General features: G+C 39.7%; 2 protein-coding genes and 1 pseudogene across 6 annotated transcripts; all 3 read left to right on the plus strand.

The window, feature by feature from the left end:
• The first annotated feature begins 3,402 nt into the window (after positions 1-3,402).
• On the plus strand, positions 3,403-66,192 carry TBC1D15 (TBC1 domain family member 15). Of its 5 annotated transcripts, XR_009521229.1 has the most exons (19): positions 3,403-3,438; positions 21,434-21,532; positions 21,998-22,072; positions 26,338-26,476; positions 31,266-31,476; positions 38,675-38,777; positions 39,758-39,808; positions 40,116-40,313; positions 41,377-41,505; positions 42,484-42,587; positions 43,565-43,659; positions 48,400-48,516; positions 53,932-54,032; positions 57,838-57,937; positions 58,687-58,784; positions 60,807-60,923; positions 61,443-61,529; positions 62,820-63,101; positions 66,109-66,192. XR_009521229.1 is itself a non-coding variant. In XM_060025254.1 (18 exons), the coding sequence occupies exons 1-18, from the start codon at positions 3,409-3,411 to the stop codon at positions 63,039-63,041; spliced, it is 2,076 nt and encodes a 691-aa protein (XP_059881237.1). In that variant the 5' UTR covers positions 3,403-3,408; the 3' UTR covers positions 63,042-65,755. The 5 variants fall into 5 exon arrangements, 4 of the variants coding, with proteins under 4 accessions (XP_059881237.1, XP_059881239.1, XP_059881240.1 ...); XM_060025254.1 differs by lacking the exon at positions 66,109-66,192 and having other exon boundaries at positions 62,820-65,755; XM_060025256.1 differs by lacking the exon at positions 66,109-66,192 and having other exon boundaries at positions 53,995-54,032; positions 62,820-65,755.
• A 188-nt stretch (positions 66,193-66,380) lies between these two features.
• Positions 66,381-172,162, plus strand: TPH2 (tryptophan hydroxylase 2). The gene is made up of 12 exons (XM_060025258.1): positions 66,381-67,373; positions 81,456-81,688; positions 84,025-84,177; positions 86,738-86,921; positions 87,029-87,132; positions 91,917-91,984; positions 111,050-111,246; positions 116,907-117,042; positions 132,824-132,950; positions 161,052-161,147; positions 170,032-170,165; positions 170,280-172,162. The coding sequence occupies exons 2-12, from the start codon at positions 81,584-81,586 to the stop codon at positions 170,452-170,454; spliced, it is 1,479 nt and encodes a 492-aa protein (XP_059881241.1). The 5' UTR covers positions 66,381-67,373; positions 81,456-81,583; the 3' UTR covers positions 170,455-172,162.
• Positions 76,010-76,666, plus strand: LOC132434320 (E3 ubiquitin-protein ligase RNF114 pseudogene; annotated as a pseudogene).
• Positions 172,163-288,358: the final 116,196 nt, after the last annotated feature.

Consider the following 288,358-nt stretch of genomic DNA (forward strand, 5'->3'; position numbering starts at 1 on the left):
AACCATTAATCTCTGACAGCCTCAATTTCTTCAACTGAAAAACCTGGGAGACTATCTCTAAAGTCCCGCCCAGGTCCAGAGTTTCTTTAAGGTACTTCTTAAGATTCTTTTGCATCATATGACTTTTTGAGTGATGTTATAATTAGTGAATGGCCATATAGTTTATGGGAGTGAACTTAGAAACTATAAAATTACTCACTTCCATGAAAACAGTCATTATTTTAAGTTATAGGTAACTTGACTTTATTTATATTAAACTTATATGCATGTGGCTTTAAAAAAGCTGTCAACTTGTTATATGTAAGTGTACTATGATTTCTTTCCTTCTATTGTAGTAAAAACCTAAAACATGAAACAAATTACATTGAAATCCTGACCTTCTTTCTTCCCTTTGCCTATAGACAGAGGATATTATTGAAAAAGGAAAATGGTCTCTTTCCTCTTGAATGTAAAGTATAACTGTGCCATTTCTAAATGGGGAAGGGGAATTAGTTGACATTAATTTGTTAAACCAACACTTATTTAAGTCTGCTGTGGGTCAGGCATTTGTGCCAGGTGCGGTGGTTGCACATATAAAAAGCATAGTCCCTGCTTTCCAATAATTCATAGCCTAGTAGGGAAAGAAAGGAAGTTCAGTAAACCACTATTTTACAGTGTGACACCATGAAAGTGCAGAAATGGAACCTCTGTAATTGATGTCTGCTCGCTTGCTCAGCAGCCACTCCCCCTTTTTTCTGGAATGGTTCCTGGATTTTCCCCTGGGAATTATCCTTCTTCTCATTCTGTGTACTTTGACTGGAGCTGTGGGCATATAATTCAAATCTGGCCAATCAGAACATCATATACTTTGTGCCACTGTGATTGGCTCAAGGATGGTTCCATGATCCAAGCCAAGCCAATCTGCTACAGTGACAAGCAATCTTGGGACACAGTATGGAACAGTCAGGGTACAGCAGTTATTTGGTTATGGCTGGAGAACTGGGTCTGAGTTGGGAAGATAAAGCTAAAATGGTAGGCAGCAACAATTTATGAAGGACCTTCTATGCTACACTGGAGAATCTGTACTCTTTCCTGAAGAGATAGGGAACTATTAATGGATTTTAAGCAGGGAGTTCACATGATCATGTTTATGCTTTAGAAAGATTAATCTGGTAGGAATATAAATGATGGGGTAGGGGGAAGATGAAGCCAAAAGCAAGAGAATGAATTAAGATGCCACAGTAGTTGTCCGAACCAGAGGTAATGAGAGACCTGAACCATAGGAGTGGCAGTGGGGATAGGAAGGAGAGACATAATAGGGATGTTCCCCAGAAGACATCAAAAAGGGGTAACATGATAGCAACACTTTCCTGGAGAAATTGTGGTCTGACTGCATCTCTAGTTCAGTAAATGGTAGTAATTTTCAGAGAACAAAAGCAAAATTTAAGTTTCATTTAAGACCATGTTTCTCAAACCTTAATGTGTACACAAATCACCTGGGGGTTTTGTTAAAATGCAGATTTTGATGCAGTAGTTCTGGGGTGGAACCTGGGATTCTGCATTTCCAAGAAGCTCCCAGGTGATGATGTTGTTGCTGGTCTGCAGACTACACTTTGAGTAGTAAAGATTTAGGATTTTTTGAGGTGTGAGTGGGTCATTCAAGTAAAAAGGGGCAGTAGGTGTAGGCTCTAGATTTTAGGAAAGAAAGAGAGACTTGGGCTTGAGATATTTGGGAGCCATCAGCATTTAGGAGGTGGTGATATCAGAATATGAAGATAATAGCCCAGGAATAGCTTTTGGAAAAAAGTAAAGAAGTCTAAGGATAGCCCATGAGTAGCACCAGAATTTAAGGGGCAGCTGTAGGATGAGGCTTAAGAATATGAAGTAGCAGATGAACCTAGGGTGCCAAATTTTCAATGACAAATCTTTAATTCCCAAGCTTATTATATAAAATAATAGCTACCATTTATTGAGTATTTTATTCCTAGTACTCTACTAAGGGCTTCAACTTTTCTCCAAAACACAGGGCATAAGAAACGTCATTAAAACTTTTCTGTAACCACACCCTGTTACTCTGAGCTGGCGGAAAATTTATCCTGGGTCATTATCATGGCTCTACACATCACACCTAAGATTGCATGAAAGTTCTAGGGGGTCATACTTAGTCCAATACATTTGGGGAAGGTCCTCAAGTCTTCATTCAATGTTGGTTACTGCTAACATGCTCATTTCCCCAGCTGGTTTATCCTTTGCAGGTGAGCTGTTTTGCCAAGTGAATGCCAAGCTTGGGCATGGGGTCTTGGCTATGGTTGAAATCTCTGATGCAGCCTTCCTAGTAGTACTACACATCCATTCCCATCTAAGGTCTTGCCACCTCCTTCACCCATTAGGTCCCCAATATTCACAGAACCAGCAACTCTCCTCTTCTGTTATTCCCTTTGGTTGCCACTGACTCAACCAACCTCGAAAGCTTCTAACCTCTCTCCACTGTGTGAAGAGAGAAGTACCACAATGGGCACAGGTGTCTTGGTACAAAGGGGCCTTTTATTCCGCCCTAGGGCAAGGGAAGTCCCAAATCTTGTGCCAGAGCTATCAGGGGGTAGTATCCAGTCATTCTTTTACAGCACTAACAAAACAAATTATTATCTTAATATCTCAACAAATCATCTTACCACATATGCACTGTCCCATGAAATCTTTACAACCACCCCATGGGTAATTCTCATTTTCCATCCTGAAGCTTGGATAAATTTAGAAACCTGTTTCCAAAGAGCCATTAAGCAACTGTGTAGGAACTGTGAGCTACGTGCGATGGACTCTGGAGCAACGAGGGCGTGGTATCAAAACAGTTCCTATCAAAATACCTCGCTCTTGGTCATGTGTGAGTGGCAGTTACCAGACACAACTTCAGAAACTTCACATAGAGGCGAGAAGTCTCTGTGTGTGCGCCTCGGATAGAGGGCTGGGGCTCCTTTAATCTTCACCACAGCCCTATCTCAATTTCACAGATGAAACCCTGAGGCTGAAAGTGGAAGTGACTTGCCCACGGCCACAAAGCCAAGAGCAGGTTTGCTGGGTCCCAATATGCAGTCCTTTCCATCATACCAAGCTGAAGGGGCCTGCGAGCGGCTCGGAGTCTCGCCCCCAGCCAATCCCCAAAGCAAAAACACTTCAAATTGCTTACCCTCCAAGGAAAATAAACTGGCACATGCGCAGTATGCACCAGCGACTCCACCCGAGAGGCCTCCGAGGCCTACTCAGTGCACATGCGTCAGGCGGCTCCTCCCGTCCCCGCCCGTCACTCCTCGCCATTCCCGCCACTCCCCGCCCCTTTCCCGCCCGGATATCAGCCTACTTTTGCCGGATGTTGTTGTGAGTCTGAGAGACACGTGAGACGCTGCTACGTCATCAAAGGCACGCGCAGCAAACATGGCGGCGGCGGTGGTTGTGAGCGGGAAGGTAGGTAACGGCCGCGGGAAGCATTCCTGTTTTTCTTCGGGCTGGGGCTGTTTTTGCTGCTTGGAGCCTGGCCGGAGAGGGATGCGAGGGCCTTTCTGTGTCAGGAACAGCCTGTGGAGGATGCAGGAGAAGATGACTAGGTGGTGTCAGCTGTTCTCTCGAGAATGCCGGCTCAGTCCGGGAATTAAGAGACCCGGCTCCTGCTCCAAGGCCAGCTAGGCCTCGGCGCTGTTCTGGTCGGCTCTGTCCCAGGGCGAGGGGCTTTTATTTGTATTGCCTTCTTAAGAGGCAGGTGGTTGCCCCGTTGCTTTCTTTTTCTGGCTTGATTTTCTCTGACTGGAGCTCTTTATGTCTGCTCTTCGGACTCCAGGATTTTTTCTCTTCCTAATCTAACTCGCCTTTGCTTCACTCTGGTGAAGGCATCTTTGTCCTCTTCGGGAAGAGCTGAAAACAGGTGCTTTGCAGCTGTGCAAACCAAGCGTGTATTGGATCCATTTTACCAGGTTGCCGAGTTGGTTGGTGATGGTGAGCAGCAGGGCATGTTTCCCTTCAGGGAGCTGGAGATTTACAGCATCGCACGCTTGTCTGGGAAGGCGTTAGTTACGGTATTTATTTCCTAGACAAATCTGTGATGTTCCCGTTGGAGACTCCGTGGTACCGTCTTACGGAGGTGGTCATTGACCCCGTCGTGATAGTTCGTTAGGAATTCGGATTAGGTGCGGAGGATAGTTTATCGCATAGTGCCTGTTCATGTTCCGAGGACACATCTTAATGCCTGTTGGTTAGGACTATCGTGGCATGCTACTGGAAGCATTTCCCATTGCGCGAGTATTTCGAAAACAGTTGGGTCGGGTAGTGACTCATCTAGCACCAAGGACTACTTACTTCTCGCAGATAGCTTTCTCCGTTCCTTGAGTTTCACTCATTTTCTTTATGCTGCCCTCTCCATCCCATTTTGAATTATTTGACAGCGTTTGTGCTTTAGTGTATGGACCACTAGCCAGAATAACACAGTACTGTTACTCTGGAGGGTGACCTTGGGAAATTGAGCAAGCCTGAATTCTCCGTCCTTCATTTTCTTTATCCCCAGAATGGATGTGGTGCCAGGCATTATTTCTTGTATTGGAGTTGCTAAGATTACATGAAATAATAAAAACTTTATAAAAAATTACATACTTCTCCATACTGAGTATTTTAAATGATGGGTTGGTCATCGTTTTCAGATTTTCACGGTCTTTGGTTGTCTTGTCAGTTTTGTCTTCAGGGTGGATGCTGATCTTCTGCTTGGCTCACTACATATTTTAAGGTTATATTGTTTGATTTTTTTTTTATCTAGGACTTTCCAAGAAGGGATCCTTTCTGTTTGAACTACACTTTTTCAGGTGTGGATTGATTTTGATAGAACCCTTGAGATGAAGCAGAGTTGTAAAATATAAGACTTTTGCCACCCTTTCCTTCCAGTCATTGCCTTTCATAATGTGACTTATTAGTCTTTTATTTCTTAGCTCTGCTTCGTCACCTCATTTATTCTCACTCATTGCAAATTTATACCCATTCTCATCACTCCATCTAAATTATTTTTCCATGCCCAAAGCTGCCCTTCTCCCAAATAATTGTATGATGACCAGCAAAAGCCACTTACTCTTCCCTCAGCAAGTTCAGATCTAGTTTAATGGCATCATCATTCACCTGGTTGCATGTAAAACAAACTTGGAGATGTCCATTTCTATAACAACGTCTAAGCAATAACCAAGCCCTACCAGTTTTACCTTAAAGAGGTTTCTTAAATTTGCTGCATCCTCTTCATTCTCAGTGCTTAGTTCATTCAGGCATTTAGTCTTGAGCTCTTGGCTGATTTTTCTCCTTGTCTGCAGTCTCTTTGCCCACCGTCTCCTCTACACAACCACTGGAGTTATTTTCTAATGCACAAGTCTGATTGTCTCTTGCTTTAAAAAACAAACAAAAAATCTTAATTTTGTTATTGTCCCCATTGAAATAATACTCAAGGCTGGTTAACATGGCATAAAAAGCCATATTGTCTTTCTGGCTTTGTCTTATGCTTCCCTACTTCCCAGTCTTGTTTCTTTGGGACAGGGGAATGCAAAGAAGACACACACACACACATTTATGAAAGAGTGTGTATATGTGTGTCTCTCTGTATTTATTTATTCCTCACCCGCCACCCCAAAGGTTCAGCTAAGACCTGTCTAATTTAGAAACCTAGGGCAGTGAATGTTAACCAAGACTTGTAAGACTCACATGTGGTACTTTTAAAGAATATAGGTGCTGGGCCACAACCCAACTCTGTTGAATTAGAACCTCTTGGTGTTGAGATCTAGGATGTACAGTAACTTTTCTACTAAGACTACTTTGCTTGCTTTGAACTTTGAGTGTAGGAAGTGATGGGGGGAGGAAGTTAATCTCTGTCATATGGAGAAGCAGTGTAAGATAACAGTCAAGAGCTTGGACTCTGGAGCCAAACAAGTTTCAAAAACTAACTTCACACTTGCTAGTGACTTCAGTCAAATTATTTAACCTCTCTATGCTTCAGTGTCCTTATCTGTAATATGGGGATGATAATAGTACATACTTTATGGGATTTTTAAGGTTAATAAGTAAATGTGTTAGAACAAAGCCTGGCACGTAGTAGATACTGTGTAGGTGTTATTCATCATCTTAATTTCCCGGCAAGTCATTGGTTGGGTATGGCAGAATTTTAAAGGTTTAGAATATGGTTTTTGGTATGGGTGTGAACTTCGTTTTTGAAATTACTTCAGTTCTAACTCTCAGTGTTATTTTAGGATTTGAAAAATACCTTGTTTTAGAAGTCACATAGTTTTGATGAATGAAAAATCATCACAGTAGGGCAGTGGTTAAGGAGATGGGAATCTGATTGCTTGGGTTCAGAACCTAGCTCCACTGCTTTATAGCTGTGTTAATTTGGTCAAATTTCTTAACTTTCTGTGCACCAGTTTTCTTATTTGTAAAATGGGGGTAATAATTATTTTCCATCATGGAATTGTAGAGAGGATTAAATGAGTTAATATTTGCAAAGCATTTAGAATAGTACCTGGCATCAGGTAAGTGCTTAAATTTTAGCTGCTATTATTACTATTGTTAAGGAAGATCTTTCAGACGGTCTTAAAGTTGTAAGGTTATTATTGATTTGGAAGTAGTTGAATGTTTATTTTTGCTGCCACTTTCTACAGAGAGATTAAGGCCGCTTACAAATATTAAAGCACTATAGTTATTTAAAATAAATCAGAGGGAAAAAACACAAAAGGAAAGTGAATAAGGGTAAGAAAGGTAAATGGAACTGGAAGTACGATTATTAAATAAACTCTATGCTTTAGTGGGCTACAGTTTTGCCAAAGAGGGGAACTTGATCAATAATAAGAATTACAGGATCTACAATAAAATAAAACCAGGAGCAAAACCCAAAAAAACTAGTTTCTGAAGATTAGATCCAAGGATAAACTCTTCTGTAGTTTCTTTATACTATGTACTATAATGAATTTGATTATATAGCATATTGTATCCTTATGGTTAAAAAACCCCACAACCCTATAATGCCCATTAGTATGCTGATGGTTTTATACCAGTGGCTAGCTAAGTAGTTCAGTAAATACAGGGTACTGATTTGATGTATTTAGGTCTCTGATGATTTGACTGAATTCAGGGGTAGGTTGTTGTCAACATGAGTGGATGGATTCAGTGTTTCATCTATGTATATTTTTCTTAGCTGAGCCTGTGAAAGTGGGTTTGAGTTTGATTATAAACCCTGATTAGTTCTTGGAGTTCAGCTATTCTTTGTTGCTATGTATATATAGAACCATATGTTTTAACAATCAACCAAATAGGGGGGAAAGATTGACATTCTGTTGTGAATTTTTTTTTTCCTGGCTGTGATCTTTATTTCCCGCAGTTTTATTGAGAAATAATTGATGTACATCACTGTATAAGCTTAAGACATACAGCCTATTGGTTTGATTTATATATATTGTGAAATGATTATCGCAGTAGGTTCAGCTAACACTCATCTTCTCATATAGATCCTCCTGTGAATTTTTAGGGGAGAAATAGGGACACTGACTGCAAAGGCTATCCTGCTTTAGGATAATTAATGGAATGAGTTGAATTAATGGAATGAGTTGACTCATTGCAGAGAAGGCGGGAGAAAAGCGATAGTCTGAAATAGGTTTTGGCCTTATACCCAGTGCCTCTGATGGTTGCAGTTTACTTTTATTCATTTATTCAACAAATATTTATTAAGTATCTGCTTTCTTCCAGGCACTGTTTTAGGCACTGGGGATACATCAGATAGCCCCTTACCTTGGAGATTACAGACTTCAGTTCTTCAGAAGGAAAACATTCACTAAAAACCACTCGCTTGTTTAAATAAGAAAGTAAATATGAGTTTTAGGTCCTTGAAGTGGTGCTAATTTTAGTGAATGTTCGTTTTCTTGAGACTTGTAGACTGATCCTCATGAGGGCAGGGCCTGAAATGTTTTACCTGTGTCTGGCAGACATTCTGGCATATAGTAGGTATTCAGTGAAGAAGAAAGAGCAAGAAAGTAGAAAAAAATGAAGGGAGACTAGAGGAAGAGAGGTGTGTTCACTAATAGCACTCTTGTTTTGGAGTTAAAAAGTCCTGTTTTAGTATATTTGCATTTCACTCTAGGTCTGTGTTTTTACTGTGTTAGGCTGTGTTAGAATTTGGTTCTATTGAAAATAACTTGAAACAATTGGGAAATCACCTGTTATTTTTTCTTTGAGTTTTTTTTATGGCATTTTTAGTAAGAATTTATTTTGTAGCTTAAATTTGGTCCCTTCCAGTTCCTTTTAGATATGCTTGTAGTCCTGTGAAACCCCTTGCTTAAGAAAGATTAAGATTCTTAGTATCTAGCAGGTTTTCCTGGAGAATTTTCTTAGACTAGATCTTGTAACATGGTAGTAACTTTCCTTGTGTAGGATACAATATGAGTATGTCTTCTTTATTTTTCTAGCATTCTTTAACAAACATTTGAGTACCTTCTGTGTGCTGAGTCCTTTATTCTCGACACAGCACAGTAGTCTGCAACAAGTCATTTCAATTTGTGATTTAATAAAAACACGACTTTTGGGGGAAGAATTCAAAATGCTGCTGAGACTAAATGAAAAATTGTAACCCAGCCTTTTAATTTTCACTTTTTGGTGGAAGGAAATCCTTATGAAATCCATTCACTGTTTCTTGTGCAATCTATGGTGTGTCTGTAGTCGTTGGTATAAGAGAAGTCATTCGTTTAATCCTTGTTATACTATACCTTCCATACTGCCCTCCTGTCTGACATTGTTTGGCACACTGATACGCTTAAGATGCAGTAATAGTTCTGCTGCCTGCTCTTTATTGAGAATTGTACCATCCTCAATATCTCAATCTCTCTCTGTCTTCACTCTCAAAATTTGTGTGGTTTGTTACTCTTAAAACCACCTGTGTTCTGCATTTCTTTGAGTTACACAGTCATTACTGATTAACACACCCCAAATAAAACTCATTGTTTACTTTCTTCCTTCTGTATTCTCTCAGTGAATAACCGCATACACTCAGTTTTGTCCTTGACTCCTTTCCCTTCACCTCCCACATCTAATCAGTCACAAAGTCCTATCATTTTGACCTTCTAAATATCATTACAAGCCATCTGCCTTTCTTCATCCCTCTGCCACTGCCTTGGTTCAAGCAACCATGAATCGCTTCCTCCCTGGATTACTGCAGCTGTTCATTCTTGGCTCTGCAGCCGGTGTGTTGGCTTAGAAAAGGCAGGTCTGACATACCATTCCCTGCAAGAACTTTCTAATGACTTTCTAGTGGCAAATAATCATCTTCAGGGTGAATTCCAAACTCCCAAATTCCTGAGCATGGCTTAAAAAATCCGGTATGATCTGATCTGGTCTGTACTCTTGTCTCTAAACTCTTAGTACTGTCTGATCTGGGTTGCAGCCATGCACTGAACTACTGCTCTCTGTATAGAACATACAGCTTCTTCCAAGAACATATACCCTCTTCTAGTTAAAATTGCCATTCTTCAGGTCTCAGGCTATATGTCACTCTAGTTAAAGTCTTCCTGATTTCTCATCCTGCCTGAGCCCCTTACATCTAGGTTAGCTATAATTTATTAGGGTCTGCTGTGGCAGCCTATTCAACCTCCATCATATGTTGTAATTGTCTGTTTTCTTGTCCTAATCACCAATTAGATTGCTAGGAAGGCAGTGACTGAGTCTTATTTATTTATACCTAGAAGCTTACTCTGTGCCTGGCACATTGTTAGGCATTCACTGTACATCTGTTGAAGAAATAACTGAAATTGACATCTCATACAGGATCCTGTGCATACTTCTATCACACACTTCTGTGACCATTGATTTACATGACATTACTAGTTTAGTTAGACACTTTTTACGATGTATGTTTTTCCACCAGTACCTTTTACTCCCCACATCTAGTTGGTGCCTAATAAATGTGTATGAGTAAAGAAACTTCTAAATCAGATTAGGTGGAATGGGGGTGATTGGAAGTGTTGGACGGGCTATTGTGTTCTTTTGAAGGACTTCATAGAAGTTGTTTGCAGAGAGAAGGTATAAAAGGGTGTTCTAGGTAGAAGGAACAGAATGCACACACACAAAAAGGCACAAGGTTTTGAGGGAGCAGGTGAGTTCAGAGGGTCCCAAGGCAGGAAGTATTTGGGAGTGTCAGGTGTTGCATAGCTGTAGATGTAAAGTGTGTTGTCAGAAGGATTTTGAGCTTAGGTGTGGATTGGTCAGATGTACGTTTTATTAAGATCATTTTTGGCAGTGGTTATACATTATACAGTTTACACAGATTATTGGAAGGTGATTAGCTTGGGGAAGAGAGACCAGAATGTTATTTTAGTAAACCCAGGCTACATATGATGAGGGGTCAGTGTCAGAGAAGATTCGAGGGATTTAGGAGGTAGGATGAGTATGGTGAAAGAGGCATTTAAGATACTGCGTGGATGGAATGTCTTACACAGAGTTGGGAATATCAGAAGAGCAGATTTAGGATAAAACATACTGAGTATAAGATGCCTGTGGATTATTCAAGTGGAGATATCAAGTGGCTGCTTAGATATTTGGGTGTAGAACTCATTAGAGTTTCAGGGCTTACACTGGCATTTCCTGGTGATACTGTCTCTAATCCAAAATTTACATTATTTATATGCTGAATGATTTCAAAGAAACTGAATTTTTGTAACTTTCTTGTTGTTAAATTTAGCTTATAAAATTCACAGTTCCTAAAGTTCAAGAATGTATGTTGTGTATGGTAGATGTTGGGTTTCCAGGTTTGGACAGAGATTTAAGGCAAGAATTTTATCCCTAAGCCTAAGAGTAAATTTCAGATATTTGGGTTGAATGTTTTCATTTATCTTTAGTTTTTGAAAATATTATAATAATTGTAACACAAAAATCCAATCCCACTTAAGTGTAGGAGTAATATAAAAATTTATCTGCTACTATATTGTGCAACTTCATTCTAACTTTTGCTAAATTAGAGGTCAGTAAGTTTATTCTAAAACATTTGCTGTGGTCCCCAGAGCACTTTTAATGAGTTATGTCGGACATGGTTCCTTTGGAAGAAAAAAATCTGAATTTTCTATTGCCATCAGCAGGCTGTCATTGGAAGTTTTATAAATATAATTACCTGCTTATGCATCTTAGCAGATATTTAAGAATAAAGGAGAACTTGAAGGGCCTGAGACAATTTTATTCCAAATGGAGAACTTTTTTCCTTTCTTTAGTACCTTTACACATTGTTCTTTTTTTTCCTCCCAAGAGGGTGGGGAGCAGTTTAGAATATTCTAGCTTGTGTAAAGATTTTATCTTTTTTATAACATTGCCAGATACATACAGGCAAGGAACTTTATCTTGTTTATTTTTCTGTTCTCCATGGTGTCTGGCGCATAATAAGTGCCTAATAAAAGTTTGTCGACTCAAGTTTAGATAATTAGTTTAGCACCACCAAGTGGCAAGTGTTTGAATGTCCTTGATAGTTTTTGCTCCCTATGGACACTTAATCCACAATGAAAAACAGGTAGGGTGTGATTTTTTAATTTTTTTGAGGCAGGATCAACTTCTTTTTCTTTCTTTTCTGCTTTTTTTTAAAGTAAAATATCTTTACTTAACGTATTTACTTTTATACAGCGTTTTGAAGTTTAAAAAAATAGACTTTTCCTGTAAGTTATTTTTTATACAGCTTTATTGAGGTGCCACTTGACAAACAGTAAGTTGCATATAGCATGTATAATGTGCTAACTTTTGATGTATATATACACTATGGACCCATCAACAGAATCAAGAGAATGACATGTCTACCACTCAGAGTTTCCTCCTGACTTATTGTAATCTATCACTACCTTCATCCTGTCCACAGACAAACACTGAGCTGCTTTTTGTCACTATAGATTAGTTTGCATTTTCTACAACTTTATATAAATGAAATGATATGGTATGTACTCTGTTTGTGGTCTGACCTTCTTCATTCAGCATAATTATTTTGAGGTTCATTCATGTTGCTGTATGTATCATTAGTTAACTCCTTTTTATTGCCATGTAGTTTCCTGTCGTATGGGTATACCACAATTTGCTTATCCATTCACCCATTGATAGACATTTGGGTTTTTTCCACTTTTGGCTGTTACAAATACAGGTGTTGTGAACATTGATATGAGTATGTGTCATATGAGTATGTGCGTTCTCTTTTCTTGGGCAAATATCTAGGAGTAGAATAGCTGGATTGTAATGTTAGTTGCATGTTTAGCATTTTAAGAAACTGCCGAACTATTTTCCAAAGTAGGTGTACCATTTTACATTCCCACTGGTGGTGTATGAAAGTTCCAGTTGCTCCACATCTTTGTCAGCATTTGGCATGTTGGGGACTTCCCTGGCAGTCCAGTGGTTAAGACTTAATGCTTCCACTGCAGGGGGTGTGGGTTCGATCCCTGGTTGGGGAACTAAGATACTGTATGCCACATGGTGCCCCCCCCCCCAAAAAAAGAAACATTTGGCACGTTTGTTTTTAGAATTAATAGATGGCTTCAGTTTGCAGTTCCCTAATGACTTATGATGTTGAGCATCTTCTCATGGGATTTTATGTCATCCCTATACTTTCTTTGAAGTGTCTGTTCAAACCTTTTGCCCACTTTATTTTATTGAATAAATTGTTTTCTTCATTTTCTTGTCACTGAGTTTTGAGAGTTCTTTTTATCTTCTGGATACAAGTCCTTTATTACATATACAATATGATTTGCAAATATATTTTCTCTGCCGGAGCCTTAATTCACTTAGTTATAGTAGCTTTTTGGTAGATTCCAGTGGCTTTTCTACATAGACAGTCGTGTCATTTGTAAATAAGTTGTTTTACTTGTTCTTTTCTAATCTAGATGCCATTTATTTCTTCTTTTTTGTAGTGTCTGAAACCTCAAGTAAAGTGTTGAGTAGAAGTGGTAAGGGTGGACATACTTACTTTGTTCCTGATCTTAGGAGAAAGCATTCAGTCTTTTAAGTATATGATGTCAGCTGTACTGTTTCATAGTTGCCCTTTATTAGGCTGAAGAAGTTTCCCTTCTATGACTGATTTGCTGAGAGTGTTTGTCTGAAATAGATGTTGGATTTTGTTGAATCCTTTTTCTGCATCTTTTGAGATGATTTATATGGTTTTTCTTTTTAAAATTTTTCATTGTGATGAATTATAGTGATTGATTTTTTAATATTAAACCAACCGTAAGAGTAAACCCCACTTGGTCATGAAGTATTTTCCTTTTTACATATTGTTGGATTCAATTTTTATTTAAAATTTTTGTACCTAAGTTCATGTGAGATATTGGTCTATAGTTTTATTTTCTTGTTTTTGTCTGATTTTAGTGTCAGGGTAGTGCTGGGCTCCTAGAATGAGTTGGGAAGTATTCCTCCTCTTCATTTTCCTGAGTTTGTATAGGATTGGTATTACTTCTTTCTTAAATATTTGGCAGAGCTTACTAGTAAAACCATTTAGGCCTGGAATTTTCTTTGTGGGAAGGCTTTTAACTAAAAATTCAGGGAATTCCCTGGTGGTCCAGTGGTTAGGACTCCGTGCTCTCACAGCCAAGGGCTCAGGTTTGGTCCCTTATCGTGGAACTAAAATCCCACAAAACCTCGCGGTGTGGCCAAAAAAAAAAAGTACAGCAGAAACTAACACAACATTGTAAATCAACTATACTCCAATAAAAATTAATTAAAAAAAATTGAATTTCCTTAATTTATACTGGGCTACTCAGGTTATCTTTTTCATCTGTGAGTGTTGATAGCTGTGCCTCTTAAGGAATTTATTTGTTTTGTCTAAGTTGTCAATTTTTAAAAATAAACTTATGTATGTATGTATGTATGGCTGCGTTGGGTCTTTGTTGCTGCACGGGCTTTCTCTAGTTGCAGCAAGCAGCGGTTACTCTTGTTGCGGTGTGCGGGCTTCTCATTGCGGTGGCTTCTCTTGTGGAGCATGGGCTCTAGGCGTGCCGGCTTCAGAAGTTGTGGCTTTTGGGCTCAGTAGTTGTGGCTCACGGGCTGTAGAGCACAGGCTCAGTAGTTGCAGCACACGGGCTTAGTTGCTCCGTGGCATGTGGGATCTTCCTGGACCAGGGCCCAAACCCGTGTTCCCTGCATTGGCAGGCGGATTCTTAACCACTGCGCCACCAAGGAAGTCCGAAGTTGTCAGTTTTATTAGTCTAAATTGTTCATAAATTTTCTTAGTATCTCTTTTACTTGTATACATTTGTAGTGATGTTAAAGTTCTAATTCCTAATATTGTTAATTTGTGTCTCTTATTTTTTCCTCATCTGTTTGGCTAGAGTTTTACCAGTTTTATTCTCAAAGAACTAGCTTTCAGTTTCATTGATCTCTTCTCCCCTCCCCCATTTTTCTTTTTTCTATTTTATTAATTTCTACTCTGATTTTTCTTTCTGCTTACTTTGGGTTTAATTTGCATTTCTTTTTCTAGTTTCTTAAGGTAGATGTTCAGGTCATTAATTTGAGGCCTTTTTTCTTTTCTAATAAAGGCATGTAATGCTATGTTTCCCAGTAAGCACTGTTTTAGTGGCCCTACGCAGATTTTAATACGATGCGTTTGCATTTTCATTGAGTTCAAATACTTTCTAATTTTCCTTTGATTTCTTCTTGACCCTTGGGTTATTTATAAATATGTTATTAATTTCCAGATATGTGAGAATGTTCTGAAGATATTTCTATTACTGATTTATAACTTACTTCCACAGAATATACTTGAATTCTTTTAAGTTTATTGAGATTTGTTTTATGGCCCAAGTTTTGATATGTCTTGGCAAATGTTGTTGGGTGGAACGTTTTGAGTGTAAATTAGGTCCAGTTGGTTGATGGTGTTATCAAGTCTTCTGTGTTATTACTGATTTTCTGTCTATTGTTTAATCAGTTATTGAGAGAGGGGTTTGAAATCTCTGACTGTAATTGTGGACTTGTTTGTTTTTTCTTGCAATTCTATCACTCTATGCTTCATGTATTTTGAAGGTCTGGTATTAGGTGCATAAACACGTGGAATTGTTAGGTAATCTTGAGGCACTGACCATTTTATCACTATGAAAATATCTTTCTACCTGGTAATATTTCTTTGCTCTGAAATTTATTTTTGTCTGATATTAATATAGCCATTCTAGCTTCTGATTAGCGTTGGCATATCTTTTCATCTTTTAATTTTTAACCTATTTGTGTCTTTATATTTAAAATACTTTTCTTGTAGGTAGCATAGATTTTGGGCTTTTCTTTTCACTCTGATTCTCTCTTTTTAGTTGGAGTCTGTAGGTTAATAGACTCCTACAGTAGGTTAATAGGTTAATAGGTTGGAGTCTGTAGGTTAATAGGTTGTGCTTTTCCCTCAAATCTATTTGATCTATCCTTCTCCTTCTTCTCAAGACCTGTCCTTCCATTGTTGAATTCATGTCATGATTTGCATCTGACAGTATCCCTCTGTTATCCTTGAGATATGGTTTAAATTCTGTTTAAGACTTCACATTTTGTGGGGTTTTTTTTTTTTTTTTTTTTTTTTGGCGGTACGCGAGCCTCTCACTGTTGTGGCCTCTCCCGTTGCTGAGCACAGGCTCCGGACGCGCAGGCTCAGCGGCCATGGCTCACGGGCCCAGCCGCTCCGCGGCATGTGGGATCTTCCTGGAGCGGGAAACGAACCTGTGTTCCCTGCATAGGCAGGCAGACTCTCAACCACTGCGCCACCAGGGAAGCCCAACATTTTGTGTTTATCACCAGTAATTTTTAGCATTTTGGTTGTGAAACAAAATTTATATACAGAAAATCACACTTACATAACTTAATAACTCACAAGGCAAATGTCTTTGTAACCACCACGGTGGTCAAGAAATAGACCTTTGCAGGTACCCCTCTTCCCCTAAGTAACTACTATCCTAACTTTTATAGAACTTACTTTCTTTCATTTCTTTATTACTATTAGCATTTTTTTAAACACTGCTATCCTGTTTTTTTTTTTTTTTTGTCCTCCTTCTCTGTCCTCCACTTAGTATTACTAGGTACTTCCAGTTTTGTTTTTCTCAGTCAGTTGCACCTTTGTCTTTCATGGTATTTGATATCTTATTTTTCCTTGAATCACGTTTGAATTTAAATTTCTTGTATCAAACACAATACTTCTTGATTTCAAAAGATTGGATATACAGGAATCATCAAAAAACAAAACAAAACAAAAAACACACCAAACCACCCAAATCCTGATTTTTGACGACAACTGTATGTTCTGTTGTGTACAGTTTTCATACTGAGCTTTCTCTGCCATATGAACGGGAAGATAAAATGAAAGCACATTTTTGTTTCCATTAGAGATATACTCCAGATATGTTTTTGCCATGTAATTTGTTCCCTTGTAAAGTATCACAAATTAATAACTTGTTAGGGTTGGAGAATTTGACATAGACTTTTAGTAATATCTCGGGTATATATGCTAGAGAATTGTTTAGACTGTTTTATGTTTACATTTAGTGCCTTTGTATCCCTAAGGTAACAATCACGGGAAGTCTTCACTGACTATACATTGTCTTGCTATTCGGGATGTTTGGTGCTGATAACTCGCAGAGTCTGGATTGTTTGCAAAAGGAGTCTCAAACAAGTTGTACATCTCTAGTAGTATAGACTTTCATTTCAGTCTTTTTCTTCTCATAGCTTTCCATTTGCCAGCTTCCTGACATTAGTTTTCATTGCCCTTCACCTCCTTGGAATATAATTTTTTTCTTGTCTGTCTTTCTGACTTACATATTATTTTCCTGTTATGCCTATGAACTCTCCGTCTCCCCTCAAATCTTAGGTAGTGGAAAGAAAGAGGCATTACTGATGCCCTTTCTTTGCTTCCTGTAGCACAGAGGACCTACTCATGTAGCTAATTGGTGACTGCTTTAGATTGGAATATGAGCACATAGGATACTGGAACAATGTTGTCAGTTCCACATATGCTAAGCTTAAGTTGATGGCCTTTTACATTATGTACTGTTCGGGCAAATAAAACTTATCAGAGCAGACCTGAGTCTGAACCCCAAAGTAATGGGAGAACCTTGATCAAATCACTTAACTTCTTTGCATTTTTTCCCTCAATTACAAAGTGGGAGTGATATCACATATCTAATTGAGTTGTGAGGATCAAATGTGATAATGTAGAAATGCTTTGTAGAGTAATGCATTATAGAAATATTACACGGCCAGTAATAGCATTTGAACCTTTCTTTTTATTTTGCATTAGAGATTATGAACAAAACCAGAGTAAGGAAATTGGAAGCCTGTTTTACTGAAAGTATTATCTTAGATGAAATTCCTGATATCATAATTGTTCCCTGTAGCAAAATAATTTTTCATTTCAAACAAGCTTGGAGATAGCTTTTCAAGTATTAATCGTTACCATTGATAAATGTAAGAAGCAGAATGTCCTATGGAAGAATGGTACTCCTTAGAAATCAATTCACTGTAGAGTTTAATGAAGAAATATTATCTTCATGCTATTGTTATAAGATCGATTTTTTTTTTTTTTTTGGCCTGTGGGAATAGGGATCGAACCCAGGCCCTGGCGGTGAAAGTGTGGAGTCCTAACCACTGGACTGCCAAGGAATTCCCTGAGATCAAATTTTTAATTGGACTTCTGTTTCTATATTTTGAGCTGTTTCAAGTAGTTGATACAATTGTATTTTATTATATACATGTATCCACAGACTGTGGTGATGAACATATATATGCTATGAATAAAAAAATAAGTAAAATCATTCCCTATAATATTAAAATGAATTATTCAAACCAAGATGCTATAAAAGGGACTAAGCTTTTTCTGTGGAATGTTTAGGAGTTCAGATGGGGGAGAAATTAAGGATTTTTGTTGAAAGGCCAGATTGTTAAATAGTTAGCTGCTGTATTGATTTATAAATTAAAGGCATTTAAAAATTGTTTTTAGTCCAGTGGTTAGGACGTCTTGCTTTCACTGCTGAGAGCCTGGGTTCAGTCCCCGGTTGGGGAACCGAGATCCTGCAAGCTGCGTGGTGCAGCCTAAAAAAAAAAAAATTGTTTTTAGTCCTTTAAGCAGCATTATTTTGTACATGTAAGCAATTTCAGAAACCACTTTCCTCTAAGGAAGCCATGTAGAATTTTTCTGGTAGTTTCCTGAGACAGTTGAGATTTAATGGGTGAAGATGCCAGGAAATATGAAATCCACTCCTTCCTTTGATGTAAAGTCACTGAACAGGTCTGTGTCTCAGTTTATTTTTCTGTAAAATGGACATAGAGGTAATGAGATCTATTCTGACTCATTCAGTTTGGCTGTGAGGATTTAATGAAATCAGAGTGCTTTGAAAACAAAGTGCTATTCAGTTAAAACTTATTATCTTATATTTGAAATAAATTATGTACTAATACAGATAGTGTGTGTGTGTGTGTGTGTGTGTGTGTGTGTACGTACGTGTGTACGTACCTGTGCGCCTTTAAGTCTTATAAGACTTCATAAGGTTTAGTGGCACATGAAGGTAAATTTACAGATTTTATTCCTTCCGCAGAATTAATTTGTATTGAGCAGGTAATATCTCAAGGGTGTAATATTGTAAGAGCATGTAATATCACACTCTTCAAATCAAAAAGCTGAACATGACCGCTTTCGAAAGACAGTACAAGTCTGGGTTTGGGATTATGGAATTTTGGGCATGTAATTTGTCCCTCAAAAAGTGCTAAAAAGTTAAGAACACAGAACGTGAGATGAGTGCAGTTTTGACTTTTTGTGAGGTACCTGGTACTTTAATACTTTTCAAGATATTTTCCCACCTAAATTACTTCAGAAGCTCAACTTTTTCTTAAATGGAAAAGAGAATAAGGCAACACTTCACTAACATATGTATGGGGAAGGAAGAGCTGCTTAATGTGCTTCAGTTACCTGAAGTATTTCATTTTCTTTAGGGTTCATTTATTTCATAAAGGCTCTGGAATCTCTTTAGTATTAATAGTACCACAGAATCTTTGATTGTACTATTAATGGTACCAAGCTTTTCTTGGCAAATGAGGGTCCCTTTTTCAGCTATAGAGCTCTTGATTGTTCTGATAGCTGAGTATTAGGTGACAATATGCTAAAGTGAAGTTTCTGGATATCTTTTGTCAAAAAAGCTTGAGATTTTAAGGGATTTTATTTTTCCCATAGCCTTTTCATACTTCTGTTTTGTGGCCCCTGTTTTATACATTGATAAACGGAAGTCCAGAAAGGTTATAGTTTATACTTCTGGAATTCCCTCTTTTTACTTTACTCATTAAAATTAATTTTTAATTATTGAAGTAATATATAACTATATATTTATACTTTGAAATTTTCAAGTAAGTTCAGCATTAACATAGAAAGTTACAGTTCCTCTTTCAACCTTTCCCCATCCCATTATCTTTTTCAGAAGTAGCCTTTGTTAACATTAAAGTGTGTCCTTCCAGAGCTTATTCTCTGTATTTTACACAGATATAGAGAAACTTTTAAAAGTATAAGTGTCATCATATTATGTATAATTGGAAGGTTTTTCCATATATGTCTGTCTGTTTAATCTACCTCTTAACTTCTGAATAGTATTCTCCATAGAATGAATATCACAGAATATATTTTATAATTTTCCTCTCTGTGGTCATTTAGATTCATACCTTCCTTTTCCTCCTTTCCTACTCTACCACCCACCATGTTATAAATAATACTATTGTGAATATTCTTATGCATATCTTTGTGCACATGAGTGAATAAATCTGATTTTTCATTTCTATACAAACAGTATAGAATTGTTTCTCACCACTCCCCAACTCATGCTGTCCCCAGTCTTTGCCTTCTGCTTAATGCGAGTCTTGTGTTTAACAACTATTTCATTGAAGGCCATCTTGGGTTTTTGAGATCAAAACTTCTCTGGTGATCTTGATTACTGGAAGGACTCTTTCTTGACATGATGTAAGTCTATATCACAAGTGATTAACATAACAAGAGAGGCAGTAAAAGTAATGTGGGAGCTTTGTGGTGCAGTGGCTAAGAGAACAGTTCTCTGGTGTCAGACTGCCCAGGTTTCATACTCCACACCACCCCTTACCATTTGTATCGTTCTCTTTCAATTTTCTTGTTCACACAGATGGGCTCCTCATCCTAATGATGTAGTTATAATGATATAGTTATAGAACCTATGGTCTTGGGTTATTGTAAGGATTAAACTATAACGTGGAATTCTTAGTGCATAAGTGTTCCACAAATGTCAACTGGGGGGCGATAGTGATGGCCTGTGTTGCTTGTCCTGCGTTCTTGGTCCCCATGGTATTCTGAATAGAGATGTGATTGTATTAATAAAAGGTTTACATAAATAGAAAGTACACTATTCCAAACTTATGTCAAAATTACATAAGTTTGTAATGTCTGGAAGTGACTACTTTATTTCCCTTTTACTTATTTTCATAATGAAAAAAATTTTTTAATAGTTTGAAATTGGTCCCAGGAGTAGAATCTTTTTTTTTAAATGTTTATTGTATATGTTACAAATATTTCTTCCCCATTTGTTCCATATATATATATATATATATATATATTTGTTGTTGTTGTTGTTTTATCCTTTGACCGCGCCACATAGCATGTGGGATCCTAGTTCCCCAACCAGGGATTGAACCTGTGCCCCCTGTGTTGGCAGCGTGGAGTCTTAACCACTGGACCACCAGGGAAGCTCCCTAGAATCTTAATATGTAACATTATGCCTTTAGAACATAAGGCTTAACTTTATAAACGTTTCAGTTTACTCTGGAATTTACTTAAGTCTCCCCTGTATTCCCATAGGACACTGTTCAGGGGCCATGTCTTAGTCATTTTCTTATACCTACTGTCTTACATGCTTTTACATATAGAAGCACTCAGTGTTTGTGAGCTTGAACTAGTTTAAACTAGTTTTTCCAAGAAGTCCTCATCATTACTTTTTAATAGTCCCATCTTATTTTCTATGCCACTGTGCTACAAAAGCACACCAAAATAAACTTATGTGCTGTTATGAAATAGTTAGAAATCATTAATTTTTCATTATATTTCATCTGTTCTTATTTTTGGATATTTTCAGTTTGAACCCAATACTTTGCTTAATGTTTGTTAAAAATATATGTTAAGTGGAATTTGCATATAGGGTCACATAACAATTAGCCTGACATCTTTGTTTAAGGAGAAGATCAAGATCATGATTATCACTAAACCAAAAAACTTGCATGCATAACAAAGCAAATTTCCTTCTAGTTTATCTTTGTTTGAAGTGCTTTTAAGTCTGAGTAGTATTTTTAAGATAATACATTTTTATATGAAATAACCAGAAACTTGGTTCAGGCATTATAGGAAAACATCTCTTAAGTTTTTTTAAAACGTTGAAATAGTATTGAATAAAAATGGTGTGATTTAATCTTATTTTTGCCATTCCAGATTATATATGAACAGGAAGGGGTATATATTCATTCATCTTTTGGAAAGACCAGTGACCAAGACAGCTTGATTTCAGGAATATTACGTGTTTTAGAAAAGGTATGTTTCTAGTAAAAGACTTTATTTAATAATTGTTTATGTTTAAATAAAATATAATTTTAATTCAATTGTTTAAATAATTTAATAATTAATAATTGGGGCATTATCAGCAGGCTTGAATTTCACATGTAAGATAAAATTATGTAATTGAGCAATGGTTGTAAATTTAACATGGAAGTGATGTTAGAAATAAAATGCTTTAGATAAGCCAGTAAAATGGTATGGAATATTTTAAAACTTATGTAAAAGTTGCAGTAATATAATTTTTTTATAATGAAAGGCAGAGTTTAGAAATCTATATACATTGTTGTCAAATAGTGGTTTACATATGATATTCCATATTTAACGTGCTGATAAATTTAAGGGGTTAAAAATCTCATTTTCAGCTCAGGGAATTAAGTATAGGTGACTAAAAATATAGGATATTGCTGAATAGTAAATATGGTTAATAATTTCTTTCTCTAGGATGCTGAAGTAATAGTGGACTGGAGACCATTGGATGATGCATTAGATTCTTCTAGTATTCTGTATGCTGGAAAGGTATTTAAGAAAAAAATGCATGACTGAAGGAATGCCATTTTTTTTTAAATAAAAGCTTTATTGAGATATAATTCATATACCATAAAATTCACTCTTCTAAAGTATATAATTCAGTGTTTTTAGTATGTTTACAGAGTTGTGCAACCATCACCAATATCTAACTTTTGAACATTTCCATTACTTCCAGAAAAGAAACTGTACCTCTTAGCAGTCACCCCTCATTCCCACCTAACTCCAGTCCTCTGCACCCATTAATTTACTGTCTGTCTCTGAGGATTTGTCTGTTGTGGACATTGTATCTATGGAATCATATAATATGTAGTCTTTTGTGACTGGCTTCTTTCACTTAGCATAATGTTTTCAAGGTTCATCCATGTTGTAGCACCTGTCAGTAATTTGTTTCTTTCCTTTTTTTCTTTTTTTCTGAGTAATATTGCATTTATGGATATGTACCACATTTTGTTTATTCGTTCATCGGTTGATGGACATTTAGGTTGTTTTCATTTTTAGGCTTATGTAAATAATGCTGCTGTGAATGTTCATACTCAAGTTTCTGTGTGGATACATTTTTCCTTGAAAACCCAGGAATGGAATAGTTGGATTAACTTATGTTTAATGTTTGTTTCGTGTTGACATCTCACTATGGAAGGTAGAGATTTAGCTCTATCTTATCTCTAATTCACCCTGAAACTATGGCCCAGTTGTCCACATTTCTTCTCAAAATATTTAATCACATAGATGATCTTCCAATGTCATCTTCTTAGAAACTTTTCTTCCAGAGCCTTCTTACAAGTTCCTTCTGAACTGGTTGCTCTTTTGGCTTGCTGTGCAGCAATTATCCTGGGGATTCTTTTTGCCTCTTTCCCATATTTTAATCCCCATTTCCTGTATCCTCTGCTATCTTATATTTTGGTTTACTCCCTAGTTTTGGTGCACCTCCAGTGCTTCCTGAGAAAAAGGGTGTATGAGGGCAAAAACATTTCTGTTTTCAGACTTTTCTATCCTTATTCTGAATTGATAGCTGGCTGGCATAGAATTACAGTTTGAAAATAATTTTCCCCTCGTAGTTTTGAAAGTTATTGTCTCAGGTTTGACTAATTTCCTTTATTGATGTTAAGTCTGCTGCATTCTAATTCCTGATCCTTGCTATGTTTTTTTCCTCTTTAGAAGCTTTTAGAATTGCCTTTTTGTTTCTAGTGTTGTAGATGTTCTGGACATGTTGTGCCCTTGTGGTCTTTTTTATCCACTGTGTTGGGTGCTTGATAGGCTTTTTTTTTAACGTGAAAACTTGTATCCTTTAGTTTTTAGAAAATATTCTTGAATTATTTTAGTGATGATTTCTTCTTCATCTCCATTTTCTATTTTCTTTCTTTCTGGAACTCTACATGCTTTGGACTGGTCCTGTAATATTTTAATACTTTACTATTTTCTAACGCTTTGTGTATGTGTGTATTATTTTCTAGGAAATTTCTTCAGTTTTATCTTCCAGTTCTTCTATTGCCTTTTTCATTTTTGCTGTTTTTTAGATTTCTAATACATTTTGTTATGTGTCCCCTTTCCCCTCTTCTAAAAAATAGTATCCTGTTCTTCATGGATGTACTATTCTTCCTTATTTCTGAGGGATAGTATTTTAGATGTTTTCATCTCTGTATATAGTCCACCTCCTCTAATTGACTTTTTTTTTTTCGTATTTCATTTGGACTTTATCTTTTATGTAAACACTTGCCTTTGACATTTGGTGATCTTTGTATTGTGGTGCTCATATTTAACAGCAAACACAAAAAACTGATTATACTCTCTCTATGTATGGGTAGGTTTGTTAATAGTTGGGACTCAGGGTGACTTGGCTAGGCTGTTTTCCTTGGGGAATCCCCGATATTGAAACCTGGGTCTTCTTTTGTGGGCTAGTCATTTGTCAGAGAAGAATCTACAGATTCCTGCCGGGAGAGGGAAAGCTGGATTCCACTGTTGTGGGAACTGAGTGGAGGAAGAGAGCTGGGAGTCTTGCCAACTTATTATATAGATGAACTTTCAGTTAATTCTCCTGTTTTCAGTGTATTATCTCTTTGCTCAGTGTCCCTGGTTTCTCCTAATCCACAGATAATCTGTTTTACCTTTTACAATGAATAAACCTTCGGTCTTCTCAACTTTTGTTAGTAGTCCTGTTTTCAGCTTAACCTTTATTCTAGTTTCCAGAAGTACCTGATTTACTAGTTCCAAGCCTTTGTGTGGGGTGGGGTTCTGTAAATGCTGCTTCGCTTTCCCTACTATTGATGGGAAAGTTGGTAGTGATGGTGGTAAGGGTTGCATTTTTTTAAATTGGGCAAACGAGGAGGGCTCCCTGAAAAATGACATCAGAGGAAGGACTTGGAGGAAAAAACACTACACTTTATAACTTCATTCATTCAGCTTTTCCCTCTATTCTTCAGTCTGTTTCTATTTCTTATTAATTTCTTTTGTTTATAATATATTCCTGTTCCTATAAATCTTCTTTTTTCCTTTTTTTTTTTTTTTTTTTTTTGCGGTACGTGGACCTCTCACTGTTGTGGCCTCTCCCGTTGCGGAGCACAGGCTCCGGACGCGCAGGCTCAGTGGCCATGGCTCACGGGACCAGCCGCTCCATGGCATGTGGGATCTTCTTGGACCAGGGCACGAGCCCGCATCCCCTCATCGGCAGGCGGACTGTCAACCACTGTGCCACCAGGGAAGCCCCCTTTTTCCATTTTTAAAAAGAATTACACACTAGCAATACACGAATACATTCTTGTTATAAAAAATTCAAATAATACAAAGTTGAAGTCCTGCTTGACTAGAACCCTGTCCCTAATCTGTCCCTGTTTAATGTATATCTTTCCAGACTTTTATTGGTACACATTTCCTATCATATCTATCTATCCATCCATCCATCCATCCATCCATTCATTCATCCCTGGTTTTCTCTAGTGTGTTTCTAATTACATATGTTCCATGTAGTTGTTATACTGCATACATTGTTTCTTAACTTCATTTTATTTACTTCGTTTTATTTACATTATTGAACATATATACACATGAACAGATATCAGTCTTTAAACTTCTGCCTAGCATTTTATTGGCTACCCGCTAGTTTATTTACTTATTCCTTCATTGATGGATGATAAGATATATTCAGATTTTCACTTTTACAAACAACTCTGTGATGAAAATTCTTGTATCTGCCTCTTTGTATACATGTGTATTTCTCTAAAGTAGATGAGAAGAGAGTTATTGTGAAACATGCATATTTTGAATTTTAATAAATATGACTCAATTATACATTTGAGTCAGTACTAATTAGCACTGTCATCAACAGTGTGAGATACAGCATTTCCTCACACTGTCTTCCATATTTTTATTTTTTAATTGAATGGGCCAGAAAAATTTAAATTCATCTTTACTTGCTTTTCTTGGATTGTTTCTGAAGGTGGACATCTTCCTTTGTTTGTCACTTCATATTTCTTCTTTGATTTGCTTGTTCATATCATTTCCTTATTTTTCTCTTTTGATGTTTGTTGATTTCTCAGTACATAGGTAGGAGTTGTTTTTGTATTCTGGATGTTTTTCTGTCATCTTCCATATGTTTTGGAAACATTTTCACACAGTTTTGCTTATCTTTAACTTATGTGTGGTATCTTTTGTTGAATAGAAGTTAAACTTTTTGATTTAGTCAGATTATTAACATAGCATTTTAGACTTTTGGTTTTATTCTCTTTTAAAATAGAAAGTTCTTTAGAACTGAACATGTAGATATGGTATTTGTAGCTTTTAGCTGATTTTGATTAAGAGACATGTGCAACCAATGGTGGTTTAAATAAGTAACCACCATTGGGTATGTTCCTCAAATAACCAGAAGCCTGGAGGTTTGGAGCTATTTGCAGTGTTTGTCTTTATGATTATAAGGTGGCTATTATGTTTTTAGGCAGCATAGCTGCATCAAAAGCAGGAAATAGGGAAAAAGGGATGGAGCTTTTATTAGGAAAGCAAAAGCATTTCCAAGGCCCTACTGTTGACTTATGCTTATATTTCATTGGCAACCCTAACTGCAGGAGAATCTGGACAAGGTTTTCTTGTCTTTTTGGTCAGCTGAGCCAGGGAGAAAAGGGTAGGAAATAGTGTTTGGCTTTCCCACCAGAGGTATCTGCCACAACCTACAAACTTAATTTATACAGAAGCTGAGAAGACGTTATTGATTGAAATGAAATTCTAGTCTTAGTCCCTAAATATCTTATATGTTATAATTATTTTAGGACTCCAGTTCAGTCGTGGAATGGACCCAGGCCCCAAAAGAAAGAGCTCATCGAGGACTGGAACATCTGAACAGTTACGAAGCAGAGTGGGACATGGTTAATACAATTTCATTTAAAAAGAAACCACATACCAATGGAGGTATGAATTAAATCGTTTGAAATCTTAAACTGATTTGCTACTATATAATATAAACAAAAGTGCAAAGAAAATCCTTTAATGTTTCTTAGAAGAAGGATGAGTTGGTGCTTTGATTAATATGTATAATTCCCATTTATTTTATTTATATTCCTTTTTCATCTTTTTGTTGCTTTGTTGGTTGTGACCGCATAAAAAGGCTTTAAAAATATTTGTTCTGTTTTGTAGTTATTAATGGCAGAAAATAGAAACACTTAAAAAATTGCTTTGGCTATCTCTCATGCACATTTTTCTTAATCCAGTAGAATAAAAAAAAAAAAATCATGTTATTTCATCCTAAAGCACCAGGGGGAGATGAAGTATACCACTAAACCATGCCGTTCTAATTTCAGTGTTTACTGGTATCTTCACAGCTCATTGCAACTCCCCTTTGTATATGTTCCGCATCTGTTCTCCTTTATATATACATTAAATTTATGTTTGCTGTGTGGTGACTACCTACATGTAGATAACAGAAAAGAGCCAACCTAGCAATCTGATAGAACATGTATACTACCCCAGATATGATCTAGCTAGCCCACCTGTGATGTGGCCCGCCTATTTGTGATCTCTTTAAAAAATATTAAACACTGTATAGAGTTAAAATTTTTTTCTATTGATTTCTTTGTGTATTATAACTAATAGGATATTTTATCTTTCAGTGATTTTGATCTCAGTTTAGGATTTATCCGCATTTACCAGATTCAAAAAGTCTAGCCTAAATTGACTAGAATATGTATTGCTACGTTTATATAGCATTGTTACTAAGTAAAATTGATTTTCATGTATGGCCTGGGGAATCATTCTCATACAGTAGTTATACTTTGTACTGTATCATTTCTTGGGAACAGTGGCAATTAAGAAATAGTAAGTCACAGACTTTTCATAACAGCCAGCTCATGCATGTATGTCTTTTTTTTTTGTTGTTTTGCATTCCCATTCTAGGGAAGGTTCTTAACCAGAACAATGCAGAAATGTTAAGGAAGGATAAAACCACAGGATTTTAGTATATTTAACATGTGAGGGATTTTTAACTTCTCTAGACTGGATCTTCAGGATTGGTTTATGTGAATTGCTATTTTTTGTTTGCCTAATATTGTTAAATCCTTGAAAATGAAAAAGGTTACAGAAATGAGCAAAAGGAGTGAGTTTTCAAAATTTCATAAAAGAAGCATTACATGTTTGAGAAGAGCATAATCTGACAATAAAGGTCTTTTTAGATTAATGGTTTTTTAACTGGCTGCACATTGAAATCACATGGGGAAGTTAGGCTTTTGAAAAAAGTACCAGTGCCTGGGTTTCATCCAGCAAATTAAATCATACTCTGGAGATGGAGCCTGGGCATCCCTATTTTTCTGTATTTTTCAAAAGCCCTCCTGGTTATTTTAGTGTGCAGAGTTGAGAACCTCTGTGTAGCTGTGTAGCTTAGCAAAAAACCCACAGATCTAAATACTGCTTATGTATCTTGGCATTGCATTATGCCTTGTAAGGAGCCTTTATTTAGTAATTATTAAAAGTTAAGGACACATTTCTTTTTCTTTCTTTTCTCCACTGTTTAAAAAGTTTTATGATAGCAGAAAGAAACACATTGCACAGTATGGCCCAGTGTGCATACACATGCACATATTTAACAGAACAAGGAGTTAATGAAGTACATTTACTCTGTTTCATCTCATCCCATTCCATCCCATCTTATCCTAGACCGTCTACCTCATCCAATCATATTTCATCAAAACTCCTTCTTAAAGAAAACATTTTCTAATCTTGATGTTTCAGAATTTAAATTTCTGCCATAATTTTTTACACTTTTGAAAAGCATTTTTTCAAATAAAATTTTTATTATTATAAACTTCACACTTTTTACCTTTTTTGTGATTCACAGAGCAAAATGGGGACAAACCTTTAAAAAAAATTGACTATTGAAGACTTTTTAAACTTTATATTTCTTAAATATACTGCTAAGTCTTTGTTTTTATATATTAGATCAAATGTTTTGAAAATATATCTTCCCAGAACAGCAGACTGCTGTGATGTTCTGGAAACCCATTCAGATAAAATGTCACGTCCTTGCTGTTAATTCTGTTCAAGACATATGGATACTTACTGAATTGTTTTGTTTACTTTTTTGCTGTTATGGCCATTTTTCCCACGTCAGTGTGTTGGAGTTATTTTTTACATATATTGGGTAACACAGTAAGTTCATCAGAACTAATTAGCTTTATTTACCTTTGTTTAAGGAGAAAGAAGGAAATTTTGAGTTAACTGTTGGATTCTGTTAGTTTTCCTTTGTAACAACTTCTAATTCTGGTTAGCTATTATTGGTAGACCAAATAGCAGATTACTTTTCTGTTGACTTGGTTAGTAGATTATTCATTTATTTAACACATCTTTGACTACCTACTATCTGCTAGTCACTCTTCTAGGCACTGGGGATAAAGCTGTGAACAGAATTAAGTTCTTGTTCTCATGAAGCTTATACTCTAGAAAAGGGACTTCTGGGATTGACTTGTAATGTTTGTCTCATTGTTTATCAGAGCTTTAAGTGAGGAAGTGTGTGAGGAATTTTCTTTTGTATTTAATATGTAATGTGTGTCTCTTCCATTAACAAGGGAAAAATCTGTAAAATTTTTACATTTGAATATGCACAAACTTCTGATATGCCTGCATATATTATTTAATATTCTTCATATGATTTTCTTGCATGACTTTTATTAAATACTTTTTGTGGAATTTAAGATAAAAAATGGTATCTGGTTTTTCATTGCTGTTTTGCTGTGAAAATATTTTTGGTCTTTGCAGATAATCTAGTAGTATGTATCCTTTCTACGTCGACGTAGTCCAGGTGCATTCACACTTAAGTGATTCATAAAATGTTGGAATTCTAGAATTGTTCTCACTTTCATATTAGTTTGTGATGGTGTTATGAGCTCTATAATATAAATTGCAGTGAAACATGATGTGTCGTAAAGTGAGCACGTGGTACTTAATCTGGTATCAGCCTTAGATATGAGTTCACCATCTGAACTGGTGTGGAAGTAGGCAGGGCACTGCATAGATAAGTTACTTAGCCTTTCTGGACTTTGATTCAGATGATAACTTGCTAGTGTCCATGAAAGAGTAATGGTGTCTGCATTCCTTGCCAGGTAGAGGTTTCTGTAAGCTGTAGGTTTCTGTGTCAGTTTAGGAGATTTTGTTGGAGGTGATGGAGCTGTAGTGTTCTGACTATATAGGAAGGTGACATACATGCAGGTCAGTACTGACTGATCTACCCTTTGAGTAAGTTCTATAAGCAGATATAATCTATACAGTTTATCTTTGTGGAATTGATAGTGTTGGGATGGAATTAATAAAGATTTTCAATAACAGGATAGTATGACACTTCTTAGCAAATAACATAAGAGAAAAGGTCTTTTAAAATTTCAGAGACATGACATGCTTAAGTCTGTGTTAAAATGTTCAAGTAAAATAACATTTTTAGATTAGAAATTAAATATAAGTATTAGATAACTTTTTTCCCTTGTTCTTTAAATTTTTATTTAAATAGATAATCTTTACATTGCTTGTTATCAATTGCAATATTATTCACAAACCTAGGATTTTAAGCTTCTGTAAACAGCCCCCACACACTAGGAAATGCTTTATTTTACATAGCTATAGTTTGGTTTGAACTGAGGTCTTAATTTAGTAGAAGGTTGATTTAGCAGGAAGACTGAATGTATTTATTCTCTTTGAAGCATTCACAACTTAGTTACCTTTTCATCCTCAATTCCCCACTGTTCTTTGGGTTTTTGCAAATGTCTGTCTGTGTACTCACTCTAATGTTACTTTTTTTTAAAATTAATTTTTATTGGAGTATAGTTGCTTTACAGTGTTGTGTTAGTTTCTACTGTACAGCAAAGTGAATCGGCTATACATATACATTATGTCCTCTTGTTTTTTGGATTTCTTTTCCATTTAGTTCACCACAGAGCACTGAGTAGAGTTCCCTGAGCTATACAGTAGGTTCTCATTAGTTATCTATTTTATACATAGTATCAATAGTGCATATATGTCAATCCCAATCTCCCAGTTCATCCCACGCACCCCCACTTTCCCCCCTTACTTTTTATACTGGTATACTTTTACCTTCACTCAATGTAATCTAGTAAAAATAATTCCAAAAGGAAGTGAGGAATAAAGGTTGGTTTTGTTTTTGTTTTTTTTGTTTTGTTTTAAATGCCTCTCCAAATGCATCATGCCATTTGTATTTGAGGGAATTGGAAAAGGTGAATATTTATTGAATATTTACTATATACTTGGCACTGTACTCATTAGTTGACAAGTATTATCTCTTTTAATTCTTAGGATAACATTGGGAGGTAAGTATAATTATCTCCATTTTACAGATGAAGAAACTGAGGCTCAGAGAGATTCAATTATTTGCCCCAAATCATTCAGTTAGTAAGATGGTGGTGCTGCAGTTTGAGTCTGGCCTGCTTGCTTCCAAAGCCATGATCATTTTGGGGCAAAGCTGATATTTTAAATAAGGGTAGTATTTTTTTCAATTTGTATACAGTAAGATAATTATTTTAAAAACTATTCTTTTAAGAAAATGTATGTAGCCATTTCTAATACAGGTGGAAGCCATGGTAATATCAGTGCTGTAGTTGTTCCCTAGGTTCAACAAATATCTGTTAGGCAGTCATGAAGAGTGCTGTCAGTACCTTTTAAAAAGGTGAACAAAAATATTTTGCCCCACTTTCTTGTTTTTAAGATGCTCCAAGTCATAGAAATGGGAAAAGCAAATGGTCATTCCTGTTCAGTTTGACAGACCTGAAATCAATCAAGCAAAACAAAGAGGGTATGGGCTGGTCGTATTTGGTATTCTGTCTAAAGGATGACGTCGTTCTCCCTGCTCTGCACTTTCATCAAGGAGATAGCAAACTACTGATTGACTCTCTTGAAAAATATGTGGTATTGTGTGAGTAAGTATCAAATTATTTCCTACTTATCAAAACCGGATTGTTGTGATGGTCCCAAGGCGAACTGTTTTTACTTGTCATTGGGTATCAGTGACCTATGTGCATATTAGGGCTCAAGCAGGTTTGTTTTTTCTGGAATATTGACTACTTTGGATGAGTGACTGAATAAAATTTTGCCATTTTAGTAATTTGGAACTGCAACTTATCACCTTATTAGTGTTTTAAAGAAAAGAATGGTTCAGTATTTTAATACACATTCAAATGAATGATGATACATCAATAATTTATGGATTATATATTTACCAGTTTTATCTTTTATTATGTAGTTTCTGTTAAACATAGAGTTTCATTTGTAATGCTACAAATTTAAGTCAGACAAATCTAAATAAAATTATTGTAAGTGTGGAAGTTAGGGCTTTCTCACTTTCCAGAAATCTTGTGTCTTCCATTTATTTACCCATGTGCATTTGTACACACTCTTTCTCGCTTTCACTCTCAGCAAATACAATTGTGGTATCTATTTAGTTCTGAGCACTGTGCTGGTTGTTTGATACTTAGTAGTGAACAAAACAGGCATGTTCTCGGATATCTGAGAGTTTATGGTCTTGTGAAGGATGCTGACCAGTAAATAGCAATAAACTCAAGAAATAAGATGGAGGAAGTACAAGGAAGGGAGGAAGTATACTTCATTCAGACTGGGGGTTGGGTAGGGGTCAGGGAAGACTTTCTGGAGGAGGTAACATCTAGGTTGAGACTTGACAACTGTATGAACGTTAGCATGAAAGGGAAGGAGATATTTAGACGGAGAGATGTTTTAGATAGAGGGAGGTATGTAAAACACGACGTAATCACAGAACAGAGTAATTCAGTATTACAGGTCTGCATAGTGGGGGAAGGGAGGGTACAAGATTTAAAGATGAAGCCAAAGAGCTGAGTTAAGGCCAGAGCATGAAGGGTCTTGTAAATCATGTTAGGAGGTTGTTCCAGTCATCTAGTGAGCTTGTAGTAGCGTGAACTAGGGGAGTGACAAGAAAGAAGTGTTGGAGGAATATTTAGTGTTAGAGTTTGTGGTTGATTGGATATGTGGAGGAGAAAAGAAGGGAGAAGTTGAGATTTTTAGTTTGGGGAATCATAGGGATGATTGTTAACTTCATTAATAATGTCCTCACTTTAATAGAGTAATGTCATGCCTAAATGTAGATTATATAAAGCTAGGAATAATGCAAAAGTTGAAAGATATTGACTCTATGTTTTTCGGCATGAAATTCTCTTCCTTTACCATGTTGACCACCTCTGGCTGGCACTAGGCATGCTGATTAGTACCTGTAATCATAAAGTCAGATCTGGTTGGTAGTATGTGGGTCTTGGATCTTGAAGTGAGAAGCTGTGAATAGGCTACCACCTACGGGGTTAAGTAGTTTTCAGGAGGAGCATTTATCATGACTGGGGCATAAGGCTTGGCTGTTGAATAGCAGCTGTTAAAGACTTGGGGGTCTTAGCATCATAGCAAGCTCAGTATCAATCAGTGTTGTGATGTAACTGTTACAGAAGAGCTCATTCATTCTGAGACTGTTGATTAAAGCATAGTATCTAGAATGAAGTGGTAGTCCCTCTCTACTCTGTACTGATAAGATCATATTTTGGAGAACTCTTAGTTTTAAACACTTAGTTTTAAACATTTTAGCATTTTAGATTTTAGATGTGTTATACTAACTATACTACGTGGAAAAAGATGGCTAGTGTAATGAGAGGGATCAAAAGGTATCATGAAAAATGTGGGGATGTGGCGATTTAACTTGAAGGAGTTGTGGTGAACCATTAAATAAAACCCAAGCTGGACTTCCCTGGTGGCGCAGTGGTTGAGAGTCCGCCTGCCAATGCGGGGGACACGGGTTCGTGCCCCGGTCCGGGAGTATCCCACATGCCGCGGAGTGGCTGGGTCCGTGGGCCATGGCCGCTGAGCCTGCGCGTCCAGAGCCTGTGCTCCGTCCGTCCAGAGCCTGTGCTCCGTCTGCAACGGGAGAGGTCACAGCAGTGAGAGGCCCGCCTACCGCAAAAAAACAAAACAAAACAAAAAAAACACCCAAGCTTCTTACTATGGTCAGTGAGGGCCTGCCCTATCTTAGCTCTGTTTATTTCTTCAACCTCATCTCATGCCATTCTCTTCTATATTCTAGCCACATGGTTTTCTTTCAGTTCCTGAAATGCCCTAAACTCTTTCTTGTCTTAGGGTCCTATATGTATTTCTTTTGTCTAGAATATTCTTCTCCTTTTCTTATCCCTGAGGTCTCAGTTTAATGTCACTTCCTCAGAAGGGCTTTTCTGGATGCTTAGTCTCCCATTTAATGTAGGTTCCCACCCCATTCCTTTTTGCTTTCTCATTCTCTTGTTTGCTTCCTTCATGGCCCTTAACAGAATAAAATCATTGTCTGTTTATTTCTGTTACGTTTTCCTCTAGAATATAAGCCCATAAAGGCAGGGATTGCATCTATCTTGTTTACACTTTCTCCTGAATTCCTAGCCAGAGTGCCTGGCCCATTTGTTCAGTAAATCTTAGTTGAATGAATAAATGGCATGATACTTACCAGTTTTACAAATAATTTCAAAAGGATTGTTAAAAGAAATAGACTAGATTTGTTTTGTATGACTCCAGAGATAAACTAGAAGGAAATAGCTCGAGGGGTAGAAATTACAAGGAATTAGCTCATGAGGTAGAGAGTTTTCTGTCCTGGATGGGTTCAAGGATAGACTCAACAATTACTTAGGTGCTTATAAGAGAATATGTACCTTAAATATGTGTTGGTGATGTTTTAATGACGTTTGTAAGTGAAACTATGTTTCCTTTTCTGTATTGATTAGGCTTAGATATGTAGCATCATAATAATTCAGCCCAAATTAATGTTGCAGTCATCCAGTTATCATTTTTGGACAACCACAGGTCTCCCTAGTGAGGGCAGACCACTTATGACATGAATGAGAGCAGACTAGAAACCACCTTCTCTGTTGGCAGGCAGATCCAAGAGATAAAGAGAGCCTGGAAGGGGTTATGCCATGCATGCACCTTACTCTTTCCTGATCTCAGCAGTCAGATGTGTCCCTGTGAAGATTTTATTTAATAGGAGTGCATATTTCCACCTGGAAACAAGAAGCCATGGGAATGGTGTTCCCCTCTCTCTACTTTTTCATTCAACAAGTATTTTTTTTTTGAGGACCTACTATGTTCTAGACATCATACTAAGTGCTGGAAAGGAGCACTTAGTCAAAAAGATATGGTGTCTGTCTTCATGGAGTTTGTACTATTGCAGAAAAGAAAAAGATCGCTTATACAAATAATCATAAGTTTTCAGCTGTAATAAGTACTATGAATCAGGAATATAGCACGATGAGAGCATATAATAGGATAATATGTAGGTTTGTGTGTGTGTGTGTGTGTGTGTGTGTGTTAGTAGTAATTGAAGCTCTGAGAGAGAATGAGATTAAGAAGAGGATAAAGTGGGATAGAATGTAAGCATGTGATTAATTATAGCCTTTAATGACGTGGTCAAAGAGAAGAACCTAGCAGAGGAGTCTGACTTCCTACACTCTGTTTCCTGTCTTCCCACTAGGCTTAATCACATTTATGGTCAACCAAGGATGTGGCTGTTTCTGGGAGAGGAGATAGCTGTGTAAAGTGAGCTTTAAAAGCTTCATCCTTAGTACCAGCCACTTCTCCATTGTGTATTCTCCTGTGACACTGAGGGGCCAGTTTATTCTTTGCCCCCTGAATAGTCTGAAATGTGTAAGAATAGTACATCAAATATTTTATCCCCAATTGAAGGCCCCTTTGTACACTAGGCAGAAAATAAGCATCCCCCCCATTCTCTTTCCCATCATAAATTATGCCCAACTGCATTGTGTCATATATGCTGAGTCCAGGTGGTAGAATATAGATATTCCAGATAAACAGTCACCAGTATAAAAATAAATCCCATATTTGTATAAACCATCTTCCATTATCAGATTCTTAGGGAGATGTTAAAGGTTCTTGTTTTTTATGTTCATTACTTATGATCTAAATAAATGGAATTCACAATTAAGTCCAAAGAAATGAAAAGTCCCAAATATCCCCCATTTTTTACTTTATTAGGTATCATTTCCTGTCTCTGGAGCAGTTATCCTAAGCAAAATGGTACTTCCAGAGTTATGTTCCTATGGTCGCAGATTGTTGTGGAGACCGGAAGAAGAAGGGTAGACCAGGAAAACCTTGGTGTCAGCAGCTTCGCTGGGATCCCAGCCACTCTGTTCCTGGGTCATCCTTCCTGTGTTTTCTGAGTTCAAAACATCAATAGAGGGAGATTCAGACCACATTATCTTTTTTTCTCTGATTAACCTAAATTGAAGAATTTGGCTTGCACCTGTGGCCATGATGTCTTCCTAACACTCCCTGTAACGAATTAAGGGTCTTACCATACAGACAAACAGAAATTGCAGATTTGCTAGGGATGTGCAGCCTTGAAAGATCGAGGTAAAGGTTGGGTAACTATGCACAGTTCCTTCTTTCAGTCTCATTAACTGGATTAGTCAGTGCAAAATAGGCCAGCTTCTTGAGGCTTATTATTTCTCAAATGGTTTTCTTATCTACTGGGATAAACAAATTGTCCTATTCATTGATATTCTTTAGTGTTCTTTGACTTATCACCATTTAGAACATGGTATTCAGCTGGGTAAAAGAATGAGCCACAGATACATTTTTGTTACATTTCTGGAACCAAGTTGGTTGCTAGGATATGAATGAAAGTTATTGGTTGGTTCTGTTAAAATGATTTTATATATTGGGCCATTTTAAAACTAATACATAAATATCCAAGCAGTAAAATATTTCCTTAAAAAGCCAAGTTGGTTGTATCATCTTATAGCACCAGTCATTTATGAGATTAGGTCCTAGACCCTCATTTATTCCCTTTGTGAGATACATATATCCACACACACATACATATATACATACACATACACACACATATATATGTATAAATTATATGGATGAGAATAAACTATATAGTTTTGTTGTAAATATTCTGTACTTTTTTTTTTATTAACCTTTTTGGCTTTATATCTTTTGCAATGATATTTTTATTTATTTCTTTAGCTTTCCATATTGGTCTTCTCGGTGGCAATATAAAATAGTTACTATTACATCTCAGTGCACAAAAATTCTTCAACTGTTATAATTTCTGAATTCTGAAGCTTTTGGGAGAGGCTCACTCCAAAGTACTTCTGAAGTTTTAGTAGTAATGCGTCTGTAGTTGTGATATTAGACAATGGTTTTCTTTAAGCCCTTTAGTAGGATCTAATAGAATTGCTGATGTTAGCATCATTAAAAGTTCTATCTTACTGCTGCAATGAGTTTTTGAAAGCCTTGAATAATGTTGTCATGAGTGATCAACTTCCCAGAATCCATAATATCCCCAGAATATATAAATATAATATTTAATCTTCCCAGATTAAATCAGTGTGGTAACCTGGCAGGTGGAAATGTAACAATATTCTGGAATGCCAGCCCTCCTTTTGGTGAGCTCTGAAGTTCTTAGCAACATTATTACCTGTTCTCTTACTGATATACTTTAAAGAATGTTTTGTTGATTTCTTCAGTGTCAACCGAGTCTAATGTGACTTCCCCCAGCACCTCATCACAGAGCATTAGGTATAAAAAAAAGAAATCCTTCCTTTGTAAAAAAAGTGTCTGTGGTTCTTTGTTGGTTGAGCAGTCATTTCTTCTTCCCATCTCCAGCTTTGTGACCATAGTTTTAGATCTGAAGCCATAATAATTGGCTGGGCACAGATAACTGAAGGTTGCGTATGTGTCCCCCTTCAGCATGCATAGCCAGTGTTTTGACTTTTATGATCATTTTTTTATTTGTAGTTTAAAGAAAAAATTTGACTTAATCTATTTTTAGAAACAAAAAATAATAACCATAGTACCAGCAGCACTGTGTTAGGAAAAAAATATGTTTCTATACTAGTTACTTTTCTTTTTCTGGTGCTATGTTTACAAGTTGACCTATCATTAAAAAATGCCTTGTGAGAACCTATAGGTCTTCATGTTAATAAGCATGACCCCCAGAAGATGTTCAGAAAAATGGTGATTAATGAAAATTGAACGTTTAAAAAGTTATTTTCTTCCTACTTCAAATGACTCAACCTTAGCTCTTTTAAGAAGCTAAGGGGCTTATTCAGCTACTGTTGTCTTTGATGATCGAGTGCTGTTTCTAAGTAAGAATAAGATCCTGTTTTGGATTTCATATCCCCCCAGCATTGCTGTTGCATCCTGTTATGTTAGAATTGAGAAGAGATAACTGTTATTAAAGTTCTTATCTCAAACATTTATAATAAACTAGAAGTAGATAGCAGCAAAATAATGCATTTAATTTTTGTTTTTAAACACAAAAGTTGTGGATTTATTACAGCTGACTTACTAAATTATAAAACTTTTTGAACAGAAAAAAGACTGGATAATTCATTTGATTACTTCAAATTAGATGTCTATTTGGAAAGCATTTTGTTTATTCTGTAGTTATTAGGAAGTGTGGAGAAAAACATATCCGGAGCTCAATAAACAAGAACTAAAAATATACTGTACCTGAACTGTACATTACAACCATGTGTGTGTATAATAATGGTTGGCATAATTAATGATCTTTAACAAATAATTAAGACATTGTATCTTGTATTTTTAACATCTTATATTGCAGTACTACCAAGCTGTGGAGTGAAGTTGGAAACCATTTCAAAATAGGACATTTTCCTGTAGTGTACATATTATATATACTGATGAATCCTAAAGTGTGTTTCAACTTTCTTTATAAGAGAAGATATATTCTTATAATGGAAGATATATTTGTAAGAATTTTCTACTATAATTCTAAACAAAAGTTTGGGTTCATTATAATTTAGTCCTCTTGGCTTTACCTAGAATAAAAATATACTTTATCCCTTTTATATTTGTTAATTTAATATTTAATGTTTCATGGTAGTTTTGGAACTCACTTAAGATAGTTACTAAGTACTTGCTAATATTGAATTAATGGGAAACACTTTTAGAACTGGACATTTAAGGTTTTTTGTTGTTGTTGTTACGGAAAAATAACTGTGCATTAGTAATTATTTAGGTAGTCATTGATGCGGAGTGCTACTGTTTTCTACAAATCCCTTCTTTCTATCACAGATCTCCGCAAGACAAAAGAACACTTCTTGTGAATTGTCAGAATAAGAGTCTTTCACAGTCTTTTGAAAATCTTCTTGATGAACCAGCATATGGTATAATACAAGTATGTTTCCTTAGTCTATCTTGTATTAATCTGTTTGTCTGACCGCATTATTTTATATGCATCCTACCTCTCACTTTCTCAGAGATTATACAGAATGAGGCAAGTGTCTGCATGTGTAAACCTTATGGAACTATTCTCTGTAATTTTATAGAAAGAATAATATGTGTCATATTGTTTGTAAGACTCAGAAGCTTCCTTGGTTCTTAATTACTCTTACAGCAATTTTCCCCTTTATCATAATTGAAGTTGGACATCAGATTTTTATTATCATAGCTTGCACTGATTAGGTGAAAAGTCACTGGGTAAGACACTTCGAATTAATCAGTGATAAGCTTATGCAAAAATCTGGTTTGAATTTTTATTTGATGTTTAAGTTGGTTCATTTGGGGTCAGTTTAGTCTAATTCCTCTTAAAGTATTTGAGTATATTCTTGCATTTGGCTAAAAATGTGCCCTTAACACAGGCAGAAATAAAGATAATTTATTTTTCACTCAGGTTGCTATGTAAACTAATGACATTTTTGTTTACTCGTTAATTTATTCACTTATTCATTCAACAAATGTTTGAGTGCTTCTTTGTCCCACATGGTATCTCTTTTTGGTTCTGAAGATAAAGAGGGAACTTTTTAGGAGGGAGGACAAAAGAGCTAAATACTGATTAAAATAAAAAGTGAGGGAACTGTTTTTCTTATTGTGAAAATAATCATTTTAAAGATAGACCTTTAAGAAGTAACTATTTTTGCTAAATATGAATAAGCAGGCAGTTTGGGATTTAGAAGTAACTCTAGCAGTAGAAAAACTTTTCTAGGACAGCACTGTCCAGAACAAATTACTCTTGTTGGCATGATTCACCAGTTATATAATTAGATTAAAATGTCAGCTAATATTTAAATATTGTGAGCGTTTAAACTTAGCTATCAAATATTTTGTGTTAGACTAGTGTGGTACTACCCACTTCAAGAAATATTTTTTTCTGTGAAGGCAGGACTGTTAGAGAGAAGAAAGCTGTTGTGGGCCGTCCATCAGTGGAAAGTAAGCACTGCAGATATTTCTGGTGTGTGCAGATTGAATGAAGCCTGCAAATCATGTGTTTATCTGCAATTCAATCAGTAGCATTAGCTTGCTATTTAATGTACTATTTTAACCAAATGAAAAAATTGGCTTAGAAAATTTAAATTTTTCTTCCCAGAAAAAAATAAAATTTTAAAATAATCTTAGAATGCTCTGTTTTAGTTCTGATTTCCCCTCCTTTAAAAACCTTTGCCCTTTTGCCTGTCATGAGGTATTTTTATTCTTTATCTGAATTAATTTTGCCAATATTTTTCTTTCTACTGCATAGAAGATTAAAAAGGACCCTTATACAGCCACTATGGTAGGATTTTCCAAAGTCACAAACTACATTTTTGATAGTTTAAGAGGCAGCGATCCTTCTGCACATCAACGACCACCTTCAGAGATGGCAGATTTTCTTAGTGATGCTATTCCAGGTTTAAAGATAAATCAGCAAGAAGAACCAGGATTTGAAGTCATCACAAGAGTGAGTGGAGTTTATATTAATATAGCTCTTGTATTTTAGCAGGAGAAATGCTTTTTAAAGTGTACTGAATGTTATAGAAATAGAAACTCAATTTTGGTCATACCTGCCTCTTCTCACAATCCTTTATAACTTTTGCTCACTCATATATCTAACGACTAATGCTTGTCCTGCCACCAAATTCCTGGTTTCTTCTTCATCAACTACTACTTATACTTCTCTGTTCATCAGTGTTGGATCTCTTTCTTTGATTACCTTTTGATAATAATGAACAGGTGTTTGTTTCATTGAGTGTATAGCAGTGAGTAAATAGTAAGCCTTGCATGTTGCCCCTAGTTCTGTTCTTCGTAATTTTTGTTTGCTCAGACACTCTGCGCAGGCAGCTAGTCAGGACACTACTCGTGGGCTTTTATTCTTATGTGAATCTTTTCTTTTTTAAGTAAGATGGATTTTGGCCTTGAATTATGGTAAATCTTTATATATGCTCAACAAGACTTGAATTTGCTACAATTCTAGGCTGCACATAGTTAGAACATTATAAAATATCTCAATTGTAGTACTTAATTAAAGGGCTTATCTTGCAAATGGCATTTTAAAATTACCAACATCTGTTAATTGAATGAAAACCTGTAGAAAATGCCAAGTAGAGCTAATGGATCATGAATCAATTCTGAGAGCTACAAATTTTAGATTGGAAGAAAAGCTAATTTTAAATATGATTAATGGAATAATACTCTTTTTTAATAATATAGCATACCATTTAGTGTGAAGGGTCTATTTTAGAATTTACGTGTTGAATGTTCTGTACTTATGTAATTGAAACCCAAAACAACAAATGTTTTTTTGTTTCTGAATTTATAACCCAGTTATTTGTGTATTTAGTAGGAGGGTAAAATGTATGGAATGCTATTGCAGTTTATAAACTAAACATTGGAAACTAAGGGAAAATATTAGAAATGTTAGAACTTATGTCTGAGTAATAGTATTTTAGTTTTAGTTTCTATATACCTTGATTTCATTTCACTTGTTAAAGGTGTACTCTTTATTGCTTATCTTTTTGTTTTAGATTGATTTGGGCGAACGACCTGTTGTTCAAAGGAGAGAGCCAGTATCATTGGAAGAATGGACTAAGAATATTGATTCTGAAGGAAGAATTTTAAATGTAGATAATATGAAGCAGATGATATTTAGAGGGGTAATTACTTTAGTAGTTTAAACTGTTGGTGTTCAAGTTTTCATTTTCTTTTGGGAGGTGGGAGAGATGAACTCCTTTTTGATGAGTGTTGCCTTAAAATCCGTGTAGGACAGAGTGAGGTGTTTGTGATGTCCCTGAGGGTTGGGTTGGAGGGATATACCATTAAGCCTATGGAAAGGTATTCTTTCTTACTTGAAGTTCTGTGGGTTATGTGAAGGAGGCATTTGTGTTCCTCAGTGGTAGTTCCCTTATCTAGTAAGGATTGGGTTTAGAAAGACTAATCAGTTCCACTGTCTGCTATACAGTCTACTCTTCATTGTTTACGCTTTCTGGCAGCTGCTTACATCTTCAGAATCTGGAAGTCAAAAACAAGCTAGTTTTTACTGAATTGAGTTATTTTTATGTACAGGCATACCTCGGAGGTATTGTGGGTTCGGTTACAGACTACTGCAGTAAAGTGAATATTGCAAATAAGCGAGTCACTCACATTTTTTGATTTCCCAGTGCATATGAAAATTATGTTTGCACTATACTGTATTAAGTCGATTAAGTGTGCAATAGCGTCATGTCTAAGAAAACAGCATATGTATTTTAATTAAAACAAAACAAAACAAAAAAAATAATAACAGTAACATCAAAGATCACTGATCACAGATCACCATATCAAATACAATAGTAAAGAAAAAGTTTGAAATATTGCGAGAATTACCAAACTGTGACATGGAGACATGAAGTGAGCAAACGCTGTTATAAAAATGGCACTGGTAGACTTGTTTGGCACAGGGTTGTCACAAACCTTCAATTTAATAAAACATGCAATACCTGAGAAGTGTAGTAGAGCAAAGTGCAATAAAATGACGTATGCCTATATAAAACTATCTCTTAAATAGTAGTTTTTCTGTTTATGTGCAAGTTTTGTGAACTTAAAGTATTGCATTCATTTTTTACAAATGTGTTTAATATGCATGTTTTCTTCAGGGACTTAGTCATGTGTTGAGAAAACAAGCATGGAAATTTCTTCTGGGTTATTTTCCCTGGGACAGTACCAAAGAGGAAAGAACTCAATTACAAAAACAAAAAACGTAAGTAATGGTCTTTTGTGTGCTCATTAAAGAAATCCAAGTAACTCATCCATATAAAGTGGAATAGACTAGGGTAAGGGAACATATTTTTATTTTCATCTTTTTAATTTAAATATTGTGAGCACTATAGATAATTTCAAACCAGAAACACTTATTAAAGGGACTTCATTGCAGTTACATTAGTGAATATATAGAATGATGGTTAAAAAAAATTCTAGTCCCCTTGTATAAACATTTTAAGCATACTAAGATATAGATTTTAAAATATATCTCATTTATCTTGATTCATTTTTACAATTTATTATGAAATTATAAAAATGGCTCATAATTGTATTTGCTATTTAGGTTAATTACCTTTAAATTATTTTCCTGGTGCTCTTATAACATAAACTGGCCTTTTTTTTTTGGAATTGTGTTTCTATTTTTAAGTAATTATCAGACTTGAAAAGAAACACAGACCAACTTCCCAGGTATACTTATTCCCAGTTTGTCAGTCTAACCTTTTATTTAAAGCTCACTTTCAATCATTATGTGTATATTCAAATTCAGACAGTCCTTTCTCTTTTCAACATGTTTGCCAGTCCTTCTAAGACATTTTCACATCAACAAGTTTCTGTAGTAAACTGGTTGGAAAATGGTACTCTAATGTCACATTAAAAAAAAAAAAAATCTCATAGGTTTGTAATTATTTGGAAACTTTAGTGGCTAAAGTATTTAATGACTGGAATAATTTTAGTTCTGATATTACGGACTGAAGTAAATGTTTCCTTAAAATCATATCTAAATTATTCTAGTAGTTTAAATAAAGTTTATGACATGTATAAAGTTATTTTATTTTTCCTTTGATTGTAACTTTAAACATTTCACTATCATATTTATAAATTTACATCTCACTAGCACCATAAATGCTTTGACACATTAAATTTGTTTTTTAGGTGTTCAAATAACCTTTTTTGGTATAAAATTGTTTTCTATAGTGATGAATACTTCAGAATGAAACTACAGTGGAAATCTGTCAGCGAGGAACAAGAGAAGAGAAATTCGAGGTTAAGAGATTATAGAAGTCTTATTGGTAATTTTTTCTTAATTTTGAAAATGCATGAGAGGGTTGCATGGAAGTGTTGATAAGATTTAAGAAATGCACGTATATACTACAGAGTTAGGGCCCAAATGAAAAATCAGAGGCTTGTGGCAAAGATTCTTACCACAGAAATACCTAGAACCTCCTAGGGCAGCCTTCAGAATGTGATTTGGGCACTCTTTCTAGCTGCAAAGCCTCTATCTGGCTCTCTAGCCCTCCAAGAAAGCTGACATTGTTGTGAACTTGGGCCAGATAATAAAGGTTATAAAACTTTCTCTCAGAGAGGAGGAGATCAAGATGGTGGAGTAGAGGATGCAGAGCTCACCTTCCCCCGCAAACACATCAAAAATCATCTACATGTGGAACAGTTCTCACTGAAAACTAACTGGAGACTGGCAGAAAGACTCCTGTGCAGTAAGAAAGATAACACACGATATTGAGTGGGAAGGAAAGAGAAGTGATGAAGTTGGGACCTGTGTCCCTGGGAGGAGACTCAGAGGAAAAGGGAGATTACATGGATGGAGAGCCTCCTTGGGGAATGAGTGGTCTGAGCCACATATTGGACAGCCCAGTCCTGGGGTCCAGCGGAGGGAAGACAAGCCCTCTTGGCTGGTTGGAGGGCTGTGAGACTAACAGGAGGGCTGTGGGAAGCCTGGACTCTGCTCTTGAGGAATGTGCACATGCTTTCTTGCTCCTGAGGCAGGGTGGAGGGGGTGGATTGAAGACTGTACGAGTGACTGGTTGGTTTTCTGTGACCGCCCCAGTGCACACCCTGGCTTGAGCTAAGCAAACACCCCAGCCCCGCTTGGAAGATCGGCTGTGAGACACAGAAGCAGCTCAGACCTGAAGCAGCATATGAGCAGGGTGGGGGCAGCCATTACTGGCACTTACACAGGCAGAACATCAGAAGCAGTGTGAATGTCTGACCCTTGCTGGACCACCGTAGCCCATGCCCCTACACACTCGGAATGCCCACACCAGCCCTTCCTGTTCCAGCACTGTCCCCAGTGGAGGAGATACATGGGGGTGCACACGCCGAGGGGAGGAAGCGAGCTTGGACTTGGCCCTGGCCCTAAAAGGGAGGTGACAGCCACCAAGCAGAGGGGAAGTCCCAGGTCACACCTGGCTCTGGCCCTAGGCCCTTCATCTCCAACCACACCTCCTACCAAGGTGATAGCTACCAGCATGCTCTCAGGAAAGATGTGACCCGTGTTCAAGTCAAATCCAGCTCTCCCTCCAAAGCCACTGGGCACACGCTAACTGTATAGGGGTTCTCCCACATGATGACACCTTTAAACGATTTCTCTATGAAACTAGGTGAAAGTTAAGCAAAATGAGAAAACACAGGAATTTGTCTCAGTCGAAAGAGTAAGAGAAAACCCTTGAAAACAGTCATGAAATAGAAATAAGCAATTTACCAGATAAAGAATTCAAAGTATTAGTAATAAGAATGCTAGCTGAAGTAAGGAAAGTAATAGATGAACATAGTGAGAATTTTAACACAGAGCTAGAAAATATAAAAAAAGAATCAGAACTGAAGAATACAGTGACTGAAATGAAAAACACCCTAGAAGGAATTAATAGCAGACTGGCTGATATAGAAGAACACGTAAGTGGTCTGGAAGATAGGATAATGGAAATCATCCAATCAGAACAGCAAAAAGAAAAACAAATTTAAAAAATGAGAACAATTTAAGGGACCACTGGGACAACATGAAGTATACCAACATTTGCATTATGGCGGTCCCAGAAGGAGGAGAGAGCGAGAAGAGGTTGAAAATGTATGACATTTTCCCACAAAACTAGAACAGATAATCCTAAAATTAATGCAAAACTACAGAAGACCCCAAAATGCCAAAGCAATCTTGAGAAAAAAGAATAAAGCTGGAGGTATTATGCTCTCTGACTTCGGACTATACTACAAAGCTACAGTTATTGAAACAGCATGGTACTGGCACAGAAACAGACACATAGATCAGTGGAATAGTATAGAGAGCCCAGAAACAAACCCATGCACTTACCATCAGTTAATCTACAACAAAGGAGGCAAGAATATACAATGGAGAAAAGACAGTCTCTTCAGTAAATGGTGCTGGGAAAACTGGAGAGCTACGTATAAAACAATGAGATTAGAACATTTCCTCATAGCATATACAAAAATAAACTCAAAATGGATTAAATACCTAAATGTAAGGTGTGAAATCATAAAAATTCCTAGAAGAGAACATAAGCAGAGTACTCTTTGACATAAATTGTAGCAATATTTTTTTGAATCTGTCTCCTAAGGCAAAGGAAACTAAAGCAAAAATAAACAAGTGGGACCTAATTAAACTTGAAAGCTTTTGCACAACAAAGGAAACCATTGACAAAATGAAAAGACAACCTACTGAATGGGAGAAAATATTTTTAAATGATGGGATTGGTAATTGGTTAATATCCAAAATATATAAACAGCTCAAAAAAACCAGGCAACCAATTAAAAAATGGGCAGAAGACCTGAGTAGACATTTTTCCAAAGAAGACATACAGATGGGCAACAGGCACATGAAAAGATGCTCAGCATTGCTAACCATTAGAGAAATGCAAATCAAAGCCACAGTGTGATACTACCTCATACCTGACAGAAAGGCTATCATCAAAAAGACCACAACTAACAAATGTTGGTGAGGATGTGGAGAAAAGGGAACCCTTGTACACTGTTGGTGGGACTGTAAATTGGTGCAGCCACTATGGAAAAGAGTATGGAGGTCCCTGAAAAAACTGAAAATAGAACTACCGTATGGGCTCTAGGCGCACGGGCTTCAGTAGTTGTGGCTCCCTGGTTCTAGAGCGCAGGCTCAGTAGTTGTGGCGAATAGGCTTAGTTGCTCCATGGCATGTGGGATCTTCCTGGACCAGGGATCGAACCCATGTCCCCTGCATTGGCAGGCGGATTCTTAACCACTGCACCACCAGGGAAGTCCCTTGATATCATTGTTGATACCTTTTTGTTTTCTGCCTGGCATGTCAGTACTAAATAACTATACAAGAGGAAAGAGAGACAGATAGTTCATGAGGGCACAAATAACTTTTTACTGTGTTTAAAACACCTATTAAGGCAGATATTCTATATTGGCATTATGACTATGTAAATTGTGCTTGAGTTAATAAAAAATAACTTATCATGTACCTCTATCAACTATGATATGAGAATGAAACATTTTGGTGTTTTTAAATAAAATTTGACATTTGTAGCATGATTTTTTGGTATTGCTTTTCCTTGTTTGAAAAATGTATTCACAGTTCTATAGATATATGCTATATTTATATTTATTAAGCTATTTTAAGATAGCTCAGCAAAAAGCTAGAATATTGTTCTGCTGATTTTTAAAATGCCCTTATAGAATCTAAACTCATATCATGAGTTTAGATTGCTTTGTTGAAAAATACCTCCTCATCTCTTCACAACAATTATTGAGAATGTTTTCAGATTATTAAATTTAATGGGGGGAGAGGACAGTTATAACTTTTAAACAAAATTGATTATAGAGTAAATTAATCACTTTAAATTTCTTTAAATTATTTTTTCGTAATTTACTGAGGGATTGAAGTTTGGGGAATGCCTTTTTAGTTGTTTCACAAGATGCATCTAGCAGGTATCAGTGTTTATTAATTGAATTGTCAGTACAACTTGAGATACACTCCTGGTGATGTTTCTAAAACTGTTTTTAATGTCTTAAAATCATTTCCAGAAAAATGTGGATTTTCTTTTTTTTTCAAAATTAAAATAGATTGCTTATTTTATATGTAAACTATTTATTTATTTATTTTATATGTAAACTGAATAATGTATATATGAGAATGAAGAAGTAATTTGTCCTAAAGATGGTTATGGAACATGACAAAGAAGTTGACAGTACTTCTCATAATGAATGAAGCAATTATGAATGAAACAAATGTTTGATTACACTTGATTGCATAGTAACTTTTTTCATTACTGTTTTCAAGTAATACTGCCTATCACATGTATTCATGACTGGCATTTTTTATATATATAAATTTATTTTATTTATTTGTTTTTGGCTACTTTGGGTCTTCGTTGCTGTACGGGCTTTCTCTAGTTGCAGTGAGCGGGGGCTACTCTTTGTTGCAGTGAGCGGGGGCTACTCTTTGTTTCAGTGCACGGGCTTCTCATTGTGGTGACTTCTCTTGTTGCAGAGAGCACAGGCTCTAGGTGCTCAGGCTTCAGTAGTTGTGGCTCACGGGCTCTAGGGTGCAGGCTCAATAGTTGTGGCGCACGGGCTTAGTTGCTCCGTGGCATGTGGGATCTTCCTGGACCAGGGCTCAAACCCATGTCTCCTGCACTGGCAGGTAGATTCTTAACCACAGGGTCACCAGGGAAGCCCATGACTGGCATTTTTATTGCTAACTAATGTGAACTATTACTTGGTGTTGGTTTTAATTAATTGAATGTATTTCCTGCTATTCAATTAAAAGATTTCTATGTTTAGATAAGAATTGAAAAATATTTAAAAATATACCCAAGAGGAGGTTGACTGACTTCGGAAAAAAATTCCAAAATGTTACTTTATTGCATATCTGAAATGGAATTTGATGAATTTTTTCATTTTAAAAGCTTGGCAAGAGAATAAGATTAATAACAAGAAGAATAACTCTGTACTTGTAAGATGTGAGCTTTATAAAAATCTGTTATTCTAAAGGTTTTCAAATATGTGATGATTTTCTTCCTCAGAAAAAGATGTTAACAGAACAGATCGAACAAACAAGTTTTATGAAGGCCAAGATAATCCAGGGTTGATTTTGCTTCATGACATTTTGATGACCTACTGTATGTATGATTTTGATTTAGGTAAGTTCTCCTCTAACATCCTAATTTAAAGATATTATGTATGTTTATTTTAGAATTTAAATTTATTAACCTGTTAGGAACATGTAAATAGTTCTGTGGCCTAGTTTTTATAGGGGTGTTCCACAGGGGACTGGAAACTTAAAAGGCTTTGGTTCCCAAATTGTGCACCAAGGAGCACTGGGTTGCTCATGCAAACTCATGGGGACAATGTGGGATATTTTAAATATTTGAGGGAAATATAGTGACATCTGTAGGACACTGCTCTAACTACTAACTGGAGTAGTTCAGGGTTTCATCATTAGATCACCAGACTCCTTCTGATGAAGTTATATCTTTACAAAGCAGAGTTTTTGGCCTTGCCATGATAAGCAAGTACTGTGTGAAAATAGATGAGGATGGTGGCATCCAATTGGATTCCAAGGTTTTGAGTAGTGTAGTGCCCAACAGGTGCTAAGTTAAATAGGGTATAAATATTAATTAAGTTGTTTGGATCTGTTTAATAAATGGAAATTGTTAGTAATATTTTTGAGCCTAGGGGTGCCTTGGAAAACAATTCCTGAGGCACTAAGGGTACTGTGAATTGAGAAAGTTTGGGAACCTTTTTTTGATAGGCTTATCCCTTGTGAAGAAAAATGCTGATTTGATATTATAGACAAATGGTGCATATAATTATCTAGGGCATGTGGAGCTTTACTCTCTTTTCTTGGTTAGTCTGTTTTCTACCAAGAATGGGTTGGAAAGACTGGGGTTGGTGGTGGGAGTTGGGGGGATTGCATGGGGAAGCGATGCTAAGGGATGGAAAGCCTAAGGAACCAATATTTTAAGGGACAAGAGAACTTGATCCAAAAGAATTCCTTTTGGATTCTTACATGTAAGTTAGGGGAAGATGTAAACTCTGTTGTGGATCTTGAGGCATCAGCCTCTGGTGACAGTAGTTGAATATCACAGATTTCTCTTTAAAATGTGAAATGTAGCCAGTCCTGTCTGTCACACCTATAGTGAGCCTCAAATTGGATTGTTGAAAATATTAGTAGAGTGCTTCTCAGGTTACAGAGTGCTGTTATTACTTAATTTTGATTTCAATTTTGATTCTATTAGAAGCCTTTTGAAGAAGTGGGGAAATAATCTCCACTTTATAAGTAAAGTTATATTGATTTAGACTGTGACTCAGGGTTGTACAAGTAGTAAATATTGGACTGGGGGTAGAGACCCAGGTCTTTATTGCAGCCTGGCATTCTTACCTCTACACATTCAGCACCCTGACCCATTGCCATTTTAGTTTCTGTTAACCACTGTGGGGAATAGGGCTGTTGTCCTAGGGAACAAGAGGCATTGCCCTGTACTCTTAAGTTGGTAATTTTGAGATAGGAATTAATGCATATTCTCAGAAGGAGTTCCTGAATGCTCAGTTTTTTCAGGAACTGAGTCCCAGACCAGCTATTTGGATAAATTGCTGTTCCCGTTTGTCTATATTAACCCCACATTCTTTCCAGTCAAATACTTTAAGTTATTTGAAACATACCCAGGGATTTTATTAAGAACTCTGGCCTTGGGAGAAGCCAGGGTAGTTTTCATAAAGCACTGGACCAAATTTCTTGCTTTTTACTCATAGCAAAGTAATCCGGGCTGTAAATTTACTCTTATAGTTGATTCTTTCCTGTTGAGTTGTTTGGCTTCTTAGCCCATAGATGAGATGTAGGTGTATTTGTGTTGAATATAGTTTCATTAATAGTGAGGAAGAAGATAAAAATTAACAAAAGCAGACAGAAGAACTCAAGGAAGAGTAATTTTTAGTTAGTGCAGACACTATATCTAAGTTGTTTCTATGGGAGGTATCTTTTTTTTTTTTTACAGTGTATGTTCATAATTTGATCCTGAATAAGCAGTAAAAGGTTAAATTATACTCAAAATACTGTATGTAAGAAGGCAGGAGAGTGTCTAGTTAAAAAAAAAAATGATTTCCACCTTCTAAGATTTAAAGAAATAAAATTGATCCTCTAATAACCGAATAAGCTTCAGTTAATCTGGAATGTTCACCTGTATATAGATGAAATTTTTTTTTCTCTTTAAGAATGTGTACGCTAGGATGGTAAGGAGTTCATTTCTCACACCTCCACACTGAAACAACTTTGCTATGAAAATAATTTTGGGGAACTACTTCAGAAATTGTAGTAGTGCTGATTAAGATGTACATCAGTCAGCACTAGTGCAGAATTTGAGCATCACTGAATGCTAATTTAAACAGCTTTAATCTTTCTTTAATTAAAAGGAATTTGTACATTAATTCCACACCCACAACTCATGACATACCCCAAAGAACATCATGTATAAAATAAAATAGATTAAAAGCAACAAGAATATGAAGATTAATTTGACTGCTTGCTTTAACTAAAACTTTATGGTAGTGATCCCATATGAAAGCTGAAGACTTAAAGGATTAAATTAGCTTCTTAGAAATTTTTATTCATTATAACTTTATAATAAAGCACTTCCCCCCCCCACCCCAGGAAAGGTGCTTTGTAAACCTTTCGAACAGCATGCTTTGAAATATTTCTGTTACAGACTGTATGTGGTCAGACCCAGGAAAGTGGTACTCTTTTCCACTTTGTTGAATTCACATAAATTTCCTTCATGCTTTAATTGGTTTAGCTTTTATATTTGTCATTGCTTTCACTGTGTCATTGCCATGTAGGAAAGTTCTGATGATAACAGTCTAGTCTTCCTTCTAACCTACTTATTCTTTCTTAAAAGTGTTGTATTAGTCAGGGAAAGAATAAAGAAAAAAAAAGGTTTCTTATAAGATACTGGCTCATGTGATTATGGAGACTGAAAAGTCCCACAGTCTGCCATCTATAAGGTGGAGACTCAAGAAAGCTGGTGGTGTAGCTTAAAGACCTGAGAGCAGGAGAGCCAGTGGTGTAGATGCTAGTCCTGAGTCTGAAGGCATGAGATCCAGGAGCACTGAGGGCAAAGCGCTGTCTCAGCTCAACCAGCCAAGCAGAGAGCAAATTCAGTCTTCCTCCATCTTGTTATTCTATTCAGGTCCTCAGTGGATTGGGTGATGCCTCCTCACATTGCTGAGGGCCATCTGCTCTAATCAGTTCACCAATTCAAATGCTAATCTCTTCTAGAAACACAGTCACAGATACTCCCAGAAATAATGATTAACCAGACATCTGGGCATCCTGTGGCCCACTCAAGTTGACACACAGAATTAATCATGTCGTATGTATTATTTTAAAAAAAGCATCTGTAATAAATTTGTATAAATGCTTACATTTAGATATCATGTCGTATGCCATTTTTTCTAGCACTTTTCTCTAAATGTCTTGGTAACTCCATTGTTTGGTACTGTAATAATTGGATACCTGCCACGGGAACCTAAGTTTTTTTGTGTGTGTGCTAACGTGCGTAGAGACATACTTTTCCGCCGGGTGTAGTGTAGACATAGTGAGGTTGGGAGGGATTAGGCGTAGCAGTAGATGGTATTGTAACTGAAAGTGGGGTCCGGCTGCTTGTTGCTCAAAAGCCAATAAAGAGGCCAGGTTGGTGGAAAGGAAAGTTTGTTTTGTTTTGGATACTGTCAGTGTGGGGGTCGGGGGGTGGTAAGGGCAGACGTCTGTCCAGAGGCCGACTCCCACCACTGACAGTCAGTGGGCAAGAGCTGTTATAGACGGAGGGAGGGGGCTACGTGCAGAAACAGCACAGTCAGCTCTGACAGTCATCTTGAAATTGGTCATCAGTGGTCTGATCAGCATCATCTTGATTGTTTTAGGTACAGTTAATCTTCAGTTCTAGGGTCGGTTTGTTTCCATTTCTTTGAGGCCAGTTCTCAGAATTGTGGCAGCTCATGGCTGCAGCCTGGTCATCATGTAGTTAACTTCTTCCACCTGCTGGGGGTTTCAGTTTCTTTAAGACAGCTCACAGGATATGGCTCAGAATATTATCTACAGCCCTTAAGAAGGAACTAAAGATCCTTGACTGCTTAATGACTGAACTATTATTATTTGGTCTCCTTTGACTGTTTTCCTTTGTTTCAGCATTTTCTCACTTCTCTGATTAAACTTATTCTTTGGCTAAAGTTTTTCCACAGACAAAAGGCAGGTTGAGGATGTGGGGTGCAAGGACCGTAGGGTCCTGCTCCATTTCAACAGGGTAGAGGCTAAGAGCAGATAGAGCTAAACTTTTATGTGTAAGGAGATCCTGAAGTGAACTGTCTCTTTCCTGGGGTCATTTTTAAAGTTGTCTTCCAGAATAGGAAGAGTGATGTAAAATTATGTATAACTGCAAGCAGAAGTATCCCCTCCCTTTTAAAAATGTATACTGTTTTAAATGGCTTCATTGCACACAGATATTGGTGAACGACAAGAATGTAAGTGTTGGTCCTGCGAATGAAAGACTGTATGTTTTCCACAGACTTCCCAAGCTATCACTGGGGAAAAAAATCTCTATGTAACTTTAATGAATGTACAAAAGTTACCAAAGTTGAATGATATGTATGTGAAAAGGCTTAGTTAAGAGCTCTTGTCCCTTTGTGGATTCAAGAATCTGTATCTTAAGTCTGAAATCTAATTGTAAAACAATTAAGAAAATTGAGAATTTTATAAGATGGAACTAAAAAATAAGACATTTGACATGGTCAGGTGAAAAGCAAAACTAAGATTTTTTGTTTGTTTTTTAAGTGAGGGGCCTGATTCTTTAACTTTCCAATTTTTCTTTTAATCTAACGCTGCAAATTAGTGTCATGATGAGAAATTATAAGAGCACAAGAGAAAGGTGGTTAAGATGGTAGCTTTATGTACAAAATATTGATTGGATTAAATAAGCCCATTTGCTAGCATTGGTTGGGTCTAGAGTAACAGCAAAAGGAAAAAAAAAAAGAGAACATAAATACAACCACTTAAAAGAGGTAATTTTGTTGTGATTCCTTTTGGGTAGATTACCAGTGTCTGGTTGATAAAGCAGTTGGACCCTTTTTAGTTCTTATTTTACTGGGCTTATTCATCGTAGTTTGGTGGTGGTTGACTACTCTGGCCTTGCAGCTTTCTTCCCTTTGACTTTTTTTTTTTAATATTTATTAAATTTGATATTCCTCTGGGTTTCCCTTCAACCCTCTTCTTTATCATAATGCTTTTGCACATTATTTTTTAATAATATTACCCTCCCTTGATAATGATATCTACACTAAGACACATACTAGCAGTTATGTATCTGTTGACGTCTCAGTACAAAACAACTCACCTTTCTCACCTGATTGCTAGATTTCCTCCTCATTGTTTACAAACATCAGTATCGACCAGTTTCTGAAACCAAGAAAAACGATGCAGTTTTAAGTGAAATGGTGGTGGTATGCACAGATGGATACATAAAGCTTAGGTTTTTAGAGATATGATTAGTTTTTTCTGTTCTTCTTAGGATATGTGCAAGGAATGAGTGACTTACTTTCCCCTCTTTTATATGTGATGGAAAATGAAGTAGATGCCTTTTGGTGCTTTGCCTCCTACATGGACCAAATGGTAAGGTTCCATTCCAAACTAATTCTGAAAATTTTAGTTGCATAATAATCTTATAAGATTGATGTTTATATTTAGCCAATTATGGTAGAACTTAAAAAAACTGCTCAATGTTGTTTGTTTCTTTTTTAAATAGCCTTTTCAAGAGGCTTGGAAATGCTGCTATTGTTTTTAATACAAAAAGTAGATAGTAAGTGCCTATAGAACAGGAATAATCAGGATTTAATATTGGTAAATGCTTATGATCTGCAGAAGAACCATGAGTCATTATAGAATATTGATGAAATAGATGATTTCAGTTCTTGTGAAGTAGTTGAACTTTCATATCATCTGTTTCAGAGATAAAGCTTAGTCATGCCAAGTAATATCCTTACCTTTTGTGAACATTTTGTATTTTGTCATTATAGTGGCTGATTTTTCTCCAGATGTGTTTGAACTATTTGTAACGTTGACAGCTTCTTAGTTTTTTCTTAAGCATGCGATTATTAGAGTTGAACTGTGTCTATATATACATATTATTATAAGGAACATTTTATCTATTATCATTGGTACATCTTGAAGACAGAGTTCTAGGACAATAGTACAGTATTAACAGGAAAATAGAACAGTCTTCTCAAGTAATCTATTCGAAAGGGGGAAAAAAAAGCAAAGGGGCTAAGAGCATATAAAAGCATATGAAATCCAAAGACCTGACTACATAGGTCACTGTACTGTTTCAAAGTAAAATAAATATACTTGATGCTGGGCCTTGATGGTTGGATATTGAAATGGCTTGCTTGCAAGGGAATAAAGATTTGAATATGTAGTCATATAAAATGTTTCCCTGTAGTGGAGAGTCTGGGATACAGATGTGAAATTTTTTGATTAGTTCTATTTTTTGATTACTTCTATTCTTCCTCTCTTGCTTGCCTGTTTTTTGTTTCCCCTTCTAATTTGTCCCAATTTTATCTGTTTCCTCAAGTCTCTTATCCATGGTTCCAACTCATCCTCACTTCTCCTAGTTCTTTTCCATACTTGATAAGATACCATGAATTAATGTTTTTGGATTATTTGGAAAGATTATTAATTGCAGTAATATGGTAATATCATAGTTTGTATTCCTTACCTTTTTGATTGATTGATTTTACCTGCCTTCTTAGTTCCAATTACTCCCAGGTGCTCTAGAAACCTGAGGCATTTGTTATAAAGGTCTGTACAACTAATAACTAATTGTGTAGAAACTGTTGTCTGCTTTCCTTGTGTTTTTGTTGTTTATCCTCTTTTCACTAGAGCTAGTATGCACCTTGATAAAGGGGTCATGTCTTTGTTTAACTAGTTCTCTGATATGCTTCCAGAATTTTCCTAATGCCTGACATGAGGTTTTTGTTCAACAGATTTTTTTTGAATAAACACATGAATATTTCCCCAGTGCTTAGTTTAGACCTCTACTTACAGTAGGTATTCCAAGAATTAGCACAAACACACGTTATTTAGTGTTTTACAGTAATAGTTTTCATAAAACTGAGCTAATATTGGCATGTTCAAATATATTGGCTTGTGGTGCCAAATACATACATACATACATGCATATGTGTGCATGTATTTAGGTGTCAAATGTAAAGACTACTTTCTGAACATCTGCAGTGTACCACTTCACAGTCTATTTGTCATTTTTGTGTATGAAGGTTCAAGTTCTTTGTTCTGTCTCTTTCACAGTAAATGTTCTCTGTTTGCCTTTTCCATTGAGAATGGTCTGGGGATTTTTCTAGTCTTTATTCTAAAAAGATCTCTTAATATATTGTCTACTAACATCTTTTGCTTCATAATATTTGAATGAAAGGGCAATAAGTTACAATCAAAATAATCCGCACAATTATTTTTCACTGCATTGCTATTGTTTTGGTGTCCTTGAATCTGTGCTGCTGTTTGACTCCTTTTTGTTTTATGGATTTATTTAACATAAGTTTTAACTACTTTAGTGAGGCTGAATTCAGTGTCTGTAGATTTACTTTTGTTGATATTTACTCACATCTAATGTAGGTCTAGGCATAGACTTTGTTTTCGAAATATAGAAATATTTGCAGAACGATCTGACGAACTTTCTTATAGCCACCATTCATTTTGCCATATAGTTTTGTCCCACCCTTCCTTCTCACCCCCATCCATATATATACACACACACATACCTGTATACATGTACATATACATATATTTATACATGCATGCATATGTGCATTCCTATGTATACGTATGCACACACATATTTATTTACAGTTACACTTGATGCCCTGTGTATATCCACTGTTGACCTCATTGCCCTTTCTCCAGGAGTAGCTACTTTTCTGAAGTCGGCTTCTGTCATTCTGGGAGTGCTGCTTTTTATAGCAGAGTGGGTAGCAGTGGCTATGCCATGTTGGTACTTCCAAACCAATTTTAGCTTTTGGTCATGTCACAACAAAAATTATGCTGTTAATCAAAGAGTTAATTCTGCCTTTCCCTTATAGTTCCATGTGGGAAATGTGAAGAAACTATATCCCAAAGGCTTGCGTTAGTCTGTTAAACTATTTCGTTCACTAATTAAACTATTTAAATCACTGAAGAGAAGCCATTTTATTGAGAATCAGTAGCCCTTAATTTTCAAAATTCTTTTTTACCAGGAATGAATGGTTTCTAATCAGATGGATACTTCTAATAAAGCACTATTATTGTCTCAGGAACGAAAAAAGAAGTGTGAAGGAGGGGATGTTGTTCTTAGGCTTTCACAAAGGTTAGGGCAGTAGTTCACCATAAAGGGGTTAGAACACTAGGGTTAAAGGGATCAGAATCATCTAAGAAGCCTTTATTTTGGTGCACTCCCCATCCCCAAATCTTGACTGAAGTGTTGGTAGGGAATCTGTTAAACTTCAAAGATTATTTAAAACATGTGTAACCACAGTAGTTCTCAAACTTTATGATCTCAGGACCCCTTCACACTCTTAAATATTATTGAGGTTTCCAAGAGCTTTTGTTTATGTGGGTTATATCTATTGATGTTTGTCATATGAAAAATTAATGCTAGGAAATTTATAAATATTTATTTATTCATTCATCTAAAAATGCTACATCTTGGTATACATACATTTTTTTTTAATGAAAAATAACTTTTCCAAAACAGTTTACTGAGAAGAGGGATTATTTTTCATTTTCTTTAATGTTTAGTTTAGTAGTTTAGTTTAATAGAACACAGCTGACTTGCATATCCGCTCCTGTATGCAGTCTGTTGCAATATCACACATCATATAGCCTTTACACTTATGGGGGAATTTAAAGTGCAAAATGCATAGATTGTGTTAGTGTTGTTATGAAATGGTTTTGACTTCATAGATTCCCTAATGTCATCAAATCTAAGAAATAATTAGCTAATTCTTTAACATGATATGTTAAAGCTAAAATTAATTTTATTTCATATGTTAAATTGAAGAAATATTTAACAGTGAAGTGATTTGATAAAAGTCTATTTTCCAATGTGTGTTCCATTCACCAAGTCTCTTATTTGACGTAAGAAATAAGTATTGATATATCAGTCAGTCTACCCCTGCTGTCTCTGCATTATTCTTTATCTAAAAAAAAAATGAATAGAGGGAAAAAATAATTCTTAGTTTGAGACCAAGTTTCTCTTTCCTCCTTTTTGATGTTGCTTTAGCATTTTAATTAGTTGTGATTTAAAAATATAACCAGTGTGGTATAAATCCAGCATTTGTCATTATATTCATGGCATAGTTATCGGTGATTATGTACTGTAAAATATTTATTAAATATAACTTATGTGATAACATTTATTTTTTTAAAGCATCAAAATTTTGAAGAACAAATGCAAGGCATGAAGACCCAGCTAATTCAGCTAAGTACCTTACTTCGATTGTTGGACAGTGGATTTTGCAGTTACTTAGGTAAGTTTAATGAAACAAAACTATACCCAGCAAATTGTAAGGTAATACGAACAGAGAAAAAATGTAAAGAGCTCTTTTAAAGATGTATATACTCTACCAATGTTGCCTGGGTTCCTCTGAGGAATAAAAGTGTGGGACCAAACAGTCCTTGTATAATTTTGCCTTAAAACAGTTTATTTATAAAGTGAATTATAGTTGTCCCTCATTATTTGTGGGGGATTGGTTCCAGGACCCACCCTCCACCCCTATACCAAAACCTGAGGATACTCAAGTCCCTTACATAAAATGGTGCAGTATTTGCATATAACCTATGCACATCCTCCTGTAGACTTTAGATCATCTCTAGATTATTTATTGTACCTAACACAATATAACTGCTGTGTGAATAGTTGTAAATACAATGTAAAGACTATGTAAATAGTTGCTAGGCAAGGCAAATTCAAGTTTTGCTTTTTGGAACTTTCTGGAAATCTTTTTTTTCCAAAAATTTTCCATTCATGATTGGTTGAATCCACGGATGCAGAACCTGCAGATATGGAGGGTCAACTGTATTTGTTGTTATTTGGTGGTTTTCTTTTAAAGAAGTTAGCCTGCAAATTTAAATTGTTTCCTTGAATTAGTAGAAGGCAATTAAATTTATAGGACTTTTAATAGCCTAAGATGAATAGAAAAACTTGAGTTTGAAATAGGTCACTGTATTCTGAGATAATTAGCATGAGTAAGCCATATATATATTTTTTTCTGTGTAGAATCCCAGGACTCTGGATACCTTTATTTTTGCTTCAGATGGCTTTTAATCAGATTTAAAAGGGAATTTAGTTTTCTAGATATTCTTCGATTATGGGAGGTAAGTTCTTAAATTATTGTAAAAATTAATATTTTTTATGGAAACATTTTGTATCTGTAGAGTGTAAATGGATTATAATATCTTGACTGAAATTTCTAAAGCAGTTACGTTCTGAAAATTCTAATGGTTTGTGGTCTCTCCTTAAAAAAAAAAAAAAATTAACCATCTTGAAATGAATGTGTGGTCTTTGGAGCTTTTTTCTGTAAATCAAATCCTTGTGCGATTGGGTGCCAGTGAGTTTCCCAGAACCAGTTCTCTGGACCACTTGTGCCTGTGTTCTTTCCTTGGAAGGCTTGACTTTATGTGAGGCCCTGCCACATTTGGGTGTAGATTTGAATAGAGTTAAGGAAGTTTTGGCAGGCCAGTCAATTGAGATAGTACTTTATTTGTAGTCTGAAATATTGGGAGGGAACTGACTTGTGTTTTGCTTTTTTAAAGAACTTTAAGTTACAGCAGAATACTAAGAATAATATAACAAATATCCCACTATCCACATTTAACATATGTAAATATTTTGCCGTATTCACTTCTGGTTTTTTTCTCTTTCTTTCCAAGACAAAAAGTATTTAAAGATATAGCTCATATCTTTAATCACCACCCCAAGCCCCATTTCCCTCTTCCCCTCTCTAGAGGATATTCATGATCATGTTTTTGGTTTATATCCTTTTATTCCCTCTTGCACCCAGGGCAACTCTTGATGAAAAACAGAAAATTATTATTTTCTTCTTATACATCTATTAATTGTTAAGTTAACAGATGGATGTGCTTTTGAAATAGAATATTGGTATAATGACTGCTTGATGCCTTATCTTTATAAAAGTAAAGATGACAGAAATATTCCCAAGGAAAGAATGGGGGAAATAATCTGTTTGGATAATAAATAGACTTGTATACAGTGGGCACCCTGAGGCTTTTACACCTGGAAATTGATTCCTGTACTTCTGGTGACTGTGCTGCCATTAGAGAAGGTGATGCACTGATTGAAGGATCACCACTTTATGGAGGATCACTTTCTTTGTTTGAAATTAGAAGGAAAACGCACATGTTCTTGACCCAGAATCATATTTTAAAGTTAATCAATTTTATTAAATTGTTATCTCAACTTCTTTTTAAAAAATTATCAACATAGCTGTAATAACTCCTTAGTCTGTGTTTACCAAATAAATTGGAACTTTTAATGAAACTTTTGAGGTTAATTGCATTGTAATTAAACTTTTAAGAATTGGATTTAGTCTGAAAATTATTCTGCTTAATTTACTTCTGGTAAAAGAAGTAAAAACATTTCAGGTATGCTTTAATAATAGTGTTTACATGGCTCTTTTGATCTTTCTAAAAAAGATATTATTAGGTACATTAACCGGGGGAAATTAAGAACTTAAGTTTTAGGGCATTGGCTATACTTAGGAAGAAGTGCAGCTATTGATCAAATGTTTTATACATTTGGGTATAAATTTTGGGTGGTCAATTCAGTTTTTGTCAGAGATATTCTGAGTTATATAATATGATGTTTAGAATGTAGAGCTACCTCTGGGTGTTTTTAATTCCATGCAGTGTACAACTGAATCTTTATTCCCATGATTTAGCTCCCCTGTACCCCTCCCCCGCCCCCGCCCCACCGAGACTGAAGATGATTTAAAAGTGAAAAACTGAAGGTTCAGAAAAATACTGAAAATACCTCTGGCCCTTACACTTTAACCTCATGACTGTGGCTCCTTAGTTAATACCATTTATCATACTGGTTAGGTTCAGTGTTACTGTAGTTACCTAAAGAGCCACATTTGGAACTCATCATATTCATATAATAGTTAATATTATATTAACTATTAATATAATAGTTACTTTGTAGGTAAAAGTAAGACTTTCCTTCCCCACACCTCATTTCTTAACTAGAAAAAGAGTGGACTACCCCATCAAGGCAACTCGTGCTTTGCACAGAAGTCATTCAGAGTTCGGCATTGTATCTGTGAAGAAAATATTTTAGAATTGATAGAGTTTACTAAATAGGTGTTCTATTTTTTATAGGTAATGTGGACTGAACTACCATGTAAAAATTTCCATCTTCTTCTCTGTTGTGCTATTCTGGAATCAGAAAAGCAGCAAATAATGGAAAAGCATTATGGCTTTAATGAAATACTTAAGGTAGTTGTTACTTTAACTTAAATTTTAATATTTTGACTCTTTCCTCTTTTTGGTGGTATTGATATACATACATTTCCTTGGAACATTATTGAATCCCTCAAGTAATTTAAATTTTATCAATGACAGTCAGTACTAGGACTGACTCTCTGAGAATGACAGTTCAGCAAGTACGTATTGCCAGTTATTTTTCCTAGCTAATTAGGAGGAAAAGGAAATTCAGCAAGTGCTCTTTTATGTAGTTCAATTTTCTAAAAAAATAATTCTTTTGCTTATAACTTGAGATAGTAGACTTGGGACAACTGCTAGATTTAATGTTCCGTAAGCTTATTAGCTATTCTTTAGCTTTAAAACTTGAAATGATCTAATGAAAGATATATTAAATTTCCTGTTCACTTGTAGTATGAGGGTGTTTTTATTTTAAGGATTTCATCTACAGTGTAATATAACTGGTAATAAGTTGTATAGTAGAATATAATAGTGTTTCAGTTTCAGTTATTTTATTTTATTGATTTATTTTAGCATATCAATGAATTGTCCATGAAAATTGATGTGGAAGATGTACTATGCAAGGCAGAAGCAATTTCTCTACAGATGGTAAAATGCAAGGTATACAGTGTTTTAAGTAATTGTAAGATTTTTTTTGTTCATATGTTTTTGGTGGACTGAGGTCAAGAAAGAATTTTTCCTTTCAGAAGTAAAATTGGCAGCAAGTTGAAGGCAGACACAAAGCATTGGCTAGCATTTGTTTACCATTATAAATTTACAGCACTTAATTGAAAACAATTGGTTAATTATGCCAGATAGGAAACATATAATAATAAGGCAAAATGACAAAAGTAATGAAAACAATAAAGAGGCTGCAGAAACATTGATAAATTACCTAATCAAAGAACACAGAATAGGACCTCATATTAAATATGTAGTATCTTTAAGTAAAGACAGATGCTAATCAGAAATAATTAAATGAAGAGTATTTGGTCTATGTCATTACATTTGTATCAGTCAAACTCTTAATAATCTCTAAAAACAAGGCAAAGTTGATGTGTTATGTTCTGAATTTAAACCAAAGTATTAGACTTTTGATGTATTTTGCTTTTCATATTTTTTATGAGAATTCTTATTTGGTCTTCGTGTCATTTGATCATGGTTCCAAATATTTATTTTGGTTCAGTTTTACACACAGTTATTTGATAGCTGTTCTGTTCAAAACCTGCCAGTGAGCGCTTCCCTGGTGGCACAGTGGTTAAGAATCCGCCTGCCAATGCAGGGGACATGGGTTCGAGCCCTGGTCCCGGAAGATCCCACATGCCGTGGAGCAACTAAGCCCATGCGCCACAACTGTGAGCCTGTGCTCTAGAACCTGCAAGCCACAACTACTGAAGCCTGTGCACCTAGAGCCCGTGCTCCGCAACAAGAGAAGCCACCGCAATGAGAAACCCATGCACTGCAACGAAGAATAGCCCCTGCTCGACACAATTAGAGAAAGCCCGTGTGCGGCAATGAAGACCCAATGCAGCCAAAATAATTTTTTTAAAAAACCCAAAAAACCTGTCAGTGAGATACTTCTTATGTTTAAGGAACTTCTGTGTATTGAGGGAGAAAGATGGTGTCAATAAGGAGAATGAAATAAATGCAAAATATTAGAAAACAATATGCTTGTGGGAGTGGTGGGATGGGGTGGAGAGTGGCTAATTCAGAATAGAAGGTCAGAGAACCACTTATTAAAAAGAGTGGTTAAGGGTTTCATTTGGAGTGGAGAAGGATGGTTTGAGAGGGTGCATAACAATTACACTGTTAAAGCAAATGCTTAGATGTAGTATTAAATAGAAGTGTTAATTTGTGATTACTTTTCCTCTATGGTGAATGATGATTTTATATTTGATTTTTCTTATTCAGGAGTTGCCACAAGCAGTTTGTGAGATCCTGGGGCTGCAGGACAGTGAAGTTACAACACCAGATTCAGACAATGGTGAAGATGAAAATGTTGGCATGACTAGTTGTCCGACATCTGCATTTCAGAGTAACTCCTTGCCTGTACTTGCTGCCAGTGGAGCCAGAGATGACAACCCAGCAGAGATATCCATGTCCCCAAATGTCAGCAGAGTAACACCTGCATGATCATTCTTCTTGCTTTTTGAAGAGACACTTCATTGCAACTTCTTTTCAAGTACTGGAAAGGTGGAAATTTAAAATCTTGGTATTGATCATGCTTTAAGGTTTATGGAAAGAAAGTGTACTGATGTTCTTGCATTAAAGCTTTATGAAGATTTAAACTAATTATTTTTGTAGTTACTTCTACCAAATAGCCTTTCCTTTTCAATAACATTCCTTAGTATTTTTATAGCTAAGTACATTTTATTTTCTCGCTGATGAACTGGAATTGGATAAATATTACAAGTGGATGAGTTGGAAATTATGCACTTTGAAAACATTCACTTTGTTTACTCCAAGTTCAGTGGGTTTGGATTTGATTAAATGTTGAGCCTTTCTATAGCATTCTAAGTTGAGAAGTAGATTGTTACCCAGTGATGAAATAAAAGAATTTGTTTTTCTCTTTTGTTTACAACAATACAGCTTAAATATTTATGCTGGTTGAATGTGATATGAATTGGACATTTTCATCAATGCAGTTTAATGTGTAGATAAAGAGCTATTTCAACCATAAGAAGTGGATTGGCAGTATATTTTTACATTGAATTTTTCTTCACTTGTATATAAAGACTGTATAAGTGCTTATTTATGAGTATAAGAAAGGATAGGCATATTTTCTTTAACTGAATAAACTTGACTATTGATTTCTATAACCTGATTTCACAAAGTTAATACATAGCTTCAATATGAGATCTTTTTCAAAACTATTTTCTTAACCAAACATTTATTTCACGAGACTACATCCAACCCTGTATCTGGTATAATTTTCAAGTTAAATTGCTTGTAGTCTCACTTTACTAGTAATGTTTACTATCTTTCCTAATAATGTATTAACTGATTAATCAGGTCTTTAAATTTTTATGAAATACTCTTTACCAAAAGCTTATGTCAAAAATTTCAATATACTATCACAAGTCTCAAAATAATACTTTTTTGTATATGAATGAAGCTGTTGTTTTTACCATGCAGTGTTGCATGATATTAAGTTACGTGTAATTAACATAACTGATTCCATTTTAATTGTAATTTGTTAAATTCTGTACATATCATTAAAATCAATTTGAAGTTGAAGTAGTGTTTTCAGTTAAATTACACCTAGAAATAATCTGCTAGTTTTTCATCAGAAGAAAAAAATCCAAGATGGGCCCCAGTGCATCTTATATTTTTATGTGATAGAAACAATCATTTGAATGAGTTGTGGAAATAAGCAAGAAACATGACCGTTTATAGAACTAAAGAAACTTTTCATTAGCATGAAATTGGGCATAGTGTTGCCTTGGAGGATATAATTATCTGAATTAGTAAATCAGCTTCCTACAATTGATGTTAATAATGTAAAATAAAAGCTACACAGTTCTAAAATGGTCCAGTAGGTGGCTTTTTTTTTCCCCCAGAGAGCTAGGGAACCAAAAGAACTTTTTTCTTACTTGAGCATTAACTGACAGTCATGATAGTAGAACCATTAGATTTTTAGTTTTTAATATCATATGTGTGTTATCTTTCATCAGTTAATAATGAGTAAGCCTATTCAGAGAAAAAAAAAAGTAAACTGATCAAAGCCTTGGCATCTCCAGCCTTTCATTTCCTGCTGTTGAGGAAATTGCTGAGAACATCTTGATGTCCTTCTTGTTCTTCCTGGACAGGGGCTTTTGGGGAGTTTTTTTCTACTATGTAATATAATATCTACTTCAGAGTTTTAAAAAATCTTAATACATTTAGTAAGTTGAACTTTTGTCAAGTTCTATCATTTTAAAGCTACTTGTTAAAAACATTTTTACTAAACAGTCTGAATTTCTCTTTAGCCCATTTTTTATATGGAAATGATACTAATGTAGTGCTAAGTAACGTCTTACTTGATTAGAGTCCTCAAAATCCAGTTAGCAAATACCATGTGAACTTGAGCTGTTTGATATTGCTAAAATAGATAGTTCAGGTAAGTGTCTTAGTTTAACTTTTTAAAGATTTGTTTCAGTTTTCATAAGATGCTCTGTCCATGCTAATAACATGTAAAATATTGTGTGCTATATTATATGATATTTAAAGTTAAAATTCAAGTAATTTAGCTGTAAAACGTATTTACAGTTCTGATAGGAGTCTATGGGAAACCTTTTTGCATTGGAGATCATTCCAATTTTGATTGTTTCATGTGCCGAGGATTCTTCACCTCTTTATAATGCTAGAAACTTGGTGATGACTAAAGCTTTTTTGAGTAAGGAAAACAACTTTTTGAGAATGACAGTGATTCTTGCTGAACCTGACCTTTCCAGAGGTTTTTATGGATGCCAACTAATTCTTACGGGAAATTGATGTAATTATGCCCATTATCAAAGATACTTTGTATAAAGTAACCCAAAATGTTTACTGAAGAACCTAGAATTTCACTTGACTTTGTGTGTAACTATGTAATAGGTAACATCATTCCAGCTTGCATTTCTTTACTGGGCTTTCAGAAGATGCATGAACCTCTTATTGTATTTGAAATCTTGTGTGTATACATGCATATTTTGGTGGAAAGGTCATATAGTTTCTCAAAAGGTTCTCTGATTTTCCCCAAAAGTTGAAAACCATTGTTATAAATTGTATAATATGAGGATAATGACATAATTTGACCCACGCTAATGATTTTATATGCTGAACCTCCATTAATTAAAATATGTTTAGAGTGCTCATTTCCAAATTCTTGGTCTGTATTGTCAAAATACATGTCCAGGCTCTACTTCAGAGCTACAGAATCAGAATCTTTGGAAGTGAGGTTAAGGAATCTGCATTAAAATGCTTCACAGGCTTCCATGTGGTTCCTGAGCCTCCCTGAAGTTAGAGAACTGGAATTATGTAGTGTATTTTACAGTTTAACATTTTGACTTATGGTCAGGTAGGCAAGTCCTTAAGTTGTTAGAGAGTAGTTCCTTGATTTTTCTCAGGTGGAATTTGCCCTAGTTCTGGTCACCATTTTTAGTAAAAAGTGATGACAGTCATCTTAGCCCATAGGTTCCCCCTCCGTTCTTACATTTTTTTTTTTTTTTTTTTTTTGCAGTACGCGGGCCTCTCACTGCTGTGGCCCCTCCCGTTGCGGAGCACAGGCTCCGGACGTGCAGGCTCAGCGGCCATGGCTCACGGGCCCAGCCGCTCCGCGGCATGTGGGATCTTCCCGGACTGGGGCACGAACCCGTGTCCCCTGCATCGGCAGGCGGACTCCCAACCACTGCGCCACCAGGGAAGCCCCTTTCTTACATTTTGAAGACAAACTTTCAGTGTCATTTTATTTCTGAACATGAAACAGGATTAAATTTGAGATGAATCTGAAAGGTTTCCATTAGTATCTAATGTGATTATCCAGTACTAAACATCTGTACTTAATTGTACTTTTGATGTGAATACTGCCATTTGAATGATATAATGTATTTGGCCTAATCTCCCTTTGGGTCCTTATAATATGCGAGTTTTAAGTTGTAGATTTTTGAGTATTGCTCTGATTTCAAGTATTTTTCTCACTGTTTTATAAATAGACTCCTATTTTTCAGGTTATCTGTCTTGACTTAGGGAAAAACTGTGTGTCATCCTTAGATGCAAAGGTGGGGTGGAGTAGGGCAGTGCAATTGGACATACTTCTATAACTTTTGGGATATCCAAAAGCACTCTTTTAGCCCATGGGAAACTACATTGTTAACAAAGTCACTGTAAAGAAAAACTGATTGTAATCTAAGTCTCTTCTTCAAGAGCGCTCCGGAATCAAAAATATCATATTTGCCTAATGTAGTTCAATCCCTAAAGTTAGAATTGAAATGTTAGGATAATAGGTCAGCTGTTAAATATGTTTCTCCTCAAATATCTCTGTGGTATATTGTTCCTCACATCTCTCTCTATGTGAAAAAGTAGAGTGAAAAGAACAAATTCCAGTAAGCTTAGCTATGACCAATGAGCAGTCCAGTTCTCTTTCAGCTTTTTTTAATTAAGAAGACTATTAACTTCAGAAATGGGCTTTTGCTGTAACAGTCAGTAATAGATATTTCCAACACCACACTAGTCTGGAGGTACCAGACCCAATGGGTTAGTAGACTGCTTTAAAAAAAAACTAGAGCTGTGTTTAGATTGCTTTAGATGTTGTATGGCCAAATTGTATATCTCTTTTCCATGGGTGTTGCAGGCTCACTTTCATCTGCTGTAGTACGGGTTGAAGTGGTGGAGGCCACTTGAGTTGATATAGTTTGGAGATTTTCTTCATGTGAGCACAGGCTCATCCCTCACAATCAATTTTATGAAGACTTCTCATTCAAAGAGTGGGATCTTCTAAGGTCTCAGGTGAGCCTAAGGCTTTTTTCCCCATACTGCTACCTTTTTTTTTTTTTTTTAAATTCATTTGTAGATACTTAAAGTAACAGGATAGATGACAACTTCGTTAACTATGTACGTGACGTTGGTTTGTGAATATGTTGAAAAGAAAATGCTGTTATGTAGAAGCCTGCTTGAGTTTCTTAAAAGTTAATCATGGCAGGCTCATTTCATTTCCTTTTATTGATAGTATACTACCAAATCAAGAAAATACTTTAGCTATGGCATAAATTTATTTTGGTATGGTATTCATGTGGTTAGGTTGGAGGAATTAGGAGTGGATGGTAGTAATAGTGAACAATTCCTGCCAAAGAACCTAAAATGTACCCTGTAAGCTCTAGGAGTCAAATGTCAATGGGAAAAAAAATCCAACCAAACTGATTAGGTTTGTTTTGTGCTATAAAGTTCAGCCTTTTCTCTTCTATTCAATGTAGTTTAATCATAGAAGGCATGCATATCAAATTTGCTTGTGACACAAACTTGATAGGCTGGAATGATGGCTTAAAACCAAAAAGACAAGCTACTTAAGGGAAAGAGATCAGACTTTGTGTTGATTCCCAATCTCAAAGTAATCACTATTGATTTTTTTCCAAATATCTGCATACTCTCACATCCCATATCTATTCTTTAATAACTTCACCTGCCTTCTCCGTTCACCTTGGGGAATGACCAGGAGAATTCTTTCATACTTTCAGTTTATTTCCTTTTATCCTTCCCCTCAAACACATTTCTTTACATCTCTGAAGCTTAGCTTTCCTTTGATGACATTTTATTCCCAGTTGGATTTTTATTTGGCCAGGGTGGTGAGGGTGAGTGGTGACGGAGGGAGGGAAGAGTAAGAAGTCCTCGGGGTCTCTCATCTTTTGCCTACGAATGGAAGTATGTGTGTGTAGTGGGAGAAGTTGATAGGAGTGGAAAGATTGGTCTGACCTAATTGTGCACCATGGATACTCCTTTGTTTATTTATATCACGTTTTCCATATCTTTTTCCTAGAAGTCTTCAGCCTCCTAGGATCTACTTCCATTTTCCAGGTGGTTTAAGGACTTGCTTATATTATTTCTCTCTTGTTTTTACAACTGTCTTCAGTAGGACAGATAACTACTTTGAGGACTCATTGATGTCCTTAACATAAAACTTCCTTAATTTCGTGGGCCTTGTCTCATCTGTCAGCTGTTTATCAGCATGGCCATTCACGATCACATGGCCCTCTTCATCGGTAAGATCTTGTGTTTGAAGGTCTCCTTATCTGGCAATATCTCACTTTATACTTTCCTACTTTCTGACTCTTGGGCTCTGTAACTGCTTGGTCCAAGCCAATTCTGTAGGCTCTTCTTATGACTGTTGGCTGCCTGGTTATCATGGACTATAAGGACAGTCACTTCATCAAAACCTAGGTATACGTATCTCCTTAATTTCTGCCAAAGATTCCAAACCAGTTCCCCTATTTATATCAGCCTGGCTTCAGAATCAGTGAAGGATAGGGAGATAACTAACACTTTGAGCATTTTAATATCTGCCAGACACTGTGATAAGAACTTTATACACATCCAATTTAATCAACATAATAGCCCTATAAGATGTAGGTATTGAGACTTCCCTGGTGGCGCAGTGGTTGAGGATCCGCCTGCCAATGCAGGGGACACGGGTTCGAGCCCTGGTCCGGGAAGATCCTACATGCCGCGGAGCAGCTAAGCCCGTGTGCCACAACTACTGAGCCTGCGCTCTAGAGCCCACGAGCCACAACTACTGAAGCCCGCGCACCTAGAGCCTGAGCTCTGCAACAAGAGAAGCCACCACAATGAGAAGCCCGCTCACCGCAATGAACAGTAGCCCCTGCTTGCTGCAACTGGAGAAAGCCCGTGCAGCAACAAAGACCCAACGCAGCCAAAAATAAATAAATTTATAAAGAAAAAAAATGTAGGTGTTATTTCCCTGTATTACAGAAATGAAGGCTTAGAAATGTGACATAACATGTCCTCAAGCACAGCTAGGTAAGTGGCAGAGCTAAGATTTAAACTCAGGTTTGTCAAAACCAATGCCCTATTTCTCTGCAGTATAGTTTATTTTTAAAAGTTTTAATTTTTGTCATCAACATCACACATGCACATGGTTTCCACAAGATTTGTTATGAGAATTTTTTTTCCTTCTCCCTACCCTCCAGTTCCTCCTCCCAGTGGCAAGACTTTCAACTTTCAGCTGATTCTTTTGGTGTTTATTTCTATATCTCTCAATGCTGTGATATGCTTGTGTTGCTCCTACTTTAATTTCCAGTTTGAGGAATTATCCATTGACTCCCTGTCTTCAAAGATGGAGACTTAGCTTTCTTCCCCCTCCCCTCAGTTCCCACAGTATACCCTTCTTTATTGTTCCATCTTCCATATAGTTGATATAATATTGGTTAGGGCAGTGCAGTTCTTAGCTGAGACGTGTCTTTCTTTGGCCCTTTCATTTTTCTTTGGGGGTTAATTCTTATTAAGGTTTTTTGTTTTTGTTTCTTTGGGTGTTTTTTTTCTTTTTTTGCTGATTTTATATGTAATTGTCACTAATCCAATCTACCAAATGTTTAAATTGGGGCTTGTCAACTACGGGGGCTTTACCATAGGGTAATCTGATTGCTCCATTTTGTTCAGAGCTCTTAATGTATTTTTAGGTTTTTCCTTTTTTCCTGGTCAGAGTCTCCAAGCTTTTCCCACTACCTGGCTGCAGGGTAAATGCCTGGTTCTCAGCCTCCTGTGGTTTGAGTCTCAGTATCCAGGGCATGCATTTATTTAATCACTTTCCTTTCAGGGTGATACTATTCTCAACCACGTCTAGTGCCCTTCAAACCAGAGGCCTTCTGTTTTACTGTTCCCAGAGAATAAGCTCCATTCATCCCCCTGGGGGCAGGAGGGGAAGTGGCTTGGCTATGTAGAATAGAAGGGAATATGGGGTTTTAACTGCCTTTAAAAAAAATAACAGTTTCATTAGGATATAATTTATGTGCCATAAAATTCACTCTTTTAAAGTGTGCAGTTCACTGGTTTTTAATATATTCACAGAGTTGTGCAACTATTCCAATATCTAATTTTAGAATATTTTCATCACCGTCAGAAGAAACTGTACGCGGTAGTAGTCATTCCTACCTCCCGACTCCCTGCAGCCCCTGGCAACCACTAATCTACTTTCTGTCTGTCTGTCAGTTTCTCCTCTCCCCCATCCCTTTTCTTGTTTCTTTTTGCCTTTTCTAGACATTTTATATAAAGAATCATACAATATGTGGTCTTTTGTGACTGGCTTCTTTCACTTAGTATGTTGTTTTCAAGGTTCATTTATGTCCGAAGACATTTCAGTACTTCCTTTATATTACCATTTATGGACATACCATGTTTTGTTTTGTTTTTTCAGTAGTTGATATTTGAATTACTAGGAATTTTGTTTTTTTGATTATTATGAATAATGTTGCTATGAACATTTATGTACAAGTTTTTGTGTGGACATATGTTTTCATTTTAGGTGTATACTGAAGAGTAAAATTGCTGAGTCATGGTAACTCTAGGGTTAACTTTTTGAGGAAATGCCAAATGTTTTTCCAAAGTGCCCACACCGTAGTAACATACATCTAGGAGTAAGATTGCTGGGTCATATGGTAACTTGATAGTTAACATGTTGAAGGACTACCAAACAAAGTGGCTGTATCATTTTTCAATCTGCCTACAATGTATGAAGCTTGCAATTTTTCCACTTCCTTCCAGTACTTGTCTGTCCTTTTTATCTTAGCCATCCTAGTGGTTTATAAAGTGGTATCTCTTTTTGTGTTTGATTTGCATTTTTCTAATGACTAATGATGTTGAACATCTTTCCATGTGCTTATTATCTATGTAGTCTTTGGAGAAATGTCTGTTCAAATGCTTTGTCCATTTAAAAATTGGTTTACTTGTTTTTTCATTGTTGAGTTGGTAGAGTTCCTTATATATTCTGGATACTGTCTTCTTTCAGATACATGACTTATAAATATTTTCTCCAATACTGTGGGTTGTCTTTTAATTTTCTTGATGATGTCCTTGGAGGCACAAAGTTTTTAATTTTGATGAAATCAGACTTTACATTTGGTTGCTTATGCTTTTATCATATCTAAGAAAGAATTGCCTAATCCAAGGTCATGAAGATACTCCTATGTTTTCTTACGAGTGTTACAGTTTTAACTCTTAAATTTAGGTCAGTGATCCATTTTGAGTTAATTTCTGTGTATGAAGTAAGGTAGCGTAACCGAAAGCGGGGCCCGGCTGCCTGCCGACTGCTCGCTGCTCAAAAGCCAATAAAGAGGCAATCTTCAATAAGTGGTGCCGGGAAAACTGGACGGCTACATGTAAAAGAATGAAATTAGAACCCTCCCTAACACCATACACAAAAATAAACTCAAAATGGATTAAAGACCTAAATGTAAGGCCAGACACTATCAAACTCTTAGAGGAAAACATAGGCAGAACACTCCATGACATAAATCACAGCAAGATCCTTTTTGACCCACCTCCTAGAGAAATGGAAATAAAAACAAAAATAAACAAGTGGGACCTAATGAGACTTAAAAGCTTTTGCACAGCAAAGGAAACCATAAACAAGACAAAAAGACAGCCCTCAGAATGGGAGAAAATATTTGCAAATGAAGCAACTGACAAAGGATTAATCTCCAAAATATACAAGCAACTCATGCCGCTCAATATCAAGAAAACAAACAACCCAATCCAAAAATGGGCAGAAGACCTAAACAGACATTTCTCCATAGAAGATATACAGATTGCCAACAAACACATGAAAGGATGCTCAACATCTCTAATCAGAGAAATGCAAATCAAAGCTACAATGAGGTATCACCTCACACCAGTCAGAATGGCTGTCATCAAAAAATCTAGAAACAATAAATGCGGGAGAGGGTGTGGAGAAAAGGGAACCCTCTTGCACTGTTGGTGGGAATGTAAATTGATACAGCCACTGTGGAGAACAGTATGGAGGTTCCTTATAAAACTAAAAATAGAACTACCATACGACCCAGCAATCCCAGTACTGGGCATATACCCTGAGAAAACCATAATTCAAAAAGAGTCATGTACTACAATGTTCATTGCAGCACTATTTACAATAGCCAGGACATGGAAGCAAGCTAAGTGTCCACTGACAGATGAATGGATAAAGAAGATGTGGCACATATATACAATGGAATATTACTCAGCCATAAAAAGAAACGAAATTGAGTTATTTGTAGTGAGGTGGATGGACCTAGAGTCTGTCATACAGAGTAAAGTAAGTCAGAAAGAGAAATACTGTATGCTGACACATATATATGGAATCTAAAAACAAAAAACAAAAAAAATGGTTCTGAAGAACCTAGGGGCAGGCCAGGAATAAAGATGCAGACATAGAGAATGGACTTGAGGACATGGGGAGGGGGAAGGGTAAGCTGGGACGAAGTGAGAGAGTGGCATGGACATATATACACTACCAAATGTAAAATAGCTAGTGGGAAGCAGCCGCATAGCACAGGGAGATGAGCTCTGTGCTTTGTGACCACCTAGAGGGGTGGGATAGGGAGGGTGGGAGGGAGACGCAAGAGGGAGGGGATATGGGGATGTTTGTATATGTATAGCTGATTCACTTTGTTATACAGCAGAAACTAACACACCATTGTGAAGCAATTATACTCCAATAAAGGTGTTTAAAAAAAAAAGACAGTAAAAAAATTAAAAAATAAAAATAAAGAGGCAAGATCAGTGGAAAGCAAACTGCTTTATTTTGGATGCCGGCAACTGGGGGGTGGGGATGGGGTGTAGGATGGACGTCTGTCCAAAGGCCAACTCCCCCCTACTGACAGTCAGTGGGGAAGAGCTGTTATAGGTGGAGGGAGGGGCTCCATGCAGAAACAGCACAGTGGGCTCGGACAGTCATCTTGAAATTGGTCATTGGTGGTCTGACCAGCATCATCTTGATTGTTTTAGGTACAGTTAATCTTCAGTTCCAGGGTTGGTTGGTTCCCATTTCCTTGAGGCCAATTCTCGGAATTGTGGCAGCTTACGTCATGGCTGCAGCCTGGTCATCATGTAGTTAACTTCTTCCAACTGCTGGAGGTTTCAGTATCTTTAAGACAGCTCACAGGATATGGCTCAGAATATTATCTACAGCCCTTGAGGAGGAACTAAACAGTCCTTGACTGTGCTTAATGACTGAACTATTATTGTTTGATCTCCTTTGACTGTTTTCCTTTGTTTCTGCATTTTCTCACTTCTCTGATTAAACTTATACTTTGGCTAAAGTTTTTCCACAGACAAAAGGCAGGTTGAGGATGTGGGGGGCAAGGACCGTAGGGTCCTGCTCTGCTTCAGTAGGAGTCTAACTTCATTGTTTTTCATGGGGATATCCAAAGTTATTCTTTGGCTATTGAATTGCCTTAGCACTTTTGTTGAAAATCAATTGACCATAAACGTAAGAGTTTATTTCCGAACTCTAAATTCTATTCCGTTTACCTGTATGTTGATCGTCTTGTAGTACCACACTGTTTTGATTAGTCTAACTGTTGTTAAGTCTTGACATGTTTTCACAGCTTCTTAAACAGTCTTTGAGCCATTCTTTTTCGGTCTCCTCCATTTACCTCCACTTCTAGAGGTATTTGATCCTTTAGGGGATTCGACAGTGTTAACTGAGTTGCTTCTCAGTCTTCTTCATTGATAGCTTCGGGTTCAGCTTTCTCATGTCTGCAGAGTCTTTGATCATTTGTTCATCTCCTTTTAAGCTCTCAGTTTTTTGTTGCTGTTGTTTCTCCAATTTATGCTACTCTTCTGTGCCTTAAAAAGGAAAGGAAGTCTTTTACTGTTGCTTTAGTAGGATTTCTGGAGGAAGCAAAAATAGTGAAATCTACACTCAGTTAGAAAGAGTCCTTTAAAATCTCATACGAATGATCTAGACCTATTGCCTACACTTCGGCACCCACACCCTTTAACTCCTGTAATTTGGGTTTTATTTCCTCTCTCTTGTTAAAACTGCACTCTTTAAGGTCACCAGTGACAGTTTCATCACCAAATCTAATGGTCTTTCTGTAGTTCTCATTCTTTTCCTCTTCTCTGTTCTAGTTGAAACCGTTGACCACAAGTTTTATCTTATCTCCTTTCTATGTATCACCTCCTTTAATCATCTTTTTACTTTGATGACTTCTCTTTTTCATTCTACCTTTAATTGTGAGCATCTTTCGTGGTTTAGTTCCTGGGTTCTCTATTTATATATTTATTATTAAAAAAATTTTAGATTGTGGTAAAATGCACATAACATAAAATTTACCTTCTTAACCAATTTTAAGTGCATGGTTCAGTGGTGTTAAGTACATTCACATTGTTGTGCAACCAACCTCCAGAACTTTTTATCTTGCAAAACAAACTCTGTACCCCATTTTCCACTCCCCCCAGCCCCTGGCAAGCTCCATTTTGCTTGTGAGTTCAACTACTCTAGATACTTCATATAAATGGAATCATACAGTATTTGTCTTTTTGTGACTGACTTATTTCACTTAGCATAATGTCCTCAAGGTTCATCCATGTGACAACATTTGTCAGAATTTCCTTCCTCTTTATGGCTGAATAACATTCCATTGTATGTATATACCATGTTTTGTTTATCCCTTCATTCATTGATAGACACTTGTGTTGCTTCAGCCTTTTAGCTCTTGTGAATAACAATGCTATTAACATGGGTGCAGAAATATCTCTTTGAGTCCTTGCTTTCAGTTCTTTCAGAAGTGGGATTGCTAAATCGTATGGTAATTCTGCTTTTACTTTTTTTTTTAATAGATTAATTTATTTATAGGCTGCATTGGGTCTTCGTTGCTGTGCGCAGGCTTTCTCTAGTTGTGGCGAACTGGGGGGCTACTCTTCGTTGTCTTGCAAGGGCTTCTCATTGTGGTGGCTTCTCTTGTTGCAGAGCACAGGCTTCAGTAGTTGTGGCTGGCGGGGCTCTAGAGTGCAGGCTCAGTAGTTGTAGCACACGGGCTTAGTTGCTCTGCAGCATGTGGGATCTTCCTGGACCAGGGCTATGAACCCGTGTCCCCTGCATTGGCAGGTGGATTCTTAACCACTGCGCCACCAGGGAAGCCCCATGCTTTTACTTTTTTGAGGAGGCGCTTTACTGTTTTCCGCAGTGGCTGTACTATTTTATGTTTCCCTCAATAGTGCAAAAGGCTTCCAATCTCTCTAGAGAGGGTTTTTCTCTCTATATATTATTTTATTTGGAGAGTTCATGTCCTGCATCAGCAAACATCACTGAATTACTCTCAAATTACTGTTCCCAGCTCTAATCTATTTCCCAAATTCCAGTCTCACATTTATAATTGCATGCTGTTTAAAGTCACTTGATAGTACTGCAGTCAACTGAAATTCACTGTCCCTAAAACTCCTGTTTTTTCCCCAAAACGTATTCCTTCTTCAGAAATAGTGGAAATACTACTATTTACAACATGAAAGCTTGATAATTTAGTCTGTTTCCTATATGGGAATTCACCTATTTCAGAAGTAATATGTCCTTGCCCCGCTCCCTCCCGCTTCGCCCACCCCCCACCTCCTGCCTTTGCCCTGCGCCCCCGGGCGGCAAAATGGTGGCGCAGCCGCAGGACCGAGATAGGGTAGTGTGTTGCTGGCCAGGCCCGGGCCCGTGGCGGAGGCCAAGCCCCTGGGCCGCTTCCAGTGTCCCATGTGGCTAGAATACAGTTCAGGTGCTGCATGGACACGTGCTTTGCTCTGCATGCCTGCAGGAATGTCTGAAACCAAAGAAGTCTGGAGTGTGTCACAGCACTCGAGCACCTGGCTTCGGAGCCCTGGAGCTCCAGCGATAGATTGACAGCACAAGCACAGAGACTTCTTGCCATGACTGCTCTAAGATCCAAGATCTGGGCGCACGTGGCTACATGTTCCAAATACCAGAATTACATCGTGGAATGTGTGAAGACCACCGCCAAGGATGCATCGCTTCAGCCAGGGAATGTCCCAAACCGTTATACTCTCCTTGTCCTTACTGCCCCGAGAAGAATTCTGATCAAAAAGGACTTGTGGAACACTGCAAGTTATCCCATAGCACAGACACCAAATCTGTGGTTTGTCCAATATGTGCCTCGATGCCCTGGGGAGACCCTTTTGTTCCACTACCTTCTGCCATTTTTTTCAGGCAACTTCATAATTCCCTTTTCCCAAAACTTTTTATCTTTTTGAGCAAAGAACTTTTCCAGGTGCTATTTAGTCTTCCAGGAAATTGAAATTTTTTCCATTAAGAGAATTTTCTAAAGACCGAAATAAATGGAAATCCGAAGGTGCAATGTCTGGTGAATACGGCGGATGAATCAGAACTTCCCAGCCAAGCTGTGACAGTTTTTGCCTGGTCATCAAAGAAACATGTGGTCTTGCGTTATCCTGACAGAAGATTATGTGTTTTCTGTTGACTAATTCTGGATGCTTTTCGTCGAGTACTGCTTTCAGTTGGTCTAACTGGGAGCAGTACTTGTTGAAATTAATGGTTTGGTTCTCCGGAAGGAGCTCATAATAGAGGACTCCCTTCCAATCCCACCATATACACAACATCACCTTCTTTGTATGAAGACCGGCCTTTGGTGTGTTTGCTGGTGGTTCATTTTGCTTGCCCCACGACCTCTTCCATGCCATATTATTGTACAGTACCCACTTTTCATCACCCATCACAATTTGTTTTAAAAACAGAATGTTTTCATTACATTTATTCGTTTTGGTCTTTTAAAATTTATTTATTTTATTTATTTTTGGCTGCATTGGGTCTTTGTTGCTGTGTGCAGGCTTTCTCTAGTTGCAGCGAGCGGGAGCTACTCTTCGTTGTGGTGTGTGGGCTTCTCATTGCAGTGGCTTCTCTTGTTGTGGAGCACAGGCTCTAGGCACGTGGGCTTCAGTAGTTGTGGGACGCAGGCTCAGTAGTTGTGGCTCGCGGGCTCTAGAGCGCAAGCTCAGTAGCTGTGGTTCACGGGCTTAGTTGCTCTGCGGCCTGTGGGCTCTTCCCAGACCAGGGCTTGAACCCGTGTCCCCTGCATTGGCAGGTTCTTAACAGCTGCGCCACCAGGGAAGCCCTCATTATATTTAAGTAGAGAATCACATGCGAAAATATGGTCAAGGAGGGTTTTTTTTTTGCTTAACTTATGTGGAACCCAAACATCAAAGCGATTAAAATACCCAAGCTGGTGCAAATGATTTTCAATGCTTGATTTGGATATTTTGAGTATTTTGCAGGTTATCTCCTGCGTGGTATAATGTTGATTGTTCTCAGTTAATGTCTCAATTTGATCACTACCAACTTCAGCTGGTCTACCTGACCGTGGAGCATCGTCCAGTGAGAAATCTCCAGCACAAAACTTTGCAAAGCACTTTTGACACATTCAGTCAAGTCACAGCACCTTCTCCATACACTGCACAAATCTTTTTTTGCATTTTGATTGTGTTTTTACCTTTCTTGAAATAATAAAGCATAATATGCCAAATATGTTGCTTTTCTTCTTCCATCTTCAATATTAAAATGACTACACAAAAATTCACCAATTTTGATGTCTTTTTTAAAATACATGCTGATGTGACAGCTGTCACATACAATCTAACAAAATTGTTTTAAATGAAGTTAAAGACACCTAAGTGCTACTACAGCCATCGTATAGAAAAAAACCGAATGAAACTTTCGGCCAACCCAATACCTTAGGGGAGTTGAAAGAGGCTTCTAGGAGGTGTTGCCTGAGCTGAATATTTAAAAATAAGTTTGTATTTGTTAACTGGAATGGAATGGGAGATAGTAAGGAGATGATTCCAGGTAGAGAGAATTAATATAAGAAAATATATAGAGAACTGTTGTTGCTCAACAATGATGGAGTGTGGGTTTGGGGCAAGGGTGCCAGTGAAAGACAGACTGAAGAGGAAAGTGGGATCCAAATCCTGATAAACCTTGAATGGCATTCAGTGGGCTTTTCACTTTATCACCTTATCCTGTAGGGGAAAGAGATCAATGGGAAGGGCTTTGTGCAAAGCAATAGCATAACCATACTGGTATTTTAGAAAAGTAGCAGCTCAGAGGAGGACTTTAAGACTGAAGGCCTAAACCACTTAGGAGTTGAAATATAGCCAGGAGATTATGACCTGGATGAAGGCAATAGCGTTAAGCATGCAGTGAGAAGAAAAAGAGATGTTAAGGTGTAAAATCCATAGGACAACATGTCTACTTGGATGTGGGAGCAGATAAAAAGGTGCCAGAATAACTCCCAAGTTTCTGACTTGGGGGACTGGTTAAATTATTGTGTCATTCATTGAACCAGACCACACATAAATAATAGCAATTTAAGAAAAAAAAAACTCTTCGAAGTTAGATCTTATACATATTGCATGTGAATGGCCAAGTGAAGCTGTCCAACAAGCATTTGAGTATATGGGTTTAAAACTTGATGAGACCTAAGCTGGTTATAGAGATTCAGGTATTGTCAGATAACTGAATCTATGTGATATAGCTTCACTCACAATATATTGTTTGAGAAGAGAGTCAAGAATAAAACCCTGGGGAACACCAAATTTAAGAAGCAATTTAAAAGAAAAAGAAAAACACAAAAAAAGAAAATAAGAAAAAAAATTGTCAGAGAGGTAGAAAAAGGAACACTAAGGGAAGATAAGTTTTTGGAAGACAAATATTAAACTTGAAAGACAGATTGAAGGACTGATTATTTGGAAATTTGAATGCCAGGATAAAAAATTTATATCTACAAAGGAAGCATTTATTATTTTTGTATTGGGACTATAGCCTAATGAAAATGATGCCTTAGTAAGATGTAGTCTAGGCAGGACAGTCTGTTAGAGGGAAGAAAATTGATAAAGTCTTCAACTAGAGTGGTGGCAGTTATGACTAGAAAAAGGAATGTCAAAATAAAAATCAACAAGTAGTTGGTGACTCGCTGAATATTATTTCTTTTTTTGGATAAATTATGAAATTTATTTATAAAATTTTTCCTTTTAAAAGCCAGAACATAACAAATATCACTTTCTGGAAACTCATTAGAAATATCAATAACATTGAGCAGTCTGTCCTCTGTGCTTCTAATGTCTTCTGCAGAGAATTCAGTGTATTTTATTTCACTTATTTATTTGCACGTATATTTCTTTCAGCTAGTCTGTGATTGCTTGAGGGTAGGTACTGTATCTCATTTATCTTTGCATCCCCAGGACTCAGTTTCAGTGGCTAACAGAGTGAGTGCTTAGCAAATCTTTACAGCTTCCCAAAATTACACAGCTTCCCAAATCCTGTTCTAGCTGAAGTAATCCATGTATGGTTTCTTGAGCCTACCTTGAGGGACCTTGTTACCTACTTTCTTGAAAGTTACCTACTTTCTTGAGTTACCTTGTTTGGAATACTCAAGGGGCTGTGTAATGTAATAGTTGAGAGCGTGGATTTTGGAGCCAGACTGCCTGAACTTAAATCCTGCCTCAGCCACTTTTTAATTGTGTAAACCTTTGGCAAGTTACCTAAATTCTTTGTGCCCCAGTTTCTCCTTATTTAAAATGGAAACAGTAGTTACTGCATTGTAAGTGTGGTTGTGATGATGAATCACATTTTTATCTAAAAAAGTGTTTAGAATAGGAATTGGCAAATACTAAGCACTCAGTAATATTAACTATTATTATTATTACTTCAATCAGTGTATTTATTTAATGTTTATTTATTTTATCTATTTTTGGCTGCATCGGGTTTTCTTAGTTGTGGCACGTGGGCTCTTCATTGAGGTGTGTGGGATGTTTCGTTGCGGCATGAGCTCTTTGTTGTGGTGTGCGGGCTTCTCTCTAGTTGTGGCGTGCCTCTTCTCTAGTTGTGGTGTGCGGGTTCCAGAGCACGTGGGCTCAGTAGTTGTGGCACGCGGGCTTAGTTGCCCTGCGGCATGTGGGATTTTAGTTCCCTGACCAGGGATCAAACCCGCATCCCCTTCATTGTAAGGTGGATTCTTTACCACTGGACCACCAGGGAAGTCCCAACCAAAATATTTAAACTTCACTTTCCTATTAGGTTATCAGAGCTGATTTTTAGAGGAAATTCAAGCCAAATATTTAATATTTCAAAAATTAGATCAAGTAATAATTATGTCCCCTCCAGACTCCGGAAACAATTAAAATCCAGTTAATTTTTGCTCAGCCATTCCTGTTTTGAAAAATTTTCATCCTGTTTTCTATGTAGACAAGTAGTGCCAGTCCTAGGTTTTGTTTAGTTTTACAGTCAAACAAGTCCATTTGGTCAAGAGTCTTCCATCCTTCAGGAGGCTGGTAATATTTTCCATGGTTATTTTGTGGCTTACTAAAGTTTCAATAGTAAGTACATCAACTGATATGTGCATTTCAAATTGTTGGACTTGTTCTAGTTTCAAGTCATCAAAGGAATGACTATATGGGCATTTCATTTCCTTTTCCTTCCCACTTAGGAAGATTCTAGGGTTAGTGTCTCAGCTATATCTATATGTGGCTAAATCACAGCCTCACATTTCCTTTACAATACAGTTGCCTGAACATCATTGCATAGTGGCATCACATGATTGGAAAGCAGTGTATTTTATGAACGCCATCACACACACAAGTGCACACACACAGTCATAACACATCAGATCAGAAAAAGCTTATTAACATAAAGTACAATGGCTTAGGGATTCTGCATTTGCTGATCTTTCTTGAATTATTTTCCTTGGAAAACTTTGAATTCATAGTTACCTAAAGGCTGAGGTTAACTTGCCAGTAGCAGATTTGAGAGATGAGAGCTAATGTCAGGGGATAGATGTTTTCTTTTACAAATAACACCGTTAGATATTGTTCTCCACCACCCATGCCCAAACTGCTACTCGACCTATGAAACAAATAGCACCACAAACACAGATAACCCCAGGCTTCAGGTCTGTAATCTGACTGTGGCCATCAGCAGCCAGAAATGAGTTTCTTTCTAATCAGCCTTCCATCAGTCCCCAGTCACTCATATAAAGGAGCCTGGGGAGGGGAAGATTCACATTGCTTTTTCTTCAGCACCAGGGTTCTGGGCAGCGCCCTGAGAGGTCCACTGCTCGCACGCCTCTTCTCTCAATCTCCACCAGCGCTGCTACTGCCTCTCTAGTCCCCCCCTGCTGCAGAGAGAGAAAATTACATCGGAATCCATGCAGCCGGCAATGATGATGTTTTCTAGTAAATACTGGGCAAGGAGAGGGCTTTCTCTGGATTCAGCAGTGCCCGAAGAGCATCAGCTGCTTGGCAGCATAACAGTGAGTACTGAGTAGCTGGCACTCTCTAGAGGAGTGTTTTCTAGGGTAGCGATAGTTATCCTTGCCATTTGGACACCTGCTGTAAACACCTCAATTCTTTCCTCTATCGTCTGTCTACCCTGCCTCCACTCTTCCTTCTCTCTCCATAAAGTAAAGTGGGTGTCCTGATCGCTACGTGCTAAACTTCCTTTCCTCAAAGTTTATAAGTTGAAAGTAAAGAAGTTCCCGAACATTATGAATGAGAGGTTGTATAAACCAATGTCTTATATCAAAACCAAAAAAAGTGTGCAGAATTTTGAAAGACCATTTATTATGAGTTGGAACAGGGAGAAGAAATTAAATAGATTTCTGTGGTTCCTGCAAGGTTATTGTGTCTTCTGTACCCTCTTCCATCTACAAAACCTGGTCTTTAAACACAAAGTAATATTTTCTGTTTTTGTCTATAGGTGCTGGTTGTTGGAATAAGAGAAAGATCAGATTCCTCTCAAAAGTTTTCCTGTGTTCCTTATTACTCCATTATTTTTCAGTTTAACTGATGGAGTAATGAAAGCAATACACCACTTATTTCAATGTTTAAGGCCGTTTCTGTGTTTAAATAATAACAGAATAAAAAAGTAATATTTTGCAGGATTTTAGATCCTGATATGGGGTAATAGTCATAGGATTTAATAAAAAAGATAGTGAAAGAAAAATGTATTCAGATTTCTAGTTATTAAAAATATTAAATGATATTTCATTACTGTCTACCAGAGTTTATCAACCAATTGAAATTTAGTCTGTATCATAGAAAAATCTGTTTTAGTATTGTAGCTCCGAATATGTGCCAGAGGGTTGTATTGTACTGGTATATTATTACTCCTAAAAATGTTGAAAAGTAATCAGGGCAAGTTTTGGAGAACTGTTTAAATCAATTTGCAAAAATGAGTCTAAAAACGTACATAGGTTTTCTAACATTTAAATAACATGTATATTTGAATGCGATATTACAATGAGGAATTCTGAAGCCACAATGAACTGCTAGAAGGAAAACAAGGAAAACTCAGAGTTATGGTTAATGTATAATAATACTTTCATATAAAAAATGCTACTTAAATATATAAGATCTGTGGCAGATGTTGAGAGTACTACAACATTTGAGCTTTTAATGACTAAACAGACTGTCAAATGCCAATGCCTATATAAACTTCTTCTCTCCCTCAAGTCATAAATTATAAAATATTTATTTCTATGACATATAAACCTAGTGAGTGAGGCAGTAGAGACTGTGTGAAAATAAAGCCAGTAGAGAAATCAGAGGAAGAAAATAGCAAAGCACTATTCACTGGGTTCCATATCAAATGTACATTTTTCAGTTTCATGAGGAAGTAATAGATTGGAATGACTGCATTCTGTTACTCTCTGCCAGGGAGAAAGTTCTGTTTGCCCAGTTCTTCATTTGCATATAAAGAACACGAAAAAGTACACTCTAATTTGATTTGTCTGTTAAGTAAAAGTTTCCAGCTTTTTAATTGTGTATTTCTGGCAATGTGATCTGAGTTTCTGGAATCTGCCATTTTTGTCTTTAGCTAATAGACTAAGAGTCATTACTTAGTCATGTATTATAGTATTTGACTGGCCAATAAAGTGGTAATCTTTTTCAGTTTCTCAGATTCTACTCTTGGCTCCTGATGATGAGCTAGTTCTTTCTTTTCTTTACTTTTTTCTTGTGGCTGAATTTTAATAGCCACTTTTCAGATATCATCTGCTGACACAGATGGCCTTAACTGAATACACTCTGTGGCGAACTTCTGCAGATAGATTCACATTGACAGTGTGGATCTAATTACAGAATGTAAGGTGATCAATTTTAGTGCCTGTCCTGACATATTTCAGAACAAAATGAATATTTTATTTTTAAGATTTAATCGAAACAAAAATTATATGTTTAGTCTTAATTTTGTTACGTTTAGTAATTAATATAGCTTCTATATGATTCAGCTAGGCTAACAGATCAGATTTCATCCTGTAAAATAAACCTAGAAAGAAAGACAGGAATTATTCATACATGATACTTTATACTTTATGATGATCAGATTTTTGTTGCTATTAAAGTGAAGCAAGTATGATTCCCCTTTAATTTCAACCACTGGTGATATCTTTGAGCATTGGAAAATAGTGTCCCTGAGTAAATTAGACTTGTACGAAAGTTATGAGTGACTTGGCAACTTCTCCTCGAGCTTGTGTGATTGCTGGGGCTTCCAGCGTATAAGTGGAATGTCTGAAAAAGAATCTAGTTGTAGAGAACTCTGGAATCCTAACTAATATTTGTGTGTGTGTGTGTTTCTACATTCTTGAAGCTAAATAAAACTAACGCTGGCAAAAATGATGATAAAAAAGGCAACAAGGGAAGCAGCAAAAGTGACACTGCTACCGAGAGCAGCAAGATGGCAGTTGTATTCTCCTTGAAAAATGAAGTTGGTGGATTGGTCAAAGCACTGAAACTCTTTCAGGTGAATGTAAAATATCATTATCTAACTTTAAAACCATCTGTGTGCCGGGTTACAAACTTGTCATCTGTTATGAAATATTACTGAACCATTTCTGGGTAATGTGTTGCAAATTTCAAAGAAACCAACCTTCATGAGGCTTTACAAGACAAGTTGGTCTGTCAAACAAAGAAATAAGCAGATTCGTGGAAATCGTGTTTTATTAATTCAGCGTCAGCCTATTAGTAATTCTGCACACTGTTGCCAGGTGAGGAAGTCGGTAATTAAAAAGTGTGAGCCTCACACCTGGAAATGCAAACACAAAAGCGGTCAAAGAGGGTATCTTTAAACATCAAGAGCCTGCAGCCTGATTTGATTTGTTCATATTTGAATCATGCACATGTCCTAGAGCACATTTATTGCATAAAATGAGATCTATTAGTATAGGTACTCGATATTCCCCGAAGCCCCATTGTTTCAAGAACTTAATGTGTCTTTTGTAAAGATGAGTCATTCTCCTTATATATGAGCTAGGGCTAGCTCTCTTTTTATCTTGTAGAAATGTAGTAGCCTTTTCCTAAGCCCAGGTGGGTGGTTTGTAACCTCAAGAAAGAGCCCCGTTGAGGGGGAGGTTATAAAAGGCCAGAGAACTGTTGCCTTTTGGCCAGGGCACACCTGATGGCTCCCCTACCCTTCAGCAAGCACCTCCTCTGCCAGTGCATTTTGTTTGGGGGCACAGGCTGTGATTAGAGCTGTAGGATAGGGAGCCTAGCTCTGCATGGTGCCTTGGGCTGCTGGTGCAGTGGAAAGAGGGTTGGAATTGCAGTCAGAGGATTCAGACCTGTGTTCTCCTGGCTTGGCTAATCACTAGCTGCTTCCTAGGTTCAATTGCTTCATTTGTAAAATAGTAGTAATAATTCCCACCTAACAGGGTTGTTGTGATGAAATAATATGAGTGGAGGTGCTTTGTAAAGGGTACAGATATGAGGCATTATTGTGATGCTTCTCTGATGACCATAGAGGGGGAATTAGCAGCCTGTTTTTGCAAATATTTCCTTGTTCTCTTTTGACCTTGAAGAAAGGATCAGGCACCATAAAGAGTGGTAAAGGAAATCTGGGGAAATATTTTACGCATAATTATATCATCCAGCATTGTCTCCATACAGTTCCCAAAGGCAGGGCAATTCAATTAGACAGCTGGGTGCAGTGGAAAAAATCCCTGGAGAAGGAGTGAGCAGCCATGAGTTTTCACTCGGCCATCAGCTAGTCATGGGGTCTTAGTTACATCACTTAACCCATCTGGACCTCAGTTTCCTTGTCTAAAAATATCCACTTTGCTTCAACCAAAGGACATTAAGAGCCCAAAGTGACACAGTGTGTGAGAAGACTCTTGAACTTTGAACCTAATGTTAGTCTTACCTTTATTATCTGCTGATTTAGAAAATAGGGCATTATTGCAAAAGTTATTAAAAACAGAAATAGAGCATTTAGCGTCCTGGTCAAAAGACTAGTTTCTTTATACAGAAAAGGATGCCATCAGATTTTATCTTAGTCTGGTACCGGAAACTGCCTATCTGCTGCTGTGCTGAAAATTCTGAGGTCATCCAGGATTGGATGTGGAATTATGCTGATAATCAGAGTGTATCATGGAGTGATGGGGAGGGATCCGCTTATTTGGGGGTAGGTTAGGGTGGAGAGGAGAACTTAGTCTTCAGTTAACTCAGGACAAAGGAAGACTGTATCACTGGGAAAATTTAAACCTGAGATTTAAGTATTAAATTTCTGCCCTTCTACGAACACCTTATTGTAAGGAGATTTTAGCCATGAAATCCATCATGATAGTTGCAGCAACATATCCTTGGATGAAGCTAGCCTGGAGGTTGCTGAAAGAGACCAGTTACTAAGTGGTCCCATTAAGGATTCTTCTTTTTCTTCTTCTTTTTTTTGCCTGCAGAGATCCTTTTTTAGCTACTTTTCTTGCTTCCTTTTTTTTGTTCCACAATGGGGCCACGCCTTGGCCAGTGGTTCCCCAACTTCAGTCATTTTCATATCACCTTCCCAGTTTCTGTCTCATTTGCCTGCTATTCATACGATTAATTATTTTTTCCAAGATTTTAAGCTTTATTTCAAAAAGAGATGTTATACTACCAGAAAATCAGTAGTTTGAGTTTTAGGTTTTTTTGGAATATATATAAAAATAAATAAATAAATCTGGGGATTATATGACAATAAACTAATTTCCTCCCAAACAATCATGCATACCACCAGTGGGATGTGGATTGATCTGGGAAATGATAAAGTTCATAATTATCAGACATTTTATAGGGCCCTTTATATATATTAATGTCCTCCCCTTGTTAAAAATGAGACAGGAAATCCTACACATAGTTACTATTCTTATTAATAGAAACAATGGTTGGAAAACATTTCCATGTTTTAGTAAAGCAAACGGTGAGAAGTTTGTCTTTTCCTCTTTTGTGGGCACTTGGTACCTTTTTGCTTACAAGTTGGACAAGAGCAGCCCATGGCATCCCTTTTATTGTGCCCTGAAGGTGATTAAGAGATGTTGCTTATATTTCCACAGGAAAAACATGTCAACATGGTTCATATTGAGTCCAGGAAATCCCGGCGAAGAAGTTCGGAAGTTGAAATCTTTGTGGACTGTGAGTGTGGCAAAACAGAATTCAATGAGCTCATTCAGTCACTGAAATTTCAAACCACGATTGTGACGCTGAATCCACCAGAGAACATTTGGACAGAGGAAGAAGGCAAGGCCAGTTTTTGCTTGTCGGGTGATTTTGCAAATCTGACAGATGTTGCAAAGGGGAAAATACAATCTGTGAGCTAATATTTTGAACCTGCACTGTGTTTCCAGCAGAGCTAGAGGATGTGCCCTGGTTTCCCCGGAAGATCTCTGAGTTAGACAAATGTTCTCACAGAGTTCTCATGTATGGTTCTGAGCTGGATGCCGATCACCCAGTAAGTGTGCAGTAAAATCCATTCCACATGTGCTCTTCCAGCTCTGCCCGTCTGCCAGGCAGTGTGCCATCTTCTGTGCTGTAATGCTGTATTATAGAGCAGTTTATTATTTATTCCCCATAACTGAGAGCAGACTTTAAAATGATAGTTTCCCTGTACATAGGCGTTGGCTGGAAGCAGGTTAGAAGGATGGCATTTCCACCTAGCATTTATTTTTAAAAGGGTTGGAGAGAGGAGGAGGGTATAAACCTTGGAGAATATTTCAACAGAATTAGACAGCCTGAAAAATACTTGAAGATGGTGACCCTTGGAAAAACAATGAACTGAAATTGATCACCTCGTTGGGAAACTGGGAAGGACTGTAGGCATTAAGGGGCTCAGTGAGAGAGTAAAATTCTCCTTGCTATTTTCCTTGATTGGAGGTAGTAAGGGGTAGAGTAATGTGGTGGACTTCAGTCTCAGTGGAAAGGCAGAGGGTGATAGAATAAGACCATAATGGAAGATGCCTCTCTTTCCCCATCTACCCTGAATCTATTTATCGCCATCTCTCCTCTACTCCAATAAAAATGACCACCTTTAAAGAAATATGATATGTAGTAAGCATTTCCCATTATTCCCTCTCTCCCCCTTTACATCAGTTTTTATTTAATACAAGAGGCCTGGAGCTTCTTTATGGTCGGAATGAAGTACAGTTAATAGTCTGGGAGAAGCAATCAATATACTCATTTGTTACAAGCAGCTCCTCCCCCCCCCCACCCGGTGCCCCTTCTTTAAAAATGAGCATATTAAAGGGTGAAACCCAAGCAGATTGGTCATGCTTATAGGAGACTTTGTGGTCTGAGGGTAATGGTTTTCAGATACTCATTTTATTTAAATGGAGGATATCTGGAAATCTGATAGTGAGACTGTAGGCAGTGGTTCTCTAAGTGTGGTCCTGGGACCAACCACATCAGTATCACCTGGGAGCTGGTTTGAACAAGCCCACACTTCAGTTTGAGAACCATTGCTTTAAAGGAAACTGACAACTTCAGCAAGAGGGAATTTCTCAGTGGAACCAGTCTTTTGGCAAAAATACAAATTCAAACCAATTCATAGCATACCATTCAAACAAATGGTCAAAAAAACCTAATTCAATTTCATGATTTTCAAAAAGCTGAATTCACTCAAAGACACAGTGTGTTATATTTGCCAGCATAATTCCCAGCAGTTCACTTGTAAGCTCCTGAACTTTAGAAAAATACTCAGAAGTGTTTTTAATAATCGTCCATTTGTTTATCTTCCCCTTCTCCACCTCAGAGGAGTCAGAATTAGCACAGAAGCCTGATTTAAGAGCTTAGCAGTAACAGGACTGCCCAGACACCAGCTGTTAATTTGGAGGATGACCTTGGGCAAGTTCCTTTACTTCTGCAACTCAAATTCTTTATGTAAAAAGGGGAAATAAAATGCTTATTGAGCTCAAAGGGGGTGTTTGAAAAGCCTAGTTAATAAAACAACTGGAAAGCATTTTGGCAAGAGTGAATGCTTAATTCCAGGAAAGGAAATGCTGTATTAAATCATCCTGATCAATGCCTGGACAGTAAAGGATTTTTTGCTAACCTCTTATTTCCAAATGCTCCCCTTAGTCTAGTTTGGAAATTACTCAGCCTGGAGAAGGGGGTCAGAACAACCACAGGAACCACTGACCTTGCTGTGAAAAAATTTATTCTAATACCCAGCATAAATTTTCCTGGGCTTAATTTTGTTCCATTACTCCTAATTACACCCACCTTATGATACCTTCTCTTATTTTCTATGCAGCCATTTGAAATAATTGCAAGTACTTAGCAATCTCCTACCTCACTCATCATTTTTTTTTTTTACCGTATGTATTTCTTTTATAAGCACACCAAATATTCATTATGCACAATTTGATATTGGTAAGTTGGTGGTTTTTTATAAGTTATTATTTGATGAAGATAGAAAAAAGTTTCTAAGGAATTTTTGTGCTTGGGAATAATTCCAGTCCTAAGGCAGGGATGATTACGTTAGGATGGCACTCGTGCTGAGATGGCTCAGAAGGGGCTTGGAATGTGTCAGGCTGCTGAGGCTCCCTAGAAAGGGTTAAATATGTAGGTCCAGCCATCTTAAACTTTAATGGACAAACAGATCACGTGGAGGATCTTTGCAAAATGCAGATGGGTGCACCTGAGATTCTGCATTTCTAGTGAGCTCCCAGTTGAGGCTTACAGTGGAGATCTGCGGACCACACTTTGAGTAGCAAGGATCTACACTGAGAGGGTCTTTCAAAGTGTGAGTCAACGTCCCTGCATAAGGTGCTTATTAAAAATGCAATATGTTGAGGCTCATCTGAAGCCTACTGAATGAGAACTTCCAGGGACGGACCCTGGAATCTGCATTTAAACAGATTTGCCAGAGATTCTGATGAACTCTAAAGTTTGAGAACTAATGTCCTAACTCAGTGATTTTCGGCCCTAGCTTTCCATTCAGATAATCTCTGGAGAACTAAAAAATTTCCTGTGCCAGGATCTCACCTCAGAGTGCTTAAATCAGAACCTCTGGGAATGTGTCCAGGTTTGGAGTGCTATTTAAAGCTCCACAAACGATTCCAGTATTCCCCCAGGTTGACTTTTTGGGATAGCCAACGTACATTCAGCTGAGCACTTTTGGGTACCAGCTGGGTCTTGATTTAAATCAAGTTCCTCTTGATTTAAATTGAGAGAGGAAGGGTGCAGCAGATACTCTCTGGGTGCTAGTGTTGCCAGATTTAGCAAATAAAAATATACGATGCCTAGTTAAATTTGCATTTCACATAAACAACAAATTTTTTTTTGTATAAGTATGCCCCAAATATTGCATGGGTGTTCTCTATTTTTATCTGGTAACCTTATCCCTGGCATCAATTTAGAATGGCTGGCCAAGGAATGCTGTGTCTCTGTAATCGCTAGTGTAGCTAGCATCCCTGTCTTGTTTTGCCAGTCCACAGTTCAATGCTGGAAGCTCTGGTTCACCCATAACACTTGTGTAATCACCGCCACACTAGGCTGATGAGGCATGATGAGTAAATCACTCTCTTTCATGCCTGGAAAAGGTGCAGGTGTTTGCCAAGGAGAGATACTCGAGATTCTCTGGGAAGCCCAGCAGATTACGGTGCTGTTACCATGGTGTCCGGTTGGGCAGGAACCAGGGAACAGATGCTGAGCTTTTCACATAACTCTTTTCCTTTTGTCACGGGCTGCTTTCTTTTTGAGTAATCAAGGTGCTTGGAATTCTTGTTTACCACCACCAGGTTGCTTGGTGTGACTAGTGAGTGTTGAAATTCATACTTTCTAGCGACCATGTCTACCCTCTATGGCATAAGACCTTTTCTTAGCTCACATACCCATTTGTAAAGGTGGTCACACATTTTGTAACTATGGTCACGAATTTTGCATATACACATTTGAAGGCTCCGCAAGCCTGCCTATGAACTCCTGTTTAAAAACTCCCAATTTGTAGCAGAAGAAAGAAAGTTCTAGCTTTAAGGGCGGGGGTACTTCACTTCTGCAGGGCCTTTGGGTGACCTCAGGGCACTCGCTGTCTCCCTCTGTTAGTGACCTTTTGTCTTTCCTGAGAGAAAGGCTGTTGGCAATGGACGTTCTTTGTTTCTGTTCAGCATACGGTCCTGTGAAGATTTCTGACCGCAAGGCCAGTTCTCCTTCAGCTGGAAGAGAGAACAGAACGAGTTTCTCTGAGTTGAGGTTCCTCTTGAGTAGCCCCCTTGCGTAAGTGTCTGAGTGGACACTGGGTGAGCAGAGGTAGTCCAGGCCTTTGTAGGCCTGTCCCAGTTCTCCTTCCAGAGCCCACGACCCCTGCAGCTTGTCTCCTTGCCTGGCCTCCCTTCTCAGACTGGTCAGCACGTCCTGGTTTCCCTTTGGGTTTTCAGGGTTGAGCAGGTAAGAAGTTAGATTGAAACAACTCCTGCTGGGCTTCCAGCTGTCTGAACAAACAACCCTGGAAAGAACTGATTGTCTGAAACTACCTGAAGGAAAAGAAAATGGAAAGTCTGTTGACTAGAGGAGATGATTGAGTAAACCAGGAAGTCCTCTTAGAAGGATTCCACTTGATGGGAGAATGGCAGACAGGATGTTTAATTTCCCAAGTGCATGATGATGGGTAAAATCTTGAACTTGGCTGAAGACTAGTCAGAGCTATAGGAACTCAGGGGAATGGAGCTAGCCTGCTATCGTGCGTGGATCCCTTGTAATCGATTTTGCATTTGTGTGGCTGTACTCATAACATACAGCAAAACCTCTTTATTCATCCTAATTTGGGGTGTTGATGATTATTCTGAATGATAGAATTTTAATACATGTACACTTATTGGTAATTTACACAAAGCAATTAAATTTAGGTTCTTAGTGAAAAATCCATGTTAAAGGGACCTATTTTAATGAACAGATAAGATTAATTTGTAATTAAGATCAATTACATGTAAATGATACTTGAAAACCAAAGGATATTTTTCACAATATCAGTTTGCTTAACTAAGCCGTTCTGCCTACTTCATGGAAAGGTTAACTTTAGTCTGAATTCCCACACATCCCAAATTAAGACAGCCCAAATTTAATGAGGTTTTACTGTAAGTACAATTCGCTTCTGCCTGTGTCATCAAGGTGGTTATCCAAGGGAAAAAAAATTACATTTGAATTGGACACTCAATAAACATCACAGTGATTTTTTTTAGGTCTTCTGCAGCTAATTTTTTTGGCAGTCTGTTAAATAACTTAATCTCTTTTCTGTTTAAGGGATTTAAAGACAATGTCTATCGACAGAGAAGGAAGTATTTTGTGGATGTAGCCATGGGTTATAAATAGTAAGTACCTGTGTAACTCTTTCCTGTGACTTGTTGCTGGTGAGTTAGGAAAAACACATGCTGCGTTAAACAGACCTGTCTTCTCTTCACTTTAACTTTTGCAGAAAGTAGACATGAACCATTTTAAACACTCACCAGCTCTGTAGCCAACACGGACATTTGACATCCGGGATATAATTGTAAAATAATGAGAGCTGCGGGCCACATACTAAGTGCTACGTTTTCACCATTGTACTCATAGCTCAGCTAAGGAAAGGAGCCATCTTTGTACACTCTTCAGGGCCTGGAAAGTGTTTTCATTTTACTTTTTTTTTTTTTTTTTTTTTTTTTTTTGCGGTACGCAGGCCTCCCACCGTCGCGGCCCCTCCCGCCGCGGAGCACAGGCTCCGGACGCGCAGGCTCAGCGGCCATGGCTCACGGGCCCAGCCGCTCCGCGGCATGTGGGATCTTCCCGGATCGGGGCACGAACCCGCGCTCCCCGCACCGGTAGGTGGACTCCCAACCACTGTGCCACCAGGGAAGCCCTAATTTTACCTGTGTTTTTTTTTACTTTCTTATTTTTTTTTTGCGGTACGCGGGCCTCCCACCGTCATGGCCCCTCCCGCCGCGGAGCACAGGCTCCGGACGCGCAGGCTCAGCGGCCATGGCTCACGGGCCCAGCCACTCCGCGGCACGTGGGATCTTCCCGGACCGGGGCACGAACACGTGTCCCCTGCATCGGCAGGCGGACTCTCAACCACTGTGCCACCAGGGAAGCCTCCTAATTTTACTTTTGACTTGACTTTTCAGTAACGCCCTTCCATGTCCAGCTTCCCCAGTGAAAGTAGAGGATTCAGCAAGAATGGTGAAAAGACTCATGTAAGAAGCCATAATAGAAATGTCTTTGCTTTACAGGAAAAGGAAAGCTTCCCATAAACTGGAGGGTTTATGGAAGAGTTTCATATCCAGTCCGGGATCAGTGTTGGGGTGGAACTGGAGAGCCTCAGGACTGGGCTGAGGACTGTGCATAGTGCGCGGTGCTAAGTGGCAGTGACAGGAGGTTTGTGACCGGCAACAATGCAGTGGTCGTGACCGCAGGCCACACGTAGAAAGCTGGAATGGATGTTAGGCCTCTATTTATTCTGCTCACACTAATAAAGGTTACAGACGGTTGTAGCACAGTCACTTGTCTTTCCTTTGGTATGTGATCACCTACATGAATCTTCTGATCAGAACAAAACGTAAATCCATACCTGGTAGGGAAGTGCCTTTCTTATTCTAGTTGAGACTAGTGAGAATCTTGACTGTCCTGTAGGGCAGGTTTGTCTTTGGTGAGAATTTAGGACATTACACGTGTTACAGCCGGTACCAGTGTTTGCTTTTTTTTTTTTTTTAAAGGAATCTGACATATAGGTGCTTAAAGCAAAGTGAGAGGATTCCCAACCACACCTTTGATTGACAGTCATTTGCTCATTTCTAACCTCCTCTGATGCTTTGTTGCTCTTCTCTTCCTTCTCCCAGACATCCTTCATTCTTTCTCCACCATGCTTATTAGCATGAAAACCAAGATTCTTTGGCAGACGCTTTTCCATGTGTGTCTACTCCAGCCCCATCTTCTCTGTTCCAAGCAGGCTCTCAACCCTCTTTAGACAACTGTGACTTTCTGCCCCCTCACAACGTCAGCATGCTCACGGCTTGTCCTGGCCCGAGCCCAACCTCATGCCCCCTTTTTACCCTCAGCACCATCACTCACTAGATCCATCTCCCAGTGTTTCCCAGGCAAATGCCAAGAGAGGACTCTGATTGGCCACATTCACTTTTTCACATCAGGCCCTGATAAATGGAGCTTTAATACTAGTACCCCTTGGATCACAGATCCTCCCTGTGGAATCAGGTCATATCTGCATAGATGAGTGTAGGCGGGACAGGCCTTTGGGGCATGACCTGCCTAGGACTTGAAAAGCTCAGTTCTTGGCAGAGACTTTCTCTTTAGATAAAACAGATAGATAAAAATGTATTTTGTACATAGATGCTATATGTAATGTATCATATATATAAGAACAAAATATGTATGTATGTACATAAAAGATTTTGTTAGCATGGTGACCAAGGGACTACCTCAAATATTAGTTATTTCTTCTTACTAGAGCCAAGAAACTGGACAAGGACAAGCTGGTAATGTGGTGGCTCTAATAAAACTGGTATGTATGAGTCAACCAGTTTCAAGGAACATTGATAATGGGGGGTCTTACGGTTTTAAAGAAAACATACTTATGTGGAGAGGAGAGGAAAAGAGCATATAGTTAAAACAATGGAGGGTGAGGCCCTCAAAGTGTTAACAAGAGTTTGCATTTGCCATTATCCCTTAGTTAAAGCGTGAAATTGAGGTGTGGTGTCTATGGAAGACAAAAGTAAGAACTGGAGGTTGGATGTGGTGGAGGTTTTATACAAAGGAGGGCTGCATGCAGGTAGAGCATTCCAGGATCTGGTCCCGGTTTGGAGGGACCTGACTCTTAGTTCAGGAGGCTGAGGTAGGCAGGGCACCACCAATTCATCATTACACAGGGAGAAACCACTCTCACAGCATGCACAAGACTCCCCCAGTCATGACCCCAGAGAGGCCAAATTACACTATTCGGTGGATACAGAGTCAAAGCAAAGGGTGTTTAGCTAAGGGAGTTTGGAATCCAGGGACATTAACCCTCTCCCCTGGACAATGCTGGCTGCGTAGAGTAACAAAGTGATTAAAACCTAGGGTTTTGGAGTCAGGCAATGTGGGGTTCAAGCTGTAGCTCTACTGCTTCCTAGCTGGGTGAGCAGCCTCACTCTGCCTCTCAGGTCCTCCATCTGGGACGTATGTCAGGATCACGAAAGAGAACGCATGTGCTGTGTTGGGCACGGAGATGGCACATGATTTGTGATCACAAGTGCCTGTTACTGCTACTACGTCCTCCCTCTCCCTTTCCTCAGGCTGTCTTCAGTTTCCTGTTGATCTACTGGTTTATTCTTTAGCTATGTTAACGCCATTGTTTATGCTCCACCTTAGCAAATACTATAGCTCAAACGTCCGTAGAAGTAATCCTTGAAAGGAAACTCCTCCAGTTTCTCATTTAAAGGCTGCTCATATACTGATACTTTTCGTGCTGACCAACCTCGCTCTTTATGGAGAGATTTCATAGAAAGCGATCGTATTCCCATTTGTGTGTGCGGGAAGCTGCCAAGATAGTGAGAACAGATCGCCCGTTGCCTTAGGTGTTTCTTGTACGTGGACAGTGTGAGCAAAGTGCCTGCCAGGAGTGGTTAATCCTGGAAAACACAAACCTAAGACTTGAGGGAAGTAGAGAGAAAAGGATCATTCCTTAGTGCCCCTCATGCCATCATTGCTGTGGCTTCTCTGAGTATGACCTTGAGAATGGATAAGGGCTAGCCATTGTGTGTGTGTGTGTGTGTGTGTGTGTGCGCGCACACATGCGCGTGCAAGCTCATGCAATAGTGCTGGTGGGGTGGGGCACAGGTGCTCACAAAACCCAAGTGGGTCTGAGCCACGGTCTCCAGTGTGCTGTGCAGTAAGGAAGGTTTCCTTTTGGTTTAACAGAAAATAAAGATGCAATTTCTAATTGCAATACGTATTTTTCTAGTGCTGATGGCTTTCCGAGTGAGCAAAGGAAAAAGACGTCAATACAATAATTACTTAAAATCAGCTCATTTGTGTGGCTTCTGGCAGCGTGCTGCGATCTGATTTTCCAAACCAAAGCTTGGAACCACGCTGGCTTGAAGAGAAGATTATCTGAAATTGGGGTGGTCCTGAAAAATCCAGCATGCGCCGTCTCTGCAAATATAGTTTGGTAATACTAAAATTAGGGACTGTTTGGACATGGGGAGAATAACTCAATTCCCTGTTGGTAATTCGCTCGGGTTTATGGGCACTGAGAAGAAGTCCAATATATGGTGGTGTATTTGGTGGTGGTGTTGTAGCAATTGGCAGGATGGAGTCTGAGGTGTCAAAAGATCAAGAGAAGGAAAAGAAGAGAAATACAGAATAATGTATATTGAAACCACGGCCAAGAAGCCCTCTGGGGAATTCATGTTGAGTACTGTATCTTCTATGATAGTCTTGAGAGGATAAAGCAGGGGGAAAGAATCAACACAAGCAGAGAAAAATGAAAACAAATTCCACTCCATGATGGGACAACAGCAGGCTCAAAGTCTGTGTTACCATGAAACCTAAAGGGGAGAGGGAGTGGGGACGTTCAGCCTGCTGGGAACTGTTGATAGGTGCCACTCAGGGGAGTTTCTGATTGACAGCGTTGCCAAGAAACAGGATTGATTACCCAGAGGCCTGCAGACAGACCTGAGCTGCGGGGCCACGAGGGTCTGGAAGGCCTAACTGCCTGACCAGTAACAGCAGAGGAAACATTCATTAATGTAAATATCATTCTCCATAGCAGACCTGAGAAGGAAGGCTGTGGATGGGGAGGGCACTGTTTCCAAAATAATCGGTGAGACAACGGGCAGATCACACCCCGTCCTCCTCCACCCAAATAAAAGAAATCCTAGTATAAACAGAAAAAGAAGCCCCTGGTGATTAGACAGTGTGAAGAGCCTATAGATGTGCAGTTCAGATGAAATGGAAGTGCTTGGGGGAGGGGGACTGTGATAGTGTAGCTGTTAGGTTTGTCTGAAACCCTCCAGTTCTCTGCCATTGGCACCTTCAATTTTAAGCCTGGCATTAGCTTTGCTACATTTCTGTATGTAGGTTTCACCATTGCTGTATTGTTGGGGAAGAAAACTCAGTAATATATATTTTTTCAACTGACTAGATATAAACACCTTTTTCTTTGGGAGCTACTGTAATGATTATTCCTCAGCAATGGGCATGCATATTTAATTTAATTATATCTTTGGTGGGGGTAGCCGTAGTTATTTCAATCCATCTTACTGTCTTGGAAAGAGGCCCCGAGCTCTGACTTTAATTTTGCCACTCTTGTTTGCTTAAATTGAATACTACTGTGATTATGTTTTGTTATGAATGTGTTTTCTTCTGGTTGAAATCGAGGTGGTATATGAATCTCATGTTCTTTTCATGGGGTTGCTTCCTCTTTGATTTATTATTTTGTTAGCCCATGGAATCTGAAATGTAAACAGGTAAATGCAAATATCAATGAGTAAGGTAAACAAGGGAGTTCCAACATATCAGAATTTGCTTAAAGTTGAAAAATTCCTTAATTTGCCAAGAAAACTCATTTGGTTTCAGATTAAGGGATTCAAGTGATTCCTTAACATCGCTCAGCCTCAGTAAAATAGAGACAATAGTATCTCCTCTGTAAAATGGAGATAATAGTATCTCTTCTGCCTCTCTCCCGGGAGTGTTTTAAGGGTAAAATGAAATCAATGGAACATTGCTCTATGGTGTACTTTATTATTACCTTTATCAAAACAATAGTGAAGGAATCTAGACCAAAAGCTTGGGGTTTACTCAGACCCCTGATCCACTTGGAGGGCTTTTGTTGCTTTCTCCAGTTTCTCTTTTGATCTGAGAGACAGTGTGTGGAGTGGTTAAGAGTGCAGAAATTGGAGCTGGACTGCCTGGGGTGAATTCCAGCTTCACCACTTACCAGCTGAATGACGCCTGCAAATTATTTGTCTTCTGTGCCTCAGTTTCCTGATCTGTAAAGTGGGGATAACTCTACCACTGCTCTGTAGGATTGTTGTAAGGATTAAATGAGCTAATATATCAACAACACTTTGAACACTGCTCAGGAACTGATGTATAAGTATTTGCTACTACTGTTACAATATTTTTCTCACTTCAAACCATGTCTCCTTTTTGTCTATCCTCATGCACCAGATCTTTTTATTACCCTTTGGTGAATACTCTTCTTCACTCCCCTTGGCCAAGGCTTTCTTTAAGCCCTGACTTCCGTCTGATTTTTGTACTGTATCATTCATTGCTGTGTAACAAATGACCCCCAAATTGGGCAGCTTAAAACAACAAAGTTATTATCTCACAAAGTTTCTGAGGGTCAGGAATTAAAGAGCAGCTTGGCTGGGTGGTTCTGCATCAGGGTTTCTCATGAGGCTAGAGTCAAAGTGTTGACCAGGGAAGCAGTCATCTGAAGGCTGGACGGGGGCTGGAAGATCTGCTCCCAGTATGGTTATTCACATGGCTGTTGGCAGGAGGTCATAGTTTCTTGCCTGAGTGTCCTTAAGATATGGCAGCTGGCTTCCTCCAAATCAAGTGGTCCAAAAGAGAACAGGGCAGAATCTACCATGCTTTTTATAACCTAGCCTCAGAAGTGACTTACCATCACTCCTGATATACTCTGTTGGTTTCATAGCCCAACTCTGATACACTGCAGGAGGGGACTACGCACAGGCATTGATACCAGGAGGTAGGGTTCATTGGGGACTGTCTTGGAGGCTGGCTACCAAATACATTTAAATTGTGTTTAATTTTATTTCTTTAAGACCCTCCCTAACTGCTCTACCACAGTGGGTACTAATGCATTTTCTGCAGAACTAATTCTCATGAAAGCAGAGGTAGCATGGTGTAGTGGAACATGTGGCAGAATGTATAGGCTTTGGAGCTAAACAGAACTGGGTTTGAATTCCTGCTCCATCACTTACAAGCTCTGTGGCTGTGAGCACTGACCTAGTCTCTGGGTCTCAGTGCCCTCATCTTAAAATAGGCACAATATCTACCTTGTATGGTTGGCAGGATTATCAATGATTACAGGGCTGATTGGTACAAACTGGTGTTGAATCTGTGATAGATATGATTATTATTATCAAGTGTTAAGTAGCTGATGGTTCCTCGATTCCATGTAATCGTCTGTTAAGCTCACCTAAAATGAACAAAGTATCTTAAGGAGTGAACGAGTTAGGGAATTTCAGGCTCCATGATGGACTGGGTTAAAGGAGCTTTTAAAAAAATATGTGTGGGGTGTGTGTGTGTGTGTGTGTGTGTGTGTGTGTGTGTGTACACTACAGTTTCAGGTAACTCATGCACACAGCTTGCTTCTTCAGTCTGAAAAATTGACTCTCTCGAATGCCTTCGCAGGCCAGTGAGTCTCAGCTAAGGTTAAAGGGAGCAGATGGTGGCTGGGCTGTGTTGGACTCATTTCTGAATGGCTGATGGTGGTAGAAATGTTCACCAAAGCTGGACTTCTCAGCCGTCAGGCTCAGGCAGTTTTAGCTTCCTTTTGTTAAATTCCTGCTGCGTGCTGGACATTGTGTTAAACACGTTGCTTATGGTCTCTCATTAGCCTCACAATAAGCCTTTGAGATAGGTGCCATTACTGCTCTCATTTTGAAGATAAGGAAACTGAGGTTCAGAGACATTAAGAAACTTACTAAAGGTGACACAGCAGATTGTGTCACCTGCATAAACACCAGTTGTTGATGCTTTAATTTCTCTGAAATTGAGTAGTAAATTGAAGAGTAGAATGAAAGTAAATATTTTGTAGTTCTAGTTTTATTTCCCAGTGACCAGAATAGTTTCTGAATAAGATCACTTTCACGGGTACCTCTCTTATAGAATCTAAATGTCTTTCTTTGCTCAAGAAGGCACATCTTTTCTTTCCTTCTTCTCCTTTTTGGTCTGGAAGTGGCCATAGCACTTCCCTTTGACATAGGTGGCATCATACACAGGTTGACTATAACAGTGACAGAACGAAGGGACTTGGCATTTTAAAAAGTCATTCTTCTCTTTACAGAATTCAGCATATTTGAAATGCACATTTCTTGTGTGTACTTAATACACTTCAGACTCTATGGAGCCTGTCTGACTTCAAGGCTGCGCTGTCTCTCTGAGGCGCCCAGGACAGGCGCCCAGGACATCTGCCTGGCCCTGGCGTGTTAGAGCCACGTGCTCGCCCTGCACAGCGACTTTGCTCTGCTCTCTCAGGCCCTGTGCTCATCTCCTCCCACCCGAAGCCTGACCCTCATGGGATATATATCAGCTGGAAATAAACACAGCTGGGCTGAGGCTTGAAAAACAATTGCCAGGGCTTTGTCCCTCTCTGGCTTTTTCTAGTTGCTAGCCTATTTATTTCTTGATTTTTTGATTTACAAAATTGCACCCTTTGTGATTCATTTGCTTGGAGTGTAAGTACACAGCTAAACAGAGACTCTAAAACAAAATAGCCCCAAATGGGGACTAGCATATTTGAAAAGTGCAGTCACCCAGCCCAGCAGGCTCATTCAATTTGGGCGAGCTTGTGAATTTTCTACTCAGCCCCATCGGGGAGAGAGAGAGAAAATTCTCTCATTCAACATGGAATAGTGATGATTCTAACCTCCTCTCCCCATCAAAGCAGAGAGGGGCATTTTCTTACCACCTTCTTTCCTCCCACCCACAGCCCCAAATACCACGTGTTGTCAAGTGAAACCCTCTGGGGCTAAGATTCAGTAATATGCGGTGCATTCTAAGATGTTGAATAGATACATAATTGTGGAATGGATTTGCCTTGGAATAAACATATTGGGCTTCCAAGCCAACATCTCACTTCTCAGGAGGTCTCCTCAGTTTTCCCTTCACTAGGTGGCTCAGCAGGAGTCAGCCATAGGTTTGTACAGAAAAGGAAGGTAATGGATGATAGAGACAAAGGCTCCAGACAGATACGGGGTAGAGCTGTTTGCTGCCCCTCCTCTTACCTCCGGATGCCCAATGCTGTGCATACTGGGGTTTCCCTGCTCATAGGTAGCTGTGATGATTTAGTTTACGTGTGAGCTGGAGGATTACTGATGCTGAGTTTTTCCTAGGAGGCATTTGCAATTATTGCAAATTGCAGAAAAATAACTGGGGTGGCTCCACCTCTCCACCTTTCTAGAAATTTCAGTTGACCGTAGCATTTCTCATTTCATGCAAGAAGAGGCATGATTTATGGATCCTGCTTGGTTTTAGAACGTAGCTTAGAGGAATACATTACTAACAGGGCTCGTGAGTGCCACATTACCGATTTTTAGACAGACAGATCTTAATTGGAAGCATAAATAGAAGGTAGAGGAAGAATGAAAGGGAAAAGTTAGGCTTCCTTAGTGGGAAAAGAACTTAACGGAGGTTGCAAGTTTTATCCTTAATAACATTTTCCTTATCAGTTTCATTGGCAGATGGTCACCTTGATGAATTGTAGGCTTTATCGTGATGGGGGACCAAGTTTTAATTTTTTCTCTTCTCTGCCCGTTTGAGAAGAGGCACCCGAGAAGGCAAATCTGTTTTCTCCCCGACTGAGCTAATTTTATCCCGTTCCATTATCCTCCATTGATTTGCTTTCCCAGCTTTTGAACGAAGCTGAGATGTATGCGGCTGTTGAGGTACTTTGTGAGTCCTGCATAAGCACCAGTTGTTGATGCTTTAATTTCTTTGAAATGGAGCGATAAATTGCAAAGCAGAACAAACCCAAATGTTCGTCGTGCTAGGGTCATTTCCCAGATGACTTGAATAGTTTCTGAGGAAGGTCACATGAGGGATTTCAGGAGTCCCTCTCTTGCAGAATCTAAATATTTTTTCTGCCCAAGAGGCAACACTTTTTTCTTTTGGTTTTCTTAAAAGAAAATCTGCATAGCTACTTCCATTTGACATAAGTGGTATTATACACAAGTTGAAAACAAGAGCAACAGAATTAAATGACATGGGTTTCTAGAAAGTTATTCTCTGTACAGAATTCTCTGCATATTTGAAGTTCACAGTGCTTGTAAGTATTTAAAAGACATCAGGCTTTATGGGAGAATCATTTTCATGCCAAATGTTTCTCTCTACCTGGAGTTTGACTCAATGGCTGAAAAGGAAGGGAGCCTGAGAGTCGCAAAGAAAGACAAAAGGGAAAATTGATTTGGAAAAGGTTTCTCCGTTCCATTTTCGGGGCTTGGTGGGTTTTTTAGATGTGCGTCAGTGCCTCAGTAGGATGTTGTCTGATTATAGCACGGCTCCCACAGCTGTGGAAGACATTAACACAGTATGGCTTACTGACAAGGACAGAAGTTGCACCAAATTCTAATGTCTTTCACGGAGAATGAGGTATGAGTATTTTTACTTTGAAATGATTTCCACAAACATGAAGGATTAAAATTACTTTCACAAGTAATGTCTCAGAGGTGAATGGATTTATACGGAAGAATGTGGTTTTTTATCTCCAGACCTATTCCCGACCCTGCAGGGAAGTGATGACATTTTTTTTTTTTCGTTTCTATATACCTGGAGGAAGTGAACCAACTATATCGAGTACCTGTTAGGTACTAGGCATTGGCCCTGGCACTTGGCTGATGATGTCTCATCTGATACTCTGTGTTGTGTGGTTGTCTTACTTCCCTCAGTTTCAAATGAGGAAACAGAGGCCAAACTCAATGCTAGGTACTCAAGACCTTGCTCTGAGGTGTGTTGGTTTAGAGTGGGGTCTCTAGAGCTAGGCTTCCTGAATCCAAGTACCTGCTATGCCACTTACTAGCTGTTTCATCTTGGATAGATGACTATGTCTATAAGCCTCAGTCGCAACCATAAACAGTCATTTAATTGCTGTATAAGGTGAGCACTATATGACAAAATCCATGTCATGTGCTATTATATTATTGTTATTGCTACAGTTAGATGGATGGATGGATGGTTGCTATTATTAGGCCTGTGAACTGTAGGAAAACTGCATTCCCTCATCTGCTACCGAAAGAGGGAGGTCAGGGCCCAGTGGTCAGCAACATTTGGTCCCTGTTGATCAAGATGCAAGATACATGGGATTGAACTTGGAGTTCTTGGAGACCCTAGCCTGTGTCTCTTCATCCTAGTGGCCTGAGATTGTTGGCTGCTCTTAACGCTTAGTTCTTTTCTGGATTGCATTCCCCGAGTTCCCCTTGTATATGTTGAGCATGCACGTGTTGGTGAATGTTAGACCCACCGTTGCTGCTGTTCATATTTAATTTCATGGTAGTTTTGGCAGAAGAAAATCACTCCTCTAGAATGTGACAAGGGCTTTCTGCAAGGTGAGAAGATGGTGAGAAGCCCTATCCTGGGGTGCACAGGACAAATAAAAACAAATAATTTCCAGGAGTTAAATCTTCCCTCTCCCTGAGGCTCCCTAGGTGCAGTAGTTTATTTTCATTTTGTCTCTTGTAAAGGCAGCACCAATATTAACAATGTGACCAAAACAAACTAACGTTTCTGTTTGCTACCATCTGAAAGTTCCTTAGGGCCCATAGACTCATTTACGAAAATTCAGGTGCGCAAAACTCATTTGCAAAAGCAAATAAAATACGTGATCATAAATGCTCTTTACCTGACTAGCCTAGGGGACTTGCTGAAAATGAGTTTGTGCCTTTACGTTTTCTTTCTGGTGTAATTTAGCTGTCCCAGTCTGCCCAATCTCCTCATCAAATGAACCCCTTATCAAGCCACTTAATGTCAGATAACTTGAATGGTTTCAAATCTTGGTATAGCTCAAGATTTGGTTTGTGAGTTTCCTTTTTGAAAAATAGCATTTAATCATCGTGCCTGTGGCTTTGAGAGTTCATTCATTAAGATATCTAGCCAAGGAAACATCTCTGTGTTTATTTATGTCCCTTTGGGTTTGCATAGACTGCTTTCTTTCCAGGTGAAAATTTTGGCTATAAGTGTGATGGGTGACAATACCTAGAAAACCTGAATGAGAAAATTAGAAAAGAGAAACCCCTACCTGTAAAGTAAGCAGGACATAAGGTTAATCGGAAGTTACCAGAAAACTTCTTAAAATCTTAGTCTTTTAAGAGTTGCTTTTTCCATAGCAATTAAAATACATGAGGTAGGGATGAGGTAAGACAAATGCCTATCTGCCAGACTTCCTGATAAACAATTATACTTTTTTCTCAAACTTTAAGTGCGTGGCTTGTTTTGGTCTGATCGGTTGATTTACATATTCAACGAATATTATTTATTGAACACCTATCTGTTCTAGGCTTAATTCTGCGGGGCAGGGATATGAAAATGAACAAAGCAAACAAAAATCCCTGTCTTCAAGGAGTGTACATGGTAATGGGGGGATAGATTTAGCAGAATAGTAATTTTGGACATTTTACTTGTTCTTTTCCCCTGAGTATTACTGATAGTATTTTATCATAAAGTTATTGAGTGTCCTCTATGGCCTGAATTCTGAAGTGTAATTTTATCAAATTCGAGAGCCTTAGACTTTTCTCACTGACTCTTAAAAATCAGTAGATAAAAATGGCATTTGCTTTCTGGTTAAACTTTAATGGAATTCATCCACTCTACTGGGGATTTTTTTTTCTGGCTTGTAGCAACATTTTTTTCCAGTCTCAAAGGCGTAAACCATCGTCTTGTGGAACACTTATTGACTATATGGCTCCACTCTGGCGACACCTGGCTGCAGATGATACTGTTTATGAAGGGGGTACCAGCCAGCATAGTACTAGGTGACATTACGTCACTGGCTATGGGTGAGAGTCAGTACTCAGTACTGATTGAAATTTCTACACGTTGGTGTGTCACCTCCGTTGTTAGAAGTATAACAAATGCTGGGTAATAATTAAGTTTTGTGAATGATGAATGTTTCCTTTTTAAAATTACATTAGATCAAAATCCAGATTATTTTTAGAATAATGTTGGAATCATGTCAGTCTCACTTTTCTGTATTCTTATGTGCTTTCTAGAATGAGGAGAGAGGGTGAATTATAGATCGCTCCCTGGAAATGATGCAGAATTCAGGGTATGCCCATTGAGGAGTGCAGCACACACCTCTCATAATTCGAGGAAGGACAGAGACCTCCTGCCTTCATGTTCCAATAATCGTTCTCCAAAGTCTTTGTCCAAACCCTTAGAGGAGCCACTAATTGCTAATGAGTTGCGAAGATGGTGGATTTTTACATATTTCCTGTTTTCATTTCCCTTCGGCACCCCAGGTAGAAGTGTCAATCACAAGAGAAATGCCTAAGGTGGGGAAGGAGAGAAAAGATGAGGCGGAGATGAAAGGGACGGTTTATTCCAGGCAGATAAACAGGTCTTGAATAAGTGAGGCATCTCCAGCCCGGAGGAACATGTAATGAAATAAAATAGAAAATGAGTTCATTCCTAACTGTTTCTACGAGATTCACTGGTCCCCCCTCAACCAATTCTCAGTTTCCCTTCTGCTCTGTTTAGTCCTTGCCACTGAGGAAATCCAACTGTTTCCAAAGAACACAGTCTGCACTGTGATTCAGTCAGTCTTGCCATCTTGATGTAAATACTATCAACTTCAGCCTGTCTCGTCTTCCTCCACTGAATAGGGGACTTGCTTCCCCGCACTGGAGTTCCTTTAAAGATAACACAAGCAGAGAAACTGCATCTCACATTAGGAATTCTAGCAGCAAGGACTCCAGGAGGTAGCCAGGCTGTACCACCATAATCAAAGGTTTTCCAGTTCCCCAAATTAAAAAAAAATATGTATAAGAAAAGGAGCTTGCTGTTGGACCTGCTGGAGGAGAAGATCAAACAAATAATTAAAACAAAAGCATTATTGCTTATTCATCTGGCTGGAGAGAGAACTCCCATAATTTCAGCCCCAGTGGGGTTTATGTCCCTGGATTTCAGTGTAAAAATGTGTTTGTTACACAGCATTGTTCTAACAAGCTCAGGACTTAACATAGAGTAACTCTATCGGTACCTGCCCCCAGTTAGGTTTGTCTATGCACTTTCTACTTTCTCCTCTCTGCAGGGAATGCGCAGGTTTTTCAGAATCATCGCCCTGCCTCTAGGAAGAGTGGGATTTAACCTTACAGGCAGAAAGATGCCTCCCACAGTCTTCAGTATTTCCAGAGAAAGTTCTTAGTCATCTCTTAGTCACATATTGCACCGGGAAGCTTTTCCTATTGTCGAGCTAAATCCTGACAGTGAAGGTTTCAGCCCTTTTCCTTGTACAGTCTTCACTGAGCAGTGGTTCCCTGTCGTGTTTGTAAAGTCTTAGTTTGCCATTCTTTGGCAAGAGGGCAGAATCTGTGCTGAGTGGAAACTGCTGAAAGTCACATCTGTTTTTCTCCAGTAAATTAGGAATCTGTGAATAATAATTTTGGTGGGTGTTAAGAATTCTGGAAGCCCAACTAATTCCATGTAAGTGGAGGAGATTCCCTAGAGATCTAATGATAATATTCACTTGTAATTAGTTTGTTGAGGAGTCTCATCTTGTTGGGGTTTATACCAACGTAAAATGGTTTTATTTTCCCTACTCACTGCTTTCCACTATATTGTGTTGAATCCTACTTTCCTGCTGGGAAGCAAGTTCCTTAGCAACAACTAATTTCCTTTCATTTTCAATTATTAGTAGAGTCTCATTGGGGTATTTAAGACCTAGTCCCATTCATTTAAAAAAAGATTAATCTTAAATTTGATTCAAAGTGTATTCTCTTCCTCCTCAGTTCTTTGGAGTGTGTGTGTGTGTGTGTGTGTGTGTGTACAGTTCTGAGATACCTTTCCTTCTCTCTTCTAGGACCTAGTTCCTCTGGAGTTGGGAGCTGAGAGGAGGCTGAGGGCTTTTGGCAGGATCGTGAGAATGTCAGGGGTGGGCAGGCCTCTGGCCACTCTCACCCTGGTTTGGACAGGTTCTTTCTGATGCGGTGGTCTCTGTTGAAATGGTCTCTGCATAGTGTTGTGTGTAGTCTTCTTGGGGTAAGACCATTTCCTCCACTTCCACCCCTGCAGATAAGCTTCCTGTCCTCCCTTGGCCTTTCAGTGCTCACAACATCATCCTTTTCTCCAGGTTGGCCACATCGTAACTTGGGTACCCCTCATGCACCTGGCCTTTAGTACTTCCTCGCCAGGGATGAGGGGAGCCCCTGGAGCATTCTTCTGTCTCCTGAGAACTGAGCAGACCTGGATGGGGTGGGGCCTCCCCATCTTCCTACCAGGCACACCACATTGGGTCCCATGGGAATTTCTAGATTTCACTGGGCATCAGGCTCCATGTTCACACAAACCTCAAGTTTCAGAGGACACCTGTCAAGGGTCCCCTCATCTCCCCCATAGCACGCCGTACTCCTGGGCTTCCAGACGCTCTCCCAGGGCCTGTCTCTATTGCTCCAGTCTGGTGACAGCACCAGGGGGAGCAGGGCGTCCTGCTGCTACGCAAGCGTCCAGATGGGAAAGGAGAGGCCAGACCCTACTTCTTGAGGGCGCCTGCAGTCCTTACAAGTGATTCTTGTGGCGCAGCCTTCCCTCCTCCAAGGAGAAGGAACGGGGCCTTTGCTTCTCACCCCAGCCTTCCCCACAGTCCTGCATGTCTGATTCCCTGTTGGACTGGTAGGTGAAGTTTGGGGATGGGGTGGGAAGGGTAGTACGAGGGGGGTTTGTTGGTGGTAGAGCCATTTCTGCCGTTTCTTCACAAGCCCTGCAGGGAGATGGTTGGCTCCAACTGCTGAGAGCTTTCTCTAGAATGTGGAGTACTTAAGTGACTTTAGTTGTAGGCCAGAGCAGTTTTAGGACACTGGGATATGATGCTTATTACATACATGTTATGGCATGTACTCAGAGATAGATGCATAATGATATGTGGGTATATGTCCTAGGCCCTAGAAAGATCAGGACACGCCTCTGTCATTCTTCTCATGTATAATTCACAAAAAGCCCGCTAACCCGCAACAAGGACAGAGAAGTGCAACACAGTTTGATTTTTCCCATGACAATTTTTATTTTTCCAAATGTCAAATCTCAAAGTTTTAAAAAAAATAGGTGTCCCTGCATTCCTGGTACCCCAAGCACTACCTACCGGTCTTACTGAGAAGGTTAAAGGAGTGAAGAAATATGAAAGTATTTTATGAGATCTGTACAAATACATGCGAGTATCATAATTACATGATTGTATACGAGATTTTCTGTATATAAGTACGTATACCTATAAGCCTTATTTTAATTTGGTATGTGAAAATTAGCTGGTGCCTGGGATACATTTTTTATTTCATTGGTGTACACTAATCAGTTAGGACCACAGCTGGTCCTGAGCCTGACAGACTGGGTTTTAAGCTTGGCACCATGAGTTTAGTCAAATGGCTTAGTTTCTCTGAGCCTTAAAATCCTTATCTGTAAAATGGGGGGGGTCTACCTCAATGGAGTTGTGAGAATCAAATGGGCTAAGTTATATAAAAACACTTAACTTTAAAAAAGTGTCTGGCCAATAGTAAGTTCTCAAAGATGAGCTATTATTATATACCTTGATTAACTACATGGAAAAGTGGGAAATTTCTTATTTTTTCTGTATTTGGGATATTTTTTTAACAGAAATTAAATGGATAAAAGTAGCCTTTACTTTGTGTGAAGTTGATTTTTAAACATTTACCTTAAATAGTTACCCGGGATATGGGGGTCAGAGCGGTGTGAGAAATCTCTTGGCGTGACCAGTCAGACCCGTTCAGGGTAGCTGCAGGGCACTGCACCAGCTATTAACTTAAAGAGCAGGCTCATTAGTTACCCAGGCAGGACAGACAAGTGGAAACAGATGAGACTGTATGCGTGGTCATTTGTATTCCCAAGGTTGTGATGCTAGGAATTCATTATTAAGTAACAGATACGTACTGACAGGCCCGTCTTAGGATGATTCCGCTTCGCCATGGTGTGAAAGTGAAATGCGTTCAGTAGAAACGTACTTCGAATTTGGATCTTTTTTTTCAGTGCACTATGCGGTGTAATTCTCTCTTGTGATGCTGAACCGCGGCAGGGAGCCATGGTCAGCCCCCCCTCGATCGCCAGGGTGAACAACTGATACACCTACAATCATTCTGTAGCTAGGCAACCATTCTGTTTTTCACTTTCAGTACGGTATTCCATAAAGTACACGAGATATTCAACACTTTATTATAAAATAGGCTTTGTGTTAGATGAGTCTGCCCAGCTGTAGGCTAATGTAAGTGTTCTGGGTACGTTTAAGGTAGGCTAGGCTGAGCCATGATGTTTGGTATGTTAGGTGTATTAAAGGCATTTTCGACTGATGATATTTTCAACTTACGTTGGGTTTATCACAAGGTAACCCCATTGTAAGTGGAGGAAGGTCTGTATAACTCCTTCTTCCTACCCAGACTCACACTCGTCTTTCTTCTGCAGCTTCCTGTTGTCTACAGTCAGTTCCCCTTTGAAACGCTGCATGTTTGCAGACTGATATCGAAGGGGAAGGTTTGACCTAATGATTCTTTTCAAATGGCTTCTCAGTATTTCATTTATTGTTTCAGCCTCATCGCTTTCCACCTTCTGATTGTGCACAGCCCTTATCAGCTTTATTGGCTTCCCCAACTCAAATTGATTTTGTTGAATTTACTGGTACCAGAGGCAGACCGTTCATGTTTTTATTTCCTTACATCCTTTCTATTTTTATCTTTCCATTTCCAGCTTTCTTCTAAATTCATCACAGAGGCTAAGCCTTAGCGGTCTTGATCTTCTCAGCAAATATTTGTCGGGTTGTAATTTTTTATTTGTTATCAACAGCCATATTTAAACAAGGCTAATCTTGTTCTAATTCGGTTTGTCATAAGCCCTAGTCTTGATACGTAGAGAAAATAAATGTTAATTTGTTTTTTTCTTCAGTACGTGTTGTTCCCTCATCCCTCATGTACTGCAGTTAATTTTTTTCGGTAAAAATAATTTGAGGCAGTAGGAATCACATTTGGACCTGAACCTTCAACAGAAAAGATTTCGGTAAGAATACTTTGAAGTGTGCAGAGGGCTGGGGACAGGGCTCTGCTTATGAGCCTGATCTTGTTACTGTCCTCCTGCCCTTTTTTCTACCTAAGGGGGCACTTCTGAATGACCCCAGCTTGCTGAAGGTGCCTGAGGCTGCAGCAGCCCTGAGGGCCAGTTGCTGCCTATGCAGGCTGGGTTACTGGATTACATAGCTCACAGGGGCAGAATCCCTAGGTTTATGTGTATATATTGGACTTCCATTTGTCGTGTGGGTCTTTGCTGACTGCAGGGGCAGACTCTGTGACAAGTGGCCAGGGAGGGCAGTGGGGGACTACTGCAGGTTACTGTTGAGCGGGTCATGAGAAGTTTTCACTTTCAGGATAGGTTTCTTAATCAGAGGCTAAATTCAGATTCTGGCTCTTCAAGCCATAGTTTGCAAAAGCACGTGTACATATTCTCTCCTTTCTCCTGACCTCACGTGGCCTCAGGAGCTATGGTCCCTGCTCATGGCTGCTGGCTGCTGTTAGAAGAGCATTTTTAAACTCACCTTTCCTTCTGTCAGGGCACCTGCAGATCCTGCCTGGCCAACAAGTCTCAGCTTAAGTTGTACCTTCTCCAAGGAAGCTCTCCCTGACCACCCCAGTCCAGGGCTGCCTCTCAATATTCCAAACCAGGCACTGGCTCCCTATGACTTACAGGCTGAATCTGGTCTGTTTCTGTAATGCAAGTTTTATTAGAACATAGCTATGTTCATGTGTTTACATATTATCTGTGGCTGTTTTCAAGATGTAGTGGCAGACGTGGGCAGTTTTGATAGAGACTGTATGGCGCACAAGCTTAAAATATTTACCTTTTAGACCTTTATGGAAAAAGTTTGCTGACCTCTCTCCTAACTGACAGGGCTTAATGTGTGCACCTCTCAGCATGATGTATAATAAATGTTCCAATTTTGCACTTTGCAAAACTCTCACTTAAGTTTGGCATAGGCTTTTAGTATTTCTCAGACATTTCTCTCACTGAACAAATAACCTCAAAATTACACTAGGAGATTGGGGTGAGTTCCCTACAAAGGACAAAGGGGACCCACAGGCAATTTTATTTTCAAAAGACAACATCCATTTATTACTGTTGTCAGGTGATTGCAGAAAAGGTTCTCAGAGCACAGCTTTGGACCTAAACCAGTTCCTTCCAACCCAGAACTCTTGTTACTGATCCCAGTGTCAGAACAAGAATCTTATCAAATGTCCATAAGGATGTGTGAAGATGTAACTTAAATCATTTATATGAAAGTTTAAACACATACACAAAATTAGGTTAGCATTTTCTTCAAAAAATAACACTTCGTGGGATCCTTTTGGACACTCAGGCATCCCACTTTACAGGAATCTGACTCACATAGGTATGAAGGTGAGAAAACACTTAGCCCGGTGACCCAGAGCCAGATTCATTCATTTCTCTTCTCTCCTGCCTAGTGGTCAGCCCATCCCCAGAGTGGAGTACACAGAGGAAGAAACTAAAACTTGGGGTGTTGTGTTCCGAGAGCTCTCCAAACTCTATCCTACTCATGCTTGCCGGGAGTATTTGAAAAACTTCCCTCTGCTGACTAAATACTGTGGCTACAGGGAGGACAACGTGCCCCAACTTGAAGACGTCTCGGTTTTTCTGAAAGGTAAGCTTCACACGGGCTCTCTCTTCCTACGGCACATCCTCATGGGCCGTCTAAGGACACACGTGGCAGCAATCGCCCTTTTTCCAATTAAGAGCTCCCTTTGATTTAAAAAGAGGAGCACTGCACCAACAGTTACCTGGGCCACCTGTGGGAAGCAGAGCAGGGCCTCTGGGCGGGGAGATGGACTCAGCTCTTCACCCAGCCCAGGGCCTTGGTGAGGTCTCTCCGGTGGGCTGTTTTATACAGCGAACCCCAACCGACATTTGCAAGTTCAGCTTTGAGCTTTTTCTGATCCGGGAACGACTCTGTTGGGCTACATAGGCATGGAATGATCTCAAAGGTAGCTTTGTATTTGCTTTGCTAAGAATTATGTACTGGATGAAGAAATATCACGGATAATGTTGAGCATGGTGACTTTCCTCTGGGGAGGAGGGCAGTCAGTTAATCAGATCGCTATTGTAAAGTATAAATCGTGCCCGGAACGGTAGTGCTGGTGTGAGAGCAGGGAGCGAGGTGAAGCAGAGTCCCTTGGCGTCCACGTTCTCTGTGTGGTCACTCTCCTCAGTGACCCTCCTGGGATAGCAACTGGGAAAACTTCAGTCTCTTGCGAGGATGGGGGTGGAGGTGAAGTTTTACAGCGGCCACCCTTCCTTCGGTGTCCTTCACGGCGGGTAAGTCCTCGGGTTCTCCTCTTTTCTCTCTCTTCCCCATTTCAAGCATAACAGTTCTAAAAGCTAAAGCCTTGCCACCTACCTCTTTCCCTGGAACTCCTTTCCTCACCTGTCTTCCCTGTTTCTATCGGTGATGATAGATTCTCTAGACTCATCAGGCTCTAGGGATTCCTGTTGCCGAAACTTGGCCTCTGTTCACTGGTGCCGAATAGAAACACGGAGACAGAGTTCGAGGTGAAGTAGAAAAGAAGAGGTTTATTGCTTTGCCGGGTAAAGGGTGCCACAGCGGGCTAACGCCCTCAAGACTGTGTGCCCGCCCTGGAGGGGGTAGCGAGCAGTCTTACAGTGTTCAAGGAGCAGGGCGTGGTCGGCTCGTGGACGTTCTTCTGATTGGTCGGTGGGGACTTAATTGGGAGCCAGCATCATCAACCTTCTGGCTCCAGCCGGTCTGGGGTCTAGAGCTTGTGGACAGCATACAGTTAACTTCTTCCACCTGGTGTGGGTTTCAGTATCTGCAAAACAGCTCAAAGGACGTGGCTCAGAATATTATCTATATAGTCCTTGAGGAAGAACTAAAGGTCCTTGACTTTGTTTAATGGCTAAAGTATTATTATTTTGTCTTGCTTGACTGTTTTCCTTTCTTTCTGCATTTTCTCACTTCTGATTAAATTTATTCTTTTTTTAAAATTTAATTTAATTAATTTATTTTTGGCTGCGTTGGGTCTTCGTTGCTGTGCGTGGGCTTTTCTCTAGTTGCGGCGAGCGGGGGCTACTCTTCGTTGCGGTGCGCGGGCTTCTCACTGCGGTGGCTTCTCTTGTTGCGGAGCACGGGCTCTAGGTGCGTGGGCTTCAGTAGTTGTGGCTCGCGGGCTCTAGAGTGCAGGCTCAGTAGTTGTGGTGCATGGGCTTAGTTGCTCTGCGGCATGTGGGATCTTCCCGGACCAGGGCTCGAACCCGTGTCCCCTGCATTGGCAGGCGGATTCCCAACCACTGCGCCACCAGGGAAGCCCCCTCCTAGGGTTCTGCTCGGTTACACTCCTCCTCTGAAGTCCTACCCCCACTCCCCTCCCTGCCACACTTAATCAGCCTTTGTATAAGCTTCTTATTCAGCTGTAACACATTACCGCAAACTTAGTGACTTAACATGAATGTATTATCTTACAGTTCTGGAGATTAGAAGTCTAAAATCAAGGAGTTGGGAAGGCTGTGTTCCTTCTGAAGGCTTCTGTTCCCTTGCCTTTTCAGCTTCTAGAGTCTCTACCCACAATGCCTTGCCTCGTGGCTCCTTTCTTACCTCACTCCAGCCTTTGCTTCCATTGTCACAAGTCCTCTGACTCTGACCCTCCTGCCTCCCTCTTATAAGAATGCTTGTGATTATATCAGCCCCACCGAGATAATCTGGGATGATCTCCCCAGCTCAAGACCCTTAACTTAATCACATCTGTAAAGTCCATTTTGCCATCTAAAGGAACATATTCCCAGGTTCAGGGCATTAGGGTAGGGGCTTATTAGGAGGGCCTAATTAGGACTGCGCTTACCCCAGTCTCCAGGTATTGCCACTTGTAGCTTTGTGACCCATGGTGAACCTGTCCTTTTCTTTCCATTCTGCTGCTACCATCCACATTGAGGTCCCCATCACTGCATCCTTGACACCTGTTTCTTCTCCTCTCTACTCGCCTGCCCACTGTTTCCAGATGAAGCTTCCTAAAGCATCTCTTCGTTCCTGACATCTCTGCTCAGAAGCTATCAGTGGCTCCCCTTTGATTTTACTGGGGTTGGCGAACTTTTTATTTTTTTGTAAAAGGCCAGATAGATAGTCAATATTTTAGACTTTGTGGGCCAAGAGGCAAAATCGAGGCTATTAGTTCGGTACTTATTATAACCGTTTAAATGTGACCATTAAAAAATGTAAAGGGAGGGCTTCCCTGGTGGTGCAGTGGTTGAGAGTCCGCCTGCCGATGCAGAGGACACGGGTTCGTGCCCCGGTCCAGGAGGATCCCACGTGCCGTGGAGCGGCTGGGCCCGTGAGCCATGGCCGCTGGGCCTGTGCGTCCGGAGCCTGTGCTCCGCAACAGGAGAAGCCACAGCAGTGAGAGGCCTGCGTACCGCAAAAAAAAAAAAAATTAAAGGGAGTTCCTTGGTGGCCTAGTAGTTAGGATTCCGGGCTTTCATTGCCATGGCCCTGGATGAAATCCCTGGTCGGGGAACTGAGATCCCACCAGCCGTGCGGCGTGGCCAAAAAAAATGTAAAAACTATTCTTAGCTCACAGGTTTACACAAACAGGCGGCAACCCGGATTTGGACTACAGGCCATAGTTTGCTGGCCTCTGGTTTGTACGCGCAAGTTCTGAACTGCTCAGCCTCAACTCACGGCCCTGACTCAGCTTTCCAAGTGTGTCTGCTGCTGTGAGTGCACCGCACAAACCCTCTGTTCTAGCTGTGGGTCTTCATACCGCTGCTTAGGCTCTGTGCCTTGCTAGAAAAGCCATTCCTTCACCTGCTCAGATTCTACCTGTTCTTCAAGGCTCAGAGCAAGTCCTGCCTTCTTTATGAATCCTCATCATAGGAGCCACCACAGTTTCATCCTAGCTCATGTGTGTATCAGGAGAGAGGTAGCCATGGCCTGACAGCTGGTCCACTGAGAACCACACTTAGCATGATGGGAGGGCCCCATGCATGGATGTCATCCATGATACTTGTTACCGAGAGAAAGAGATTGAGGACCAGTGATCAGTGTCATTTAATTAGCGCCTAAATGCATAATGCCTTATGCTGTTGTTTAACTAGATTATATTCTCCCTAACGGCCCTGCCTCTGGCATGTCCCTCTTTGTTTCCCATGGAGTTATGTGCGTATTACATATTTACCATGGTCTTGATTATTCCTATGTGGGGATGCTTTTTACTGCTTTGTTTCTCAAACCCCAGGAATTAGATTACCGTCTCATAAGTTTTGCTGTATCTGTCACCCAACTTAATATTTTTATGAGGGATACAGTACAGTACAGTACAGTTTCTGGATGCAGAATGCCTGGGGTTGAGTCATGGCTCTGCCGGTTCCTGGCTGTGTGACCTGAGATAGATGAATTACCTTAACTTCTTTGTGCCTCAGTTTCCTCTCTGCAAACAGAGATAATAATTTTATCTACCTTATGGGGTTGGGAGGGGAAACTAATGGATATACCTTAAAGCCCTAAAGTTATTGCTTGACACACATTAAGCATAGCAGAGTTTTAGTTACTATTACTACTATTATTGTTATTGATATTCACACCTTTGATGAACTGGGTACTGGGCACTCAGTTTGCATCATTCATTGGTACACAGCAAGCACAATGTAAATGTGTGTATTTTTATTTCTTAAATTGACTCACTTTTAAAATACCAAATTTATTTTAATAGGAAACTTTTAAGCAATGGTAGTCACAAATTCAAATTTCTTGATGTGATAGATACATATATTTTTAAATTTATAAGAAAATAAAATACATAACTATTAAACTAAAGGATGCTTCCCCTGTACCCCACATGTGGGATACTGGCTTAATTGACATAAAATTCAAAAAGAAAAAAATACACTTATCTTTTTGATTTTCAGTGGAGAGCAATCAATCCACCTGAGAACTTTTGGAATGAACTGAACGCTGTTAGAATTACAGGTCTGAGGAGGCCTGAGAACAGGGTTATTTCCTTGTAGGTACCCAGAATCCCAGAGTGGACTTGTTTTATATGCTTAATTGGTTTTTATCTTTCAAAACCATTTCTAATCATTCTGAGATGCTCTTCTAATGAGCTGAGGTTTTCAGAATGGGAGCCTTTACAGTGCTGATATCAGAAGAAGAGCCCCTCCTGTTGAAATTTTCTGGGCCTTAACTGGGTTAGCAGTCTAGGCTGATTTCATAGATTTTATTGTATTCTGGTTATTTTGTTTTCTTCCTCTTACCATAAACCAACAAAGCATGCAGAGCCTTCGAGTACCTTTTCAAACTGCGGTAATAAATATAATTGTTTTCATAATATCACACAAATGGGATATTGCAATGTGGAATGAAGGGGTTAGGTGGTTTTGACAATAGAAAGCTGTGGTGTGAACTGATTCCAGGATGCCCGTCAAGGGGGTGAATTAGGTTTGTGTTCACTGACCACATACACGCAGAAAGAATCCCTATCTAGGTGTGTCTTTAGAAAGATATCAGGTAATCTGTAGTAAGCATCACTTTATTTATTTATTTATTTATATTTTTTAGCAGCTTCATTCATTGAGGTATAGTTGACATAACATAAAATTTACCCACTGTAACTGTACAATTCAGTGATGGTAGTAAATTTATAGAGTTGTGTAACCATCACAGCAATTCAGTTTTACAACATTTCCATCACTGCAAAAAGTTTTCTTTTGCCCCTTTATGGTCAATCCTTGTTCCTACCCCTAGCCCTGGGCAACCACTGATTTACTTTCTATCTATAGATATTCCTCTTCTGGACATCGTATAAATAGAATCACAACATGTGTAGTCTTTTGCATCTGATGTATTTAAAAAAAATTATTTCTTATTGAGGTCACATTGGTTTAGAATATTATATAAGTTTCACATGTACAACCTTATATTTCTACTTCTATGTACACTACCTTGCGCTCACCACCAAAAATTTAGTTTACATCACTTTAGATTGTAATCTTCTCCTGTGTATTTGAGCTTTCTTATCCTAATTCAAACTCTGAATTTAAATCCTTAAAGGTTTTTTTTGCCTTTCTTTCCATTTTAATGAATGTCTTATGCCCCTGGAAACCATCATTCGTGAGTGTATTTTAGTCATCCGAAGCCACAAACACGATAGCTGTTAACAGTGTATGTCATTCAATTGTCAAGAGTTTTAGGACGTTGATTACTTTGTTTCTAAAACAGCCTTATAATAATAGGAAGCCCTGCTTGGGCCATCAAGTCCTGTCGGGTTAATATTTAGTTGAGTCTCTCTGTTGCCTCTTTAGAAAGGTCTGGCTTCACGGTGAGACCAGTGGCTGGATACCTGAGTCCTCGAGACTTTCTGGCAGGACTGGCCTACAGAGTGTTCCACTGTACTCAGTACATCCGCCATGGCTCGGACCCCCTCTACACCCCAGAACCGTGAGTACCCACACTGTAAAGCTGGGCTGGATGGAGACCGCCACATTGGAAAGTGGTCAGGGCTCACTTCACTTGAGAGTAAATTGGGTCCAGGAACGCTAAAGACCACTGTTCCTTAGGCCACCGAGGTTATCACTTTGCTTATGATGCTGTTTTACCTGAATAGTCTTATGATTAATGGGCTGCCAGGGTCTTCACTGGGGAGCAGAGAGCAATAAAGTAGCTGATGGTGACAGAAGTGGGCGGGGATTAGAGCTGAGTCTCTGAAGCCCCCTCCTCTTCCTAGGGGACAGAGGCTCACTGACCAGCTGGGTACCCGGCAGGGTCACTACATTGTTCTTTTCTTTTTTTAGCTCCTTTCAGCATCCCTGAAAGTGTTTTCAGGGTAAACAAAGGTTACTTATAGGACTCCAGACATTGGGAGAGAAATGCTTCTTAGAGTGGATGAATGCTCAAAGGAGAGCTGTCAGAGCTAAGAAAGGCAATCTCTAAATCTAGCCCAGAGGGTTTACAAAGAGCAGGCGCTTTGTTAGTTGCCTTTGAATAACTGGCCCTCCTGAGACCCGTGGTAGCTGCCAAAATGTATGCAGAGAGAGAGGGCAAAGAGATGAGATTTTAGCCACAGAGGTCTATAAAATTGGGGGAATAATGTGTTACATTTTTACCAAAGTACTTTCAACCAATTCATTCAGCAAACATTTATGTGCAGTGCTAGCACGGAGGTACAGCGGATTCAAAGATGAATAAAATGTAGCAGCTGTTTTCTTAAAGCCTCTCGCATTCTGGCAGGGGAGATAGAAACATAAATAATTATGAAAGAATGTGTTTAGGCCTGTAAGGGTGTGTGTGTGTGCAGAGTATCAGAGGAGCAAAGGGGAGGGAACAGTCCCGAAAGGCATTTCAGAGAAAGTGAAAAATTAGTGGGGGTCTAGAAGGGTGGGTAGGAATTTCTTTTTTGGATAAAGCCGAGTGGGGAGGGAGGGGAAAGCTTTCAAGTCAAGGAAAACAACCAGTACAAAGATGTGGAGGCCCAAAAGAGGCATAAATGAACAAGGCTTGTTACTTTAGAGGGGCCAGAACGTAGGTATGTGTTAGGGATGAAATGACTCTTCTGTCCACAATGTAAGCAGTCATTTGTCAAAACGGGACCTTTGGGCTTAATTCTGTAGGCAGCAGGGAGCTGTCCAAGGCTCCTAAGCATGATCAGATAATCGTCTTTGAGAAGGATGATGAGGGTGGGGACTTGGAAGTATGGAGAATGAACCAGCTGGAAAACCAGCAGGAGCTCCCATTCCAGTGAAGGAATACAGTTTATAAGCCATCAGTGAGATAGGACGAGAGGTCACCTCTGAGAAAGATCATCAAGATGGAATTAACAGTATTTGGTGACTATAATGAGGGCCAGGAGATGAGAGGGTCCCTAAGGCAATGCTAAGGTTTTTTTTGTTTGTTTGTTTGTTTTTGCGGTACTCGGGCCTCTCACTGTTGGGACCTCTCCCGTTGTGGAGCACAGGCTCCGGCGCGCAGGCTCAGTGGCCATGGCTCACCGGCCCAGCCGCTCCGCGGCACGTGGGATCTTCCCAGACCGGGGCACGAACCCGCATCCCCTGCATAGGCAGGCGGACTCTCAACCACTGCGCCACCAGGGAAGCCCAATGCTAAGGTTTTTATCAATAGATTGGGAAGCTGAATGGGTAGTTTTTTTCTAAAATATTGGAGGGGGATTAGGCTTGGAGGCAAGAGGGAATAAAAGAGGGAGCAAAGAGGAGGATTTGGGTTTGGAGCATCCTGTCTTTGAGGGGCCCATGGGTGGGACCTCCAGTTGGAGAAGCCCCTGGCAGTTGGAAATAAGGGCTGAGAGTTCAGAAGTGAATTAGAGCTCCTGCTAGCAATATGAGTGTTTTCTTCTTCCCTGACTCCTCTGACCACACAGGCAAGAGGAAGCTAAGTCAGAGCATGGAAACTCGGGATTCACTACCTTGGGGTTGTTTTGGCAGGCTCCTTTTTGTGGGTTTTATATCATTCATTTGATTCTTAAATTATTGTTATGATTTTATGAGTAGGTAACACGTGCACATGATTTAGCATTCAAAGCTTACGAAAGGGCACAGTCTGAACAGTGACTTTTTTCCCTCCTCTGCTCCCTTGACACCTGTTGCATCCTCCCCAGGGGCAACCACCGCTTTACCGGTTTCCACTGCGTCCTTCCAGATATACACTGTGCAAACACAATTCTCTGTAAAGATCCCTTTAATCTGTATGTATAACAAAGTCCCAAGTCTCTTCCCAGCCACATGCTGTAGTTTGAATCTATGAAACACTAGATCGGGAGTGCTGTTTCCTGCCCAAGCACTTTCGCAGGCATTGTCTTTGAAATGCAGTCCCATTTCCTCTACTGAGAGCCAAGAGGGCAGCTTCTCCAATTTGTGAAGTTCAGCTTGGCTCCTGTGTTTGGTGCTTGTACGCTGCTTCCAAGTAACTGCTTCTAATTGCTGAACTGTTGTAGTTGAGGCAGCACTAATGAGACAGAGGCGGGCCCTGAAGAGGCAGCTAGAAATGGGAGTGAAAGCAGCGAAAATACATTATCCGAAAAAAGAATTTTGTTATTTTCCTCTTCAGTCTGGGAAGAATGTATTTTGATAGCCTAGCTCTCAACACATATGGGGTGTTAAACATAGGTTGTTTTTACCATTTTACATTTTAAAACTGGTCAGGTACTGGGGCTTGAATTTAAAAAGCAGTGGTAGATTGGGTCGCTTCCCTGGGGAGGTTCTGGCCTGGAGGACAGTAGAGAAAGTCCTGGAGAATCAGTGACTCCTGATTTTCTTGGTGGGAAGAGTTGCTTTTCCATGTGTTTCTACCTGGATTGAAAGGTCACTGATTCTGCTAGAAGTGAGGCTCTTTCTCCCTTGGAGCACTGCCTGAGGCAGGGATTCTGCACACTGTTGTCGCATAGCTACTTATTTTGATCAGCTGTGATCGCAAGCGACTTTGTCACTAATCGAGTATTGAAGTTTACAAATGATTTCTTAAAAAAAAAATCAGTTGGGTCAAATTCAAGGTTATTCCAGTAAGAGCATCCCTCTCACTCAGCGGAATGACAGGGAAAGAGACAGAGCTCTAAGTTACATGGGTGTGCGAGCATCACCTGGCATGCGAATAGTGGCAGGACAAAAATTTGAGAAGCCATCCCCCCAATCTCCTGCTCTCCTCTTTGCTTCTCTGAGAAGTCCATTGTGGTCTGTGTCATATTGCACCCTCTGGCCACTTTATCTTTCAGAACAGGGTTTCTCAACCTTGGCACTGTTGATATTTTGAGCCAAATAGTGCTTTGTTGTGGTAGGATGTTTAGCAGCATCCCTGGCCTCTACCTGCTAGACGTCAAGAGTACACTCCCACCCGTGCCAGGTGTGACAACCAAAGATGTCTCCAGAAACTGCCAGATGTCCCCAAGGGGACACATCTTCCCCAGTGAGAACCACTGTTCGAGAAGAAGCAATTTGGCAGGTCATTGTTGTTCTGTCTGACAATTATTTTTCTCTTAGAAGCAATCTGTAGACTTTGTTTCCTTTCTAAAACACCAATCTGACTGTAGCCTTCCCTGGTTTGACCTCTGTTGGTTCCCTGTTACATACAAGGAAAAAGTCAAAAATGTTTGATATCATCAAATCACATCTTCTGTCTCTCTTTCTATCCCCTCCAAAACCTTATGCTCCAGCCATACTGGACTTCTCACCATCCCCATGAGCCTGTTGGTTCATGCCTTTGCACAGGCATGAGCCAGCGCAGGTGGTTCATTTGGCCTGGAATGACTCTTGTGAAATCATTTTAATTCTCAGGATTACAGCTCAGTAGCAACCTTTTCTGTGAAGACTTTCCCAGGCAGAGCTAGATATTCCTGTAGTACTTTTCCTTACTTGTATTTTAACACTTACAACACTGCATGGTAATTATTTGTTCATGTGTCAGTCTCCTTCATCAGACTGTGATTAACTCAAGGCCAGCTGGCAAAGGCAATACGGGAACAAGAAGATCCAGACTGAGGTTGGAGTGGATCCCTGAACCTGGCATATAAAGTAAAAACTGAGTACACAGTGGGCTGAAGCCGTGAATGCCACTGCCACCAGAAGGTGCCAGGTTTTGAGACATGCGCAGAGTCCCAGGCTCAGTCTGAGATCTGTGGAGTGAAGGGAACAGGGGAAGTCCCGGCTGCACCCTGTGTGGTGGTAACACCTCCATCTGCAGGGCTGCAGCCCCTCCACTGCTTCCTGCAGCTCTACTTTGATTTCAAGAACTGCTGCTGGACACCCCTCCATCAATAAGGCATTTTTATATATTCAGTGTCTTCAGGCAAAGTCATGAACCATTAATGGTGGGATTTTAGACACCAGTTGAGGCTGTGAGGATAGGTCACTTGGACCAGAATAAATCACACCCAGGAGGGGCAACCTGTTTTGCTCATCTGTTTTGCTTTGGGAATGAAGATCATTTCAAAAGAAAAACGTGGTTGTGCACTGTGAAGCTGAAGGAGAGGGAAAGGAAATGTGAAGCTTGTCCCCACCTCCCCCTTATGCAAATAAGAGAGAGAGAGAGAGAGAGACAGAGACAGAGGCAGAGGGAGGGAAGGAAAAAGAGAGAGACCCAACTGCACTTCACATGGTGCTAAGAAGACATTTTCCCCCTTTGGGTAACAAACCCTGAGTATAGTCTCACCTTAACGGTAGCAAAGCTCATTGCCCTCTCTTAAAAAACAGTGTCCGTCTGTGATGTGTTCTGAGTTATATTTGAACTTCTTAAATGTGACATCAAGAAGATACACTCTGAAATTGGCAAGCAGTGGTGCAGGTCCCTGCAGGACTGTCCTGTGTGTGGGTGTGCTGTGCATGTCTGAAGTGAGGGGGAGGACAGTGCACCAGAACAGTGGTAGGAGCATCTCTGGATTTGCCTCTAGAAGATTCTTGCTGGAGAGGGGCGGTGGAGATCCAGTGTGCTTCCTAAACTGGTCTTGGGCACACTGCAGGGAGAAGAGAGTTGGAGGGAGGTATCTTTCCCTCACTCCTTGGTCTTGTCTGGCCTGGTCTCGTCTCTGATGTCAGCCTTCTGGTGTTCAGAGGGCGCTTTGGATTTTCAGCTGTCATATGCATCCTACCCGCCCACCCCCAGTTCCTCTTTAGTTCGTTTGGCTTTTCCTCCCTGGACACTTCCTTCTAGGGGATCTGTGGTCTCTATTCTTCACAGTTTCAACAGACTTCTTGAATGTGTTTTGTGCAAGGTGGATGTTAAGTACTTGCTCACTGAATTTGCATGCGCACATGTACTTGTGTATATGACTTTCAATTTTATCTGTAGTCCTGACAGCCAGTGGTATCTTAGAAATGCAGAGCTCTTTAATAAGAAATACGGTTTAATCAAAACATGTTTTCCTGGGGCCAAATCTCATGCTTTTCTTCAGAAGCTGTGTGGACTGACAGAGGTCTTGGAAATGAAGGAGGGTAAGGCAAGAAGGTCCTATTTTCTAAGGTATTATAATCCAGTCTTGCTCTCTCCAGTATAGGCCAAACCCACCCATCCCATCTAGATTTCTGGATGAAGACCAGAGGTGGCCAGATGCCTCAAGGTTCTGTACCTTTGGAACATAAAACATTGCCCAGAGCAGTGTTGAAACACACATCCATAGCACAACCCTCTTACCCCTTGTCCTCTGCTCAGGGAGAAGCAACCAGGCATTTTCAATATAAACATACGTTCTTCAACATCAGTTCTTGGAGGTCAAGCCAGTACAATATCTGTCTTTCCAGTAGAGCTATCGCCAAAGTAATAGTGCCGTTTTGCACCAGAAATCCCTTTAAAAAATGTTTTAATGAAAACATTTAAAAATATGCTTTCTGTTTTGTTTTTCAGATGTTGTGCTTAATATACTAGTAACAGAAATATCCTTTGCACAGCATAGCATAAGCTTATTCAGTCAGGGAGTTTCAGATTCAGGGCAGCATTGGGATGATTGATGATTCAGTACAGACTGATGCAGATCTGTCTTCTTCTGCTCTTTCCCGCTGTGTCACTTCTCAAATCAGAGGGCAAACTTTCACCACTAGGAAAAAAGTCATGTCACCGTTAACTCATACTGCAGTGTTTACTGCCATAATGCAACTAAATGCATCTGCGTTAAGGAAAATCTTTCTTGTCATAGTTGGACACTTTAGGGGCAATTAATGTTATTTTTAACTAAAACTGTTTTAAAGTTTAAAAAAGGTTTTACAGTCAGGTGATTTTTCTTATCATTGCTGCTGTGTTCCACTTTTACAAGAAAAATAAAAGTGAATTATTTCTAAATTTAGTTTTCATCTATTTCTAAGCTAAGCAAGTGAATTTGATGCTTAGCCCTTGCTTATTAGAACAGAACCCGCTCTAAAACTGGCAGATGTCATTCATTTCCTTTTCCTGTGGCTCAGTCATTAATCCTGACATTATCTGTTAAATAACAATACCAGCAGGTGAAGACACAGGCTTTCAAATTTATAAGAAACATTGACTGCCCCTCTCTTGATCGAAGAGATGCCTTTCACTAGGTCTGTCATGAGAGGGAAGACAGGACCTTTCCTTCTGCGACTTTCCCTCCTTGCTGCCGTCTGAGGGATTCTGGGTCTGTGAACTTGTCTGATTTAAGCCCTGACCGTGATGGGTGTTTTTAATATTGGGCCTTGCTAAAGTCACATCTGGGCAAGGTCTTACTGAAGAGCCAGGAAGATAAGCCAGAGCTTTATAGAGTTTCACCTTCATTCGTATGAGCTCTGGCTTAGCTTAAACTTGCTCTTTCCCACAGATCACCCTCATCCCTGCCAAGCACAGCGCCGAGCTTCCTGCCCAGCCAACTGGCTTCCTCCACAGTTCTATCATCATTTTGCTGTTCAGGAGAGCAGAGCAGCATCGTACCAGCGATTCTTAGAAAATGGCATGTTCTCAGAAAGCTGATCCCACCTGGCCTCCCTTTCCTGAGTTTTAACCTGGAGCTCACACTCCAAGCTTAGCAGCCATCGTCTCCCTCGGGAGAAACTTGGTTTGGGCTACACCCAGGGTCAGTTAAGACGTTAGAGGCCCTAAGCCGAGAATATTTTCACCCCTTCCATTCTCCAACATAGATAAGTTCAACAACAACAACAGCAGCAGAAGCAGTAATAATATATTTTTTACTACTAATAGCCAGCATGTATATATCAATATGTGCAGGCACTATTTTAAGTGTTGTATGTGGATGAACTCAATAATCGCAACAACCCTCTGGCTTGTGAGTTACTATTATTATTCTGAATTTATGGATGAGGAAATTGAGACACAGAACGTTTAACTAACTTGCTCAAGGTCACACAGCTGGTAAATAGGGGAGTCGGGATTTGAACTCAGAGAGCAGTGCCAGCATCTTTTGGATTAACCACTCTTCTATATTCAAAAGTAACACTATAGAGGAAAACTCAAACTTGTATATGTGCTGAAGTTGAATAGCTTCTTTCTTGCTTTTCCAATTATAAATCTTATGTAAGATAGTTGAGAGTGACACTTTCTTTCTTGAATTTGGTGGCCCTGCTTTGCCACAACCCTAAGTACCGGATGTGCTTATTGGATGGTCTAGTGCTGTGCTGTCCCATCCAGCGTTCGGTCCAACTACCAGGTTTTGTTAGAAGCCTGCTGTCCCCTTTGATCTTCACAGGGCCACCATTAGTCTGCCCCTTTATCAAGAGGAGGCATCTTTTTGTTTGTTTGTTTGTTTTTGTTTTTCCGCGGGGGGGGGGGGGCCCTCACCGGCCACGGCCCCTCCCGTTGCGGAGCACAGGCTCCGGACGCGTAGGCTCAGCGGCCATGGCCCACGGGCCTAGTCGCTCCGCAGCATGTGGGATCCCCCCAGACCAGGACACGAACCCGCGTCCCCTGCACCGGCAGGCGGACCCCCAACCACTGGGCCACCAGGGAAGCCCTAGAGGAGGCATCTTTTATTTCACTGGGAAAAAGAAGGGGAAAGTGCCTCACTACAGAGCAGTGATGCATGCTTCTGTCTGCATCCTCAGGCAGAAGGCCCTATGGACCACATGCCCAAACTCCAGGCCCCACTATCAGCTCTCAGTGTGACTGTTGGTAAGCCACTTAACCTCCCTGTGTGAGGGCTGATGAAATAATGCTTTGATCTTTGCAGAGAAAAAGGCTTTATATAAATACCAAATAGGTTTACTCTTCCTTGCCACCTCTTACATCACGTGGAGGCTGAGGTGCCTTGTAACATTCCAGAGCATCCTTAGTTACAAGTCCCACGTTCCTAGACCTGGACTCCCAAGTTTTCAATCATAATACTGTGTCTAGTTTTGTGAGGTGCCTCAAAGCAGAAATAACCCCTAGGACTTTTTATGGGAGCCTTTTGTCTCGAAAGCTCCGAGCACTCTAACAATAGACATTCTATAAAAACTGCCCCCCCGCACACAACCCTATACATTATTTAAAACCTGTGCATTTTGAAACCAAATTTGTACCTAAGTGCCTGCTAGAGCCCTGTTGTTCTCTTAGGCTGTAATGGTAGTGACTTGGGATACAGCTTTCAGCTTGTGTATGTATATATTTTAGCAGACTCAAAGCAGGATCCCTTTTTTCCCCACCGCTCCACCCTCGCCAAGGTTTGCCTTCCTTGTGTGGTGCCTGTAACCCAAAATTAGCACTCATAAGCATCCACACCTGAGTCACAATTCATAGTCCCTCAGTGCCATGTCCTCGGGGAGAAGCTCACTTAGGTACTTTCAGGTGTGGAAGACGGAGGTGACCTGGGAAAAAAATTATTTTAGGAATATTTGCTTTTTAAAATTGCAAGTTCAGAAGAAATTCAAAGTGAATTTTAGGCAAGGAAGAGGTAACCACTGGCTGTACCTCTTCACCACCATGTCAAGAATTATATCTATTGACAGGCAGAGAAGCCACCACAGGAGAGAAGGAAAAATGTCCTTTCTGACGTTTCCCACATGTGCTCTGTTCGGCTGACGTCATTCCACTCATGGCTACGAGGTAGGCAGGACTGTCACCATTTTACAGATGGCAATTCCGAAGATCAGTGAAGTCAGGTCATTTCCCTATGGACACACAACTAGAAAATACCAAAACCGAGATCTAGTCCAAGCCCTTATGCTACACTGGAAATTAGGAAAACTGTGCTTGGGATTCCTTTAGATTCACCTCTGTATGGTACAGTAGAACCCCACCATCTCTGTTTGATTCTGTTGAGTTCAGAAAGCAGTTACTGAACATCTATTGCGTGCCAGGCTTTCCTAAGCACCAGGAACCCAGAGATGAACATGGCATGGCCTGTGTCCTGGAGAAACTTACTGCTGCTTATTGAAGTGATAAAATATCTTCCAAAAGGGCAAAACCTACTGAAGTACAATAGACTTAGCTGTAAGTATAATTTAATGTGTGATAATACCTAACTTGTTGGGAATTTATGTTTCTAATGCATTATCTTACGATACTGTTTAAGAACTCCATGAGATAAGGACCCTTATAATCTCCAGTTTACAGACGAAAAAACAGTATATCCGTGCTGTCCAATATGGTAGAGATGTGACTATTTAAATGTATTAAGTAAAATGAAATAAAACCATAAATTTAGTTCCTCAGTAGTGCTGGTCACATTTAAGACGTTCAATAATCACCTGAACCAAGTGGCTTACCATATTGGACGATGCAGATACAGAATATTTCCATCATTGCAGGAAGCCCTATTGCACATCACTGCGCGAAGTAACTTGCCTACACAGGAATGTGCAACGTGGACTTAGGGCTGACTCCTGACTATATACAGTTCTTATAACCCTTATGTGATATTACCTCCTTAACATCTAGTGAAAATTTGGGGAGGGGGAGCACACGGGGAAAGAGTTAAAAAATCTCTTATTTATTCAAGAGATAAGAAATATCTGAGATGAAGGGGAACTGGAGACCTATGGACAGTTTCCCTTGAAGCCCTTTTGTGGTACTTGTAAGAACTGGAAACTATTTCTTTCACTAGATCAGGAAAGTTAGTACTTGCTGTTTGCTCTTTTATGGAACCATGAGGTAACTTTTGCTAAGGGTTATTCTAGGATTATGTCTTATTTGCTTTTAAGTCTCAGTTCCTAACATAGCACTTGGTATGTAACAGGTACACAAAAATGCTTCTTGAACTAAATTCCAAAAAAAAATAAGTGTAATATCTTCTGCTAGTCTTAATAGAGTTGTACTGAAAAAGAGTAGCATTGATGGCCTTCCTTATGATTCCTAGGGGGAAAAAAAGAAAGAAGATTTCCACCAGGGCAATATCCAGGTGCTTGGCTTCATAAAAAGAGGGCCACATATGTATTTATCTATAACCTGACAGGGACATAAGGCGGAGTGACCCTCAGAACTGCCTAAAACCTTATCTTATGGGCCAGATTTTACAGTATGCTATTTTAAATCTAAAGAAACTCTGTATATGGCCCTAAAACAAGCGCTGAAAACAATTGCCTCAGAACCAAATTAATTCCTGTTATTATCTCCTCAGTGAAGTGAAAACAAACCAAGTCACCCCCTTTTCAATGCGTCCCAGTGTGTTATCCCAGATTACTCGCACTTGCCCACCAAAGGTTGCGTGAAAGCTGAAAAAATACCCTATTTTGGCTTCCAGGTCCTCCTCCAGCTTCTTTTCATCAGTGCAACCTCCACCCCCCCATCCCCCAACCCCATCTTCCTTTTCCTCTCTTCATGATTTAGCTAAAGTGTTGGCTTCCCTGTTATTTAGAACAAACAAAACCTATAGCAATAGGGTTTCAAAGACAGCTGTGCTGATTTGGGATGGGAAGCAAAGGCTGCATGCCCACTCACTGCTTCTTAAAAGCTTTAATTTACAGCAAAAATAAAAAGTTGTTCAACGCGGATGAGTCAGCTTTGAAAACTGATAAGAGGAGAAGAATGCCAGACCCATTTTGAATTTGAACTGAACAACTAGGACCCTTCTTTTCCCAGCAGCAAAGTGATTGCAGCTTCCTTAGAATGATTTAAGAATTCCCTGGAGGCATTTTGCCCGGGTCCCTTTGTAAGCTTTAGAATCCTCTTAACAGGGCTTATCAGAGAAGATTCCAATTTAGAGCAGCAAAAAGTTTAGTGTCTGATATCAGCTCTAGCTTTTCTTTTTCTTGCTTTCTATTTTTTTTTTTTCAAAAGGAGACATGATGTTTTACAGTGTTAACAGTTTTGAAAGGTCCTACATTTCCAGTGAACACAGTGCTTCTGTGAAAAGGGCTCTGAGAAGCATTATTCAGGCGAAAATGCATCAAAGGGATGTGAGTTAAAAAGAGAAAAGTTTGCCGTTGCGGATGGAGATTGGAGGCAGCGTGTGCTGACAGGTGCAATTATAGCCAAATAATTGAATCTTTTAAGAGAGATCTGGTGAGATAAGGCAGTAGTTGTGGACTCACATCGGAAACCTGTTCATAATTAGATATTCAGGGTTCCAGCTGTGGATGAAACACCAGCATAGGGATCGTGAACTACTTTACAGACAGGACATAATAGCTATTGCACTTTGTGAAGCGGTGTGAGACAGCATGACTTCAGTCCCACGGAAATTAATTGATACAAAGTTTGGAGAGGAGGCTCAGGCTTCTCCTGCAGATTCCCAACAGTCTGGAATCTCTTTCAGCCCCTGAAAGCTAGTCACCCCAGCTTCCAAGTCCTTTGGTCTCAAAGAAGCTAAAAAAAAATGTCAACTTTTCAAAGTTAATTAATTGCTTTAATTAGCAACATTAAACATCTTTCTTTGTTGTCTGAAGAGTTTCCAGGGACTTCAGTTTCGTTTGTCTATACCACGTGTCTTAGCCAAAGACACTGGGATGAGAACAACCCAGTGTTTATTTCTGAGAATGTTCCACCAAAGTCATAAATGATAATAACGTTATTTATGGTCTTGAAATATAGGTGCTTGAGCCTTGACTCAGTGAGAAGTGGGGTTCCTGTAGGAACTGCATCTTTACTTGCTCAGAGATCTGAACAGCAGTTCCTTCTTAGGGTCTCTACGTGGAGACAGAGCGGAGAAGAAGGTACAAAGTAGCGCAATCATTTCTACTTAGAACAGGGCAAAGGCATCCCGAGCATTCCATTAGTAATTCTGTTAGAATTCTTGCTTCAGGCTTTCATTCTTAATGAAACAATATAACTTATTCTGCTGTGTTGTATGATTTTTTTCTTTCAAATTTATAATTTCTCTTCTGTGTATGGTTGGATTACCTTGTAATGCTATTAAAGGTTCTTAAGTTGGCTGTGGGCTATAGGTTTCTGATAATTACACCTTAACTTAAATTTCAGGTGATAGCTCCTTTTCTACCACAAAGAATGGACTCCAAGTCTTTGGATCTCTCGTATTTTCCTTCTTCTTTCCTTTTTAACTGCCAACTTTTCGCTTTCCCTTCTACCTATAAGCCTTTGGACTCCATTGGTACTTAGGCAGGTAGAAGACCGTCTTCTTCAAGTATTTAACAAGCTCAAGAGTAAACCCAGTTTTGCAACAAGAATCCACCACTGTAACCATGATCTGTCCCATTCTCACACTGGGAAGCACCCAGCACTGTGCCTGGCCCATTGGAAGCATTCAATACCTGTTGGCCACAATAGTTGTTCCTTTAGCTACTGTTTTATTTATTTATTCATACCGTGAGCTAATACTCACCATCTTTAGTATTTCCCTGGAGTTTGACATCTGGTCTAATTTTGAAATTATTGTTGTCATATTTTCTGCCTGGTTCAGTAGGAGTGTTTTAGTACTTCATCATAAGCTACAGTGGGGGTACTCAGATTTATCCATGGTGGGCCTCTCAATTCCAACATTGGTGCAGACTGCATGACCTTTAAAAAACTGATCACAGGAGTGCGTCTACAGGGTCCACTCTCAGCATAGAAGTATGCTGAATCAAACACCTTTAACTGATCGCTAACTGAGTCAAGTGCATGTGGAGGAGTAACTTGCTACCTAGTGAGCTTTCCTTACCACCTTTCGTTGTTCCTCAGTATGTATGTATGTTTGTATGATGTAATTTTAGTGACATTAAATTTGGGCAGCTCAAAATTACATAATCACATTTAGCTTTAGTTTTAAGTACTAGTTGCTTGAAGCCTGTTCAGGGTGTTCTGAGCATCGTCTGTTACGACAGAGGATCTCCACCCTGCCTGTGTCTTATACCTGCTCAGGCCTGTTCCAGAGAGTCTGACTGCATTGCTCTTATGTAGCGCCCAGTCATTGTTTTATTGTTTTTTGCGGTACGCGGGCCTCTCACTGTTGTGGCCTCTCCTGTTGCAGAGCACAGGCTCCGGACTTGCAGGCTCAGCGGCCATGGCTCACGGGCCCAGCCGCTTCGCGGCACAAGGAATCCCCCCGGACCGGGGCACGAACCCACGTCCCCCGTGTCGGCAGGCGGACCCCCAACCACTGCGCCACCAGGGAAGCCCCATTGGTATTTTTAAAATGGCTCCTCGGGTAATCTGGAGGGTTGAGGACTGAGTGGCAGGAAAAGAGACTTAGGACACACTGGCTACATTTTTACCTGTGCTAACCAGCTTGGTTAAACGTTCTCCACAACTGAACCTGTGCCCCGCCCAGCCCTTCTCATTTACTCCACCTTGTAAGTTAATAGAACAGAAGGAGCACAGCTTTGAGTCAGAGGAATTTGATTTCAAATCTTGTCTCTGTCTCTTATTAACAGTGTGTCCTTGGAAAAAAAATGCTTAAATTTACTGAATGTTCGTTTCCCCATTTGTCAAATGGGAATAATAAGACTTCTGTGTAAGTGAAGATGAAATTACTAATGGGATATGAAAACATTTAGCCCAGTACCCAGCACATAATAGGAGCTCAGTATATGTTAGCTTTCTTTTTTAATAAATTTATTTATTTTTGGCTGCGTTGGGTCTTCGTTGCTGTGCACGGGTTTTCTCTAGTTGCAGCGAGCGGTGGCTTCTCTTGTTGCGGAGCACGGGCTCTATGCACGCAGACTTCAGTAGCTGTGGCTCGAAGGCTCTAGAGTGCAGGCTCAGTAGTTGTGGCGCACAGGCTTAGTTGCTCCGTGGCACATGGGATCTTCTTGGACCAGGGCTTGAACCCATGTCCCCTGCATTGGCAGGCGGATTCTTAACCACTGCGCCACCAGGGAAGGCACTATGTTAGCTTTCTTTTTTTCCTCCTTCTGTCTTTAATTTCTTCATAGGTAAAATGAAGGGCTCTGATAACATTTAAATTCTCCTTATGCCCTAAAATCCAATGAGTCTGATTCACCACCTTAAGGAGTGTGACTGGAGAGTAACCACCACATATGCTTTTCCACAAATTCAATTTCTGTACAAAAAGGAGGCTGTTGGCACACAGTTGATAGAGAATGAATTTGGAGTTTCTTTCAGTATCATGTCCACGTATTCATTTGGCTGCTTTTTCAACCTGATGTGTCTGGGAAGTGGCTGGCCAGGGTTGGGCATGTGGTTTGAGCTGTGGGAACAGAACTTTTTGACCAAGTAATGCCATATGTCTTACGTTGGCACCCATCGTCTGCCCTTGACCACCATTCCCTTGCTTCAGCCTCATGACCATCCAACTTACTTTATACTTGTGATATTGGTGGTAGTACCTGGCATTTATGTTATAGCATCTATTTGAAGTGATACACTTATGAGGAACTCAGGTGAAATTAGGAAACATCTTTCAGTTACTACCTGGCTCATTAGTTTTTGTCAAGAAAATAAAATATTGTTGCCTTTTGATTCATTTCCAGTCATATATTCCAGGATAGCTTGGTATCAGGAAACGGTTTGTGATTCATGGCAATGACTCAGGAAGGCATCCGCCTTGCTTCATGGTGACACATACCTGCCTTTGCCTGATCTCTGGCTCCAAGTGAAAGCACAGGCAAATGAGAGAGGATGTAAACTTCTATTATTACCTAGTTCAGGCTAGTCAAAGCAGGGGACTGGGAGGGTCTTCCAGTGGGAAGGCTCAGAAGAGTTGCTTGTGTTATAGACAGATAAATGGTCCACGGGAAAAGACATCTGTTGATGACAATAGGATCTTCTGCTGTTTCCCAGTGCCCTGCAAAGTGTAATATGGGATGCAGTGTAACTTAAGGGTTGAGAACAAGAGTTTAGAAATCATGATAAGCTGGATTCAAGTTTTGGCTTTATCATTATCTGTAGCAAGAATTGGCAAAGTTTTTCAGTAAAGGTCCAGCTAGTAAATGTTTTAGGCTTTGTGGGCCATATGGTCTCAGTCACAACTACTCAACTCTGCCGTTTTAGGCAAAAGGAGCCATAGACAATACATTAATGAACGGGCATGGCTGTGTTCCAATACAACTTTATTTACAGAAACAGGCAGTAGGCCAGATTTGACCTGCAGCTGTAGTTTGCACACCCCTGGTCTATAGAATATTGCACCAATAAGTTACTTTAATTCAAGTTTCTCTTGAGTATTCAAAGAGACAGTGCATGTAATAAAACACTTAACACATGTTTGGCATATGATACGCCCTTGAAAATAGTAGTCACTATTATTTTGTTAACATATTATATATCACATAATTTAAGATGCCATGGTTGTAAGATGTATCTGGATTTCAGAGTTGATAAAAAATCTTAGGATTGGTGAAATTTGGTAACATTAATTACAGTAGCAAGGTTATAATTAGAATTTTAGGTCTTGTTCTGCCAGTGATAGCTTAACTTGTCTAACATTTCTCTGTGATGTTTTTCTTTTCAGAGACACATGTCACGAACTCCTGGGACATGTCCCTCTACTCGCGGATCCTAAGTTTGCTCAGTTTTCTCAAGAAATAGGCCTGGCATCTCTGGGAGCATCAGATGAAGACGTTCAGAAACTAGCCACAGTGAGTTCATTTTCAACCTAAAAACCCATTCTGTTTATGTCCATTCGTAAGGCTAAGAAAGTTTTAGAGTTACTGACTATGAGTGATAAGGCAAACACTCTGGAGAGGGCATGGCGTCTTTACTTTTCCCCATGTGTGTTCCTTTGAAGCGCAATGTGTTCTTGGCCTATTAACTGTCAAAATCTTTGTATTTTATCCTTCTCATTCAGGGATTGGCTAGATTGTAAATATTTGAGGCTTGCAGGTCATGAGGTCTCTGTCCTAACTACTTAGCTCAGCCAGTGTGGTGTAAAAGCAGCCACAGACAGTACATAAATGAATAAGTGTGGCTGTGTTCTGATAAAACTTTATTTATAAAAGCTGGCAGTGGGCCAGATTTGGCCTGTGTGCTGCAATTTGCCAACTCTTGTTCTAGTTCAACGTTTATTTCCTAGAAACATTTGTAAAAATGAAAATTATGCATTTATGGTAAAGTAGAGGCTGTACTCAGGATTATTTCTGATTAGTCAGTATGGGTTTGGTCAGACACAATTTGAGCCAGCAATAAGCAGCTCATGCTAAACAATTATTATAAGTGCAAAACCAGAAAAAGAGTTAATAGATACTATGGTCTCAGCAAGGTTCTTCTCAAAACAATCAGTATGAGAGGAAAGGTGTCATGTTGGCGGCTACCTTTAAGCTCCTGAAGAGCCAGCTCTAGCAAGCTCATATGCCACATCCTAGCCCCATTTCAAGGAGCCCCGAGTAAGAAAGAGCAGGTTTAGCAAGCTCACTTAGCTACAGGGTCCAGTCTGTTAGCCTCAATGAGCAAAGGTACTGGAGGAAGAAAATATAGGATCCTGAATTGTGTGTATTTGACACAGACACACATTGATGGCGTATTAGGCATGTAGGAATATTCGTCACTCCCACCAAGAAACAAGTGTTCTCCTAGATTTCTTAAGATGCAAAGCCCTTTCAGTATACCTTTGGTTTCCTAATTTTGATAGAGATACAGGAACTGAGAAATATTTTTCTACTAAAAGAGAAATAGCAGTGCAAAAGCCATGCTGTTGGCGTCAGTGTGGAGATGAGCAGGGTTGAATGGGGACTGCGGTGGACTCAGGAGAGCATGCCTCTTCTACAGCACGAGGCTGCCAGATGGGAATGTGGGCCTTTGTGTGGCTGGACCTCCAAAATTTTGAGAGAGGCTGGAAATCTAGATTTCTAAGCGAAATTTAATGATTTAAAAATGTTGGCTCTTGGGCTTCCCCGGTGGCGCAGTGGTTGAGGGTCCACCTGCCGATGCAGGGGACACGGGTTCGTGCCCCGGTCCGGGAGGATCCCACATGCCGCGGAACAACTAGGCCCGTGAGCCATGGCCGCTGAGCCTGCGTGTCCGGAGCCTGTGCTCCGCAGCGGGAGAGGCTGCAGCGGTGAGAGGCCCACGTACTGCAAGGAAAAAAAAAATGTTGGCTCCTAAAAAGAAATCTATCACTACAAGCTGAGGAAAATATATTTGTAGACTGAATTAGGAGCTAGGCTTCCAATCTGTAACCTGTACTCCAGGGATTGTATCTCACCTATATTGGCTATTACTGCGTAACAAGTAATTCCAAAATTTAGTGGCTTAAAACAATAAACATTTATTATCTCATAGTTTCTGTGTTCGGAGATTTGGGAGTAGCTTAGCTGAGTGGTTTTGGCTTAGGGACTTTCCTGTGGTTGGTGTTAAGATGTGGGCTGGGCCCATAGAGGTCTTCAGGTTTGGGAAAGTTCTCCCAAGATGGCTCAGTCATGTGGCTGTTGGCAACAGGCTTCCTTCAGAAGAGAGAGAGAGAGAGACAGAGACAGAGAGAAAGAAAGACAAGGGAAGAGACAGGCAGACAGAGATTGTTACTGAGGGAGGAAGTTGTAATGCCTTTTGTGGCTTGATCATATGCTGATCACATCAGCCACATTTTATTCATTAGAAGGGATTCACTTCAGCCCATACTCTAGGGGAGGAGAATTCGTCTCCACTGTTTGGAGAAAGGAGCATCAAAATATTTGTAGATGTATTTTAAAACCACCACAACATAAGTCCTGTTATTTAATTCTCAAACCTAAGCTCCGGCTTTAGACTCCACATTTTGGAACTTTTCTGTGCCTTTCAAATTTCTCTTGAAATGTTCTGGTTTCAGCCTTTGATCCCTACAGTTTATACTCTTGATCAGAGATGAATGTTTTGCTTACTAGTCTTATTCTGAACAGCTACAAACTGGGATTCAACCCTGCCAGGCTGTGTGTGTGTGTGTGTGTGTGTGTGTGCGTGTGCGCATGCCCATGTGTCCAAAGAGAGGAGAAGGAATGAGGTAGAACTTCATGGATGTGAATGTAGGTAGATCCTAGTGAGTGATCTAATTTCTTTCTTAGAAAGAAAGCAGTTTTATTGTCCCTTTCATTAAATGATGATTGATTAATTGCATCATTCAAACTAACATTTACAAAGAATATGACAGGGTCCTCACTTTTCAGAAATTCATAGTCTATATAGATAAAACTAAGATTTGTCAGAGGAGAGGAACTTTGTGCTGAGTCTTGAAAGATGAGAAAAAGCCAGCCAAGTGAAGGAGGAAAGGAAGAGTAGAGAATTCATTTCTTATTCATTTCTTATTCATTTAGAATAAGAAATCTTTCTGGTTTGGGGGCTACACAGGGAATGCCAGTTCACCAGTTTAGAGGGCAATGCTGAAGCCAAGGATTGCCTTTTGTGTTCATTTTCTATCATTACAATGAACAAATTACTCCTGACTTAAAACAATATAAATCTGTTATCTTACAGTTTCATAAAGTTACAAGTCTGACACACTTCTCACTGGGCTAAGATTAAGGTGTCAGCAGGACTGTGTTCCTCTCTGGAAGCTCTGGGGGAGAATCTATTTCCTTGCTTTTTCCAGCTGCTAAGGGCTGCCTGCATTCCTTGGCTTGTGGCCCCCTTCCTCCATCTTCAGAACAGTAATGCTGCATCTCTCTGACCTTCCTACTATTGTCACATCTGTCTCACTCTCTCACTGACCATTGCTTTTTTTTTTTGCTTTTTTTTTTTTTGCGGTACACGGGCCTCTCACTATTGTGGCCTCTCCCATTGTGGAGCACAGGCTCTGGACGTGCAGGCTCAGCGGCCACGGCTCACGGGCCCAGCCGCTCCGCGGCATGTGGGATCTTCCCAGACCAGGGCACGAACCCGTATCCCCTGCATTGGCAGGCGGACTCTAAACCACTGCGCCACCAGGGCAGCCCCTGACCGTTGCTTTTAAGGACTGATGTGGGGTCTACCTGGATAATTCAAAGGTATTCATTCAAAGTCCATGTCTGCAAAGGTGACATATTCACAAGTTCTGGAGAGTAAGACATGGATATCTTTGGGGAGCCATTATTGTTTCTATTTTTACACTTGCAAGATAAAACTAATAATTGAACCTTGAAACCTGTTTTACTAGGGCCAGTGAATTTGGAGAATGAGTAGGTTTTCTTTTGGAATTTATATTCTTTAGTATGGTTCCAACACCCCTGGCCATGGATTGCCCTAGCCCCGTAGCCAAAACCACTTCCATCTATTAGAGATCATTAGATCATTAATCTTGTTTCTCTCACTTTCTTTTGTCCTCTTTTTCAGTTGTTCTTTGCCTAGAATGTACCTGCGTTTCTGTAGAAGCCAGTTCAAGTCAACAGATATTCTTTAAGTGGCTAAAGAATCCTAGGTACCATGAGGTAGGAATAGGGAAAAGACAAAGAAGTTGTACTTACTTCAAAGAACTCACGATCTAGTACACAAAAATACAGAAAACCCAGAGTCAGTGTTAACTTTTATTTACGTCCATAAGCAGATATGTAGGAGAAGTGGATTTAAGGTCAGTCTTCTAAGTGCGTGTGAATTCTGAGTTCATTGTTGGAGACTGGGGCTCAGAATCGGGCAGGGACCAGCAGAGAGGTTCTTCTCTGTACAGAAATAATTGGTGACAGGTTAGGGAGGATGGAGGGTCTCCCAAGGGAGCCAACATGTCTGGAACCTCATAGTAGCTTTGACTTTAAGTCTTTTGAAAGTTTATACCAAAGAGAGTGTAAACTTTCAAAAGACTGAAAAGATTTTGAGTCTCTTCTAAATGCAGTGGAGAAGTTCGGGCTGGGGGTGGTGCCTCACCAAGGTCTTGCCTGATCTGCTCATTTCTCTTTTCCTGATGTTGCATGTTGCCCCTACCTCAGCTCTCTTTGATTTTCTGTCTCTCACAAGCCTTGCAGGTCCAATATTTTCCAATGTTATAGACTGCCCACTTACTTGGAAAAGCGTTTTGCAGACCAAAGAGAAATTTGGAAAGCTTTTTCCATGTGATGGGGAGAATATGGAGGAAGATGGGCTCAGTGTGAGGAAGCTAGGGAGGTTTTTCTCTGAAATGATACTGTAGCTGCCATTGACTTCTAGAACCACGTCCCAGTCCTCAGTTAAAAACAAAGTGAATATAAAACTGCTGGAAGTTGGTTTTAAAAGAAAACACAGGGCTTCCCTGGTGGCGCAGTGGTTGAGAGTCCGCCTGCTGATGCAGGGGACACGGGTTCATGCCCTGGTCCAGGAGGATCCCACATGCCGCAGAGCGGCTGGGCCCGTGAGCCATGGCTGCTGAGCCTGCGCATCCGGAGCCTGTGCTCCGCAACGGGAGAGGCCACAACAGTGAGAGGCCCGCGTACCGCAAAAAAAAAAAAAAAAAATAGAAAAGAAAACACAGATTCCAGCCAGGCAGTTTCACAGTAAACCCAGGAATAAATAACCTACTGGATGGCATGCATATTAAGGACTGTCAAGCCATATACTGAAGCTAGAAGACCAATTTAAGGACCCCATTGCAAGCACTAAGAGATTAAGAGATAAGCCCTCACTGGGAGGGGTAAAAAGGTCCAATGGTAGGGGAAGCGTGGTGGTTAGCGAGGCCTCTTGGCTGACCAGATGAGAAATGGAGGTATTATTAGCTGATTTCCTCCAAGTTGTGTTCATTAAGTCCCCTGAAAAAGTACTTGAACAAAATGAGAGATGAGATGCACCAAAGGAGAAAAATCCATAGAGGGGACAAATGGAAAACCACAGAAATCACTATTTATGCAGAACAATGAGACAGCCCATATTATTCTTTTACTCTAGGTGAGATTTATATTATTAATGACTCTGTTTGTATAGTGCCTGCTTTTCCTTGTTTAGTGAATTTAAGCACTTTTGAAAAAGAAAGTCATGCCTGGTGAAAGTAGACACTTAATAACTGTCTGTGATGTGCTGTCAACCAATCCATCTAAGACAGAAAACAGCCTCCCCCAAACATAATGGGCGCCGCCAAAGTCTTGTTTTGTTCAAAGCTGCTTCTGAACTTCTGGGTCTGATTTCAGAGGGACTAGGTGATTGCCTATACCCACTGCCTCTTCTTGCTATATTTCTGCATGATATTTATTTTGACATTTTAATAATGCTCATTTTTGAGAATGAAGCTATCTCTGTTGTTTTATGTGGGCATGGTGCCTACTCCCTGAGAACCGTTTAGATGAAACTCTTTTGTATCTGAAGAAATTGATGATGATGCTTGGTAACTGTATGTGAAATGCATTGTTATCCACGTAAATAATTTGCCCTCTGGTGGATAATGAATAAGGCCGCTGGATTTGGCAGCTGCACCCTTTTCATACTCATCATAGCTGTCCAGGTTCTGTGCATGATAGATCTGCAAAAGGATGCCCCAGAAGGGTTGCACAGCGCGTGCTGTAATTTCCAGACCAGCCATTTCCCACTGTAGTACTGGCTTACATGGATTTAATAGATGAGTGTCTTCTTTAAGGACGGTAACCGTAAGTGCCTTCAGGGGCCAGACAGGTAGCCAGTATGTGTGAAATAGCCTGGTAGAAGATAACAAGGAGTACGGGAGCCTGTGGAGAACTAGAGAATACGCATTACCTTACACCTAAAGGCCTTCAAATTCAAAAGTGAAAATAAAACAAAATGTTCTTTGGCTGCAAATCATGTTTGCAAGCTGAACCAGAACTCTAGGCTCTCAGTTGCCAGCCCTTGTATTTAAAGTTAGATTATACATGATACTATACCATGCTGAGTGACCAGCCCATGCTAGATTCATCTTTATATCATATCGGAGGTTCTCAATGACTGCTTACTGGACAACTGACTATTTTTCCCAAGAAAGGATGGCTATTACCATCTTCATTAGAAATAAGTATCTTATTGCTATTGAGAGGTGACTGGTTTTGCTTTAAACCGTCACAAGCATGACTGTCATACATGTATGCTGAGCATGTGTCAAAGGTTTATTTAACTCAGTCATGAGGGAGAAGCAAGATGGTAGATGTAGCTCCAAGAAGAATTTGAGAGACAGACCATCTAGTCACTGGAAGAAAGAATCCTGGAACAAGGTGCAAAATGTTTTATGTTCTGCAGGGCAAAGAACTGTAACCTTGAAGTTATCTTTTCTACCAGGCAGAAATCATTTGCATGTCTAGTGGACAAAAATAACTTGCAATTTATCAGTCTTCATAAAATTAACAGCATCTGGGCCTCAATCAATATAAATAGGAAGTCAGACAAAGGGTATATTCCCTAGACCAGTGTTTTTCAAACGGTAATGTGTATAAAATAACCTAGGGATCTTGTTACGAGTCAGATTCTGGCCAAGTAGGTCTGGAATGGGGCCTGAGATCTGGCATTTCTGATAAGATCCCAGGTAAAGCTGATGCTCCTCGTTCAAGAGAAGCGGGTGACCGTTACAGGTGCACCTGTTAGACAGTGCTTGAGTATGTCTTTCAAAAGGCATGTGGGGCTTCCCTGGTGGCACAGTGGTTGAGAGTCCGCCTGCCGATGCAGGGGACACGGGTTCGTGCCCCGGTCCGGGAAGATCCCACATGCCGCGGAGCGGCTGGGCCCGTGAGCCATGGCCGCTGAGCCTGCGCGTCCGGAGCCTGTGCTCCGCAATGGGAGAGGCCACAACAGTGAGAGGCCCGTGTACCGCAAAAAAAAAAAAAAAAAAAAAAAAAGGCATGTGGTAAGCTTTTAGCTTTATTTCCATATTCAATACTTTTGCTAAAAACTAAGCTAATATGGTATTGCCAGGTAAATATTGGGCAGTGTGACATGAGTTTATTTAGGACTTATTCTGGGCCTGAAAATGGACCCTTGTGTCTCTGAGTGCCACGTCACTGCTTCCATTTCGTGTGTCTGCTCTCACACTCTCCTGCCACCTGCTATTTTGCCATCTGACTTATATCATTCAATTTTACAGGAATGCACAAACAGAAACTTGCTGATCAGGTAAATTTAGGAACTAGTCCTAGAAAATTATTGATTTCTCTTTCCCCACATGTTAGGAAATGTAAAGGGACGCCTTTCACCAAACACTGTGTGCCATCCTATGATGCAGATGGCTTCAATTCAGTCTATTCACTTGTCACATCATAAAGGCATTTGAAACAGACAAAGCTGTGCATCATTTGTTGGAGAAAGCAATCAGTAGGAATACACCACAGATGTTTCCCAAGCAGAATAAATCGGCCTCTGGCCCATTTGGAATTTTCCCTCTGCAGAGAGTTTTAGGTTATCCATTCAGTTCTGTCAACCCCAAAACATGTTTACCTTCACTTCCTGATGAAGGGCTTCTGTCACTGGGTCTTGGTAAAGCTGATGAGCAAAGCGTCTTGGCCGAGGGTAATGAAGGAGTAACCAGAATGTGTTACCAGAACATTAGTCTCATGAAATGTTACAATGAGTTTTATGCCAGAAGGGATCAATGGGCAAATATATTTGGGAAAAACTGGGTTAAGTGAAGTAAACAGCTTTGTTTTCAAAGTATAGGATTTTCAGGCCCTTTAATAAGATAATGTGCAGAGCGAATCGTATAAGTGATAAAAATTTTATTTTTACAAACTGACCATGTTCCCTCCATTTTAAGATGCCATTAAATTAATTTGATAGTTTTTTTTAAAGGGGAAAAAGATTCAACTAGCAAAATTTTTTGACATTGTTTGTGAGAAGCTCCATTTTAGAAACGTTAAAATGTGAACTTGAAAATTAAGAAAGTACGTTATATGGTCGCCGAAGTCTCTTTTTATGGAAGACATATTAACATCCCAAGCTATTAATATTCCGAGGAGCACAGTTTAAGAGATACGAGTCTAGAATGTTTTTTGAAAGGGTGAAATTCACTGTGAGCAGAGACCTGATCACCAGCTAATTTTTTTGTAGGAAAGGGCTGTCAAAAAATTAGTAATATAGGGTTCTGTTTGTACTTTATCAAAGCAAATAATTTATTAGTTCCAAGTAAAAAGTTTGCATTGTTTGGAGTTTTTGATGGCCATGAATCAAGTGTGTTTGAATTTCCAGGTATAACGAGAACTTTTTTCATGCTGAGAGCAGTAATGAAATATACAGTCAGCCTTAAACTAACAATTGACTATAATTCACATTAGAAGTATAATTGTAAAGGTAACCTTAGTTTATGAATTCCTAATTAATGTTTTCCTGTCTGTGGAGGACCTTAGCTTGTTTCCCGGTCTCTCATGACCTTGCCTACCTGGCTGGGGTGGGGAACTTTCGGCTTTTAAAAGACTTATGCCCAGCTCTACTTCTTTCTGAAGATGGATGACATTCCAAATGACCATTTTAGGGCTTCCCTGGTGGCGCAGTGGTTGAGAGTCCGCCTGCCGATGTTGGGGACACGGGTTCGTGCCCAGGTCCAGGAAGATCCCATGTGCCGCGGAGCGGCTGGGCCCGTGAGCCATGGCCGCTGAGCCTGCGCATCCAGAGCCTGTGCTTCGCAACGGGAGAGGGCATAACAGTGAGAGGCCCGCGTACCACAAAAAAAAAAAAAAAAAAAAAAAAAGAAGACCATTTTAGTATCTCTACAGAAAGCTCAAAATAAGCCCCAGGCTTATTTATTGCATGTAGCGTCTTTGAACTAGTTCAGCTATTTGGACCATTTGAGACAAAACTGACAAAAAGCTGGAAGGAGTGCACGTTTATACATTCTTAATTGAGATGTTTGGGTGGATGGTGAGTTTGTGTGTTATTTGCAAGAATAACTTAATTAAAAGTTAATAATATCTATTCCAACTCATTACTTTCACTTTTATGTCTTCTGTGCATGTAGAAAAGTGGTCTTGCCTTGCAAGGAGCCCTGTATTTCTTTAACTAGCCCCTTAGAACTTCACTTCTGTCCTTTGTCATTGTTTTCACTACCCCCTCCCTTGGTCTTTTTCTACCTGAGTGCTCCAAGGCCACACTTCCTTCTGACTATACTCCTTCTGACTATACTCTGACTATACCACCCTTCCTTCTGACTATACTACAATATCTTTGATATTGGAGCTAAGGGTATTTTGCTCTAGCTGTATGTTTCACTTACAATATTCATCGTTGACATTACAGGTGTTTGTCATCTATTTATATTATGATGAGAATACCACCGTTATTTGGAATTAAAAAGTGAGCTCTCCATTGCTCGCTATGTTTAGAAACAAATCTATTTGCAATCCGGAATAGTTGTACATTTTTTGCAACTCAACTCTTTCTTCATCATTTGTAACTGTATCCTAGGGGCCTCAGAGAGCTATCATAATACTGCAGATGAAAAAAAAAGACCCCCAACAACCTATTTTAGATATTTAGAAACTCATAAAAATAGAGCTGCTTTGGTACTGTTCATTCTCTGTGTGCTAAGCTCTGTGCCCACTTGATTTTATCCTTACAGTAGCATTGCAAGTCAGCAGTTGGAGTCTCAGAACTTGATGAAGATGCTTGTAGGATGTTTTGATGGAGAGTATGGGGTATGGTGTGGTGTGATGTGGTAGGAAGGGTCTGAACCTCAAGTGAGCCCAGCAGGGTTTGAGTGCCAGCTTTGTTTTTTTTCTAGCTTTATTGAGAGATAACTGACTTATTTAAGTTTAAGGTGTACAATATGTTCATTTGATATCTATTTTAGAATGACTACCACGATAGCGTTAGCTAACACTTGCATCACCTCATATAATTACCATTTCTTTTTTGGGGTGAGAACATTTAAGATCTACTCTTTCAGCAACTTTCAAGTATATAATACAGTGTTATTAACTATTGTCAGCATGCTGTACGTTAGATCCCCAGAACTTATTTATCTTTTAACTGGAGGTTTCTGTCCTTTGACCAATATCTCCCCTTTCCCCCCAACCCCCATCTCCTGGTAACCACCATTCTAATGTGTGTTTGTATGAGTTCAGCTTTTTTAATAAATTTATTTATTTCTTTGTTTGTTTATTCATGGCTGCGTTGCGTCTTTGTTGCTGCGCACGGGCTTTCTCTAGTTGCAGAGAGCGGGGGCTATTCTTCGTTGCGGTGCGAGGGCTTCTTACTGCGGTGGCTTCTGTTGTGGAGCACGGGCTCTAGGCATGCGGGCTTCAATAGTTGCAGCACGCAGGCTCAGTAGCTGTGGCGCACGGGCTTAGTTGCTCCGTGGCCTGTGGGATTTTCCCGGACCAGGGCTCGAACCCGTGTCCCCTGCATTGGCAGGCAGATTCTTAACTGCTGTGCGTACTGCAAAAAAAACCAGGGAAGTCCGAGTTTTTTAGATTCCACATATAAGTGATATCAAACAGTATTTGTCTTTCTCTGTCTGACTTATTTTACTTAGTGTAATACCTTCAAGGTCTATCCGTGTTGTCGCAAATGGCAGGATTTCCTTCTTTCTCATGGCTGAATAATATTCCATATACATATATATATATATATATATATACACACACACCAGGTTTTTATCCGTTCACCCACTGATGGACACATAGGTTGTTTTCATATTTCAGCTATTTTGAATAATGCTGCAATAAACATGGGAGTGCAGATATCTCTTAGAAATAGTGTTTTCATTTCCTTTAGTTATATACCCAGAAGTAGAATTGTTGGATCATATGCTAGTTCTGTTTTCAAGTGGTTTTTTTTTGTTTTTTTTGGTGTTTTTTTTTGCGGTACGCGGGCCTCTCACTGCTGTGGCCTCTCCTGTTACGGAGCACAGGCTCCAGACGCGCAGGCTCAGCGGCCATGGCTCATGGGCCCAGCCGCTCTGCGGCATGTGGGATCTTCCCGGACCGGAGCACGAACCCACGTCCCCTGCACCGGCAGGCGGACTCCCAACCACTGCGCCACCAGGGAAGCCCTGTTTTCAAGTTTTTGAGGAACCTCCATACTGTTTTCCTGAGTGGCTGCAATAATTTACATTCCCACCAGTAGTGCACAAGGGTTCTCTTTTCTCTGCATCCTTGCCAACTCTTGTTGTCTCTTGTATTTTGATGATCTGAGTGCCAGCTTTGTTACTTCTTGATCTTGTACTCAGGGACAAATTACCTTCCTTATTTGTGCTTCAAATGTCTTCTTTAAAATGGAGATGTTCTTCTACCACTTGATGCTGAATGAGGAGCAAATAAGATGAAATACTTCAAGCTGTATGCTCTGCCATTATCACTCCCATGTATGAGACTACTCGATCTCACCATCACCCCTCAAATCCTAACTGCACTAAAGGCGTTATATTGTTGATTAAATAATTTCAAACTCATTTCAAGCCCCTAAATCCTCTGGATCCTCATCCAGAGCTAACTTCTTCCTGTGATTCAAAAGCCCTGACATTGAATCCTCCTTACTTTCTCTAATCAAAGTAAGAGGGATTGCATTCTTCAAGCACAGAAGATCTGTGCAGTCATTTTAATTTCCATAAAGATGTACAAAAGAAGGAATTTTCTGGTTTAACTACAATAAATTAGGTTTTCAAAATCTTAGACTTGTATTAACAGAAAGATCTGTGGTGTAATTCCATTTCTAGCAGAAGCAGAGAGAGATGGTTGAAATATTTTTTATGAAGAAGAATAGCTGAGGTAATGTTATATCGAACTATAGGAATTTAATTACCCCATCCCACGAATGTAGTTTTCAAATAAAGGAGTCGAAAGGATTTCCAAAGCTATTCTTCTGAACTGTGATATAACAACCCAGAACACATTTAGTAGATGTAAAATGTATTACTGTACATTATGAGCCACAATGAATGAAAGAATAATAAGAAAAGCGACGTGAGATTGAACACACAGTGATTAAAGATCTCTTTGCTCCCTTTGTAGAAATATTGTAATTTGCTTAGAATTTCATGTATTTGTCACTGTAAGGATGGGCATTTCTGGAATATTTCTGATGGGTGGATATCATACTGGGGAAAGGTCTCCCGGAAAATGGAAATGCTCTCATTTGAGGGCTTCAGTACAGACTAGGTGTAAATAAGAAATGCTGGGGGGTGGGGGGGAATACATCACCTCAGGCCCTCGTCATTCTTTTCAGAGTCTGAAAGTCTGTCCTTTATAGTGTCCATATAAAATCATGAAAGTTGTTAAGAGAGTAAATCCTAAGAATTCTCACCACAAGGAAACACATTTATTTTTTTGCTTTTTCTTTTTTAATTGTATCTATATGAGATGATAGATGTTAACTAAACTTCTTGCGGTTATCATTTCACAGTATATGTAAGTCAAACCATTATGCTGTACACCTTAAATTTATACAGTGAATTATGTCGATTATACCTCAATAAAACTGGAAAAAAAACTATTCCCTTAGCAATGAAGAGACGGCAGGGTGAATTAGGGACTCCTTTACTGAGAAGTCTTTACAAATCTTTACAAAAGCCTTCGTTTCTCTTCCTTATTACAAAAATGACACATATTCATTGTAGAAAATTTTAAAAAATGGATGAGCAAGGAAAAGAGTATAAAAATCATTTGTAACATCACAGCAGAAATAACCAGTGTTAATGTTTTGGTATAGAGCCTCCTAGTTTTTCTGAAAGGTCATTTTGCCACGTCAAATAAAAACTTAGTAAACGGGAGTCTTGGCTTTGGAAAAAGAAACAGCAAGATGTTCATCCATTTATCAAACACTTGTGCTGTCAGGAGGGACTTTATCTTTTACACCAACAGAAGAAAGAATAAACTGGAAGTACTCTAGAAATATGGGGTTTATGACTTTTCACTCAGGTAAGTTGCAAAGTGTTTTAGTGAACATCAGATGTAGCTAATGAGTTTTGTTTGCTTTTCCTTTTATTGTTTTGAGAAAAACGTTAGCACATAGCACTTTTTAAAATTGAAATTTGGTTTTCATATATATTTTAATCTTCAGTCTTCAAATTTTGCATTTTTCTTGTCCCCATTAGTGAGTGCTCCTTTTGTCTAATGAATATTCACCCCTCTTCCTGTTCTTTTTTTGGGTAGGATCATGAACCTCCTTCCCCATAGTACTTGATCTCAGATAATCATACAGGTAGGGAGGAAAAGGGAGAGCTGGAATGAAATAGAGTGAACCCTCCTATATATGACGACACTAGGTGGTTTTCCTTGAGCCTGTGCACTTTAGGGACTTGCTAGCGAGGCAGTATAGTGTCGTAGGTATTCAGAGTGCAGGCTTTAGAGTCAAATTACGTGGCTTCACATCCAGCTCTATCACTTACTGGTTGGGTAGCCTTGGATAAGTTAGTTAACCTCTCTGTGCCTTAGTTTCTTCATCTTTAAAATGAGAAAAATAAGATATCAAGTCTTGTAGCTCTATTGGGGATTAATGAAATAATGCATTGTAAAGCTGCTTAGCACAGAGATGTGTTCAATAAATGTGAGCTAGTGTATTTGACATGATCGCACTCATAGGCATCGAGGTGGCCACATCAGGAAGACTCAAGTGCAGGAAAGGTCCCTGGAGGGTATTTCTACTCTTCGGGTGACACTGGTTAGTTCTGTAACTTTCAACAACTCAGGTTTTCCCTTCTGAAATGCAGACTCTGCAGTTTATATTACAAAGGGGTTTTAGATGGAGCCATCATGCTGCTTTGCAATGTAAAGTGTTTTAACCATAAATAATAAGGGCAAGGCCTCATCTAAATGATGTCAAGCTTCTGCCTGGAGATGGAGGAGGCCTCCCCTGAGTTAATAGCATACCTCCCCTGAGTGCACATAGAGAAAGGCAGGTTGCAGGAGACCGCCGGGGAGAACAAATGAATAAATATTGTTTGTGCCAGTGAGAGCACGTGAAATAGGAATTCCTGACTAAACTTTTCAAGCAGATCAGGAGTGATGCTGTTCATTGGTACATGCAGCACTCCCTGAATAACTCAAGAAAGCCATAAATTTGGGGTTTCAAATCTTGGCTGCCCACTCCTTATGAGTTCAAGTTCCTGAGAATTTAAGACAGGTGTTTGCAGTTTGGCTGTAAGATGGCTGCATTAACACAAAAGTATGTAAGGAAGTTATTGGAAGAATTCCAGAAGATGTTGTTTGCTCTAGTTTTGAATGTGTCTCCATATTTATACACAGAGGTCCTAGGTTGGTGTCTAACTAGCAAGGCTTGAAAGTTCTCTGTAATAAAACAAGGGGAGATACCTTAAAATAACATACTTCAGAAACGTTTAAACGTTTAGCTCTCATAAACACTGTTTTTGCACTGTTCACCTTTTCTTCTCTCAAATCTAATTAAGAAGAGTTCTTCCCAAGATAAAAGATAAAAGTCATGGCTATAACTGGCTAGAAAGGGGCATTAGACTCTGCTTCTTTGTACAGATGTTTAGCAAAGGCATGACTTTGCTGGATTTCTACTGCATATCTTTTCCATAGCTCTGATAGAATGAATTATGGCCCGTTCATTTATTCATTCAGTGAATGAGCATCTACTATGTGTCAGGCGTCAGGAATTCAACTGTAAAACAGGTAGGCATGGTCCTGCTTCTTGGGGACTTGCAGTTTAGTGAGGGATACAGATAAGGATTTATTTATTTATTAAGTTTTTTTTTTTTTTTGATGTGAACCATTTTTAAAGTCTTTACTGAATTTGTTACAATAGTGCTTCTGTTTCATGTTTTGTTTTTTTGGCCCTGAGGCATGTGGGATCTTGGTTCCCCTACCAGGGATCGAACTTATACCCCCTACATTGGAAGGCGAAGTCTCAACCATTGGACCACCAGGGAAATCCCACAGATAAGGATTTAAATATAACTTAAGTGCAAAGACAGGGAAAGGAAGGTGCTTGGGTCAGGTCAGGTTCAGGGAGAGGAATGCATGATCAAAAGTGGTTTCCTGGGGGAATACTTTCTCAGCAGTCAAGTTATTATTTTTTAATTTGCTGTTATATATGCTTACTGAGAGAATAGATGTTAATACTTCAGGGAACATTTGCATCTCAACAGGCTTTCTTCATATTGCAAAGTGCCTTAAATTGGGTTTCAGGAACTGTTGACCTGTAATTAAGCCTGCCATCACCTATCCAGAAGGGGACTCTCTATAGAATCAGAGTCCTGAGACAAGGGATGAGTCAGCCATGAACATGGCTATGGTCTTAGTCACCTCAGAGCAGGGAACCTTCACCTAAATCTCAGCTCTTGCATTGATTTAGCATTTGACACATGTTTATTCATTTGAGTCTCACAATGGCGCTTCAAGATAGGCAGGACTCATATTATTCTCCCCTGGCACACTCCTTGGTATCCACATGGTGCTATACACAAAATTGGTGCCCAGTAAAAATTTGGCAAGGAAAGGAATCTCCATTTTATAAATGAATAAAGGGAGGCTTAGACAAGTGAAGTGACTTGCCCCAAACCATACGGTACAATAACGGCAGAGACTGAGCTGCTGGGTTTTCTGCATCCTGACCTCGTGCACCAACCCACTTCTCAGGAGTTTAGGATGTCAAGGCAACGTGTGATCCGCTGAGGCAGCAGAGACATGTGCTTGGTGTCCTGGAGGCAAGTTATTGTGACAGCAGTGGGATTCGGGCTCTTTAAATCATGCTACCCTCTAAAGGGATTACAGAGGCTTCTGCTCTGGTTAATGTCTGTGAGGAAAAAAAAAATAGAGTCTACACCTTGATTAAACTTAAAAAATGGCCTGCATTTCCACTTCAGAGGCCATCACTTGACCATCTAGATTCCTAGCGTCTCTTGAAAAGACCAGCGCCTCTGGCAGTCAGACTGCCTTTATCCAAGGACACTCTTGGCAAGCGCTGAGTTGCTGTCCCCATTAAGTGGGATACATGATACTGAGTTGGGAAGTGAAGTTTCATCTCCAATCACCTGCCCTTTACTGCTCAGGGGACTCTGTTGACCAGGGGACGGTAGAGAGAACAGAGGGAATGGCATTCTAGGCAGCAGCAAACATACCAGTTCTCTTGGTGGCCAGAGCTAGAGGGTAAGTTTGGTTAAATAGCTTCTCACGAGACACCAAAATATTTCAAGTTTACTGTCTCATGAATTCTCACTATCCTTTAGCAAATCTTTTTTGTGCCCATCAAATAATGCATCTGTATCCAATGTAAGTAGATTGCTGTAGTTTAAAGCAATACTATGTAGTATTTGGTTTTGTGCTGTGTAATATCTTTTTTTTTTTTTTAAGATGTTGGGGGTAGGAGTTTATTAATGTTATTATTTATTTTTGCTGTGTTGGGTCTTCGTTTCTGTGCGAGGGCTTTCTCTAGTTGTGGCAAGCGGGGGCCACTCTACATCGCGGTGCGCGGGCCTCTCACTGTCGCGGACTCGCTTGTTGCGGAGCACAGGCTCCAGACGCGCAGGCTCAGTAGTTGTGGCTCACGGGCCTAGTTGCTCCGCGGCATGTGGGATCCGCCCAGACCAGGGCTCGAGCCCGTGTCCCCTGCATCGTCAGGCAGATTCTCAACCACTGTGCCACCAGGGGAGCCCTGTAATATGTCTTTTCAGCATAAACATGATGTATTTAATTTTCAACCCAGCCTCATTTATTGTAGTCTCAGCTCTCCTGAGCTGGGTTAGTTGCAGTACTGTTGCTCACTGGCAAGGCTCAGAAGACTGGGCTTCCTGTTATGGCTGGTTTCTAGTGTGTGTTCCCCACTGGCCCCGGGTAGGTCTCTGATGTGCTACTTGACTGATCTAGGGTCCACACCCTAGATTGAAGGCACCTAACCCAGTGCAAGCCAGGCCAGGATGACCGTAGGCAAGCTAGACAGGCCCCTATCTTTCCTGACACACACCAAGCTCAGCTGTCACAAAGGTGACATAAACATCAATTCTAGGGCCTGCAGTCACCGAGAACAGAGGCAAACCGGATGGTGTAGTACAAACAACATGGACATTGGGGGTCAGGCACAACTGATTCCAGTCCAGCTCTGTTGCCCCCAAACTTACCCAAGTAGCTCAACCTAAGCCTCAGTCTTCCCATTGGTAAAATGGGGGGTGTGATTTAGCGCTGGGACATAATAAGAATTCAATGAATGTTAGTTATTCATTTATTTTTCTCCATTTTGCAGACAAGGAACCTAAGACTCAGAAAGGCTAGGTAACTTTCCTAAGGTCAGGGAAATGGCAGAGCCTGTCTTTGAACCTCGGTCTTCTGCTCCAAAGTCAAGCTCTCAAACCACCATATTATGTTACCTTCACATCGCCTGCCTCTGGGGGTTGTGGTGAGCATGATGTAAGGTGTTTAGCTCAGTGGTAGAGTGTAGGTTTCAGTCATTGGCAGTGATGATTAGAGGTAGGGGAGCTCAACTGAGCTGAAACTCTATCTAGAGCTTCAGTTACCTATAGACCCTTGTTGTCACAGGGACCCCAGTTCATAGGTAAGTCTTTCCAACCCCATTTACCCATATAGATGGTTAGTGTTGACTCTGAGTGTGAGAGATGATGATGGTAGTGGTGTTGGTTAGTGAATGGAAAAGAAACATGACTTCATTAATAAAAGCTTAATATAGAGGACAGCTTAGTGCAATGTAGTGGTGAAAATGGCTCTCCCTGTTAAACGTACTTTTCTCTCCAGTTTTCAGACATACAATCATTTTGCAAGATTCTTGGTCTTGCCTGGAAATAAATAGGTAAGCAAATGCCAGCTCTTTAAGTCCTAATGTCTGGGAGGGCATTGCTTTTCCTAACACAGGAATAAAAATAAAACCACCCTCTAAAAGTGGTGGTGACGACCCTCAGCTTACTTGGGAGTCAATGAGAACCTCATTTTTCATACAGGCATTCGAGAGCTGACCTTTAAAATCACCACATCTGGGGAGAATGTGTGATTTGATGCAGAACATTTTAAAACGTGCCAAAGGATGAATGGATGAGAATGTGTTCATCAGTTTTCTTCTCCTTCAAGGAGCTCAGAGTTGCTTAGGTTATAAAAGTCAGTTCTTGGGCACTTCCAAACCTATAGCATTTGCTTCAGTAGGTCTTCTGTGCAAAGTAGATTAAAGCACATCTATACACGGAACGCTGATCCATGCACCTGGTACGAAAATGATGGGGGTGTGTGTGTCTGTGTCCTCAGAGTGAAGGTAGCCATTTCAAGGTAGCTAGTTATACAGTAAGTTCAACAAAGGGTCGTTTGGAAAAAAGATGGAATTTCTCTAAAAGAAGAGCCAAACTCTGTGAATCGCTTTGTTATGGAGGCTCACGCACTACATCTAGGGTCCAAGCAGTAATTCTGAATATAAGACCAGCTTTTGATTTGTGAACCCAAATACCTGCAGGCTCAGAAGACATTAAAAAGAAGCTTATTTGTATTCCTAAAGCCCTTTTTTAAAGAGCCACAGACTTTTGTGGAAAACAAAAGTGATGATGACGGGTGGTCATCTCCCAAATTCTTCTCCAGGAGAAAATAGCATCTGTCTGATCTCATGTGTCATCAACTGCTACATGAAGGTCCAGGCAGGGTTGCTGATAGAAATTCCTCGTGGGTGCTAATTCTGAAGTCTGGGCAGTGAGGCACTTCGAGGGCGGGATTGATCACAAACTCCCCCATACCCCGACCAAGCATAGTTAGCATTTTTCTTGACTCGTTTCCAGTCTTAGAAACAGCAAACTGAAAAACTTTCCCCCTTATGTTTTTGGATGAGGATCCAGATGTCAGAATTGGCGAATTTTCAGAGTTGTTCCTTGTCACGAAGCCACTTAACCACAAGATTGCTGAGCTTCCGCAGGAGATACCTGCCCATCAGCCGTCATCCTGGCTCCTGAAGGCCTGCGAGAAGGCTGGTTCCTCCCTTCCTTACTGGCTCAGAGGCCCATTGGCTTTTGTCGAATGGGGCATAGAGAGAGGTCAAGGGACTGATCTATTTCTGAAGCTATAAGTAAAAAATGATCTGATGGCTACAGTAGAGGGGTTTTCATCTTTTCAAAATGTCTGTAATGTTGGAAAATGTGCTGAGGGTAGTAGTTACTGATCTGGAAGATTGGCATGGACACTGCTGGCTTAGCCTGCTGGGAAATTCTTCTTGCTTCACTATTTCCTCCCTTCCTTCAATATTTGCTAAGCACCTGCTACATGTCAGGCAGGGGGCTAGAGACCAGCCATGAAACAACAACGAAAACAAGTCAGACCCTGTCCCTGACCTCAGAGTCTGGTGGAGGGAGAGGCAAGAAGACTGGAGATTTCTTTCTGGATCTGAAAGTACAACACTGATGGTAGAAGAAGGGCACCTCATCTGGCAGACCAGCAGGAATTCGGCAAAGGGGCCGAGTGATGACAAGAGCATCGCAGGCAGAGCAAGGGTGGTGTGCGAAGGCCTAGATGGGAAGCTGAAAAGAGCGTGTCCGTCTGCACAATTGCAAATTGTGCAATTCCCTGGGCGGGGGGCGGGGGGGCGCTGGGGGGTGGGCAATAGCGAGGGAGGGGGCTGGAGGAGGCAGGGGCCCTAAGGTCCCTGAGGGTCTTTTCTGTCATATGAACTATGGACCTGTACTCTAGGCTGGTGGCGACAGCGAACGTTTGTAATTGGGCCACCATATGGCCATGGTGACCTGACATTACGCCCTGGGAGTGGAGTGTCTTAGAGTGGATCCTGTCGGAGTTTTAGGGGTGGACCAACGGCTCAGGTGGCCCTGATATTAAGTGAATGCTTGTCATTCTGCTAGTCCATAAGCAGGGGGCAAGGGATGAGAGATGTTTCTTTTTTCTTTGTCTTTTTTTAAATTAAAAAATACCATTAAAGCCTGATGTAAAAACTAGTAAGTGTTACATGATACTAAGGTAGGTGGTCTCCTTTGAAGTTGAAAATGCTCTTGGATAAGCTGAAGAAGGGGCAATAAAACTGAAATGGCCAGAGGGCACTTAAACAAATCATCCATTTGTTCTTGAAAGCAACCAAAAAAGATATAGGAAAGGGTAGTTAAGAAACACACAGAAAAATCCTGCCTAAAACAGTGCTGCTGAAAATTGCCTATGTCAATGTGTTCTTCACTAAAAGCTGTCTTCTGCTGACGCTTCTTTTTCTCCCTACGGGTGTGCCTTTTATATATGATGATCAATTTTCCACAAGGATTGCCGTAATGTTTCCTTAGAGCTTAGGTTTTTACATTTTAATTCATTCCATGGCTGTTCTTAATTGCTCTTTTCACAATTCAGGGTCATTGTTTTCTAGCAGACAGAACATACTCAAATCCCAACCCTCTTCTTTTTCTCAACTTGTTTTTGTCTGTCTCGGCTTGAGGAGAACCCCTGAAGAAGGAGGCGATCTCTACCATTCAAGTGGAGCCTGTGATCTGGTCCATTCTATACTTTGATTTACCTTTAACTTCCTACGATTTGCATTTTGGGTTCCCAGAAATCACTCCCCTCCCCCAGCCCCTCAATATTACTCTTTCCAACAACTTCCTCTCTTCCTGAAATCCCTCTGAGATCCCACTTATCCTTCAAAAAGTCCAACATAAACTTCATATTCCTCATCTTCTGAGACAGATAAGCACACTGCAATTTGACAGAAATTTATGGTAGGATTAAAACAGCAGGACATTATTATTACTGTTGTTGCTGTTATTTTTATACTTGTCTTGTCTACCCGTTTGTATAGTACCTTTCTTGAGCATAGAGACCATATCTTTAGCTACTTTTGTAATCTCAGGTAGAGCTTGGCACAGTAGAATTGAACAAGTATAAATTTTAAAAGTGTATTGATTAAGTTGTGACCTGCCAAGAGCTATAGTGGTTTTCATTTAGAGGCTCGTGGAAAATATGAGTGTGGAGACAATCCTGCAAGGCATCTGAACAATAATCCCTAGGATCTAGACAGTGACTTGCCCTTGAATCTGTGAACACAGAGCGGGTGGCTTCCTTTGGCCAAGGGGAGGCTTCGAGATGGGGTGCGAGGGGCCGGTGGTTACAGAGCGGCTATAGCCCAGGACTGCAAAAAACCAATGTCTTCCAGCTCTAAGTTTCTAGCATTTCTTACATTTTTGTTTCACACAGGAGTAGCCCAGAGTAAACTAATGAAGCCTGCAAAATCCCCCTTTCTGCTGTCTTTTGAAGCCCAGTTCCAGAGGATGTCTCTAGCCAGTAACCCTTGCTCTGCAAACAAAGCCCAGCGGGTAATCGTTGCACCCGAGTGTGATTTGGCTTTATGTGTGACTCCTGGCAGTTTAAATGGTCAAAGAAACAACAGCAAAAATTGATGTCTGGTGAGAAGTTTTCTATCTTGTGACATTTGAGTGGTGACCTCCATGGCTTAAGGAGGGCAGCCTCCATTTTCACTTTCGTTTCCCAGTGTGGATTTGTACAGTATTGCCTTAGCAGTTCTATTTCAAAGTTTCCCCCTTAGCTATCAAGCCTCATTTCTGTTCCAATCCTATTATTATTTGCAGTTTAATCAAGATTAAGGGAATTGTGGCCAGAGGTGGGAAGGTACTTGCTGCTTGTAAGCTGAAATTTGATGTGGCTAAAATCCAAACTCTAATAGCTGGGGATTCATGGTAGAGGAGTGAGTGGGTTGGGATCTTGGACCCTCTTCACTGGTTCAACAATTTTTCAAGTGTATTCTTTGACATGCTAGTTGTTTGATGGAAAGATGTTAGAGAAAGGAAGGCTGTGAGACACATGGCTCTTTTTCTGTGTTTTTATCTGCACTTACTGAGGTGCAGATCCCTGGTGTAAGAACATCTTTGCATAGCATTCTTCCTTTCTGGGACTGATCCTCTTGTTATGACATGGGTACCAAATAGAACGATACTCGTCACGCTTGTGTGGGAGCCGGGTCCTCTAGGCCCCAGCTTCATGGGTGTTGAGACCTTATTTTCTCGATCGTGAAGAAGTGGTGGTGCTGGGGAGGGTAGGGGGAACAGAACCCAGGAGAGGGCTGGGGCAGCGTGGCTGGCTGAGGGCACTTGGGGAGTGTGGAGTCATAGCTATTTATACCCATTCTGGAAGTAGTTCAGTATTTCAGCAACAGGACTGTTGTGCTAGTTTGACGGGCTGGTAGTGGCTCTGCACCTGTACGTGCACTTTGCTGGTGAGGAAACAAGGCGGGATCTGAAGTTAGGAAGCTGGAGTTTGACTCCTAGCTCTGCCAACCATGGGTCAAGGAATCTGGGCCGATCCCTTGATCGTTGAGACTCAGCTTTCCCATCAGTACAATGGAAAAAATAGTAACTACTCTATCAAGTTAGTAGGAAGGGAGCAGACGTGCAGTAAGATGACCTATGTGCGAACACTTTGTTAAACTGCAGCTCTACTGGCTAAGTTTTCCTATTATTTTGATGTCCTACTGTCGTGATTGAATTCTGTTGTTTAGTGAAAACTTCAAGTATGGAAGTGTTTAGGGTTGTTTAGTCAAACACCAAATATTGTATTTCTGTGCTTTTTGAGTTGTTGGATCTGCTTTTGGTCTATTTTTCTTGTTCCCCTCTCATGTTAGGGTGTGGGCTTAGAAGCTACATAACTGAAGTTTATTTGAACTGCGTACTAGATAAGGATAAATGGGGTCTGCGTGAGGGCCTGAGGGATTCTTTTCCATGTAAAGCAAATCAAATTTAGTGCATAACCTTTTGTTATGTTCAGCGCATCTCAGTTAGGGCCGTTTCCGACGTTCTTTGCTAACTTCTTGGTTCCTGTCTGTCCTGCCTATGTGGATGATGGAATTCTAGATGTGGAATGATGTATGTGTGCAATTACTTAGAAGTATATATTATCAGTTTGAAAAGATCATATTTTTAGTGAAGGCAGTATAGAATATACATCACTCACTGACTCACTCAGGCATTTATTAAATGATGTGTATAGACCACTTTCCCAGACAAAGTAAAAGAAGTAGGATACCTGGCTGTCTTCCTAGGACTTTGCGCACCATTTTAATCCAATTTAAGAATACAGACTGACTCTCAGGAAGAGGTGATATAATTATTTCAAAGGATTCAGAGAGTTGGGGAACTGGGAGGCAACAGGACCCTTCCAGAGGAAAATTGGAACAATAAATTTCTTTTTCACCAAGAATTTGAAAAAGGTATACATCTCTTTAATTGGAGTATGGTATGTGCCTTAGCAAGAGCTTCAGGTACCTAACACCAAACGTAAAAAGGATGTTGCATCGTGTCCTTTTGTAAATCACTATGTGGGACCAGGTGGATTTTGTTGGTGTGTTCAGTGTCTCTGGACGATGTTCCTTCCCGCTCTCACAATGTCCATTTGGCTAGGCCAGAACTGTTGCGAGAGTGGTGCACTACCAGTAGTGATCGGAAGATGGCAGCATTGGGCGACCTATCTCATTTTCTTAAGCACGCTCCCTGCTAGCTCATCCCGTGGCTGTGTTCCACAGCCATGTTTGGATCTCAGATCGTCACTCAGACCTTCTTCTGCTTCATGACTATGTGTATGTAAATGACTCTGCTTTTCTTCTAGGGAAGAGGTCCGATATATAATTCCTGTTTTGGTTTTCAGTTAATGATTATATGTAATTATAGTCGAATAAAATATTTATAAATAATTACTTATAATTAGTGGTATGTAGAACTTGGAATTCATGAACATCAGCTTTGCTGAAAGGTACCCTTCAATTTGGCAGGTGTTAATCTTAGTATTATTGTTTGTTTCTGTTTAAAAGACATTAGTGACCAAGACTCTGCAATCCTCTACAGGAATTCTTATAGGGCTCAGGTTTTTTATTTTTTGTGGGGTTTTTTTTTTTTTTGATAATAGGTAGGATATTTATTTGGTAAATCTCTTGGGAATATATTACAGATCCACATATGGCAAGTGCTCTGAGGAAAACAAATTATATTTTCTTAAAATTTCAAGAAGCAGTTAGCTACCCTTGAATTTTGAAGGGTCTCCAGGGGTCATCCAGTCCAACTCTAAGTAGGCTTTGCACTTAAAAACCAGGCAGAAAACACGTGCAATTGCCCCCTCCTCCCCACTAGTGATCGTGCCCGGGGTCTTCTGCATTTTGAGGTCTATACCTTATGCATTTTGAGGCATTAGAAGCAGAAAGAGAAAAATTATCCTGAGCAAGTCCATAATTCAAATTTTGCCAACACGTGAGCTTCAGGTACATTTTATCATCCCTCTTTATCTGTTAGCCACACATGGAGCCGCAAATGGAAAGCTATCTCAAGGTGAAAGGTCTAATCCTCTGGTGAGAGGAGGCTGTAGAAGCAGCATCTAGGCTCATTCCTTGGTCGAGGACAGCAGGAAACCAGAGGGAAAGGCAGCTAGGGAATGAGCAGATGGAACTGTGTAAGGTCAGAGTTTCTGGAAGGATTCCCAGATGAGGGATGGGGCCAGAGAGCATTCTAAGCAACGGGAAGGAAGACACCCAGTGGCTCTTCCCTCTGAGGTTACCCTGATTCTAGAAGCACAAGGATCGAAGACACACTGATAGATTTACCTTGGAATTTTTAGCCGAGTTGATGCAGACCTTTTAATTCCTGCCTCACACTAGGACGGGATGCCAGATCTAGGGGAAGCCCGTGAGAATGGTGCACCAGGTTTTCTCAGGGACTCTCTCAGCCTGCTTTGATTTGGATCATAACCATGACCGTGCATTATGTGCGCGTTGATACAACGTAAGCAAAATTAAAAATGCACACAATAGGCTAACCTAAGTGCTCCTGTAGCTGGCTCCATATGTGTACTATTCTGGAGGCTTTCGAACACGAGAGCACATTTTTTCACAAACTCTTCTGTATTCAATGTTAAGACTCCAAGGATTTCACATCCTGTGCTATAAATGCAGTACAAATTAGAGAAATCAGCCGAAGACACACTAAGAAGATGTCGTGAGATTCTGGTTTTCCTGATTTAGCCTTTCATTTCCCCATTTTTTTGGTGGTAAGGAAAAAATCATGCATCTATTAATCTTTTACCTGGAAACTTTAAAATGTGACAGATGTTGAGCTCATAAAACACTGAGCTCTAGATCTCTTAAATATCACCATCTAGACCCGTCCTGGGTAAATCACTTCATCCCCTTAAACTTGAGTTTTCCTTTTGGTAAAGTAAGAGGCTGAACTTCCAGGCTTCCTGTTCTATGACTGTATGATCACTTCTCCACCATGCCCAGGACTGTGCAAAATTTTTTGGAGGACAGACTTGAGGGCTGTATTTTAACATTTCTTTCTTTTTTGTAATTGAAGTGTATTTGACTTACAATATTATGTTAGTTTCATGTGTACAACGTAATGATTCATTGTTTCTATACGTTACAAAATAATCACCATGATAAGTCTAGTTACCATCTGTCACCATACAAAGTTATTACAATATTATTGACTGTATTCCCTATGCTGTACATTTCATCCTCTGTATTTTAACTTTTCAACACATCTTCACATCTCTTATTTTGGTTCTTCTCATGAGGCCTCTGTGATACTGAGTTCTCCCAACCCCCTGCTATCCCTGGCCCAAGTCATCCTCTAAGTCGCTCATCACCCTTGTCTTGACTGCCACTACCTTCCAACTGGTCTCTCTGCTTCCACCCTTGCCCCCTATAATCTATTCTTTACCGAGCACCAGCGTGATCTTTTGGAAATGAAATCAGAACACATGTCTCTCCAGCCTAAAACCTTCCAATAGCTTCCCAGACACCCTTGGAAATACACATCTATCCGTGCCTCAGGGCCTTTGCATTTGCTGTTTCCTTTGCTGGGAACACTCTTTCTCCTAGGTCTTTGTACAACTGGCTTGTTCATTTTCTAAAAGAAAGGGCCATTTTCAAGTAGGTTGCAGCTTAAAGGTAACTCCTGCAGAGAGGCTTTCCCTGATCCCTCCATCTAAAACAGCCGTATCCTCTGCTTGCTCTCTGACACTTACATGATATTATTATTTATATAGCAGATTTGTATAGCAGATTTCGCCTGACATTCATCCTGTATGTTGATTTTTGTTGTTGTTACTTGTCTCATCCCAGGAGCATACCTGCTTCATGGGTTGGGGAACTTTGTTCCCTTGTTCTCTGCTAGAGCGGAGTCTGGCATATGATAGGTTTGTAGGAGTGTCTGTAGAATAAGTAGATGAATGAATAGACGTCATAGGCAGGAAAACTACAAGAGTAGTTGGGCCCAGAGAGGTTGTGGTCACAGAGCTAATTAGAAGCAGGGGTAAGACTAGGACTCAGGCCTCCTTGTGTGTGTCTTTCCTCCATGTCCTGCTGTCACACAAAAAGCCTAATCTAGAAATACTTCATTCACTGTTTATTTGTTCACCGGATATTTATTGAGCTCTTATTATGGTTCTGGCACTAGTCTGTGTCAGTTGTTCTCAGCCAGAAGTGATGTTTCCCCTCTGGGGACATTTTTCAATGTCTGGTCGCTGCAGATGGGGTCGGGGGGTGCTACTGGCATCTAGGGGACAGAGCCAGGGACGCTGCTAGACATCCTCCAGTGTACAGGATAGCCCCCTGCAGCAAAGAGTTATCCAGCCCAGCGTGTCAACACTGCTGAGATTGGGGAACTCTGTTCTAGATGAACAGACCGTGATACTGCTCTCATGGAGTTGATGGTTTTGTGGGGGGAGACAGATGACAAACAGTATATTTCATACATAAAGACCATGTCAAAAAAGTGATGGGACAGAAAAGAAAGACAAGTCAGAACAGAGTAAGAGGGGGTGCCGGCGGGTGCTGTGGGTGGTGACAGGGTAGGAAGGGCTGTAATTTTCGCCTCTTTGGGAGATGAATCGAGAAAGGAAATTTTGCCTCTGGAGGCTCAGCTCCATGACCTGGAATGACGAGGCCTTCGGGTCCAGCCCAGGGCTACAGAGCATTGACCACTCAACGTCAGAGATCATCCACACATAATAAAAACATAAAACCCTCCAGAACCAAGGGATATCTTGACCTCCAGATAAGAATAGAGCAAATAGCCATGGGCTAGAAATAATCAGTATTTTCTGCTCCTTTTCAGGGATGTTTTCATTCTCTTTCTCAACCCCTTCATTGCTCCATCATCACTAATGCAGGACAGTGTTAATTTGATGAAATTTTTTATTGCTCATTGTCAGCTTCTCACTTTCCTCTCCGAGCACAAACAGTGTAATTTCAGCCCCTCTCAAGAGCATTGTGAGTTTTTTGGTTGTACGGAGATTTCTGTCTGTCTAGGTTGATTTCCTAGGAACTCAACAGAAGCAAGTGTAGATTTTAATATCTTGGGGAAGCTGTAGTAGTTGATGATGGTAAAACTCGGCCCAATGAAATCATTCTTACTATATGTATTTAATGTATATGCATATAAGTATGTATACATGTAAGTGCATACATAGGTATCCATTTAAGATTTCGCTAAGAAAATGGTAATTTGGTAGGTATATACTTGTTTTCTTGCTGTTTCCTGGTTTCTTCACCACAATTCTTTACCAAGCATTGGTGCATAGCAGGTACTCAACAAATGTTTGTTGAATGAATAAACAAACTGCAAAAATCAGTTTAGGATTACTGAATTCCAAGTTATTTTTCCACATTTACACGGTGCTACTGAACCACAACTTATTAAATATAGTAGCATATTCTTCTGGCATTATCACCGTGACATATTCATTCTTTCTAAATCTGTGTTTTTTTAAATTTTAGAGTCATTGCAAGGACTATGATTTGACTCATAGGGTTTCTGAATCCAGGAAGCATAAGACTCTTAGTAGTTAATACTTTTTCCATTTACCTTTAAACTAGGGAGGGATTATTAGGCAATAAATGTCAATAAATCTTCTTGACTTAAATGCGTTTTAATGGACAGTGCTGAAGAAATTATGCAGAGTGCACCATTTTATTTTGGGTGCCATTTTATTTTACAGAAGAACGTATTACCCATTTCACTGGCTGTGCGTCCACTTCTTTTGCAGTGCTATTTCTTCACTATTGAGTTTGGCCTTTGCAAGCAAGAAGGGCAGCTGCGGGCATACGGGGCTGGACTGCTTTCCTCCATTGGAGAATTAAAGGTATGAAGCTGTAAAGGCAAATATCCTTCCCGAGCAAACTGGTTCAAGGTCATGGAAGATATTGATTTGTCTGTCTGAGTCTCTCTACTCGCAGATACCGCATGAATATTTAGCGCAGGGGATTTGGTACCTCACATGTGGGTGCTGACCTAACTCTTTGCACCTCTGAAAATGGGCCATGCCTTTCTGGGTTTGTGGTGTGACTCAAATGGATGAGCAGCCATGTGCACGGACCAACAGGAGTGACAAGTGTATGCTCAGATGTTGGGTAACAAACGACTGGCCTAAATGTAGTGCTGAAAACTGGGCACTGAGCTAGCAGTGATCCTACTGATTGAAATTCCCTTGTAAGGGTGACCTGGCCTCTCTCATTTCTGTCATCACCATGGCTCCCATGGATTCCCCAGCATCTGCTTCCCAAAGGAGAATTAGAGGTTATTTTAGCTTCTTCAGAATTAATGTAAAGTAAAACATTTATGGGCATATACAATAAAAAAAAATAACACTGAAATAAATATGTGGTCCAAGAGGTATCTAATATGTGTAGTGATGCCTAAGGGATGCTATTTTTTTTTTTTTTTTTGCCTTAACATACAGTTAAAAAATCATTTATTCAGAAATGTTGGAGTCTGGGGCATTCTGATCATTTAAATATTCTGGTTACTTAAGAATTGCTATCTGTATACCACTGGGGGATAGCAAGTTTTGATGAATTTAGAATGCATTGTGATATCTAATCTGGAAACGGTACTGAAAATAATTTAATCTTTCTTTGATTATTCAGACTAAGGTCAGGATTATGGACGATCCTAGGGTTTTTATTTTGAGTATTTATTATCCTTGCATAATGTGACTGGGATATATATGATGACTGGCACTTTTTAGATGTTCGTACTTTTGAAAGATGCAATTTAACTGTAGTTTCATTGAGTCCATTCACTTTATGACTTCATTCATTCATTCATTCCACAAATATTTGGTTGAGCATCTACTATGCACCATGTACTATGCCAGGCACTGAGGATACAAGGACAAATAATGATGATGAAGAATAAGAATATGAAGAAGATAACAACTGCCTCAAAAGACACTTAAATAGACTTTAGTATTTTAGGGGCTTTAAACATATTAACCCACTTAATTCTCATAACCACCCAATGGGATAAGTAACACCATTATCACAGATGAGAAAACTGAGGTATAAAGACATTAAGGAGCTTGTTCAAGGTCACACAGCTAATAAGTGTTGGAGGTGGTCCCAAGTCCAGGCAGTCTAGGCTCCAGGATCCAAGCCCTTGACCATTAGGCCCTATTGCCTGGGATCCCTGTTATCAAGGAGGTTACATTCTAGTGCAGGAGATACATGACCAAGATAATACAGACAGTGTGACAGATGTGCCTGGCACATTTTAGCCCATGCCTGGGGAGGCTTCCTGATGAGGGTCCTGCTGCCCACGCTGATGCTGGAGGAGTGGGAAGGATGAATAAGGGACGGATGAGATGCTGGATCAGTCAGCACGTAGCAGTGTGTGTGCTCTACTCAAAGCCTGGCCCATTAAGGGAGCTGCCTGAGGCCCTGTCTGGCTGGAATAGATGATAATATTTAATGTAACAAAAGCCTGATGTAATGTGTTAAAATTTTTTTTTCTTTTCTTTTTTTTTTTTTTTTTACTAAATTCTCAACAACAAAAAAATCCATTTGGGGTTAATCTCAAAGCCCACAGCAATAGCATGACGTCATATGTCTGTAAGACCCGTGTCTTCCATAGATTGTTTCCTGATTTCCCTGAAAAAAGAATTAGTCAGAAAATTATGTAGCTCTTGAGCTACATCTATTTACATTCTCTTCAGAGGGCTTATAAATGATACCAGGAACAAAAGAAACAAGTCTCTCTTATTGCCCCAACTTTCAGCAGGGTCCTCTGGTCTGGTTAATGAGGCGTGTGTAGGCAGCACTGGGGTGAATCTGTTGTTTTTGTTCCTATTGGTATGGACCGAATTGTCTGGAAATGGAAATCAGCCAGAAACATGTGAAGGGCATTGTCTGCCGTGAATCTTCTTGTTCTGGTCCACCACCTCTGGTCATTAGCATTCTTCCATTCCCAAATTTCAACACTCTATGATTGCTACTTTAGACCATTTTTACAACTCAGAAATTCCTTCTATATGAAATGTCTTCTGACTGTTCACAGAGAATATGTAACATGAGACCTTTCCTTAGAGTCTTAGCTTTACCCTCACCCCATCCCTGCCCCGCTCGGTGTCAGCGTCCAGAGCCTTCCCCCAGCGCTTGTGAATACATCTGTCCAACTTTTATTTGGAAGAACAAATGATAGTTCTGAGCCCAGGTGGGGATAACTTTATTATTATTATTATTTTTTGCGGTACGCGGGCCTCTCACTGTTGTGGCCTCTCCCATTGCGGAGCACAGGCTCCGGACACGCAGGCTCAGCGGCCATGGATTACGGGCGCAGCCGCTCTGCAGCATGTGGGATCTTCCCGGACCGGGGCACGAACCCATGTCCCCTGCATCGGTTGGCGGACTCTCAACCACTGCACCACCAGGGAAGCCCGGGGGATAACTTTATTAATAGCATTATAATAATTCCTGTGCAAACCCACTTACAGTTTTGAACGCAGTTACCTTTTGTGGTAAAATGTGTTTTTGCTGTTCCAATTACAGGCCATATGTAGGTCTCGGGTAAGTTGTTGGAGGTTCTGGTGTAGTCCTTATACTTTTTACATAACTATGCACAGTTCATCTTCTTTCCTTGAACTGAACACATTTTAAAATGTGTGCTTTAAGAGGCTGAGTTTCCAGAGTGTAAATGTTGCACGTCAGAGCTGGCCAAGCACTTCCAAGTACTGTATCTATAGTTTGAAGGATAGCTTTCATTTTTCCCTCTTATTTTTTGACAGTGCTTATTTTTTATCTTTGAAGAGAGAAAAAAATAAATATGGAAATGCTTATAAAATCTAACATAAATCTGGTAACTATAAAGACAATTTTTAAAAAAATCTCAACAATGATTGCTCTCTCTCGTTCTAATTATTTTTTCGGTGATGTACTTTTATGAATTCCAAAAATGTATTTGGGAAGGGCCTTTCCATACCTTCATCACTGTGGGGAGCAGTTAATAATGAGCTAGATCATCTAGAAAACTGACTTTAAAAAAAGGTTGAGAATAGAATAATTGCTTGCTGTTCACCCACAGTCTAGTATGTGTCTTTCCTTTAATGTTCTTTTTCTATCTCAGAGTCGACCTAACTATGTAAGTCTCTCATTAAAAAATTTTTATTCACTCATTCATTCATTTATTTTATTCAACAAACTCAAAATTGAAAGTTCAGATTTCAAGAAACTTGAAAGGGTTTCTCTAGAAGGGAGGTCTAAGAAAGTGATGAATATGGGTCTTTGCTGAATCCAGTTCCCTTGGAGAAGCAACAGTGAGGAGATCTTGTTCACACGAGGTGGTAAGCAACTGATTACTAATCGATGAGTTGGCTGAGTCTAATCTCAAAAGTCAATCCATCTCAAAGCAAAAGGCAATCTCTCCTTCTTTTTCATGGGTGAGGGTAAAGTCTAGTTCTTTGTTTCCTTAAGGGCAGAGATTAGATTGTTTTGGTAAATGGCCTTAGCACCTACCCCATAGGAGTTGCTGGAATATTACATACAAACACACGTGTTCTGCTTTTCAGGTTTTGAGAAAGCTGGTGGTTTTTAAAATTTTAATTATTATTATGTTTTGGCTTTAGTTTTAGGATGTCCTTGTATGGTGAATTTATTGTACTGCTTTTATAGAGCTATTCATCAGCCTTCACAGAACAGCCTTATATTTATTACAGTCATTTGCATTTACAACCACTTGCAGCAACTCTGTGAGGCGGTGAGAATTACTGCCAGGCTGTAGAGAAGAGGCCCAAGGCCCCCGTGGGTTCCCTGAGGTCATCCAGTATGTCAGCGGGTGGCTGGAGTTGGGACTCTGAGAGCGTCTGAGCTCTCACACCTTTCCTGCGTTCCAGTGGCTCACAGCTCCCTTCCTCTTGCCTCTTCCTTTCCTGCAGTAGCACTGTTAGTAATAACAGAGCAAATGCCGGACACTGGGAGCTGGAGAAGGGTCTTTGGCTTTTACACAGGGATTTCTTGAAGAGGGAGTTTGTTCCCTCCCTCCTGCAGCTTATTCAAACTGCTGAAACTTTCAACATCACTGATGAAAAGAAGTGTGATGCCATCATCACCCAGTTTGGCAATAGGGATGTTGCTACCACATTGTGCTCGGTTAGCAGGAAGAACATTCGAGGAAGGTTCAAAAATTTCATAGACACACATACGTACATACATATACAAATGTATATATTTGTTGTTCTGACGTGGGAAAGGATGATTGTAGTGTGAGTGTATGCAAATTTTTATTCAGAATCGAGGGCCCAAACTATCTAGACTTCACACTTGAGTTTTTTCCTAACTTTAACCAGTCCTAATATAGAGGGTGAGGATCACAGGTTTACATCTAGAAGAGGTGCGATAATAACTCTGTGTCATTGCAAAGGCAGGTGGCTGGAAGGAAGGAAGATTTTTGAGCTGATGAACTCAGGACAGGCACTGTTGCGGTCTAGGACCTGGCAGCCTCATAGCTAGGGCCATGCTTCTTTTCTCGATGGGTTCCAGAGGAGCTGTACCAATGGTGGAAGGTGTGGCTGGTTGCATATGTACACCAAGCATCATCTGGAGACCGAAGTAGCAAGGATAACATAATTTACTGAACACTTCCCATGTGCCAGGCTCTTTGCATGTGTTGCCTCCTTTAATTCTCACCATATTCCTGGATTATAGATAACTGTAAGTATTTCCGTTTTCCAGATTAACACAGGAATAGGCTGACAGAGGTGAAATAATTTGCCCCAGATCATGTAGAAGCTAATTGGGTTCTGGGAAATTTTTGATGTTGAAAGAGACTTTTTATTTAAAAGACTGGAACTGGCAAATAAGTCTTAATTTTTGCGCTAAAGCCAATTAATTGGTAACGGCCATCTCTGTTGGGAAGGGTGGGAAGGCCATGCCCAGGCCCAGTGGGAAAGGCTGCTGTGGTGAATTTACGCTGGTTGGGGTGGAGGGAGGGGATGGTGGTGTGAGAGCTGTGTATTTGCAGGCCCTGTTAAAATCGTATTGCAAGAAGAGCTTTAGAATTCATGTAGATATATAACCTTTTCAGTTTATCAAAGAGGAAACTGCATCTTAACCTGCGGAATTTTCACTCATTTGATAAACCTGTGGGACAGCTATGTTTAGAACTTAGGTCTCCTGGCTCCAAGTCCTGGGTTGTTGTCTTTGGCCCTATGGGTAAATGCAAAACAGTCCTTTTAGAGAGCATGTAGACGAGAGGTGATTCTCAAGTATTCCTGCACTTTAAAAATGGCTTGAGAGTAAAAGACTGTCAGCCAGATTCTCTCAGCATTATAAAGCCTCTCTCTGCAGGAAGTTGGATTAATTCTTGCAGACTTCAGGATATCAGACTGTTAACACTTTGGAAAGGATTCACCGTGGAGCTCTCTGGGGACATCAGACAGTTTGGCTCTATGTTTACAGAGAAGCTACTCTGGACACGGAGGAGAGGGCATGATAGCTGCTCCCCAAAACCAAGGTCGCTTAGAGAGAGACATGGATAGGAGCTGAGAAGAAAACTCAGTAGGACTTTGCTCCACTGGACAGTGGAATCAATAAAGACATGAATGCTATTTTATGGCCCTTGAGCTATGCTTCAGTGTTCAGAAACAGGGGCCCTCATGGGCTGCATGCATGTTCCTGGCATTCGTCACACAAGAGAGCTCCCCATCAGTAAATGAGACCACTCGTAGGTGTGGTCACCACCTCATTTGTTGGCCTCACTCCGTGGCGGCTCCCCCAGCTCTGGGCTCTCTCCAGGCTCATCCTTGGGTGCCATTATCATTTCCATATTTGTAACAGCCAAGGGAGAGAACTGGTCGCATGCTCCATGGATGGAGAGGTCCCCAGCACGTAACCAGGTATGGGACGCAGCAGGAGCTTGAGGGTAGACTGCATTGTTGAGAGCTTAGAACAGTGAGCTTCCCGTTTTCCTTTTGATTAGTACATTAGGCAAGTGTGAGATATATTACCTGATGGTCTTTGCTTCAAATCATATGCTGTGAGTCCACTGACTTTTCTTGAAGTCTGGGGCAGAGCACCCTGCCCTCTGGGCTTTTTCTTGATCCACTCTCATCCCATTTACCTGTTAAAAAGATGAAATGAGCTCATTTGAGTATCCAGTAGAATCATAACATGATACATTTTTCTGAAACTACACTGATTTCGGTCTCTGTTATTACATACACATCTTCTGGAGGCATCCTCTACACAGGGTGACTGCTGAGGGTGCTAATGTCCTACCACAGCATTCCAGACCTAAGCAGACAAGTTTCACCTTCTTCCTGTGCTTGTCCTTGACCTAGTGAAAAGCCTGGCTCAGCAGGAAAGCCCTGAGGGAGCCATGGCTTAAATGTTCGTATAGTCTATATTGCTCGCACTCTGCCATGCCCCTGAATGCGGGGGTGAGAACATGGAAACATCTAGGACTCTGGGTCAGTCACTGTCCTCCTTTTCATATGTACTGATGGATAAATGGACAATTAGAGCAACATACTAAATAAAACGCACCCAGAGTGTATGGCTGCGAAGAAAGGAACTTCTAGCTCTGAAGCCAATAGGGGGCCTATTCTTTGCAGAGGAGCAACAGCTCTCATCAAAGCACATTTTGTTTCTTGAAACTGTGAAATTGTTTTAAAAATGTGGACAGAATTATTTGTCATGTGGAACCCCAAATCCCTTGATGTTCACTGCACTGCATTGAACCTAGCACAAATGCATTTGCTGGTGTAGTGACCTTCCGCTTACAGTGAAGTTGTTCTGTGGGCCAAAAACTATGAGTCCACTCCAAGGGGCCCTCTGCATTCCCTGATTCACATATGCATTGATCTGGACAACAGAACTTTGTGGGAAAGCAAATCAAACACAGGGTAGGACCATGTGCCCTTTCTCTTGCCCGTCAGTCCTTGGGTTCACCATTACATTTTCAAACTTAGGGAACTATGTAGCCTTCTTCATGGAAGGCTGTAAATCATTCCATGCATTTTGAAATTGTTGGGGGAATGTACCAAGAATACTGAACAGGAAAGGTTTTTCAGCGTTTCTCCAGGAAATCTTAGCAGTTAGAGATTGAAAAGTACTTTGGGTGGAATCCAGAGACTGGAGTAGAGTGTCTTCAGAAATCACCCAGCCCAAACCTCTCACTTACACTTGAGGAAACGGAGGCCTAGAGAGGTGAAATCATTTGCCAAGGTTATCCAGTTAATAGCAACGCCAGGACTGGAGCCCGAGTTTTCTAATTCTCAGTTCAAGGCTGTTTCTGCTACCCATTTCTCTCTTTGCCTCTCTCTCCCAACTAATTTACCCTTTAAATTAAGAAAGAGAGAATCTAGAGGGGTATTTCTCAAAATATAGTTCACAACCATCTGTGTGTGAATCACTTTGGATGCCTTTAAAATGCAGATTTCTGGGATTTATCCAGACCTACCAAATAATATTGAGGCCTGGGTATCTGCATTTTCTTTCTTTCTTTTCTTTTTTCTTTTCTTTTTTTTTTTTTTTTTTTTTTTGCTGCATTGGGTCTTCATTACTGTGCACAGGCTTTCTCTAGTTGTGGTGAACAGGGGCTACTCTTTGTTGTGGTGCTTGGGCTTCTCATTGCGGTGGCTTCTCTTGTTGTGGAGCACGGGCTCTAGGCGTGCAGGCTTCAGTAGTTGTGGCTCGCGGGCTCAGTAGTTGTGGCTCACGGGCTCTAGAGCGCAGGCTCAGTAGTTATGGCTCACGGGATTAGTTGCTCCACGGCATCTTCCCGGACCAGGGCTTGAACCCACGTCCCCTGCATTGGCAGGCAGATTCTTAACCACTGAGCCACGAGGGAAGTCCTATATCTGCATTTTCTACAAGCTCCTCAGTGATTCTTAGGCATATTCTGTGTGAGAACCGTCAATCCAGGGGCTATAAATAGGCAGGTGGCACCTGGCAGGAAATGAGCGCTAACTTTTAGCATCCCTGAATTTATCTTGAGAATAAAATCATTCATTGTTCCTTGCTCTTCTTAGTGCCAGTCATGTAGTGAGCTGAACGGGGCTAATGATGGTTCAAAGAGTAATTACATTGGCTTTCCTGTTTCCCTAATGCCTGCTGTGGGCATAACTATAACTACTAATACTAGCTCTTTTTTTTCCCCACCTGGCAATATTTATTTGCTGTATATTTCTCTGCTGTGCTTGGGGGAAGGTAAACGAATGCTTCGCACATATCCTTGAATATACAGGCCTACTCCAGCCTCTGTTGGTACACAGTACCTGGCCTCAAAATGTCTCGCAGTGAGTCCACAAATAGTTCAGTCAGAGTCCGCATCACCTCTCCATGCAGGTAATTATTACTTTTGCCATTTAAGGGAAATTTCAGTACATTGCTTATAGCAATAAATTTAGGACCATATTTGTGCTCTCCTGCTTCTATCCATAGCATAGATCTAAAATTCCATTTCTATGGGGTTACAGCTCTGAACTGTCCTTCAGTATGAATTTTGTTGATAATAAATAAAATAATACCATGTCTCATTTTTTTCCCTCAGCAACTAACAGACTTACAAACAAACAAACAAAAAACCCCTTAACACTCAATTTCCCCTGCATGTGGGAGAGTTCCATATTTCATGGTAGATGAGTAGCTGAATAGTTCTGTAAAATGATTGAGCTGTGCTGTAGGAATGCGACATGGTGGCACTTTGGAAAGTCTCATCCTGGAGTTTAACGGGTTTTGCGGTATGTTTTGCAGCATGCTCTTTCTGACAAGGCATGTGTGAAAGCCTTTGACCCAAAGACAACTTGCTTACAGGAATGCCTTATCACCACCTTCCAGGAAGCCTACTTTGTTTCAGAAAGTTTTGAAGAAGCCAAAGAAAAGATGAGGTAAATTTATTTTTCTTCCATCTAGAGAAAATAACTTTTAATTTTTCTGGCTCTGTTCTTTCCTTCTGTCTCTTGAACCAGTGAGGATTGATCTCTTTGCTGTTTATTTTGCAGGGACTTTGCAAAGTCAATTACCCGTCCCTTCTCAGTCTACTTCAATCCCTACACACAGAGTATTGAAATTCTGAAAGACACCAGGAGCATTGAAAACGTAGTGCAGGACCTCCGCAGCGATTTGAACACCGTGTGTGATGCCTTGAACAAAATGAACCAATATCTGGGAATTTGATGTCTGGGACCTGTGTCATTGCCAGCCTGATCTTTTGGGGGCTTAGCAGCAATTCAGTCCATGTCATATAACACCAATAGCTTTCTGTGTCTTGGCTTGGCTAGTAAGCATGTAATTCTGTATATTTCTACCTACTTGCAACTTACTGTGATAATGTATGAAACACCATAAAGAACCCGATGACAGATAACCACTCATTGTATGAAAGATCGTAATACATTTAAATGTCTTAAATAGATTTGACATTCCAGCTTAGTGTCCTTAACCAAGCTGCAGCTATTGAAAATTGGTAACAAATAGCCCTCTTATGATTCTAGCTCGTGACCTTTCCTTTCTCAGACCTGAGCCTTTCCTCTGTGTTCATTAGATAACATGAAAATAGCAGTGAAACTGTTTCTATTTTCTCTAGTATCAGTGTTTTCACAGCACTATTTGAGATAAACCCAGAATTGTATGAAACTTCCCATCACATTAACAAAAGATTCAGTGTTCTGTTTCAAAAATTGAAAGTAGCGAGCACACTAGTTGGAATGGTTTTTAGGTTGATTATTTATACAATGTAAGAAAAGAGAAATTTCCACAAATAGAAAATATATGTTGCATTGACCTTGTAGAAACTGAGTTGTGACATGCTTCCCAAAGTATTTTGGAAGAAAACACTTCGAGAAAGGACATTAGGAAAGACTAAACAATGGGGAAAAATCTTGGGACTATGAATTTTATGCTGGAATAAAGAGATTATCATTCTCAGCTGGTTAACCCATTTCTCCTGGAGAATAATTATATCATAGAGCTTTGATTTCAATGACATAGAAATTGAGTCTCAGAGAGCTTAAGTGATCTGCTTAAAGTAGCACAGTTAGTGGTGCACCAACATTTACAGCCCATCACATCTCACTTTTGGATTGCTAAGACATTCAACTTGGTGTATGTATGTATTTATGATGTGTAGTCATAGAAGGGAAACTAATGCTTGTCAAAACTAATGTTTATCACTAAATAGGACTTGGTTTGTGATCAAGGGTTGACAGCAGTACAGAAATTTCCTCTCACACCCCCCAACCAAGCTAGGTCTCTGAGAGTCTGTCCACTTGGCTAAAGTTTGGGCAAATTTGGGTAAACAATAGTGATATACCACAAATTTCAGTCATCTTTGCTATAAGAGGTATAATCAGGTGATTAAGTGAACAAATAAAAAATTGCTGAATGAGCGAATGAATTTTAGCTTCTGATTCCCTTAACAAATGCAATCACTGTTCCTCTAATTCTGCTTTAGTAGCACAGAATACTGGGTGGAGGAAAGAGGGGACACGAAAAAGTAGAGAAGAATAAGATGATGAAATGACTTTTAAGTTAGCAATTCTAAAATATTTACTTGAGCAATTTCTAAGGATGTTCTTTAAATAGGAAACTACATGTGATTTCAAACTAATTTATACAGTTGTATGGCCCGTTGTGAGTCAGAAATTTTTGGACTAAATGTATTCAGGAAGAATATGAGAAAGAGTTAAAATATATATCAGGGCTTCCCTGGTGGCGCAGTGGTTGACAGTCCGCCTGCCGATGCAGGGGACGCGGGTTCGTGCCCCGGTCTGGGAAGATCCCACATGCCGCGGAGCAGCAGGGCCCGTGAGCCGTGGCCGCTGAGCCTGCGCGTCCGGAGCCTGTGCTCCGCAACAGGAGAGGCCACAACAGTGAGAGGCCCGCGTACCGCAAAAAAAAAAAAAAAAAAAAAAAAAAATATATATATATATATACACATATATGTATGTATATATATATATATATATATATATATCAGAGAGAGGTGAAATTACAATGAAAAATCAGAGGCTTGACTATCGGCTATCTTAATGATTGAGGCTCTTTCATTTCTGAAAGATTCTCAGAACAATGGACTTTTTGAGAAGGCATCTGGTGCATAGAATGTGAGAGTCATGCAGTTTAAATGCTACGTTACGTGAATGAGACAGTGCCTTGAAGAATTATCAGTGGTAGAGAAATGATGAGCAAGCTGAACCCAAATAAAAGGATCTAGAATGATCAAGTCGTTGTCAAGTCCAATCATTTAATAAATCCATAAATACATAGTTTCTTACATCTTGCTTTGCTAGATCTAGATAACCCTGAGTAATTAGCTATTTATAAATATTAACCTAGAAAAATAGCCCAGAAAAATGAATCCAGAAATTTCCAATGAAAAATAACAAGAGACTAAGAACAATAATTTAGAAATTTCCAGAACTAGTTGCTGAATTTTCTCAAAGGAGAAAATGGGCTGAGAAACTCTTAATGTCTGCTTTTTCTGTTGTTCCCAGAATTTAGTGTTGCTTTAGATAACATTTTGTCTTTTGTGACAACATGGACGGACTTGGAGGGCTTTATGCTAAGTGAAATAAGCCAGATGGAGAAAGACAAATACTATATGATATCACTTATATGTGGAATAAAAAAATACATCAGACTAGTAAATACAACAAAAAAGAAGCAGACTCACATAGAGAACAAACTAGTGATTACCAGTGGAGAGAGGGAAGAGGGGGACGGGCAAGATAGGGGTAGGGGATTAAGAAGTACAAACAGGTATAAAATAAGCTACAGGATACAGGGACAACATGGGGAATATAGCCAATGTTTTATAATACCTATAAATGGAGTATAACCTTTAAAAGTTATGAATAACTATACTGTACACCTGTAACATATAATATTACAGCCACTATAATTCAATAAAAAAGGAAAAAACCCATATGTAGCCATCAAGCTTCCCCCTTCTAACCCCAGTGAAAGAGGAGCTTCTTAGTTAAAAGTACTGAAGGAGAACTATATTTAATTGTAGACAAATTTCCTCAACAAAAAATAACATTTGAGCTATCTTCTGATTGACTATAGAGGCATCTTTAGTGTTCTTACATGTGCAAAATCTATGTTGTTTCAAAAATAGAAGCGCTGCAAAGTAAATAGGCTTTCCCGCAGAGCTTATATAGGTATCATACAAGGAGGAGGAATTATTTGATTCTTCTTAGATTTGTTCTCCATTTGGAATAGCATGGTTTTTGCCATATGAAACAATAGAATCATGGTTTTCATTTGTTGTGAGCATTTAACACGCAAATGCCATTACAACTAATAGTGGGAAAAGTCCTATAAAATTTAACAGCCATCATAGGAAAAGTGTTGGCAGAAAAAGTCCCCAAATGGAAGTAGTACAACAAAATAATCACAGCCAGCTTCTTGTCATATCTGATATCTGCTCAGTGTAACCATTTGTCTCAGTTATGCCTCCTGACTTAAAGCTAAATTAAATAGATCCAAGGGCAATTATAAATTTAAAGACACTTGCTCACTGTCATCTCGCTGTGAATCGCTACTTTATTTTGGCTTTGCTGCTGTCTTCTGTAATCTGCTAATCAGAAGTCAACCCAAGGTTCTTAGCAAGACCAGGTTTCTTATGTATCACACCTTGCAAAAAACAGCCGGAATCTGATTCGTCCAGTGTTTTTCTTAAAGCATCCTTGTCCGTTATGAGTTGGGGTCAGGCAACCAGTATATTCTTGGATGATCAGTTTGTTTGGCATAGTGGATTGTTCATAAATTGCATGTTTTAAGAGTAGGGAACTCTGACCCAGAGTGGTTAAAAACATTTTTTTTTTTTTTTACATTAGTGTTAAGGGTTGTGAAACTTGGGTGTCTGACTTAGTCTCAGTTATTTACTGTGTAATTTAGAAATGATGCTTTATGGGGATGATATATCTGTGCTTGTCTTGCTTGCATAGTAAACGGGGCTGAGCCTGACGAATGTAATGTATTGCAACATTTACCAACATGAAAAGTTCTCAAATGAAAAACAGTATGCTTTAACATAAAAGCAAATAGAAAGTTTCATTTTCAAATGGAGTCATGGCTCACATCATTTTCTTCATTTGAGGAGGAAAACATTAACACAAGATGTAGTTGTCCTCCAATTCATTTGATCTAATTTTCAACTTCTAAAGAATCGAGTGCTGATGCGTACTTTCATGAACCTTGTCTTACTTATAATGAAAAAGAAAGCAGCCCAGAGCTTTCCAGTGTGTCTTGAGTTCTTTTTTTTTTTCTTCTTCAATTTCCAAAGACATTCTCTTATTTGGGGAAATGATTGTTAATGCAGATTGACTATTTCTGGGAAGAGGCAAGGGGATTAATAGTAACATATTCCTTCTTCTCATATTAGATTTGCATGTGTTCAAAATAAAACAGTTCTGAAACATTGAATGGTGAGTCTTTATAATGTGACTTGAGGTCTCAAAACATTCATTCAATGGCTTAGACCATATCAGGGACTGTACCAGGCACTGTTCTAAAAACTGAGGATATAGTGGTGAATAAGGCAGAGGAAGTTTATGCCCACTTTGAACTTACATTCTAGTAGACAGATACCAGCAAAAAAAAAAAAAAAAAAACATTATTTGAGATTGTGGCAATTTTATGAAGAAAATAGTTGGGGTGATGTGATAAAGAGCAGTGGAGAGGGAAGAGATTAAGGTGGGCAGGGAAAACCTTTCTGAGCAGATAGCCTTTGACTAAGAACCATGGGATGAGCAGAAGCCAGGCATGAAGAGAGCCATGGAAAGAGTGTTTCTGGAAGAGGGGACAGCAAGATCAAAGTCTCTAAGGCAGAAGATTGATGTGTTCGAGGAAGACAGATTGATTGCTAGTGGGCTGGAGAGGAAGGCTAAGATGGCAGCATGGGAGGCAAGGATGAGATAATACAGGGTTCCAGAGGGGGTCAGGTGGACCCTAAATGCAGTGGAGTCACTGGAGGGCTGTAAACAAGATCTGATTTACATTTTCAAAGGTTACTCAGGCTGCTGTGTGGAAACGAATTGTAGGGGGATTGGAGAGTGCTGTAAAACCAATTAGGAGACCATTGCAATATTGAGACTCTATAAAGTCAATATCTTACTGGATCATGATGGACATCACTAAAAATAGTTGTAATTAAATAAGTTACAAAGTTAAGTAGGTGGCTCAGCACTGTCAGATGAAACACCAGGGAAAACTGGAATAACCAGTACCTGTGTTGATTATCATTGGGCTGGAGAAGCAGACATCCAATGATATCCTGTGTCTTTTGCAAATACGTAAAGCTTCCTTTGACAAAACAACATCATGTGAAACGTTTCCTGGACAGCTTTTAAGGATAAAAAGCCAGACTGGAAAGCAAATGCAATTTTTTTTTTTTCTAGAGACGCACAGATATTCACTGCATAAGCAAAAATGAAATAGAGAATGGGACATTATTGGTGAACATTGGTAGTGCTGACAAGGTGATTCAGGACAACAAAACTCCCTCACCTTCAGGCAAACTGAATAGTTGTGTTCACTGACTCTCTGGCCATTTCTATAGGAATAGGTCATATAAATGTAAGTGAATTCGTTAAGTCTATTTCCACTCTTCTCGCTGCTGTCATCTCCCCAAAGGTATATTTGAGAGATATACCACCAGCAAGGTTCACTTGCTGTGATTTCTTCCTCTCTCTAAGAAGGATGGGTCTGGTGCAGCAGCTGGAAGTCTATTTCCTTCTTTGGGAGGATCGTGGTGAGCCTGCTGTTCAACCCAAGGGCACCTGTGGTTATGGTGCCTGCAAACAGCATTCTCATAATCCAGTCTGGATACAGTTTTTATAATTGAACAACAAAAACATCTGACAGATGTGGGCAGGGTAATTTGAAAGCCAGTGGCACAAAGAAATCAAGTTCATTTTCTGTCAAAATCAAATCTTTAAAAACACTGCAAAGCTAACCCTCATTTTATAGGTTGAGAAAGCTAATATTAATTCTAAGAAGTTGGTAGGACTTTCCTGGTGTCTCCTTCACTCCTTCCCGATCCTTTGCAGTCTCCTTACTTTTTAGCTTGTTAATTTTCATGGAACCCACAAGATGCTGATTCAGTGGGTCTAATATTTCCAAAGGTTTGCAAATCACTGGACACATCTGATGTACAGCTCGCTCGATTTTAGTGAACAGCTAACTCCACAGACGTTAATGAGGCCAATTATTGGCAAGTGAATTTGAAGTGAAGAGCACATGAGGTTTGCAACTATAGTTACTTGTTTATCGGGATTGATTGAGGCAAACTTCCTTTTGATCATTACATCTGATTGATCACTGCACGTGGCATTATGAAAGAATGAGGTTCCCAAATCAGATAACTTGGAAGAAAACTCTCTGCCTTGCCAGGGTAGAACATGTCCCCCTATCCATTTCAGTGTGAAAGCCCAGCCATTAAGTTGGAATAGATCCTAATTAGCCGCCTTACAAATCTCCAAAACTTTTTGGTCTTTCCTGTTGAGCAGAACTTAAAAGAAGCCTAAATTCCTCCCTTGCCCACGTATAGTCAGTATCAAAGAAAATAACTTGCAGGGTTATACTTACTGCTGAAAACAAGTGCAGACATAGCAATCCTGATTTGAAGTGGCATTGGAAAGTATAATTTGATTCACCCAGCCAAATGATTACTGCAAGCACAGATCATCAGCACAGCCCACTCCAGCACATTTGAATTGGTGATCAGCTGACAGCTAATTGCCAGACTGAGTCTGCCTCTTGAGCTTCTGCCTGGGAACAGAGGGAAAAAATCACCACGACTCCTACCTAGCCTGGATGGAGGTATTTTTCGCATGTTGGAAATATGCCTTGGAGGGTGGTTGTCCCTCTGCTTATACTACCAGCTGTTGTTTGCCCAGCATCCGTACCCTTTTTTGTCCAATAACTGCACCCTCTTTTTTCTTTTGTGAACACTCTCCTACTTTTAATCCATACCTGGGATGAGGCTGACTCCCCCTCCCAGTTCCAAGGGTTGGGCTTCTGACCAAGGCTTCGATGAGATACAGATATATTCCCCTGCCCTAAATGATTGGTGCCGGGCTGGGTCATGCTCTGAGGTGGGCCAATGAAGGTCAACCCCTGGACTTTTCTGGAACCATTGAGAAAGAGGTGTGCTTTCTTCTGTGGTTGGAAAGTGTAGCACGTGAGTCTGGAACTTCTGGGGGGCCTCTGGGTGGGGAATGCAGGACCAAGAGTAAGAGATGGGCCAGAGTCTTAATGTCATTGTCAAACTCGTGGATTTAGCTGTGCTGAAGCAACATGTATCTTTGGACTTTCCAGGTCTGGGAGCTAATAAGTGGCCCCTCCTCCCTTGCTGTCATTTTCCTTTACTGTCCCTGGCACCAAAAAAGTGCTAATACCCAGGACAAAACACAAGAGGAGAGGCAGGAGATTTTACGTTTGCTTTTTTTCACATTTTTCCTCTTGGTTTTAGAAATCACAGCTTCCTAAAGAAGTACTATTTATGTCCTTTTGGCTTAGCCCAAGCCATAGAAATTTGGGATGCCTCATCTCTTTATCCTCCTCTAATTCTGGTAATGGTAGGACTTCTTCCAGTGAGATGTAGCCAGCAGAACTGCTCAGTAGAAGGTGCTAATTGGGTTCTAGGTGACCATCTGAAATTCAATCTCTAAGCCACTGATTTCGTCCGTGGGAAAAGGATATCAAAGCAAATTAAACTTAAGATAACTGGATAAAACTTTCTCTGTTCCAGCTTTTAACTGTAACTAGCATTAGGAGGATCTGATTTTCATTAGAATTGGGCACTTTTAAACATAAATTCTCAGAGTATAGCAAAGAGAACATGGGCTTTGAAATCAGGTAAACAGAGGTACGAATTCTCATTTTTCTGCTTACAAAGCTGGGTGATTTTTACAGAGTTACTGACATTTTCTGAGTTTTAGTTTTGTTTTCTGTAAAATGGGAATGAAAATACTTCATTTACATAATTATCATGAAAATTAAACATTATACATGCCTAATCATAAAAATTACTTAACAAATGTTAATTTCCTCCTCTTTTTGTTTTTAAATCTAAATGCTCTTAACCATCTCCAGCTTTTCCCACACTTTTAAATGATAAAATCATTGTACCTTAATGGCCCAGAGAAGTGTTATACCATGTACGGGCCATTGTTTTTATTTCTATGACTTTTCATATTTTTATTTGACCAGATTTTAGTAGCACTGACTGAATCTCATTGAGCTGTGAATCTGTAGGACTGTGGTCATCTGCACTATGGCCTTAAATCATCACCTGGAAATTCAAAAGCAGTGGATACTAACTGATTCAGTGACCTCAGAGATGGTTTGCATTTCTATCTGGACATCAAAATTTATATCTATGAAATGGGAATAAAAATATAAAAACCTGTTCAAATTAATGAAACAATATAAAGGTTGGAACTTTCTAGGAGAATGACACTAAGCAAATAGAACTATTATTCATAGTTCATTGGATTGTGGCAAGCTGACTCTGAGCCGTTCCCCAACTGTCCAGCTCAGAAAAACTGGAATAGAAGGCAGAGTGGTTGGTAGGTATATGTTCCAGTCACCAGTCCAGGTACTGAAAGGCAGGTCCAGCCAAGCCCCTCTGTGACAGAGGTACTGCACTCCCAAGGCTCCCTTTCAGAGAGCAATTGAGCTTAGGGTTGTCTCTGATGAAAATAAAGTCCTGGTCAGAGGGAACAAATTACATCCAGAATATAAACGCATTTTATTTGCAGAGCAGGAAAGGACAGTGCTAAGTGAAAATAGGAAATTGGAGTATTATGTGTTGGGAGAGCAATTCCTTTTATCCCTGCAGCTAATGGACTGAACAAAAAGTGAACAATTTGTTTCATGTGATAATTCACTAACTAACTGACAAGGCTTCCATTTCTGAGTCCCTTTCCACATTCAGCTGCTTGTTTTGTAGTGCAGTACTACAATTATCTGCCTATCTCTTGCATTGCATAAACGGGATGGCTGAAATATATGTGAGGAATAACCATAACTGCTTAAGCTCTTCCTGTTAAAGGAAGGAGGGAAGGAAAGGCAATATGGCGCGTCTTCTCCTTGCCTTAAAGTAGCCATCTGTTTCCTTTGTGATGTTCTCTTCTCTGGAGAGAAGACTTTTAGAGAAATACTGTATTCTAAAATGGGAAGGAGAACAGTAGCTGGGTTTAATTTCACTTTGCCTCCTTTTCAACTTTGTTGTAAATTGACCAACCTTGAATGGAGGGCTGGTTCTAACCACCAGCCTAGACACCGAGCAGTTACCCCCTTGTCGTGCCTTTATGTGGGGACCTGGATGGGGAGAACTCACGTGATAGCCCACCCTCAATTCAGTAAAGATTATCATCAAAGATCGATCAACTATTAGCTTTATTTTCTATTCCTAAACATTACTTTGTTGACTTTTATTTGTGTATCTTTCGTATATTTTGGGTTTGCTTAGGAGCGTCATTACTTAGGACTCATGAACCAACAGGCAGTGATGTAGAGGGCTTTCAAAGAGACTGGAGCTGATAAGCAGAAGGGCTTCAGTTTCTGCTGTCACTTCTGCTTCTCTGCACATCTGTTCATTCTACTCTCTGGAACTCTGTTTTATTCTTCCTTTTTCTCTGCAGATGGGATTTTTCTACTTATGCATCTGCATGGTGGAATATGGTTGGCTCTAAAATTCAGGAGTTTTATGTGTTATAGTTTTAGCCAAAGACAGACTCACTGCCTCTGAATTCAAATTTCAAATTCTTGGGAAAGAGAATCTGATTGATCCAGTGTGGTTCAGCTGTTCATTCCTGGTCTGATTGACTGAGGTCAGAGTGGAAGGGTAAGGTGGTTTAAATATGGCTGCAGACATCCCGTCCTGTGGGTGGGGAGGCAGTTCTGGGAGAAGACGGGCTGGGCAGAAATCCAAATTATAGCCCAGGGACTTCCCTCTGGTCCGGTGGCTAAGACTCCGCACTCCCAATGCGGGGGGCCCGGGTTCCATCCCTGGTCAGGGAACTAGATCCCGCATGCATGTCACAACTAAAATCCCGCATGCCCCAATGAAGATCCTGCGTGCTGCAACAAAGACCCCGCGCAATCAAATAAATAAACATTGAAACAAACAAACAGAAAACAAATTACAGTCCAGACTACAACTCTTGTCCCATTTAAAGAAATCATGTTTAATGGATGCTCCTATGCTTGTCCTTGGATCCTAAATGGTCAGACTTGGGGTGGGCCTTTACCTGCTGTGTTTCGTTCTTGTCACTCTTTTTTGGACTTGTTGGCTTCTCATCCAAATGTCCCGGTTTGCGGAGTGCATGAAGTGAACTCATGTTAGTGGTAAACACCACCTTTGGTAAGTCCATTCTCCCCCAGCTCTGCCCCCTAACAGCTTTGTACCTGATGTCATCTCACATGCAGGCTGGAAGGCCCCTTGGGAGGCTCTTACAGAGAAGTGGTGGGCAGAGAGGAGAGACCATGAAACAGAGGACGAGCATCAAGAGAGATAGGAGGGTCAGGAATGTGTGGTTTCAGAGCTGAAGGACAAGAGCTTTAAGGGTTAAGGAGCTGTGGACTCCAAAGGGCTGAGCCTCAAACTCCCCCCTCCCTCCCTCCCTCCCTCCCTCCCTCCCTCCCAGCCCAGTCCTCAAGTATGGATGGAGCACCTGTGCACTGAAGAAAATCACTGGCAAAGCCAGAGAAGTTCTATGCACGTGGACTATATGTTCCTCCTGTGACCCCTGCCTCATTCTGACAGTGGTATTTTTCTTTCTTTGGGAAGCGAGGTGAATGTTACTGTGGCCTAGTTTCTATCAAGTATCAAGATACTACCTGAAAGGCAGGCTGACATAGCAGATCAAATCCCATTTGACAACCGAGATGCCACGTATGTGAGAGGTTGTGGTATCCACTATGGGAAAATTTGGTCCTGCATCCTTTTTTCTGTCTCAAACTTTCCCAGGATTTTTTTTTAAATTTGTATACTGTGACCTGTGATGCTTTGGGTTATATAACCTAGAAAAATAAGGAGCAGAGGGTCAAGCCTAACAGGTCTATAAGTGTCAAGTGCCTCCTTTAATCATAGAAAGAAGTTGACTGTTAGCTTCACTCATGCTTCAGAGTGGCAGACTTTACCTTTACTTAAAATGTTGCCTTTGAATGACCACACTCGGTTTTTAACGATATTTATAGCTTCCCTCTCTTTCTTTTGAGATATATGATATATTTAAAAAATGAGTCCATGTTTCACTAGCTAATCATAGTTTATCATTTAGAATTACCTATCTCAACCCAGGGAAAATTAGATAACTGTGCACTATTATGAATCAGCGCTTTTTGTCAGTTTAATAGCCATTATTTTTAGTATAATTGTTGTGCATAAAATGAAATCAAAGAGAACGTAATGGTGGATTTGTCTGAACATGACATCACATCGCCCTATTTTTTAGAGGCACATATGAAAAACTTTAAAAGGTCTCTCTTTTATCTTATAGACTCATTTTCCTGGTTCTTTGTCCTGAATCGTTTGAAAGCTTGTAAGACAGTCAGTATTCTTCAAATGTGGATGAGGGGGCTTCCCTGGTGGCGCAGTGGTTGAGAGTCCGCCTGCCAATGCAGGGGACACGGGTTCGTGCCCCAGTCGGGGAAGATCCCACGTGCCGCGGAGCGGCTGGGCCCGTGAGCCATGGCCGCTGAGCCTGCGCGTCCGGAGCCTGTGCTCCGCAACGGGAGAGGCCACAACAGTGAGAGGTCCACGTACCACAAAAAAAAAAAAAATGTGGATGAGGAAACCGGTTTGCTTAGGCCTAGCAGCTATATAGATTTACTTTCCTCTGTGTAGTGGTTCAGAGTGTAGAGGCTGTGGTCAGATAATCCAATTGTGTACCCAGTTTTGCTACTAATGAGGATAATTGACTTAATCACACTAGTGTACCTGTGATATGGGAAATAACAATAGTGCTGATCTCATAGCATGACTGTGGACATTACATGAGATGATACATTTAAAGGCCACAGAACAGCATCTATCACCCATCTCACAGAGTTCCTCCGAATCGAAAGATGTATGAAAAGCATTTGGCTCAATGACTGCCACATGACCTTTGTAAACACCCAATAAACGTGAACTACTATTATTTTACAATTGTTCTTTTTAAACCATCTGGTTCTATCTTCATAACCTTTATTATAGAATAAATATAATACATCAGTACATTAAAACAATTGGTTTAGAGTCTAGAATACAAAGGAGCGAAGAACAAAATATAAACATTCCGCTTTGCTCACCACCCCCATGCCTGCCCTCCACAAACTGAACTGTCAAGCTTTCGTTTAGGGAGATTTTGGTCCTCTCATAATCTTGGTCAATCCTCCACACCATACTTTGATAGTGACACTTTGTATTTTTTCAGTTTGTGCAAAGTTCCAAGCAAACAAAGCTGGGAGCTCAATAATACTTTTTGATGGAAGGTCGGGATAATGCAGGTTTGGAAACTAGTGTCACAGGAGCAGTACCTGAAGGAACAGGGAGATTTACCCAAAAGAACATCTACTGGTGGGTAGAACTGTCTTCAGCCATCTGTAACACCCACTGAGGGAACAAGATTAGTTCCAGGGTCTCAAAGAGGCTCTCCTTCCTTCCCCAAAGGTAGGTAGATGAAGGGACTTCATTTGGGAATATTACTTCGTGTTTTCGTGGTGCTTAGCTACCAAGATTCTGAAATAGTTGCTTTTCTCCCAAGGGTGTGGTGCTTTTCATTCTTAGAGTGTCTCCTTCTTGACCAATATTAATATCCCATTTTGGCTGGGATTTAGAGTAATTTAAGTTTTCTCATTATCCAGAGACTATTTTGCTCCTATAGTTTACTTTTAGAGCTTATCAAGAAATAGGATAACTGTGGAGTTGTAGCCAGATCCTATACTTTTTAGGCAAATCTGCTGATTTGGAGGGCTGTGTTCTTGTATTGGCTGTGGCATTAACTACTTTGGGCAAGCCATTTCATCTCACTGAGCCTCAGTTTCTTTCTAAGTATAAAAGGAGAATTGAAAGGGTTGGCGAGGATGTGGACAAATTGGACCCCCTGTACACTGTTGGTGGGACTGTAAAGTGATGCAGCCACTATGAACCATTTCTTTTTTTTTTTTTTTTTTTTTTTTTGCGGTACGTGCGCCTCTCACTGTTGTGGCCTCTCCTGTTGCAGAGCACAGGCTCCGGACGCGCAGGCCCAGCAGCCACGGCTCACGGTCCCAGCCGCTCCGCGGCATGCGGGACCCTCCCGGACCGGGGCACAAACCCGCGTCCCCCGCATCGGCAGGCGGACCCTCAACCACTGCACCACCAGGGAAGCCCTGGACCATTTCTTTAAGATTCAAGGGTGAAGTTCGTTGAACTCATTCATTTAACATATTTATTGAAATATTTCCATACACACGGAAAACAGAGTTTCCTCAGAAAATTAAAAATAGAACTACCATATGATCTAGCAATCCTACTTCTGGGTATGTATTCAAAAGAATTGGGATCAGGATATCAAAGAGATATTTGCACTCCTATGTTCATTGCAGCATTATTCACAATAGCCAAGGTCCACTGATGGATGAATGGATAAAGAAAATGTGGTATATACATACAGTGGGATATTATTCAGCATTATAAAAGAAGGAAATCTTGCAATAGGCAACAACAGTGTTGAACCTGGAGGACTTATGTTAAGTGAAATAAGCCAGTTGCAGAAAGACAGATACTACGTGCTTCTACTTATATGAGGTATCTAAAATAATCGAATTCATAGACGCAGAGAGTAGAACGGTGGTTGCCAGGGGCTGGGGGGAGGGGAAAATAGGAAGTTGTTCAATGGGTATAAGGTTTCAGTTATGCAAAGTGAATAACTTCCAAAAATCTGCGTATGCCGTACTGCCTATATTTAACAATACTGTATTATGCACTTAAAAAAATTTGTTAAGAGGGTCGATCTCATGTTAAGTGTTATTACCAGAAAACAAAAACAAAAACAAAGGGGCATAAGGAAACTTTTGGAGGTGACGGATATCTTTATTACCCTGGTGGTGATGATTTTGTTTCACAGGTGTTTGCATATGTACAACCTCATCAAATTATATATATTAAATATGTGCAGTTTTTTGTATATCAATTATACCTCAATAAAATTGTTAAAAAGTAAAAAATAAATAGGAAAAAAGGAGGATTGGATTATATAATTTCTAAAGCAACGTGCATTTCCAACATTCATTTAACATATGATTCTGTGATTCTGTTTCTGGGCCAGTGACTAGAGGGCAGACTTTCCCCAGATTCCACAAATCTTCTCTACCTCTCTGTTATATGGCTATAAATGTTTTCAGAGCTGATTAATCTTCCAGAAAGTGTACTGAACACTTCTCAGTATCCTGCCACCATATTATATCAATCCTTTCCCTTGTATATCTCAATCACTCATTGCAACTTCCTCCCTCTAATCACCTTCAGGAAACTTCCAGAGGCCAGTTTGAGCCACAGAGGCAGAGAGATTTTCTTTCACCTCAGTCTCTTAAATTTTTGCTTTCTCATCTACCCATGTCCACAAGGAGCTCTCTCACATTAATAGTACATTCTTTTTCCATTGCTGCTGTAACATATCATCACAAATTTAGTGGCTAAAACAACCCAATTTTATTATCTTAAGTCTCTAGGCTAGAAGTCTGACACCACTCTCCCTGAGATAAAATCAAGGTGCCAATAGGGCTGTGTCCTTAATGGAGGCTCTAGGGGAGAAGTTGCTTCCTTGCCTTTTCCAGCTTCTAGAGACTGGGGCATTTTTAGCTCGTGCCCCCTTCCTCTATCTTCAAAGCCAACAATGGCAGGCTGACTCCTACCTTGCATCACTCTCACCACGCTTCTGTGGTCTTATCTGCTTCTCTGACCCGTCTGCTTTCATTTTCCCCTTTTAAGGACTCCTGTGAACATACTGGGTCCACCTGGATAATCCAGGATACTCGCCATAATTGGAGGCCAGCTGATTAGCAACCTTCATTCCATCTGCAGACTTAGTTCTTTTTTGTTATGTAACCTAAAATATTCACAGATTCCACAGATTAAAGTAAGGACATATTTTGGGGGGCATTTTTTGCTTAGCACAAGAAGACATCTTCTCAAACTATAGGCTTTCTACACAGCTTCACCCACATCTTGCCCTTCCTTACAAGACCGAATAGTGAAGAGGTTTGAAGGAATCAACAGCGGCACTGGCTGAGTTGCTAACAATTCCAGGTGGGTGGTGTTAGGTTTAGATATAGGGGAAAGCCTTCCCAATATTTCCTATAACTTACAAGATGAACACATTTCCAGTAAGAATCCCTTGCTTTCCGATCACCTACTCCCTCCTAGAATACAAAGTCTATTTGAGCAACGTTTCTCTTTTTTAATGGCCTTAGAGATTGCAGAGTCCTCATTAGTTAATTTAAAAAACCTTTATTTGAGTATCTCTGGGCTTACTCAGGTTGATGTTCAGTTTCCTCCTCACTAATGCTGACTAAAGGAGTACTAAATATGCACGCCCTCACATCATTAACTACAGCGCTAAGCATGGATAATGAAAAAATATCCCCACATCACCTCCTAAAGTCATTCCTTCTTGGCCAGGTGCGTTCTACAGGCCTGACGTTCAGAGAAAGATCAGACAACTCTCCGCTTTCCACGTGCCCTATGCTAATGGGAGGACTACAGGCAAGTAATGTCTTTAGTCCCCTTGTCAATCACAAGGCTTCCAGTAGGAGCAAAGTAGTTCTTTGCTGAAGAGAAAACTGGGTGGGATCCTAGCATGTAATTTTCTTCCCTTCTTTAAAATGTTGTTTATTTATTGCCTGGTGACAAGAGATGGGCTTTGGAGTTAGACAAACCTAAGTCTGAATTTTATCTCTATGAATCACCTTGGGACCTTGGGAAAGTTACTTAATCTCTCAGAGCCTCAAATTCTTTATCCTTAAAATGGGGATAATATTATTTTTCTTATATTTTGGTACAAAGATTCAATGAAATAACAATGAATCCAATTACAATGCCTTGCACATGATAGATGTTTGATAAAGAGTATTATTATTCATGTAATATCTGGCACACCCAGACAAGAAATATGGCTAATAGAGAATTCTATTGGATTATTTTTCTGATTTGCTCTATCTTGCACTAGAAACTTTTTTCAGTATAAACTTTTAGAAAGTTTAGAAGACTTTCTATTAGAAAAGTAATGTCCTTGCATTATATGAAGTTTGGAAAATTAAAACAAAGTAAATAAAATGGCATGTATACCTACCTCATGGACATAGACGCTTTCGACATTTTGGTGTATTTCTTCCTGTCACTAGTGTTGTCTTACAGTCTTAGTTGTAGGTTTACAGCTGTAAGCAACAGAAACTCAAACTAGCTCAAGCAAAAATGGACATTTATTGAAAGGACATCTGTGAAATGGAAGAATATTAAGAAAGAATGGTACTAGTGACTGAAAAGACAGTAATAGCGTTTAGTCTCTTCATTTCTCTAAGGCACAAGGTTTTCTTATCTTTGCTTCCTTTTGGTGTTTTTTGAGGACCAGCTTTTTCAGCTTTTGGATATACACGTGGTTACTTCAGTTCACAGCCTTTGTAAATTTTCACTAATGGCTGAGCTGCTGTGTCCAAGAGCCCCAAATACAAGTGGCTTAAAAGAAGGTATTTATGTCTCACTCCAGTTAATGGGCAGGTCTGTTCCATGCAGTCACTGTGGAATCCAGGTTTCTTCTCTCTTTTTGCTCTGCCATTCCCTAGAGCATTGTCTTTGTCTGCCTGGTTGAAGCTGGTTCATGGGCATATCTAAGTTCCAATTCTTGGGAGGAAGCGTGGGGACAGGAGAAAGAGCTTATCTTTCAGGTAGGAGACAATTTAGAAGTTGCGTGCCTTTCTGCCATTCATATAAACAAAGTATAAACATATATGACAAACTAAATGATAACAAGACTAGAATTTTAGTTCGTCTTCACTAAGGGATGAGGACAAACCTCAGCTAAATATGGCTGAGAGGAACAGTTTTGGCTCCAGTTTTCTCTCCTGTACCATCCAAATTTTGGAATCCTTTTCTGTGTATCTCATGATGTTCTTGTCCCACATCAGAAGGCTACTTCCTTTCAACAGGACATTTCTTATCATATGGAGCAAATTTTTAGTTTCCTTCTGCTTCTTAAAACACAGTCCATCCATCTTTGTCTTCAAAAGAGATTGCGTTCAAAGATCATGTCCTTGGCATTGACATCCTAACTAGTTAATGTTATGGGACTTACCTTTAGTGCTTGCTACTCACCAGCTTCACTACCAAGAGTTCCTAAAGAGGCTATTCTTGTGGCAAAACTAACTATAATTGCATCCTTGAAAAATGACTTTTGCCTCCTTTTTTTTATGTGTGTAAGTAGGAATGGAAAAATATAGTTCAAATTTAGCTAACATCCCTCTAAATTCTCATTGAACCATATTCTCATTGCATCCAAGTAATTCCCACAGTAAAAAGCAGGAACTTCTGAGAGTATATTGTTTGTTTTCCAGCTTTATTGAGATAAATTACAAATAGAATGGTAAGATATTTTAAAAATAATATATATTAAAAATACATTTAATAATATAATATTAAATTTATATTTAATATATTTAATATATTAGATTTAATATTTTAAAAATAACGTATATACATATATGTATGTATATGTGTGTGTGTGTATGTGTGTGTGTGTGTGTGTATATATATATATATATATATATATATATATATATATATGAGACTGCTTTCCCCTTCTGCCATGCTGATACTGCCCATCTGTTCCTGACCACCCTAGCAACAGTTGCCCTGTTTTTAGAGTCCTCAGCAGAGTCTCTCTCTGTTTGGTGGATTGCCTGGTTATGGTGATTTCATCTAATGTTCTGGATTTGGGCAGAAATACTGGGCCAAATTGTACAGCAGCATAATCACTGTTTTTTCCTCTGTCACACTGTTATATATCCTTTTGAACTAGAGCAGGTCAGTTTAATTATTTATCTTCCTGCTTCATAACCCCATGCATGCAGCCTACACTAGTGAATGATGAATGTAAAGTTATAACATAATTTATTACATCACAACTCTTATTCAGATATAAAAGGAATCAAAGGGAAACTTCAAGGCAGAGATGCTCATTTATTTAGGAATTCAGGGGCAGCCTGCCTTCAAGGCAAGAGAGTGGCCTCCATACTTTTGTAACATTGTTCCCATTCCAGTAATAAGACTACAAAAATAACAATGAAAAAGAAAAGTCACTGCCCAGTTGGACCAGGTAATTTTTTTTCCTATGTGTATAAAGGACTTACTTAAGGAATGAATCATTTGATCTCTATGGTTTGCTTGTCTAAATTCTGGTCTAGTTTAAAATAACATCAGAAGCCCTTTAGTCTAATGAAATCAGGGCGGTAGTTAATATGGTTAATTGAAGAAGTTGGTTAAAGCAGGCAATTATTTTGAAAAGGCACCTTAAAGATTTTACTTATCTCAAGAACATATAAACTCATACTCATTCATCGATATTTTAGTGTAGACCCCCGTCTTCATTTTGAGCACAGGTGCCCTGCTTGGAGTTCTGCATCTTCTGTCTTGCTCCAGCCACACGTGTAATTCATTGTGAGTTCTGGTTCGACTTTTCCAAGTGGAGCAATAACCTGAAGACATGGTCACAGCCACCTGAGGGCTGACACCCTCTACGTTTTTATGATTCTTTAAGAGTATTTTACGATTGTCTCACTCACATCTAATCTGATAGTATATGTTTTAGTGACTGACCTTTATAAACTCTTTCTCTCTCTCATTATGTTTTTCGAAGAAGCCACGACTCTTTTTGCAATCACATATCACTGCCTGACATGATATGTCATTAAATCACGCAATTATGCAATTACAAAAACAAGTTTAAGGAGCCTAAACAGGGTTGGGAACAAACAACTGAGTCTTGGCAAGCACCCAACTCAACTGACAGGAGGAGAACTGAGTAGGCAGACTGGACAGCAGTCTCTGCTCTGGGCTTCAACAGAAAAAGATTTATAGGGAGATGAGGGAGCATCGGGTAATCTGGTAAGTTAGTTCCGTAGAGATGGGTTAAGAGAGTTCTACTGTACTTCTAAGATCCCTATGAAATGTTTTACAGTAAAATTTAAATGCTACTTTCTATGATTTCAGTTAAGGTGTGAAATAAATATTTTGCAGAAACCAAAAACCTTTTCATTTGAGTTTCTGGAAGATTTTACCTTTTAGTTCACTGGCACTCTAACACTCATCTTGATGTCATTCTTAGCAATTTTGGAGCCCAACTGAATCCTCCAATACACCGACTTCTTTCCTTTGCCTCCCCTTCCTCAATACCTTGTCCTCACCCTCCTGCAGCTCTTTCTTCTCAAAGTCTCATCCCATCTTTGTTGTTGTCAATAACTGCAACCTCTCCATAAGCTTGGTTTCAAACAGCTACTTCCTGTCACCACCACCCCTACTTTGCAGCTTCCTTCAGTAACCTCACTTCTTGATGTTGCTTGAAAATCAACCGCACTCCTACCTCAGGGCCTTTGCACTTGCTGTTCCCTCTGACCAAAATGCTTTTGCTCCACATATCAACATGAATTGCACTCTTACTTCCTTCAGGTCTTTGCACAAATTCTACCTTCTCAGGGAAGCCTTAATTATTTAATTTTCTACCCCCAACCTCTCTCCAAATCTTGCCACCCCCAGTACTCTCTCATCATCCTTTCCTGCTTTATTTCTCCATAGTACTTATCACCATCAAACATACATATATTTATTTTAATTTTATTTCCAGTCTTTACTGGAATGAAATCTCTTTTCTTATACCCTATTAGCTGAGATTTTTTCCCCCTCTTGTTCACTGTTGTGCCTTGAGTGTCTAGAATAATGCTTGGCACATAGTAAACCTTCAATAAATATTTTTTGAGTGAAGGAATAATTGAATGAATTTTACTGTTTCATCAGTATTCAATTCATAACAGGTAGAAAGATCATTTCTTTGCTTAATTGTGAATAATTTCCAGTAAATATCTTAAGGATGTTTAACTTTCAAAATATTGTTGATTATTTATAGTCTCCTGATGTCAGCTATGGATTTAGAAATTATTTTGTTAGAAAAATTTGTAATTTGGATGTTGATTAATTATTATTGAAGTACATAGTAGAAAATATGTTAATTGAAATTCTTTTAAAGTGAGCTTCATTTTTATCTATCCTCCTTCTTTAATACATAGTGTTTACTCTGGACAGCACAAAATCTTTATTCTTTTTAATTTTTAAAATTTATTTATTTTTTTACATCTTTATTGGAGTATAATTGCTTTACAATGGTGTGTTAGTTTCTGCTTTATAACGAAGTGAATCAGTTATACATATACATATGTTCCCATATCTCTTCCCTCTTGCGTCTCTCTCCCTCCCACCCTCCCTATCCCACCCCTCCAGGCAGTCACAAAGCACCGAGCTGATCTCCCTGTGCTATGCAGCTGCTTCCCACTAGCTATCTACCTTACGTTTGGTAGTGTATATATGTCCATGCCTCACTCTCGCTTTGTCACAGCTTACCCTTCCCCCTCCCCATAGCCTCAAGTCCATTCTCTAGTAGGTCTGTGTCTTTATTCCTGTCTTACCCCTAGGTTCTTCATGACATTTTTTCCCTTAAATTCCATATATATGTGTTAGCATACGGTATTTGTCTTTCTCTTTCTGACTTACTTCACTCTGTATGACAGACTCTAGGTCTATCCACCTCATTACAAATAGCTCAATTTCGTTTCTTTTCTATGGCTGAGTAATATTCCATTGTATATATGTGCCACATCTTCTTTATCCATTCATCCGATGATGGACACTTAGGTTGTTTCCATCTCCAGGCTATTGTAAATAGTGCTGCAATGAACATTTTGGTACATGACTCTTTTTGAATTTTGGTTTTCTCAGGGTATATGCCCAGTAGTGGGATTGCTGGGTCATATGGTAGTTCTATTTGTAGTTTTTTAAGGAACCTCTATACTGTTCTCCACAGTGGCTGTATCAATTTACATTCCCACCAACAGTGTAAGAGGGTTCCCTTTTCTCCACACCCTCTCCAGCATTTATTGTTTCTCGATTTTTTGATGATGGCCATTCTGACTGGTGTGAGATGATATCTCATTGTAGTTTTGATTTGCATTTCTCTAATGATTAGTGATGTTGAGCATTCTTTCATGTGTTTGTTGGCACTCTGTATATCTTCTTTGGAGAAATGTCTATTTAGGTCTTCTGCCCATTTTTGGATTGGGTTGTTTGTTTTTTTGTTATTAAGCTGCATGAGCTGCTTATAAATTTTGGAGATTAATCCTTTGTCAGTTGCTTCATTTGCAAATATTTTCTCCCATTCTGAGGGTTGTCTTTTGGTCTTCTTTATGGTTTCCTTTGCTGCGCAAAAGCTTTTAAGTTTCATTAGGTCCCATTTGTTTACTTTTGTTTTTATTTCCATTTCTCTAGGAAGTGGGTCAAAAAGGACCTTGCTGTGATTTATGTCATAGAGTGTTCTGCTTATGTTTTCCTCTAAGAGTTTGATAGTTTCTGGCCTTACATTTAGGTCTTTAATCCATTTTGAGCTTATTTTTGTGTATGGTGTTAGGGAGTGATCTAATCTCATACTTTTACATGTAGCTGTCCAGTTTTCCCAGCACCACTTATTGAATAGGCTGTCCTTTCTCCACTGTACATTTCTGCCTCCTTTGTCAAAGATAAGGTGACCATATGTGCGTGGGTTTATCTCTGGGCTTTCTATCCTGTTCCATTGATCTATCTTTCTGTTTTTGTGCCAGTACCATACCGTCTTGATAACTGTAGCTTTGTAGTATAGTCTGAAGTCAGGGAGCCTGATTCCTCCAGTTCCTTCTTTCGTTCTCAAGATTGCTTTGGCTATTCGGGGTCTTTTGTGTTTCCATACAAATTGCAAAATTTTTTGTTCTAGTTCTGTGAAAAATGCCAGTGGTAGTTTGATAGGGATTGCATTGAATCTATAGATTGCTTTGGGTAGTAGAGTCATTTTCACAATGTTGATTCTTCCAATCCAAGAACATGGTATATCTCTCCATCTATTTGTATCATCTTTAATTTCTTTCATCAGTGTCTTATAATTTTCTGCATACAGATCTTTTGTCTCCTTAGGTAGGTTTATTCCTAGATATTTTATTCTTTTTGTTGCAATGGTAAATGGGAGTGTTTTCTTGATTTCACTTTCAGATTTTTCATCATTAGTATATAGGAATGCCAGAGATTTCTGTGCATTAATTTTGTATCCTGCCACTTTACCAAATTCATTGATTAGCTCTAGTAGTTTTCTGGTAGCATCTTTAGGGTTCTCTATGTATAGGATCATGTCATCTGCAAACAGTGACAGCTTTACTTCTTCTTTTCCGATTTGGATTCCTTTTATTTCCTTTTCTTCTCTGATTGCTGTGGCTAAAACTTCCAAAACTATGTTGAATAAGAGTGGTGAGAGTGGGCAACCTTGTCTTGTTCCTGATCTTAGTGGAAATGCTTTCAGTTTTTCACCATTGAGGATGATGTTTGCTGTGGGCTTGTCATATATGGCCTTTATTATGTTGAGGAAAGTTCCCTCTATGCCTACTTTCTGCAGTTTTTATCATAAATGGGTGTTGAATTTTGTCAAAAGCTTTCTCTGCATCTATTGAGATGATCATATGGTTTTTCTCCTTCAGTTTGTTAATATGGTTTATCACATTGATAGATTTGCGTATATTGAAGAATCCTTGCATTCCTGGAATAAACCCCACTTGATCATGGTGTATGATCCTTTTAATGTGCTGTTGGATTCTGTTTGCTAGTATTTTGTTGAGGATTTTTGCATCTATGTTCATCAGTGATATTGGCCTGTAGTTTTCTTTCTTTGTGACATCCTTGTCTGGTTTTGGTATCAAGGTGATGGTGGCCTCGTAGAAGGAATTTGGGAGTGTTCCTCCCTCTGCTATATTTTGGAAGAGTTTGAGAAGGATAGGTGTTAGCTCTTCTCTAAATGTTTGATAGAATTCGCCTGTGAAGCCATCTGGTCCTGGGCTTTTGTTTGTTGGAAGATTTTTAATCACAGTTTCAATTTCAGTGCTTGTGATTGGTCTGTTCATATTTTCTGTTTCTTCCTGATTCAGTCTTGGCAGGTTGTGCATTTCTAAGAATTTGTCCATTTCTTCCAGGTTGTCCATTTTGTTGGCATAGAGTTGCTTGTAGTAATCTCTCATGATCTTTTGTATTTCTGCAGTGTCAGTTGTTACTTCTCCTTTTTTATTTCTAATTCTATTAATTTGAGTCTTCTCCCTTTTTTTCTTGATGAGTCTGGCTAATGGTTTATCAATTTTGTTTATCTTCTCAAAGAACCAGCTTTTAGCTTTATTGATCTTTGCCATCGTTTCCTTCATTTCTTTTTCATTTATTTCTGATCTGATATTTATGACGTCTTTCCTTCTGCTAATTTTGGGGGTTTTTTGTTCTTCTTTCTCTAATTGCTTTAGTTGCAAGGTTAGGTTGTTTATTCGAGATGTTTCCTGTTTCTTAAGGTAGGATTGTATTGCTATAAACTTCCCACTTAGAACTGCTTTTGCTGCATCCCATAGATTTTGGGTTGTCTCCATTGTCATTTGTTTCTAGGTATTTTATTATTTCCTCTTAGATTTCTTCAGTGATCACTTCGTTATTAAGTAGTGTATTGTTTAGCCTCCATGTGTTTGTATTTTTTACAGATCTTTTCCTGTAATTGATATGTAGTCTCATAGCGTTGTGGTTGGAAAACATAGTTGAAACAATTTCAATTTTCTTAAATTTACTAAGGCTTGACTTGTGACCCAAGATATGATCTGGAGAATGTTCCATGAGCACTTGAGAAAAAATGTGTATTCTGTTGTTTTTGGATGGAATGTCCTATAAATATCAATTAAGTCCATCTTGTTTAATGTATCATTTAAAGCTTGTGTTTTGTTATTTATTTTCATTTTGGATGATCTGTCCATTGGTGAAAGTGGGTTGTTAAAGTCCCCTACTATGATTGTGTTACTGTCGAATTCCCCTTTTACGGCTGTTAGCATTTGCCTTATGTATTGAGGTGCTCCTATGTTGGGTCCATAAATATTTACAGTTGTTATATCTTCTTCTTTGATCGATCCCTTGATCATTATGTAGTGTCCTTCTTTGTCTCTTCTAATAGTCTTCATTTTAAAGTCTATTTTGTCTGATATGAGAATCGCTACTCCAGCTTTCTTTTGGTTTCCATTTGCATGAAATATCTTTTTCCATCCCCTTACTTTCAGTCTGTATGTGTCTCTAGGTCTGAAGTGGGTCTCTTGTAGACAGCAAATATATGGGTCTTGTTTTTGTATCTATTCAGCCAATCTGTGTCTTCTGGTGGGAGCATTTAGTCCATTTACATTTAAGGTAATTATTGATATGTATGTTCCTATTCCCATTTTCTTAATTGTTTTGGGTTTGTTATTGTAGGTCTTTTCCTTCTCTTGTGTTTCTTGCCTAGAGAAGTTTCTTTAGCAGTTGTTGTAAAGCTGGTTTGGTGGTGCTAAACTCTCTCAGCTTTTGCTTGTCTGTAAACGTTTTAATTTCTCCATCAAATCTGAATGAGATCCTTGCTGGGTAGAGTAATCTTGGTTGCAGGTTTTTCTCCTTCATCACTTTAAATATGTCCTGCCAGTCCCTTCTGGCTTGCAGAGTTTCTGCTGAAAGATCAGCTGTTAACCTTATGGGGATTCCCTTGTGTGTTATTTGTTGTTTTTCCCTTGCTGCTTTTAATATGTTTTCTTTGTATTTAATTTTTGACAGTTTGATTAATATGTGCCTTGGCATATTTCTCCTTGGATTTATCCTGTATGGGACTCTCTGTGCTTCCTGGAGTTGATTAACTATTTCCTTTCACATATTAGGGAAGTTTTGAACTATAATCTCTTCAAATATCTTCTCAGTCCCTTTCTTTTTCTCTTCTTCTTCTGGAACCCCTATAATTCGAACGTTGTTGCATTTAATGTTGTCCCAGAGGTCTCTGAGACTGTCCTCAGTTCTTTTCATTCTTTTTTCTTTATTCTGCTCTGCAGTAGTTATTTCCACTATTTTATCTTCCAGGTCACTTATCCGTTCTTCTGCCTCAGTTATTCTGCTATTGATCCCACCTAGAGTATTTTTAATTTCATTTATTGTGTTGTTCATCGTTGTTTGTTTCATCTTTAGTTCTTCTAGGTCCTTGTTAACTGTTTCTTGCATTTTCTCCATTCTATTTCCAAGATTTTGGATCATCTTTACTATCATTATTCTGAATTCTTTTTCAGGTAGACTGCCTATTTCCTCTTCATTTGTTAGGTCTGGTGGGTTTTTATCTTGCTCCTTCATCTGCTGTGTGTTTTTCTGTCTTCTCATTTTGCTTATCTTACTGTGTTTGGGGTCTCCTTTTTTGCAGGCTGCAGGCTCGTAGTTCCCGTTGTTTTTGGTGTCTGTCCCCAGTGGCTATGGTTGGTTCAGTGGGTTGTGTAGGCTTCCTGGTGGAGGGGACTAGTGCCTGTGTTCTGGTGGATGAGGCTGGATCTTGTCTTTCTCGTGGGCAGGTCCATGTCAAGTGGTGTGTTTTGGGGTGTCTGTGGACTTATTATGATTTTAGGCAGCCTCTCTGCTAATGGGAGGGGCTGTGTTCCTGTCTTGCTAGTTGTTTGGCATAGCGTATCCAGCACTGTAGCTTGCTGGTCGTTGAGTGAGGCCGGGTGCTGGTGTTGAGATGGAGATCTCTGGGAGATTTTTGCTGTTTGATATTATGTAGAGCTGGGAGGTCTCTTGTGGACCAGTGTTCTGAAGTTGGCTCTCCCACCTCAGAGGCACAGCACTGACTCCTGGCTGCAGCACCAAGAGCCTTTCATCCACACGGCTCAGAATAAAAGGGAGAAAAAGTAGAAAGAAAGAATTAGTAGAAGAGGAAAGAAAGAAGGAAAGAAAGAAAGAAAGAAAGGAGGGAGGGAGGGAGGAAGGAAGAAAGGAGGGAAGGAAGGAAATAAAGAAAGAAGATAAAGTAAAATAAAATAAAGTAAGATAAAATATAATAAAGTTATTTAAATAAAAAAATAATTATTGAGAAAAAAAATTAAAAAAACCAAAAACAGCAACAACAAAAAAACGGACGGATAGAACCCTAGGACAAATGGTTGAAGCAAAACTATACAGCATAAATCTTGCTCTCAAAGTCCACCTCCTCAATTTGGGATGATTCGTTGTCTATTCATGTATTCCATAGACATCAAGTTGATTGTGGAGCTTTAATCCGCTGCTTCTGAGGCTGCTGGGAGAGATTTCCCTTTCTCTTGTTTGTTCTCAAAGCTCACAGGGGCTCAGCTTTGGATTTGGCCCCGCCTCTGCGTGTAGGTCGCCGGAGGGCGTCTGTTCTTCGCTCAGACAGGACGGGGTTAAAGGAGCCGCTGATTCGGGGGCTCTGGCTCACACAGGCCCGTGGGAGGGAGGGGCACGGAGTGCAGGTCAAGCCTGGGGCGGCAGAGGCCAGCGTGACGTTGCACCAGCCTGAGGCGCGCCGTGCGTTCTCCCGGGGAAGTTGTCCCTGGATCCTGGGACCCTGGCAGTGGCGGGCCGGACAGGCTCCCCGGAAGAGGGGTGTGGATAGTAACCTGTGCTCGCACACAGGCTTCTTGGTGGCGGTAGCCGCGGACTTAGCGTCTCATGTCTGTCTCTGGGGTCCGCACTTTTAGCCGCGGCTCGCGCCCGTCTCTGGAACTCCTCTAAGCAGCGCTCTTAATCCCCTCCCCTCGCGCACCAGGAAACAAAGAGGGAAGAAGAAGGCTTTTGCCTTTTCGGCAGCTCTAGACCTTTTCCCGGACTCCCTCCGGCTAGCCGTGGCGCACTAACTCCCTGCAGGCTGTGTTCACGCCGCCAACCCCAGTCTTCTCCCTGCGCTCCGACCGAAGCCCGAGCCTCAGCTCCCAGCCCCGCCCGCCCCGGCGGGTGAGCAGACAAGCCTCTTAGCTGGTGAGTGCCGGTCGGCCCTGATTCTCTGTGCGGGAATCTCTCCGCTTTGCCCTCCTCACCCCTGTTGCTGTGCTCTCCTCCTCGGCTCCGAAGCTTTCCCCCTCCGCCACCCGCAGTCTCCGCCCGTGAAGGGGCTTCCTAGTGTGTGGAAACTTGTCCTCCTTCACAGCTCCCTCCCTCTGGTGCAGGTCCCGTCCCTATCCTTTTGTCTCTGTTTATTCTTTTTTCTTTTGCCCTACCCAGGTACGTGGGGGGTTTCTTGCCTTTTGGGAAGTCTGAGGTCTTCTGCCAGCGTTCAGTAGGTGTTCTGTAGGAGTTGTTCCACGTGTAGATGTATTTGTGGTGTATCTGTGAGGAGGAAGGTGATCTCCGCGTCTTACTCTTCCGCCATCTTCCCGGAAGCCCCCCAAAATCTTTATTATTTGTTCCTTTTCTTTTGCAAAATGACTGGTTTTGCAGTTTTAGCAAAAATGGCCTCAGTTGGGGAAAAAAGAAGTTTAATTCTCCTTTAGGTTTTGAGATGATTAAAATTGAATATATTGGGATGTTTCTTTCATATGTTATTTCTTCAGCTTTATAATTTTATGTTCAAGCTAGTTTATTTTTCTAAGTCCTCCCTTTTCTTTTTCCTCCGCTTAGGGCAAAGTAAATCGCTTTACCTGCAGAAATGTGCCAGCAGCATCCTGCAAAATCTTAGAGGAAGCTTATCAATTGTCATTAATTTTGGAAGATTCATGGATTCCCTACAAAAGGTAGAAAAAGTCAGTGCTTGGAGGCTGATGATGATGATTTTTTACTTTTCTTCCCTTTCATATGCAAGGGGTGGGTGGGCACATTTCCTTAGTTTTAATGATGGTGATACATAATCAGAGGTAGTCATTCTTCTCTAATGGGAGGGAATGACTGCTCATCCAAAAAATAGAGCCCAGTCTGCAGTAAGAATTATGTGTGTCTGGATGAAAGGAATTGGTTTGGGTCTCCTGGCGTATATCAATAAGTTTAGTTTCCTTTGTATATCCTACAAAGTTACGTTCATTTCTTTTACTTTATGAAAGGTGATTGAAGTAGAGGTTTAAGGGAACTAAATATATTGCTGCAATTCCCTGCAACTATTATGTTTCCTTCCATATGTCAGGCTGAAGACAATTATCAGTAAAATGTATAGAATTATTATTTGGCACTGACAGTTACCAGTTATCAAACACATTTATAAAGGCACAGGGGATATGTTGGGTTAGGTTTTCCAAGTCTACAAATAGCTCTTTTCATCTTTGATTGTTTTAATTCATTTAAAATGGTGTTTAACTCATATTTTTTAATGTCAGTTTTGTATAGGAAAAATAATCCTCATTATCCTATTTCTTTATGTTCCACATTCCTGAGGAGGTGTTTTTTTTGTTGTTGTTGTTGTTTTGTTTTTCACTTTTTTTTGTAGGGATGCATAATCTTATTTCTTCCCCCCTGAAATAATCAAATGATAGCTTTTCTTTACATGGAATAATTGAACTTAAATGGTTCAGTTTAATGGCTGAACCATTTTTAACTGCTGGCATATATTACGAAAAATACTTCACATTCATTATTTGATCTATTTCCTAAAACCAAAAGCATTAGGTCAGTGAGTTTGTGAGAAAGACTAATCACTTTAGCATTCTCCTATGAAAGCCTTTTCCATTGGTCACTAGTATCTTGTGATATTTTCTCTGGGGCCCAAGGGATCCTTTACCCCCATGTCTCTTCCAGATAGGAAATGGGAGACTCTATTTTAAAGAAACAAATAGGAAGAAAAATAAACGGTTGTTATCACCCTGGACATACTTGGCAGATATTTCCAAAGTTAATTTCTCCTGGAAATCAGGCACTCACTTTGGCAGGTCAAAGTCTCATTTTTAGTCATTTAAAATGGGAATGTTGGGCTTCCCTGGTGGCGCAGTGGTTGAGAGTCCACCTGCCGATGCAGGGGACACGGGTTCGTGCCCCGGTCCGGGAAGATCCCACATGCCACGGAGCGGCTGGGCCCGTGAGCCATGGCCTCTGAGCCTGCGCGTCCAGAGCCTGTACTCCGTTACGGGAGAGGCCACAAGAGTGAGAGGCCCGTGTACCACAAAATAAAAAAAATAAAAAAAAGGAATGTTAATAAGAACACAATTAGAGTAAACAGTCTACAGGCCATGTGAGAATGATCCAAGTTATGAGCAAGAGGAGGCATTTAAATGATAAACATAATTGCTAAAATCGTGTTGGAAAGAAAGAGATTAGACTGAGAATATGCTGTGGGGTTTTAATCAGATCTTTGCTCATTTTTATACACCGCCCTGAACAGGCTTCCCCCAAGTATCAGGCAAGCTGTGGTCTTCCTCTTGGGTCTAGAGTGGAGGAAGGGTGACATTTCAGAGACAAGGTAGGGAACACACTTCCCACTCCCAGCTCCTGTCACGTGACAGTCTCCTGGCCCAGTTTACTTCTTGCTGGAGCCTCACCCACATACACTGGGAGGGAATGGCATTTCCCTCCTGTGAAGGCACGTGGGGCTTTGAGGAGAGGTGTGCTGATAAGCCTTTCTTTGTTTCTCTGGAAATCTAAAAAAAGGAATTGGTTGGACTTCAGAACACCATTTTTAAAACTTAAAAGCACTAGAATTGGCACTATTGTTGCAAACGGCTTTAAGTTTCTGCTTTTGGAGATTGTCAAGGAAAACATTTAGTTCAACGGCTATTCATTGAAGCTCAGTTTAATGTTCAAAGTCTTCACATCTGCTACCATATGGCTATACCCGGACGCTGAGGGCACATGGAACTTCTTGTTCTGCATGATTTAAACTGAGGTGCGGTGGAGGCACCCTGCCTGAAGGGCCCGAATAACACCCGATTGGTGGAAATCATGGCCTCTGTAGTCAGACTGTCTGCCTCTGAGTCCCAGTTCTCTTGCTCACAAGCTGTGGGACCTCTGTACCTTATCCAACCTCTCTGTGCCTCAGTTTCCTCATCTGTGATATGGGGACAGTCATGGTATCTCCCTTATTGAGTTGCAGTAAAGTGTTGAGAACAGCGTCTGACACATTGTAGCTCATGAGCCAGGAGTGGAGGAGGCCGAGAATACGAATGAAACTACTTTGCATTTAATGTGAGATGTGACTGAACTGTACAAAATTAAAGTGACTCATTAAAAAGTGCTACAACAGCAATGAATTTTATTCTACCCCAAAATTTAGGTGTAGGAAATTTCTTTTTCTTCTGTAAATCAAATTTAATCTGATCAGAGCCTGTATCTCATTATGTTGGATGGAAATAATGGCTCACTAGTTACTGGAGTTTTCTCTGTCTCCAGATTGGGCAAAGGTGCTGGTGAGGCTGGAATGGGTGGGAGGTGAATCCTATGGTGAGAATGTTTGGGGATGAGTCTCATGTTTTTGGTTCAAATAGATCTCTGCCCAAGATCACCTCTCAACTTGATAGGGAGAGGCTCTCCTGCTTCCCCCCATCGCCCCCAACCAGATTTATTGAATATAATTGACAAATAAAATTGTATATATTTAAAATGTACAATATGATTTTATATATATGTATATAGTAAAATTATTACCATATCAAATAAATTAACACAACCATCACCTCACATAGTTACTTTTTTTTTTTTTTGGTGGTAAGAAGCCTTAAGATCCACACTCAGTAAATTTCAGGTATACATTACAGTATTTTTTTTTTTTTTTTTTTTGCGGTACGCGGGACTCTCACTGTTGCGGCCTCTCCCGTTGCGGAGCACAGGCTCCGGACGCACAGGCTCAGCAGCCATGGCTCACGGGCCTAGCCGCTCTGCGGCATGTGGGATCTTCCCGGACCGGGGCACGAACCCGTGTCCCCTGCATCGGCAGGCGGACTCTCAACCACTGCGCCACCAGGGAAGCCCGATGAGAGCTTTTAAGATCTGCTGTCTTAGCAACTTTCAAGTATACATTGCAGTGTTATTAACTATAGTCACCATGCTGCCTGTTAGATTTTCAGAACTCCCCATTTCCCCCACTCCCAGCCCTTGGCAACCACTATTCTATTCTCTCTTTCTATGAGTTCAATCTTTTTTTTTTTTTTTAGAGTGCATATATAAGTGATACCACACAGTGTCTTTTGTGACAAGCTGGGGCCTGGGTCTTTGTGAGGCTGGGTACCTACTGTCCAGTCTCCCTGCATACACCAAGCCATCATTCCTTTTAGGGGTCCTGCCATCTCCTCACTTTGCAGAAGCTTTTTTGTTGTAGAATCCACAGCTCTCAGTTCCTTTCCTAGTCTTGGGAGAAGCTCTCCCTTCAAGCATTCACCTTATTTCCTTCTTTCCTTCCCCTGCAGACCTAGCCTATCTCCCTAAATGAGTTTAGACTTTTAGGGAAAAAAAAATCCAGAAAGATGCGTAATCTTTAGGCAACTTCTGCTTGGGCCTTACAACGTGAGTTCCCCTGAGAAGAAAACATAAAGACCTGGTCTGGTGGCCATCTTGTAACAGGGAGGGAAAATTATAGGAAAAAGAAAACACATGTGAATCTCACCATTTTAGTTTCAGCAGTGGTTTCAGAGTGTGGAACATGGGAGTTAAGTTTCTCTAGAGTTCCTTACACTCCTTTCACACTTGTAAGAACCACTTCTCAGTCCTCCTTGAAATCAACAAGTCACGTTAAAGGCAGTCAATGCAGTTTTAGTCATTTCTGACCTATTTTACAGCCCCTGTATTTTTTTCACTGGCAAATGCAGCATGATTCTTCTCACAACAGGGATTTCAGACGGTGGAAGTGCAATGTATACCAGTGCAGGTTCCAGGGAAGCAAACACACCAAGGTAACACTGAAGCAATTATATTTGACCTGAGTTTTAAAGTAGACGTTTGTTTCATAATATTGGAGAAGGTCATCCAGAGGTGGTGACTGCAATCTGACCCCTGATCTGGCCCCGGGCAATTGGAGGCTCCTCCCGCCACCCTTCTCCTTGGAATTTACATTCCGCCCACCATTCCACAGCCAGGGCTGTTTCAAGGATGCAGCCTTGAGAGAGTAAGGTGGTGTTGAGACCATCTGAACTGAATATAGGACTGAACCCCTATATGAACTTTTAAGATTCTGGTGGCCGGGTGTCATCTTGCCTCCGCCCAAGACAAGCCTCGTAAGTTCCCTTGTTTATTAAACTTCATAAGTAAGTTCTCTTGCTTATAAAACCTGCCACTTACCAATCCGGAGTGGCCTGCCTCTTTCGCCTCTTTCATCGGTCTCTCCTTGCCCTGTGTGTGTGTGTGTGTGTGTGGCGCCCGTGCGCTGGGATTCGGGGTGGGAGTGGAGAAGGGGAACAATTTGCAAGCCAACACGTAGAATTGAGATAAGTCAATTACCTTAACTTCTGTAAAGTACTATGTACCAGATCAAACAAAACAAAACAAAACAGTAAACTTTGGTTGTCCATGACCTTGGCATATTTACGTGACCTCCAAGGAATCCCTGACAACCTGCCACTTCCCACAGCAGCCTCGTTGGTCTCTTTTTTTTCCTTATTATTTCCCCCCTTCCTAGTCTATTCTCTTCCTCATTATTTAATCTTTCTATCTCTCCATGTTCTCTGTCCCCTTTCTCTGTACTTTCCTTAATTTTCTATTCTAGAATAGTTATTTTCCAGCTCCACTAGGGACAATCAGACTAAAGAGGTTGTTAATTTCAACATGGAGATGTTTCCTTTAATCTGAAGAACTGCTTTTTTTTTTTCTCATTAAGAGAATGTCGCAGGTGTATAATACGGTATCCTTTTTTTTCTAGCCCAGGTATCTAAACTATAATTTAGGGAACCAATATAATCTCAGTAAATACCATTCCTCGAGTTCTCATCAGAGAAAATAAGGTAATAAGACCCATTTTCTTTACACCAGCACAAGTAGTTAGGTTTCTAAGTTGATACTCCCTTGGATCTTTTTAAGACCAAGCATTTGTATTGAGGTCAGGACTTTAATTGTGAAAGTCCAAAGATTTTTATTTCCATTAGGAAGCCACACAGAAAAAATGCTGTTGCTATTTCTGCAGCAGCATTTTTCTGGAGGTGGTTATTGTCAGACCACCTGACAATACACTTACATTGAAGCACTTACATTGCTTCAAGTAAATAAAAAATATGTATCAACAAAGATCAGAGTCCAAATATTTCAATTCAACGAACAACAAAGATGCTAAAAATAATTTCTGTCCCGTGGGCCAAATTTAGGTCACTGCCTATAAATAAAGTTTTATTGGGACACAGCCATAGTCATGTTTTGCTGTATTGGCTATGGCTGCTTTTGTGCTACAGCAGCAGGTTAGAATAGTTGTGATAGAGACAGCATGGTTCGAAAAGCCTAAAATATTTACTATCTGGCCCTTTGCAGAAGATGTTTCCGACCCTGCTATGGACGCTAACATTTAGGGTGGGGAGTGGTGTGGAGAGTGGGCAAGGAGACACAGACTCCTTTTTGCTCACTTTTATTATATGTTATGCTGGATGAGGAGGCAAAGTCCGCTGTGTTTCCATTGTATCCAGTACATACTTCTTTTGTAGTACTTGTCACTGAGTAATTGCAGTTACCATTTTTAAATAGCCATCTCTTTTACCGTTAGATTGTGTTTATTCAACAAACACTTATTGAGGATCTACTTTGTGCCAGGCATTGTTCTATGCGTGGAAGATATGGCAGTAAGTAACAACAACAACAACGAAATGTTGCTTCTCTCTTTCTCTCTCTCACCATGGAGTTCACAGTCTAGATCTGGGGTTGCAAATCCAAAGGACTCCAGAGACCAGAATGGTGATGTAAATGAGTGAAGCAGCCCAGGTGTCTTAGTCTGTTTGAGATGCAATGACAAAATACCATAGACTAGGTGGCTTATAAACAACAAACATTTCTTTCTCATGGTTCTGAAGGCTGGGAAGTCCAAGGTCAGGGAACCAGCAAACTCGGTGTCTGATGAGACCCAGCTTCTCATTGACAGCCGTATTCTCACTGCCACCTCACATGGCTCAAGGAGCAAGCAAGCTCTCTGGGGCACTACTCCCATTCATGAGGGATACACCCTCATGAGCTAACCACCTCCCCAAAGTCCCAACTCCTAATATTATCCCCCTTGGGGGTTAGGATTTCAACAGATGAATTTTGGTGGGGACATGGACATTCAGACCATAGCACCAGGTGTAAGACGGATACACTTGTTTGACTAGCAAATGTTTACAAGTAGTTTTTACTTCCACAGAGTTTGTGCTGTTTCTTGGTTTTCCTGAAACATGAGTTACTCTTGGATTATCCTTGAGATATATTTCTCTCCTATGAGAAAAACAACAGTGTACGATGATAAACTACATCATCATAGGGGGACTAACGCTTGGCTTCAGTGTCAAGGAGACATAAGGGACTGGTGGGGACTATGACACCCTGGGGATGAATTCCTTCCTCAAAGGAGATACCAGCTTCTCAACTCCAGGGCATTACTGTTCAGTCTCCTCCTCTTCATCCTCTTCTCCTCCTCTTTTTCTTCTTTTTAGGAGGGTAATATAAGCTGGATAGCTGATCTGGATTTTATGTGAACTCCTAATCTTTAAATGTTGGCTCAACTAAAAAAGTACCGTGCAGGCCAAACTCAAAATATGCCAGTCGGATTTTGTTTATAGTTCATCAGTTTGTATTCCCTGTGTGAGAACTGTGTAAGGTTCTTGGGAATAAGTACCTTGTTTTAAGAATCATAACAATATTCTCAATGATTCCTTAATTATGTTATTATCCTTCCTATTTTACAGATAAAAATGAGGTTCAGATAGAAATAACTTGTCTGAGAGTCTGAAGGTCTCTTCCTCTTTCCCCAAGAAAATAGTACTGAAATCACAGGGCTTTTGTAAACATTTAGAGGTAATATTTGCAAAAGTTGTTTTGCAAGCCATAACACATGGTATTGATGTTTATTTATAAAGTGACAAAGGAGAGCTTCCGTAATCTCTGGAAGGGTTGGGGAGAGAGACAATCACTTGTTTTCTTGGCAGAGATGGACTTTGATATGGCCCTTCCCAGAAGACTGGAACTTTAGAGATGTGGACAAAGAGGGCATTTCAGGCAGAGGAAACTGCCTGGGCCAAGGCCAGGGTGTTATTTCCTGAACTGTTTCTGGGAAGCCCATTGGAGCACAGGGTTTGAGAAATGCTGGCCTAGTTGTATGTAGCTCAAGAGTCCATTTAGGGAACTGAGTGTAAGTATGGGACTGGGTGTCCTGGACACATGTTTGAAGAGGTAGAAAATTGCCAAATTGGAGAGGGTCTGAAGGGCCAGGCTGGAGAATTTGAGCTTTATTCTGTAGTAAATAGGCATCATCAGAGGTTTGGGGCAGGCAAGAGATATGCTTGTACTTGAGTTTAAGGAGGAATAATCTTCTTTAATAGTGACAGGCATGATGGAGAGCTATGGGGAACTGACCAGAAGCTGGGAAGCCAGTTTGTCCATCTAGAAAGTCACTCAACAAGTACAAATGAAGTGTGAGATTGGGAAAACTTTTCCATAATCTTTCTCTTGTCTTCAATAAGGGTGGATTTTTTATGTTTCTTGTACATAATAAGGAGGTATTTGGATCTAGGCTGTAGACTTCTTCAGGAGAACCTGAAGGACTTTTGCATTATTGAATTTCATCCTTCGATCACCAGCTGTTTAAAGGAGAAAAGTGAAAGCTCTGGACAGAGTGGTAAACATAAGTTTTTGTTTGGAAAAATTTAACTGTGTGAAGAAAAATCCATATTGGGGGTACTACTCGATGTTCTGATGTTCTTGAAATCCGGTGCGTTAGATTTGTGTGCCGTCCCTACAATGGTATGCTAGTCTAGGCTGTCGATGGGAAGCTCTCAAACTCTACACTCCATGCCTAACCTTTTTTTAGTGGCAGTAATTACTCTCTGCTTTATTCACTTGCTTCAGAATATTATCCAGTCTAGCAATTTATATGAACTTATTTTCTTACCATCATTTTGGAGTTGCTTAGGATGTTTTAGTTGTGGATGGTTTTTTTTGTTTTTTTTTTTTTGCGGTACGCGGGCCTCTCACTGCTGTGGCCTCTCCCGTTGTGGAGCACAGGCTCCAGACACGTAGGCTCAGCGGCCATGGCTCACGGTCCCAGCCGCTCCGCGGCGTGTGGGATCCTCCCGGACTGGGGCACGAACCCATGTCCCCTGCATCGGCAGGCGGACTCTCAACCACTGCGCCACCAGGGAAGCCCCAGTTGTGGATGGTTTTTAATGTTTCCTTTCCCCTGTAGGATTCTTTAATCTAACAGATCATAACTCATCTGCTTCTGTTGAAAGTTGGTTTTCCAGGTCTGCTACACACAGGCTCTTGGAAAAGACACAGTCAAAAGACTATCTTTGTGATCTGTTATTCCCATGTTTAGGTCAGCATTCCGCATCCATAGATGTTTAAATGTAGATGTCTGATAACTCTTTGTAAGTCTCTAATTTCTCCTTTAGTTTGTAAATAGTCATCTCAAGAGAAAACCGGGGAAAAAAAATCCCGAGTGGAAGGAGTTTCTGCAGATGGATTCAGATTAGCATTATTCATTAACCTCAGCAGTCTGTGCTGGTTAATAATCGTTAGCACACTGCACTTTGGGAGATTACTTATTAGGTGGTATAAATGTCCCTTCAAAGACATTCTTGCTATTTCATTTAAAAGGCAATGAATTAGCTCTGGACATCTTCCATCTATAATTTCTATCTAGTGGAACTGCGCTTCTACGTAACATATTAGATTTTAGTGCTGGGAAAATTTCACCATCAAGTAGCATCTTGTTTCTCTAGCGAGGGAAAGAATTGAAGACAAGAACAGTGTCAGGAGTGATGATAAAATTTACATATTATTTTTTGACACAAATTGTTCTAAATTTATTTTTAAAGTATCAAGTACATATTTAGATCAGGAAATATATACAATTTGACACATCATTTGAAAACAACTCAAATTTTATGGTATGCAGTGTAATAGTTTAAATTCTAAAGACATTCAGACCTGGGTTCTGTCTGCTCTCAGTCACCTGTTAGATGTGACTTGGGTAAATTACTCAACCTCTATGAGCCTCAATTTCCTCAGTGCAAAAGGAGGATAATAACAGTGATGCTATACGATGTTTTTGAAGGTTAAATATACAGTGCTCGAAAAACCCTTTGCAGAGTACATGGCGCAGGGTAGGCCCTTAATAAATGGTGGTTATAATTATTATTCAATCAGATTCTTCTAGGAATTAATCTATTCCTTGTTTTTAAGTTTGATGTATAATTTTGGAATAAATTCTTTTAGACATTACTTTGTAGAGTTTGAAATGAGAATGACTAGTTTAGAATTCAGGTTCTATCATTTGTTTAATTGTGTGATCATGGACAAGTCATTCGTTCATCCCCACATTCATCTACTTGTACATTTATTCAGTGTAATTTGTTGCCATTCTATGCCAGGTTTGAGATACTGGGGATAAAGAGCTGAAGAAGAAAGACAAGGCTTTTATCCATATAATGCTTACATTTAAATAAGACACGTGAAACAAACAAAAATATAACAAAATAAATACAAAGTAATATAATAAAATACTTTGAAATGATGTTATAAAGAAAATAAAAACAGGCCATTATGTTGGCAGGTAATTGGGAGGGATAGCACTAGATAGAGTTGCAAGGTCTGAGAAGATGTATTTCACTTAAGACTTGATTCACAAAACAGCCAAACATGCAGGGATCTGTGAGAAGAATATTCTAGAGAGAACTATTGGGGAAGGCCATGTACACCATGGACGAGTTTGGATGCAATTTTAAGAATAATAGGAAGTCACTGGAAAATTTTAATCAGGAGAAAGGCATGTTCTGATTTTTATTAGTTAATCTTTTGGGGGATCTTTTTCTTACATGTAAAAAGTGGACCATAATGGTAGTTACCAGATAGGATACCAGAGGATTACAAGAATAGTGCAAATAAAGCACTTGGCACTGGCATATATAACCACAAAGTAAAGGCTGACCATTGTTATTTTTGTGTAATTGATGTTGTTTTTAGTACAGCTGCTTTGGACTGAACTGTGCCCCCCCCCCCCCCATTTATAAGTTGAAGTGCTAACCCTGCATTGTGACTGTATTTGAGATAGGGCCTTTAGGAGGTAACTGAGGTTAAATGAGATCATAAGTGTAGGGCCCTTATCTGATGGGCTGGTGCTCTATTTTTTTATTTGAATTTTATTTTATTTATTTATTTTTATACAGCAGGTTCTTATTAGTTATCTGTTTTATACATTAGTGTATATATGTCAATCCCAATCTCTCAATTCATCCCACCACCACCTCCTCCCCATGCTGCCCTGGCTTTCCTTCATGGAGTCCATATGTTTGTTCTCTACATCTGTGTCTCTATTTCTGCCTTGCAAACCAGTTCTTCTGTACCATTTTTCTAGATTCCACATATATACGTTAATGAACGATATTTGTTTTTCTCTTTCTGATGTACTTCACTCTGTATGACAGTCTCTAGGTCCATGCATGTCTCTACAAATGACCCAATTTCATTCCTTTTTATGGCTGAGTAATATTCCATTGTATATATGTACCTCATCTTCTTTATCCATTTGTCTGTCGATGGGCATTTAGGTTGCTTCCATGACCTGACTATTGTAAATAGTGCTGCAATGAACATTGAGGTGCATGTGTCCTTTTGAATTATGGTTTTCTCTGGGTATATGCCCAGTAGTGGGATTGCTGGTTCGTATGGTAATTTATTTTTAGTTTTTTAAGGAACATCCATACTGTTCTCCATAGTGGCTTTATCAATTTACATTCCCACCAACAGTGCAAGAGGGTTCCCTTTTCTCCACACCCTCTCCAGCAGTTGTCGTTTGTAGATTTTCTCATGATGCCCATTCTAGCTGGTGTGAGGTGATACCTCATTGTACTTTTGATTTGCATTTCTCTAATAATTAGTGATGTTGAGAAGATTTTCATGTGCCTCTTGGCCATCTGTACGTCTTCTTTGGAGAAATGTCTATTTATGTCTTCTGCCCATTTTCTGATTGGGTTGTTTGTTTTTTTGATATTGAGCTGAATGAGCTGTTTATATATTTTGGAGATTAATTCTTTGTCCGTTGATTTGTTTGCAAATATTTTCTCCCATTCTGAGGTTTGTCCTTTTTGTCTTGTTTATGGTTTCCTTTGCTGTGCAAAAGCTTTTAAGTTTCATTAGGTCCCATTTGTTTATTTTTGTTTTTATTTCCATTACTCTAGGAGGTGCATCAAAAAAGATCTTGCTGTGATTTATGTCACAGAGTATTCTTCCTATGTTTTCTTCTAACAGTTTTCTAGTGTCCAGTCTTACATTTAGGTCTTTAATCCATTTGAGTTTATTTTTGTGTATGGTGTTAGGGAATGTTCTAATTTCATTCTTTTACATGTAGCTGTCCAGTTTTCCCAGCACCACTTATTGAAGAGACTGTCTTTTTTCCATTGTATATTCTTGCCTCCTTTGTCATAGATTAGTTGACCATAGGTGCATGGGTTTATCTCTGGGCTTTCTATCCTGTTCCATTAATCTATATTTCTGTTTTTGTGCCAGGACCATATTGTCTTGATTACTGTAGCTTTGTAGTATAGTCTGAAGTCAGGGAGTCTGATTCTTCCAGCTCTGTTTTTTTCCATCAACATTGCTTTGGCTATTAGGGGTCTTTTGTGTCTCCATATAGATTTTAAGATTTTTTGTTCTAGTTCTGTAAAAAAAAATGCCATTGGTAATTTGACAGGGATTGCACTGAATCCGTAGATTGCTTTGGGTAGTCTAATCATTTTCACAATATTGATTCTTCCAATCCAAGAACATGGTATATCTCTCCATCTGTTTGTGTCATCTTTGATTTCTATCATCAGTGTCTTATAATTTTCTGCATACAGTTCTTTTGTCCCCTTAGGTAGGTTTATTCCTAGGTATTTTATTCTTTTTGTTGCAGTGGTGAATGGGATTGTTGCCTTAATTCTCCTTCTGATCTTTCGTTGTTAGCGTATAGGAAGGTAAGAGATTTCTGTGCATTAATTTTGTATCCTGCAACTTTACCAAATTCATTGATTAGCTCTAGTAGTTTTCTGGTGGCATCTTTAGGATTCTCTATGTATAGTATCATGTCATCTACAGTGACAGTTTTACTTCTTATTTTCCAATTTGTATTCCTTTTATTTCTTTTTCTTCTCTGATTGCTGTGGCCAGGACTTCCAAAACTATGTTGAGTAATAGTGGTGAGAGTGCACATCCTTCTCTTTTTCCTGATCTTAGAGGAAATGCTTTCAGTTTTTCACCATTGAGAATGATGTTTGTTGTGGGTTTGTCATATATGGCCTTTATTATGTTGAGATAGGTTCCCTCTATGGCCACTTTCTGGAGAGTTTTTATCATGCATGGGTGTTGAATTTTGTCAAAAACTTTTCTGCATCTATTGAGATGATCATATGGTTTTTCTTATTCAATTTGTTAATATGGTGTATCACATTGATTGATTTGCGTATATTGAAGAATCCTTGCATCCCTGGGAAAAACCCCACTTGATCATGGTGTATGAACCTTTTAATGTGTTGTTGGATTTTGTTTGCTAGTATTTTGTTGAGGATTTTTGCATCTATATTCATCAGTGATATTGGTCTGTAATTTTCTTTGTATGATTTTGGTATCAGGGTGATGGTGGCCTTGTAGAATGAGTTTGGGACTGTTCCTTCCTCTGCAATTTTTTGGAAGAGTTTGGGAAGGATGGGTGTTAGTTCTTCTCTAAATGTTTGATAGAATTCATCTGTGAAGCCATCTGGTCCTGGAGTTTTGTTTGTTGGAAGATTTTTAATCACAGTTTCAATTTCAGTGCTTGTGATTGGTATGTTCATATTTTCTATTTCTTCCTGGTTCAGTCTTGGAAGGTTGTACCTTTCTAAGAATTTGTCCATTTCTTCCAGGTTGTCCATTTTATTGGCATAGAGTTGCTTGTAGTAGTCCCTTATGATGCTTTGTGTTTCTGCGGTGTCTGTTTTAACTTCTCCTTTTCCATTTCTAATTTTATTGATTTGAGTCCTCTCCCTCTTTTTCTTGATGAGTCTGGCTAATGGTTTATCAATTTTGTTTATCTTCTCAAAGAACCAGCTTTTAGTTTTATTGATCCTTGCTATTGTTTTCTTTGTTTCTACTTATTTCTACTCTGATCTTTATGATTTCTTTCCTTCTACTAACTTTGGGTTTTGTTTGTTCTTTATCTAGTTCCTTTAGGTGTAAGGCTAGATTGTTTATTTGAGATTTTTCTTGTTTCTTGAGGTAGGACTGGATTACTGTAAACTTCTCTCTTAGAACTGCTTTTGCTGCATCCCATAGATTTTCGATCAGCGTGTTTCCGTTGTCATTTGTTTGTAGGTATTTTTTGATTTCCTCTTTGTTTTCTTCAGTGATCTCTTGGTTATTTAGTAACGTATTGTTTAGCTTCCATGTGTTTGTGTTTTTTACGTTTTTTTCCCTGTAAGTGATTTCTAATCTCATAGGGTTGTGGTCAGAAAAGATGCCTGATAAGATTTCAATTTTCTTAAATTTACTGAGGCTTGATTTGTGCCCAAAGATGTGATCTATCCTGGGGAATATTCCGTGTGCACTTGAGAAGAAAGTGTAATCTGCTGTTTTCGGATGGAATGTCCTATAAGTGTCACTTAAATCTCTCTGGACTTTTGTGTCATTTAAAGCTTATGTTTCCTTATTAATTTTCTGTCTGGATGATCTGTCCATTGGTGTTAGTGAGGTGTTAAAGTCCACCACTATTACTGTGTTACTGTCGATTTCCTTTTTTATAGCTGTTATCATTTGCCTTATGTATTGAGGTGCTCCTATGTTGGGTGCATATATATTTGTACTTGTTATATATCTTTTTCTTGGATTGATCCGTTGATCATTATGTAGTGTCCTTCCTTGTCTCTTATAATATTCTTTATTCTAAGGTCTATTTTATCTGATATGAGTATTGCTACTCCAACTTTCTTTTGATTTCCATTTGCATGGAATATCTTTTTCCATTCCCTCACTTTCAGTCTGTATGTGTCCCTAGGTCTGAAGTGGGTCTCTTGTAGACAGCATATGTACAGGTTTTGTTTTTGTATCCATTCAGCGAGCTTGTGTCTTTTGGTTGGAGCGTTTAATCCATTCACATTTAAGGTGTTATTCATATGTATGTTCTATTACCATTTTCTTAATTGTTTTGGGTATGTTTTTATAGGTCCTTTTCTTCTCTTGTGTTTCCTACTTAGAGAAGTTCCTTTAGCATTTGTTGTACAGCTGGTTTGGTGGTGCTGAATTCTCTTAGCTTTTGCTTGTCTGTAAAGCTTTTGATTTCTCCATTGAATCTGAATGAGATCCTTGCCGGGTAGAGTATTCTTGGTTGTAGGTTCTTCCCTTTCATCACTTTAAATATATCATGCCATTCCCTTCTGGCTTGTAGAGTTTCTGCTGAGAAATCAGCTTATGGGCGTTCCCTTGTATGTTATTTGTCATTTTTCCCTTGTTGCTTTTAATAATTTTTCTTTGTCTTATTTTTTGTCAGTTTGATTACTGTGTGTCTCGGCATGTTTTCCTTGGGTTTATCCTGCTTGGGACTCTCTTCACTTCCTGGACTTGGGTGGCTGTTTCGTTTCCCATGTTTTTGGGAAGTTTTTGACTGTAATGTCTTCAAATATTTTCTTGTGTCCTTTCTCTCTCTCTTCTCCTTCTGGGACCCCTATAATGCAAATGTTGTTGCATTTAATGTTGTCCCAGAGGTCCTTTAGGCTGTCTTCATTTCTTTTCATTCTTTTTTTCCTTATTCTGTTCTGCAGCAGTGAATTCCACCATTCTGTCTTCCAGGCCACTTATCTGTCCCTCTGCCTCAGTTATTCTGCTATTGATTCCTTCTAGTGTATTTTTCATTCCAGTTATTGTATTGTTCATCTCTGTTTGTTCTTTAATTTTTCTAGGTCTTTGTTACACATTTCTTGCATCTTCTCGATCTTTGCCTCCATTCTTTTCCTGTGGTCCACTATCATTATTCTGAATTTTTTTTCTGGAGGGTTGCCTATCTCCACTTCATTTAGTTATTTTTCTGGGGTTTAATCTTGTTCCTTCATCTGGTACATAGTCATCTCTCTTTTCATTTTGTCTGTCTTTCTGTGAATGTGGTTTTCCTTCCACAGGCTGCAGTATTGTAGCTCTTCTTGCTTCTGCTGTCTGTCCTCTGGTGGATGAGGCTATCTAAGAGGGCTGTGCAAGCTTCCTGATGGGAGGGACTGGTAGTGGGTAGAGCTGGGTGTTGCTCTGGTGGGCAGAGCTCAGTAAAACTTTAATCTGCTTGTCTGCTGATGGGTGGGGCTGAGTTCCCTTCCCGTTGGTTGTTTGGCCTGAGGCAACCCAGGACTGTAGCCTATAGGTTCTTTGGTGGGGCTAATGGTGGACTCCAGGAAGGTTCATGCAAAGAGTACTTCCCAGAACTTCTGCTGCCAGTGTCCTTGTCCTCAAGGTGAGACACAGCCACCTCCCGCCTCTGCAGGAGACCCTTCAGCACTAGCAGGTAGGTCTGGTTCCGTCTCCTATGGGGTCACTTCTCCTTCCCCTGGGTCCCGATGCACACACTACTTTTTGTGTGCCCCCCAAGAGTGGAGTCTCTGTTCCCCCAATAATGTCAAATTCCTGCAATCAAATCCTGCTAGCCTTGAAAGTCTGATTCTCTGGGAATTCTTCCTCCCGTTGCCGGACCCCCAGGTTAGGAAGCCTGACATGGGGCTCAGAACCTTCACTCCAGTGGGTGGACTTCTGTGGTGTAATTGTTTTCTAGTTTGTGAGTCACCCACCCAGTGGTTATGGGATTTGATTTTATTGTGACTGTACCTCTCCTACTATCTCATTGTAGCTTCTCCTTTGTCTTTGGATGTGGGGTATCTTTTTTGGTAAGTTTCAGTGTCTTCCTGTTGATGATTGTTCAGCAGTTAGTTGTGATTTTGGCGCTCTTCTGGGCTGGTGCTGTTATAAGACTAGGAAGAGACACAGACCTTTATTGGCGATGAGTTTGGATGGAGTGATCTCTAGGCTTACATGGTTTTCTATGTGAGGAGCAGCAAGCATGTGGGGAGACACACTGGCCAGGGATAGAGGCATTGTCCAAGGTTGTGAACGAGGAACAAGGGTTATTTTAGCTAATACGTTGAGCACATGAACTAAGCAGTCATGACTTCTAGGTTCATTAGCTCTGAAGCAATGCTTTACAAGTCTGGCTGCATATACAATAACTGGGAGAATTTTCAAAATCACAGATTCCTGGATTCTGCCTACAGAGATTTTGATTTAGTAGTTCAGTGATAGAGCCCTGTAATATGTATTTTTGACACAATATCTCAAACTCTCTGCTAAGTTTGAAATGTACTGGTTTTAGAATATTTCTCAGTAACCTAAAATGATGTCGTAATGTGTGTTCAAACATATCAGACTTGTATCTAGAGAACACCAGTCCCTAGGAAATTCTGATTATTTAAACTTAGAGTTTATGAGTTTATTTTTAATGAAGTTCTGCTATGTAAAACATGCTTTTAAGAGGTTTATATGATGGTTTTGTACATGTCCTCTGGACATAGAATTTATAGGCTGAAATCCCAGTGACACTACTTACTAGCCATGCAATGTTGGGCAAATTATTTGACTCATTTTATTCATCTATAAATGGGATGATGATGCCCCAAATCCTAGAACAAATCTGATGAACACCAACATAAAAAGAAATATAAAATCTGAAGAGTCCCATAACTATTAAATTAATTGAATCCATAATTAAAAACTTTCACACAGATTAAACTCCAGCTCAGGTGACTTCACTAGTTTATTCCAGAAAATAATAAGAAATATTGTCAATCTTACACAAACTCTTTCAGATTAAGGAAAAGGAGAGAATACTTTCCATCTTTTTAATGAAGTTTGCAAAACAGTTATAAACCCTGAGAAGCATATTACAAAAAAAGAGTTATTATTGGTCACTCTCAATCACTGTACAAAATAGTTAACATTAGCAGGCCTGAGATGCAATCCTTAGAAAGTCCTGCTTGCAAGGTTGGTGTTTGGCTAGCAACTGGAAAATTGGATTTCAGGAGTAGTCTCACCATTTCCTGGCTGACAAGAGTGAATGGTGGACCTAAACTGTTTGTACAAACAACATGGTTAGTCTGGAAATCTGGAATTTTGGTATGTGCTAGGAAGAGTACCTATGGGACCAGTCCGGGATAAAGACCCTGGGCACTGAGGCTCTAATGAGCTTCCCTGGTGGACAACACTTCTTCTGTGTTGTCACAATGAAATGCTGGAGGAATTAAGCATGTCCTGTTTGACTCAACCGGGAGAGGACTCTTGAAACTTGTTCCTGGTTTAGTTCATTCTTCACCCCTTGTGCTTTTTCCCTTTGCTGAATTTGCTTTGTATCCTTTTGCTTGTATAACTAAATACTCAATCCTGTGAGTCCTTCTAGGAAGTCATAAAACCTGCAGGTACCCTTGGAGACCCCCAACAGATTCATGCCCTATAGCTTTAACCAAGTCAATAAGTCATGAAAAAGCAATAAAAGATATAAGAATTATTTGCATATGATCATGTGTGTAGAATTAAAAAAATAAGTTTAGCAGGGTTGCTAGGTACATCATCAAAATTTTTCAAATTGGCAATGTTTCTGTATAACAGTGAAAGATTATAGGATAATCCAGTAGCATCAAATAGTATTAAGGACCCTAGAGTAAATCTAATAGATGTGTAAAACTCTTCACAGAAAAATATAAAATATTACTGAGAGAAATTAAAGAAGCCCTAAATATTTCAATGGATGTGCCATAGTCATGGATTAGAAGATTCAATATAATAAATATGAAAACTCTTTCCAGATTGATTTAGAGGTTCAGTGAAATGTCAATTAAAATTCGAATAATTTTTTAGTGGAAAGTGTCAAGCTGATTTTAAAATTTAAATGGAAATGCCAAGGACCAAATTAGCTAAGATTCCTTTGAAGAACAAGATAGGATGACTCATTTTATTCCATAGTGTCATAAATAAAAATATATGTATATATACAGATTGCATATATGTCTATGTATATATATGTACACATATATTTTTATTTGTGACAATGATTTCATTATGGTGAAGCAGGGAAAGAATAGTCTTCTCAATTAATGTGCTGAGTCAATTGTTTATCCATATGGAAAACAATATCCTAGATCCCACAGAAATCATCCCAGATGAGTTATAGGCATAAATATGAAAAAGTAAAACAATAAATAATAAAGCTTCTAGAAGAGGACTATTCAGTAGACCTTTCTGTGATGACAGAAATATTCTATAACTGTGCTGGCCTTTACAGTAGCCACTAGACCTGTGTGCCTATTGAGCCCTTGAAATGTTGCTAGTGTGAATGAGAAACTGAATTTTTATTCCTTAAAAATTTTAGCTGATAGAAATTTAAATGTAAATAGCCACATGTAGCTAGTGGCTACAGTAATGCACAGTGCAGTTATGGAGTATACTATAGGAGACGATCTTTATAACATTGAAATGAGGAAAGATTTCTTAAAGAGGACAGCAAATGAGCAATTAAAAAGGGAAATATAATGAATTAGACTACATTAAAATTAATAATTTTTGTTCATGAAAATTAGACCATGAGATAATAGTACTGTCTTATCAGAATATTAAAATTCAAAACACTTAAAAAATACCAAGGGTTAGTGATGATGCAACAGGAATCTTCATACCCTGCTGGTAGGCATATAAGTTAGTTCAGCCACTTTGGGAAACAATTTGGTATTTGTGTCCTAAAGTTGAAGATATGTGTACCCTATAACTCAAATCAGTATTCTCCCAACAGCAACATAAGCACATGTGCTCTAAATGACATGCCTAAGGATAGTCGAAGCAGTAATATTAGTTATAGCCCAAACCAAGAAAAAACCCAAATAACCATCATGAGTAAAACATATGTATAAATTGTGGTAGGTTCATACAATGGAATTTTTTATAGTAATAAAAATGAATGAACTACAACCACACAAATAAACATAGATTAATCTTACAAATATAGAGTAAAAGGAGGGAGACTAAAGAGAGTATATAGGGCTTCCCTGGTGGCGCAGTGGTTGAGAGTCCGCCTGCCGATGCAGGGGACACGGGTTCGTGCCGCGGTCTGGGAAGATCCCATGTGCCGCGGAGCGGCTGGGCCCGTGAGCCATGGCTGCTGAGCCTGCGCGTCCGGAGCCTGTGCTCCGCAACGGGAGAGGCCACAACAGTGAGAGGCCCGCGTGCCGCAAAAAAAAAAAAAAAACCAAAAAATAAAGAGAGTATATAATGTCTTATTCCACTTACATGACATTCAAAAACAGGCAAAACGGAACTGTGGGCTTAGAAGTCGGGATAGTAGTTGTCTTGGTTGAGGAGTGAAGAGTAGTGATTGGAAAGGGGCCTGAGGGAAACTTCTGGGCTGTTGGTGTTTTATTTCTTCACCTGGTAACTGGTTACATGGATATGTTTGCTTTGTGATGATACATTGAGCTATGCAATTATGTTTCGTACACTTTTCTGAATATATGCTTTACCTCCATAAAAATACAATTAATGAACAAATTAGATAATAAAAAGTGAGCTGCAAAATAGACTAAATATAGATATTAAGACACTTCATCTCAAATGTATAAAGAACATGCACTCGTTTCAGAAATAATAAGTAATATTATATCCTTGTGTTAATATCAGTGTCCACGTCCATGTTAGGTCAGGTTTTGGCTGATGGTGCGGGACGCACAGGTGTGCCAGCTCAGCTGGGCAGGAGAGAACAGGGTTGGCTTTCACACAGTGAGCGCTGTGAGGAAGGCCAGCAGGTGGGTAGCTGGTATCTGGGAGGCCTGGCAGTGGTCTGAGGACAGATGCCCTGGCTGGTGGCTTAGGACTCTCAAACTGGCAGCAGGCAGGCAGTGAGTGTCCAAGCCGGCAGGTGGTCGATGCAGGGAGGACTTACAGCAGGTAGTACTGACCAGGCCATGGTAATAAGGCTCGAGGATGGCTTCCATATCCTGAGAGGAATGGGAGGGAAGAGATGCGATTCAATTCCCAGAGGAATATGGTACAAGTCAGGAAATCAGGAGGCAATTCAGTTCTTGAAAATAGGGTTCGATGTGGAGGTTTGGTCATGAGTCTCAGAGCCTGGAGCTATTTTGAGTCTACAGGTGAGAGGCTGGGCAGCTTGGAGGCTAGGAGAGGGAACTTGGCTGATATACAATTTTTAGTACCCAGGAAAAAAATAATAGAAACATAAAATATTAGAACTGGAGGAGAACTTACAGCTCACCAAATTCAACTCCCTCATTTTATAGGAAAGGAGACTAATATTGTTGAAGACCACCCATTAATTCCTTTTTATAAGCAAATCCATCTGATCCTCGTAACTACCATGTGAAATAATAGTATTTTCTTTATTTTACACCTGGGTCAGAGAAGTTAAGTAACTTCCTCTGTGTCAGACAGCACCGTTAGTGCTATTTCCACTTTGTCAACTAGCAAGTTATGGCATAGTGGGGTCCAAAATTCAGCCCTCTTGACTTGTAGGGTTATTCTATTTCCAACATGATAGAAATGACTGTAATTTTATTTACATGGATTGACTGAAAAGGAGTGAATTAAAATTTCAATACCTCTCCTATCTCACTTGAGCTGAAAACCTGGGTTGACTGATAATTTAAATGGGAAGCACTGGTTTCCTGTATTTGAGGGTTGTTGAAAATCTGATTTGTGCCCAAAATGGCCTCAAAGGCCTCACATACAGAGGGATGCTTGAATATATCATACTGCATCTTTGGGTACCAGTTGAATTTTACGTGTTCAGCTTTTAGGTCAGGAAAACCAGAGCATGTAAAGCCAAAAAAAAAAAAAGAAAAGGAAAAAATCAAGTAGGAAACTCTAGCCAGCTATTCTGAAGTTCTTTCTGGATGAGAAGTTGAGGTGATGGACTGGGGGAGGCTAATGACAGCCTTGCAGCCTACGACGATCACAGACCTGTTAGCCCTGCGGTAGGAGTGGCGAAGACAATGGAAGCGCTCTGCTGGGATAGAGGAGGAGAAATTTCCAAAGCCACCTGAAAAGCGAAATAATTACAGAGAGTCACCTGAAATTTAGCCAGAAACATAGCATGGACCAGTCGCTTAACACCTTTATTCATCCTGTCTGAATTGCAGATAAAAGCTTTTTGTCTACCTACCTTATGGAGACACAAGAATACATGTAATTTTTGTTGTAAGATTCTTCCAACTATTTCACAGAAAACCTATCTAAAGACAATGTATTGTTATTACCTTTTCTTTCTGCTTTGTGTCTAGGGAGATTTTGAAAGATGCTACAAATGGATTAGGTGGGTCAGGGATAAAATGTACCCCATCCTCCAGGAGCTTGAAATCTGTAGACCACAGATCATTTTCTCCCCCAGCAGCTACATGTAGAAATGGAAATGAATACATAATAATATGTATATAATGTCAAGAGATGTCACTGCATTGTTACATTGTGTTAAAACCCTTGCATTAGTCCTGCGAGTTTTTATCCTGGAAGTTTCTTTTTCTTTGTGATGCCAAATACTTGAATTCCCCTGAACACCTGGAGATTTGGAAGATTCTGTTTAGTGTATTATCAAAAAACATATAGACATTCCATTTCATTCCAGTTTTGGAACAGGTGTCATAAATAAACAAAATGCCCCAGGGGTGAGAAACACGTGGTTCTCTCTGTCCAGATTGCATTTTCTCACATGATAAAATATACTTACGTAGAGAAAAATATTCACGACTTTGGTGTGAAAAAGAGACTGTGCCTGCTTGATGATGAACTCTTGATACCCAAACTAGGGTCTAGAGACTAGGTGGGGTGGTAGCAACTGTGGTTATTACTTACCATATGGAAACATGGGTCCAGTTTAGATATATTTTTCAATTTTTCAAGAAAATTCAGAAATTTCAAGTTTTAATGTGCAATATCCTCTTTTTCAAACATTAGCAATACACTAAAAATCTTTTGAAATACTCTTTAGGGCAAATAAAACATACCTGTGTGTCAAATTCTGTTTACAGATCTCTGTCTTCAGTCTTTGAGGTAAAATCTTGGTGAGAAATTTGGATTTTAGTAGCGTGCAATGGGAAGCCATTGAATCAGTTTAATAGCACTGATACGGTCTTATTTATATTTCCAAAAGAACCTCCTGGCCACAGTGTGGAGAGTGGCTTCTAGGTGGGCAAGAGTAAAAGAAGGTCGTGGCCTTCGTCCAAGTGAGAGTTGATGGGCCTTGGTATGTGGAGGTAGCAATGGGAGTAGATGAATTTGAGTTACAATCAATAGAAAAAAGAGGAATCATGGATGTCACATAGATTTGGGGCTGAAGCAGGGTAGATGGTGGTGCCGTCTACTGAGATGGTGAAGAGGGGAAAGGATATAAGTTCCAGGTAGGAGCAGAACTCAATTCTGGATAAGTTCTTCCTCTAATTTCTTACACTGAATGCTTAGTTGACTTATTATTTCTTTCAAAATTGATAGCATTTCTGTTTGACCCTGTCAAGATTGTCATTTTTATTTTTTGGTGGTTTTCCTTCAATGGTCTATCATAATTTTTATTTCCTTTATGATCCAAACTCATTTAGGAGAATATTTTAAAATAGCTAAGTGGTTCTGGCTTTGTTATTGACTTTTATTGCATTGTGGTTAGAAAATGGAGTCTGTTCAAAATCTCCTTTTATAAATTAATCAAGATTTTCTTTATATCTAGTAGAAAACTGGTTCTTTTGGAAAGAAGTACATATTTTATATCAAATTTATTTTACCAAGGCTTCAATATCTCAGAAGGCTAATTAGAGTTTCTTACTCAGATCTACTTCAAGAAAGAATTATTGTTCTATTTAAACTAATGGTTGATTCTCTCAGTGAAAATAGCTAATACAAAATTAATCTCATGAGGTTATGTCATACCGTTTTCCACATGTGAGTTTTCAAATGAATACAGTGAACATTTCCTACAGAACTATTTACTTTAGATCCGACTTTGACAAAGGTGGGTTCATTTTGGACCTTGTCCAAAGAAGTTTGCCCTCTTCCAAGGGGTGGAAGCAACTGGAGGCTACAGTGTTACAGGGAGTCTTCAGGACATTCTCGTCTCAGGACTCTGTTCCCAGCCTTACACCACCTGCTGGTTCCAGAACGTGCTGCTCTTTCTATCACAGACGATTCTTTCTCAAGTGTGTACTTATTGTGATGCCCTCAGCTGCTTGAATCTCCTCTTTCTTTCACAAACCCTCATTTCTGTGAGTTCTTTGAGAGCATCTATGAAGTCCTGAATCTCATGCACATACGTTTCTTGGAACCTCCCTTTCTAATGAAATATCTTGCAGCTGCTCTGCAATAGAGTGACAGTCTTGTTACGGCCACTTCTAATGGGTTCTTTTAACCTCTTTTGCTTTTAGTTAAGCAGATGAGCAGAGGAAACTCTTGCCAAACTCCTGTTTCTCATTGTGTTCACCGTTTTTTTTTTTCTCTTCAGTTTTCTTTCCTCCTTAGGTTCCTATCTGAAACTACTTGGGAAAGTATAAAGTGTTTATTTCATAAGCATACTTAATATTTTATACTCATTATAATAAGCTATTCAACAGTAAACCTGTTTGTTTATTCTATACTATTTTGGACTTCAGTTTACACATTTGTATATTCTCTCTGTGAAGAGTTGAACTCAATTTTCAGTAGAAAGGGTCTAATGAAGTGCCTTATAGCAAAAGTTCATGTAAGAGAGATTCTGTCTCATGCAGTTTCTGAAATATCACCAAAGTGAAGGTTGTGCTCAAGGTGAGGCGAAGTAGAGAATTAAATTCAAATTCTTTCCCAAATGGTGACCAATATTTCTAGTGTATATTGAAAATAAAGTAGCCTACCATCTACTAAGTAGGCTTGAATATATTATTATAGGAAAAAAAATAGTATGGGATTTAAATGTCAGCCCAGGAGGAGAGAGGCCTAGGTTAGGTTTCTCGCTTCCTCTGGGCCCCGTTTAGCTGCAGCTTGCTTGTGAAAGAAGCAGTCAGCAGTGGTTTATGGTGCTCAGGCATTTCTATGATGAACGCTCACTGAAAATCATTGATGTTTCTGCTTTAACTAGATTTAGCTACTTTGAGTTGAAAGCACTGTGCTGCCTGAAATCCCATTTTACTAAACCTGCCAGTGAGTAAAACCACTGAGTCCTTCAGGAAAATTCTGCTTCACAGTTAGGGGAAGCTGTTAATTACAGCTACAATCAACTCTAAAGCTCGCCTTAAAGGTACAGGAATTCTGCTGCTCCAGCTGGTCTTTATAGCCAGCCCTTGTGGTGCCATTCATGTGGTATCACGTGGCTTAGCCTCTTTTGATGTGTGTCCTGGGATCCTGTGATTTTTTTTTTTTTTTTTTGATCCTGTGATTTTTGTGTCCCTGCAAAAATGCTTTGCGAGCAAGCCCGCGAATCTTGCAGCTATCTTTCTTTTCCATTACTGGGATTCTAGGCTTTTCCCATCTGCCCTCTCTCCCCCTCCCCTTTAGCAAAACAGCTAATTCTTAAAAAATAAATCTAAGCCAGCCCCACACTCAATTATTTGTAGAACTGGCCCCTTTGCACAGAATATGTTACCTTGGGAACCAAGACAAATTGTAGGCTTATGGATTATAAAGATTTTTTTTTACCTTAATGAAAATTTAATTTGTTATGAATGGTTCATCATAACATATGCCAAGAAGAGCGTGCCAGAAATAACAATCTGAAGGAACACACGGGATATAACGCTTCCATACTTTTCCAAGAGTAAAAGAGATCATTGAAACAACGCATGTCAGATGCTATTACTGTCATGTTGTTGAGGCCATCTGTTAAAAACCAAGATCAGGACCTGCTGCGTTCATTGAATTTGCAGTTCTGGAAAGGACAATGTCAAATGAAATTAAGTTGATTCTGTTAAGAGGAGAGTACCTGAGGGATTAAAACTTTTTTTTTCAGAAAGATAAGCCCATGTGATTTGTGTAGATGTGTATACAAATATAACAGCCTTTAAAAAAACCCCACTCAAACCTGCATCATTATGCTATTCAGTTTCTGTAACACAAAATTGCAACAGTAGTTCATATATTTAGATACATATTTGAATGTATGCATGTAAAGATGCAGACTATGGATACATATCTGATAAAGTTGCACTGAGAAGACTTGGAGGCTTTCAGAATAGATTAAGGATGATTGTAAAAGAATATCTGATAGTTTATAAATGAAAAAAAGTGTGCTATTTCCTTTGATACTCTGATGAGGCCTGAAAGTGGAATTTAAGAGTGGTTTTAATGAGATGCTTACTCACTTTTCAGCCATTCTTGCTTTTATATTGAAATATCAAGCTGGTTTTATTAAACAATAACTAGGTGGGCCTCCCTGTCTCTTAGAATGTTTCTTTGGGCAGTATCTCAAGTATCCCTGCTGGCATTCCATGTGTCTGTATTCTATGCTTTTTCTCCCCCATTCTCCCCCAATACACCCTGCCCTCATACAAATAACGAAAGAATAAAAATTATTTTTCTCATTCTATTTCTTAACTCTGATCAGGTTCTGTGGCTGGGGTCCTTTAGTAAAAGTTTAGTTGCCTAGCGCATTGGTTCTTAATCAGTGGCTAAATGCATCACAGACAATCCTTCCATCTTAGTTTCTTCATCTATAAAATGTTTGGAGTGGATTTAATGATCATTCATGTCCTTTTCATCTATAGAAGTCCAAGCTCCTAGGAACAATGAAGTACTGCCTATGTCTATAAAGTAATAAAACATGCCCTATTTAAATTTTATCTTAGCAGATGTTGTAGGGTTAATGATACATAGCAAAATTGCCAAGAAAATATAAGACTTCAACAATAAAGTTGGGCATAAATCTTTACTCACTGAAGATCAGGACATGTATCTATGTATCTATGTATCTATGTATCTGTCAAATTTCTTTTAACATCATTAAATGACTTGGATGCATGAGACCTGTTTCTCACTTATTTTCTGTGTATGGGGGTCAGGGCTGTTCCCATGTTAGAATAATCTCAGGGAATTTTTCTGAGTCTTCACTTGCGTGGCAGCTGAGTATGAAGGCAAAAAAAAAGCAAGTTGGGGACCGAGATTAAATGGCTGTGGCCCCAGATGGTTAGAACTATATGGCAACACCAAAGCAGTAGAGGAGGCTATGGGGGTGGGGAGAGGAGTTTCACTCTAAGGGTTTTGGATGGGGTTTCTGTTGCTGGAATTTATTATTTAGTATTCTCTTTCCTAGGGCTTCCAAAAGAGGGAGCACAGACACTAAGAACTGTATTTAAATAGACAATAATATCCGAGCAGTTGCCTGATGGTCCTGTCTAAAATGCTGCAGCCCAAGACTTAAGTTGGGAAACTTAAAAGCAGATTCCCAATTCCCTCTCACCTGATAGTTGACCTGCAGGGCAGACCGAGTCTGACTCACCTGGCCACGAATTGGGAATTAATGTCTCTAATTTCACTTTAGTGATCCTGACCATTTGTGCAATGGATCCAGGGTCTGCCTCAGGCTCTGACTCATCTGTAACATTTTATGCCTTAGGTGGGCTCTGGAGAATTCAGCTAGTAAGGGAGAGGACAGTGGTGGAAGCACAGGCAGAAGTTACCCCTGTGGGCAGAGCAGAGACACAAGGAGAAAGGCAGAAATGCCCCCAACCCCAGCAGTTCATATATAAATAGTAAAGATGGTGAATTTGGTTGATGGCTCAGTTTTTTGGTTCTATCCACAACGTTCAGGAAACCTGTTGCTTATTTTCTGTACTGTTTTTAGGATTTATCTTAATGAGATTATACTTGCTTACAAATGGATATTGGGGATCAAAATGATTTAAGCTTTGGGTTTTTTACTTGTAATAAAGAGGAATCTGCTTATGCATTTGTGTGGTCAGGCCACTCAAGATGGCTGTTCTCTTGCTCCCTGTACATCCCCCCCCTACTTGACCAGGGCCTGCTTCACCTACACCTAACTCACAGGACTATCCAATCCTCTTAATCATAGGGCTTAATCAGTAACTGCCTACGTGCTTGCCCCCTGCCCCGGGTACTGGTTTCCCTGGTAACTGATGAGTCAACCTGATGTCAATTCCCCCTATAAATGGTAGCCTCCTTCTCCCGCTGAGAAGCTTGTTGCTGTGTCCTGCCTGCTGTCTGCCGTATAGAGTGGGGTGTTGCTCCAGGACTTTGCTTGCTTCTGACTTGTAAGCTCCGTTGATGTCTCTGTCACTGTCTTTGGGCTCTTTCTTCAGTTTCGTGTCTAGGCAAGTACAAGGTTTGCAGGCCTGCAGAGTGCAGCCTAACAGTGTTTGACTGAAATTTCCTGTGAACTTATTTTATTCTAGTAACATTACAAGATGCTGATTCATTATGACTCTTCATAGATTAAGAGATGGTTCCTAACCCACTAGGAGAATTTCAACTGGTTTTTACATATATTTGACCAAATTTGATAAAAGATTGCCTACTTTGGACAAGGCTCTGTAGGGTACCTAAAATTAATTTTTGTTTTTTGCTTTTGAGGATCTTACAGTTTGATTTAAAAATGTTCATACTGTACTTATTGATTCTAAGATACACATTTTAACATTTCTAATATTGGGATTCTTCTTACAGTTGATGGCACGACATAGTGAATTGGCAGTATTTTAAATTTCTTAATGGTAAACAAAACTACATGTCTTACAGTTAATGTGTTCAGATTCAATGAGATACGATTAGCACGAGAAACTTCGGCAAGGTTACCTGCCATTACACCTGATAAGCATATATGATTGTGGGTTCGGGAATAGGAATCTGTAGTTCTATTGGTTGATTCAGTTTCCAGTTTTCACCTGCTTCTCATTGTGTGACATCTCACCAGCTGTAAGTGATTCTAGGATTTAAAGCTACATCATTTGTCTTATAAGATGCAAACGGACGATCTCATTTGGCACTCAGTAAATGGATATGTATCTCTTGCAACACTGGAGTGAACACTGGGTTTTCTAGAGTTATTGAAGGATAACACAAAGGGCTTCAACCATGTGGCAATTTTCTAAGAGATTTTCAAAGGTAAATATGACTACATATAATTTTGTCCATAATTGAAAGACCATGTGAGATATGTCTTCATTTTATACAAGGCAGGGTATGGTATTTTTGGCATTGGTACAAGGATTATATGATACCCAAGTTGTTTCCATGCATTTTTGTATTTGGAAAACATATTGAATGCCCTATTATAGGCAAGGTGCCCACCCAGTCTGGGAGAGTATAATAGAGAGAGGCCAAGGTATATCATTATGAGTTTTGCCTTCAAGGACTTATATGATATGATATATGATATGATGTAATATATGATATAATTATAGCAAAGTATATACGGATAATGAGTGAATATTTGTAATGGTTGATATTATTAAATGAGTCAGTATTTTAAAATGTGTTTAGAACAGCATCTAGGACATTTTAAGTGCTACATGAAAGTGTTTGTTGAAAGAAAGAAAGACACCCAAAGAATGGAAGTATAAACTATAGTATGGGGTAAGTGATCTAAGAATGGTACCCCAAAATGCTATGGAAATTCAAATAGATATGTTCCAGTTAGGGGTGATCATAGAACCAAGGGAATTTTTGAGCCAAGCTTGTAAAGAACAGTAGGATTCCAGTGGAGAGAATAAAAAAACACTCCTGATCCAAAGAGTGTCCGAGGAAAAGTCCGCGTACACTAGCTTATTTATTACACTAGAGCAGGTTTAATTGCTGCAGGTAGGAACCAGGGGAGAGAGAAAGGCTGAAGATACAGGAGCCAAAAGGGAAGAGGTAAGAGGTGATGAGATCCAGAGGCAAAGGGGTCAGTCTTAGATAAGAGAAGTGACATTTATTCCGGAAGGAGAGGCAGATGAATTAATTTTGGGAGTACAGAGTTTGTGACTGATGGCTTCTATTTTCTCTTTGAAATAGGAAGGAGATAAGGTTTTCTGATGATTTGGAGGGGGATGGTGTGTGTGGTGGTGGAGTGGGTGAGGGTTGATTAGAGCGATGAAGGCTTAGAATAGCCGCTCAGGGCATGGGAGGGAAAATAGAACCAAAAAAAGGAATAGAAAAGTCTTTCCCAGAAACACTGAAGGTCTGTTTGAGATTGGAAGTCATAACATAGCAGCAAGCTGTGCCGTGGTGTGATTCCCTTAGCAACCTTTAGCTGCTGAGGTGTACGAGCAGAGGAGTTGTCTTGGAAGCTGCAGCTCAATAGGGAAGAAAGTGAAGTCAAGAGGGTGTCCAAAGAGAAGAAGGAAATTGAGGGGTCCGGAATTGGAGGACTTAAAGAAGTCAATCATTAACATTGATGGGCATGAGGGAGCAGGCTGTATGCAAGTCTAGGAGGCTCTGTTTGCAGAACGGAGTATCAGAATCTTGGGTACTTAGGCTGAGTCGGGTCTCAGCAGTGGAAAAGGGGCTGTTGGATAATTACCCACACTGCTACTGATTTATCTCGACTTCCATTGTCCTCACTGGATCTCGAGAAATGATGGGGGAGGTCAATAGATGAGGATATTAAGGAAGGCTGTAAGGAGTCATGGGGGATTACAAACATACTTTGAAGAAGCAAAGGCACATTTTTAAAAAACTGAAGGTAGAAAGAGCTAAGATGATCTTATGAGAAACAGTGGGAGAATGGAGAATGATGTCCAAATATTTTAGTCTTGAAGTACACGCGCTGCAGGAGAATGAGCGTTTGAGAGGTTATTTTTAGGGGAGACACATGCCTTGAAGATTAGGTGGGTAGTGGTTCAGCATTCTAGATGACAGAATCAGACAAACCCGCGTCAAGTCCAGAAGATAGAGCTGTGTGACCCAGGGCAGCATCAATTTGCTAAGCCTCAGTGTTCTTATCTGTAAAATGGGAATAATAATAGTACCTGGTTACTGCCTGGACTAAATCCTATGGTATTTCTCTCCTACTTCACAGATCTCTCATCCTCAGTTCCTTTCTGTTTTTTTTTTTTTTTCTTGTTTCCCTGGGCTTTCAATGTTGGAGTGTCACAGGGCTCAGACCTTGTTCTGCTTTGTTTTCTCCCGTCCCCTCTCCTGAGCCAGCGTTATGGTTTTAAATACCCTCCATATGCTGATGACTCCTAAACTTTTATCTCTAATACAGACCTGTCTCTCAAACTCCAGACCCATATATCCACCTGCTTATTAGACATCTCATCAGATGGCTAATATACATTTCCTACAACTGTGACGTGTCCAGAACTGAAATCCTGAACTTCCCCTTTAAACCTGCTTCACCTACAGTTTTTTCCATCTTACTCATGGCAGCTCTCTCCAGTTGCTAAGGTCAAAACTACATACTATTTGATTTACTTATTATGATTCTTTATTGCTCATCTCCCTGTGAAATGAAAACTCCATTTGAGCATCTTTATCTGCTTTCATCACTAATGGATATTAAGAACCTAACACGGTGCTTGGCAAGTGGTGGGTACTCAGTAAATATTTGTTCTGTGAATAAAACAATGAATAAATGAATGACTATAAAGCCCTTTCTATATACTGTGACATTCTGCTAAGTACTCCATTAATGCTACCTGTTATTATTGTTGTTACTTTTTAGATGAGGGAGAGGAATGAAGAATACATTCTAGAAAGGTTTGATAAAAAGGAAGAAGGTTAAAGAGGAAGACTGTTAGGTTGACATAGGCTGGCAAGTAGATTATGACCTTAAAATAAACCCTATCAGGCTATTGGTTTCTCTGTAAGAGCTCTCTGTAAGAAGTCACCTTTGGGAGAGCATAGTTAGGAAATAATTTACCCAGGGATAATTATCACTAGCAGCAATGAGTCTTTTCCTACCCTGACTCACCCAATGGAGACTACTTATAAGTCATCATCTTGGTTAAGTGTTATTAATCTTTTGGCACAGAGCACAATGGTACACTTTATTGGAGGACAGTCTTCACCAATGAGGTTTTAAAGCTCTTGGGGGAGCATTGAATGGGAATAGAATTTGATAGCAGGATTGATTGAGGAGTCATTCACATTTTCCTTCCTTTTTCTTTCTTTCTTTTTTTTTTTTTTTTACATCTTGAATGTTTGGGCAATTAGTGAGCCTAAGAGAGAATTGCACAATTTCAGTTCAGAGAATATGGGATTTTCTGATTACTTTTGAGTTTGTATGCCTTTTGATGCTTCATTCTTGTACTGCCCATTGATTTAAATATTGAAATGATTATTGCTTTGTTGGACCTGGAAGTTTTATGATATACCCAGGGATATAGGCACACTTTTTTTTCTTAAATTAACCTTTTATATGACTGACATAATTCATATTCATCATAGACAATATTGGAAATGCAGAAAAGGTTCAAAGAAGAAAAACTAGCCCTTGTCCCTTCACCAGAGATAGCCACTGTTAGCCTACTGCTGTATCGTACATGTTCTATCTTGAGTCATTTCAAAAGGTGGATATATTTCCCTTGGAATTTGTTCATTAGGCATCAAAACCACCTTGCTGTCTCAAGGTAGTGATTCGTAACCTTTTCTTGAATTATGGACTCTTCTGAGAATCTAATAAAAGCTATAGATTCCCTTCCCTTGAATCTTCATATGGTCATGCACAGAAATTTTGCATATTGTCAAGAGGTTTTATGGACAATCTGAATCCACTAGTAATCTGTGGATTCTAGGTTAAAATCCTTGATACAAGACATAAGCCCCTTTAAAAAAAATTAAAATATGCTAAATGATGAAAAATTAAAATGCTTTCCTATAATGCTCACACTTGTTCAGATATAACCATAATGAACATTTGTTGCTTTTATCTGCCTAGCACCCATTTTATCCCTCTCTTCTGGTTACACTGTTCAATCACCTAGTCACAAGGACGGGCATATGACCCAGGTTGCATCAAGAAGAATATCTGACTTTAGAATAGCTAAAGTATAAATTGAAATTAAACAGACATTTTACCAAATATGTAAAAATCTGTGTATCCAAATGTTTCTTTTCCGCTGTAATTACTTTGGGAGATTTCATTTCAATTATACTGTCATGGTTCAAAATATTTTTGTTTATTTTCTGGAATTGCCTTTAAAGCAGATTTTTGAGCAATATAAGCAAATCACATTATGAAAACTTTTGGTTGAAAGTTATAGAAACCCCCCCCCCCTTCAAATGAATTAAGTAAAAATGAATTTACTGGTCCATGTACCTGGAAACTTTAGGGGAAAGCTCTGTTTTCAAACACAGATGGAAAAAGAAACTCAAATAATATCATCAGGATTTTATTTTGTCTCCCTGTCCCTTGGGCCCTGCTTCCTTTGTGTTGGCTCCGTTCTCAGGCAGGCTTTTCCTGCGTGGTGGCAAAAGTGACTAGCATCCTTTCAGGCTAAAATCTATCAGAAGCAGAGAGCATCATTTCTGGTAGCTCCTAGATAAGTCCTGAGACTTAGACTGCATGCCCACAGTGAAACCACCTCTGAGGCCAAGGGAATGCACTGTGGCTTTTGGTTTCATTCTGGGGCATGTGCTTCCCCATGGAATCTTAGTTTTATCCAATATGCATGGAGCAAGAGTGGGGGAGGAGATTAAAAGTCGAAATAAGGGGCTGTTGTTGGAAGAAGGGCAAAAGGATACTGCAAATATTCATTCTACAGTCAATATGACTCTCTTAAAGTCACAATTTATTTGTGGCTCAAAACATCAACCTTCTTTACCAGACATGACACTAAATAACTGTTGATAACAGTAAAGGTAATTTACTACCATCAGAGGTATTCAGAAGAATGTGTTTCAGATTGTATTATTCATTCCAAGGGAGGCAGGGGTTATACCTGGGAAAATACAGTTTACTCATAGGAGTTATCACCTAATTTAAGTAAAACAGAAGGAATAAGAAATAAGACACATAAATCATAAAATAGCATAAAATAGCAGGTAACCAAGTGTTGACTTTTAGCCTGCATTCTTAAAGGTCATCTCTTTAAAAGAGATTATGAAATTCTCAAGGGGGTCTGCAATATTGAATTATAGAAAAAATGCCAACCTAGTAAATGTATTATGTTTTGAAAAATGTGCTAAAATGTGAATTCTTGTGAGTGTTCCTGTGGGCTCAAAAAATTATATGCAATCTGTGTTGCTGGTTACAACGTTCTGTGTGAGCTTATCGAGCTTATTGTGGGATTTATACATTTTCTATTTGGCTTTTTTTGTGTCTGTTGATCTAGCAGTTTCTGAGATAAATATGTTGAAATCTTCACCTACAATTGTTGATTTAGCTATTTTTTAGTGATTAAAAATATATATATACATTTCAAGGCTACATACATATATGTATTCATGATTATCATATCTTATTGAGGTAATGTTCTTTTTACCAGTTTATGATGTTCCTCTTTTCCCTTGTATTTTTCACCATAAGTTCTATAACCTGCTTTATTTCTTATGTTCCTGGTATATTTACCATTCTATTATTATTATTATTTTTTAAAGAAAATTTATTCATTCTATTTATTTTTGGCTGCGTTCCGTCTTGCGCTGCGTGCCGGCTTTCTCTAGTTGCAGCAAGCAGGGGCTACTCTTCGTTGCGGGGTGCGGGCTTCTCATTGCCATGGCTTCTCTTGTTGTGGAGCACGGGCTCTAGGCACACGGGCTCAGTAGTTGTGGCTCACGGGCTGTAGAGCGCAGGCTTAGCAGTTGTGGCGCCCGGGCTTAGTTGCTGCGTGGCATCCATTCTATTATTATTGATATTTCTGTATACTTTCTTTACTTTTTTTTTCCACTTTAATATTCACCCTGGGATTCTCTGTCTTTTGATTGAGTTTGATCCATTTATATTACGTTACTTTTATTAAGACTTATTTCTGTAATTTTTTTTTTGCTTTCTATTTACAGTTCTTTTCACTTGTTTTTCCTTTTATATACTCCACTAGGTAGATGACATTTTTTTCTTCTATTTTGAAAATATACATTTTATTTTTATACTGGTGGTGTATACTTCTGTACTCCCAACTTAGTAAGATTTAAAATTGTGCTTATTTTTCCATATCAAACAATTAGAAAGCTTATCAATAGCTATGTTTTTTCCCACTGAACATGACAAGAACCTTAGTACATTCTAACTTCTCTCATATCCCTCTGATAATGTTCCCTCAAGCTTCATTATACTCTTAGTATTGTTTAGACTTTTAGTTTTAGGTTTTTATGCATATGCGTTTATGGTTATTGCTTATTAGGTAAAAGTAGATTAAGTTTTGCCTCATCCTTACTTCTCACGCCTTATTATTTCCCCCCTGGATTCGTTACTTATTATGTTGGAGTATATTTTTTAAGAATTCTTTCAAAAAAAGTCTTTGTATAATAAATTTTTGTGACCTCTTAAGCCTGTGAATAACTTTATCTCATCATTACATTTAGGTAATAGTTTAGCTGGATATAAGATCACAGATTCATCGTTTCTTTTTCTTCAACATTCTGTAGATTTTTATAACAGTATTTTCATGTATAAATGTTACTGTTGAGAAATTTGACATCCATTTGATTTTTCTTACGTTGTAAGTTATCTGCCTTTTCACGCTAAAAGATTTAAAATTTTAGAAAAATTTCAGTGTAACTTCACTAAGTATGGATTTTTAAAACTTATCTGTTTGACACTTTATGTTTTCTTCTCCTGTCAATTTTATTAATTTTTCTGTTTAAAATTATGGGCTTACTTTAGTTTTTTTTTGCGATACGCGGGCCTCTCACTGTTGTGGCCTCTCCTGTTGTGGAGCACAGGCTCCGGACGCGCAGGCTCAGCGGCCATGGCTCACGGGCCCAGCGGCTCTGCGGCACGTGGGATCTTCCCGGACCTGAGAACGATCCCGTGTCCCCTGCATTGGCAGGTGGACTCTCAACCACTGCGCCACCAGGGAAGCCCTACTTTAGTTTTTGTATTGATATAAGGTGTTCTATATGTTATCTTTCTTTCAGAATGTGTATTCTCCTCAGAGGCTTCTAATATTTTTCTAGATGTATTTTTGCTCCTTTATAGATATCGGCTGCTTTGACTTGCAAGGATGACATGGGGGGATGGGCATAAACTCAGGCCCTAGCTTGTACTCCTTTAGGTACTTTTAAGATTTCAGTGCATGGGGAGAGACCCTGGTGTTGTAATCTGGGTTTCACCCACTCCAATTTCCTCTGCTCCAGGTGTCACCATACCTTGCTTCATCCAGGGGCTGGCCTAGCACATTTTCATGTAATTGCCTAGCCCAAGGAGTGGGGAGGAGAAGAAGAAAAGGGAATATTCAGTGGCCAGTCCTTCTGCTAGGTCTCATCACTATACGTTCTTTATCCTACCTGCCTTCCAGTGCTACCCTGGTATTATTTCTTTAACATCTGTATCTCCACTACTGTAGTGAAATGGTAGTCGGTATTCTCCCAGGGCAATGTGGAAGAGAGAAAAAGAATTAATAGAAACTCTTGTAACCAGTTCTGGTCTGTGGCCTCAAACCTTCTCCATCTCCAGCACACTCTTCTTCTGTAGTGGGAACTAACCAGCCTCTGACTCCCTAAAGCTTTCTTGCAGTTTATGTGCAAGCACGGCTCTGAGACCTGTCAACCTCCACACCTCCCCTGTGAGAAGATTAGATTTTGGCAGTGGGAACCATCAGCACATACCTGGAGTACCTTCTTATCCTGAGCATCTTGCTACTTCGTTGAAAACTGGAAATCATTCTTATTTAGGAATTTTTGCTACATTTATTTCTCATATTGCAGATAAAAGCAAGGGCAAAGTGGTCTGATGAAACAAACTATGGCAATAACGTTTTGAATATTTTATTCTCTCAATATATTTCTCAATATTCTGTTAAGAATCTTCATCAATAGTTGGAAAGTTATTTACTTAAAACACTTCTTAATCATTAATCACTAGATTTCTGAAAGACTGTATCTGAATATTAGAAAAGCCCTTATATTGACTGACAAAAATTTTAAGTCACCAGAGACAGCTATGACTTGGAGTGGCATTCATTCTTCATTCTCCCAACATATATGTGAAACACCTATCATGTGTGAGACAATGTACTGAGTGAAGTGACAAACACAAAGGATGTGATTCTTGCCCTTAGGGAATGTGCACTCAACTAAAATCACCAGAATAGCTATAAGATATTTTAATTCAGAGCAGCCTATGATAATTTACACTTCCTGCTTTGTAATCTATCGCCACATCTTCCCATTTGCCTCTTCCCATGTTACTTTTTTCCCTGTTAGTATGTCCCTTAGAATGTATGTCTCTTGTAACAGTTATTTTTAAAAAATTTCTTTTATTGTAGCAAGAACACTTACCATGAGATCTGCTTTCTTAACAATTTTTAGGTGTGCAATATAGCATTGTTAACTATAGTACAATATTGTACAGCAGATCTATGGAACTTATTCATCTTGCATAAGTGAAACTTTGTGCCAGTTGATTGGCAATTTTCCATTTCCCCTTCTGCCCAGCCCCTGGTAACCACCCTTCTACTATCTGCTTAGAGAGTTTAATATTTTTAGATACCTCATATAAGTGGAATAATGCAGTATTTGTCCTTCTGTGTCTGGCTTATTTTGCGTAGCATAATGTCTTCAGGGTTCATCTATGTTGGTGCATATTGCAGGATTTCCTTCTTTTTAAAGGCTGAATAATGTTCCACTGTATGTATATACCACATTTTCATTATCCATTCATCCACTGATAGACATTCAGGTTGTTTCCATATCTTGGCTATTATGAATAGTGCTGCAGTGAACATTGGGATGCTAACAGCTCTTCCAAATCCTGATTTCAATTCTTTTGAATAAATACCTGGAAGTGAGATTACTGGATCAACTGGTAGTTCTATTTTTAATATCTTGAGGAATCTTCATACTGTCTTGCATAGCAGCTGTGCCATTTTGCATTCCCATCAACAGTGTAACTCTCCTATTTGATTTTTTTTTATCACATCTTAAGTGCTAAACATAAATGTGCTGTGATGGGAATTATAGGGGATAAAAGAGCATTTCTGTGTTGCTAGGAATAGTGAAAATGCTATTTGAAGTGGGTTACCTCTTAGCTTTAACTCAAATCCTCTTTCCTCAGGTAAGCTTTCAAACCTTTCTTGATCATCTTGAAATATCTCTTCCCTCTGAGCAGAAATTTCTCAGGAATACACCAGCACTAAGAGAAGGGCTGAATGCTTTTGTCATCATTTCTGTCTTTTGGATCTAACTTGTTTTCCATTGAAAAAACAAAATGTTCACCTGATACAGCTGAGAAAACCTTTTAGTGTGGGCTGCTTCTAGCAGTTCAGTGTCACCTTGGCTGGGTTGTTGCCAACACCCACGGGCCCCTGTCATTGCTATTCTCAGCATCACACGTCCCACATTTATTTAAATAGCATAAAAATTGGAGCTGGAAAAGAGAACAACATCCAATTTGGCATTTGAAGTAAGTATTATAAACACAGACTGTAGAGATTCTAGGAAGGGGTGAGTTTAGTGGTCCTCGATGAGAGAGGAGATTAGAAGCATGGCATAATTAAATGTTAGAAGGTATTTTGGAAATCACTAGTTTTATACCTCTCACCTTAGAGATAAGGAAACTGAAATCCAGCTTTTGGTGAAAGGACTTGGCTATATTAGCACCAGACTTGTGACTGGAACTCAGGCCTTCTTACTGCCGGGGAAATGCTCTTCCTATCATATCCAGCTATGCTTATTGTGTATTTCAGACTTGGACGTCAGTGATAGCACACTGGGAGGATATTTTTCTATAGATCTCGATTTTGTAAGCCAGAAACATTTTAGTTGATGACCTGGAGAAATTTGCTAAAACTTGTTGTTCCTATATTTAGTGTGATCGTTAATCTTATGTGCTGACTTGGCTGGCTTGGTGCCAGATATGTGGTTAAACATTATTCTGGATGTCTGCATGGGAGTGTTATGGAGATTAACATTTAAATCAGTGGACTTTGATGAAAGCAGATTGCACTCCATAATATGGGTGGGCCTTATCCAATCAGTGGAAGGTCCAAATAGAACAAACGACTGACCTCTGCCCAGCAAGAGGGAATTCTGCCGGCAGACAGACTTCAGACTTGAAGTGCAATTTTGGCTCCTCATGGGTCTCCAGTGTGATATCTCACCCTGTAGATTTTGAACTTGCCAGTGTTTTGAACCGGGTGAGCCAGTTTCTTAAAATAAATCTCTTTCTCTGTCTCTATGTACACATCTTATTTGTCCTGTTACTCTGGAGAACTCTGACTAATACATTTAGAGAAACACTTGTCTCTCTAATCTGGCATTTGGACCTTACATATTTGTAACCAGAGCACCTTGTTTGATGGTTTGGGTCATCATGTGGTATCATCTATCTCTCTAATGCTCTGTAAACACAAAGATGCTTCTCTTTTATTTTGATACAGAAAGAAACATTTTAGTAATAGAGATCATTTCATAATATTATCCTGATGTGTGTTCATCAAATTCTGAGACTGGTGCTGCTGACTCTACCTGCTGAAGGGTCAGGCAGGTTTTTGGCTCAGGTGCCAGAGAAGGCAAGAAAGAAAGCATACAGCAACTCAGTTTTCATTTTTTTCTGAAAAATTGCTAGTTATTCTCCTGTCTAGTCCTCCATCTTGCTTTCCCAAGACACTCCCAGATTCTCTGAATCATCTTCCTTTTTATTGGTTAGGACATTTTCAGTCATAAGTAACAGTAAACTGACTTAAACTAACTTAAGCCAAAAGAGAATTCTATTGGCTTATGTAACAAAAACAAACAAAAAAACAAAAACAAAAACAAACCGTTTGAGGGGGAGTCCTGGGGTAGGTGAATTCAGAACCTCAAATATATTCACCAGGACCCAGTCTTTCCCCATTTCTCTGCTTGGCTTTCCTACGTGTTGGTGCCATTTTCAGGCTAGCTCTTCCTTAGTATTGGCAAGATGCAATCAGCAGCTCCCAGCTCACATCCTTTTCATTTAACACCACAGGAAAAAAGAGAGTGCTGCCCAAGAGTTCGAACAAAAGTCCTGGGCCTGACTCTCATTGGCCATTTAGGTTATATATCTATCCCTGAACATGCTGATTGACTTACTGCTGGATCATATGGCCACCTTCATACTTAACTTAGGACTGGACTGGCTTTAACCAAGCCACATATCCAAAGAGCAAGGAAGAAGCAGTTTTCTCAAAGGAAAAGGGAAAATAGATTGCAGGGAAACAAAAGTGATAAAATACATGACAACATCCTTGTCAAGTTTGGGTAGCCAGATTGTGTCTGGCAGGTGGGTGAGGAAATAAGAAGCTCAGTCTTGAATAATTCAATTTCTTTATCTTAAAAAACTTATTTTTTGGCTTTATTAAAAGATAATAATTGACAAAATTGAAATATGTTTATAGTGTACAATGTGATGATTTGATAAATGTATACATTATACGTGTATATTTATACATACGTACATTCATATACACATACAAGTGCCTGTGAAATATCCCATGGTTCTGGGTTATTGAGATCTGGAAATAGTGAAAGAAGACTAATTACACTTCCTGGAAGGTTCTAAAGTTCTAGAATAGAGATTTTGAATATATTTTGTATTATATTCCCTTATGTTATAGAGCCATTTTCTCATTGACTACTTTATTGTCGGCATCTGGGCCTTCTCCTTGAGTCTCTTCTGTAGTTTGCCATAGTATTCAGAATGAAATACTAGGAGGTATGCTTCATGAGGAAAGGGGTTTAGTCCTTTGCTCACTGTTATATATCCAGTGCCTAGAAGAGTACCAGGCCCATGATAGGCACTCAAAGGATATTTGTTGAATAAATGGCTTGATAAATTGCATATATTATTTTATATCTGGCCTCACCATGAATGGGTAAATGTCATGGTAACAAGTTTTGTTTACTATACTTTTTATGATTCTTTCCAGTTGTTTTAAAATTTTATTAATTTTTAATAAATTATTTTATTTTTGGCTGCATTGGGTCTTTGTTGCTGTGCTCGGGCTTTTCTCTGGTTGCGGTGAGCAGGGGCTACTTTTCGTTGTGGTGCGTGGGCTTTTCATTTTGGTGGCTTCTCTTGTTGTGGAGCATGGGCTCTAGGTGCGCAGGCTTCAGTAGTTGTTGCACGTGGGCTCACTAGTTATGGCTTGCGGGCTCTAGAGCCCAGGCTCAGTAGCTGTGGTGCACGGGCTTAGTTGCTCCATGGCATGTGAGATCTTCCCAGACCATGGCTCAAACCTGTGTCCCCTGCATTGGCAGGCAGATTCTTAACCACTGTGCCACCAGGGAAGCCCATCCAGTTGAATTCTTTTAAAATATACTTTTTATTTTGAGATAATTATAGATTCACATGTCATTTTAAGAAATAACACAGATCTCATGTACGCTTCATCCTGTTTCTCCCAATGGCAACATTTTGCAAAACTATAGTACAGTATCACAACTGGGATGTTGAGATGTTGCCATTGATGCAGTCAATCTGGCCAACCTTTTCTGTGTGTGTGTGTGTGTGTGTGTGTGTGTGTGTGTGTGTGTGTGTGTGTGTGTGTGTGTGTGTGTTAAATTGTTTCATGGCCACAAATTCTTCCCACCGATATACATGCCCTTTTGCAATGTGACTTTGCTGTTCCCACACTCCAGAGGTAAAGTCTCTTTTTCCATCCCCTTGAATTTGGGCCAGACTTGTTTTACTTTGATCAACAGAATGTGGCAGCAGTTATGTTGTTTGAGACTTAGAGTCTTGGCCTCAAAAGACCTTGCAGCCTTTACCTTCTCTCTCGATACATTTTCCTGAGACTACCCCCGCATTTGAAGAATGTGGTCTAATCTATGGGGGATGAGAGACCAGGAGGAGGCAAACTGAGGGGCCCCATCCAACAGCTAGAACCAATACTGGAGATGTGAGTGAGGCGGTCTTGGACCTTCCAGTCCAGTCAACTGCCTTGCTAAATGCATGAATAAGCCCAGGTGAAACCAGCAGAGGACCTGCCTAGTCAAAGCTCACATAATTGTGAGAAGTAATAAACCATTATTGCTTTATGTTTTGGAACGTTTGTTACACAGCAGAGGGTAACTGAGACAGCAGCATCTCACATTGAGAAGTTTTAGGAATACAGACTCAGATTTTGTTCTTGGATTATGATATGGTCACTAGCAGATGAGGATCAAACTATGTGTAGTTTGAATATTTTTCCCTTAAATACATTACTTGTCAGTTGCTTTCATCTTGTCATGTTTCTACTCAGCTACGTATCAGGAAAATCTGATTAATACCAGCCTTACTTTACCTCTCTCTTTCATTAGCATACAGATGTTTTAGTGGTATCTGACAAAGCAATTTCATGGTTTCATGTAGATATAGACCCAAGCCTGGTTTCTTAGGTTAATATTTATATAGAGTCAAATCTAGCCAAATAAATGTTTCAGTAGAAAAATCTACATTACCATGTTATAAATATTGAAACCTAGAGTTCAGGCTCAAGAAGAAAATTTAAAGACTCTATGTTTTCTGAAAAACATTCAGCTCTTATTACCTTTATTTTTGTGTTGATCCTAATGTTAATAGCCATGATAAATCTTTAGATGTAGTCCAAAATAATGAAAACATTATTTCAGAAATCCCAAGAAAGTATCTGGACATACAGATATTTCTGTGGACAGTGAAAATATGAATGAGTTTATATACACTGGCTCTTTACATCATTTCTCTTTTAGATACGTTAAAGATTAATCATATAAACCACTAAATAGATATCTCTTTACATATAGTGGTTAAGAAGTCAGTCTTTGGAGTTAGACTCCCAGGTTTAAAATCTAATCATATCACTTACAGAGTGTAGAATCTTAAGCAGTTCGCTTAATCTCCTTGTGCCTCAGTTTCTACATTTATAAAATAGGGATGATAATAATATGTATCTCAGGTTTGTTGTGAATATTAAGTGGGAAATGTACAATCCCTACCACATGGTAATCACTCAAATGTTACTTCCTTTTTATTCCTCCTCTGATTGCTACCATCTTTAGCCTTTATTCTCTCCTTGGTTGACCACTAATAGGAACTGTCTTATTCCTAGCTTCTTCTCATAATGCTAGGACTCTGAACATTTAACACAAAGTTAATGCCTTGTTGTCTGACTTACGCTTTATTTTTTATTTTTATTTTTTGCGGTACGCGGGCCTCTCACCGTTGTGGCCTCTCCCGTTGCGGAGCACACAGGCTCCGGACGCGCAGGCTCAGCGGCCATGGCTCACGGGCCCAGCCGCTCCGCGGCATGTGGGATCTTCCCGGACCGGGGCATGAACCCGCGTCCCGTGCATCGGCAGGCGGACTCTCAACCACTGCGCCACCAGGGAAGCCCTGACTTACGCTTTAGATTGTTACAGTTAATAGATGTTTATGATGAGGTCAGCAATGTGTAGTATGGGAGAAACTCCATGGGTTCAACTGGATCAGCATGGTGTGTTCGTTGTTGTCACAGTTTTATCTTCCATGGATATCCCTTATTCTTTCTATGAGGGAGTAGATAAATAAATATTTCTGAAAATTGCTGCCTCCTAGTCCTTTTGGAATCAGGTGAAGAATAGTCCCCTTGAAGCGGAGATGACTTCTCCTTCTCCTGGTTGTACTTACCTCTCCTTCTCCTATGTATTGCGATCTTGACCCAGTCATTCTACCAAAGTTCAAGGCTTGTTTCCATTTATTGAATCATTGGCTGGGTCATTGACCCCCTTCACATACATGGTGGGGTTGTGTCAGTCTGGGAATGGATGACAGCTTAGGCCTTAACAAGATGCCTCATTGTTTTTTTTAATTTAATATAATTTAATTTTATTATTTTTATTATTTAACATCTTTATTGGAGTATAATTGCTTTACAACGGTGTGTTAGTTTCTGTTGTATATAACAAAGTGAATCAGCTATACATATACGTACATCCCCACATCCCCATATAAGATGCCTGATTCTTTATTCTGAATAGCCGTGATTCATTTTGGCTGCTAAATTCATCACAAGGTACATACATTCTAGGTCTTCCGGATGCACATAAAGCTGCATGGGATGTATCCAAATTCAGAAGTAAATGAAGGGTAAAGTGGTATGCTGACTGCAGTTGGACTAATTTGAATCTGTTTGCCCTCCATCATTTCTGTGTCACATAGCCATACCAAAGTGGATTCTGTGAAGCTGATTGAATCACAGCATCTAGAAGCTTAATAAGCGGCCTAAATGTAAATACTGACCCGGGGAATTTTGCATGGCTAATGAAGGCAGAGTTCAGTGTCCATTATTATGTTGTGCAGCTTTACTGAAACAGCCAATAAACGTTTACAAATCCATTTGATCTACTCAGTTTGCCTGCTCATAGGTGGGGTGATTATATTTCAGTAACAGCCTAGCTCTTTCAGGGAGAATAGCACGAAGCAAGCGAAGCAGTAGACAGAGGACGAGTCTGCACTGAGTCCAGGTTTTAAGGATGGTTAATGCACAATTCTCAAAGTCTTCTGTTCTGTGATCACAGTATCATCTTTATGAACAAGGAGATTTCTGCCAATGAGTTTTGTGCTACAAATGCTGGATCTTTCCATCTGTAATCTGTAAATACTATATAGATTTTCCTGGCATTGAGTTAGGTTTGGCAGATCCTTCATTCCATTGATCTTGAGGGTAATAATACTTATCGTAGTGTAATCCTTAGTGGAAGCAAAAATACTTCTGACTGAAGAGACATTCCAGTTATTCAAGTCCCTTTGTTATTGTGCTGTTATCTTTATGTTTGTTTTGTCTGACTGTTTCAGTGAAGAAACAGACTGAGAAAAATGTGAAATTTGAAATGGTACAGGGTGACTACCCTAGAAAATGATAAATGGATATGTAATTTTTTACTTTGAATTAGAGTCAAAGTTCATTTCCAAACTAAAAACATAATTAGTTATAATGACAGCCTGTTTTGTTTAGATCACTTTAAATTTCTAAGTGTGTTGCTAAATGCACAGATCCTTTGTTTTCCTCTCTTCTCTTGTGTCAATCTTTGCTTAAAGCAAGGACCTCCATGATAGAATAGAAGGGGTCTTTATAAAGCAGTAATCAAACATAATGAACACAATGGGGAGCTTAGGGACTTGGTGCAAATTACGCTTTTCTAGCCTTCAGGTATATTTAGGTATCCGGACATGCTTAACTCACATCCTGGGTGCTAGGCAGTTTGGGTGTCCCCCTCCCCTCATATGATAGCAGGGCTTTGAGTAAGGCAGTATGAGAGGGATGGAGTGACATACTTGAACTCGCAGTCACCTCAAAGGAGGTTTTTCTAGAGTCAAACTGGCTCAGTCATCCACCTCCCCAAATCTGGTAGAAGGGTTTGGGTCCCAGGACAGAGAAAAATGCCAGTAATTTGATGGATCCATTGAATACTTAAATAACCTGGCTATCTTAGATGAACTGAACCTGATTGTTAGACCTGAGTCTGCTGGGCTATCTGATTCTATGTCCTAGCCTAGCATTAACCCTAACTTAAGTTTGATTATTTATGCCATTAAATTCCCATCTTTATTTATTTATTTATTTATCTAAATTGAAGTATAGTTGATTTACAATATTGTGTTAGTTTCATGTGTACAGCAAAGTGATTCAGTTATACATACATACATATCTATTTTTTTCAGATTCTTTTCCCTTATAGATTATTACAAACTATTGAGTATAGTTCCCTGTGCTCTACAGTAGGTCCTTGTTAGTTATCTGTTTTATATATAGTAGTGTGTATATGTTAATCCCAAGCTCCTATAAATTCCAATCCTGAACTTTAGCTAGTTCAGCTGATAATAGGAAGCTCATGGGATTCCAGAAAATATGTTTGGGGATTTGAATGTGTTGGCAAAAGCCTTGGGAGTCTAAGGGGAGGGAAAGGGGAGACCATGGGAATTTGCTGACACTGTGGAACTCTCCAACCCATAACTTTTAGAAGAGACTCTTGTGGAGGTGACCATCAGGCTGAGAAATTAGATCCCAATGTACGATGAATAGTGGGATACGTTGTCTGGACCCCCTTTCAGCGGAGGGCTTGTTGCCCTAGCCGGTGGGAGTGACAGTCTGCAGGTCTTGATGGCCTCAGCAGCAGAGAACCAGTCGCCTCACTCAGTGCCACCTTCTCGGGCAGCGCACGTTGAATGACTGATCTATGCAGCGGTATAAAGACCTGAGCGTTTTGGCTCAGCACAGGACAACTCTGACGGGGTTTTCTAGCTTCACGTCTCCCTCTGGCATTGACCTGCTTTGCTCTCCTTTTTCCCCAAAGCACTATCTGCACACTAAATTCCGTCTCTGAGTCAGCCTCCCAGAGAGCTCAACCAGAGACAGTGTGGATATTTAGTGTCCAGTTGAAAATGCAGCTATGGTTTAGTGAGGAAGAAAGAAAGTGCCCTGATTTGACTTAATGGTTACCAGAGGTGATAAGTGGCAGGGGTAGTGGAGAGTAAATTAGGAGCTTGGGATTAACAGATACACACTACGATGTATAAAGTAGATAAACAGCAAGGACCTACTGTAGAGCACAGGGAACTATATTCAATGTCTTGTGATAACGTATAACGAAAAAAATCTGAAAAAGAATTTGTTTACTGAGTTGGCCAAAAAGTTCATTCGGGTTTTTCTATAACATCTTACGGAGCAGCCCGAACGAACTTTTTGGCCAACCCGATATTATAAATATAAAACTGAAGCACTTTCAGTTGTACACCTGAAGCTAAACACAATATTGTCAATTAACTATACTACAGTTTAAAAAATGGGGCTTCCCTGGTGGTGCAGTGGTTGAGAGTCCGCTTGCCGATGCAGGGGACACGGGTTCGTGCCCGGGTCTGGGAAGATCCCACATGTTGCGGAGCGGCTGGGCCCGTGAGCCATGGCTGCTGAGCCTGGGCGTCCGCAGCCTGTGCTCCGTATCGGGAGAGGGCACAACAGTGAGAGGCCCACGTACCGCAAAAAAAAAAAAATGGTTTAAAAAGTGCCCTACTTTGAAAGGTAGAGAAGGCAGAGATTAAAGTTCTTTGCTCATAGATCCTTTGCCATGTTACCTATGTCAGGTCTAGTTTTTAAAAGTATTTTATCTGGGCTTCCCTGGTGGCACAGTGGTTGAGAGTCCGCCTGCCGATGCAGGGGACACGGGTTCGTGCCCCGGTCTGGGAAGATCCCACATGCCGCGGAGCGGCTGGGCCCGTGAGCCATGGCTGCTGAGCCTGTGCGTCCGGAGCCTGTGCTCCATGACGGGGGAGGCCACAACAGTGAGAGGCCCGCGTACAGCAAAAAAAAAAAAAAAAAGTATTTTATCTTAGGGAACTATTGTACTAGGATATCACTAAACAATTACCTTTTTCAGTGAATTCATGGGAAAGCCTGCCACTTAACTCTATCCCCTAAAAGTGGGATTTCTTTAAGAAGCTTGCAACCTGGTCACAGGGAAAAGAGACCAGTATGGCAGAAGGGAGCGAGACATTAATAACAGCAGAAGTGAAAGAGAAGGTCTGCAGCCTCCCCTGCCTGAAGCCCTGTTATATGATTTTTATTTGCTGTGAATCCTGTGGTTGGAGACAAAGCCCTTGAAGTCACAAGGAATTTTCTGTTTTCACAGTCCTTACTCCTTTATTAAAGGAATATTATTTGCAGCCTGGTCTTTTCTACTAGAGCATAAGTTCTTTAAGGGCATTGTCTCAATTTGGGTTACCCTGGAAGCAGACCAGGAAATAAAGATTTGAATGCAAATAGTGGTGGTTTTGTTTTTGTTTTTCCCCAGGGAGATATACAGGGAACACCAACAGGAGGTGGAAAAGTAATAGAGCAAAGGAGAGGAGGCCAATAAAATGTCCATCATTAAGTCTGTTGTAGTGGGCCACCCATGTGTCTCGCCTTATGCTCCTCAAGTGTCATGGGAGCTGAGTATTTATATACCTCCTGTTACTCAAAGATTGAGGGCTGCTGGGGAGGGGGTGAGGGTCAAGGAGTAGGGGTGGAGGGATGGGAAGTGGAAGAGGCATCGGAGGTGTTAATTTCCCAGCACTTCTGGCTTTTGTGCTATGAAACAGTATTGTTCTAGAAGGATTTCTCAGGCTCAGAGGTGTACATACTAGTGATGGAAGTTGGAAGACACCAAATCAGTGAAGTCCAAACACTATGGGTGTTGGGGGAGAACCTGACAATGATGATGACTCAGTAATGAATTACATTATTCATTCTTTTCCCCCAAAATTAATTAATTAATTTTGGCTGCGCCAGGTCTTAGTTGCGGCATGCAGGATTTTTTCTTTTTTTTTAGTTGTGGCATGCAGGATCTTTAGTTGCGGCATGCATGTGGGATCTAGTTCTCTGACCAGGGATCGAACCTGGGCCCCCTGCATTGGGAGTGCAGGGTCTTACCCACCGGACCAGCAGGGAAGTCTCACATTATTCATTCTTATGTTTCCCCTGATGTGCCCTGCGCCTGGTACACAGTGTGTGATCAGTTGTTATTCTTTCTATTTCTTAAACATGAGACAAGGCTCAGCTTTGCGGTCCTTGGGTACTGGGATCTGAGACTCCCAGTAGGCTGGGGAAAATGAATGTGCTATGACTCAGGTCATCTCTTGTTTCTGGAAGAGAGACTGGAGAGGGCCAAGCACACTCAGACCCAGTTCTCAGAGATTAATGTAATACTTGGTTTCCCTGATAAGCTTTAAATTAAAGTTGGAAATTGCCTAGTGCAATTCACAAAGGTGCATACACAAGAAGGGAGAAAAAAAATTCTGATTACAGTTTTATTTGCTGACACCCCTTAACAATTTATGTTTGAGCGCTGTTTTGCTAATTAATGGCTGCTCGAGAAATGCCATGTGTCAGCAATGAATCACTTACTTTTGTTGCTCTTCAGTGGTATATGGATAATGAACAAGGACAAGTCATATAATGAAAGCTGAAAATAGCCCAGCCGTGGGACAGAGGCTTGTCAATAGGAAAAGGTATTATATTTGCCGGTATCCATACCAGGCTTTTAAAAGTTAAATTAGTTAAAGCATAAGAGGGAACTTTATTGACATCTGTAACCCAATAACCAAGGTACAGAGGACAGGTAGAGTTAGCCTCAGGGACATTTGGAACCGGGAGGTAGAAAATCATCTAGATTCCCACTTTCCAGCTCTCACCTCTGCCTCTTTCTGTTTCTTTCATTCTCTCACACTGGCTTTCACAGGGGTTTGGGGCCGTGGCTCTTGGTAGCTTTGGGCTCACAGCTAACACCTCTGTGCCGGAAAGGAGAGGGCTCTTCTTCCCCACTCGATCTTGAAGTATTTCAAGGCAAGACTAACTGGCCCTGAGAGTCAAATGGCCAAGGAAGTGGACCCCAGTCTTTAGAATCTTCTCAGCAGAAGGGAGAAGTGCCCTTGTGGGTGAAAAAGACAAAAGATTATAAACTATAAGTAGCAGTGCAAGGAAGTAAGTGATTGAAAGTCCAGGTGAACAGTCTGGATTGAAACCACCATTGTAGTTCAGAGAAAGGGAAGGGAATTGTTCAGGTGGTTGAGGAGGTCGGACTTGAACTGGATTTGATTAATGGGTAGATAGGAGAGAAAAGGGCATTTTCTATAAGTGATACTAAATGAACAGGGCATGGTTCAGGATTCAGCGCGTGGTGCAGGGCACTAGGGAGACTGGTCTAGCCGAAGCAGGGCTGGTCTGTGCTTGGGAGGAGAAGGGAAAGTGTAGAAGAGAGAAAAGGACAGCTATGACTGTCACGCAGGAAAATCACAATAGAATATTGAGCTAGAGTAATATTAATAATAATGGTAATAATAGCAAATACTTATATAGCACTCTGGGTCAGGGACTATTTTAAGTGCTTTATATAATAGTAAGTTATTTAGTCCTTATAATAACGCTATAAGTACAATTGTTCTTCTCTTTTTGCAGAGGTGGAAACTGAGGCACAGGTCTTCAATGGTCAAAGTCTTATAGCTAATGAGTGGCAGTCTGGCTCCAAAGCCTGTGCTTTCACTGCTATGCTCTACCGTTTAAAGGCAATACATCTGAAGCTTAAAGCTTAATAACACCTGATATTTGTATGGTGTTTTACATGCTACAAAACACTATTGCTTACATTACTTTATTTGAGTTTCATAACAGTCCTGTGAATTCAGTAGAATAGGTATTTATTTCTGTCCCCATTTTATTTTTGAGACCATTAAAATACACCTCGCTCATCCCAAGCAATCTCTCTAAATGTACATGGCTGGAAAGTGATTGGACTCAGACTAGAGTTCAGAGCTCCAGAGTCTGGTTGGGTTTTTTGCCTCATTGCCTGAACATTAACGTATTGCTGGTGGATGACATTGTAATGTGGGCTTGGGGAGGAACCAAAGGTGTACAGATGATTCAAGAGACGTTGGAAACATTGAAGGGAGAGGTGGTAAGAGTCTGAGTTACAGTAATTCTGTTTACTTTCCAACTCAGAAGGAGGACATTTTGTAATTTAAAAAATGAAACTCAATGCTTATACCTCAATAAAAAAAAATTATGGAAAAAAATTAAACTCAATGTCTTCTGATTTCCTGAAAAAGCAAAACTAATCATATACAGATTTTTACTGAGGAGAACTCATTTAAAATATTGAAATTGCCTACTTTAAAAAATTAAACATTGCAAACCTACACTTTAATTCAATAACTGTGAAGAATACAAAAAATATTCTTCAGTTTTTATTAATTTTAATTAAACAAAAAGGCAAATAAAAAAAAGTGAAGAGAAAGAGTCAAAAGTGAGTCAAGGGCTTCCCTGGTGGCGCAGTGGTTGAGAGTCCGCCTGCCAATGCAGGGGACACGGGTTCGTGCCCCAGTCCGGGAAGATCCCACGTGCCGCGGAGCGGCTAGGCCCGTGAGCCATGGCCGCTGAGCCTGTGCGTCCGGAGCCTGTGCTCCGCAATGGGAGAGGCCAAAGCAGTGAGAGGCCCGCATACAGGAAAAAAAAAGTGAGTCGAAAGGAAATATACATTGTGAGAATAACAGAGAGGGAAAGACAGGAGAGTGGAAAACAGGATGAATGAGGTTATGTACATGAAAGAAACTAGCACACAGCCTGGCACACATTCTCATACACACACTTCTCTCTCTATATATAGTTTATAAATAACACCTGATATTTGTGTGGTATACAATTATATACACAATTTGTATGGTATATAATTATACAATTATATGGTATGTGTATATATGTGTATATATATATATATACACAACTTGTATGGTATTATATATATATAATATATATATATTATATATATATATTCAGTACATTTTTAGATGTATTTTGGCCTGCAAAGTTCCATGTAAATGACTTTTATAGTGTTGATTCCGCGGAGACCTTTCTTGCATCCTTGGGTATTTATGAATCCTATTCTTATGATAGGCAGAAGGAGCCAACATAGTAGACATTTCCACATTATAACAGCATTGATAATTTACTTATTCACTCCATTCATTCACTCATTCACTCACTCATTCCACAAACATCTCCCATTTGCCACATACTATTGTAGGTGGTCCCGGTGCTCATAGAACATTTTTTGAACTATATTAGAAAATATGATGGTCTAACAGTATACTATCCCCATAAATTTCCTTTAATACGTTTTTTTAGGGTTTTTGGTTTGTTTTTTCATTTTCAATCATCCTGAGACTGCCCCCTTGTTGTTGTTTGTTTGTTTTTTCATGGTCAATCATCCTGAGACTGCCCCCTTGTTGACGGAAATCTATCTGGTATTGTGATGCCTTTGGTACAAATGGAGTATATTTTCTACCTCACTTTGAGGAGTAAAATGCAGCAATAACCTAAATATCTGTCAAAATACTTGGGAGCACAGGACATGGGAGAAGCCTCCAGGGTGTAGCTGTGATACTGTGACTCCATCCCTGGATCGTTTTGTTGACTGGATGTAGGTAATGAGGTGAACTCGCTCTGAGCCCTCCAGAGTCTCCAGTGGAACTCTCCTGTTCCCTGTCTTCAGGGGACAGATCTACATTGGTGCAGCCTGGAGCTAATCCTAAAGGTGCCTGTGGCATTTGGAGATGCAGAATTTTCACCCTCAAAGCTACTGTGGTTCTTGAGTATCTGACCGAACTACCGGATACCACAGAGAGACTCTGCAGGACTGAGAAGTAGCAATGACTTTGATCATTTGTTGAGAATTTAAAACGAACTTTTTATCGTGCTTCTTTAGACAAATTGGAAATGTATTATCATTTAAGTAATGGATTTAGGTTAACTTATTGAAGAGTGCTTCACTTTTCACTTGTTGAATTAAAGGATTGTTATACTTGCTTCCTTGGAACCAAATACTTTGATAGTCCAATTTATAATGTCACCTTTTGCTCTTCCTTACCCCCTCTGGCAGTCAAGTATGAAGAATTGGCTATACTTCAAATTACAAAATTATTGTTTCCTGGTAAAATGCCAGGGACAGTCCATTGATGGCATAGCACTGATATTCAACCAAGTGAACTCTGGGAAGTGGTTCCCATCCCAGTAAGTGAGAAAAAACAAGCATGACTTATTCAGGGAAACAACAATCATTAACAGTGGAACTGATGATTACAGGGTGGTAAAACTGGTTTTTATCTGAAGATATGTATTTGTAAGAACAAAGTTAGTTAAGGAGCTGACAGGCTGAATTTTCTTTTGGTAAATGCTGAAACTTTCAGAAAAGCAGCTCTTACCCTTCAATCCCGAATAGAAGAGAGGAAGGAAGATATGGATGGTTTTCAGTTTTTGCAAATGTTGACAGAATAGTCAAAATATAATATGATGGTTTTTATGAACTCAGAGCACCGATACGTATATCTCTTCACGCTAACATCATCTTATTTGCAAAATGGACACTGTTTGTTTTTGCAAGTAGTCAGCTGAGCTAATGTGAATGCCAGCTTCTTCTGTGATGTTTCAGCTTTAGGAGAGTTGCATTAATGGAGAGCAATTATGGTAATTTGAATTAGGAATGGAATTATGGTAATTGAAAACTTCTGCGGTGACAGTTATTTGTGAGACCTCTGTGTTCTGGTGCAGTTCAGAACTGCTATTAAGCCCATGGTAATTAGCATTTTCCCCCCTGAAATGGTTGAAAGAATAAGGGAACAGAAAATTTGACAGTGTGAGGGGGGAACTGGCAACAACATCAGAACCTATGGTCAACACAAAGAAACACAAACACACTGATAGTCTTGGGTTTTTTAAAAAGAGAGAATCAGAAGAAAATCACAGCTTTGGGGCACTGGGGAGGCTAAGCATTTATGGTGTGGGTCTGCAGTATAGAGCAGAATTTGCAACAGAAAGGTGGAGCACAGAAAGCCATTTTTGTTTTCTGGCTTTATTTCCAAATCAAATTGTTGTAGAGAGCTTTGTAGGTCCTCACAGTCCAGAGCAGTAGAAAGCTATGACAAGGGAGCTGAATCACTCCGCCACATTCATGCAGCCTTTCAACCAATGTTTCTCAGTTGCCTACTATGTGCTGGGCGATGTGCCAGGAAATAAAGATGTAAGTAAGACAAGGTTCCTGCCCTCACAGAGATTTTCCAGTCACTTGTAAAATTGAGATCAATTTGCTTCCACCTTAAAGGCAGGGAAGCATTCTCTCAGAGCCAGAGCTATATGCCTGGCTTCCTTCATCTTGGGAGGGCTAAAAATTCTATTTTAGCTCTTAATCTCTTAGACTTTGTTCTTATCTTCGTGATTTCTCTTGAGGTCTCTAAGGACAGCAAAATATTAGAGTGTCTATAAATTAGGATATGCTTAGCTGTAAAGAACAGAATACCTGACTGAAAGTATATATGTGTGATTTACTAAACTCACATAATCAGTAGGAAATTCCAGAGTTAGTGTAGTAGGTCAGTGGTATCACCAACAATCCAGGCTTCTACTCTACCTAATCCACCATTGTCTATGTTGGCAATGTCTCCCTAATGGTAACGCGGTGGCTACCAAAGCTGTAAGCTAACATCTTTATATAATAATGTTCTGAGCAAGGAGAAAGGGGACAAGAACAAAAGTACATTTTCCTTTAAGGGGGGGAATCATTCCTAGGGGAAAATTTTTTTCCCTCCTGAAATCACTAGGAGACTGCCCCTTATGTTTCATTGGCCAAAACTAGGTCACATGCCTACTCTTAAAACTTTAATTGGCAAATGGGAATAGCATTGGCATGACTACTTAGACAATTCGCTACTTATTGCCCTTGGCAGGGTACATCCCCCTTCTATCAAAATCCAGCTTCAGTTAACAAGGAAGAGGAAACGTGGCTTTGGTTACACAGGCATCTGTGTGGAATCAGAGATGATGGAAAAGCCTGCAGATACGTTTCCTGTCCTTATATATCTCTAATTTTTCCTCTGGGTCAAATGATCTTTCAAATATCTTTCTATAAAAATGCAGATGCTTCTGGGAATGGCACCACATTTAAGTCCCTAATATCTCAGTCTGCTGGATAAACTTTAAGAGGGGAGAGTGGGTCGCCACGCAATCACTGGGAATCTACGAATTTAAGATGAGGTTAGTACTGAAAAATGGGAAAATTAGGTAGAAATTTGAGATTGAGAGTGCTGAGGAGACATTTACCTTTTGTAATAGTTTTACCAATCTTCTATGTGGAATTTGATGACCTTGTCCAACAGAGGTCATTTTTATCGAACTTTTATTGTCCTTAGAGCACTACAGTAAGTCCCCTACATATGAACCTTCAAGTTGAGAACTTTCAAAGATGCGAACGTGCATGCCAGCCCCTGTATGCCAGCTGCTGTACTGTACTACTGTACTTTTCAAGCTGCTGAACTGTAAGATTTAAAATGTTTTCTTTATTTTTTGTGTTTGTTTTTTTATGTATGATTTGTGTGGAAAGTATTAGAAACCAATTACAGTACAGTACGGTATAGCCAATTGTGTTAGTTGGGTACCTAGGGTAACTTTGTTGGACTTACGAACAAATTGGACTTACAAACACACACTCCTAATGGAACTTGTTCATATGTAGGGGACTTACTCTATATCGTATGGGCATTTAACCCCTATAACAATCAGATGAGATAAGACTGTCTTTGTAAGTGAGGAAGATAAAGTACTGAGAGATGAATAACATGCAGGGATTCAAACCCACCCAGGCCTGAACCAAAGTCCACTTTTTTTCCATTGCACCACATTTCTTCTCAAAGCCCAGCACAGAAGTAAAGTCATTTGAGTCTGAGGAGGTGATGCACTAGGGTTTTCTGTCTGTTGTGAACTTCCTTGTTATTCAATGCCTATATAACATACCTCTCTGGACCAGCATGATTACAAACACATTGGGAGAAAAATTTGAAACTGCACCTATCAGATATCTGAGATTAAATAACACTAGGTTCTTTTGATAAGATACAGGCAATTAATATCCTGACTCTAGGTGATGCCATCATTGCTGTCCTTCAAAGATTTATCTCATGTGAACCATGGGTAGGAGAGTTTACCCTGAGCAGAGCTATTTCAATATAGAAAAAGGGAAGACATAGTGATCTATAGCTCCAGTAGAAACGATAGTTTTGTAAGCACATCTAAATGGCTAGTGTTACTGTTTTAATGGGAGAAAATGATGGAAAATAGGGTAAAATCCCAATTTACTCAAGTGAGAACTATGTTCTGTGAAGTTGGCAAGTGCAAGTGTGTCTCTTTTCCTGTCACTCCTAAGCAGTCTCTTTTTGTGAGATGCTTCATGTAGACTTCAGTTCAGCAGAGGGTAACTGACCAAGTCAACTTTGCCACAGTCAATGCTTGTCATTACCAGCGATCCCACGTTTTCTGCCAGGAATCTGAGGCACAACTCAGTGGAGTCCCTCTTTCAAAGGACAAATGTTTTCTTGCTGCTGAACATTAACTCACGTTACAGATGTGATTGAAACAGTGAAGGAGTTCCATCTCAGAGAGGAGGGAGACTGGCTGGCTCTTTGAGGACACGATTTCTGCATCCGGGTGATTTTTGCCAGATATGTGAGTTTGCATGTGTTTGACAGACCCTGGCAATAAAAAGACTGTACACAGAAGAAGAATCTATCGTGTATTAACTGTTCCTGCTCGTACTCTTTAACAAACAAACAAACATACAAAACATATAAAACCTTCCCTCAGTAACTCAGAAAGGTCACTTATTTTTCTTGAGTCCTTATAAGTAGAAAGCAGGATGCAACAGTTCATTGTACTGAGAAGAAAAATCTCATTTGGGAGTGTGAAAGAACAACTTGACAAGTATCTCCATAGTTCTAAGGTCTGAGGAAGAGAAATGACAACATTTTATTATAAAGTAAAGAGATTTATTTATTATTTATTTATTTCATTTTATTTATTTTTGGCTGTGCTGGGTCTTAGTTACGGCATGCGGGATCTTTCCTTGTGGTGACTTGTGGTGCGCAGGCTTCTCTCTAGTTGCGGCGCGAGGGTTCCAGAGCCCATGGACTCTGTAATTTGTGGCACACGGGCTCTAGTTGAGGCGCGGAAGCTCAGTAGTTGTGGCGCGCAGGCTTAGTTGCCCCGCGGCATGTGGGATCTTAGTTCCCTGACCAGTGATCGAACCCGCGTCCTTGCATTGCAAGGTGGATTCTTTACCACTGGACCACCAGGGAAGTCCCTATAAAGTACTTTTTTTTTTTTTTTTTTTGTGGTACGCAGGCCTCTCACTGTTGCGGCCTCTCCCGTTGCGGAGCACAGGCTCCGGATGCGCAGGCTCAGCGGCCATGGCTCACGGGCCCAGCCGCTCCGCGGCATGTGGGATCCTCCCGGACCGGGGCACGAACCTGTGTCCCCTGCATCGGCAGGCGGACTCTCAACCACTGCGCCACCAGGGAAGCTTGTATATAGTACTTTTAATTGAAGTAATTAGGAGCAAGAGCACTAGTATTGCCTGAAAGACAGTCAGAAGGGAAATGGATTTCTGGTCGAGTTTGCTGAGCTTGGAGGCTCCTGATGAACTTTTGCAATAATAATTAATACAATACTTCTGAGACATTTTTAGCCTTACCAAAAATTATTTTTCTCTGCCTTGTTCTTCTTTCAAATAAAATAATAATGTTTACCACTTAGCTGGCATCTTTCATTCCGATGGGTCCCCTGGTTCTTAAACAATTTTTCTATCTCCACATATGCGAATATGTGTCTACACAGAGTCATTTCAGCAATTGCCAAAAATTTCAGCAATCCCAGTGGGTAGCATGTTGCAGCTGTTCAGTATGATCTAGCAAAGCTACATAGTGTTTGAGGGGAATAAAGTAAAAAAAAAAAAAAAGAAAAGAAAAGAGAAAAAAATCCCAAAGTAAAAGCCTAGTGTTAGTATTCTAGGAAGAATCTGGCAGGCAGAAATGTGTATATACACAAAAGGATCTGCTCAGGCTATATCTATTCCTGCTTCTAATACATGAACCATGGAATATCTGGGTCCCAGGAGGGGATTGCGAAGTCGGTTTTAAAGTTCCTTGAAATATGCTGTTGTCAGCAGGAGGGTTTCCGGATGCTGTACTGGGACATCCATTCAGCAATGACACAAAGCAGTGTGTGCCACTTCATTGAATTAGCAATATACTTCCTGTAACATGCTGTTTTGCTTGGAGGTCTCACGCAAGGACTGGCCATTTCTGCTATTTAGGTTTCAGGAGCTGATAAGTAACTGTGATTAGCCATTCAGATTTCATCTGAAAAGAAATAAAATCATTTAATTGCTTTGAAAAGACATGTACATTCACAGCATTGGTGTACTTGGAATTTGAAAAATGGTGACTGATTTTCTCCAGTAAATAGAGCAGTGCCTGGCACATAGTAGGAACCATCTATTAAAGGAGTGAATAAAAGCTTTGAATTCCTGATGATAAAAGCTCTCTCGTTTATGTGGTATTAAGTACTTTTCAATGCACTTTCACGGATATCAACTTTTTTGATCTCAATGATATTATACTGGACTTAATGTGATATTGTAAATGTCAGAAGAATTTAACGTAAGAAATTCATCATACTGAGATCACCTCCGTTTCTCTTTGGCAAGCCATTACTAACACTCCTAGATGGGTTAAACTTCTAAGACCTGCCCTGCTCACACCTCATTCTATGGGAAACTGCCTGGTTCAGAGACTCTCTTGCCTGTCAAGCCACATTTAAATGATTCGATCCTTTTCCATTTTGTTGCCTCTCAAGTCGGCTTCCTGGTCTTGTGTGGACCTCAGAGCAGGTATATTACCCAAGAGAAGCCATTGCGTAGTCTGGGCAGTGATGTTTCACCTGTGTCTCTGTTTCCAAAGAGGAGTTGAATTAGGTGATTTTCCTCTTAAGAACTTGAAATTAGAAACATGGGGAAAATTTTCCAGCTACCAGGGAAGCTGAAAATGGAATGAAGGCATGAGTTAAGAGTTGGCTGGAGCAAACCAGAGCCATGTGATGACTTTGACAGAGTCAACCGAGAGAGCTGCTTCGTGGGGATGAGAAGGGAACAAATACACAGAGAATCTGAGACATCACATATTGCTGAAGGTTCCTGAGAAAGAGATGGAGAATCATGGTGACAACTTTTTCTTCCGTGTGCATTTTTATAATACACCCTTTATTTCATGATGTGGCATAATAAGGGTTCTTGGTCTTCACAGTCAAAAGAGTCAAAAGAGATGTTGGCATGATATGTATTTGCTGATGAAAATAGAGTGACCCATAGGAAAGATGATGATAGGCTTGAACTTCTCTTCCTGGGTGGGACGTTGCAGTAATTGACATCATGGCTTTGGGAGGAATAAATTAGCAATTGCCTTGTAAGATGGCATCAACTTGCTACAGGATATGGGTCCTTTATTTTATTCATCAGAGAGCTTAGGTGCTGCTCAGCATATGGTTTATAGCAGCTTCCTTTCCCTCTGGGAGCTTATATTCTAAGTCAGATAGTTATTTGTTAAGATCTTACCTTAGAATTCTTTGACCAGCATCTTCATTGGCTCTTCCAGTCTCTGTGTGGTTGATCTTCCAGACCAAGGGTGACTTCAGGTCTCATAAATTTAGGGAAATTAGGGGCCAAGAGTGATACCTTCCTACTTCTGAGAAGGTTAGTTTTATGCCACAGGCTCCTGGAACTATCATTTTGCAGCAACATGGAGGGTCCTAGAGACTATCATACTAAGTGAAGTAAGTCAGACAGAGAAAGACAAATACCATATAATATCACTTATATATGAACTCTAAAGTATGACACAAATGAACTTATTTACAAAACAGAAACAGACTCACAGATATAGAAAACAAACTTATGTTTACCAAAGGGGAAAGGGGGTAGGGGGGATAAATTAGGAGTTTGGGATTAACAGATACTTTATATAAAATAGATAAACAACAAGGTCCTATTGTATAGCACAGGGAACTACATTCAATATCTTGTAATAACCTATAATGGAAAAGAATCTGAAAAATAGATATATGTATATGTATAACTGAATCACTTTGCTCTACACCTGAAACTAACACAATGACGTAAATCAACTATACATCAATTTTAAAAAATTGAAAAAAAACGAATTGTAAGGAGTAAGGGGGGAGAATATGGGCTCAGGAGTTTGTTTCTATGGCGGCTTGTTCCCTGTCAACCTAACTAAGCCAGAACTGTGTTCCGCAGAATTCTTCTCCTGATATAGTTCCGGCATGGTTAGTGTTAACCAAAAGAGAAATGTGACCGAGATTCGGAAGGTGGAAGTGCAGCAGTAGCCAGGTGTCAGTGTAGGGCCAGATACTGTTGCTGAACTGCTTACCTGGTTGGTGTCAGCAGCAGCCAGGTCAGCTCCGTGCTTCCTCTCTCCTTTCCTCTCCCCACACCCTCCTTCAGGTTCTCTGAATCCCATCTTGGGCTCTGTGGCGAAGGATGCCTATTATCCTGCATGTCGCGCACAGCATCCAGGATGGAGGTGGTGAGAGAAATGAGGGTCCCAGTTCTTGTAAATTCCGTTTTGTTCTCACAGCTTCCAGCTTGTTTTTGCTCTCCCCCACTTCACACCTGTATTTCCTTCTGCGCTACCTGCCCTCCCTACTGACTTCAGGCCCAGCACCAGAGGCAGAAGCAGCCGCTAGCACAGTTGCCTAGGTTTTCATCTCTACAATCAATTTCTTATTCTGTACCATTCATTGTGGTTCTGCTTCTCTGATTGAACTCTAACTGATACAGCTTTTTATTAAATCAGTGCTCATCCATTGGTTTAATTTATTCATTGATTAGTTATGACATTAACATTTTGCACCACAGAAGAATTTTAGACAGGGATAAGCAGACTGGCCACTTTTTAGCAAATATGTAGCAGCAATTTCTTTGCTGAAAAGATTTCCATATTTTAAGAAATGTTTTCCTGTAGTAGAACATCATGTCCAAGAAAGTGACTTTGTAAAAAAGAATTTCCAGGGAGTTCTTTTCCTAGAATGATAATGTTTATATTTTAATTGCTTTATTAAAGAACAGGTGATTTTTCACTGTTAGCCAAACTCAAAACACTTAGTTGGAGCAATGTATGGTGGACATTTGAAAGAAAGTCACTTCGGATATTTGAGACCTCTGTGTACACAAGGCTCTAGAGGTTATCACTGTCTAATCCCAAAATAGGTCTTCTATATGAAGGTGGAAATTTCTGACCCTAATTATATCTGTTTTTTAAAAAAATATTTATTTATTTATGGCTGTGTTGGGTCTTATGTTGCTGTGCGCTAGCTTTTTGTAGCTGCGTCGAGCCAGGACTACTCTTCGTTGTGGTGCACAGGCCTCTCATTGCATTGGTTTCTCTTGTTGCAGAGCAGGGCTCTAGGCGTGTGGGCTTCAGTAGTTGTGGCTCGTGGGCTCTAGAGCGCAGGCTCAGTAGTTGTGGCACACGGACTTAGTTGCTCCGCGGCATGTGGGATCTTCCCGGCCCAGGGATCGAACCCGTGTCCCCTGCATTGGCAGGAGGATTCTTAACCACTGAGATACCAGGGAAGCCCGATATCTTTTTCCTTTTAATAACATGAAATTTCAAACCTAAATATTGTTTAGGGATATATTTAAATATATAATGAACATCCTTTTAAAATACAACTGCCTAGTATTTCTTACTTTAAAGAATACTGTGAGGGGAAAAAAAAGAAAGCCAGCAAAAAGCCAGTACTGTCCTGGATTATACTTCTAAAAGAGGGAAATATTCAGTTCTAATGCCTGGCTGCCACTGTTAAGCTGGTAGACAATCCAACATTTATGTATCTGAGGTTTTAAAAATTAAGTTTAAAGTATATGGTATGATCCTGTTTACTTCCAACCTGATGGAAACAAGTTATAATAGGGCTGCAGACACCAGCATGAACTGGATATGATATGCTGGGCAATGGGAAGCTACTGTAGGTTTTCCCCCTCCCTCCCCCTCCCCCCAGCTTTACTGAGTTATAATCCACATATAACATTGTGTAAATTTAAGGTGTACAAGGTGTTGATCTGATACATGTATATGTTGCAAAATGATGACCACAATGAGGTTATTTAACACATCTGTCACCTCACATAATTACCTTTTTAAATTTGTGGTGAGAACAGATCTATACAATTATCACCTCTATAGGTTCCTGAACAGGGAAGTGAAAGCAACATTTCAGGATGATTAGTCCTGTGGAGACAAGAAAGATGGGTTAGAAATGATGCTTGAGTACAAGAGTAATTAAGTAGATTTTAAAATATTTTTTTCTATTGCAAAACTAATATATTCTTATTAGAGGAAATTTAAAAACTCATATAAGTAAAAACAAGGAAATAAAGCCCAGTAAATTATCATTGTTGAATCCCAATGTTAGTATTTTGGTATATTTTCTTCTATTTTTTTCCTGTTTATGGTTACATAGTTGTAATTATGATGTGTATATGATTTTTATCCTGATGTTCTTTTCATTTAACATTGTTGAACATCCTTGAAATTTATCAGAGATTCATATTGAAAGTTTTGATAATGTTTACATTCATTAATACCATTTGAGCATGTATTTTTACCTTTCTTTTTTACAAGTTTATTAAGGTAGAATTTTGTACAATAAATTTCTCATACATAAAGTAGGCAATCTGGTGAGCTATGACAGATATATGCACACATGAAACTACCATCACAATCAAGATATGGAACATATCCATCACCCCCAAAGGTTTTATCATGCCCCATTACAATTATCCCTCCCCAGGCAAGCACTCTTATTTTCTACCATTGTGTGCATTTTCTAGAATTTTATATGAAAGGGCTCCTACAGGATATACTGTGGTTTTTTTTTTTTTTTTTCGGTCTAGCTTCCGTCATTCAGCCTAGTGCATTTGAGACTCATCCATGTTGTTACATGTATCCGTAGTTTATACCTTTTAATCACTGACTGGTTATGCTGTTGTACAGCATGTAATTTTCTTCATAAAATGTCCAGAGAACAACAAAACCACACTGAGATTCAGATACCAGGCACCTCCTGTATACATTTGATTCATGGTGCCTGTGAATTAAATTCAGCCCTCAACATAATTATATATTTTCATAAGTCATAGAATTTGAGGTCATTTACAAATAAAATCCCTAACTTTAAATTCATTCATTCAACTTTAAATTCATTCACTTATTCATGCATTCATTCAAGATATGTAACTTTGCTAGGTACTTTTAGGTACTTGAGCTACATCAGCAAACCAAACCACTTTTCCTTGTTGAGATCATATTGTAATAGGAAAAGATAGGAGAGTATATTTCTAATAAGTAGTAAATATAAACATGTAAATCATCTAGTTTTGTAGATGTTCATAAGTTTTACATAAAAAAGAAAAAACTGAGCTGGGTAAGGCAGATTGGGAGTACCAGGAGTGTGTTTGGGGGACAGAAGTTGGTTTTAAGTTTAAATAGAGTGATCAGAATAAGCCTTAGTGAGGTCTGAGTTTTAAAATCTGACAAAGTCAGGGATCTATCTATCATAGCATTTTCTACTGAATTCTTTGTAAACATTATATGGCTATATAATATTCAGTTGGGTGGTTACATCATAATTCGCTTAGTTAGAGCTATAGATGGACATTCAGATTAGCTCTAATTTTCATTGCTATATATAATGTCTCTATGAACATTGCTGTGAATTAAACTTTTGAATTGTCTATTGTGTCCTTAGGATAGATTTTGAAGAAGTACAGTTATTGTAAAAAAGGACATACAGTTTTTTCTTTTACTTTTTAAGATTTTAAAAATGTTGAATCATTATTGTATTCCTAAGATTAAATCCTCCTTAGAAATTATATATTATTATTTTCTAACATTGTTAGATTCACTTTGTTAACTTTAAATTATGATTTTACATCTATTTAAAAAATAAAACTGGCCTATAATTTAGTTTCTGGTGCTATTTTTTTTCAGCACTGGTATTAAAGTTACTCTGTCATGACACAAATGGGTAGCTTCTCTTTTTTTCTATTCTTGGGAGTAGTTTTTGGGAGAGAGTTTTGTTCCTTTGAAAGTGTGATAGAATTTACCTAAAATAAATTTTCTGTTCTGGATCCTTATGGTGGGAGAGATGGCTTTCAGATTATTTATATCTATTAAAAAATTTTTCTCTCACTTATATTTTCTTACAGTTGTTTATGTTATTTTTCCAGTTACTTGAACCAAATGCTTAACTCATTAAAAAAGAAATCAGACCTCAGGTGTCTATCCTAAAGTTGATCACATTCCTGGGATCAGGACAAGTGATCATCCCTGGGGGAGAACTTTACTCATTTAATCATTTTGCTGTTCTCTTCATCTACCATCTCCTTTGTCCCTCGAACTTCCACTCCTATGTATTTAATATATGCCCTTCCATTCATTGTTCATAAATTTATAAATTAAAAAAAAATAAATTTATTTATTTGGCTGTGTTGGGTCTTTGTTGCTATGCACAGGCTTTCTCTAGTTGCAGTGAGCGGGGGCTACTCTTCTTTGCGGTGTGCGGGCTTCTCATTGTGGTGGCTTCTCTTGTTGCAGAGCATGGGCTCTAGGGAGTGTGGGCTTCAGTAGTTGTGGCGCACGGGCTTAGTTGCTCGGCGGCATGTAGGATCTTCCCGGACCAGGGTTTGAACCCGTGTCCCTTGCATTGGCAGGCAGATTCTTAACCACTGCAGCACCAAGGAAGTCCCTATGAATTTTTATTCTTGAAAAATATATCATATTTTTTATGCTTTAAAATTTTACATAAATAATTTCTGGCCAAGATGGAGTAACAGGCATAATACCCTTAAACAAACAAAACCAAAAACTAAGACAAAATATTTTAGCCAAAGTTTACAAGGCACTGGACAAGACAATGAAAAACAGTGATCCCTGAGAGATGAGAAGCAAACAAGGTGATCCCTCTGACTTACCTTGAGAGAGTTTCCAGACCATGATACAGGGGTGGGGGAACTCAGGTGGCTCCTGGAAGACTCCCTGAGTTGAATAGATGACACTGAGAATCTGGGAAAACCAAGATGGCTTGAGTTTGCAGGACAGAGTCCTAGAGAGGAGCAAGCTGCTCAGAAAGAGAACCCTGGATATCTGCAGAGGGCACCCCTTGAATATTCAGCAGAGTCCTGATTGGTGCATGTGTGTGAGGCCAGAGAAAGAATCATCAGAAAGAAGTAGATGTACTCACACAGCGCCAGGAACAGTGTCTGTTCCCACCATCTAGTCTGAGAAACCTCATAATTCATGGGACATTGAGTACTCAGAAGGGTCTTGTCTCAGTTGTGGGGAATAATTAGCCCTAGAATAATCATTGTCCCAGGCCTGTCTAACAAATCTTAAAAACAAGATCTGAAATAATCAAAGTGTTTATAAATAACTTCATTCTAGAACAAAGCTTGACAACAATTATAGGAAAACAAATACAGGCAGTATGCAGAAAGGTAAAATTGGATACCTGTCATCCAGTCACAGTTTTCAGACATGCAAAGAAGCAGGACAATATGATTCATAATCAATCAATTGAAACTGAATGAGAATTGACATGGATGTTAAAATCTCCATGTAAGGGTATCAAAGCAGTTATTAAAACTATATCACATATTTAAAAATTTAAATAGTGACATAGATGATAAGAAAATGACTAAATTGAACTTTTAGGGATTAAAACTAAAATGTGTGAGATGAAAAATTCACTGTATGAGATTAAGAGCAGATTAGACATTGCAGAGAAAAAGGTTAACGATTTTGAAGGCATTCTACAGAAACCCTCCAAAAGGAAATGCACAGAGAAAAAGGGATTAAAAACAAAAAGAAAATAGTATCAGCTGTGAGACAACTTCAAGAAACCTAACATACATGTAACTGGAGTCTCTAAGTGGGCAGGGTTGGGGGGGGACAGAAGAAATACTTGAAGAAATAATGGCTGAAAAATTTCCAAATTCAAGGCAGAATATAAACTGACAGATGTAAGAAGTTCAGAGAACCTCAACAAAACAAAGACAAAACATCATGGTCAAATTGCTCAAAGCCAGTATTAAATAGGAAATACTAAGAGTAGTCAGAGGAAATGTCACGTATGTACAGGGGAAAAAAGATAAGGACGACAGCAGATTTCTCTTTAAAAACAGTGAAACATCTTTAAAATACTGAAAGGAAAAAAAGTCCACTTAGAACTCTATACCCAGCAAATATATCTTTTAAAAACAAAGAAAAAGTATAACTATTTCAGACATACAAAAGCTGAAAAAATTCATTATCAGGTGACCTGAACTAAGTGAAATGTTAAAGAAAGTTCTTCAGGCAGAAGCAAAATGTTTCCATTTGGAAATATGGATATACACAAAAAAATAAAGAGAAGTGGAAATTGGAACTTGGGTAAATATATGAGTTTTTCTTTTTATTTCAATGTGTTTAAGCCATATTTACTTATTCATTTCTACAGTGATGAATACCTAGATGACCTCTAACATTTTCTTAACATTCAGACAACTGTGATAAATCTCACATTCTCCTGTGTATCTATGCAGGGTATTCCTAGGATGTATACTTCTTGGAAAACTAGAATTCGAAGGAAACTTCTAGAGGATAAAAGCTTTTTATCAAGAGTTTACATATTTAACAGAGAAACTTTGGATACATTTCTCTTAATGTTGGGAAAAAGGTGGGGATGACCACTTTGCTACTCTCTACAGGTCCTGGATACTATAACAAATAAACAAAAAGTAAGCAATACTTTTATTTGAGTAGGCAGATAAAATAATTACTTCATAGACAACCCAATAGAGGTCAGTAAGATTGCCGGATGCAAAATTCATTAGTATTTCCCTATACCAGTAAAGATCTATTAAAAATGTAATAGATACCATTTTCAATAGAACAAAAATTGTAAAGTACTTAGCAAATCACCTAATAAATTGTGCACAAGACCCTAGTAGAAAAATACTAAAAATTTCTATTAAGGGACATAAAATAATAATAAATTAAAAGATACAACATACTCATAGTTGGAACAAGTCATCATTTTAAAGATTTAGGTTTTACTTCAGACTATAAATTCAGTGCTAAGATAATATTGGAAAAGAAGAACAGATATGCAGGTTTGCCTTACTAGATCTTAAAACATAATACAAAGCCATAGTAAAACAACAGTATGGTACTGGTAATGAACCCCACAAATAGGCCAATAGCAACTTGGTGTATGTTACAGTACAAGAGGGGGAAGGATAGATTCAAGTCTCGAAACAGATGAAAAACCAGGCAGAAGCAAATGTTGAAGCACATCTTCGTGGCCTTGGGATGTGGAAGGATTTGCTATTTGAGACCAAACAAACGAACAAATGAAAATCACTAGAGGTAATATGAATGGATTTGCCTACATGAAAACAAAAGATTTCTGTCCATCAAAGAATACTACAAGGCTAACAACTGGGTGACAGGATAATATCTGTAAGGTAACAAGAAAAGCTGAAAAAATGCAATAGAAAAGTGAGCAAAGGAAATGGATAGTAAGTATATGAAAAAATTCTCAACCTCACTATTTATCAGAAAAATGCAAATTAATGTGTGACTGCAAACAATTTAAAACCCCTGAGCAAAAATTAAAGAGCTAGATAATATCAGTTGCTGGAGAAGAAAAGGGGAAGCTAGAACCTTTATTACTCCTTGTGGGCTTATAAATTAGAGATGCTATTTTGGAAAGCAGTATGGCAGAAATAAGAATTTAGGGCTTTTTGTACATATTGCCAATTGTTTTCCCAAAATGCAACGCCTTATGATGTCTGTTACTGTGTCCCTTGTACTATTTTAATATATATTTTCAATTTTACAAAAACCATGTTGTTCCTTTCATTTAATTTTTAAATTAATAGCAAAGCTGAATATTTTACAATCTGTTAATAGATGTTTTCATTTTGAAATTTTCTATCTCCTTTACCCATTTATCTTTTGGGTTTTGGTATTTTCTTCTTATTGATTTATATGAGCTTTCATATAAAAAGTATTTTTATTTTGATATGTTTGCCTAAAAGGTTTTGATCTGTTGTATCTATCAATTGTGCTACAGTTATATATGACCTCAAAATGTCAGTTATACGTTGCCTGCTGGGTTGTGACTGCTCTTCTGAGATTTGCCAGGCTCTGTTCCACATGTGATCATCACCTAGAATCCCAGCTCAGGGAGGCAGCCTCACTCTGGGACATGCCGTTTTTTTGTGGTGGAGGGTTAAAATCAGGAGAACTGGTGGAGATATATACTGGCTCTTAATGCTTCTGCTCTGAACTGGCATCTGGAATGTGTGCTCTTGTATCATTAGTCAAAGCAAAGCAGGGAAATATACTCCCCTTAGGGGGATGCACGGGAAGTCATGTGGTAGTGGGCGGGAATGGATAATCCTCTCACTGAAATGAAGTAATGAATAATAGAGAACAACAGTACACCTGTTAGAGAGCTTATTTGCAGATGATTAATTTAAAGATTCAACTCTTTTAGTTCATACTTGGCATTGATGTAACAAAGGAATAGAAGTGTCTTAGAGAAGGATATTTTAATAGTAAGGATTATCCCTGGGACAGTATCCTGTTGTTTGGAGGTGGCAGCCTGCAGCTAACTTGTTTAATCGAAGGAGGAGATGTGCTAAGCTTGCTGGTTTGCCTGTTGGAGACAGGTGGAGCCAGCTGGTTGTCTGTAGTAGGCTGGCAATTCATAGCAACTGAAGAAAGGAGCGGGGGTTTCATAGCCAAGAAGAGCTTTGAGGGCTTAAAGGGTATAAATCAATTTTGGGAGACACTGGCATTCTTACTCTTTCAGGGGGGCATTGCTTTGGGAGAACTTTGGTGCCCAGTGGGAACCAGACCAGAAAGTCAAGTCAGACACAGTTGGGTATAGGATTGAAAAAAAAAAAGAAAAGAAAAAGAGCATAGCGTCAAGATACAAGTAGTTCCTATTTCCAGTCCCCAAATCTCTTCTGATGAATAAAGTTCTTTTGATGTGACTGGCTCTGACCTCCTCCCACCACCCTTGCACTCACACTCCAGCACGACAAAAGTGGTGTCACAAAAAACTAGCACAGTCCTCCTCTAAATCTGCTCCACACATCAACCCTGGGTATTTGGGGAGATTATTTATTTTGGTAGGTATTTATGGAGTGCTTTCACATGCCAGCTCTGTGCTGGGTGCTGGGGATACAGAGATGAATAGAACCTGTCGGCCATGGACACAAGCACAGATAAGTATCTTTTTTTTTTTTTTTTTTTTTTTGTGGGACGCGGGCCTCTCACTGTTGTGGCCTCTCCCGTTGCGGAGCACAGGCTCCGGACGCGCAGGCTCAGCGGCCATGGCTCACGGGCCCAGCCGCTCCGTGGCGTGTGGGATCCTCCCGGACCGGGGCACGAACCCATGTCCCCTGCATCGGCAGGCGGACTCTCAACCACTGCGCCACCAGGGAAGCCCACAGATAAGTATCTTTTAAGGTAGACTGACAAATACTACAAGAGAGGCCAGAGGAAGGGCATATTAAATCAGCTAGGAAGAGGGTGGGTCAGATGCAGACTCAGGAAAAAACTACATTTAAGCTGGATTTTGAGGAAGAGGAGAGGTTTTGCAAACAGAAAGGAGCAAAAGCATGGAGATGAAACGAAAAAAGGAAACACAAAGAGCCTCATGTGGCCAAAGCAGAGAGGGCAAAGGAGAGAGTGGTATAAGGTGAGTCGTAGAGGTAGATTGCAGTCATGACAAACAGTGGAGTTTTATTTTTAGCCAATGGGGAACCACCGAAAGCTTTTGTAAATATACACACAGAGCAAAGCACATAGATCTGTGTTTCAGAAAACAGCTACTGACAATTTGAGGGCAAATTAGAGAATAAGAGTTTGAAGATTGGGGAACCAGTAGGGGGCTAATGCCACAATCCAGAAAAAAATTAATATGAGTTCTAAGGAAAGCAGATGCACTGAAAATAGAAAGGAAGGAGAAGAATTCAAGGGATGTATCAGAGATGGAATTGACAGGGTCTGACAACAGTTTGGATGTGGGGAGTAGCAAGGGGAGGAGTCAGCAGTGGCTGAGCTTGCTGCCTTGGGTAGAACAGTGAGAACGGGCTTGGGAGAGAGGGAGGGGTGCTGGGGAAGATGATCTCAGTATCCCAGAAGTCCTGGCATAGGATGCCTCGGGTAGAACATTAAACACTCCAACAGTTTTCCAATATCTTATTTTTCCATCTGTTGGTTGAATTTCAGGGTAGACTAAAACTATATTGACATTATAGTGTTGATGCTGAACTTGTGGTGTAGATGCTGATTCGGAGGTCCATAGCTGGGCCACTTGGCGTCCCTGATTACATGCAGAAGTCAGCCCATCTCCTGACCTGTGCTATAATGAGCGCGGGGTTCTCTGTGGAGTGTTTGAGTAACTTACTGTCCTTGTGGGTCCCGGGCTAGGTATACTGCTGGGACTGCAGAGACTGCAGCCTCCCTTTTTTGACAACAGCTGCATTTCCTTTCACTTCCTCCTCAGCTTTTCCCTGGGTGGCTGTTCTATAGGCAGAGAGATAGCAGACACTGGAGATAGGTCATGTTGCTGACTGCGGGGCGTGCAGACTGGCTTCTCCAGGTTTTTGTGCTGGCAGCTAAAGTTGTTAACTCACTTCTTGATCTACTTAAAATGAGAATGTGCCAGGTCCCTGGTCGAATTGTTCTTAGGAATCAATGTGAATAGATTGTGATGGAACTGACTGTTTTTATTACCATTTTTAAAAATTGGAGTATAGTTAATTTATAATGTTGTGTTAGCTTTAGGTGTACAGCAAAGTGATTCAGTGATTCAGTTAGCCTAGTAAGTAGGCTACAGCTATCCATCTATCTCTCGGTCTATCTGTTCTTTTTCAGATTCTTTTCCATTATAGGTTATTACGAGATACTGAATATGGTTCCCTGTGCTATACAGTAGGTCCTTGTTGTTTATATATAGTAGTGTGTATATGTTAATCCCATACTCCTAATTTATCCCTCCCCCTCCACCTTTCCCCTTTGGTAACCATACGTTTGTTTTCTGTGTCTGTGAGTCTGTTTCTGTTTGTAAATAAGTTCATTTGTATCACTTTTTTTTTAAGATTCCACTTATAAGGACTTACTGTCTTACAAATATCTCTGATATCATGTGCTCTTTATCTTTCTCTGACTTACTTCACTTAGTATGATAATCTCTAGCTGATGGGTTTCTTTAATTGTCACTGGCACGGGCTGAGCTCTGATTTTCTCCCCTCTAGGATTTGGATCAGAAAAGTGAGCACAGTTCAAAAACTCAAGTCAAAAAAATTTCATTGTCCTTGGTCTTTTTTTCCCTTAAAGTCATTTCTTAGAAGTTTCTGGAAAGAGGGCTGGTCCTTATTAGGTTTCATAGCTTGTGTTCTGACATACCTGGAGAATCCATCTGTTGCCCAGGTTCCAGAACAAAAGTGGTAGAAGGGAAAGGATCATGGGAAAAAATAGGGAGAGGATCCTAGTAAGTAGGCTACAGGGCTGTGTGAGGGAGAATGAGAGGCACGGAAATATCCCTGCCAGCCCTGTTACGTAGGGCTGGAGACAAATTTATTTTACGTTTCAGAGACTGTCATGCATGGGGGCCTGTCCAAGTTCCTGAGAGGGGCCCTAGCCATGTGTTGACATGGATATATATTTTTGAAAAACTCTGTGTATTCTCCTTCTCAAAGAGGGCCTCCAAACTGTGTAATCTATAGGCTCTATAAAAACCTGGATCTACTTCATTTATGGCCCGAGAAAAAGAAGAGAAAGAAAAAATCCTAATAGGTAGGTGTTCTCTGTGCTCCTTCCATGCTGCATGTTAGCTTTATTTGGCTCTCTATCATCCTACAATTCTAAATGCAGCTATTTTGAAAGCCAGAAATTTTGGGGCTTGGGGGTGGAGGAGGGAGTGGGAGACAGATTTCAGCTGGCTGGTTTGGTTCTGTCATTTGCATAATTCCAGATAAACAGATGACGAAAGCGGTGACTAATAGTTATTGTGATACTGCTTTAATTATTTCAAGCCAACAAAACGATAACATGTCATTCGATCCTAGACCCTTTTTTTTTTTAACATCTTTATTGGAGTATAATTGCTTTACAATGGTGCGTTAGTTTCTGCTGTATAACAAAGTGAATCAGCTGTACATATACATGTATCCCCATATCTCCTCCCTCTTGCATCTCCCTCCCACTTTCCCTATCCCACCCCTCTAGGTGGTCACAAAGCACCGAGCTGATCTCCCTGTGCTATGCAGCTGCTTCCCACTAGCTATCTATTTTACATTTGGTAGTGTATATATGTCCGTGCCACTCTCTCACTTCGTTCCAGCTTACCCTTCCCCCTCCCCGTGACCTCGAGTCCATTCCCTAGACCCTTTCTTTATGCTTGCTGTGTTTTGGATATACATGTGAGTGTTAAAATTAGTTACCACAACATGTAAAGCACTGTTAAAAAGAAAAAAAGAGAAAAGAAAGAAAAAGGGAAAAAAGAAAGACTAGGCTGTGAGCATGAATGTAAACGTGCATTAAGCTCCAACATAAACGCAGATGAAAACTGGCAATAAACCTAGTACCCATGGGGCTTTGGACTCTAGCTCAGCCACTCAGAATTGGCACTAAACTGTCATTTTCCAGAGGCGTAATTGGAGTGACCAAGTCTCCGTAGCCTCTTCAGTGTTTTCAAGTCTCTTCTGTTTATTATTCATTCATCTTGTTTCCTAGTACTTCAGCACAATAGTCTCATGGCAAGTACATTTGCGCTCATTACGGAGTTCTGTGGGACCCCCATGAGGAACCTTGGCAGCTTTATCAGCCTGGGCTTCTCTCTGGTGACAGGGAGACAGGGCAGGATGAAGAGACTTGCCTTTAGGTTTCACATTCAGTCAATACCCAGAACAAAGCTCAACAGTGGTGGGTAGGCTTGCTAGCCCTGTAACTGACTACAGGGACATCCTGCTTTCATGGTTTTCCTATAGTGTGTGTGTGTGTGTGTGTGCGTGCGTGCGTGCGTGTGTGCATGTGTGCGCGCATGTGCGTGCGTGTGTGTGTTTTAACCTACAAGTTACTTTTAAATAAAAGGACCAGGGGAAAATGTGTGCTTATCTTAGCTGCCTCGAGTCCCTGAAAAGACTCGCAAGGGCTATTTACTGGTGATGAAGTACAAGTACCTTGCTGTGAGAGGAGATCAATATGTGGCATTCTCTAGACTTCCTGCTGGACTCTGGGGAGATTAAGTTTGTTTTGCCTTCACTGAGGATTCTTCTCCCTTTAGAAGCAAGCTGTCGTGCTCCCATCCACGTCTCGGGCTGAGTTATGCTGCTGGGACAGATGTGCTGCCCCCATGGCTTTGACTCTTTACAGCTCTGTTTTGTGACCTGTCCTGACATCACAGCACTGTGGCGATCTTGGGACTCGTTCTTTCTCGATAACACAATGGCGATCTTGGGACTCGTTCTTTCTGGAGACATCTGCTCTTCTGGTTTGCTGCTTGGTTTGATGTTGCTGTAAGCACGCTGTTCATTTGCATCGACAGGTCTACCGATGCCTGTCCTTCATTTGGACCAGGAATAGGTAAATGAAAGGTTCAGGACTCAATTAATTTAGCTATTTCCAAAAGTTTTGAATTGCAGCCGGCTGGCGGGAGGGAGGATGTCTAGGCTTATTTTCAGTGTGGAATATAAGCAAGTCTGTGGTGTGAGGCTATATGAACATCTGCAAAATGGGCTCTTTATGTTTTTTAAACAACATGCACTGTAGTGGAACAGAAGCATAATATAACCCATTAGCATTAGTGTCAGCGTAACAGCCTCTGAATTGCATATTGGTGGGAAAATATTGATAGTAAAGTGTAAACAACTGCAAATGGGAAATGCAGTAAAGCTCTCTTCATAGGACCCGTAATTTACAATTAAATAGGTTACATTGAAATGATATGAAGTAGAGGCATGTATGTCCCAAATAACGGGGAATTTAAATTAAGGCTCGTACTTTCCCATTGACCTAGAAGAGGGTAGAAGAAGAAAGGAAATGAACTTAGTGGATTGTCTGGCAAGTGTATGTTGATAATGGTTCAAGTAATACGTGTTAGGCATGCTTTGGGTTTGTGCAAATTTTTCAACGGTGGATATTCTATGCGCCCCGGAGCAAGTTCCTTATAGCAATAAGGCATTTTGTAGGCACAAATGTATTCCATAGCCAGGGAATACGCCATTGAAGGGGAGTTTTCTCACAGATAGGCAGCTAAATTTTTGCATGAAGAAGACTGGTTCAGTCTATTGAATTTGTGTTCACTCTTATAGAATTCCTTGGGCTTCAGTGTCCTCATCTATACCTTAATGGAGTTGACCTAAATGAATATTTTCATCTACTTTTTATTCTGTCTCTGGTGTGTCATGTAATAAAGTGACAATGGGTAGGATTTCTAGTCTGGGTCTTGGGAAAATAGTCAACTTCAGACTATTATGTGATTATCTGTTGATAAAAAAAACAGTAGCATTACAAGTTTTGTCATTCTGAGGTGAGGGTAACACTGCGGGGGCAAGGGGGAGGCCCCTTTTGGGTCTGATGCCTGATGTTGGAGACATGGGCCAGGTACAGATTTGAGATGGGGCCTGGGGGAAGCAGTGTCTCTGAAGGCAGATTTGGAGTGAAGGCTATTACTGACTCTCCAGGGTTCTTCCTTTTTCTTCCCTTGGACACCAATCATGGAAGGAGCAACTTCTCTGTTTGAGCCTCAGTATCAAAGGAGCATGACTTGGATCCAGCCGTACGGGACAGTTCAGAAAGAAATCATGACTGGCCCTTTATCCCCAAGGGTAACAGTGTTCCCTCCCTGAGGCTGTGAGGAGGCTGGTTTGGACACGGATGCATGGATGTGACTGAAGCTCAGAACTCCTTCCCACCTGGTATCTTGCTCTGTGGGTGTGCCCCAAGGAAAACGGCTTCCTGTGGGTCTCAGTTGAGAGCACTGTGTCACTACCCATTTGTCATACTGACAAGCCCCTCGTGGTTCCTTGATAGCGAGAGGGGCAGTAGTTGCTTGGAGGAGGAAGCTCCCAGCACTTGCTTTTATGGCATATGATGGTGCCAAACCCATACCTGCTGTGGGGCTATCAGGCATGGTTACTAGCTGACTGCAGTGCTTGTGGGGAGAAGCCTCCAGCTGTTGTAGCCTGAGCAAACACTACCATGCCTGGGAGAGCAGTGTGTGCCTCAGTCCCTCCAACAGGTTTCTGGACCCACCTGTCCTCCACTGTGACATCAAAGGGCAAGAGAAACAGCAACAGTGATGAAACAGAGAGCAGACTTTCCATTTCCTCTCTGGGGACCATGCCCTTTGGGGAGGGTAAGTCCATAGGGTTTTGAGAGGGTACAGTCATTCAAATTGCATATTATCGGAGAAGTGGCTTGATTTAAACCCCAAGCCTGTGAGGCAGGACATTGTGGATTGATCCATATGTGGGCTAGGCTCCCGGGAGTAACGGTACTCAACTTGGGTCACTGCATAGATAAATAAGATAGATTATGGGTTAGGCCCAATTCCTTATGTGCTAGTAAAAATGTCTCTATTTTCTTTCTCAGGGATCCTTTTAGTACCAGGCTGAGGTTAAGAACCTCGAGGGTCCTAAGTAATCCCTATGGTTCTGGTCATTTCACTTGTCCTTTGGAGAGAACCACTAGTGCCTTCCTAACCTCGTAAATATTGTTGGGAGGAATACCAATAAAGGAGTCTTTCCTCAACAGAGGGTGCTGAAGGGAAAGGGAAATCAAGTAAGAGGGTGAGCGTGGTGTGATTGTATCTGGAAAGGTTCATCTTTTGTGTTCTTCTTTTCTGCTCTTCATAGTATATCACCATTTCCTGATCAGTGGCAGAGCTGTCCTCCGTCAGGAGGAGTACAGGCTATGATGGTAGAAAGGCAGAGAGAAAGGAACAGCCACGGTTCTGTTTGTGACTTCCCAAACAGACCCTTGAATTCCACCTAAGAAACAGTCGTTTTAAAAGTCAAAGCTTTCCATTTTCAAGAGCCAACTTCTGCAAAGGAACATTTTGAGAGTCCAAAGGGAAGGCCCTGAAGGAAGCTTGGCATATAGTTTACACCAGAAAAAATAGATGAGAAAGGAAAAAAAGTAATGCTCTGAACCAGGGCTGAACCATAGAATCATCATGGGAAGCTGTTAAAATGCTGGTCCCTAGGCCTTACCCCAGGCCAGTTGAGTCAGAATCTCTCAGGGTGCTCACTGGGCATTGGTACTCAGATGAAACCAACCAACCAACCAAACAAAACTCTCTGGATTTTTCTAATATGCAGCGAGGGTTGAGAACAAGTAAACCTGGGAAAACCCAAGACCATTCTGATCTGGGAGGGGGTGACATGTGTACTTGGAGGAAGGATTTGGGAACTGAGATCAGGAGACTCCATGGAGAGGATCAGCTTCAGCTTGAAAAACTGTTCAACCCCATCTTCTGCTAATATCAGGGAGCTGTGTGAGATTGAAGCAGCACCCACAGGCCAGTGATACTGCCATTTGAGCATGTGACTCTGATGGGACACATTAGCCATGTTCCTCGCTCTCTGGGGAGGACCTTGCATGATCTAGTGCATGTAGTTCATATCCTGAGTTGAACAGCAGAAGTGGCACTCACTTGTGCCTGGACAGTGCTGAGTCCTATCCAGACTTCCCTGGTAGACATTCCCGTTTTCAGTGGCGCTGAAACAGAAGGAAGGTAACCTGGAGAAACACATGGAGGTTTGGTGAGGTTATGCAAAGGGCAGCACCTGGACTTGGAGGATGTGGGGCTAGACCATGTTGAAACTCAACCTCATTATATGAAGAAAGGGTATCTCAACAAAATCAAATGATGAGCAGTAGGTGAACTGTTTGAGTGGAGCCTTTGATGTGCATTTCTTTCCACCAATTAGTGGTTACCATGATGATTTTGAAACAATGCTTGATACACCTGGACATACATTAGGACTTGGCTCTCCCGTTGGGTGGAGTTCAGACGTTCTTTTTAAAAGAGCATTTACATGTGAAAAGATTAGAAATTTGGTACATAATAAGCACTTAATAGAGGTTAGCTTCTATTTAAAAAAAAAACAGCATTTAAAATTATAAATTGTTGCAGAATTGAGTGTGAAAGGAAGCAATACAAACAAAAATGCTGACAACGTTTCCACGTCTACCATCAAATTTTAAATGGCAGAACTGATTTTTTATTTTTAATGTGGTAAAATGAATTTTAAGAGTGAATTCAAAAAATTTTTTTTGCAGACGTTTAGGTTTTTGAAAAATTTATAGTGATAAAATTCATAAAGATGATAATAGTCATGCTTTCATCTTAATAGGGTGATAAAATAACAAGATGTGCGTTTTATACAGAATACATCTAAAGAAAGACATGAAAACCTTAGTAGGGGAACTTGGGGATTATTGAATCCTCCTTAGTGTCCATATGTAACCATTATCAAATAGAAATGTTTTCAGCCTGAGCAGGAGATTGAATTTTCATGAAGAAGGAACCTTAGGAATTTCACAGGTGGTGGTGATGCTGAATAGGAAAAGAGAAATCTCTGTTCCGTGTGCCAAGTAGGCTGCCACTGAGATCAACAGCACTGTGCTTTCTAAAGCACTGCTGGATCAGGTCCTTATTGGAGATCAAATTAGGCTATTATGAGAAATAGTCCTATTTAATGAGAATATAATTATCCTTATTGTGACTAGTAACAACCATAATACGAGTGACAGAGTGTGTGAAGCAGCTGCTGGCTTGGTAATCAGGCTGAGAATTCTCTCCTGCCTACTCCCTTCGACCCTTAGTTTTCTCAACTACACGCTAGGATAGTCATTTCAATGGATATCATGGAGTTTTGGCAGAAACAGTCAATGAACATGGTGCAGAAAATAAAAGTTTTTAAACTTTTAATTAAACTGGGGAGAGGATGAAGAAGGAATGTTAACTCTTGACGTAAGGGGCTAAGCTTCGATGAATTAGAAAACTCCTATAATGTAATAGTATGCTTTTTTCAAGTTTTTTTTTTAACCAAATGAAAATGTAGGATGCCCATAACTTGGAATTACAGATAAACAATGATTTTTTAAAGTGTATCCCATGCAGTAGTTGGGATATACTTATATATTTATGTTTGGGGCATACTTATACTAAAATAAAGAGCATTTGTATTTTATCTGGTGACCCTAAATAGTGGTCACTTATGAAGTAAGACTTGAACAAAACCCCAAGGAAGGTTTCTATGTGTAAAATATTTTCTCCCATTTTCTGCTCTAGTGCCTGAAATGCTACTTTTTTTTTTAAAATTAATTCTTATTGGAGTATGGTTGCTGTACAATGTGTGTTAGCCTCCACTGCACAATGAAAGGAATCAGCCATACATATACACATATCCCCTCCCTTTTTTTTTTTAACATTTTTATTGGTGTATAATTGCTTTACAATGGTGTGTTAGTTTCTGCTGTATAGCAAAGTGAATCAGCTATACATATACATACATCCCCACATCTCCTCCCTCTTATGTCTCCCTCCCACCTTCCCTATCCCACCCCTGTAGGTGGTCACAAAGCACCGAGCTGATCTCCCTGTGCGATGCAGCTGCTTCCCACTAGCTATCTATTTTACATCTGGTAGTGTATGTATGTCAATGCCACTCTCTCACTTCGTCCCAGCTTAACCTTCCCCCTCCCCATGTCCTCAAGTCCATTCTCTACATCTGCGTCTTTATTCCTGTCCTGCCCCTAGGTTCTTCAGAACCTTTATTTTTTTTTTAGATTCCATATATATGTGTTAGCATACGGTATTTGTTTTTCTCTTTCTGACTTACTTCACTTCCCTCCCATTTAGGACACCACAGTGCAGTAGGTAGAGTTCCTTGTGCCCTACAGTATGTTCCCATCAGTTGTCTATTTTATACATAGTATCAATAATGTATGTGTGTCAATCCCAGTCTCCCAATTCCTCCCTTCCCACCCCTTTCCCCCTTGGTATCCATACATTTGTTCTCTACGGCTATGTCTCTATTTCTGCTTTGTGAAATGCCACTCTTAAACTATTTCTTTGAGTTAAGGAATAAATCCAAGATGTCTTTGTTTAAATGCAAATGTCTTACACATTATCACATTATTTTATCTTGGTTTACCAGAGACTCATGTTGTGAGTCCCCTGTATACTGTAGCCTCCAATAGCTACAAAGAAAGTCTCTTGTGACCTGTAGGCTTAGCTCTGTCCAGTTGTTAACTAGTCCTGACGAAGACAGACAATTTGTTTGAAGTCTTAGAATGACCAGCAGTGGGTTCTGGAATTATTTTTGTGGTCATGGTCTCAACTTTTGGGGTGCCTTGACTTCTTTTTTTTTAAATATTTGTTTTATTTATTTAGTTGGTTGTGCTGGGTCTTAGTTACGGCAGGTGGGCTCCTTAGTTAGTTGTGGCATGTGAACTCTTAGTTGAGGCATGCGTGTGGGATCTAGTTCTCTGACCAGGGATCGAACCCAGGCCCCCTGCATTGGGAACGTGGAGTTCCAACCACTGCGCCACCAGGGAAGTCCCTGCCTTGGCTTCTGTTTAGCAGTTTTGTGCCCCAGAAACTGCAATCACTCACTCACTCACCACACATTTGTTGAGTCTCTCTCTGCCTGGCCCTGTGCTTATTGTGGATAAGAGGACTAATGTTAATGGTACTACTCTTTAATGAGTTTACGGTCAAAAACATCAACAACAGATAACTCTGCTACAGTATAGGGGCTACAATAGAGGCTGGCTCTGGGTGACATGGGAGTATGTGAGATGAGCCCCCAAACCAGATTGGGGTTATTAGGGAAGGTGATGTTTTAATAGAGTTCAAGTGATATTTAAGAATTGGCCAGGTGAGGGGAGTGGGAATAGGAGGGAATGGGTTTCTAAGCAGGGATTAGCACATGTAGGAAAACAAAAAGGAGAGAACACCATGTGTTCCGAGAGTTACAAGTAGTGGCTTACGCTGAGATCTAGGGTGTCTATTAGGTTTGGGGTACAGGGTGTTGAGGGGTAACTCTGGACTAGCAGGAAGTAGTAGTCATGAGGATGTCTTTGTCGTGGCGAAAATTCTTCCCCACCATTCCCATGGTAAATTGAATGACTGGGCTTCTGTCTCAGTTTTCCCTTCAGCATTCTTGGCAGTTTTCATGGCGACTAGAGTGTTGTTTTGACTCCTTTGGCAGGAGTTGTATCATCCTGCTTGGCTCTTTTCTAGTCTGTCCTGTGTCATGATGGCAGTGGTGGTGGTGATGTGTATGTGTGCAAGGGGAGAGGCTTAGGAGTGAGCTAGGATCCTGTCCTGAATTACTGGATTGTGTCCTGATACCAACATAGTATTGAGAAACCCAACACAGCATCCCACATACCTTTCATGTGTTTTCACTGGTTTACTGCTGCCACTATGTTCAATTTACTAGACTGAAAAATCATTGTCCCTGTTGATGAATTAACTGATACTTAAACTGATCACCCACTTTGGAAACTAGAGATCGGACACATTAACACTTTTTAAGGAACCAGCCTGTAGCTAGTTTCCTTGACCCAGTCCCATGCAGATCAAGTTTCCTAGAAAGTCTTGACCTCTGGCATCTTGTCATACTTCAAAGCTGGGTGTCTGGAACAGCCAGGCGAGAAGCAGTGTAATGGGAGCAGGGTGTTCATTTCTAGAGGGCCGAGGCAGGACTCAGTAGGATGACAGTGGTTTTTGTCAGGCTCTCTTTGTTGCTCTCTCTCTCTCTGATCTCCCTGTTATGGTTCTGGATGGTTTGTCTCTCTTGGTATCACATCCAGGTATTAGCTTCTATTAATTGCTAGCCGATTGCTCTATTGTTTTTGATAATGCCCTAGGCACACCTTACTCCAAGGTCTAATCCAATTAAAGTCAGACCTGTTTGCCTTGGTAGTCTTCCAGGCCTTCTCTGGCCCCAGGAGGGTTCTCCTTAGCCTTTTCTCTTCCTAGTTCTCTGTTAAACTTTTAGCAAGTCTAGAGTTTTACCTATGACTGTCAGGGAGCTACCAGCCTCTTCTTAACTGCTCACCACCAAGATTTCCATTGTTTTCAATAATGCCCCCAGGCTGGAATTCACCTCTCTGTTGCAGATAAAGTCAGTCCCCTTACTGAGAGCGACAGAGCTCTCTGTGCTAAGGCCTGCCTCTCACTGGGAGAATGTCCATACCGCTGTTCTGGAGTTGGGGTCAGGGACTGAGGCCCACTTATCTCAGGGGACAGTCCTGTTCTATGAGTGGGCACAGGGGATGTGTGGCAGTGCCTGGTGTTCTCGGCTTGCCCCCCCGGACATTGTGGAATGTTCCCCTTATGAGAGAGCTGAAGTGAGGGTGACCAGGTTCCAGCATTTTCCACCTGCCATGCCTGCGGTGGAGCTTCTGCATATACTGGTGGGTGCTGATGGAGGAAAAGAGCCTCATACCGCTGTGCCACTCTTTCTTGGAATAGAGTTTCTGCAGTGCAGATCGGGGGACAGGGCATGGTTGTGATAAATGCCGACAGACTCCCCTTTCTAGGGAGAAATGAGCCTGGAAGCTGGGGAAAAGGGAGCCCTGTTTTCTTGGTTGCATCTGCTTGGAGCAGAGCTTCCATCACACTGAGCTGTTCTTAGTAAGATTTATTGGATTTTCTTGAATAAATGTTTCTCCACTTGCTATATGCCCTTGGGACAATTTCCACAGAATTTAAATTGTTGTTGTTTTTTAATACGGTTTTCTCCAGTTACAGTTGTTTTGCTAAGGAGAAGTTCCAGAGAGATTCTCATATGACCATTCAGAAGTGTTTCTGTTTTATATCATTTTAAAAAATGGCATGGATTCTGTCTTGAGGAAGAACCATAATTTATTCAAGCTCTCTTTTTGTTTTGGGCATTTCAGTTACAACATTTATAAAAATACTGTGGTGGTCATCAGTGTAGTTTGATCTTTGCATAAATCTGGAATTATTATTATTATTATTTTTTTACGGTACGCGGGCCTCTCACTGTTGTGGCCTCTCCCGTTGCGGAGCACAGGCTCTGGACGCGCAGGCTCAGCAGCCATGGCTCATGGGCCCAGCCGCTCCGCGGCATGTGGGATCTTCCCGGACCGGGGCACAAACCTGTGTCCCCTGCATCGGCAGGTGGACTCCCAACCACTGTGCCACCAGGGAAGCCCTGGAATTATTTTTTAGGATTAGTTCCTTGAAGTTTCATAGATGGTTCTAAGCTAGCATGTGGCTTGATTCCTACTGATGGTCCACATGGACTAAATGGTGAATACCATTTTTTCTGAAATTCTGTTTTTACAATATTAGTTTTATATTACAGCTGAAAGAAGACCCCTTTGGCCCTCCTGTTTCAAAGATCCCAGTCCCTTCTGTATGATGCATTTCATTCTGTTTCCTTTAGGAAAGCCTCTTTCAGTCTTCAGCTCATTTGGTTAGGAAAGGTGAATTTTGAAGTCAGTAAGTGATTAGACTTCTGTAGTTCTGATAACTAATTCCTTCCAGTTATAGAATTTCTTTTTGATATCTTTTTTTCTCAGCTGTTCCCCCAGTCAAGTAGTACCCAAATATCTTAAACAAAAAAAACTTAAAACATATTATTTCCATCAAAAGTAAGAATTGTTTTTTCATAGGTTTTGGGACATGAATTGGGGACTCCTAAAAGTAAACTTTCCTACTTTAAAATTTCCTTTAGGACATTCCTGGTGCTAATCATATTTTTAAATTCTTCTCTCTTATCGTCAGGTATTTATCACTACTAGAAGTGGGCCACAATAATAAGGAAACAATTTACAATAGGACTGTGTGCTATTAAGTGTATTTAGGAGTGAGGTGTACTTGTGCCTTACTGATATAAGTGGTTAGACTAAATTGAGAAACTAAATTTCTTGTCTTGTTTAAACATTCAAGAAAACATATATATTCAGCTGTAACCCTTGTCCATATTGCTTACCCTTGGACTGTTTTAATAAGCTGTATTCTCTTTTGATTTCTAAATTATTGAGGAAATAATAATATAGCAGTGATCTTCACAAAGCACCTTCTGTCTTTGGCACCCTATTCAAAAACCTTCAGTGTCTGTAGGGTATCATCACTTACTCGGTCACATTACACTGCGGATACTGCTCTAAGTTGATTGTTCCCCACTCCCTTGCAGAAACTCTCTTCTCAAGATAGTGTGGTCGTTTCATTTTCTCTGAGGATGTAATGTCCAGACTTACCTCTTATTCCTGCTTTGCCGCCTCCCCACCTGGATTGCCTCTCTAATCTATTTGCATCTGTTACTCCTAATTATCTTTCAAGGTGTAGCATAATAACGTGGGGCAGCTAACCTTTGCAGATATGAATATATTTAAAATGAGGTAGAGCTAAATCAATTGTACAGAAGAAAGAGGTAAGCAATAGATATAAATACATAGAAAACTTGGTGTCCGAAAATTTGGTGGCCTTCAAATTAAATGGAAAAGATTGGGTTATTTACATGGCTACTCATTGGGGAAAAAAAGGAAAGCTATAATTTTACCTCATCCTTGTGCTAGCAAGGAACCTCTACTGGTCAGGACTCATGTTTCCATGAGAGGATTTATTTCTATAGAGTAACCTTCCTGGCCTCTTTTGGTTGTGGCCTCACTCACACCTCCCTGTGGAGGAAGGTGTAACTTAACCTGACTGAGGGATTTGGGGGAAGGAACTAAGCAGGCCCACTTCGGCTCCTTTAGGGCTCCTCTCGTTTGTGGAGAGCTCTGTTCTTGGGATGCGCAAGTTCCATTCTGCCTTGCTACTGTTAGTGAGGCCTGCAGTTGCCCAAATCTGCTGGAACTGAGAAGTTTACTTAAGGGGATGTCGGGTGGCCAGAGGCCAAACTGCATTTTATAATTTAATCTTATCTGCAGTAAAGCTGATTCAAAAATATATGCTTCTCTCTGATAGCAGCATCTAGTTATCAATTGGCTTTGAACTTGGACTAGGAAAGAAATACGATTATTTATGAGCTTAAAATCTCAGTATCTAAACCCTGAAAGCCATGAAAAAGAGAAAATAAAATAAAACTGCTGTCCATCAAGGCTCAACTCTTCTCTCATCCTGGAAGGTAGTGATGAAATCTTTCACTTTCCATCTCCCGACACTACCCATTGCTATCTGTCGCTTGGCATTTATCTGTTGCTGTGTGTTTTTATAGCTTTAGTTGTGTTAAGTACTCTTCACTAGGAAGACAGTGTTGTCATCTTTGAGCACCTGAAGTGCTTCCCAAAGAGTAGATGCTCAGTAGATTTTGAGTGATACCAGTTGTGCTGAATAGCTCTTTTATGATCGCTTCAAACTAGTTCCTGATACCGGGACTTCTCTTAAATAATAATGTTATTGAATTTGTTTTGTACTTTAGAATTTTCAAACTGCATTTCAAATGACATGGGTGTACTTTATTTAATCTGTAAAGAATCCTATGAGATGGGAAGACCAAATTTTATTTCCATTTCTTAGATACGACGAAAAGATCTCAGAGAGGTGAATTACTTGTTCAGGGTCACGGTGTTTATAGATTACAAAATCCAGTATTTCTAATTCCTAGGAGATAGATCTTTCATCCTGTCACAACTGTCTCCTATATGATGGTGAAAACCTCAGGTGGCTTTCCAGAAATGTAAAGAATCCCATAGCATTAGAAAATACATGACATTTCCAAGCCCCAGTTGAAATTTGATGTGAAATTCCATCTGACATGTTTGTAGCAACTTTAATTATTTAATCAATTTGGTAACAGAATATTTAAAGCAGCCACAAAAATCATGGGCCATAACAAATTTCATCCATTAGTCAGACATTTTGCACCTCAATTTTCACTCTTCAGTTCTGTTTGTGAACTAATTGGCAACACTTGATGAAAATTTAAGATAGAGACAGACGATAACAGGTGGAGCAATCACATCTTCACAAGGAACTTAATTTACACACACACACAAATACACACGCATATTCATAGGCGCGGATCCTGCCAAGAAAAAGAGCCCCAGCAGTGCGGTTAGCTACAATTATGGCTAAGTGGCATAAAGCAATTTTGGCATATCATGGCGCCCAAAGGAATCGCAGTGATCTCTCAGTTCTTGGTCTTCCAAGCACGTTTCAATCTCATATGAATTCATCCTTGCAAGTTTTTTTTTTTTTTCTGTTTCGTTTGTCAGAAAAGTAATTTGACTGTATCCTGCTACTTGTTTTGTGATCTGGGGATGTCATGAAAGCAGCTCTCTCGCAGGCTGGACTAGAACAAAGTGTGTCAGTAAGATTTATAGGAATGACTGTGATTCTGCTTCGATGCACAGACAACTCCATATATGACAGTGTATATGCACAAATGCCTTTTTACAAGAGGCTGAGATGATCTTAAATGCTTCCATAATTACATGGTTATTATTGAATGTTTGAATAAAAGCAGTCTTTGATTACTTTGGGCCTTCTTTTTGGCAAATGCTGACATGAACTTTTCTGGCTTGACAATTGCAGGAAATAAATAAGTACAAGAAAGCCTCTCTGAGTTCAGATTAGACTACAGACCTGGCTAAAAAGAGTCTGGTGACTAAACATAGTTTTCTCTAACACAGGATTTGGAGTATACTAGGCACACTGTATGAGGTAAGATATGGGATGTGTACTAAGTAAGAAAACTCAAAATTGCTGATAAGTCCTCATAGTTCATTCTTTCATTGGGCAAGATTGAGAGGAAAAAAAGACTTTGTTATTACGAAATATTCTATTCAGCTCTTCAGTCAGTATAGATTAGGAAGAGGACACTGTACTTGAGCCATCCAGGAATTGTTTAATTTTGAAGCTAATATAGTTTCAAATAGAAAATGGTACATGTTGGGCTTCCCTGGTGGCGCAGTGGTTGGGAGTCCGCCTGCCGATGCTGGGGACACGGGTTCGTGCCCCGGTCCGGGAGGATCCCGCATGCCACGGAGCGGCTGGGCCTGTGCGCCATGGCCGCTGAGCCTGTGCGTCCGGAGCCTGTGCTCTGCAGCGGGAGAGAACGCAACAGTGAGAGGCCCGCGTAAAAAAAAAAAAAAAGAAAATGGTACATGTTTAAGAAATTTCCACTGCTGTTTCTCTATTTCCAAAAAATCAAAGTCACTCAGCCTGGCATTTGTATGTTGTTTTAAAGCAAGAAGATTAGTGTTGTGCTGTATATTCATGGAGAACACCTGTGTTTCCCCCTTCAAAATAAAAGTTGATTATAAATAATAAATGTTCACTGTAACTGAACAAATTCAGACTATACTACATATATATGGAAGGTAAATAGTATGTAACAAAAATTGCTAATATTTTGGCAGATATCTTACAAGACATATAACTATACAGTCACAAACACAAGCATATTAACTGAAATTAGACCAAACAAAATATGTGATCTTTTTTCATTCATTAATGTATTATGGTCATTATTCCATGTCAATAAATATAGATTTGTATTATCATTATTAATGGTTGCAAAGTGTTCCAGTGTATGGATACTCCACAAATACTTTAATTCTCCATTGATGGATTTTAGCTTATTTTCAGTTTTGAGTTTTATAAATAACATTGGTTCAAAGACACAAATGTATCATTGTACAATTCATTCAGTAAATTTTTATTGGGTGTTTTCTAGGTGCCAGATAGTACTCTAAGTCCTGGTGATATAGCAGTGAATAAAACATTTAAGACCTCTGCTTTTATGGAACTAACATTCTCAGGGGGAGGTCAAACAAATAAGTAACCGAGATAATTACAAATAGTGATATGTGCTTGAAGAAAACAAAATAGGTAAATATGGTAGTACCTGAATGAGAGAGGTAACTTTAGCTAGTGTAGTCAAGAAAGACTTTTCTAAGGAAATGGGATTTTATCAAAAACATGAACAAAAGGAGCCACGAAGAGAGAATTCTCAGGCCATTGTCTCAGCCTCAGTTTGGGATGAACTTGAGTGTTTGAAAAACAGAAGCGTGATTGGTGTGGCTCCAGTGCACCGAGCTGCAAAGAGCGAGTGTCAGAAGAAGAGGAAGAAAAAAAAAATGGAGAAGTCCACAGAGATTGATCCTTCAGGGCCTCGTGGGCTATGATTAGGAGTTAGATTTTGTTGTAAGTAGAATTTTTTTTTTTTAAGTTCTCAATGCTCTTTGGGGAAATTAAGTGTGGTAGAGGTGCTGATTTTAGGTGAAGGAGCAAGGGAACCACTCATTTATTCAATCCATTTTTAATCAAGTATTTATGGAGCAGTTGTCTCATACCAGCCATGTTCTAGGCCATAGAATACAGGGGATGCCACTCATTCAGTAATGACCAAAACAGAGGAAGTCCCTGCCCTTTTCAAGCTGACATTGTAGCTTCCTAATGTCAGGTAGAAATGTATGTGAAAACTAAAGCAGGGTAGTGGTGTGTGTGTGTGTGTGTGTGTGTACACATGTTATTTTAGGTAGGGTGGTCTGGAAGCTCTTTTAGAGGAGATGACACTTGACTTAGATCTACAAGAAGTGAAAAGTAAGCCAAGCCAATAGGTGAGGGATAATTGTTCTGGGCAGAGGAATGGCAGGATCGGCAAGGACAATGGTTTTCTTCTCAATAGAATGGGAAGAGATTGGAAGGTTTCGAGCAGGAGAGCGACATGATATCACATTTTTTAAAGAAGGTTACCTTAGCTGCTGTATGAAAGGGGAAGTAATGGAATAAGGAGGAGAGTTAGGAGACTCTGAAATTAGTCCAGGCAAAGATGATGGTGGCTTTGAGGTGGGTGATAGTAACAGAAGTGGGGGAACATTGTCAGGTTCAGAATGTACTGAAAAGGAAGAGCTAATAGGATTTACTGATGGATTGGATATGGAGTCTTAGAGAAAGCACGCAAGCTAGAATCCAGTGGCTTTGCCTTATGTATATGGTGAGTGGTGGTGCCAGTTTTGAAAATGTACAAGACCAGGAAAGGAGAAGTTTTGAGGAGGAAGATAAGAATACATTTTGTATACGTTAAGCTGTAGATGCCTATTAGATGTCTACGTGGAGACGCTGAGTTGGCAATTGAATATACAAGCCTGGATTCAGGGCAAGGGTCAGGTCTGGAGACATAAATTTGGAGATATTAACATTTGGAGGATATTTAAACCTGTAGCAATAGATGAATGCATGTAGGGAGTGAGTAAACAGGGGGAAGAGAAGATGTCTGAGGAAGGAGTTTGGAACGCTGACGTTTAGAGATCACATGGAGAGAAGTGCTAGTAGGAATGGCCAGAGGTAGGAGGAAGCTCAGGAAGTTGTGGTATCTCAAAAGCTAAATGAATAAAGTATTTGAGGAAGGAGGCAAGATCAACAGTGTCAAATGCTGCTGGGGAGTCAAGTAGCAAGAGGACTGAGAATTGACTGTTGGGTTTAATACTGTGAAGTTCATGATGTCCACGAGGTTTTTTTTTTTTTTTTTGTCCATGAGGTTTTGGTAGGAGGTGTGGATGAAAGCCTGAAGGGAGAGGGTTTGAGAAATAATAGAAGTGAGAAAATAGAGATGGAGGTTATAGACAATAAGTTTTTTTTTTTTTTTTTGCTATAAAAGAGAGCAGAGAGGGCTTCCCTGGTGACGCAGTGGTTGAGGGTCCGCCTGCCGATGCAGGGAACACGGGTTCGTGCCCCGGTCCGGGAAGATCCCACATGCCGCGGAGCGGCTGGGCCCGTGAGCCATGGCAGCTGAGCCTGCGTGTCCGGAGCCTGTGCTCCGCAACGGGAGAGGCCACAACAGTGAGAGGCCCGCGTACCGCAAAAAAAAAAAAAAAAAAAAAAAAAAAAAAAAAAAAGCTAGAATAGGATGTGGAGTAGAGGAAGGTGTGTTGTAATTTGGTAGTCAGATTTAAAGATGAGAGAAATTTTAGGACTTTGAGCATTTACTTTAAAAAAATACAATTTTTTGATTAAAGGGCTTAATTTTGGCTTCAGTGTTGGGGTCAGATCATGAGAGTAGAAGTAAGATTAGTCAGGAAGCTATTTACAGGGATGCAGGGAAAATATGATAGTGGTCTGGACTACAGTGTGGACAGTGGAGAGGAGAGAAGAGGATGGATCTGGGATAGATTTTGGAGGTAGAGTTGAAAAGACTTGAGCTGGCTGGAGGAAGTGAGAGAAAGGAGGGATCAAGGATAATCAAGCTTCTTTCTGGAGCAATTAGGTATCCGGAGGGGCCATGTAGTAAGATGGGAAAAATTGGGAGATCGATAAGTTTTGTTGGGAGTATAAGAGCTTTCTTTTTGTTTTGCTAAGTTTGAAATTGCAACTGACACATTGTTTTCTTGGGAGAAATACTTTGAAGAGGAACTGCTAAGTCAAAGTGTTAATTTTTTAATATATATTTCTAAACTAAATCCTCTAACAGTATCTGAGATTGTCTATTTCCCTACATTCTTGTCAGCTTTGGATATTGTCAATCTTTTAAATTATTGCTAATTTAATGGGTAAAAAAATGATATTTCAATGTACTTTATGTATTTGACTATAGTTAACACCATATACCGTATATATTTAGGGTTTTATTTGGGGGGGATGGGAGAGTAGGATCATTACTTGTTGTATGTGTGTGTGTGATTGTCTCTTTGTGTCCTTCAGTAATTTTCATTTTCTTATTGATTTATGAGAGTTATTTGTATATTACAAACAATAACCATTTCCCAAATATGTTGCAACTTTTCATTTGGGTTGTTATTTATTATTCAGTCTTATTTGTGGTGACTATTACTTTTGTAATATAAGAGGTTTCAATTTGTACAGAGTCAAAACTATCCATTTTTTTAAAGTTCTTGCTTCAGTGTTATGTGTATGTAACCCAGATATCAGTTTCTCTTTCAGAATTAGGTAAGATTTGTATAATCCTCTATTCCAAGTCCTGGGTGAAGCCTTTCCTAAGACATCTGCAAATGCCTGATGGCTTATATCTTACAGTGTTTTGAGATCCTGCCACACTAAACTTTGACTTCATGCATATCTGATTTTCTGAATCTGTTTTCTTCTTTTTGTTCTGTGCTAACTTATTCACCATCCCCTGACTTCCTCAAAAACCATTCACATAGGGGATGGTGCCTTATTATTTTTCCAAATGTCCAGTCAATGCATCAGGTACTGAATACTGCTCTGCCAACTTAAAATAATAATGCATGTATGCTTGGGTCTAATTCTAGACTCTAGTTTATACCATTTGACCTTACAGTCTAGAATGTGGTTTTAATTGTATTAATTTTATAATTCTTTATTAGTTCATTTAACACAATTTTTGATGAACTACTATGTGCCAATCACTGTAGTAGATGCTAGGAAAACAGCAGTAAAAAAGACAAACATGATTTCTTTCCTTGTGGAGTTTAAATGTTATTGGGAAGTTACAAATAATTAAAGACAGAATAATGTTTTGAAAATTAAAAAAGCCAAGGAACAAATAATTAGGTTGACGTGATAATAATTCAAAGTCTGCTTTATAGAAGACGGTCAGGAAAGGGTTCTGAGAATTTGACATGAAACCTGAAAACAGAAGGATGAGAATGACCCCACCATGGGAATTGTTTCATCAGGGCAGAGATGAGGTGAAGGCAAAAACCCTCAGACAGCACTTCAGTCATGTGAATTGAGGGGACATGATTCTTCTGCTTAGGAGCTCTTTTTTTTAAAAAATTATTGAAGTATAGTTGATTTACAATGTTGTGTTACTTGCAGGTGTACAGCGAAGTGATTGTTTCATTCATATATGTATATATATATATATATATATATTCTTTTTCAGATTCTTTTCCATTATAGGTTATTACAAGATCTTGAATATAGCTACCTGTGCCATACAGAAGGTCATTGTTGTTTATCTATTTTATATATAGTAGTGTGTATATGTTAATCCCAAACTCCTAATTCATCTCTCCCTCCCACTTTCCCTTTTGGTAACCATAAGTTTGTTTCCTGTGTCTGTGAGTCTGTGAGTCTGTTTCTGTTTTGCAAAGAACTTCATTTTTTTAGATTCCACATATGTGATATCATATGGTGTTTGTTTTTCTCTTTCTGACTTACTTAGTATGTTAATCACTAGGTTCATCCATGTTGCTGCAGATGGCATTATTTCATTCCTTTTTATGGCTGAGTAATAATCTCAGTAATATACCGCATCTTCTTGATCCATTCATCTGTCGATGGACACTTAGATTGCTTCCACGTCTTGGTTATTGTAAACAGTGCTGCCATGAACACTGGGGTGCATTATCTTTTCGAATTAGAGTTTTCATCTTTTCCTGATATGTGCCCAGGAGTGGGATTGCTGGGTCATATGGTAACT

This window comes from Delphinus delphis, chromosome 11 (genome assembly GCF_949987515.2).
Source record: "Delphinus delphis chromosome 11, mDelDel1.2, whole genome shotgun sequence".
In the NCBI taxonomy this organism is placed as follows: domain Eukaryota; kingdom Metazoa; phylum Chordata; class Mammalia; order Artiodactyla; family Delphinidae; genus Delphinus; species Delphinus delphis.

Excerpts from the sequence above, each read along its gene's own strand:
- TPH2 (XM_060025258.1), top strand. The coding sequence starts at position 81,584 with ATGCAGCCGGCAATGATGATGTTTTCTAGTAAATACTGGGCAAGGAGA. Across the intron at positions 86,922-87,028 it reads CATTTGGACAGAGGAAGAAG|CAGAGCTAGAGGATGTGCCC; the intron begins GCAAGGCCAGTT and ends CTGTGTTTCCAG. Across the intron at positions 161,148-170,031 it reads CCTCCATTGGAGAATTAAAG|CATGCTCTTTCTGACAAGGC; the intron begins GTATGAAGCTGT and ends TATGTTTTGCAG.
- TBC1D15 (XM_060025254.1), top strand. The coding sequence starts at position 3,409 with ATGGCGGCGGCGGTGGTTGTGAGCGGGAAG. Across the intron at positions 54,033-57,837 it reads CCTCCTACATGGACCAAATG|CATCAAAATTTTGAAGAACA; the intron begins GTAAGGTTCCAT and ends ATTTTTTTAAAG. Across the intron at positions 60,924-61,442 it reads GCTTTAATGAAATACTTAAG|CATATCAATGAATTGTCCAT; the intron begins GTAGTTGTTACT and ends GATTTATTTTAG.